Source organism: Phyllostomus discolor, chromosome 2, assembly GCF_004126475.2.
Source record: "Phyllostomus discolor isolate MPI-MPIP mPhyDis1 chromosome 2, mPhyDis1.pri.v3, whole genome shotgun sequence".
NCBI lineage: Eukaryota > Metazoa > Chordata > Mammalia > Chiroptera > Phyllostomidae > Phyllostomus > Phyllostomus discolor.
Window position 1 is genome coordinate 194347774 of NC_040904.2, and position 288358 is coordinate 194636131.

Genomic DNA, 288358 nt, shown 5'->3' on the forward strand with positions numbered 1-288358 from the left:
TTGGTGTTCATTAGCTTATAAACAGGTCACTCTAATCTCTGCCTCCATCATCACATGTCATTCTCCTTCGGTGTCTCATTTTCACATAGTATTCTTCTCTCTGTGTCTGTGTCTAAATGTCCCTTTTCTTATAAAAATAGTAGATATTGGATTAGGACCACTCTAGTCCAGCATCTTTACATCATTAAATCTAAAAAGACCTTTTCTCCAAATAAGGTCACATTCTGAAGTAGTGGGTGGACATGAATTTTGGAGGGGTACTATTCAACTCAGTACATACCTCATCTTCCAAGCTGTAAAAACTGATTCTCCTTTACATAGTTTCAGTCCAAAGCCTTGACCTGTCCACATACCAGAGCACCTCAGGCCAGTATCCTTTTCACCCTTGTAGTTTCTCACAGTAACTAGAAGTACTGGTCTGTGGAAGATCTCTCTGCCCCTACACAGCACCTTGACCAGCCAGATGCTCTCACTCCCCAGACCAAACACTACTTCCCCAGGCAGCCATGGCAGAGACATGCACATTTTGATGGAAAGTAGAAAAGAGAGAAACCACAAATTTGTATGAGAACCTCCTGGAAAGCACAATGAGTTGTATTATCAAAACAAACCGTGTTCCATCCTTTTTTGGATTCCCAGTAGAACTGGTACTAGGTGTTTGTGATAGTAAACACACTTCCAGGTACCATATCACTCATTTGAGTTACAGAAATGCAGAGTAGTAAACTCTGAGCTGAACCTTCCAATGCTTCCTATGTTGTGCCAAAATAAAGACCATGAACTAACATTTTAAGTAGTCACTATTAGAGTGATTGGCTATTTATCACAAACTGTTACAAGTTTAGTTTCTGACATAAAGATTTGAGAATAGAAAGTTTATTGAGAAATACTTTCTTCAGGGACTAAAAAAAGGCAGATTGGAGAGAGGGATAAGTTGAACCATAAAAGCAGCCCCACGATTTAAGGAGGTATCTGCTACTTCAAATGAAAAAGCAGCAAATGTGGAAAAAGCTTCCAGTTAAGATAGATGTATAGATAGAAGTCCTTTGTTTCCTTGTGCAACCATAGAAAGAATCACAAGTAGATCTCAAAACAAAAAACATCCAGAACCATCAGAAAACTGAGCTGTATGGGAGTCCAATGATCAAGGATGTAAGAAGCCACATTCATCCAGATGAGTAGGAGGGGCACAGTCACAGACACAATAAGAGAGGTGGTGTGGCATGGAGAAGCAGTGGTGACAGTGAAACAGCTGGTCCCACATTCATGTATAGTGGATAAAAATCAGGAGGGATATCTGGGGAGTGAGGGAACCCAGTCCAGGCCAGACTGCAGAGCCCATGGTTCCAGCACTGGGAGGATAAATCTCCATTACCTCTGACTGTAAAACCAGTTGAGTTTGGGGCAGTGAAAGTAAGCACTGGATTTTCACTGTTTAAAGGGGCTGCACAGACTTAGAATGAATGCAAACCCACCCACTCTGGGTTTCCTCACCAGGGCAGCAGCTGGAAGGGCACCAGTCACACACAGGAAGTGGGTGAAGTAAGTGGAAAAAGGGTGATTGTTGGGCAAACCTTCAGAAGCCAGGCAATGGTATTGTCCCATCTCTGAGTCCTCCCCATTCACAGAGCCACAGTAGTGAAATGGGTTACTTTGCCTTGGCAGTTACCTAAGGCTCTTCCCCACACAATTTATAGGTGCTTTATCTACATAGGCCATACTACTAAGACAGGGAGTAAAAGAAGCTCTACCTAATATACAGAAACAAACACAGAGAGGCTGCAAAATTGAGGACACAAAGAAATATGGCCTAAATGAAAGAATAGAAGAAAACCCTAGTAAAAGATCTAAGCAAAACGGAGATAGCCAACCTAACAGATGCAGAGTTCAAAAGGCTGGTGATCAGGATGCTCAGAGAATTCCCTGAGTACAGCAAAAACATAAAGGAAGAAATATAGGTTATACTAGGTGAAATAAAGAAAAATCCACAGGGCACCAACAGTAAAGGGAAGGAAGCCAGGATTCAAATCAACAATTTGGAACATAAGGAAAAAAATAAACATTCAACCAGAACAGGAAGAAGAAAAAAACAAATAAAAAAAATGAGGATAGGCTTAGGAACATCTGGGACATTTCCAAACATGCCAACATCCAGATCACAGGGATGCCAGAAGGAAAGGAGGAAGAGCAAGAAATTGAAAACTTATTTGAAAAAAATTATGAAAGAAAACTTCCCTAATTTGGGTAAGGATATAGACATACAAGTCCAGGAAACACAGAACCAAACAAGTTAGACCCAAAGAGGACCACACCAAGACACATCATAATTAAAATTCAAAATATTAAAGAAAGAAAGAATAATTAAAGCAGCAAGAGAAAAGAAGATAATTACTTACAAAGGAGATCCCATAAGAATGTCAGGTGATTTCTAAAAAGAAACCTTGCAAGCAAGAAAGGACTATCAAGAAGTATTCAAAGTGGTGAAAAGCAAGGACCTACAACCTAGATTACTCTATCCAACAAGCTATCATTTAGAATGGAAGGGCAAATAAAGTGCTTCCCAGACAAGGTAAAGCTAAAGGAGTTCATCATCACCAAGCCATTATGAAATAAAATGTTAGAGGGACTTATTTAAGAAAAAGAAAATCAAAACCATGAACATTAAAAGCCACCAATTCACAACTATCAACAACTGAATCTTAAAAACAAAACAAACTAAGCAAACAAGCAGACAGGAACAGAATCATAGGTATGGAGATCATTTAGAGGGTCATCAACCAGGAGGGGGAAGGGTGAGAATGGGGGAAGTGGTGCCAGGATTAAGAAGCATAACTGATGTGGCAGACTCCAGATAGCAGAGTCTGCGTGTTGTGGCTGAAGACGAGAACAAATGCACATAGACTACAATAGTCCTGTGGAGATGGTACAGGTACTCTCTTAAGATGAGAGTCCTATGGCCACTTCTCTCAAGGAGAGAGTGCCCTGACCCTTGCTTAGACAGGCTTTTATTGTTTCTTCTGGGTCTTACATCAGAGAAGGATTTATTATCTATTACATAGAATGTTGTTGTCTACATATTAGGTACAATCAAGATAACAAAAATAACAAACGCAGAAGACAAAGGTGGCAAGCTGAGTATGTTCCATCCTTGGGAAAATTCACACAGGCTTTGGAAATTACCCTGAAGATAGGCAATAAATATCTACTGTTTCAGACCAGGGTGAGACTGTTTTAGCTAGAGCAAGCCATAACAGTTTGGATGCATTTTCTAGGCCTGATCCCCACAGGATAACCCGGTTTGAGGGTCTTGCTTCTTCCCACCACTTTGCTCCTATTGGCTTTCCATACAGGGCTCAGTCACATTTGCCAGATTAAAACAAACCAGTTCCCTACAAACTGGTAGGAACAAAATCAATAGGGGGATGTTAAGAATAAGATAGGAAATGCAGAAGCCAAAGAACTTATGTGCACAACCCATGGCCATGAACTAAGGAGGTGATTAGTGGAGGGGAGAAGGGTACCAGGTAGAGGGTGGCAGAGGGAGAAAAATGGGACAACTGTAACAGCATAATCAATAACATAGTTTGAAAAGGCAAAAGTGATTTTTAAAAAAGCAAAAGTAGCAATGTAAAAAACAATGAACATGAAAAATCAAGGACATGTCATCAGCAAAAAAAAAAATAATTCTTCAATATCCAAGCTCAAAGACATGTTTTGCCATCTACTTTATAAACAATTTAACTGAAGAATTCCATAAATGAAATGAAGAAGAGAGCATTTGCAATGGTGCTCTGCAAATGAGACAAAAAAACATTGACCTACACGCCAGGAATTTTGAAATACCAAGTCAAAGGAGAACAAACATTAAAGAACTTATAAAATGAAAAAGCCTATATGATGTGTGAGACTCCATCAAAAGAACAAATATTGGTATAATTCAGATTCCAGAAGGAGAAGAAAGGAAGAAACAGGCAGAAATTTTACTTTAAAAAGTAATGGCAAAAATTTCCCAAACCTGAGAAGATATTTGGACATCCAAGTTCACAAAGCTAATAGATCACCTTATTATCCCAGTGCAATAAAAGAACATCGTCAAAATATAAGACAATAAGACCATCAAAACCAAATATAAAGAGAATACTAAAAGTAGTCAGGAAGAAAAAGGATTAAACATGTAAGGAATCCTCTAAAGGCCAGTACAGAGTGGAATGATATATCCAAATGGTTGAAAGAAAAAAGTTTCCAGGCAAGATTACAGAAAAACTACCCTTTGCATATGAAAGGAAATAAAGTATTTTCCAGGAAAACAAAGCTGAAAAAGTTCATCACCACTAAACCTGCCTTGAAAGAAATCCTGAAAGGAATTCTTCAAATTGAAATGAAAAAAAAAAATGCTAATCAGCAACATGAAAACATATGACAAAATATAGCAAACTGGTAAAGGTTCAATTTAGAATATCCTAATTCTGTAATAGGATGGTGTGTTAACAACTTAACTACAGATATAAAGAGAATTATTATTAAAAATAAGTATAGCTACTATAATTTTTAACAAATATACAACATAAAAAGTAAATTGTGACGTCAAAAATATACATAGACTATGAAAGGGTGGAGCTCTAATAGGCAATCAAAAGTAAGTTGTTAAAGACTTAAAATGACTGACACGTTTTATGTAAGCCTAATAGTAACTGAAAAGCACAATCCTAGAGTACATGCACAAAAGATAAAGAAAGGAGAAGAGAGCATGCCAACACAGAAAATCAATTATTTTAACAGGTAGGCAGAAACAGAGAGGAAATAAACCATAAAAATTTTTAAAAGCTACAAAAAAATTAATGAGAATTACTAAGTCTTTACATATCAATTATTACTCTAAATAAATTGAATTCACCAATCAAAAGGCACTAAGTGGCTAAAAACAAGAGACCCAACTATGCTGCCTACCAAGACTCACATTTTAAAGACATACCATAGACTTAATTGAAGGAATTGAAAAAGGTATTCATTCAAGGGCACATCAAAAGACAAGGTAGCTATACTTATGCACACAAATACCATATTTTGCTGTGTATAATACACACCCACTTTTGTGCACATTGTACATGGGACTATTATACCTTTTATTATACATATTATATGTAATCTTTATACCCATGTACAAGGTATATCCTTATTTTTCCTGCAAAAATTTGGGCAAAAAGGTGCACATTATACATGGCAAAGTATGGTAACTTTTAAGCCAAAAGCAGTAAAAAGAAACAAAGAACATCATTATATAATAATAAAAGCTCAGTTAATTAATACAATATAACAATCATAAACATATACACACCTCACATTAGAGCAACTAAATGTGTTAAGAAAATACTAACAGACCTGAAGGGGAAATAGACAATAATAATAGGAGAATTTAATTCTTTTTCAGCAATGGAAAGATTATCTAGACTGAAAATCAACAAAGAAATATTGGACTTACATCATACATTACACTAGAGATTTTCAACCAGTGTGTCACAAGAGACTACAAGAATGAATGTGCTGCAAGAATTTTTAAAAAATGGAATACCTGATTATTTAGCCATAGACACTGACCTCTTTTCCCTTAGATTATCAAAGTTAAAAATGACAATAGCCAGCACAACAATAACCATGTGCTATAAATAAATCAAAATTATACCTTTTTTATTTGTTGAGCTGATTTATTGCCATCTTATGCTAAATTTAAGAATCCCAGAGGAAAAAATGAATCCTTCAAACCTTGAATCCTTCAAAACTAGAATCACATGAAAAACTAATAAATATTCAAAACCTACTAAACAAGAAGTAAACAAGATGACCAGAAAAAGTTTCTAAAAGGTCTTTAAACATATTCATCATATTTACAATTTGCAATATATTACACAAATAAATATACAGAAGCACATAAAAACTCATTCCCTTATATAACTGAATCATGTTGCCATGATTCAGGTTCAAGTTAGTCACTTTACCAAAAAAAAGAAAAATTTCTACAACTGAGACATGACATAGAACTTTGTGCTATTGTATTCAATTTTATTCACAATATTGATGAAATGTCATTAATATCTATATTAATGATTTTATATCTATTTTTGTCAAATTGGCAAAAATATAATATATTTTTGGTTTGCAGCAGAATTTTAGTAATTAGTTTGTGTGTACCATGAGACCAAAAAGGTTGGAAATTGTGGCATTAGACCACACAGACCTAACAGATAGAACATTTTACCAAGAGCAGCAGAATGTCCATTCTTCTAAACTAGACACTGAACATGCTCCAGGAAAGATCACATGACAGTACACAAAAAATTCTTGGCAAATTTAAAGAAAATTGAAATTATACCATGAATATTTTTCAGTCACAGTGGTATAAAACTAGAAGTCAACAAGAGTAAAGGTGGGAAATGTACAGACATGTAGAAATGAAACAGCACACTCCTAAAATAACAAATGGGTCAAAAATAAATCAAGAGGTAAATTTAAAACTATCTTGAAACAAATGTAGATAAAAATACCATATACTAAAACCTAGAGGGTGCTGTAAAAGCAGTTCTGATAGGAAAGTTTATAACAATAAATGTATGTACTAATGAAACAGAAAAAATCACAAGTAAACAACCCAAGTTAAAATCTCAGAGAACTAGAAAAGAAAATATGAACCCTGCCCAAAGTTAGCAGAAATAAGGAAATAAAACATCAGAGCATAAAAAAATGATACAGAGACCAAATAAACAATAGAAAAGTCAATAGACAAGGAGCTAATTTTTCTTTTTTTTATTTTGTTGAAGTACAGTTGTCTCCATTTTCCCCTACCACTCTCCTCCACCCCACTGATCCTCACCTCCCACCCTCAATCCTACCCCCCATTTGGTTTGTCTATGGTCCTTTATACATGTTCCTTGACAACCCTTCCCCTTCCTTCCTCTGTTACCCTCCTCCCCCCTCCCCTCTGGTTTTCAAAAAATAGAAACAAAATTAACAAAACCTTAGCAAGATTAACCAAGGAAAAAAAAAGACTTAAAATCAGAAATGAAAGAACAAACATTATAACTGATACTACAGAAATATATAGAATCAAAAGAGACTGCTATGAAAATTAACATACCAACAAATTGGAAAATATAGAAGAAATGAATAATTTTCTAGAAACATACAACCTACAGTTATTGAATAAGGAAGAAATAGAAAATCTGAAGAGACTGAATTCATAATCCAAAAACTCATGACCATGAACAACAGTGTGGTGATTGCTGGGGTGAGGAGGGTATAAGGGGACTAAATGGTAATGTAAAAAATACAATAAAAATTAAATAAAAATAAATAATAAAATAATAACAAAAATCTAAATAAAATAAAGAAATACAGGACAGGGAAAAAAACCTTCCTGACACAGGACCAGATAGATTCACTGACAAATTCTACCACACATTTAAAGAAGAATAAATGGCAATCCTTCTCAAACTCTTGCAAAAACTTGAAGAGGAAGGAACACTACTAAACTCATTTTATGAGCCCAGTATTGCCCTAATACCAAAGCCAGATAAACGCACTGCATGGAAAAAACAAAACAAAACAAAAAGAACTATAGACCAATATCCTTGGTGAATATAGATACTAAACTTCTCAACAAAACCTTAGTAAACTGAATTTAAAAGTAACTTTATAATGGTTATGCACCCTAACCTGGATGCAAGGATGGTTCAACATATGCATATACAAATGTGATATACATCACATTAATAGAATAAAAGATAAAAATCCTATCATCATCTCAATACATGCAGAAAAACCACTTGACAAAACACAACAAATTTTCATGATTAAAACCCTAAACAAAATGGGTGTAGAATAACATACTTCAATGAAATAATCGTCATATACAAGAAACCCACAGCTAACACTATATTCGATGATGAAAAACTGAAAGCTTTTCTTCTATGATCAAGAACAAGACAAGTATGCTCATTCTCACTACTTCTATTCCACACAGTACTGGAAATCCTAACTAGAGCAATTAGGCAAGACATAAGATAAAAGCCATCTAAATGAGAAAGGAAGAAGTAAAATTGTAATTACTTGCAGATGGTGTAATCTTGTATACAAAAAACCTAAGAATCAATCAAAAATCTATTGGAACTAATCAACAAGTGCAAGATATAAAAATAAATATATGGATGTCAGTTGCCTTTCTACACACTAACAAATAAAAAAGAAATAAAACTATCACATTCAGAACTGCATCAAAAAGCAATCAGTTTACCAAGGAAATAAATATCTATATGATGAAAATAACAAGAATTTTGTAAAAAAAATTTTAAATAACAAGTGGGAAAATATCCAATGTTTATGTATTAAAATAATTAATATTCTTAAAATGTCCATACTACCTAAAACCATCTATAGAATCAACACAATCCCTATCAAAATTCCAATGGCATTTTTTTCCAAAAATAGAAAAAATAACCAATCATGAAATTCATACAGGACCACAAAAGAGACAGAATAGAGAAAGCAATTATGAGAAAGAACAAAGCCAGATGCATTATACTTCCTGATTTCAAACTATTCTATATAATAATGGAATAGTAATTAAAACAGTATGGTACTGTCATAAAAAATGGACACAGAGGCCAATGGAACAGAACAGAGAGCCTGAAATAAACCCTCATGTATACAGTCAACTAATATTTGACAAGGAAGCCAAGAACATTTAAGGGGGAAAGGATATTCTCTCCCACAAATGTTGGCAATATTGGATAACCACACACAAAAAAATGAATTTGGATCCCTATTTTAAATAAACTCAAAATGAATAATAAACTTTAACATAAGATCTGACACCATCAAATCCCTAGAAGAAAATGTAGGGAAACCTCATTGACATTGATATTGCCAATAAATAATTCTTTTGGAGACGACGCCAAGAGTACAAGCAAGAAAAGAAAAATCAGTAAGTGCTATGACTTTATGCTAACTGGGCATTATATTAAGTGAGATAACTCAGACAGAGAAAGACAAAGACTGTATGGTATCATTTATATGTAAGATAAAAAACAAAATCAAAACAGAAAGTAGAACAGAAGTTACCAGGAGCTAGGTGGGTGAGTTGGGGAAATGTTTAAAGGTACAAACTTGCAACCAGTACATAAATAAATCTTGGAGATCTAATGCATAGCAGAGTGATTATAGATAATAATGTATTATAAACCTCAAAGTTGTTAAGAGACTAGATCTTAATTTTTCCCACCACACACAAAAAACAATAAGTATGTGATATAATAGAGGTATAAGCTAAAACTACTAATATTATTTTTAAATGACAATGTTAGTATTTATTTATTTTGTTGATACCAATGATAAGAAATTTGTGTAAAATTTATTCCATTTTCAAACATTGTCATGAGAGTCACCTTATTTATTTATTCAGAAATATGAAAAGAATGTGAGAGTAGACTAACTGGTTTACATGAAAATGAATGGAAAGTGAGAAAGAGGAACAGAAGTGTTGAAAAGAGGACCCAGGATCAGAAGGGCATGCATGCACTTTCTAACCACTGAAGAATACATTGTCTAGTGCAAATTTCCATATTGTAAAATGGGGATTAATTTTGTAACCCATTTGTAATCTGTAGTACCACCATGTCTCAGGAAACTATAATTATTCCTAAGAAAAGTGTCTGTTCTCATTATGTTTGCCTTGGGGGCAATAAATTCTCTGAAGTGAGAGAAGGAAAGACAGACTTTATACTTATTGCCATCAACTGCTCTATTTTTTAATGAAGCTTTTAATTATAAATCAGAAATAAAAGGAGAAGAAAGTCCACCCTATGAAATCAATAATCATGTCCCCTTGGTTTTTGTTTTACTGTTTTTTTTTTCATTTACCTGATAACTACTTAAATTAACTTTATAGGGTTGACATAGGTTCACAAAATCATACTGGTTTCAAGGGTACAATTCAACAAAACATCATCTATACACCGCATCATGCACCCATCAGCCTAAGAAAAGTCTCTTTCCATCCCCATTCCCAACCCCTTTGGCCCCCCTCCATCTGTATCCAAAGAAACACAAAATACCTGAGAATTTTTATATTTCTAATCCTAATTTTTCATTAACTTTACTTTTGGTTCTTACTGTTAGATGCTTCTTCTTTCTTTGCACCCATAACATGTATCATCGAAGATCTAGACCGAATTAAACAAAAATCACTTTTACTTGGTCCATGGGGTGGTAGAACTGTCCCAGAAACAGTACATCTGACTGATCTTACCAGCTGCACTGAGCCAGCCATTGAGCCAGACCTATGGGGTGGAGAAAAGAAAGCCACACATATTTTTTTTAATTATATATTTACTGTATCAGCTTTGTAGGAGAGGGGAGGGTGGACAAAGTAGCCCTTGAAATTAGAAAACCTTGTTTCTCATATAAGGAGATATGTAAGATTCAGCATCTAATTGGTGTTTGAATTTCAGAAAGTTTCCTTTTATATAGTCTCTAATGGCAGAGAGGATGTTAACTAGGGTTTCTATTGGCTGCTGGAAGATGGCGATGTCAGGCAATGGGACTATATAACCCCCTTCCTGCTGTAGGAGTCCCCATTAAGGATCAGAAAGATTGCTTGTTTGGTTTGAGAAAGTTAAGGCTATTACCTGTAGACATGATGGTCAAAATGACCATGAATGGACACTGCTTTCTCCAAGGACTTGCTTTTTTCCTCTTCAGTGTCCTAGCGAGTGCTCAAGGTAAGCGTAGCCTCACTTCTTAAAATCAGCAGTGACACTGGATTAGCTCTAACAGTCTGGGGAGATGATCCCTGGGATTTTAAAGACAATGCCTCCCTATAGACCATTTGGTTTTCACAAAATGTAATCTTGAGTGACAGTCAATGTTGATTTTTTTTCCTGTGGGGACTCTGCTTTTCAAGTTTAAATGGGAGATGTTGCAGAGATGTAAACCTTGTTCTCAGATTGACCCAAATCTGAGTTTCATGCCTCTCCAACACCTAAAGCTCAAATCACCTTCTGCAGTGGATTATGGCTGAGGGTCTACCCCAGGCTGGGTCTCTGATCTGTCCTTCCTCTATTCTACATTATGTCTCTCTCAACTGGTATTTTGGTGTTTCTGCTATTTCAGCCAGTAGATTGTGTGTGTGTGCATATATTTGTACATGTGTTTATTGGAAAGATAGAGAAAGAGAAATGGGTGGGGGGAAGTGTGAAGAGTATGTGAAGGTTAAACATGAAAGCAAGAATGTGTCTGCCCGGGAAATCAACATTTTAGATAGGAATCCATAGAACTCACACTCTCTATGCCAAACTGTTGGACTTGGTGGAGGAAGTGGTAGTGGTGGCGATGATACATGTGCATGTGCATATGATTAGGGCAGAGATGGAAACCTTCCTGCCTATAATGAAAGCCCTCCCAACATGAACTATAATTATACTGCCAGATAACCTTGCACCTGCAGTCTAAGCCTGACTTTGAGATTCTTTATCTTTCCCACAAACCCACAGCTCTGATGTTTTTCTGCTTTACTGTAGTTTTCCCATAGCACTGGGTTCTTGGCAGAATTTTGCCTTCTTGTCTGTGATGTTTTCCTTTCCTAATTCTTGGGCTGATGGTCCTTAAACCCCATTGTGCAACAGAGAAAAGTGATGCCAAGTGTAGGTGATCATGAGTGAATTAATATTAGCATTGAAGGCAGAAGGGGAATGGAGCCTCAGAGACTTCAGGATGTTCCTCTCTTGGTCAACCTTGCCCTGCCCCACTGGGGTACATGAGCTTGTTCTGTGACATCCTAAAAGATCTGCTAATTAGGAAGAATCTTATCCTTATCAACATCTCATGTTGAATTTTCTCTCTTACAGTTCCTGCAGTTCCTCCATGAAAATTGGCCCCCGTCGGGCCTTTGACTCAAGATATCAATGTGGGAGGTCCTAAAATGTGAATAACCTAGCCACGTACCTGGAGAGCTTTCCCCCGTAGGTGTGGGCCTTGGTCTCTGGCAGCTTTTGCAATGTTCCTCACCTCTCTATCCCTTCCCCTAACCCATCTTTTCTTTTTATTTCAATCTCCTCCAGTCATAAGTCTTTGTTTCTCTTCTTTGGGAAATTCTACTCCTCCCAACGGGAGCAAGAATTCCTGTTCTCACCCCTTTATTATATTTCTTGAAATTTCCAGTTCCTTGGGCTTGGGTGATATGCCAAGATTGATTTTGATATTTTTATCTGTATTAAGGGCTTCCCATTATAGTCATGAAAATTCTCTCCTTAAGTCAATTAGTGTGCCTTGCTTTGAAGTCTACTTTCTTGTGATATCAATATAGCCACTCCACTTGACTTATGGATAGTGTTTACATATATATAAATACATTTTTTCCATCATTTAAATGTCAACCTGTTTTTTGTCCTCCTATATAAGGTATCTTGCATATAGCATTTACCTGAATTTTGTTGTTTTACCTAGATTGGCTTTTACTTGAAGTATCTAATCCATTTACATTAAATGCAATTAATGATATTGTTTGGTTAGTGTGTGCCTTTTGCTTTAATTGACCCATATGTTTTATATTCCTTTTTCTCTCCTTTTTGTCTTCTTTATTTTAGACACATTTGTTATTATTCTAGGTTTTTATCTTTTTCTTTGATTTTCAACAGCTTTACTAGGCATGGGGCTTTTCATATCTTTCTTAGGTTTTTTTGAGCTTCTTGAATGCGTGCATTATACTTTTCATTCATTTTTTAGGTTCTCAACCCTTATCTCTTCAAATATTACTTCTGAGGCTCTATTTGTCTCTGTCTCCCTCTGTGTGTGTTTCCCCATCCCTCATCCTCCTTTTCTTCTCTCCTTTAAGTCACTGTCTTAAGTTGTATCTAAAATTCTTTTAACCTCTTCATTTCATTCTTTTTGTTGTTGTTGTTCAGTTACAGTTGTCCCCGTTTTTCACCCATTACTCTCTCCTGCCCTACCCACACCCCACCTCCCACATTCAATCCTCCCTTCCATTGTCTTTGTCTGTGGATCCTTTACACACGTTCCTTGATTTCACTGTTCCCCTTCTTTTCCCTGCTTTCCTCCTTACTCCTCTGCTCTGGTCACTGTCAGTTTGTTCTTTATTCCCATACCCATGGTTCTATTTTGTTCATTAGTTTATTCTGTTCACTGGATTTCTCATATAGATTATATGGTATTTATCTTTCACTGGCTGGTTTATTTCATTTAATGTAATCTTCTCTAGTTCCATCTATGCTGTGGTGAATAGTAGAAGCCCCTTCTTTTTTTCTGCTGTGTATTATTCCATTGTGTTAATGTACCATCATTTTTTGACCCACTCATTTACTAATGGGCACTTAGACTGTTTCTAGCACTTGGGTATTGTAAATAATGCTGAAATGATCATTGGGGTACATAAATTCTTTTGAATTGGTCTTTCAGCATTCTTCCAGTATAATCCCAGCAGTGGACACTGGATCAAAAGTCAGTTCCATCTTCAGTTTTTTGTGGAAATTCTATACTGTTTTACACAGTGGTTGCACAAGTCTGCATTCCCACCAACAGTGTGCTAGGGTTCCCTTTTCTCTACAACCTTGCCAGCACCTGTTGTTTGTTGATTTATTTATGATGGCTTCTCTGACAGGTGTGAAGTGGTATCTCATTGTGGTTTTAATTTGCATGTCTCTGATAGCTAGCCATATTAAACATTGTTTCATGTGTCTTTGGATCTTCTGTATGTCCTTGGAGAAGTGTCTGTTCAGGTCCTTTGCCCATTTTTTAATTAGATTGTTTGTTTTCCTGGTGTGGAGTCATTTGAGTTTTTATATATTTTGGAGATCAAACCCTTGTCCAAGGTATCATTGACAATTACATTTTCCCATACAGTTGGTTCTCTTATCATTTTGCTTATGCTTTCTTTAGCCATGAAGAAGTTTTTAATTGTATGTAGTCCCATTTGTTTGTTTTTTTTTTCCATTATATATCTTGCTCTAGTGGACATATCAGGAACAAGACAAGGGTGTCTGCTTTTACCGCTTCTATTCAATGTAGTGTTAGAAGTTTTTGTCACAGCAATCAGACAAGAAAAAGAAACAAAGGACATCAAAATTAGAAAGGAGGAAGTAAAACTGTAATTGCAGATGATATGATAGTACACATAGAAAAACCTATTTATTTAATTGTTAATTCTAGATATTTTATTTCCAGTTGGCATTGTGATTTTGGTTTTTATATATTTACAATTCCTCATTTATTTTTTCATATTTTTACCTGTTTTTTCCTTCTTCCCTCTTTTTCTTAAATACATAGGTCATAGTTAAAATCCTTTTCTGCTAACTTCACCATCTTTATCATGGATTTTTGTCTCTTCTTTTTTTTTCCACTTTGTTATTTTGTCATATGATCCCCTCTCTTTACGTGCCATGTAAGTTTTTATTGAATGCTAGAAATTGCATATGAAAAAGATAAAATACTCCAGATATATAGTTTAATACCTAGAAGGACTCATCTTCTGTTCTACTAGACAGGTGGGGGAGAGGGGCTGATCACCCATATATCTAAATACAACCTAGAACTGAGCTGGAACAAGTCTGTGTTGCAGTTTTAGCAACACCCAATCTACTTCTGATTTTTTCCTGTTTCTATGGCATGGGCTCAGAGGGATTTCAGTTGAAAGCCTGCATGTTTTGGTAGCTTAGCACCCAAGAGAATGAGGGAATATCCACTCTGCTTTTCAAAATTTTTGACTTAGTCCTTTGGCCTCCTGCCCTTTTCAGTTTCTATATTGGGCAAACATTTGAGGAGAAAACCTGTTGTGTGAGAGTGGTCTGCAAGCCTCCAATTTTGCCACTCCAGCACCAGGTAATTCCCAAAGGTAACCCCCAAAGGTATGCTGGCCTCTTTATCCTAACAGGAGTCCTCTGCCTTGCTTAAGCCCAGATTCTGTGCTATTAACCCATGAACTGAATTGAAAAATTCCCATAGCCTTAGCTCATGTAGTTCAGTGGATTGAGCATGGGCCTGCAAACCAAAGGGTCATTGGTTCAATTCCCAGTCAGGGCACATGCTTGGGTTGTGGGCCAGGTCCCCAGTGTGGGACACATGAAAGGCAACCACACATTGATGTTTCTCTCCCTCTCTTTTTCCTTCCCTTCCCCTCTCTCTAAAACTCAATAAATAAAGTCATTTAAAAAAGAAAAAAAAGAAAAATTCCTATAGAGAAAAGGAAAGCTGTAGATCCTTGGTAACACTGAAATAATCTCTATTATTTTAGCATATGTAGTCCATGTGGTATCCACAAATATCTAATACCTTTACCTTTTTTTTAACATTTTCTAGGTGTTTTGGGGATACTGTTTATATTCTCCTTCTGGTATCCCTATTATACAGATATTATTATGTTTCATGTTGTTCTGCAGTTCCCTTATTCCCTCTTTATTATTTTTGAGTTTTTTTCTTTTCTTTTTTTTTTCTTTTTTTTTTTTTTGCTCCTTCTGGGAGTTTTTTTCTACTTTGTCCTCCAGCTCACTGATTTGATCCTCTGTTTTACCTAGCTTGAATTGGATTCCTTCTATTATGTTCTTCAATTCAGAAATTGTATTATTCATTTCCTCTTGGCTCTTGTTGATAGTTTCTTTGTCCTTTTTCATACTGATAGAGTTTGCAGTAAGTTCCTCATAGTTTCCCTGTAGTTTTTGGTAATTATCTGTGAGCTCATTGAGCTTCCTTATAACAATTGTTTTGAATGCAATATCTGATAGTTGACTTGCCTCTATTTCATTTAGCACTCTTTCTGAGGATTCCTCTTTTCCTTTCATTTGGGGATTGTTTCTTTGTCTTCCATTTTTTGTGAGACTCTTCTTGTTTGCTTCTGCTTCTTAAATTGATCTGTTTTGACTCCCTGAGTGTGTGGTGAACTTCTGTGATAGGAGACCTGTGAGATCCAGCGGTGCAGACTCTTTGATCTCCTGAACTTGATGCTCTTTGATGCCCTCTATACCACTTATGTTGGCTCTCTAGATATAATTGAGTTTTGATTGTTGTTGGGTCATCCTTTGGTGGGTCCTTACCTCCAGCTGGTTGGCTGAGGGTCATTCTGCCCACCACATCTTATATGCTGTTGTGTAGGTGTTGCCAGAGCAAAACCATAAAGTTCAAGGAAAAAACCCACACACCCCAAAAATAACCCCCACCCCACAATCCCACTATCAATATTCAGTATTGGTTCAGTAAATGAACCAGTATTAATAATGGTGTAAAGAGATTAAGACTATTGTAAGAAAGGACAGTGAATATAAGATGACCTACTGAAAGAAAAAATTTGAGAGGGTAGAGGGAGGAGGACTAATAAGAGTTGGGAGTTGGAGCAATGGGAAGAGAGAAAGTAAAATTCACGCCATGAATAAAAAAAGGAATGAAGAAGGTGGAAACAGGTATGAGAAGGGAAATATATAGTACTAGATTTCAACAGAAATTGGAGTAAAATAAAATAAAGTGAGAGAGAGAAGGAAAAAGTAAAAAATAATAAAAATATAGGAGCCAAATTGGAAAGATCCACCACAGCACTATCAACAACAAATGAGCTAAAATTAAAATAGCTTGTATGAGAATAAGAGGACAAAAAGAAAGAAAGAAAAGCTTAAGAGATGTCTAGAGGAATGGGAAGTGCTCTTGAAATGATAGAGTGGGAGGGAATGCTGAGAGTGAGGAATGAAAACCAGGCTAAGAGAAGGGAAAATGAAAATTTGAGACAAAAAGAAAAAAGAAAAAAAAAGGAGAATACAGAAAGATAAAAGGGTAGGATGGGAGAGAAAAAGAAGAAAAAAAAAGAAAAAACAGGCTAAAACAGGGCAAAATTAAAAACTTGAGATGAAAAACAGTAGGAGAGGGGATTAGTAAAATCTGAAATTTAAAATACAAAATTAGTGAAGCTCTAGAGATAAAATTTTTAAAAATGCAACAACAACTACCCTATCCACAACCAACTAGTAAAGATTGCTAAACGTGGAGGGAGAACATGGGTATTTTAATAGCATGGGAAAAAGATATGAGATGACCAACGACAAGAAAAATAGTTTTGTGTGACTGGACAGGAGAGAAATAGTAAGAGTGTGAAATGAAAACAAGTTGTAGCAAGAGAGAAAACAAAATTTAAATGAAAATAATGAAAGGAAAGAAGAAGGTAAAATGGGGGTAAAAGAAGGGAGGGGCAAAATGTGTGAATTGACATAAACCATAGTGTAAAATCTAGTGACTTAATATGCATAAACCTGATGGACAACAAATGATTGTTAAAAAGCTATGCAGGAAAGAAAATATCACAAATCATGGAGAAGAACACAGTGGATTTTGTCTCAGTAGATTCTAGTACTTACCATTGTTTTTTCATTCTGGATCCATTCCACCTCTGGTGAGGTCAGATGTTGACCCCATATGTGACTTCCTGGGAACTACTGTCTGTGGCTGTCTCCTTCTGTTGTTAATCTAATCACTCTGCACTCAGCAGTCAGGCTTAAGCACCACAGGGCCAGGGCAGAGTCCCTCCTGGGGTTCGTCTTCATTCTCTCCTCAGGCATCTCTAGCCCACTCTGTCCCCTACCCCTTTTCCAGAGCCCAGGGTAAGTGGCTGCAAATGAAAATTTGTGTTTGGCCCCTCAAATGGCTCTTTGCATCTCCAGCCATTCATCTCTGGCAGAAAGCAATCCTGACGCTTTTTGCTGCTGATTGTTATCTGTGTAGTTTTTGGGCTCTGGTGCTCTAGGCTTGGAATCCCACCTTGGGGTTTAGACCCCATTCTTCTTAGAGGGATCCAACTGGCCACTTAATTATCCTTCTAGCACTGCCACCTGTGGGTGCCCAGCCAGCCCCTTACCAGTCAGGTTGTGCTGAAGTTGCTTCTGTCTGTCCATGGTTATAAGGTTTCCTTCTTGCTATTGTTCAGTTGTTTGTTCTGGGTGATTTCTCCACAATTTAGTTGTAATTCTAGATGGGTTCTGGGAGGAGGTTAGTTTGACTTCCATTTACTCCTCTGCCATCTTGCCAGATACCATTTTCCAGCTTTTCTGTTGTAACCAGTAGGACCATTGGTCTGTTGTGAACACCTCCATTCTCAATGGAAACAAAATTTTTAGGTTTTAGTCTCTACTCATCACTTGAAGTAAATTGATAGACATTATTTAACTTCTCTTTACATCTCTTTTTCATGTGTAAAAACTAGACAATAATAATACAGTAAATATGTCAAAATTGTTCAAGTACTTTCCGAGCAGGAATATACTATTTCTGCTCTGTGATCAAGTTAGAAATACATGATATTTTCCCCCAGAGAAAAAATAACTCTATATTTTGAATAATAGCAACTTCTGATATGACAATTAGGTTTGTTTGGGAGAAGAAGCAACATTCTATGATTCCCACTGGAATGTGTGGTCAATATCAATCAATATCATCTGACATTATCTCTCATGTAAGATTGCCCAAGCTACTAAGAGAAAAGTATTTTTTTAAACTAAATATCCAGATCTAGATTCTGAAGCCTAGAATAATAATGGAAGTATTCTAGCACAAACCATGGCCTGTCTCATAGTTTATTTTTCAGCTCAGAACACTGTATACTAAGAAAAACATTTGTGAATGGGATAAAACTGATGACTGCTACCTGGGACTTCTGATGAGCCCACTCAAGTTCTTCACTCCATTCCCTTTAATCTTATTCTTCTAGTTCTTGGGTCAATGAAAACAAGGTGTATGTGGTTTATAAGAAATCCATACAGCTGGTAGCCCATTATAATGACTTTAAACTCATTTACCAGCTCAGGGTAGAGATTCTAATATTTCCTATATATCTTTTACAGGTGTTATGAAGAACTCTGCAAATGAGAAGATGAACTCTGGTAGGACCCAAATAACACTTTCTATCTGAGATGACTCACCACATTATTTTCTGCTTAATTTTTCCTGTTTTTTCCTATTTTTCAACCCTATTACTCCCTGATTACTGCCACAGGAAACTAGACCTAGGTGTAATCCTAGTGCAGCTCACCTGCTCAGGTGAATTTGTCTTGCACTGGACCAGAAAACCCTCCTCTTTTTCACTGTGTAAATATCCCATTGGCCTCTCTCTCCTCAGACAGTGGACAGCTTCGCCTGGTGAACGGGGGCAGTAGCTGTGCCGGCAGAGTGGAAATCCTTCACCAGGGCTCCTGGGGCACCATCTGTGATGAGGACTGGGACCTGAATGATGCTGAGGTGGTGTGCAGACAGCTGAGCTGTGGAGAAGCCCTCAATGCCATGCTCTCTGCTTACTTTGGACCAGGATCAGGCCAGATCTGGCTGAGTGGTATAGACTGCAATGGAAAGGAGTCCCACCTGTGGAAGTGCAATTCCTGGGGCTGGGGAGAGCATGATTGCTGGCACGAGGAGGATGCAGGAGTCATCTGCTCAGGTCTGCTCTGCATAATGTCTATTGCCTGGGGAGGAGATGGGAGCATTCGAGGATCAGAGTCTGAACCCTGGGGTTGGGGGAGGGGGAAGGATTGAGGAAAGGAACAGGGGAGAAGAAAGCTTCCTTCCACAGTGCCTGTGATGACAGCTTGGCTGCGGAGAAGGCTTCAAGGCTACTTACTTCAGGGCAGGATTAAGATTGTTCTGGCTGGGCAGTGTGAAGTGCACAGAAAAGGAGTCCCAAATGTGGAAGTGCCCTTCCCAGGGCTGGGGGCCATTATATGCAATCATGGGGAGAATGCAGGAGTCATTTGCTCAGGTATGGTCAGGACATTGTCCACCAGATGAGAGAAGGGCAATTCCTAAGGAAGCTGGTATCTGATTACTGGGGCAATAGAAGATGGATGGCTAAAGAATCTAAGACATCTACCCATCATCCCCCAAGTGCACAAAACACTTGTGAATGATAGGATTCCTCTACTTTCTTCTTATTGTCTCAGTTGCTATTCTTTCCATCTTCAGTGACAAAATAGTTCATTCTAAAATGATCTCAATTAAAATCAATCTTCATGATTTTTTAAAATTTTACTTTTGTAAGAATGATTTTGTAAGTGATTTTGCAAATCACTACACACATTCCCTTTGTATTGTGAGCCAGCCTAACAGAGGGAGGGTCAAGAATGAGGATGTACTTTCCTGGGTGGAACTGTTTCTGTGTATATAATGTAAGACACTGTTTCGCACTAGATTAGCAAGAATAGAGGCACAGAGGATACCACTAAACCAATCAGAGAGGAATTTATGGATTTGTGCCAAATTGGAATTCTCTTTTCCGAATTCAAGCCAACGTGTTTGTAGTCTTTGGCCAGTAGAACCAAAGATATTTGGATGATATGCTTTGGGTCATAGGTTCTCCTTTCATTGTTATATGAAAAGATTCTTCATTTTTTTTTCAAAATATCTGCATAAACTCGAACTTTGGAGGGACACTTGCACTGGCAAATCAATGGTGAAGGTAATGAAGTATTAATTTGTGTCTTTTATGTAAGAATTATATAGTTTATACCTGACAGCTCAGTGCATTTGGATTTTTTTAATAAGAATGGGACTAAGGGGACAAACAATTTCTGAAGAAGGAGGACGAGGTTTACAGTGGCTGTGGGTGGTGAGAATGACAATGGGATCTTCCAAAGGACACATATGGGGCTCTCTGAGCAGCACAAAGAGCCCAGGGGTGGTGTAGAGAAGGCTCTGGGTAACTTCATGTGAATTCTGTGTGGCTGGTTGTAGGGACTGAGAAGAATGAGTTGTAAGGTGGACTCAAGAGTGAGATAGAGAAAAGGTCAGAGTGATAGAAACAGGACCCCAGAGGTGAAATTTGAAGTAACTTGCCTAAGGACACAGGATATCTATATAGCAGGACTCCAGACAGAGATATATCAGACCCTAATTTTCATTTAGCTTTGGGTGAGGTTGAATAATACAAATATCCCTCTGATGAGGCAGTTTCATTTTCTTTGTGCTGTCCAGGTCTCTCATACGCTTAGTAGAGGTCTTAAACCTGTGTACTCCTGTTTATCCTCCACTAAGAATAAGGCCCTAAAAAGATAAGAACATTCCTTTATTGTGATTTCCATTCTTTTACTGTGATTTACCTATCAAAGTTACTGCAAACTCTACAAAGATGTTTGTATTTTGAATAAAACAACATGAAATAGACTCAATATTGTTTTCAAATACCTTTTTCCTATCTGAATATCAGACCTGTGCAGGGAGTTTAGAGACGCCTCATTTGAAGCCTCCCTTCTCTCTCCCTTTTCATCATTTGCCAACCAGAGACTCCATTTTTGCCTATTTCTGTGCCTCCAGTGTCCCACTCTCCTTGCTCTTTGCTGCATCCTGATGGAAAATTCATACCAACCACCTCTGGCTTTATAGGGGAATGCACAGCTCAAGGGCATGGGGCAAGTTTGGTCTTAAGCAGACACTTGGATCTTTGTGGGTCTCTGAGTGGCCAAATACCACAACAAATGGAGACATATTCCACCTCTCAGACAACAAGGTTCTCTGTTTCAATCAGAACAGTAGGATCCTGGACTGACGGGTGAGGAGCTGAAAGGGTACAGGCTTAGGTGAGGCTGACCATCAAAGGACTTCAGAGTTGGTGTGGATGCAGGCAGGACAGAGAAGACAGAGTCAGCAAGAGGTAAAGTAATAAAAATGGGACCTAGATGAAAAGTGATGATATCCAACCTGGTCATCCTTGCTCTCTTGCTTCTCTAGATAAATATCAAGGCAAAATAAAGCTGTAACAATGAGAGAGAATATTTCTTCTTGCCAAAGGAACCCTAAGCACAAGCTGAGATATAGAATATTGGGAATCTCCGAGGGGAGATGAGATGTATTAACCTGGGACATGGAGCTGGCATTGAGAGCATAAAACAGGCACAGAGGAAGTGAAGTCTGGAGCCAACAGTATTCCCTAATTCTGCAACTTTGAACAAGTCCCTCTTATGATAAAGCCTCCCCAGATTCTGTCTTCTCTGGCTTAAAATTAGAACATAGTGCTTGAGGATCCCCAGTATTATTTGCAGCTTTTAAAGCTTGTTGATCTTTAATCTTAGCCCTGAAAGAGTCCATGTTTTGCTTGGTGCAAGCTTGGGTGCCTCCCTCCTTTTTAATTCAAGTAAAGATATGTCCATATCTCTTCCTATTTATGACTCAATATGTGAGCATAGTTCACTCCAGTGCAAGACACAGATTTCAGATTTTAAAGGTTTTTCTTACTTTCAACTATTATGTTGGTACTTTGGGGTTTCTGTAATATTAGGTTTAACATATTAATTCTAAATTTAGTATTTCTTGATAAAACTAATTGCACCTGTCATTTCTCCTGCTTAGGCAGGTTTTTGGAATTGTGTCCTGATATTTTTCAGGTCAGGTCAGGAAGACCAGTTTCCAATGAAAGGGTAAAGAGCTAGACAGGAGCTCTCACTGTAAGCCTAGCACCTACCCTGAATGTTCTCAAGTAAAGCCAGTCAGAAGTTCAGTGAGAATCTCCGTGTCAGTCAGATCCTTCCTTCGCTCCCATTTGTACAGAAACTTCCCTTACCTTCCCATAAACACAGAAATAGCACAAAACTAGTGGGGATTATCTGTGGTGAGCCCTGGTTTTATTTTAATTTATTTAAAATAAAGTTATTTATTATCTTAATTTATTTAAAATAAAGTTATTTTAATCAAATAACTTTATTTAAATTATTTAAATTCAGATGATAGCATCTATGGAAGTACTGAATTATTAAAACTTCACTTCTCACTAGCAATACCAGTCTTGCACAGATATTAAAATCTCCTTCCCAATCACAGACTAATGGGAGGATTTGTCATATCACAGAAGTGAACTACTTTAATCAGTATGAAAATGTGGGATCATGTTAGGTGACATGCTGAAGAAATAAATGTATGTCAGTAGGGGAGCCCCAGAATAAGTCTTTGTTACAATCAACTTTCTCAAAGGATATATATAATATATGTAATTTATATATTATATTAATTATATTATATTATATTAATTATATTTATTATATATTTTTTCTCAGTGCCTTATGGTTTGGTGGTAGATGGGAGGAGCACAGGATGATAAAATGTGTTAAAAACTTGTTCCACAAGTATTTTCCCCAAATATTTTTATCTTCTGACTATACTAAAGTTTTTGCATTTTGGAAGTCTTCAAATTACAGCTTGTTTGCTCTCTACTTCCTCCATCTCCCTCTCCTTTTTTATAGCATGCTGGCTTCTCATCTCAAGAATCCAAGTAGGAGAGGGATATACACTTGGCACATAGATAGGGTTAACATACCTGAATTGTTCTTACTCCTTAATATTTGCTAAAATTCCTCTGGGAAGAAAACCAAGTATGAAGTGATCAACAGACTTAGCTGTCTTACATATTCCCCCTGAGAACTCACTTTCTTCCAGGTTCATTGGCAAATCCGAGGGTTCAAGAAAGATGACTAGGATCAGTCAGTCACTTTCCCATGATTCTCAAGCTTTCTTAACATCCAAACTCATCTTTAGACAACTTATTTCACACCAGGTCACCTAAGAAATTCTTGGCATTTTTGCCATCAAAACTTGTGGAAAAAATAAAATGTGAAACAGTAAAATTGTATTGGTTATATCCATATTTCCTCCCTTGAGCTATAAATCTGCCTACAATTTGGCATGCACTTATGCCAACCCTCATAATTTTCCCTATCCTCAATCATTTCAAGATTGGCTTTCATCCTTGGCTGGTATGGCTCAGTGGATTGGGCACCAACCTGCAAACCAAAGAGCTGCTCTTCAGTTCTCAGTCAGGGCACATGCCTGGGTTGCAGGCCAGGTCCCCTGCTAGAGGCAAACACACATTGATGTTTCTGTCCCTTTATTTCTCCTTCCCTTCCCCTCTGTCTAAAAAAAATGAAATAAATAAAACCTTTAAGGAAAAAGACTGGCTTTTGAGATAAAGCTGCTCAGAATTCTAGCCCCAGAAATCTCAGGATATCCTTGTAACCTTAACTGCTTGATAGGCCTCACACTGCTGGAATTGCCCTCTCTGGGAAGAAAATTCCCACGACTTTTTTAAACTATGACTTAATTCTGTTATTCATACTTTTGCACCCAAGTCTGAAAGCCCACTACAGTGCAATTTCCTTGGACTCTGTAATTGCTAGGCCACTAGGTAAGGAATTCTCATTTCTAACCAACTTCAAAGTGCACGTTTCTCCTCAGAAACTTGTTTATGAAAATGCAATTCTGACAATAATTGTCACAACCCTTTTCCATGCCCCACCACCAGAAAAGTAAAACTTTCACACCACTGCCTTTGGCATGTTTCTAGTTGCCAAGCCAGGATCATGGACACTTCACTGGGTTTGTTTGTTTGCTTTTTTTTTCTCTCAGGATTTGTGCGTCTGGCTGGAGGGGGTGGCCCCTGCTCAGGGCGAGTAGAAGTGCACTCTGGAAATAAATGGACTCCAGTGTCTCATGCAAACTTTATGTGGCCCACTGCCCAGGTCATCTGTGCAGAGCTGGGGTGTGGCAAAGCAGTGTCTGTCCTGGTGGATGTGCCTTTCAGAGAGTCAGGTGGACGGTCATGGGCTAAAGAGTTCCAGTGTAAGGGGCAGGAGCCTGAGCTCAGGATCTGCCCCAGAGTGCCCTGTCCAGGAGGTGCTTGCCGGCATAGTGGGGCTGTTCAAGTTGTCTGTTCAGGTGAGATGCACAGAAGACTTTAACCTCCTTGGATACTCTGTTGGGGTCAGAAAAACATGAGGGTTTAATAAAATCCTGTTTTGTCCTACCAGCATACACAGAAGTGCGGCTCATGGAAAATGGCACCTCTCAGTGTGAGGGACAAGTGGAGATGAATATTTCTGGAAGATGGAGAATGCTCTGTGCCTCTCACTGGAACATGGCCAATGCCAATGTTGTCTGTCGTCAGCTCAGCTGTGGAGTTGCCATCTCTACGCCAAAAGGAGCCTACTTTGTGGGAGGAGGTGACCAGATCTGGAAAGCCCAATTTCACTGCTCAGGGACTGAGTCCTTCCTGTGGAATTGCCCAATGACTGCCCTGGGCATTCCTGACTGTACCCCTGGGAACACAGCCTCAGTGATCTGTTCAGGTAAGAGAAAGAGAAGGACTACCTGGTACTAAGGATGTTTTTTGAGTGAATGTCCCTAAGAGCAGTAAGTTGGCAAAGTTGCCTTCAAAGGTAGGTATTTCATGGTGAAATATGGTTCTTCTCATTGTTCAGCCATCTTTTTTGGTCAATGCAAAAATGTTAAGAACAATAATATTTTTCAAATTAGCATTCTATTTAAATATAATCACAGAGAATATATAAGTAATAAGTGTATACCTCAGTCATGTACACCACCCCATGTTAATGAAGAGAACATTAGAAGCACACAGGAAGTCAACTTCCCCTCCCACCATTCACTCCAGCCTCCCTCCTCTCCAAACAAGACCACTTTTGTAACTTCTACTACATAGAATATTATTGTCATTTTTGAACTTTTTTATAAAATCATGAAATGTTTTCTTTTGTGTCGAACTTCTTTGACTCCATATTGTGTTTGAAATTCATTCATGTTATTGTTTAAGCAACACTTTATTCATTTTTATTGCTATAGAGTATGCCATTGAATGATCACGTGACTGTGTATTGATCAATGAACTGATGGTAGATTTGAGTTGTTTCCTGTCCCTGAGTATTACAAATATAATGTTAGGAATTACCATAACAATGGTTTTTGGTGCAGGTATGTATATTTATTTTGTATGTTTGATCCTTGGCCTTTTATTTTTACTCTCTTAATGGAATGGTGTTCTGTGTTGAATCAAGTTCTTAATTTTAGTGAAGTATAACTTATCAACTATTTTCTGTACATTTAAGGTTTCTTATATTCTATTCTTTTTTTATGGTGAGGCTGCACACACCACTTTGTTTATTTATTTTTTAAATGTATTTTATGTATTTATTTTTAAAAATATTTTATTTATTTATTTTCAGAGAGGGGAAGGGAGGGAGAGAGAGAAACATCAATGTGTGGTTGCCTCTCATGTGGCCCCCACTGGGGACCTGGCCCACAACCCAGGCATGTGCCCTGACTGGGAATCAAACCTGCAATGCTTTGGTTCGCAGCCCACGCTCAATCCACTAAGCTACACCAGCCAGGACTAAATGTCTTTGATTGATTATGCTATTATAGTTGTCCCATTTCCCCCCCTTCATTCCCCTCCACCCTACACACCTTCTCCCACCCACATTCCCCCTTTAGTTCATGTCCATGTGTCATAAGTTCTTTAGCTTCTACATTTCCCATACTATTCTTGCCCTCCCCCTGTCTATTTTCTACCTACCATCTGTGCTACTTATTCTCTGTACCTTTTCCCCCTCTCTCCTCCTCTCACTCCCCTGTTGCTAACCCTCTATGTGATCTCCATTTCTGTGGTTCTGTTCCTGTTCTAGTTGTTTGCTTACTTTGCTTTTGTTTTTGTTTTAGGTGTGGTTGTTAATAATTGTGAGTTTGCTGTCATTTTACTGTACATGTTTTTTATCTTCTTTTTCTTAGATAAGTCCCTTTAACATTTCATATAATAAAGGCTTAGTGAGGATGAACTCCTTTAACTTGACCTTATCTGAGAAGCACTTTATCTACCCTTCCATTCTAAGTGAAAGCTTTGCTAGGTAGAGCAATCTTGGATGTAGGTCCTTGCCTCTCATGACTTGGAATACTTCTTTACAGCCCCTTCTTGCCTGCAAGGTCTCTTTTGAGAAATCAGCTGACAGTCTGATGGGACCTCCTTTGCAGGTAACTGTCTCTTTATCTCTTGCTGCTTCTAGGATTCTCTCCTTCATGTTAACCTTGGGTAGTGTAATTATGATGTGCCTTGGTGTGTTCCTCCTTGGATCCAACTTCTTTGGGACTCTCTGAGCTTCCTGAATTTCCTGGTAGTCTATTTCCTTTGCCAGATTGGAGAAGTTTTCCTTTATTATTTTTTCAAATAACTTTTCCACTTGTTGCTCTTCCTTTTTCCCTTCTGGTACCCCTATAATTTGGATGTTGGAACATTTAAAGATGTTTGGAAGTCCCTAAGCATCTCCTCATATTTTTTTTTGAATTCTTGTTTCTTCATTCTTTTCTGTTTGGTTCTTTCTTTCTTCCTTCTGGTCCACTCCATTGATTTGAGTCCCAGTTTTCTCCCCATCTTATTGGTTCCCTGTGCATTTTCTTTCATTTCATTTATTGTAGCCTTCATTTTTTCATCTAATTTGTGACCAAATTCAACCAATTCTGTGAGCATCCTGATCACCAGTGCTTTGAACTGTGCATCTGATACATTGGCTATTTCTTCATCACTCAGTTGTATTTGCTCTGGAGCTTTGATCTGTTCTGTTTGGGTCATTTTTTTGTCTTGTCAGGCCTGCTATGTATGAGAGGTAGAGCCTTAGGTGTTGACCAAGATGGGTCAACCCAGTTGCTGGGTTGTGACACTGCATGTGGGGCAGGCGTCCAAGAGGGAACAATGACACTTGCTCTGCTCTCTGTCAGATTTCAGTCCTTTCCACCACTTCCCCCAGGCAAACTGGGCCCCTCTAGTGCTGATTTCCATGGTGGTGGGTTTGTGTATGTTCTAGGACCCTGTGGGTCTCTTCAACAAACTCTCCTGTGAGGCTGGGAGTCTCTTGCGGCACCTCAATCCCCACAGGTGTTTTCAATCCATGTTTTGAGGCTTTATTTCCTGGTGCTGGGCTCCTGGGTTGCGGGGTCTGTTTCATTCCCCAGTTTCACCTGGTTTATCTGTGTGCGAATGTGGGACCACCTGGTTCACCAGCCACCTTGCACGCCATGCCCCTCCACAATCTGCTGCCTTGCTGGATCTGCCCGCTGCCACCCTGCACCCAGGGTCTACCAGCCACTGCCTGCGCACCTGGGATCCGTCAGTTTCTGCCTTGCGCACCCACAGTTCACAAACCACCGCTTTTTTTGCTGTGACCCATCTTTGCCTGGCTGCCCAACTCCACCCCTCCTATAGGTCTGGATGAATGTGTTTATTCTAACTTCTTGTTGTCGGACTTCCGTACAGTTCAATTTTCGGTCAGTTCTGGGTTTTTTTGTTTCTAAATTTTTGTTGTCCTTATTTTGGTTGTGTGAGGAGGCACAGTGTGTCTACCTGTGCCTCCATCTTGGTCGTAAGTCTTCCTATATTCTTTTTAAGAGAACTGCCTACCTGAGGATCACAAAATATTCTCCAAGAGTATCTTATGAAAGCTTAATTATTTTTCTTTTGCATATGATTGTACAATCCTTCTAGGGGATTAATATCTATGTATGGTGTGAGATAAGGGTCAAATCCCACAGTTTTTAATGGATATCCAATTGACTCAGAATATTTTCCTGAAAAGACTCTTTTCCCTACTACAGTGACACCTTTGTCATAGAGTGCATGCATGCCTGAGTCTTTCTCTAGATTCTGTTCTGCTCCACTGTATAATTCAACTATCCCTGCACCACTACCACACTTTCTTAGTTATTGTAACTTCATAGTAAGTCTAGAAAACTTTAAAGAAGTTTATTTTATAACAACTCCTGTAACTTTATTGTTTTTCTTGCCTACGGTGTTAATCATTCTTTGGTTCGCAGGCCAGCACTCAATCCACTGAGCCACACCAGCCAGGGCAGTCATTCTTGATCTCTTGCATTAGCATAAAATTTTAGAATCAGCTTGTCATTTTTTTGCCCAGAAAAATATAATGGTATTTTGATTGAGATTAGACTTATTCTACACATGAATTTGAAGATAATTAACCTTGAAAATATTGAGTCTTCCTATTCATTTACATGCTATATCTCTCCATTCAGTTAGGTCTTTAATTTCTCTCAGAGGTTTTACACATCTTTCACTAGGTTTTCTCCTAGGTATTTCATATTTCTGATGTTTTTTAGTATTTCTCTTAGTGAAGGTGTCCTAAGAATGAATTCTTTCTGAATTGTTTTCATCTTTTATATTTCCATAGTTTTATTTTCACTGATTTGAGACTTAGAGAAAAATTGCAAGAATAGAAATTTCCAGATAGCCCTTTATCTACATTCTAGCAATGTTAGTATCTTGCTCTAATCTCTGTCTGCTCCACTTCCTCTGTCTGTCTTTCTGTCTCTCTCTCTTTCTCTCCTGCCCCATCCCTCCCTGAATATGTAAATTCTTTCTGAATTAGTAGGTAAAATTGGTAGGTTGCAGACATGGTATCCCTTTACCTTTAAAATACTTCAAAGAATTCCCTTACATATCCACAGCACAATGATCAAATTCCAGAAATGAACATTGCTATAATACTATTATCTAGTCCATAAGCTTTATTCAGATTTTACTGACTGATCCAAGGATGTTGTTCACAGCTAAAAGGAGATTTGAGCAATGTGCTGCATTCAGGTCTCATGTTCATTTAGTCTCCTTTAATATGGAATATTTTCTGAATCTTTATATTTCATGGCACTGATCTTTTTAAACAATACAGGATAATTGTTATGCAGAATGTTCTTCAATTTCAGCTGTATTTAATTCCCTTGTGTATTACAGGAACAATACACAAGGGAATTAAATACAGCAGAGACGTAGTAAATTTATATTGGAATCCATCCTGCATCAATGTAAATTGATTTTTTTCCTAAGTAGAAACAGAAAAGAAGGCATTAACCAGATCAATCAGGAAACACCAATCTTCCCTAACTTGTTGTACAGCTTGAGCTATTAATATATGATAGAGCTGATGCACAGTGAACGCTATCTTAAGATTTCCGTGATCCACAGTTAGTGTACAGGATTCATCAGTTTTTCTCACAGGTCATGCTAGACAGATCCTTAAGTAAGGCCTAAATTCTTAATGTCCCCCAAATATAAAAAATGAAACACAACCCGTACTTCACACTACACACACACACAAAAAAATGATTACCAACCAACCTATATGTAAAATGTTTAACTGTTAAACTTCTAAAAGGAAACACAAGAGAAAATTTGGGGGATCTTGGAGTAGGCAAACATTTCTTAAGGCATTAAGCATTTAAAAATGCTTAATTAAAAAATGCTTAATGCTTTCATCATTAAATAATTAAGGAACTCAAATTAAAGTATGAGGAAAAACATCACTTCACTAACTAGAATGACTAAAATTAAAAGGTTTACAATTCCAGTTTTGACAAGGATGCGGGGCAACTAAAGCTCCATGCATTGCTGGTGGTAAGAGGATATAACGATTTGAAAAAAGGGAAAAAAATAATTCAACATACTTTTAAATGTTACCAAACAATTCTACTACTAGATACTTCCTTGAGAGAAATAAAAATCTAGGCTCACAGAAAGATTTGATCATTCATTTTCATAGTATATTAACAATAATTAAAAAGTATAAACAAATTTTATTAACAGAAGAATGAATAAACAAATTGTAGTATATTCAGACGATGAAAGACTCTTCAACCATAAAAAGGACAAACAACTGATAAATGCATCTACACAGGTAAATCTCAAAAACATGCTGAGAAAAAAAGCTATAAAAAAGGAATATATATTATATGATTCCACTGCATTCTACAAGATGTAACCTAAACTATGTGACAGGAGGCAGACGAATGTTTTCCTAGGCACTGGGTTGTGGGGTGGGGGATGTATTGGCTCCCAAGGCAAATGGGAACTTTCTGGGTTTGTGTTTATGCTGTATGAAGGTGGTTGACAATATAGGTTTGTGCACTTTTCAAAACATGAAAATGTACTCAATACAGGTGTATTTTATTGCACGAAAAGTATACCTTGATAGAGTTGATTTTACTGGGTTTGTTTTTGTTTGTTTCCAGCTTATTTCTACTGCAGTCCAAAATTATGATTTTTATCACTTTCTCTTAATTTTTCTTTTGAAAAAAATTGGAACTCATATTTGCTATAGCATACAATTAACCCTGCTAAATGGCCTACATACCCTTGAGAATAACATGTATTCTGCAGTTTTGAGATGCAAAATTGTTAAATCACACCATTTTATATTTTAAATACTGATTGATCATTTGTGTTGGCTTGCTCTCTCAGTTACTGAGAAAGGTGTTATTATTTTGTTTTTATGAAAAACAAAAGCTCTATAAACCCTCACCAACCGTAGCTACAAAGCCCATAAGGCTTCTGCCAATAGTCTCTCTAAGAACGTCCCAAGGACTACTGCCTTGACTCAAAAGACATGGCACATGTTTGGGGTTACTATGAATAAAGATTTTATATACATCCAAGTTCAAGTCCTTATTCAGACATTTTTAATTCTATTCAGTAGAAGTTAGTTAAGGACAAACATTCTCTTTTTATTTAGTAGCAGCATTCTAGATAACATAGTGTCCTGGTTACTAACACTGACTAACAAATTTTCCCAAAAAACTCAGCAGCTGGAAACAAATAATACATGTCATTTTACTCATGATTTCCTGGGTCAGGAACTTGAGAAAGACTCAATTTGGCAGCTCTGTCTTGGGGTCTCTTATGTGGTTTCACTTAGATGTCACCTGGGGTAAAGTCATCTGAAGGCTTGACTGAACTGGAAATCCAGATAGCTCCCTTACACAGAAAACACCTGGTATTTCAGCTTAACAAGACCACCTGCATGTGGCCTCTCCAACATGACAATCTCAGCAGAGTCAGACTTCCGTTAAAGCAAATATTCTACATGAATCATGGGGGAGGACATGGTTTCCCTGACCTAGTGCTGAAAATTAAGCAGTGCTGCCTTTGCTGCATTTTATTGCTTACAAACAACTCACGAAGGTTTGCCAAGATCAAGTGAAAGAGATGTGGACCTCACTTCTCCAAGGATGCATTATCAAAGATTTTGTGGAAATGTTTAAAAAAATCATCATGGGTGTATTAAATATCCCACTGTGTGCATTTTCTAATCTCTGCTACTTTTAGTTTTGTCAGTTATTGCTTTATAAAAATAGGACTTAGTATACATGAAAGTTAGGCCTTTTCACCACGTTTCTTGTTCCCCTTATTATATTTTCTATTATTTGCCTTTCTGTGCTTTATTCTATACATTTGCCTCTGATCTTCTGTTTTACTATTTCTACTATGTGCTGATCTAATGTGCTGTTACACTCATTTTTTAAGTTCTGCTGACTTTTGAAGTCTTAGAATTTTTATTTGCTTTTTATAATAACTTCTCTGCCAAGATATGCATTTTGTGATTTAATCCTATGAACATTTTAATCATGATTATTTAAACTCCTTGGCAGGTAACTCCAAGCTAGATGCCTTGTGAACATCTTTGTAATGTCGCCTTTTTCTTCTTGGTTTTCCATGAGATCTCTTTTACATGGGAATTTTTTAAATGTTAGGCATTGTTGATAGAAGTTGTAGAAATCCTTCAGAAAGCATTTTATTTTGCTTTCTCCAGGGACCTGATTTAAGGGTGGATTGCTTTATTTAAAAGAAGGTGCAGTGATTAGAAGCTGAGCATCACTTCCTGTGAGGAATATTCTTAGTTTACTTTTCCTTCTATGGTACAAGGATTCTGCTTAACAGGCATGGTCCTCCATGGCTCACCCTGAATTACTCTTTGTGCTCCCCAAACACTGTGAGCCTGGCAAAAATCTCTGCTGAGCTGTTCAGAGTCTCAGCTATAACCTTTGAATTCACAAAGTCCTCATGAGGTAAGTGGCTCACCTCTGCCCTTTACTTCTTTTTTCTAATTTTTATTTTTTAATTTTTATTGTTGTTCAAGTACTGTTGTCTCCATTTTTCCCCCATCACTCTCCCCCATGCACCCACCTGCACTTCTCACCCTCAATTCTATCCTGCTTTTTCTTTGTCCATGGGTCCTTTATACATGTTCCTTGATGAATTTCCCCTTCTTTCCCTGTTACCCTCCTCCCTGGCCCCTCTGGTTACTGTCAGTTTGTTCTTTATTTCAATGTATCTGGTTATATTTTTGCTTGCTTGTTTGTTTTGTTGATTAGGTTTCATTAATAGGTGAGATCATAAGGTATTTGTCTTTCACTGCCTGGCTTGTTTCACTTAGCATAATGTTCCGCAGTTCCATCCACACTGTCAAGAAGGGTAGGAGTTTCTTCTTTCTTTTTCCTGTGTAGCATTCTATTGTGTAAATGTACCATAATTTTGATCCATTCATTTACTGGTGGGCACTTAGGCTGCTTGCAGCAGGACATAAAGGAAAGAATAAACAAATGGGACGCTATCGAAATTAAAAGCTTCTGCATGTCTAAAGAAAACGTCAGCAAAATGAAAAAGGAAACAACCGTATGGAAAACTATATTTACCAATGTTACCTCGGACAAGGGTCTAATCTCCAAAATATATAAAGAACTCACACAATTCCACTGCTTTTCTTTCTGACAGCTTTGATCCTAAAATTCTCACTGCCTTGGTAGCTCTACAACACTTTCAAAGAGTACTAATGTGTGCCAGTTTTTTTCTAGACTCACATTTCATGGAATGTTTAGCTTAAAAAAAGAAATCATTTTCAGAGACACAACTCTCCATAAAGAAAGTGAACTCTAATATTATCAGCTATTAGATAATACTCTAATATTAACATTGCTCTTAACTTACAGCTTTCATCTCAGACCCTATTGCTAGGTTATTATGAAATTCAAGTTCCTGCTCTTCAACCCCACTAACCCTCTGATTGTTTCTGTAGGAAACCAAACCCAGGTGCTGCCCCAGTGCAACTCCTTGTCTGACGCAGAAGGCCCTGCACCCTTAGAAGACAGTGCTGCTAACTGCTCAGGTGAGGGCTCCCACAGGACCAGAAAACCCTCCTCTGTTTCCCTGTGTAAATATCCCATGGCCTCTCCCTCCTCAGACAGCAGACAGCTCCGCCTGGTGGACACGGGCAGTCGCTGTGCCGGCAGGGTGGAGATCCTTCACCAGGGCTCCTGGGGCACCATCTGTGATGACAGCTGGGACCTGAACGATGCCCAGGTGGTGTGCAGACAGCTGGGCTGTGGGGAAGCCCTCAATGCCACAGTCTCTGCTCACTTCGGGGAAGGATCAGACCAGATCTGGCTGGATGATGTGAACTGCACAGGAAGGGAGTCCCACCTGTGGAAGTGCCCTTCCCGGGGCTGGGGACAGCACAACTGCCGACACAAGGAGGACGCTGGGGTCATCTGCTCAGGTCAGTGCTGCACATTGTCCTTGGGCTGGGGAGGAGGTGGGTGCCCTCGAGGATGGCAGTCTGAGCCCTGACGGATGTTGCTGAAAAAGGGCCATCAAAGAAGGAAGTTGCCTTCCACAGGACTTGTCTGTCTAGCAGTTATGGCAATTGGTGCTTTCCTTTCCTCTTACAGAAGCTGCAGCTCTGGTCCTCCCTCCTCAGTAATAAAAGCCATTCTTTACAGAGTTTCCATTGAAAACAGGGCTCACTCTTCAATTGCTTATGGTAGTAGCAAAATCTTGAGATCCTACTGATGTTATAATTACCACATGGTTTAAAACAACACATATTTATTTTTCTATAGTTGTATACATTGTGTCCTTTGTGACAAGGGTCTCACTGGGCTTGTTAACACCAAGGTGTCCACAGGGTTGCGTTCCTTCTGGAAGCTCCGGGGAAGACTTCCTCTCCCTGGTTTTTCTACCTTCCAAAGCTGGTGTGCATTCATTCCTGGGCTCCATGCTCCATTTCCTTCTTCAGACAAACAACATTGCCTCCCTCTGACCATTCTTTCCTAACCACATTTCCCTCTGAACTGAATCGGGAAAGTTTATTTGTTTTTAAGGGCAGTGGGTCTAAGAATGTGATTAGACTGAAGTCACCTGGTTAATGCATGATACCTCAGGTTAATCTCACCATCCCAAGGCCCTTATCTTAATATTAACTACAGAGTCCCTTTTGCCATAAAAGGGAACATTTCACAAGTTCCATGGGGCAGGATGTAGAAATCTTTGGGAGTCCTTTATTCCACCTACCACCCATTATTCACACTCCCTTTCACACACTCTGTCAGAAGTTTTGTTGGAAGCAGGATTGGGCTCTTCTCCCTGCAGAAGGCCTAGGCTGGTGTTCCTCTCTGTTTATGCTCCACTACATCTTTGTGGTAGAGATAGGCAGACACAAATGGACAAAGTCAGGGAAACAGATGCAAATTTCAGTCTTGCCACTTAGTGGGTGTCTCCTCAGCAGAGTCAGTGATGAGTGTTCACTTCCTGTGGGAGAGAGAAAGAAGGCAGAGCTTTGAGTGGACTACTCACTGTGCCCTGTTTCTGCCTTTCACTTTTAGAGTTCCTGGCCCTGAGGATGGTGAACAAGGACCAGGAGTGTGCTGGGTGGCTGGAAGTTTTCTACAATGGGACCTGGGGCAGTATTTGCCACAGCCCCATGGAAGCCATGACCTTGTCCACGATCTGCAGACACCTTGGCTGTGGGGACTGGGGGATCCTTGACACTTCTGTTAATTTTAGGGAAGGTTCTAGACCCCGGTGGGTGGATGGAATCCAGTGTCGGAACACTGATATGTCTCTTTGGCAGTGCCCTTCTGACTCTTGGAAATACAGTTCATGCGGTCCAAAGGAAGAAGCTTACATCACGTGTGCAAGTATTTACCACCTGTTTCTATGTATCCATCCCACCCCTGTAGGATGCTGTTAGTGATATTTATATTTTCAAATCTGAGAGAAGACTTTAAGATGACTGACTTTAAGATAAAGATGATTTAATCCACTTACTGCAATCTGATTTCAAAGGAAAAAAAATGAGAAAACCTGTGCTCATGGCAAATTATGTGAAAAATACCAGAAAGACAGGCAAAAATCACGTGGGAGCAGCATTAATACTCTGACAAACTTTCTAAGGAATTGCTAACTATTTGGACTAGTTGATAGTTTTGCTCATCACTTTAATGTAACTAAGGGGCTGAGCAGAGAATCAATCCTGATTGGTTTATGTCTTAAACTCATGATATTTTACTCTGAAATGCATGTATACCATTTAAACTAGTTCTCAAGTCAGTCTGTTTGTTGATAGTAATTGAGTGCCCATAGGTATAAATTTATACTTTAGGTAAGAGGACAGAGGAGAGAAAAATATAGTCACGGCTCTCATAGAGTTTATAATCCAGTGATGAAAAGACTCATGAGGCAGAAGTTTCAAGTGTCATGAAAAATGACAAAGAGCTTGGAAGCATGTAATAGGGGCAAAAGAAGAATCATTTGAATGGAGACCTACAAAATCAGTATGAGTTTCTCAAAGGAAGAAAGGAGACAGATCATTTTGGTCATTGTAAATACTGCATTGGGATAGGACATGGAATATTTGAGGTTTCTGAGAAAATTCAGTCATGGCCAGAGCAGAAACAGGGTGAAGGAAAGGGGTACAGGAGTAGCAAAGGATTAGCTTGGAATGAAGAGCAAAGCTAAAGACCTCTCTTAGGCAGTACCAATGAGAACAATCCTATTAAAAAGAATTTTTTTTCTTACTTCTTGGCTGCCATATCATGGAGAACTGCTGGGAGGTCAGTGGCCTCATTCCCTATATTTTTCTTCTTGAATTTGTCTCTTCTAAGAGGCCCTCAGTATATTGGTCTTCTTGGTTGATTGTTCATCTTCTGGGACTTTCTCCTTTACTATTACGTACTCTTATGCTCCCTCATTCCATTCTCCCAAAATTTCCTCAGAGCATGCTGGAATTTGGAGCCCAATCATCTGCAAATTCCCTTATATCCTCAACACTCCCTTCACTTTTATGTTCAGCTCAAACCTGACTCTTCCTGGAAACACTGATTTTTCTATCAATTGGAGGCTGTGTGTTTCTCTTCCAACACACTTTCCCTGTGCTGAGACTTGGATTAGTTAGGTATGATCCTCACTCTCAGTTGCCATTTTCAACAATTCCTCTTCTGTGCTTCTTCTCAACATCACATTACATTGAAACTAACACCACGAGGCAATTCCACCTACTACTTCTGCCTGTTGCTATCATCACCCAAACTTCTGCTCAATGTCCCCGCCCCCTCACCTTGTCCACTAAAGACTAAAGCACTAGACTTTAGGTTCTAGTCAGGTTCTCCATCTATGTCTTACTCCTAGAACCATTAGTAGTTACTTCAACATACTTAAATGCAACTAAGGCAACAATCCTGGCCTCTCAGTTTGTTAAATTCCTCATTTCTAAGCACCTTCACTTCCATCCAACCTCTGGCTATGCATACCCTACCAACCATCAGTAACTGTACACCTTGAAATCTTGACTTCTCGATTCCATTCTCTGGTCATTGATTCTTATCCTATGGCTCATAAACTTTAATGATCCTTTTTTCTAATAATTTTCATCCTCATGGAAATGCCCAACTTTCCACTATTGATTTTTCTTATATTTCTTCTTTCCCCATGTCTTCACATTTTTTTAGCCAGATTAGATAATACGATCCAACATTATAATCATTTTCCTTTAACTACACTCAACTCCCTTGCCTCCTCTTTGTCAGTCTTAACAGACACACACATTAGGATGGTTAAAGTCAACTACCTAACTACTCTTTGCCTGTACTGGACTAATAAAGCAAGAAAAGAACACACAGCACATTGCTAGTCTACTTTTGAATTCATGGACACAATCTTTAATGAGCATTCCACACTGCCCTGAAGTTCTACTGTACTCCTCCAATATGTGTGCTTGCCCTATCTTTAAAATTATATTTTACATATGAAGTGTTCTCCCCACACTTCAAAATGGGGAAAAGGGGGATGACTATAATTGAACGACAATAAAAAATATTAAGCAAAATCCAGTTCCTACTCTCCATTCTCAAAACCACAATCTTGCATCTTACCTCACTGACAAATAAGAATAGAAACAACTCCTTGTCTTCCTTTCAACACATCTACCAACTTGTGATCTGTGCACAGGCTTTCTATTTGGCTTCACCATCAGTGGCCTTAGTCCTTATCTTAGGCCAGTTCTTCTTCTTGGGCAACATATTCTAATCACACTCACCTTGTCGAAGTCTTCAGTTCCTTGTTTATGCCCTCTTCTTTGGCACCATCAACTTCTCCCTGCCTCTTGGTATGGCCTCAACTGTCTCACATCATAAAAAATACCTGAACAAACAATATTCTTCCTCAACCTAGATTCTCTCCCTACCTGCTACCCCATCCTTACTTTCTCTGCTCCACAGCCATGTTTTCAAAAGTATGGTCATTAATCACTCACTGTATCCACACTTGTGTGTCTCACACTATTCCTACATTATTCGTTTCAGTTTTAGGTTCCACCATTCCTCAGAATCAGTAAGTAAATAAAATATAACCAATCTTTCTATCCTCATTATTCTTGACCTTTCAGCAGCTTTTAACAGGTTGACTTCTCTTTCCTCCTCAAATTTTTTTTCTTTTTGCCTTCTGATGATCCTTCTATCTCACTGATTGTTCTCCTTATTCTACCTCATTGATTGTTGCTCTTATTTGTACAGAGTTGCAACTCCTGTGCTCAGCCTCTAGATTTTGATACTCTTAGGGCTCCTCTTTGTTACCTGAACTCCCTTCCTAAGGCCCACGGCCTGAATGACTTCTATATACTAACAGCAAACTCCACAGCTGTTCTTTGCCATTCACTCCAAACTCATTTTTTGTTGCTGCCTGATATCTCCACTGAATATTAATGGGCCGTTCAAATTTATTCCAAAACAGGATTTTTTTCATTTAATCTTTATTGCAATTTTTGCATCATCATTTAGTCCCTTTATGGGTACCCCCATTCCCCCATCAATCACCATACTGTTGTCCATGTCCATGTGTCCTTTTTTTGTTTGCTCAACCCTTCACCTCCTACTTTCCCTCACTTAGCTATCACAAAGCAGGATGTTTTATTCTACCTGCTCAATCCCTGTACCTAAATTTTTCCTCCCTACTATATTTCTCATTTCAGTTAATGTCACTACCATTACTTAAGCTCAATAGATAGGAGTGAATCTTTATTTCTTTCACTTCCCTTCCTCTCTATTCCAGTATAACAGCAAGTTCTGTTGGCTCTCTATTCAGATATATGTTTAACCTTTTGCTCTGTCTATTTTCATCATCATCTTAGTCCAGAAAAGAACCTGTTGCCTGGACTAACCAACAGTTGCTAGTGGTCACCTAGGTTCACTCTTTCTCTTCCATAATATATTTTTTTTCTGTCAGCCAGAGACAAGTTTTAAAATTTAGTTTGTATATATTTTCTTTTTTTACTTTTCATTTCTTTTCCTTTCCTTTTTAAAGCCACCAGTCGCTTTCTAAGGAGCTTAAGATGAAACTCAGATTTCTTACACTGGTTGACAAAGCCATGCATGTTCCTTCCTCTACCCGCCATTCAGTCCCCCTCTCCTATTACTCTTCCATTCAGCAGGTGTGTATGTTGGCTCTCTTTGTATTCATGAAATAGGCAGCAAGGGGGGAGTAAGGGAAGGCAGGCTGGCCATCCTTTAACCAGACCGATGGTATTATTCATCTTATGACCTTAAGTAGCTTTTTTATCTGCTTGGCTTCCCTGTCAACTTCTTATCATTCAGTTCTCACTTTAAATATTATTTCCTTGGTGAGGCTCCTCACCAATTTAAATGATATTACCTCTACCAAAATTCTTTATGATATACCCCTGACATTCATGCTTATTATCCCTAAACACATGGATTGCTTTTCTCAGTATCTCTCCTGCACAGTTCCCATTCCTCTGCCCAACCAATTTTACATTTCATAGCATATTTTATGGTTCTCATAGTACCTTTTACTGTGTGAAATCATCATTTATTCATTTTTATGTTTATTATGCATCTATCATATTAATTTGATAATCCCATAGGATCTAGGACATGATTGCCTTTCATATTCTCCACTCTATGTTCAGTGCTATAGCAGTACCTGGCATACAGTAGACACTCAAAAAGGGTTTTTGAATAAATTAATGACCTGTTTGTGTAGTCAAAATTAAAAATATTTTCATGAAGTATAATCTAAACTAATTGAAAGGTTTTTAAGTTCTGAAGTAAATTGATCAGTTTTTCATTAAGAAAACATCCTTTGGCCCTAGTGGGATAGCTCAGGTCATTAGAGCATCATCTGGTACACCAAGGTTACAGGTTCAATCCCCAGTCAGGGCACATCCAAGAATCAACTAGCAAATGCTTAAATCATTTGCTAAGTTGAACACCAAGATGATATTTCTCTGTCTCCATCCCCTCACCCGTAGCAATAAATAAAAATAAAATATCTTTTGAGCACAAGATAAATGACGGATTATTGCAGGGGAAATGTACATGCATAGTGGTATAGTGGTGACTTAAAATAGCTTGGAGGGGTCAAAGCTGACTGCTAGAGATATGGCAGTGACTTTTCTTAATATGGAGAACACAGAACTTTATGGGTGGAAATCCACAGGCTCAATTTGGGTATGTTAAATTCAAAGTGAATAAGAACACACAGGTACAGACAGATATCATTAGACAATTTGAATTTAGGAGGAAAATCTGGGTGGGAGATACAAATTTAAAAGTCGTCATAGAGATGCTTACATCAGATTAGATGATATAGGAAAATAAACATTCCTAGGACAGAATCCTAGGAACATTAACGTTTAAGAACTGGGCAGAGCATTCTCTGAATTGACGTGGAGTCTTATGTGGAGCCAACAGACAAATAGGACCCAGAAAATACTGCATTTGGAATCCAGGTTAAAAAAAAAAAGTTTCAAGGAAAAGGGAATACTTGTATGTGTTAAATACTACTGAGACACTGAGTAAATGAGAACTGAAGTGTGCCCATTAAATTCATTGTATATCATTGATTGTCCTAACTAGACCTTTTTTAGGAGTGTAGTGTTGGGCAGAGGGTGGAAACCAGAAATAAAAATATCAAAGAATAAGGTGATGGGGGAAAGGCACACAACACTTTTGAGAAACTGTGAAAGGCAGAAAGTTGGAAGTAAGGTGCTGGAATGTTGTATCCAATGCTGGAAATAATTTTCTTTTAATTACAAAGGTGATTAATGTGTCGACCCATAGTAGGATGAACTGCCTTTAGAAGTGATGCTAGCATTTCACATTTCACTGTCTAGGTGCACATGTGCCATTTGCGAACACAGCTGGAAACCACATCACAGGGAGTCTGTAATTAGGTTACTTAGCAGAAATGCCAGAGTATATGTAGCATGGTTGTTGGCCTCACACTCTGGAGGACTTCCCATGGAAGAGGGAGGGGACTCATCCTGAGCTCCTCCAGTGGCAGGGCCCTGACAAGATGGATGGAGATTATCAGGAGGCAGGTTTTGGTTTATTTTAAGCACAAGTATCATAAGAGACTCTTGCCACTCTGATGGTTCCCCAGGGAATGAACACTGTTATACATAAAAGAATACTGGATACAAGTAGGATGTCCTGCCAGCCTTTCCTTATATCCCCTTTTGCTTGTCTCTGTCTCTTCACTGAGTCAGCTGCACTTATTCCTGTTGGGCTTGCACCAGACTTGGCACTAGGGAATTTGTGTTCTTTCCACTAGTTTGTTTTAAGATTAGAAAAAGGCCAATTCCTTTCTCTTTCATTTAAATTACAAAAACAATGCTTACTTACCATAAGCAGGAAAGACATAAAATGTGAAAAGAGAATTGTATCCTATGACTCCTTGTTCATTCATATCCTCCTGATATAAACAGGATTAATGGACTAGTAAGGACCATTTTCTAAATTCATCCATTTTCAGTAAGGCATATCCAAATTCATGCCCAGAAAAGAATTTATGTGAATGGTGTTTTATTATTGGTTTTTACAAAGTTGAGATTCAAGCATACATATTATTGTTAAATTGGATTTTTAATTATTTATTTTTGGTAGTTGTTCCATTACCATTTATCCTTCTTATACCCTAGTCCACCTCCACGTAACCATGTCTCTCCCTCAGTCACCACATTGTTCTCCAGGTAGAGGTAACTCATTTAAATAATGGGAACTATTTATTCACCAGAAGTTGGTACTGCAATTCATGTAACCATTTGCCTAGTTATTGGTAGTCCAATTATTTTCAGTTTTTCCCTATTCAATAATCTTCTGATAGATATTATCATAGTGTATCTTTACAAACTAGTGAGTTTATTGCTATAGGATCACTCCTAATATTTATATTATTAGATCAAAGGATAAGGAGGTATGCACACACACAAATCTTAGATATGGTCAAATTATTTCTCAGATTAATTATTTTCAATGGTCTTCTTCATAACTAGATAGAAGATGCTGAGATTTTTCAAGAACTTGATTCTTTTTTGTTTGCTTGTTTGTTTGTTTTTTGTTTTGGGGTGATTGTACCTTTTTTATTTTAATTGTTGTTCAAGTACCGTTTTCTGTCTTTTACTCCCATTTCAGCCCACTTCCCTAGCCCTCCTCACCTCCCTCCCATTTCCACCTGCACCCCTAGTTTTTGTCCATATGTCCTTTATATTTGTTCCTGTAAACCCTTCCCCTTTCCCCCTGAAACTCCCTCCCCTCTCCCCTTTGGTCACTGTCAGTCTGTTCTCTATTTTAGTGTCTTTGGTTATATTTTGCTTGTTTGTTTGTTTTGTTGTTTAGGTTCCTGTTGAAGGTGAGATCATATGGTATTTGTCTTTCACTGCCTGGCTTATTTTGCTTAGCATAATGCTTTCCAGTTCCATCCATGCTGTGGCAAAGGATAGGAGCTCCTGCTTTCTATCTGCTGCATAGAATACCATTGTGTAAATATACCATAGTTTTTTGATCCATTCATTTGCTGATGGTAACCTAGGTTGCTTCCAACACTTGGCTATTATAAATTGTGCTGCTATGAACATTGGGGTGCATAGGTTCTTTTGGATTGGTGTCTCAGGAAGAACTTGATTCTTAAGCCAAACCACGTAGACACTCCAAAAGCCTACAAGTCCCATTCTATTTGAAGTCTGAATAAAGGTAACAGTTGCTTTGCTTCTCTTTCTTTCTCCTCCTTCCCTTCTCCCTCTTTCCTTCTTTCTCTTCTTTCCATCTCTTCCTTCCTTCTTTCACATTTTCACAGTGTTTTCTCTTCCCTCAACACTTTTTCCTGTCTCTTGGTTTGTCCCCGCCCCTCCACCACACTAACCCCATTCAGATATACTTTGGACAACATGATGGGAGTTGCCTGAAATCCACAGCAGTGAGAAATAGATATTTTATAGGCAGGGCCTCACTCCCTTCCTTGTCTCTCTTTCTTCATCTTTATGTTCTTACTCTCATGAAAGACTGAAGAAATATTAAACTATAAGACCTTACATTAATGGTAATTTTCACCAGTCAAACACAATAAATAAAAGGTAGTGAGGTTTTCAATCCTGAAGTCACAACTGCCCAAGAGAGGCCCTGCCATTATTTTCAGAGATGGTCTCTGCATAGGACAGGAGGTTTGATAGGATGAGAGAGAAAGTAATATCATCTTTGACATTTTATGACAAGTATTGTGTATACTTCTGTTTTTTTTTAAGATTTTATTCATTTATTTTTAGAGAGGGAAGGGAGGGAGATAGAGAAAGAGAGAGAGAGAGAGAAACATCAATGTGCGGTTGCTGGGGGTCATGGCCTGCAACCCAGGCGTGTACCCTAACTGGGAATCAAACCTGCGACACTTTGGTTCACAGCCTGAACTCAATCCACTGAGCTAAGCCAGCCAGGGCTACTTCTGTTTTCTTGTGTTGTTCTGAATTTGTGTCTATTTTCTTTGATTTCAATTCTTATATGTGTTTTGTTTTAAACTTCTGCGTCTTCTTAATGTAGTTTTTTTATTATTTTTATTTGAGTCTTATAGAGACACTTCTGTCTTACTAATTAGCTAGTGATGTATCTTTCTCTAATTCTACTTCTTCTAGTCCTTAAAAAAAAAGTGTCCTGACCCTATAGTCATCTTTTTGGCTTGTCCATTTTTCACTCTCAAAAAATTATAAGCAAAGTTTACAATTTGTTGTATAATTTCCCTTTAAAAAGTATAAGTGCAATATTGAATACAAATCACTTCTGTGATTCTAGACTTATTTGTTTTTAATATTCACTATTTATTACCACATATCATTAATGTTAATTTCCATTTCTTTTATTATCTTGCTGATCAGCAAGATTGAAAAGAATTATATTTCACTGGATTTTATTCATTGATTCATGCATTCCAGAAATGTTTGTCAAGTTCTTATACATAGCATTTATAGAAGGTTCTCAGTGTATACTTGTTGAATAAATATGTGCAATGTGCCACACATTGTCTTAATAGCAGAAACACAGAAGTAAAAAGATATGCAAGGCCCTTATTTAGGGACACTTTCATTCATGGGTATGTATGTGTGTGGTTGTATTTGTATTTGTTGTGGAATGTGGAGAGTGATAAACAAGCACACAGATAAAGTAACTTCTGTTCATAATAAAGGCTAGGATCCAGTGAGTGTCTCAGTAACTCAGACCATTAGATTAATTATGAGGCCTGTGTTTTTACTTGTCATTGGACTGAGCCAAGGACCCTAAATAATCTTGTTGTGGGGCAGGACCATGCCCAGCTATCCCTGATTCAGTGCTTCCCCATTGTTTGCTTCTATAGGAATGAGACCCAAGAGCTGTCCCACTGCTGCCCCCTGCACAGGTACATCAGCCCCTCCCACCTCCCCTATGGGCTCCCAGGGTTCCTTCTCTCCCATCAGGGGTGATAAGAAGGTGCTGCCACCTTGTCAGACAGAGACAAGCTCCAACTCAAGGATGGAGACACTGAATGCTCAGGACGAGTGGAAGTTTGGCACAGTGGCTCCTGGGGCACAGTGTGTGATGATTCCTGGAGCCTGGCAGAGGCTGAGGTGGTATGTCAGCAGCTGGGCTGTGGCTCTGCCCTAGAAGCCCTACAGGAGGCAACATTTGGCCCAGGAAAAGGGCACATCTGGCTGGATGAGGTGCAGTGCAGGGGCAGGGAGTCCTCCCTGTGGGCCTGTGCTGCACAGCCCTGGGGGCAGAGTGACTGCAAGCACGAAGAGGACGCTGGAGTGAGGTGCTCTGGTGAGTGGTGCAGAGTGGGTTAGGCTCTGGTTGAACTGGAGCTGGGGTGGGGCAATGGGCTGGGCTGGGGTACAATGGGCAGTTGGTATTAAGTATCTAGAGGCTGTAGGCCTGGATTGGGAAAAAGGGGAGCTGGGAGGACTCAATAGTGATACTATGCTAATCAAAGGGAGATTTCGGGGCTCAGGTGGGGAAAGTGGGTTACCCTGCATTCTGGCAAATTCCTGAGCTCCCAACTCCTGTTTTTCTCTCTAGGTAAAAGATCAACATTGCCAACCACTACAGCAGGTACAGTGCCACCATCCATGGATGTGAGACCATGGTCACATTCTTGAGACATGTTCTGTAGAATCTCTGACAGAATTAGCCAACTCAGAAAAGAAAAGATCCTGAGGAGCAATTGGGTGGTGGGGAGTTATCAGGGCATTTTCCTTGGACAAACTTCCCCTTCCTTGGTCCACTGTGTCAGAAGTTTCTCATGCACTCAGGCCATAGGTGCTGGTTCTTGTGTTGCAGAATCTCAGTTTTTCTTTACCTGCCCATGAGCCTTGCTCCTCGGCAGGTGATACCTACACCAAAATTGTTTGATGCTCCAGTCTGGTGATGCCCAAGAGAAGGGGCCGAAGCTGTGCCCTGACCCTCAGAGACTGTTGTAGTTCCAGGGATTCCTGATAAACCCCAGCACTCCACAGACCACACTGGAGTAGAGTTGAATTTATCTTAGGACATTGGCTGGTAGAGTGCCCTCCAGGGTCACAGTCAGTCCCATTATGTTGGAAGCTGGACATCACTGTCCTGAGCTCTCTGGAACTGTTGGTGTGAGATTCCTATATACGTCCCTCTCCAAATCTTCTTGGCTTTGTTGTTTTTTTTAGGGACCAGATCTGACTCAAGGCCTGTCCCCGGCATCTTCTCCCTGCCTGGGATCCTTTGCCTCATTCTGGGGGCCCTTCTCTTCATGGTCCTCATCATACTGGTGATTCAGCTGCACAAACAGAGAGCAGCGGGCAAAGGTGGGCTGCAGGGGGTACCAGACAACATGGAAAGTGTTTGCAGGGAGGAAATGGGGCAGGGGTACCAATGGGAAAACTGGATAAGGTATTTGTTCTTACCCCTTTAGTTTGCAAAATCCATCTGCCCCTCATTAGCCCCTAAGGGCTGAATATTCAGATGTTTTTGAGAGTGGGCTATTAGCTCTCATAATCATGGCTTTATATGTGAAATGAAAAAGTAGGAGCTGAGCTTTGGATACAGATCAGACAATGGAAGAAGGTGCAGACACGGTGCTCGGGGAGGGGCGGCCTGGAAACTGTCAGGGTTTTTCCACTTGTGAGCAGAGGAGACAATGAAGGATCACCCTGTTGGTTCAGCACTGTCAGGGGGCAATCTCTGACCTGCTGGTGGTTTGCTCAGCCTTATCCAGCTTTGAAGATGCTCTTGACCAGGCTGTATATGAGGAGATTGATTATCTTGTAACACCGAAGAGAGAGGGTTTTCTGAGCAGCCCAGGTGAGTGTCCCTGCCTTGCCCTCCTGGAACCTCTACTTCTCAGCCATCCACTGGCTCTGAGTCAGGTCTTCTCAGCATCTGCAGACCCCACATATACCCCAGGCTCACAGAGGCAAGAGGGGCCTGTTCATAGCCCCTGTGACCTCCTGGCCTTCCCTTGATACCACAACAGCCATGCTAACCCAACATTTATTCTCAGCCTTACTTTGCAGCCTCTGGATGCAGGAAGCATTGTTCTGTTTGTTTTTATGATGTTTTTCTTCACTTTAGAGTTCCTGTCAGATGACTCAGTAACAAAATTGCCATATTATACTGGGGATGGTGAGTAGTAACTATCAATCTGTTCTAGGTAGGAGAGGTGGATCTGTCCTGGCTAGGCACTGGGGGCAAGGGAATTTCCCCCAGAGATGGGAGCCAGGGGAAATAGTCTCCCTTTGACTGAGATGAGAGGGTTCCTTTATCTTATTGGGCTCCAGTCTCCCTCTTATCTGGCAGCTCTGTAATACCCCATTATGGGGTTAGGCTTTCAGTGTCCCATAGCCACCCTCATTCAGTCACAAGAGCACAAATTATTTCTAAAAATAACACCTGGAAAGTATAACCTGATAAAATATTTTAGTAATGATCCTCGGTGTAAGAGTTCCTTTGAAAAATGTAGAGCTTTAATCAAGAATTATTGGGATATTTGGATCATTTTCTGGTTTATTGGCACACAGAAATGAAACACGTGGCCTTGGAAAGACCTGTTAAGCATGGGGTGTATGGTACTCCTGTTTAGCAGCCATCAGGATCTCTGGGTCACAAAGGTTTAACTAAACCAACCCATTTACTATGGTTTTACCTGATCCCCTTGTCTGCCCATCAAAGTTCCGGCCCAGAGAACTGATGCCTTTTGCGAGGGTTACAAAAATGCAGAAGTGGCACGAGTGTCAAAGTCTCCTTCTGCCTCTCAGATAGGTGAGTGGGAAGGGACCCAAGAAGAATGGGGTGAGAGATTTTCAGACAGGTAAGTGGGATTAGTAGATCCCTGTCATATTTTGTCTCTGGCCTAAACAAGAAGAACTTGAACTTCTTAAAGCCCATTCTTCTTATAGATTCTAATGTGGATGACCTCATATGTTGAATAGCATCACTTAGACCGTGTGCCATCCTCTAATGCTTTCAGATTTTTGGAGAGTGAAGAAGCACTCTGTAGTTTTGGTAGCTATTTTTCCATAACTTCATCCTTTTTTTCTTTTAAATGTCTTATTGCTTATGTTATTATAGTTGTCCCAATTCTCCCACTTTGCCCTTCTCCACCCAGCCCCACCGCTCCTTCCCACAGTCAATCCCCACCCCATTGTCCATGTCCATGGGTCATTCATATATGTTCCTTGACTAGTGGGACATAGTCAAGAAAGTGAAGTGATTCTCCAAAGCTTCACCAGCTAACATTTTATAAAAATCCCTTAAAACCAGGTTTAGCTTGGGTTGACAAAGCTCAGGGCAGGACCTGGGTTGATCACATCTTGGGATTCAGGCAGACCCACTATATCTCAATGGTGATTTCATGGTCTTGAGGACTCAGGAGATGACCAGGAAAAAGGGAGGTTCTCCTGGGCTTATGATCCTCTCTAAAATTACATGTGTAACCCTCTTCTCTCCTCTGCCACCAAGTCAGATCAGCTCATCTCTGGTATCTCCTCCTTCCTGAGATCCTCTGTAGCATACTGGGGGCTCTTGTTTTTCTGGCCCTTACCATCCTGGGGATTCAGCTACACAGACAGCAGAGTACCACAGTGGGTGGTAGGGAGGCTAAGTGATCTGGAAAGTAGTGGGAAGGGTATTGAACCAGTCAGTTGTGATATCAAGAAAAGTGCAGAAGTGTTGATCTTCATCCCATTATCTGGCAAAACTCTACTTTCTCTTCAAAAGACCAAAATTTGAAAGAATTGAATCCTTTTTCCTGAGTTGAATGTAAAACTGCTCAATAATTTTGGTGTCCTTAAAAAAATTATGATCTCCTATGTGAGTAGTGCCTGTGGAATTCAGCATAGGATCAAAAGCAGGGTTGGGAAACTGAAGCCTGTCCCAAAAAGGCACAGGGCTAAGTAAGGGGATGTGGTAGTCCGCAGGAGGTTTTCCAAGGATGAGCATAGGAGACCACTGAAGGCTTTGTCTCTTGGTAAAGTGAACATCTGCAGGGCAGTCTCTACACTCGTGTCACTTTCCTCTGCTTTATCTGCTGTCAAAGATGCTCCTGATGAGGTCATGTACCAGGAGACCGATTACTCTGTAAAACGAAAGAAGGAGGACTTGTCAGACAGCTCAAGTGGGTTCCATGCCTTCCCCTCTGTTCATGAGCTGGCCTTGGGTTATCTTCAGCAAGCACAGAACCAACCCCCAATTCAACCTCACACAGTCAGCCTCCTTCTAACCCAGGGGCTGAAAGCCCTCTCTCTACAAGGTCTGAGGTCTCAAGTTTCGTTTTGAACAATGACATTGCATCTCCTACTACAGGAAAAGTTTTTCCATTTCTCTGTAATGTTTTTCTCCCTATCAGGAAACCTGTCTGATGACTCAGTGACTAAGATGCTTTATTATACAGGGGACAAGGAGGGGAATGGAGACTCGGATTCTGCTTCGGATCGTAGAGACTGGTCTTCCCTTGGAAGATGGGGATGAAAAGGAAGAATATCTCTGAGGAGAATTCCTCCTATGATTAGGGTGGAAAGGATCCCTTCTCTCCAGTTTACAATTTTCTTCTGTCTGTCCACTCTGTGACCACAGAAAGAAAAGATCAGACTGAGTTCTCTGTATCCACAGCTACTTCTACTCAGTTATAAACATGCATCTATTATTACGGATTCAAAGGCCATTTATTAAAACACCTAAAACTGATCGCCTTAAAAATTCTGTATCGAGAGAGAACATTGGGAAGTATGTTTGGATCCTGAGATAGTATGATATTTGGATCATTTAATGGATTATGTGTATATTGATACAAAAATTATTTTAATAAACCCTGAAATACATTGGAATGCTTGGTGCCTATACTTATCAACTACCAGAAGCTCTTATTTATAAGGGATTTAAGAGAAGAATGTTCTCCTGGATCTTCTCCAGATAATAACAATGAACAGCTTTTGGGAGGAAGCATGGCCAGAAGAGTTCCTGGAAAATAAATTCTGAGGTCAACCGAGCTCTAGAGGGAGTTAAAATCCAGACCTCCTGTGACGGGGACTGGTGGGATCTCCTGTCCCTTAGTGGCCTATATCCTGGCTTTCCTCACCCTGCAAGTTCTGCATCTCCTACAGCTTCAGAGGTGTATCTCCTACACCTCTGCTGTAGGAGCTGTATCTCCTACAGCTTCAGAGGTGACGTGGACAGCCTGGGTTTTCTTAGTCCAAATTTGTCCTCCATTATTCACTGATATGTGCATATTACATGTTACAACTCTGTACCATATGCTTGAAAATAGGACCTGAATATCCTAGCAAAATAACTTCTGTTAATCTTTTATGGTATAACAGCCCATGTTAAAGAATATTGTTGACCTTGACATATTGGAATATTTAGAAGATTTAAATAATGTCTGAGAATATTGAGATCAAATACATACCTTTGAGACAATCGTGGAATATGGTACCTATATTTATTAGCTATTAGAATCTCTGCATTAGAAGGGACTGAGAGCATGACCTTGTCCAATCATATTTTGATATTTCACCCTACATCCTTGTCTGTTTTCAGAGCCCCCAGAACAACATGTCAATGCCATAGGAAACGGTTATGATGATGTTGAAGAGTTACCTGTTCCTGAAATTCCTTCTTCCCCTGGCATGAGGGAGAATTGTTTTTTCCCAAAAGAGGGAGGTGATGTCTGGTATTCTCAAAGAGGTGAGTGGACAGCTTGGTCTCCAGTAGCCTCATTTCCCTGTGATGGAGAAGATGAGTATGGGCCTATTGACAGTTAGGTTTTCTTTATTTGGATACTTAGTTAAGATGAGCTCTCCTTTATCCCAGTATATTGTAACCATTTCATCTCTTCTTTTTTTTAATTACTTTTTTGTTGTTCAATTACAGTTGTCTGCATTTTCCTCCCACCATCCCTTCCTACCCAGCCAAACCCACCTCCCTCCCTTGCTTCCACCCGCCCCCTTGGTTTTGTCCACGTGTCCTTTATAGTAGTTCTTGAAAACCCTTCTTCCCACTACTCCCGGCCCTCCCCTCTGGCTATTATTAGATTGTTCTTAATTTCAACATCTCTGGTTATATTTTGTTTGCTTTTTTTCTTTATGACAGTATATTGTAGCCATTTCATCTCTTCTGAGAGGAGAAGCATACTGTGTGCATGTCCACCATCAACTGATGTAAACATCTCTATGAGTTGCAGAGGCTTTGTTCCCATTTTATACCTCAAGCTGAAATATATGTTCTGACAATAATTATAGGGGCTCCTTTAGATTGTGAGAAGGAATCTGAAAAGTTTTTCAATATAAATGTAAATTAAATTTATGAACTATTAAAATTTGTTTTGGGAGAACCATGTAACCAAATATTTTAAGTTGGTATTGCCTACCATTAACTCAGAATATGAAGTGGCTTAAATTAGAGTCATAACATCTCAGCACTGAAAGGAAACTAAGATGCAATTTTCTGTCAACATTTCAATTGACAAAAACCTTCATTCCCTAGGACTAGGCTTTCTGTTTATATATGAGCATGTGGCCCTGGGCAGCAGGGGGATTTGATTGAGCTGCTCCCTTTCAGCATCTGACAGAGGACCCAGGCTGTTCTCATGAAGCTTTTAGGCAGGTTTGGTCTGTACTGAGGTGTTGAGGCAAGGTCATCTGAGGTGCTCTAGAAAGGACATCTCCTGCCTCCATTTCTTGAGAAATCAGGTCACTGGTGTGGAAGAGAGCATTCATGTCTTTTTTCCTCTCCTTGTCATTATTCATCCACCTCCTTCCAAACTGTGGAGATCAAGACAATACTACACAGAGAAGCAGAATCAGTCTAAAGGAGCTCTGTCTAGCCTTTCACACAAGCTCTGGGCCCCCACACATATTTGGTAGCCACTTTGTACTAGTCTCCCTCCTCCAGAGGACTCTGTCTTATCTTTTTGTCACCACTGAAATCTGAATTCTCCTTACTGTTTCAGGCATCTCCCTACAGTCTCCTAGTGAAGCTGTCAACACTAGCATGGAAGAGAAAGGGTCCTGTTTGGTCCTGAGACAAGAAGACCCTGGGTATGATGATGTTGAGCTTAGCAGGAGGTAGCACCATTCTTGGAGCAAGTAACTCTTCAAAGAATCTTCTGTAACATTGTTTTCCAATAAATGAGGGTCCTGTCTTCTTCCTTACTACAGAGTTTTTACCTGTACCTATGATGAAAGGAAATTATTCTTAATAAATACTCTGAACTTCATAGACAAATGCTATTCTTCAAGTATTTAGGTATTTTCACCCATCTCATCATGGAAAATTTAGTCTATCTTCTTTCCTCAAGTGAAGTCTCAGTTTAATAGTCAGTGTTGTCACCTCCCCTCAGACTATGCTCTTGCCTTCCTTTAGGATCAGAGAGGGTCACACCTTCCTCGACCAGCATAAAACTCAGAAAACTGGCCCTGAACTGGGTGTTTACTCTTAGGAAGATAAACTCAGAAACACATAACTGAGTATTTCAAAACATTTCACCTCTCTATAAAACCTAAAAGAGAGGTTCAAAGTGAAGGCTGGTAGGTAAAAGGGAAATGATGGCAGCTCTTCTCATTTAGCTCAAATTTTTATAGAATATTAATGACAAACATCTACTACTACACAGCAATATCTTTTACTCTAACTGCCTTTTTTATGGTCTAGTTATATCCCAACATCCTAAATCTCCACCATCTCCAACAAACTGTGTCTTTTCACAAGATACAGTCTGTGTTCATAAACCTATCATTTTCTCTCCTTTTTTAACTCTATCTCTTTTTCATTCTCTTCCCTCAATGCATTTGTGCAGACACCAAACAATTCTAACTTCCCTGAATACAAGAGCTTTTAAAGTGGCTCTATTTGCTTTCAACTCTTTGTATCCCAAATGATTGTTATATATTACTTGGGCTTCATCAAAAGAGAGTAGAGAAGAAGGACAGGCAAGCCAAAAAGATGTAATTTTCTTGCCTAAAAAGCACTACTACTGTATAACCAGCTATACCAAGTTTCCAAAATTAAGTTATTTGCATGCCAACATAATGAATATTCCCCTACATGCATTTTAACTGTATAACTATATAACCAAGATCTTCTTTACATTTACTATCTTAAAGAGATAAATATTTTGTTCAATAGTAGAATATATATTACCAAAAATATCTATAAAATAATAGAAATTTTTCTGAACTTCAGAAACTATATGTACATTTACTTTTCAAAAACTTCCCATGTGCTACCTAAAAATCAAAATTTGGGAAACAGCACACTACATTAGAAAACTCAAAACCCATATTCTATGAAGCTCTCCCCATTTGGAACTCTCTCTCTTTAGCATCATTAGCTCGTTCCTTACAGTTGTTTTAGGAACAAGCAATACTGAACTGCTCAGCATTTCCTAAACCATTGAGTTCTGTTGAAATTGTGTTTTATATGTGTTTCTTCTCTCTAAAATGATCTTTTTCACTCTACGTTCTTTGTCTTCTTCTCTTTCATCTCTCCCAATGTTAAATAAGTTGTCATTTTTTACTCATTTCAGTTCAATAAGTGGAACCGGGTTAGGTGTAATCATCAAATATTTAATGAGATAAAGTCCTGCTGGAGAATATTGACATATTCTGAGTGAAATTTACATTTCCTAGAATATATTTCTTTTTTATCACTACCACTTTTAATAAGTTCATGTCTTGAATGAATGTTATCTGACTCTTGTTATCACAATTCCTTTTTCTACAAATGGTAAATCTAGGGTTGATTCTGTCCCTGTGTGCCACATTATTCAAACACAAGGGACAAACAGAGCAACTTCACTCTAGCTAACCAACAATAAGCTTTTAAATTTCTGACTTCATTCAGTCACCAAATGAGCACCATAACAAATTCATTTATTGATGATCCCAGGTATTTTGCACATCACTTTCATCTTTTTGTATATGCTGCCAGAAAAGTTTGACTGGATCTCTAAGTAGCAATAATTGCCTGAACACATTCTGAGTTTTAATCCTGCAATAATTGTTTCAATTAAACTATATTGAATAAATTTCTCAGTTAAAGACTCAGCTCGCATTGAGAGGAAATAAGATTGAAAGAGAATTAAAACTGTTTACTATGACAGAATCACACTCTGAATGGCAGCATAAAGCAAAGAGATATCATGTCTTTGAGATGCTGAAGATCCTCTTGCTCTAAAGAGAATTTGAGAGAAAGACTTTGCACCCGCATTTGGGTGAGGACTACTTTCCTGTCACTATCTCCTCTGATCTAGTGCATATCAACCCATTAGTCCTACTGTCAGCTTTGGGCCAGAGTCAGGTAGATGGATCTGGAACAGTTGGGGAACATAGCTTTTCTGTTTAGGTATAAATCCAAAAATGCAATTTACAAATTCAAATCAATATCCAAATTACAGCTAGAGAAATAAAGTGAAGAACTGCAAGGTAAGATTCTTGCATTCAACCCTCTATCCATCAAGAAAAGAATCATACGGAAATAAATGCTTAGCATGGAAGTAGTAAACATTAAACTTATACAAAAATTATACAAAGCAGTATAAAAGCTTAACATGACAAAAATCAAGATATAGAACTAGTTAGTCACCACAAAAACCTCCTTTATGCTACCTCTTTGTATAGCATACCTCCCACACCACCTCAGTCTTCTCCTTATCACCATCTCTATAGTTTTGTCATTTTATAATGTTATATAAATAGAATCATATAACTTTGGAATATAATGTTCTGCAACTTTTTTCACTAAGCAAAATACTGTTTAAACCTATTTGGTTGTTGCATGTATAATTCATTCCTTTTTATTGGAGAAAAGTTTTCCATTGTCCAGATGTATTAGACTTTGTTCAATCACTGACTTACTGAAAACATTTGGACTATTTCCAATATTTTGTTATTAGCAATAAAACTGCTAAGAACATTTGTTTATAGGTTATTTGTGAAAATACATTTTTATTTATCTTGGATAAGTGTACAAGAATGCAATGGCTGCATCAGATGGTAAGTTCATGTTGGGTTGAAGACACTGCCAAAGTGACACTGGACCCTACAGGACACCTACTACATCAGGCCACACTACCAAGTGTCAAAACAGCTCTACTTAATACGTAGAAACAAACTCAGGGAGGGGAGACTGAAAAAATGAGGAGACAAAGAAATACGGCCCAAATGAAAGAGCAGAAAAGAACTCCAGAAAAAAACTGAACTCAATGGAGTTAAACAATCTATCAGATGTAGTGTTCAAAGCACTGCTTATAAGGATGTTCAAGGAACTCATTGGGTACTTCAACACCATAAAAAAGACCCCAACAGAAATGAAGGATATACTAATTGAGATAAAGAACAATTTACATGGAATCAAGAGTGGAAAGGTGGCTACGACTTCCAATATTATGTTGAATACAAGTGCTGAAAGTGGACATCCTTGTCTTGTTCCTGGTCTTAGTAGGAAAACTTTTAGTTTATCTCCATTGAGTATGATGTTGGCTTAGTTTTCTCATATATGGCCTTTATTGTGTCCTTGAAGTATGCCCCCTCTACTCCCACTTCACTGAGTGTTTTATTATAAGTGGGTTCTGTATCTTATCAAGTGCTTTTTCTGCATCTATTTATATGGTCATGTGATTTTTGTCTTCTGTTTATGAGATGTATTATGTTTATTGATTTGTGAATATGGAACCATCCTTGCATCCCTGAGATGAATCCCGCTTGATCATGGTGTATGATATTTTAGTGTATTGCTGGATGCAGTTTGCCAATATTTCATTGAGGATTTCAGCATTTGTGTTCGTCAGTGATATTGGCCTGTAGCATTCTTTCTCTGTTGTGTCCTTATCTGGTTTTGGGATTAGGATGATGCTGACTTCATAAAAACAGTTTGGGTGTCTTCCATCATTTTGGATTTTTTGGAATAGTCTGAGAAGGATAAGGTTTAGCTCTTCCTGAAATGTCTTGTATTCCTTCGTGAAACTGTCTGGCCCAGGACTTTTGCATCCTGTGAGTTTTTTGGTTACTGCTTCAATTTCACCAGCTGTTGTAGGTCTGCTCAACCTTTCTGCTTCTTGATTCAATTTTGGAAGATTGTATGTTTCTAGAAGTTTGTCCATTTTATCCAGGTTTTCAAATTTCTTGGTATATAGTTGTTCTTAGTAATTTCTTACCATCCTTTGTATTTAGTGCAATCAGTTGTAATCTCTCCTTTTTTCTGTTTTTATTTGGGCCCTCTTTTTTTCTTGATGAGTCTGCATAAAGACCTGTCAATTTTGTTTATCTTTTCCAAGAACCAGCTCCTAGATTTATTGATCTTTTGGATTGTTCTTTTAGTCTCTATGTCATTTAATTCTGGTCTGATCTTGATTATTTCCTTCCTTCTACTCTCTCTGGGCTTTGTTTGTTGCTGTTCCTCCAGTTCTTGTAGCTGTAAAGTTAGATTGTTTATCTGAAATGTTCATCATTTTCAGGTAGGCCTTTATCACTATGAACTTCCCTCTCAGGACTGCCTTTGCTGTGTCCCAGAGGTTTTGAACTATTGTGTGTTCATTTTCATTTATTTCTAGAGAATTTTTTATTTCTTCCTTCATCTCATTATTAACTTTTCCATATAAATCTCTTAGAGAAATACAAAGGGATTATTACATTGCATCACCAATTCCTTACAAGGTTCTTCATGAAAATAGTTCTTTCCACTTTTATTTATAGACCTCCCCCTCCCTAAAACCCAGATATTGCCAAGTGTCCCTTTAGTATCCACCCTTCAGATACTGAAGCTTTCATAAAGAGCCAGGCTTGTCTACTTGACACTTCCCAGAGCACCTCTTAACAGGCTTTGCCAGCAGAATCCCTGAAAATCCCCTTCATACACAAATCCCAGTGGTAGGCATGGTTGGGTTCAAGGTGGGGCAGGGTTGGTAGTAGGAATGCTCAGAACTGCACTGTAGCTTTTCAGAATAGAGCTAGGAATCTGGCTCCAAAACCTTTGCTCTTTCCACTCTACTATTTGGCATCTGGTTAAAAAACATCACTTTTTTTAAATGATTTAAATAGAAACAGATTCTATCTCATAATAAATTTATCTTATAGTCAATGAATTTTTTGCATTGGATTCCTTTTTTAGATATTATCCTATTATGAAGTATAAAGATGAAATTAGAAAGGACAGAACATAAACTTTTTGTGTTTTATATACTATAAAGTATCTTCTGGAATGTGTCTGAATATCAAGCATAACACTAGGTATGATACACTCAGTAAGCTACAGTTACTGTTATCAGCATGGTCTGCTCATTTGCTATTCAGAATATGAAAATTCTGCTTGTAAACCCAGACACTGGGGTCAAACAGTTTTACCAGGACCACAGAAACAGATTTCGGGTTCCTAAGTGTGTGATTACAAAGCCCACATTTATCCAACTTAAACGCAGCTGTTATCCCTCCCTCTCTGCACCCACAAAGTGCTGTTCTCAATGGTTTTGAACTCTCCCTTTCATTATCCCACCTCCTCCTTCCTCTCCCCACCAGCACTAGACACACTTCAGTTTCCATGGTATTGTTCTCCCACTGCAATCATAAAATACACTTTGGAATTATTTACTAGACCCTGGTGCCAAATATGACACAATGAGTGCTTGTATAGAAGTCAATAGATTTTAATTACTTTAAACAATGTTTTTCGGTTTGACGTAACAATTTCAAACCCACAAATTCAACATTTGTCAGGAGGCAGTGAAGACTCAGCTCATGCCTGTGGGTGAAAAGTACCATAAGTGAAATCAAAAGAACTGTGCAGTTTTGGTCTGTGAATGTGAAGGTAAAATACATATGAAAAATTTGGTGAAAATGTCTCAAAGAATACAATCACTTGTGTACTTCTCTAGCATTACCCACTAATTATTCATTGCACAGGAAGAAAAGAATGCTTATTTTTTTAAATGTTGCAGATGCAGTTAAAAATGAACAGATATGTCATCTACACTATGCAATGAATGCATGCTTATAAAACAAGTCATACTGTAAAAAATTATGCATAATAAACATAGAGGGGAAATCCATAAATTGATGTAAACTTTAGAGTTCAAATGTTTGTATTTTCACCAGGAAGGCAATTAATTCCTAAAGTCACTTCTTGAGAACATTAGTTTAGAAAATACTCAGGAGACTCAAGTCTGTCCTAAAGTGTTGTCTCCAGTCAACTAACCCAATACACCAAGAAGCTCTGTTCTTTTTCATATATTTAATGGATCATGTTCAGCTATAATTTATTAGTGTTTAATATGTACCAGGCTTTGTGGTAAGGCTTGTATTCATTATTTCATTTATTCTTCCCCACAATGTTAAAAGATAAATATTATTATCACCATTATGCAAATGAAAAAATATCTACTTGACAACACATTCATACAAATATTAATAATGGATATGTTTCTTTGAAAGTTACATCTTCAGGGCTTATTTATATCATTCACATAGTTCTTAAGCTAGACTCCTCAAGGTCCTAAGACTTAGAGTTATTCCATTGTTTGTACATACAGTAACACTTTGAGGACACTTCATCCATTTCCCTATAAAATAGGAGATAGATTCATCTCCTTAAAGTGTTGTTCAAGGAAAATGGACAAGAGTTTAGAAAGTTCAAAACCACTACTAGAGAGGAAGGAAAAGGAGCTTACTCTGAAGTCCTGGACAGGTAAGAATCTGGGAGGAGAGTGGTTCAGAGAGTCCATGCTGGGCATCTGCTGTGGATAAAAAAAAGATTAATTACAGTGATAGGGATTTGAGTTTGCTTAAAGATTTTATTTATTTATTTTTTAGATAAAGGGAAGGGAGAAAGAGAGAGAGAAAAACATCAATGTGTGGTTGCCTCTCATGTGTCCACTATTGGGGGCCTGGCCCACAACCCAGACATGTACCCTGACTAAGAATCAAACTGGTGACCCTTTGACCCACAGTCCTGCGCTCAATCCACTGAGCCACACCAGCCAGGGCAAGGCTTACAATTCTCTATGTGTTTATCAGCCTCACTAAAGAAGGGGAGGAATGAGAAGGCAATGAAGAAGGTGGTCATTGGAAGTAGAATATACAGCCAGAAGACCACATTTAGGAGCAAACAGGTGTCTGACTCACACTCACACATGAAGATGAAAACAGGGATAAAGGAATTCTCTGTTCAAGCTGTCACCTCCTAAGTGATCAGGTTGATAAAGTCACAGTTTCAGAAACAGTGGAAGTGATGAATGTCTCAGTGGGGAATTAACCAAGCCTCTTCCTACATATACCATACAGGACACACTGAGTAGAATCAGGTAATTTCAACAAAAGCCTCAGTGACCTTAATCACTAGCATATTTGAACTTGACCGGGAAGAGCAAAGACATACTCAAATACTTGGAATAAGTGTTCCTGCACTGGAATCACACCTACATACAAAGGAAACAGCCTTGTTTCCTCAGACTCCTCAGCTTTAAAGCCAGCTTTATTTACAGAAAAGGACACCTAAGTTGAAGGATAAAGAAAGGTCAAATGTTCCTGAGCAGAAACCCCAGATCATTCCCTAGAAGGTCCAGAATTCTCTGTCTTAGTGTGTTTATTCACATCAGGAACATATGTGTCCCATTGACTGTGTGTCCCAGTTGCCTGTGTCAGAGGAGGGGATGTTTTATTTTCTGGGATAAAAGTGATGCTCTCTTCTGAACTAAACAATACCAGGCACTGGGATTGCTCCTACTATCACCAGAATGTGCTCTCTTGGTCCTCAGCAGCAGCTTTGGAAACCCTGGGGAAACAGCCAAGGGATCAGGTGGTAGCATATTCAGTACCAGAACACAGGCTTGTTCACAAATGGAATTCCCTTTGAAGCAACATCTCTGCATTCCTAACCTACCACACAAACCCATCTGACATGTTTCCAAGGAGCACCTCACAGCAGAAGTTGTCTAATGCTTCAAGTCACGCTCCCCAGGGATGCCCAGCCCACTGCCACAGGGAATACTCTGTCCCACCAGAACTCCCCAGTGCACACAATGATCCCAGGTCCTGGTCTGAACTCAGCCTTCTCTAAGGTGACCAGCGCAGACCCAATGGCAAGATGCTAATGTGCATTCATGGCCTTTGCCAGCTCCCAAGACTTGTTGCATGCCATCTCCAGAGGCCTTCATGCCTAATCTCTCTCTGCTGTGAGAAACTGTTTCCCCCCAGGGCCCACAAGCTCCCCATTTCTCACCGAAAACAAGGGAGAAATCACTGACACCATGGCACAGACTAAGACAAAAATCGTGCCCAGTGCAGGACTGGACAGGAAACATGCAGTGTAATCATAACGCTGTGTGATTTTCTCATCCAATTTTATTGAAGAAATAAAATCCCAGATAGAAAAGACAAGCATGAGTATGGGCTGGAAGAGGGAACTATTTATGGAACATTAAAGACAAATAAGAGCAATTAAACAAATGAAACAAAAAGGAAATGATCTCGTGAAACTTGTGGTTACTTTCTGGTTTCAGGGGATAAAAACAGGAACCAACGTCCTCATGTGCATTTATGGGCTTCATGTTGAGCACACTCTCAGAAACTGAAAGTTTCTCAACCTAACTTTACAACTAATTATTGAGATAAAAATCCAAGTTTAGAAACTGAAATGGAAAACAATCATTGATATTTTCTTTATTGTCAATAATAATCACGAGAAGGACAATATCTGCTCTGTGTTACTTTGAATTCTTTCCGAGAAAGACTCTGCTTGCTTATGGCAAGTGGGTGGGGCCGAAAGACACTCAGTGACTCCCGCACATCTTCTTCCTCCAGAAAAGCCCTTTCCTGCTCATGAAGAGCTTTGCTCAATACTTTTATTTGTTTTCATATAAAGTCTGTTTGTGTGTTCTGTATACATAAATGGTGTTTTTCCTGGGAGAAAACACTATTTTAATCATCATGAATGAGGTATTTTAAAAACAATGTGAATATTTGCCTTTCCATTTAAAAACAAGGTTTGTCTCGGGATGGTGAACACGTAATATACAGATGATGTATTATACAATTGTACCCCTGAGAACTACATAATTTTTTAACCAATGTCACCCTAATAAAATCAATAAAAAACAATGTTTGAAACATAAGATTAATTTAATGATCCAAAGTATCAATATAAAGTTAAAGGGGAAAAATATGAAGGGTTGTTGACATAAAAATGTTATATGAAGATTATGTGGAAGGATACTAGTAGTTCAATGAAACCATTTTTATTTGATATTTAGTAGTTGAATGATTGTGGAAGTTTTCTCCCATGGCATCATTAGCATAAGAGATAACTGATTTTGAGTTCAGAAACTAATGATGTCAAACTGTTTGCTTATACAAATATAAGGGAAGTAACCACCCATCATCCATGAAGAAAACTGTTCAGTCACAGGGATTGGTTAACAGTGCAAATTTTTTTTTAAAAAATGTCTTTCACGGCCTGTCTTATTTCACTTAGCATAATACACTCCCGATCCATCCATGCTGTCACAAAGGGTAGGAGCTCCTTTTTTCTTTCTGCTACATAGTATTCCACTGTGTAATGTACCATAGTTTTTTAACCACTCACTTACAGGAGGGCACTTAGGTTGCTTCCAGCACTTGGCTATTGTAAATTGTGCTGCTATGAACATTGGGGTGCATAGGTTCTTTTGAAATGGTGTTTCAGGATTCTTAGGGCATAATCCCAGCAGAAGCCAAAGGGGGTAGGTTCAAGGGTGGGAGGTGGGGATGGATGGGGGGACTGGTGTGGTGAAAAAGGAGACAACCATATTTCAACAACAGTACGTAAGTAACTAAGTAAATGAATTCTTCAGGCATATCACTATCCAGGGAGCATGTTTCAAGAGCAATGGTTTCCTGGGAAGGAAATTAAGACTAGAATGTCACTGCCCTATACACAATATATAACTTATATATCAAATACATCAAATAAGATTAGGGTGTCATGGATGAAAAACTATCATGATTGTAGTGGGCTTTTAGAAAGATAAGGGAGAGGATGGCTTCCATACTTAGAATTAATTTCTAAACAAATGCAATCCCAGCATAATATGTGGGCAATGTTAAGCCTTTCTGACCTAGAGCCCTGAAGAATCCCTGATCAAAACAGAAACAAAAGTAGCTAGAGGAGCCCTGTGGTGTGATCACAAAGTGTTCTGCTGAAGCTAAGCAGAGAGCTAGCTTGCTTTGCACTGAATAGGCGACTGAGCTGAATTACGTCGTCAATTCTTCAACTATCCTGCTTCCTTTATGGTCTTCCTGAGAGACTAGGACTGGGAGACTGAGGACTACATTTCCCACAATCCCTTCAAAAGCAACCTGGGCTAAATTCCACCAAAATAGGTTCTATTCACAGATTTAGTTTTAGAGGGGGCTTTGCACTTACCTTGAAAATTGCTAGCCTTTGTGTTGTAGTATTGTGACCTTTAGGATGGGTGGCTTCCTCTGGTTTTTGTAACATCATGATGAGGATTTTGTTAGATAAAATTTCCTGTAATAAATCATTTCCTACTTTAAGTACCCAGAGGGCTTTCTGTTTGATATCTGATTTGAAAGCCTCTGTCTCCTTAAATTCATTTAATCCTGGGTAGAATGACACTGGGGGGAGTGGGACAATAAAACCTTACAGTTGTATTTCTCTTCCAAAGTAGTGAAACATGAGGAATGAAACATGTACAAGATATTTTCTGAGCAAGTAAACAGAAAGCAGGGAGAAAGTAAAAGAAATTACATTCATTCAGAAATAATCACAGACTTAGGAAACAAATAGGAAAGACATGCACAAACCCAGAGACAAAGGAAACAAAAATTATTTAAAACTTTTTAAAACAATCAGGATATTAAAAGAATTAATACAATTTAATGACATATAAAAGAAAACAATGAAAATAAAATGTAAGATAAGATAAAAAAGAAGAAGCGTGCACCCAAAAACAGCCAGAGAAGCAAACATACAGAGCGACACGCATCCCAAAGAAACAGATGCAGGCACAGAAGACCAATATCACATGGTCAACTTGAGTACCATCTTAACAGACATCCTTACACTTTTACAAAAATCAAGGTGAATTAGGATTTTAAACTGTTTTTTTTTATTTTATTGTTCAATTACAGTTCACATTCAATATTATTTTATATTAGTTTCAGGTGCACAGCGTAGTGGTTAGACAATTATACACCTTACAAAGTGTACCCCACTATTTCCAGTACCCACCTAGCACCATACAGTTATTACAATATTATTGACTATATTCCTTATGTTGTACTTTATAACCCTGTGACTGTTTTGTAACTATCAATTTGTACTTTTTAAGCCCTTTATCTTTTTCACCTAGTCCCCCTATCCCCATCCCTCAGGCAATGATAAGTCTGTTTTCTATACCTATGAGACTGTTTCTGTTTGTTTTCTTGTTCCTTTTGTTTTTTAAATTCCACATACAAGTGAAATCAAATGGTATTTCTCTTTCCTGAGGGACTTATTTCATTTAGCATAATACCCACAAGTCTATCCATGCTGCCACAAATGGTAACGTTTCATTTCTTTCTATGACCGAGTAATATTCCAATCTATATATGTCCCATGTCTTCTTTATCTACTCACCTCTTGATGGGCACTTGGGTTGCATCCATATCTTGGCTATTGTAAATATCTCTGCAATGTTCACATATTCCATCATATTAGTGTTTTGGGTTTCTTTGAATAAATCCCCACAAGAGGAATCACTAGGTCATGATGTAGTTCCATCATTAAATTTTTGAGGGCTTTCCATACTGTTTTTTATAGTGGCTGCACCAGTAGTGCAGGAAAGTTCCCTTTTCTCCACATCCTCACCAACACTTATAGTGTGTGGATTTATTCACGATAGCCATTTTTACAAGTGTGAGGTGTTATCTGACTGTGCTTTTAATTTGCACTTCCCTGATGATTAGTGATGTCATCTTTTCATAGACCTATTGGCCATCTAAATGTCCTTTTGGGAGACATATCTATTTGGGTTCTCTGCCCACTTTTTTAAAAATTATTGTTCAAGTACAGTTTTCTGCCTTTTTTCCCCACCACACTTTTAAATCAGATTATGTCTTTTTGGTGTTAAGTGTTATGAGTTCCTTAGATATTTTGGATATTGACCCCTTATTGGCTGTATCAGTGGTGCATAGCTTCTTCCATTATGTAGACTCTCTTTTCATTTTTTAATTTTTGTTAAATTTATTTGGGTTACATTGGTTAATAAAATTATATAGCCTTCAGATGTACTATTCTATAATACAATATATCATCTGTACATTGTATTATTGTTCACCACATCAAGCTTGTCTTTTACTTTTGTTGGTGTTTTTTTTTCACTGTGCAAAAATATCTTTTTATTTTGATATAGTCCCATTTGTTTATTTTTCCTTTTGTTTGCTTTGCTGGAAAAGATATATCAGAAAGTAAAAAAACATTGCTAAGAAAGATGTCTCACCTTTTATTGCCTATGTTTTCTTCTAGGAGTTTTATGGCTTCAAGTCTTACACTTTAAGTTCATTTTGTCAACAGTTCTTTCTCACAAATTACTATTTCAATTTACCATTCAACACAGAAATCCCTGCTCTGATAGGTAGCATCAGAGACTTTAACATTTCTACTCACAGGAGTTCCTTCCATCTCAAACCAACCTATTCTATGTCTCCAATCCAGGTTATCTCTCCATTCCTTTCCTGCCCTTCACCTCTCCTTCCTTTTCCCTCCCTCCTACCCATTCTTTGTCTGACTCCTTCTCCTCCTCCTTCTTCCTTCCTTCACCCACCATCCTATCTCTCCAATAGAGATATGCACTTGGTGCATTATGACCAAATATGACAAAGAAACTGAACTTTGTTAACAGAGGCAAACAGCAAGAAAGTCCAAGTAAACAGGTGTACTTGGTAGGTAAAGACGAGGAAGAATTATACGCAGGAACTTAACATGAAAAGAAAACCTGATGTTGGAAAAGACAGATAAAAAGTTAGTTTCCCTTGATAATAAAGAAGCACTATTGACGAGGGGCCATAAGCTTTGGGTAGAAAAGAAAATCCACAGAATTCCTTCTGCATGCATCTATCTCACCATGTTTCACCCTAGCATGGGAGAGGAACATGGCACTTATATCATGAAACAGTGCAGGAGTTAGGGGGTGGAGGAAATGAGTGAAAAGGAAAAGGGACTCATGGGCATGGACAACAGTGTGCTGATTGCAGGGGGAAGAGGGCTGCTATACGGGGGTTAAATAATAATTGAAAAAATGCCATGAAAATCTTTAAAAAAGAAAAAGAAAACAGTGCCAACAAGACAAGCTTTTAGAATGTTCAAATGATTTTGCTGTGGGAACACTTTGCATGGAGACAGGAAAGGCTCACCTGTCGTCATGGGTTAAATAATTTTTTAGACACATGAGGACCATTATCTTTTTTCCTCCTTTGTAAAAGTGACTACCTGTGTTGCTTTAGTAGAATGAGACATCATAACTCATTCCCCTAGGATTTCACCTGGAAGTAAGACACTTGAGGTCTGAGTTGACTAAAAGCAACTGAGTTTACAGTAATATTGTAATAACTATGTATGGTACCAGGTGTGCGCTAGACTTATTGGGGGAAATCACTCCTTAAGTTACATGGATATCTAGTCACTGTACTGTATACTTAGGTTCTAAGGGCAAACAAGGGTCTCAAGAGCAGTAGCAGAGGTGGAGTGTAGCATGAATTGGGGAAGTGGAGACACATTTACAAATGGCTGAGAGTTACAGTGACTTCATGTGAAATTTGGGGCAATTCACTTAACTTTTCCAACCACAATAATAGATTATTCTCATTTTAAATAACATATTCTTATTTCTATAATGGCACTGCTGAGCTACACATTCTGGTTGTTTGCAATAAAACCACATGTACTTTATTTTATCTGTCTAAAAGCAACATAACAACAACCTTTTGAAGACCTGGCAATTCTCTTTTGTGTGAAGGAAACGTGGTCACACCATCTATAGCATACATTCACAAAGAGGTGATGATATTGTGGGAACAGAGAATCTAAGCATCCAGCATGTCCCCTCCTTATGATGTCAAAGGGAGCCATGGTATAACACAAAGGAGGGAAGAGTGACCTTAACTAGAGAGCAAGTCCCCTCACATACACAGTCTTCAGGAATTATGGTCAACACATGGTCAGAATGTTCCCCAGAAAAATGGACTGTCAGTATCCCCAGGTTGTTTCTATGATGATCTCATCTCTACAAAGTCCTTCTGCACTTATCCCTCTCACAAAGTAAATATTTCAACAAATACCTGGAGAAGAGTCACTGTATTTGTCATTGCCTACCATGAAAAACTGGTAGTTTAGTCATTGAGCCACTTGAGAGGGAACCTTGATCAGAAGAGAACCATCCCAGGTGAACATGAAGAAAGAGAAACTTTTCTAGCAAAGGAGAGTCTAGATTATCACCCTCTGTTTATTATGGAGTTCATGAGGATTCCACAAACCTCTGCTTGAAAAATGTTCTTCTTGGAAGACTCAGCAGTCTTAGGCCAAACAGAATAGGAGGAGGCTGTCTCACTAAGACCACATTTGAGTATGAGGGTCTTAGCTATTTTGCACATGGACTATGGGAGTAAATAAAGCTGCCAGCTTATGACCATATGAGCCAGGGGTGAAGGGCAAAGAATAGTTACTTGGGCTTCTCAGATGGTCCATTTGTACCTCATTTTCTTTATTCTTATGCACAGCATTGCACAGAAAATACCTGCTTCTGATCAAGACTAAGACAAGGCATACTGAGTCAGAGACAGTCATCTGGAAATTCCTTCATATATTTCCAGATTCTACTGGGTTCACTTTATCCTTATACCTGGGCATTATGTCAGCTCAGGCAGGGCCCCAGATACTTCCTCATCCTCCACAGCTAAACCAGAAATGAGCTTCTTAACACAATTCTGACCTGTGCTGCCAGGTATTTCTTTCATATATAAAATTTTTATTTCTTTTTTTTTTAGATTTTATTTATTTATTTTTAGAGAGGGAAGGGAGGGAGAGAGAGAGAGAGGGAGAAACATCAAGGTGCGGTTGCTGGGAGCTGTGGCCTGCAACCCAGGCATCTGCCCTTACTGGGAATCGAACCTGCGACACTTTGGTTCGCAGCCCGCGCTCAATCCACTGAGCTACACCAGCCAGGGCTAAAATTTTGATTTCTAAGACTACTTAACCCTCAATCAATTCCTTAAAGATCATAAAAGACCAGACATTGTTTTCATGTTCTCCAAGTTATAATGTGTACTACTATCTCCTCCCTCCATATACTTGTTCTCTCATTCTGGGTTCCCTGTGTCCTAAGGCACACTATGGCACTTACATTTCCTTATATGTTGGTCTATCTCAAGGAAAAAGTGAGAGACCATGACAAAAAGGAAAAATAAAAACAGCATGGAAAAGAGGGCAGAGGGCCAAGGCCCACCATTTGGGGATAAACTGACCCCTGGTTCAATCTCTGCCATCAAGACATAAGACAGGTTGTGGAATTCTCTGCCCCAGCTCTTTTATCACCTAGATGAACAGAATGATGAAGTCAGTTTCAGGCACAATACAAGTGATGATGGTCTGGGCAGGGATTGGCCAAACATTATTGAATGCATGTTATACAGAAACAAGTAAACTCAGGGAGCTTCCCTTCTACCAGAGCTCCATGGAACCCAAAATACTAACCCAGCAGGCCAGACCAGTAAGAGGGCAGATTACCACACATATGTTTAGAATGTGCATCTCACTGCATCAGAATAATATTCATTCACCTGATGAAAGAACTATTTCCCTAGTGTTCTCAGCTCGAGAGCCAGTCTTATTAAACAAGATATCTAAGTTGAAGGACCAGAAAAGGACAGATTGTCCTGAAGAAAGATATCAGATCCTTTCCTAGAAGATCTGTAAAACCTTGTCTTTGTGTGGTTATTTGTGTCAGGAATGTGTATCATAGATCATGGAATGTCTTCCCAGTCACAGATTTTCATGGCAAGGGAACAACTTCTCTAAGGTGGGGGTTATGCTTTCTTCTGAGCCAAACAGAAGGTTTGACAGTGACATTTCTTTGGATATTGGAACTATATCCAAAGTTGGATATATTCACTATTGTCTGAATAATACCTTACTCTTAACCTACTACACAAACTCGTCTAACATGTTTCAAAAAATCTAGGTCAATAGATTCTCTCCCATTCAAAAGAGCACCTGACAGCAGAGGTCTAATGCTCCAAGTCACTTTCACTAGTGATTCCCCAGCCCACTGCCACAGGAAAAACTCTATCCCTCCACCAATTCCTGGTCTGAGTTCAACTTTCTCTTAGGTAACCAAAGCAGACCCAAACACAGGATACTAATGTGTATCCGTAGTCTTCGTCAGTTCCCAGTACTTATTGCATATGATCTCCAGAGTACAGTTTACTCTTCTGTCCTCCATGGAGAGGCTGTCTCATTCCATTTTTGTGTTCCCGGCATGGGGGAGAGGTGACAGCAGAAATGTGAAAATGTCTTTCCTGTCCTCTTCAGCATGTCTTTTCCTATTTCTGGGTTCTAATCAAGTGTAACCCCTCACCTGCAAACTTTCACTCCTTTTAACCTATTTTTGTCAACAGATCATTATTCAAATTAATATTACTTACAGGGGACAAACACTAGAAATGTCTATACTATCAACTTTCTCGGAAGTATAAACCACACATTTTTCATGTAGAAAAATCTTACACTTTCTTAAGTAGGAATTAAGTTCCCAAAATAAGGCTACAAAATTTATGTTCTTCAGTATGTATTATACATCTAGTATACCAACACATTGAAATTGTCTTTTTTGAAAAAAATTTATTTCAAAGAAATTACAGCTTTATAGCAAGTCACACAGATAACATGTTTCGGTTGTTTACAATTTTTTAAAATTACACATAAAACTGGTATGAGCAACCACATACAGATTTCTGTGTAGACGTAAGTTTTTGTTTCTCAACCATAAATGTCCAGGAGTAGTTGGGTATTAGGGTAAATGTACATTTAATTTTCCTGAATCACAAAACAAGCCTCAAGGACTTCCAGCCAAGATGGAGGCATAGGTAGACACACTGTGCCTCCTCGCACAACCAAAATAAGGACAACAACAATTTAAAAACAAAAAACAACCAGTACTGACAGAAAATGGAACTGTATGGAAGTCTGACAACTAAGGAGTTAAAGTAGACACATTCTTCCAGACAAGTAGGAGGGGCAGAGTCAAGGAGCCAGGATGGAGAGGGCTCACCCCCAGGGCAGCTGGTGGACCCTGGGCACACAGGTGGCAGTGGGTGGTGTCAGCAAGGCAGTGGATTGTGGAGGGGTGCGTGCCCACAAGACAGCCAGTCAGTCCCACATTTGTGTATAGATAAACCAGGTGAAACTGGGGATGGAGACAGATCTCGAAACCCAGGGTCCCAGCACTGGGAAATAAAGCCTCAAAACACCAATTGAAAACACCTGTGTGGGTTGAGGTGCTGGGAGAAATTCCCAGCCTCACAGGAGAGTTCGTTGGACAGATGCACAGGGTCCGAGGACTCACACAAACCCACCCACATGGTAATCAGCACCAGAATGGCAAAATTTGCTTGGGAGAAGTGGGGGGAATGACGGAAATCTGCCAGAGAGTAAGGCAAGTGCCATTGTTCCCTCGCAAACCCCTGCTCCACATATAACATCACAATCCAGCAACTGGGTGGCCCCACCCTGGTGAAAACCTATGACTCCACCCCTCACCAGGTGTGTCAAGACAAAAAAAATGGCCCAAATGAAAGAACAGATCAAAGTTCCAGAAAAAATACAACTAAGTGACGAAGAGATCACCAGCCTATCAGATGCACAGTTCAAAACACTGGTGATCAGGATGCTCACAGAATTGGTTGAATTTGGTCACAAATTAGATGAAAAAATGAAGATTACAATAAGGGAAATAATGAAAAATGTACAGGAAACCAATAGTGATGGGAAGGAAACTGGGACTCAAATCAACAGAGTGGAAGGAAGGAGGAAATAAACATCCAATCAGAAAAGAACAAAGAAGCATGAATTCTAAAAAAAGGAGAGGCTTAGGAACTTCCAGGAGATCTTTAAACATTCCAACATCCGAATTATAGGGGTACCAGAAGAAGAAGAGGAACAAGTAGAAAAGTTATTTTAAAAAATAATGAAGGAGAACTTCCCCATTCTGGCAAATGAAATAGACTTCCAGAAAGTCCAGGAAGCTCAGAGAGTCCCAAAGAAGTTGGACCCAAGGAGGAACATACCAAGGCACACCATAATTACATTAGCCAAGGTAAAAATGAAGGAGAGAATCCTAGAAGCAGCATGAGAAAAGGAGACAATTACCTGCAAAAGAGTTCCCATCAGAGTATCAGCTGATTTCTCAAAAGAGAACTTACAGGCAAGAAGGGGCTAGAAAGAAGTATTCCAAGTCATGAGAGGTAAGGACCTACACCCAAGATTGTACTACCCAGCAAACCTTTCAGAATGGAAGGGCAGATAAAGTGCTTCTCAGGTAAGGTCAAGTTAAAGGAGTTCATCATCACCAAGCCCTTATTTTATGAAATGTTAAAGGGACGAATCTAAGAAAAAAAGATAAAAAACATGTATAGTAAAATGGCAGCAAACTCACAATTATTAACAACCACACCTAAAACAAAATGAAAAACAAACTAAGCAAACAACTAGAACAGGAACAGAACCATAGAAATGGAGATCATATGAAGGGTTAGCAACAAGGGAGTGGGGGAGTAGAGTGGGGGAAAGGGTACACATAATAAGTAGCATAGATAGTAGGTAGAATATGGACAGGGGGAAGGCAAGAATAGTATAGGAAATGTAGAAGCTAAAGAACTTATAAGTATGACACATGGGCATGAACTAAAGGGGGGGAATGTGGGTGGGAGAGGGTGTGCAGGGTGGAGGGGAGTGAAGGGGGGAAATGGGACAACTCTAATAGCATAATCAATAAAATATATTCTAGAAGAAGAAAATAGTTATAAAAAATAGAAAAGAAAAGTGAAACAATAAAAAGTCAAAAAGAAGAAGGGAAAGAAATACAAATACTCAAAAGTAAAATACTATTTTTCTGCTCCATAGAGATCAACGCTGGCAATGACCGCCTTCTACATTTTTCAATGCATGTATGTACTTACATGTGCATAAGTGTATAAATAGTTTTAAAACATTTTAAGCTGTTTTTTACTGTAGCAATTTAAAATCCTTAAAAAAAGAAACATAATTGGTAGGAACAAAATCAATGGGGAGGTGTTAAGAATAAGATAGGAAATGGAGAAACCAAAGAACTTACATGCACAACCAACCCATTGCCATGAACTATGGAGGCTATTGCTGGAGGGAAGAAAGGCACTGGGTGGAGGGTGGCAAAGGGAGAAAAATGGGACAACTGCAGCAGCATAATCAAAAACTTATACTTTGAAAAATGCAAAATTGATTTTTCAAAATGCAAAAGTAGCAATGTAAAAAAAACATGAAAAATCAAGTAAACGTCATCAGCAAAAGATAACAAAAATTCTTCATTCCCAAACTCAAAGTCCTGGAATTTTGCCATCTAGTTGATAAAGATTTTAATTGAAGAATTCAATAAATTAAATGAAAAATGAAATAGAGAGTATCTGCAACAGTGCTCTGCAAATGAGCCAAAAAAGGTGACCTACAGGCCAGGAATTCTGAAAACCAAGTGAAAGGAGAACAAACATTAAAGAATTTATAAAATGATAAAAGTTTATATGATGTATGAGATTCCATCTAAAGAACAAATATTGGTGTAATTATAAATCCAAAAGGAGAAGAAAGGGAGAAGGAGGCAGAAATTTTACTTAAAAAATAATGCTGAAAATTTCTCAAACCTGGGAAGATATTTGGACATCCAAGTTCACAAAGCTAATTGATCATCCTATTACCCCATGGGCAAAAAAAGAACTTATTTAAAACTTAGGATAATAAGACTGTCAAAACCGAAAATAAAGAGAACACTAGAAGCAGTAAGGAAGAAAATGGATTGTAACATGTAAGAAACCCTCTAAAGGGTAGGAGAGAGTGGAATCACATGACAAAAGGTGTGAAGAAAAAAAAAGTTTCTAGCCAAGATTGCAGAAAAAGTGTCCTTCACACATGAAGGAAAATAAAGTGTTTCCCAGTCAGACAAGCTGAGGAAGTTCATGACCACTAAATCTGCCTTGAAAGAAATTCAAGTTGAAATGAAAAAAAATGCTGATCAGCAACATGAAAATATATGACAATATATAACACACTGACGAAGGTTAATATACAGTTTAATTCAGAATATTCTAATTCTGTATTAGAATGGTTTTTTAACCACTTAACTATAGTATACAGGTTAAAGAAAATTATTATTAAAAATAGTTTCACTACTAATTTTTAACAAATATACAAAATAGAAAGAGGTATATTGTGACATAAAGTTATAAAATAAATATGAAACAGTGCAGCTCATAAAGGGAAAAATGGAGGCAGCTATTCTTGAAAAACAATAAAGATAATAATAATAAAGAGCTCAGTTCATCAAAAAGATATAATGATCATAAACATATACACACCTCACATTAGAGCAACTGAGTATATTAAGCAAATACTAACCGATATGAAGGGCAAATAGACAGTAATACAATAATAGTAGAAGAATTTAATTCTCCTTCTGCAATGGAAAGATTATCTAAACTGAATATCAACAAGGAAATGTTGAACTTAAACCATACATTAGACCAGAGATTTTCAACCAGTGTGTCACAAGAGGCACATGAGTATGTGGCAAGAATTTTTAAAATATGGAACACCTGACTATTTAGCTGGGAGCATTGACCTCTTTTCCTTTAGGCTGTCAAATTCAAAAATCACACCAGCCTACACAATAAGCTGTAAATAAATCAAAATTATGCCTTTTTAATTTGTTTTTTCTTTATTGAGTTGTTTCATTGTCATAGTTTACATGGTAAATTTATGAATTCCAGAGAAAAAATAATCCTCCAAACCTTGAACTTTAAATAAGTACCATGAACCACATGAAAAACTGATAAGGAAGATCAAAACCTGGGAAACAAGAGATAAACAAGATGACCACATAAAAATTTTAAAAGGTTTTTAAAACAGATTCATCATATTTACACTTTGCTTTAAATTACACATAAATAAATATACAGAGAGACATAAAGACTTATTCTCTCATATAACTGAATCATGTTGCCAGAGAAAGTTCATGTTAGTTGCTTACCACAGAGAGAAAAAAATTCTACCATCGAGACATGACATAGAACTTTGTGTATTTGTGTTCAAGTTTATTCACAATACTGATAAAACTTCATTATGTTTTTGCCTTTTTTATACTTATTTTTGTCAGACTGTCAAAAATATATTTTTAGTGTGCAGCAGGATTTTAGAAATCAGTTTACATATTCCATGAGATAAAAAAGGTTGAAAATTGTGGCATTAGACCAAACACACCTGATAGACAGTGTAGAACATGCTACCAATAGCAGCAGAATGTTCATTCTTCTAAACTGTACACAGAACATTCTCCAGGAAAAAATTGTATGATAGGACAGAAAAAATTCTTGGCAAATTTTAAAAAATTGAAATCATACCATGAATCTTTTTCAATCATAGTGGTATAGAACTAGAAGTCAACAACAAGAGTAAAGGTGGAAAGTCTACAAATATGTAGAAATGAAACAACACACTCCTAAACAACAAATAGGTCAAAAAATAAATCAAGAGAAAAATTTTAAAGTGTCTAGAAATGAATGTAAATAAAAATACCATATACTAAAACCTATAGAATGCTGTAAAAGCAGCTCTGATAGGAAACTTTATAGCAATAAATGTATACATTAATAAAACAGAAAAATATCAAATAAACAACCCAACTTTAAATCTGAATAACTAGGAAAAATACACCCAAAATTACCAGAAGTAAGAAAATTTAAAAAATCAGAGCCGAAATAAATAACATAGAGACCAGGAAAACAATAGAAAAGTCAAAAGACTAGACTTTTCAAAAAGAAGAAACAAAATTAACAAAACTTTAGCTAGATTAACCAAGAAAAAAATAGAAGACTTAACATCATAAATGAAATAACAAACCTTATAACTGACACTACAGAAATATGTAGGATCATAAGGGAGCACTATGAAAAATTATAAGCCAACAAACTGGAAAACATACCAGAAATGGGTAATTATCTAGAAACATACATGTGGGAGGAATTCCATCCAGCAGAATCCTCCTGTCCATAGCAGATGAGGAATAAGTCATCCTGGACACAGTCTTGTTGTTCTGGCAAGAAAAGGGGTGGCAATTCCCTCTAGTGGAGAACGCCCCTAGCTCTTCTTCCAAATGGCTTTTATTGGGAATGGTAATGTAGGTGTATACAGCATACGTGCATAGTTCATCAATCAATGTCAAAAAGGCTATAGTCATACAAAAACAGGTATTATCTATAGATAACAATTGAAGGAACACAGAGGTCTGTCATAGGTCAGGGTCTGTTAGTCATGCTTATGCCAGAGGGTCTTTAAAACCAGTTTCACGAGATAAGGAGTTTACTCATCTGAACTCAAACATCTGGTTTATATCACCAGGGCTATACAAAACAAAGCAGAGCAAGCTTCAAAGCATACAATGTATTTATCAGGCCTGATTCCCACGGGAACCCTCAGGGTTAGAGCCAGGTGGTGTCTGCCACCTGCATTACCTGGTTTTTCAGGGAGACTTACTAGCCCCTTTCAGAGCCTGGTCTTGCAGGGCTGCAATCTCTACAACCATACAGAGTGATCCCCAACATTTCCCCCTTCTTTTGATTGTTATGGTGACATATGCAAAGGCACTGGTGCTGCTGTAATCAACAGGGTTATGCTAGGCAGAGCAGGCTTCAACAGACAAAATGTACACTCTTTTTCAGGCCATATTTGCCACTGGGAGCCCTTGATTTCAGTACAAGGCCACAGCTGCCTCTGTCTGGCATTGTTTGCAGGCTGAGTCAGGTAGGGGTAGCAAAGCAGCCAAGAGATTAGGAGACTATTTACAGAAAGAATGAAGGCTCAGACTATGACAAAGCCAAGGAGTGAGGGTCTTTCTGCCCATTCTCTGTAGACCCTAAGTCCTTTCCTGATGGTTCCTTCATGACTGTGCCTGTCTTAGGTTGTCCCTCACTTGAGGAATCTTACCTGTCATTGGCTAACCAGTTATCCTCCCAGGCCAAGCAGGGGAAGTGAAGGAGACAGGGACTGCACTCCTGTCAGGAGGAAATGTTCTGTCTCCTTAGTGGCTCATGGCCCCAAGGCCTTTTCACTAAGCCCTAGCCATGGGACTCCTTTGTCAGTTAATGAGGCTACAGTCCCTGAAACCGGGCAGAACAACTCCCAAAACACACAACATGCAAATATTGAATAAGGACGACATAGAAAATCTGAAGAGATTGAATCTGTAATCAAAAAAACTCATGCCCATGAACAATAGTATGGTATTATGTTTGCTGGGGTGAGGTGGGTATAAGGGGACTAAATGGTAAAGGTAAAAATACAATACAAATAAAATCCAAAAGATAAATAAATAAAATAAAAACACAAATCTAAATGAAAAAAAAATAAGTAAAATGAACAAATACGGAACAGGAAAAAAAAAACCCCTCTCCCAACAAAGGACCATATAGTTTCACTGGCAAAATCTACTAAACATTTAAAGAGAAATAAATGCCAATCTTTCTCCAACTCTTCCAAATACTTGATGAGGAGGGAACACTACCAAACTCATTTTATGAGCCCAGTATGGCCCTAATACCAAAGCCAGATAAACACACTGCATGAAAAATAAAAACAACTATTGACCAATATCCATGGTGAATATAGATGCAAAACTTCTCAACAAAACATTAATAAAATGAATTTTAAGATACCTTTCAAATGGTTATGCACTCTAACCTGGATGCAAGGATGGTTCAACATATGCATATACAAATATGATACATCACATTAATAAAACAAAAGATAAAATTCATATGATCATCTCAACATGCAGAAACACCATTTGACAAAACACAACAAATTTCATGATTAAAACCCTCAACAAAATAGGTATAGAACAGCACACTTCAATACAATAAAATTCATATACAAGAAACCCACAGCTAACATTATACTCAATGGTGAAAAGTAGAAAGCTTTTCCTCTATGATGAAAAACAAGACAAGTATGCTCAATCTCACCACTTCTATTCAACACAGTACTGAAAATCCTAACTAGAGCATTTAAGCAGGACATGAAATAAAAGGCATCTAAATCAGAAAGAAAGAAAATTGTAATTACTTGCAAATGATATAACCTTATATAAGAAAAACCTAAAGAACCAACCAAAAAAAATATTGGAACTAATCAAAGAGTGCAGGATATAAAAATCAACATATGGATATTAATTGCATTTCTACATAGCAACATCTAAAAAAGAAATAATGCTATCACATTCAAAATAGCATAAAAAGCAATCAAATAAGAATGAATTTACCAAAGAATTAAGTATCTATACAATAAAAACTATAAGAATTTTGTAAAAAGAATTTCTAAAACACAAGTGGGAAAATATCTGATGTTCATGTATTAAAAGAATTAATATTATTATAACATCCATACTACCCAAAGCTATCTTTAGAATCAACACAATCCCTATCCAAACCCCAATGGCATTTTTCCCATAAATGGAAAAAATCCTAAAATTCATATAGAACCATAAAAGATAATACAGAATAGACAGAATATTTTTAATGCAGAATAAACAAACCAATTAAGAAAAAGAAGAACAAAGCCAGACGCATTATACTTCTTGATTCCAAACTGTTGTATATTAAAATGGTATAGTAATTAAAACAGTATGGTAATGGCTAAAAATAGGCACAGAGACCAATGGAACAGAACAAGGAGCCCAGAAATAAATCCTGACATACACACTCAACTAGTATTTGACAAGGAAGCCAAGAACAGTTAAGGGGGAAAGGACAGTCTCTTCCACAAACATTAGCAATATAGAATAACCACAGGCAGAAAAATGAATTTGGACCCTTATTTTAAATAAACTCAAAAGGAATTTAAAACTTGAACATAAGACCTCACACCATAAAACCCCTAGAAGAAAGTGTAGGGCAACCTCGTTAACATTGGTCTTGGCAATAAATAATTTTTGGAGATAACACCAAGAACACAAGCAACAAAAGCAAAATTCAACAAGTAGGGTGACATTATGCTAAGTGGGCATTGTGTTAAGTGAGATACATCAGACAGAGAAAGACAAATACTGTACAGTATCACTTATATGTAAAATACAAAACAAATTAAAAACAGAAAGTAGAATGGTAGTTACCAGGAGCCAGGTGAGTGAATTGGGGAGATGTTTAAAGGTACAACCTTGCAACCAGTAGAAAAATAAATTCTGGAGATCTAATGCACAGCACAGTGATTATACACTTCAATAATGTATTATAAACCCAAAGTTGCTAAGAAACTAGATCTTAATTTTTCTACCACAAAAAAAGAAACAGTAAATAATGATACAGGTGTAAGCTAATGCTATGGTGGTAATCATTTTTGCAATACATAAATGTATAAAATCAACACATTGTACACCTTAAATTTACACAATGTTAAATGTCAATTATATCTTAAGAAAATATTGTTTTTAAAATAACAGTACTTATGCTGTTGAAAACAAGACTGAGATAAGAAATGTGTGTAAACTTTATTCCATTTTTAAGCATTGTCCTGAAAGCCTCCTTATTTATTTATTCAAAGAGGCCTGAAAAGAATGTGAAAGTGGACTGACTGGTTTATATGAAAATGAACAAAAGGGGAAGCATAGGAACAGAGATGTTGAAAGGAGGACCCAAGAGTAGAAGGGCATGCACTTTCTAACTACTGAGACTGGATTGTCAGGTGCAAATTGCCACAGTGTAAAATGGGGATTAACTTCATAATCTATTTGTAATCTATAGTACCACCTTGTCCAAGGAAACTAGAATTATTCCTAGGGAAAGTGTCTGTTCTGATTATGGTAGTCATGGGGCAATAAATTCTCTATGATGTGAGAGGAGAGGAAAGACAGACTGTACACTTATTGCCATCAAAAGCTCTGTATTTTTATGAGGCTTTTACTTAGAAACCAGAAATAAAATGAGAGGAACTCCCGTGGTGTGCAGCCAATAATCATGACACCTTGATCTCTGTTTCACATTTTTTCACTGACCTGAAAACTACTTAAATTAAATTTATAGGGGTGACACTGGTTCACAAAATCACACAGATCTGAAGCACAGAAATCAATGAGACATCATCTGCAACTGCATCATGCACCCATTGCCCTAAGAAAATCTCGTTCCATCCCCATTCCCAACCCCTTTGCCCACCTCCACCTATATCCAAAGAAACCTGAAATACCTGAGAAATTTTTATCTCTCAAATCCTAATTTTCTCTTAACTTTATTTTTGGTTCTTACTGTTAGATGCTTCTGTCTTTGCACCCGCAATATGTGACATTGAAGATCTAGATCAAATTAAACAAAAATCACTTTTGCTTGGTCCATGGGGTGGTACAACTGCCCCAGAAACAGTGCACCTGACTGATCTCACCAGCTGCACTGAGCCAGCCATTGAGCCAGACCTGTGGGGTGCAGAAAAGAAAGCCACACATATTTTTTAAGTATAGATTTACTGTATCAGCTTTGGGGGGGGGGGGGGCGGGCAGAGTATCACCTGACATGAAAAAGCCTTGTATCTCATATAAGGAGATATGTAAGATTCAGCATCTAATTGGTGTTTGAAATCCAGAAAGTTTCCTTTTACATAGTCTCTGATGGCAAGGAAGATGTTAACCAGGGTTTCTATTGGCTGCTGGAAGATGGCGATGTCAGGCGATGGGACTATATAACCCCCTTCCTGCTGTAGGAGGCCCCATTAAGGATCAAGAGGGTTCCTTGTATGGTTTGAGAAAGGTGAGACTGTTACCTGTTGACATGAGGGTCAAAAATACCATGAATGGACACTGCTTTCTCCAAGGACTTGCTTTTTTCCTCTTCAGTGTCCTAGCGAGTGCTCAAGGTAAGCACAGCCTCATTTCTTAAAATCAGCAGTGATACTGGATTAGCTCTAACAGTCTGGGGAGATGATCCCTGGGATTTTAAAGACAATGCCTCCCTACAGACCATTTGGTTTTCACCAAATATAATCTTTAGTGACAGTCAATGTTGATATTTTTCCTGTGGGGACTCTACTTTTCAAGTTTAAATGGGTGATGTTGCAGAGATGTAAACCTTGTTCTCAGATTGACCCAAATCTGAGTTTCATGCCTCTCCAACACCTAAAGCTCAAATCACCTTCTGCAGTGGATTATGGCTGAGGGTCTACCCTAGGCTGGGTCTCTGATCTGTCCTTCCTCTATTCTACATTATGTCTGTCTCAACTGGTATTTTGGTATTTCTTCTCTTTCAGCCAATAGATTGTGTGTATGTGTATATATTTGTACATGTGTTTGTTGGAAAGACAGAGAAAGAGAAATGGGTGGGGGGAAGTTTGAGGAGTATGTGAAGGTTAAATATGAAAGCAAGAATGTGTCTGCCCGGGGAAATCAACATTTTAGATAGGAATCCACAGAACTCACACTCTCTATGCCAGATTGTTGGAGTTGGTGGTGGAAGTGGTAGTGGTGGCGATGATACATGTGCATGTGTATATGATTAGGGCAGAGATGGAAACCTTCCTGCCTGTCAAGAAAGCCCTCCCAACATAAACTATAATTATACTGCCAGATAACCTTGCACCTGCAGCCTAAGCCTGACTGAGTTTTTTTATCTTCCCCACAAACCCACAGCTCTGATGTTTTTCTGCTCTACTGTAGTTTTCCCATAGCATTGGGTTCTTGGCAGAATTTTGCCTTCCTGTCTGTGTTTTCCTTTCCTAACTCTTGGATCGATGGTCCTCAAACCCCATTGTGCAACAGAGAAAAGTGATGCCAAATGTAGGTGATCGTGGGTGAATTAATATTAGCATTGAAGGCAGAAGAGGAATGGAGCTTCAGAGACTTCAGGATGTTCCTCTCTTGGTCAACTTTGCCCTGCCCCACTGGGGTACATGAGGTTGTTCTGTGACATCCAAAAAGATTTGCCAATTAAGAAGAATCTTATCCTTGTCAACACCCTATGTTAAATTTTCTCTCTTATAGTTCCCACAAATCCTATATGAAAGCTGACCCCCATTGGGATTCTGATTCAAAATATCATGTGCAAGCTCCTAAAATGTGAATAATCTAGGCACATGCCTGGAGACCTGGCACTTGTAGGTGTGGGCCTTGGTCTCTGACTGCTTTTGCAATGCACCTCACCTCTCTACCCCTCCCTTAGCCCATGTTTCCTCTTTATTTCAAGCCCCTCCAGTCAGAAGTCTTTGTCTCTCTTCTTTGGGAAATTCTACTCCCAACAAGAGTAAGAACTGTTTCTCACTCCTTTGTTATATTTCTTGATATTTCTAGTTTCTTGGGTTTGGGCCATATGTTAATAATGGTTGATTTTGATTTTTATTGTATTAATGGCTTGTCCCATTAGAGTCTCTTTAACTCAATAGTGTATGGTGCTTTGAAGTCTAATTTTTTGTGATATTGATATAGCTACTCCACTTGACTATGGTTAGTGTTTGCATAGTGTATAAATACTTTTTTTTATTTTACTTTTATCAGGGTATTTTTGCCCTTGTATATAAGGTATCTTGCATATAATATTTACTTGAATTTTTCTGTTTTGTCTACATTGACTTTAACCTGAAGTGTGTAATCAATCCATTTACATTATATGCAATTACTGATAGTGTTAGGTTAGGGTTTACCATATGCTTTTAATTCATCCACTTGCTTTATATTCCTTTTTCTCTCTTATTTTTGCCTCTCTTTATATTAGACACATTTGTTATTATTCCAGATTTTTCTCTTTTTCTGATTTTCAGCAGATTTACTAGGCATGGGGCTTTTCATGTATTTCTTACAGTTCTTTGAGCTTCTTGATTATGTGTGTTATACTTTCCATCCATTCTTTAAATTCTCAGCCATTATCTCTTCAGATATTCCTCCTGCATCACTCTTTGTCTCTGTCTCTGTGGGTGTCTCTCCATTCCTCATCCTCATCCTCCTGCTCTTCTCTTCTCTAAGTCACTAATTCTGTCTTAAGTTCTATCTAAACTTCTTTTAACCTATTCATTTCCTAATTCTAGACATTTTATTTCCAGTTGGCATTGTTATATTGATTTTTTTATATATTTACAACTCTTTGTTTTATTTTTCACCTTTTTGCCTGTTTTTCACTGTTTCCTCTTTTTTCAAAAGAAATGTACATTTTTTGATACACATATCATAGTTAAAATCCTTATCTGCTAACATCACCATCTTTATCATATATGTGTTTCTGTTTCCTCTTTTTTTCCACTTTGTTAATTTGTCAAATGATCCCATGTCTTTACATGTCATATAAGTTTTTGTTGAATGCTACAAATTGTATATGAAAAAGATAAAATACTTCAGCAATAATTATCTAACACCCGAAAGAATTCATCTTCTGTTCTACTAGACAGGTGGGGGAGGGGTGTTGATCACCCAAATGTCTAAATACAACCTAGAACTGAGCTGGAACAAGTCTGGATTGCAGTTTTTGTAACATTCAGTCTACCTCTGATTTTTCTGTTTCTATGACATGGGCCTGCAGGGATTTCAGTTGAAAGCCTGCATGTTTTGGTAGTTTTGCACCCAAGAGAATGAAGGAATATCCACTCTGCTTTCCAAAATTTTTGATGTAGCTTGTTGACTTCCTGCCTTTCACAAGTCCTATACTGGGCAAATATTTGAGGAGGAAACCTGTTGTGTGAGAGAGGCCTGCAAGCCTCCAATTTTGCCACTCCAGTGACAGGTAACCCCCAAAGTTATGCTGGCTTCTTTGTCCCAACAGGAGTCCTCCACCCTGCCTAAGGCAGATTCTGTGCTATTAACCCATGCACTGAATTGAAAAATTCCCATAGAGAAAAAAAAAAGCTGTAGACTTTAGCTAATACTGATATAATCTCCACTCTTTGGAATTTTAACATGTATAGTCCATGCGGTATCCACCAATATCTAATATCTTTACTTTTTTTTACATTTTTCAGCATTTTTAGTTGTACCGAGTAGGACCATTCTTAATGGAAACAAAAGTTCTAGGTTTTTGTGTCTACTCATCACTTACTTAAAGGAAACTGATAGACATTATTTTACTTATCTTTAGATCCCTTTTTCATGCGTAAAAATTAGAGAAAAATAATAGTGCATCCGTCAAAATTGTCTGTTCAAGTACTTTCAGAGCAGGAATATGACCTTTTTCTGCTGTGTGGCCAAGTTAGAAGTACATAGTATTTTCCCCCAGAGAACAAATAACTCCATATTTTCAACAATAGCAACTCTTGACATGAAGATTAGTTTGGAGGGAAAGCAACATTCTATGATTCCCAGTGGAATGTCTGGCCAATGTCAATCAATACCATCTGACATCATCTCTAATGTAAGGGTGTTCAATCTACCCAAATAGAAGTACATTTTTTTTGAAGCTAAGTATTCAGATCTGGAGTCTTACACCTAGAGTGTAAGTGAAGTGTTCTGGAAGAAACCATGGCCTGTCTCACAATCCATTTTTCAGCTCTTGGATACTGTATACCAAGAAGAACAATTCTGATTGGGATGGAATTGATGGCTGCTACCTGACACTTCTGAGGAGCTCATCCCAGTTTCTCACTCTATTCTCTTTCATCTAATTCTAGTTCTCAGGTCATTGGCACCAAAGTGTGAAATAAGCCAGCAGTAAAAGACCAATACCATATGATCTTACCTATAAGTGGAACTTAATCAACAAAACAAACAAATGAGCAAAATAGAACCAGAGGCTTGGAAATAAAGAACAAACTGACAGTGACAAGGGGGAGGGATGAGAGGAATAAGGCGGAAGGGGAGAGAAGGGGGAGGGGCAAAAAGGAACAGGAATAGAGGACTTATGGGCACAGACAATGAGGGAGGATTGACTGTGGGAGTAGGGGAGGAGAGGGATGGAGGGAGGGGTGAGCAATGGGCAAAAGGCAGGACAACTGTAACTGAACAACAATTTTAAAAAAATTGCCCTGGCTAGCATAGCTCAGTGGATTGAGCATGGGCTGCAAACCAAAGTATTGCAGGTTCAATTCCCAGTCAGGGCACATGCCTGGTTTGCAGGCCACAGGCCCCAGCAACCACACATTGATGTTTCTCACTCTCTCTCTCTCTCTCTCTCTCTCTCTCTCTCTCTCTCTCTCCCCCCTCCCTTCACTCTCTAAAAATAAATAAATTTTAAAAATCTTAAAAAAATTTTTTTAATGAAATCCATCCAGCTCATAGCCCACTACAGTGACTCTGAACCCATATGTTTGCTCAAGGTAGATATTTTAACATTTTCTGTATTTCTTTTACAGGTACTATGCAGAACTCTACAAATCAGAAGGTTAACTAGGATAGAACACGTGTAACAGTTTTCTATCTGAGATGACTCACTACATTCTTTTCTACTTAATTTTTCTTGTTGTTGTTGTTGTTGTTTTTCTATTTTTTAACCCTAATACTCTCTGATCACTGCTGTAGGAAACCAGACCTGGGTGTGATCATAGTGCAGCCCAGCTGCTCAGGTGAATTTGTCCCACAGGACCAGAAAACCGTTCTCTCCTTCCCTGTGTAAACTTTCCACTGGCCTCTCTCTCCTCAGACAATGGACAGCTGCGCCTGGTGAACGGGGACAGTGGCTGTGCCGGCAGAGTGGAAATCCTTCACCAGGGTTCCTGGGGCACCATCTGTGATGACAGGTGGGACCTGAACGATGCCCAGGTGGTGTGCAGAGAGCTGGGCTGCGGGGAAGCCCTCGATGCCAAACTTGATGCTTACTTCGGGGCAGGATCAGGCCAGATCTGGCTGGATAACGTGAACTGCACAGGAAGGGAACCCCACCTATGGAAGTGCCCTTCCCAGGGCTGGGGAAAGCACAACTGTGTGCACGATGAGGACGCAGGGGTCATCTGTTCAGGTCTGTGCTGTGCAATGTCAATTGTCTGGGGAGGAGATGGGGGCATTCAAAGATGGGAATCTGAGCCCTGGGGTGGGGGTGGGGTTGTTGTTGAAAAGACCAGAGGAAAAGGAAGCTTCTTTCCACATCTCTGTGCTGACAGCTAAGCTGTGGAAAAGACTTCAAGGCCACTTACTTTAGGGCAGGATTAGGACAGATCTGGCTGGAGAGTGTGAAGTGCACAGAAAAGGAGTCCCAGGTGTGGAAGTGCCCTTCTGGGAGCTGGGGGCCACTTTATTTCAATCATGGGAGAATGAAGGAGATTTTGCTCAGGTGTGATCAGTGCATTGTCCACCGGGTAAGTGAAGGGCAAGTCCCTAGGAAGCTGGTGTCTGATCACTGCGTCAGTAGAAGATGGATAGGCTAGAGAATGAGAGATCTATGCATAATTCCCAAGTGCACAAAACACTTGTGAATAATAGGATTCCTCTACTTTCTTCTTATTGTCTCAATTGCTATTCTTTCCTTCTTCAGTAACAAAATAGTTCATTCTAGTATTATCTCAGTTAAAATCAATCTGCATGATTTTTTAAAATTTTACTTTTGTAAGAATGATTTTGTAGGTGATTTTGCAAACCACTGCACACATTCCCTTCATATAGTGAGCCAGCCTATCAGAGGGAAGGTCAAAAATAAAGATACACTTTCCTTGGTTGAATTGTTTCTGTATATATAATGTGAAACACTGGTTTGCACTAAATTAGTAGGAGTAGAGCCACTATGGATATCATTAAACAAATCAGAGAGGGATTTATGGATTTGTGCCAAATTGTAATTCTCTTTTAAAAATTCAAGCCTAAGTGTTTGTAGTCTTTGGCCAGTAGAACCAGAAATCTGTATGAAATACTTTGTGTCATAGGTTCTCCATTGATAGTTTCATGAAAATACTCTTTTTTCCCCCAAAATATCTGTATAAGGCCCTGGCTGGTGTAGCTAAGTGGATTGAGCATGGGCTGTGAACCAAAGTGTCACAGGTTCGATTCCCAGTCAGGGTACATGCCTGGGTTGCAGGCCACGGCCCCCAGCAACCGCACATCAATGATTCTGTCTCCCTTTCTCTCTCTCTCTCTCCGTCCCTTCCCTCTCTAAAAATAAATAAATAAGAAAGTCATTTTAAAAAATATCTGTATAAACTCAAACTTTGGAGGGACATTTGCACTCCAAGTCAATGGTGAAGGTAATAAAGTATTCATTTGTGTCTTTTATGTAAGAATTTTATAGTTTATACCTGACAGCTCAGTGCATTTGAAGTTTTTTAATAAGAACGGGACCAAGGGGACAAACAATTTTTGAAGAAGGAGGAAGAGGTTTACAGTAGCTGTGGGTGGCGAGAATGACAATGGGATCTTCCAAAGGACACATATGGGCTTCTCTGAGCAGCACAAAGAGCCCAGGGGTGGTGTAGAGAAGGCTGTGGGTAACTTCATGTGAATTCTGTGTGGCTGGTTGTAGGGATTGAGAAGAATGAGTTGTAAGGTGGACTCAAGAGTGACATAGGGAAAAGGTCAGAGTGATAGAAACAGGACCCCAGAGGTGAAATTTTAAGTAACTTGCCTAAGGAGACAGGATATCTATATAGCAGGACACCAGACAGGGATATATCTGACCCTAATTTTCATTCAGCTTTGGGTGAGGTCGATAAATACAAATATCCCTCTGATGAGGCAGTTTCATTTTCTTTGTGCTATCCAGGTCTCTCATACACTTAGCAGAGGTCTCATTCCTGTGTGTTCATGTTTATCTTCCACTAGGAATAAAGCCCTAAAAAGATAAGAACATTCTTTTATTGTGATTTCCATTCTTTTATTGTGATTTACCTATCAAAGTTCCTGCAAACTCTACAAAGATGTTTGTATTTTAAACAAAACAACATAAAATGGACTCTTTTCAATATTGTTTTCAAATACCTTTTTCTGATCTGAATATCAGGCCTGTGCAGGGAGTTTAGAGATGCCTCATTTGAAGCCTCCCTTCTCTCTCCCTTTTCATCATTTGCCAACCAGAGACTCCATTTTTGCCTGTTTCTGGGCCTCCAGTGTCCCACTCTCCTTTCTCTTTGCTGCATCCTGATGGAAAATTCACACCAACCACCTCTGGCTTTATAGGAGAATGCACAGCCCAGGGGCAAGGGGCAAGTTTGGTCTTAAGAAGACACTTGGATCTTTGTGGGTCTCTGAGTGGCCAAATACCACAACCAATGGAGGCATTTCCCACATCTCAGACAACAAGTTTCGCTGTTTCAATCAGAATAGTAGGATCCTGGACTGATGGGTGAAGAGCTGAAAGGGTACAGGCTTAGGTGAGGCTGACCATTGAAGGACTTCAGAGTTGGTGTGGATGCAGGCAGGACAGAGAAGACAGGGTCAGCAAGAGGTGAAGTAATAAAAATGGTACCTAGATGAAAGGTGATGATACCCAACTTGGTCATCCTTGCTCTCTTGCTTCTCTAGATAAATATCAAGGCAAAATAAAGCTGTAACAATGAGAGGGAATATTTCCTCTTGCCAAAGGAACCCTAAGCACAAGCTGAGATATAGAAAATTGGGGATCTCCCAGACTCAGGCACAGGTGCAAAAAGAGTCGTTTCCTAAAAACCTGGCCCCTGAGATCCCTCTTGTAACTCGGGTTGATGTATCTCTAGCAAACAAGCTAAATTTGGAAAATGGATAGAAGAGTAGAGGTGAATCACCCAGGAGAGTGGGCCGTGATATGAATGCTTAGCAGTGGGTCTGAAGAGAGATGAGATGTTGTACTAACCTGGGATGTGCCTGGCATTGAGAGCATAAAATAGGCACAGAAGAGGCTAAGTCTGCAGCCAACAGTATTCCCTAATTCTGCAACCTTGAACAAGTCCCTCTTATGGTAAAACCTCCTCAGATTCTGTCTTCTCTGGCTTAAAATGAGAACATAGTGCTTGAGGATCCCCAGTATTATTTGCAGCTTTTAAATTTTGTTGATCTTTAATCTTATCCCTGAAAGAGTCCATATTTTGCTTGGTGTGGCCTGTGTGTCATCCTTCCTTTTTAATTCAAGTAAAGATATGTCCATATCTCTTCATATTTATGACTCAACATGTGAGCATAGTTCACTAGAGTGCAAGACACAGATTTCAGATTTTAGTTTTTGTTACTTTCAACTTTTGTTATGTTGGTACTTTGGGGTTTCTGTAGTATTAGGTTAAACATATTAATTCTAAATTCAGTATTTCTTGATAAAAACTACTTGTCTCCTGTCATTTCTTCTGCTTAGGCATATTTTTGGAAGTGTGTTCAGATATTTTTAAGGTCAGGTCAGGAAAACTAATTTTCAATAAAAGGGTAAAGAGCTGGACAGGAGCTCTCAGTGCAAGCCTAACGCCTACCCTGAAAATTTCACTCACTCTTTCTTCTTAAGTAAAGCCAGTCAGGTCAGTGAGAATCTCTGTGTCAGTCAGATCCTTCCTTCACCCTCATTTGTACACAAACTTCACTTACCTTCCTATAAACATATAAATAGCACAAAAGTAGTGGGGATTATTTGTGTAATGGCCCAGTATTATTTTACTTCAGATGATAACATCTATGGAAGTACTGAATTATTAAAACTTCACTTCTCACTAGCAATACCGGTCTTGCACAGGTATTAAATTCTCCTTCCCAATCACAGACCAATGAGAGGAATTGTCACATCACAGAAGTAAACAACTTTAATCAGTATGAAAATGTGGGGCCATGTTAGGTGACATGCTGAAGAAATGTATGTCAGTAGGGGTGCCCCAGAATGAGTCTTTGTTACAATCAACTTTTTCAAAGGATATTATATTATGTATAATATATATTATATAATATATAGTGTATTATATATATATATATATATATATATATATGTTTTTTCTCAGTGCCTTATGGCTTGATGGTAGATGGGAGGAGCACAGGATGATAAAATGTGTTAAAAACTTGTTCCACAAATATTTTTCTCAAATATTTTTATCCTCTGACTGTACTAAAGTTTTACAATTTGGAAGTCTCCAAATTATAGCTTGTTTGCTCTCTACTTCCATCCTCTTCCTCTCCTTTTTTACAGCATGCTGGCTTCTCACCTCAAGAATCCAAGTAGGAGAGGGGTATACACTTAGCACATAGATAGGACTAACATACCTGAATTATTGTTACTCCTTAGCATTTGCTAAGATTCCCCTGTCTGGGAAGAAAACCCAGTATGAAGTGATCAACAGACTGAGCTGTTTTACACATGCCCCCTGAGGACTCACTCTTTCCCAAGTTCCATGGCAAATCCTAGGGCTCAAGAAAGATGACTAGGACCAGTCACTCCTATTCCTATGACTCTCAGAGTTTCTTAACATCTAAACTCATCTTTGGACAACTGCTTTCACACCAGGTCACCTAAAAAATTCTTGGAATTTTTGCCATCAAAAATTATGGGAAAATAAAATATAAAATCATAAAAGTGGACTGGTTATATCTATATTTCCCCCCTTGAGCTATAAATATGCCTACAATTTGGCATGCACTTATGCCAACCCTCATAATTTTCCCTATCCTCAGTCATTTCAAAATTGGCTTTTGGCCTTGGCTGATGTGGCTCAGTGGATTGGGAACTGGCCTGCAAACCAAAGGGTCACTGGTTCAATTCTCAGTCAGGCCACATGCCTGGGTGGCAGGCCAGGTCCCCTGCTAGAGGAAAACACACATTAATGTTTCTCTCCCTCTATTTCTCCTTCCCTTCCCCTCTGTCTAAAAATGAAATAAATAAAATCTTTAAAAAGATTGGCTTTTGAATAAAGCTGCTCAGAATTCTAGCCCCAGAAATCTCAGGATATCCTTCTAACCTTAACTGCCTGGTAGGCCTCAAACTGCAGGAATTGCCCTGTCTGGGAGAAAATTCCCACGACTTTTTTATACTGTGGGTTAATTCAGTTATTCATACCTCTGCACCCAAATTTGAAAGCCCACTATAGTGCAATTACCTTGGGCCCTGTAATTGCTAGTCCACTAGGTACGGAATTCTCATTCCTAACCAACTTCAAAGTGTGCATTTCTTCTCAGAAACTTGTTTATGAAAATGCAATTCTGACATTAACTGTCACAACCCTTTTCCATGTCCCACCACCAGAGAAGTAAAACTTTCACACCATTGCCTATGGCATGTTTCTAGTTGCCAAGCCAGAATCATGGACACTTCACTGGGTTCATTTGTTTGCTTTTTTATCTCAGGATTTGTGCGTCTGGCTGGAGGGGGTGGCCCCTGCTCAGGGCGAGTAGAAGTGCACTCTGGACATGACTGGACTCCAGTGTCTGATGCGAACTTTACGTGGCCCACTGCCCGGGTCATCTGTGCAGGACTGGGGTGCGGCAAAGCTGTGTCTGTCTTGGTGGATGTGCCTTTCAGAGAGTCAGATGGACAGGCGTGGGCTGAAGAGTTCCAGTGTGAGGGGCAGGAGCCTGAGCTCAGGATCTGCCCCAGAATGTCCTGTCCAGAAGGAGCTTGCCAGCACAGCGGGGCTGTTCAAGTTGTCTGTTCAGGTGAGATGCACAGGAGGACTTTAAACTCCCTGCATACTCTATTGGGGTCAGAACAACATGAGGTTTTGATAAAATCCTGTTTTGTCCTATCAGCATACACAGAAGTGCGGCTCATGAAAAATGGCACCTCTCAGTGTGAGGGACAAGTGGAGATGAATATTTCTGGAAGATGGAGAATGCTCTGTGCCTCTCACTGGAACATGGCCAATGCCAATGTGGTCTGTCGTCAGCTCAGCTGTGGAGTTGCCATCTCAACCCCAAAAGGAGCCAACTTTGTGGGAGGAGGTGACCAGATCTGGAAAGCCCAGTTTCACTGCTCAGGGACTGAGTCCTTCCTATGGAATTGTCCAATGACTGCCCTGGGCATTCCTGACTGTACCCCTGGGAACACAGCCTCTGTGATCTGTTCAGGTAAGAGAAAGAGAAGGGCTAGCTGGTACTAAGGATGTTTCTTGAGTGAATGTCCCTAAGAGCAGAAAGTTGGCAAAGTTGCCTTCAAAGGTAAGGTATTTCATGGTGAAATACGGTTCTTCTCATTTATTGTTCATTAATTTTTAGCCAAGGTAAGAAGTGTTAAGAGGAATAATGGTTTTCAAATAAACATTCTATTTAAGTATGATCGCAGACAATATATAAGTAATAAGTGTACACCTCAGTCATGTACACCACCCCAGGTTAATGAAGAGAACATTAGAAGCACCCAAGAAGTCAGCCTCCCCTCCCACCATTCACTCTAGCCTCCCTCCTCTCCAACACAAGACCACTTCTGTAACTTCTACTACATGGGATATTATTGTTCTTTTTTGAACTTTATATAAAATCATGAAATGTTTTTTGTGTGTGTCTAACTTCTTTGACTCCACATTATGTTTGGAATTCATTCATATTATTGCTTAAGCAGCAGTTTATTCATTTTGATTGCTATCAAGTATTCCATTGAATGATCACAGGACCATATATTGATCAATGCAACTGATGCTAAATTTGAGTTGTTTCCAAATCTTGATTGTTACAAACACAATGCTATAAATTACCATGACAATGATTGTTGGTACAGGTATGCATATTTATTTTGTATGTTTAATCCTTGGACTTTTATTTACTCTCTTAATGGTATGATGTTCTTTGTTGAGCCAAGTTCTGTTCATGAATATAATTTACCAACTATTTCTTGTATATTTAGGGTTTCTCATATCCTTTTTAAGAGAACTTTGCTTACCTGGAGATCACAAAATATTCTCCAAGAGTAACTTATAGAAGTTTAATTATTTTTCTTTCTAATATAATTGTACAATCCTTCTGGGGAGTGAGTATCTATATATGGTGTGAGATAAGGATCAAGTTTCACATTACTTAATGGATATCCAATTAACTCAGAATCTTTTTCTGAAAAAATTCTTTTCCCTACTACAGTGGCACCTTTATCATACACGGCATGCATCTCTGAGTCTTTTTCTAGTTTCTGTTCTGCTCCACTGTATCATTTGTCTATCCCTGTACTACTACCACACTTTCTTAGTTATTGTAACCCTACAGAAAGTCTAGCAAACTTTAAAGAAGTTACTTTATAATAACTTCTCTAACTTTGTTGCTTTTCTTTCCCATGTAAGTCATTCACCGTCTTTGGCTTAGCCTATGAATTTTAGAATCAGCTTGTCATTTGTCACCCCCCACAAAGTATGATGGCATTTTAGTTAAGATAAGATTTATTCTACACATGAATTTGAAGATAATTAACCTTGAAAATATTGAGTCTCCAAACTCATTTACATGGTATATCTCTCCATTCATTTAGGCCTTTATTTTCTCTCAGAGGTTTTACACATCTTCCACTAGGTTTTCACCTTGGCATTTTATGTTTCTGATGTTCTTAGTATTTCATTTTTTAAATGTATTTTATTGATTATGCTATTACAGTTGTCTTACTTTTTCCCCCCTTTATTCCGCTCCACCCTGTACCCCTACTCCCACCATCATTCCCCCACCTTAGTTCATGTCCATGGGTTGTACATAAAAGTTCTTTGGCTTCTCCATTTCCCATGCTATTCTTAACCTCCCCCTGTCTACTTTGCACCTACAATTTATGCTTCTTATTCCCTGGACCTTTTCCCACATTCTCCGTCTTCCTCATCCTGCTGATAACCCTCCTTGTCATCTCTATTTCTGTAAATCTGTTGCTATTCTAGTTGTTTGCTTAGTTCATTTTTGTTTTTGTTTTCTTAGGTCTGGTTGTTAATAGTTGGAGTTTGTTGTCATTTCACCCTTGGTATTTTTTATCTTCTTCTTCTTTGATAAGAACCTTAACATTTCATATAATAAGGGCTTGGTGATGATGAACTCCTTTAACTTGACCTTATCTGGGCAGCACTTTATCTGCCCTTCTATTCTAAATGATAACTTTGCTGGATAGAGTCATCTTGGATGTAGGTCCTTCCCTTTCATGACTTGGAATACTACTTCTTTCCAGCCCCTTCTTGGGGTTTCTTTTGAAGATTTCTTTTGAGAAATCAGCTGATGGTCTTATGGGATAAGAAGTCTTCTAGGAATAGAAGACTATATCCTTTTCCAGATTAGGTAAGTGCTCCTTCATTATGTTTTTAAATAAGGTTTTACTTTCTTGGTCTTCCTCTCCTCTTCTCTATAGGGGTCTGGCACCCCTATATCCTAATGTTGTAACATTTAAAGTTGTCCCAGAGGTTCCTAAGCCTCTCCCCATTTTTTTTTGAATGCTTGTTTCTTCATTCTGTTCTGGTTGAATGTTTCTTCCTTCTGCTCCAAGTTGTTGATTTGAGTCCCAGTTTCCTTCCCTTCACTGTCGGTTCCCTGTACATTTTCCCTTATTTCATTTTTCATAACCTTCACATTTTCTGTATTTTGCAACCATACTCAACTATTTCTCTGAGCATCCTGATTACCAGTGTTTTAAACTACGTATCTGAGAGGTTGGCTATCCCTTCATCACTTAGTTGTATTTTTTCTGGAGCATTGATCTGTTCTTTCATCTGGGCCATATTTTTGTGTGTGTGTTTTTGTGCCTGTTACATAGTAAGGGGCACAGCCTTAAGGGTTGTTAAAATGAGCTTTAGGTCGGGGTGACCCACGTGGCTGTGTTGTGGCACTGTATGTGGGGGAGGGGGTCCAATAAGGAACAATGTCACTTGTTGGGCTCTCAGCTGGCTTTTAGTCACTTCCTCCACTACCCACAAGCACATTGGGCCCTTCTAGTGCTAATTCCAAAATGGGTGTATTGTGTATGTTCTGGGACCCTGTCAGTCTCTCCAATGAACTTTCCTGTGAGGCTGCAAGTTTCTCTTGCTGCCTCAACCCCCACAGGTTTTTTCAGTCAGAGGTTTTGAGGCTATATTTCCCCACACTGAAACCCTGGATTGCAGGATCTGTCTCACTCCCCAGTTTTTTCTCCTGATTTATCCACATGCAAATGTGAGGCCACCCTCTCTGCCAGTTGCCACCCAGTCCTTGAAGTGCCACCTTGTCATGAGTCCTCTCCACCCCAGTTGCCAATCTCCCCCGCTTCTAATGGCCTGCATGAATGTTTCTTCTTTAACAACTTGGTTGTAGGACTTCCATACAGTTCTGGCAGTTCTGGTTATTTTGTCTTTTAAAATTTGTTGTTGTCCTTCTTTTGGTTGTGGGAGGGGACAAAGTGTATCTACTTTCATCTCCATCTTGGCCAAAAGTCACCTGCTATTCTTAGTATTTCTTTTAGTGAAAATGTCTTAGGAATGGATTCTCTCTGAATTGTTTTCACCTTTTATATGTCTATATTTTTATTTTTGAAACTGACAGAAAATTTGCAAAAATAAAAATTCCCAGATAACCCCTACCCACATTCCACCAATGTTAGTATCTTACCATAATTTCTCTCTCCCTCTCTTTTGCTTCCTCTCTCCCTCTCCTGTACCATTCCTCCCCAAATATGTAAAATCATTCTGAATTAGTAGGTAAAATTGGCAGGTTGCATACAGAGTATACCTTTACCTTTAAAATACTTCAAAGAATTCTCTTATAAGCAGAGTACAATGACCACATTCAAGAAATGAACATTGTTATAATACTATTATCAAGTCCATAAACTTTATTTAGATTTTGCTGAGTGATCCAATGATGTTTAGCTGTTGTCACAGCTAAAAGAAGATTTGAGTAATGTGCTGCACTCAGTTCTCATGTCCATTTAGTCTCCTTTAGTATGGAGCACTTTCTGAATCTTTATATTTCATAACACTGGTCTTTTTAAAGAATACAGGCCAATTTTTATGTAGAATTTCCCTCAATTTCAGCTGCAACAATACACAGGAGAATAAAATAAAGTAGAAGCACAGTAAATTGATATTGGAGTTCATCCCACATAAATTGACTTTGACTTTTTTTCCTAAATAAAAATTGAAAAGACAACATCTGCCAAATCAATCACAAAATACCAATCTTTCCTAATTTGTTGTACAGCTTGAGCTGTTAATATACTGATACAGCTATGCTATAGTGAATACTCTCTTAAGATTTCTGTGATCCACAGTTAGTCTACAGGATTCATCGGTTTTCCTCAAAGGTCATACTAGACAAAACCTTATATAAGGCCTAATTTCTTTTGTTTTTATTATTGTTCAGTTACAGTTCTCCTGCCTTTTTCCCCATTGCTAACCCCTGCCCAGTCTCACCCCACTCCCACAGTCTATCCCCCACCATTGTCCATGCCCATGAGTCCTTTATTCCTGCTCCTTTGCTTGTTCCTTCTCCTTCTTTCCCCTGTTACCTGCTTCACTGTCCCTTCTGGTCACTGTCAGTTTGTGCTTTATTTCAATGTCTCTGGTTATATTTTGCTTGCTTGTTTGTTTTGCTGATTAGGTTCCACTTATAGGTGAGATCATATGTTATTTGTCTTTCATAAACAAATCAACAAACAAGTGCTAGAGAGGCTGTGGAGAAAAGGGAACCCTGGTGCACTGTTGGTGGGAATGCAGACTGGTGCAGCCACTGTGGAAAACAGTATGGAATTTCCTCGGAAAACTAAAACTGGAACTGCCTTTTGATCTTTTGTATTTCTGTGGTATCAACTCTACTTTCTCCTCTTTTATTTCTGATTTTCTGTGTTTGAGTCCTCTCTCTTTTTTCTTGATGAGTCTGGTTAAAGGTTTGTTGATTTGTTTATCTTTTCAAAGAACAAGCTCATGGTTTTGTTGAACCTTTGGATTGTTCTTTTAGATTCTATGTCATTTAATTCTGCTCTGATCTTGATTATTTCCTTCCTTGTCCTTACTCTGGATTGTCTTTGTTGTTGTTCTTCCAGGTCTTGCAGGTGTAAGGTTAGGTTGTTTATTTGATATGTTTCTATTTTTTTTTTGGTAGGTCTGTATTGCTATGAACTTCCTTCTCAGGACAGCCTTCACTGTGTCCTGAGACCTCAGGATGTGCCTGAGACCCAAGCGCATCCTGAGACACATTCCATAGGTTTTGGACTGTTGTGAGTTCATTTTATTTGTTTCCAGAAACTTTTTGATTTCTTCCTTGATCTCACTCTTAATGTATCCATTGTTTAATGGCATGCTATTCAGTCTCCATGAATTTGAGTGTTTTTTCTTTATTTTTTCCCTTGAGGTTGTTTTGTAGTTTCAGTCCCTTGTGGTTAAAGAAAATGTTTGATAAGATTTCCATTTTCTTGAATTTGTTGAGGCTTGCTTTGTGCCCTATCACATAATCTATGTTTGAAAAAGTCCCATGTGCATTTGAAAAGAATGTGTATTTTGCTTCTTTGGAATGAAATGACATATATATATATAATCAGTTAAGTTCATTTGATCTAGGCTATTGTCCAATCCCACAATACCTTTGTTGATATTTTGTGCAACGCTTTCAAAAAGTACTGATATATTCTAGTTTTTTCTAAACTCATATTTAATGCAATGCTGGCTTAAAAAAGCATTTTGGCATTGTCACAAGCAGAACACTCCATTAAAAAAAGTGAACTCTAATATTATAACATTACTCTTAACTCACAGCTTTCATCTCAGAACCCAACCCTAGGTTATTCAGAAATTCAGAACTTTCAGCCAAAATGGAGGCATATTAGATACACTGTACCTCCTTGCACAACCAAAAGAAGGATAAGAACTAATTAAAAAAAAACATAACTGCCAGAAAATTGAACTGCATAAAAGTCCAAAAACCAAAAGAGTTCAAGAAGAAATATTCACCCAACCAGTAAGAGGGGTGAAGATGGTAAGCCAGGGTATAGAGAGCTTGTGGAAAGGCTGCAGCTGGCAGAGTAGGCTGGCAGCAGTTGGCAGAGCAGGAAGTCCCATGTTTGTATGCAGATAAACCGGGAGGGATAACTGGGGTGCAAGACATATTTCCCCAGCATCCCAGTTTGGGGAAACAAAGCCTCAAAACCTATGAATGAAAAAACCTTTGGGGGTTTAGGTGACAAGAGAAATTCCCAGCCTCACAGGAGAGTGTGTTGGAGAGACCCACAGGGTCCCAGAATGTACACAGTACCACCCATCTGGGAATCAGCACCAGAAAGGTCCATTTGCTTGTGGGTAGTGGAGGAAGTGACTGAAAGCCTACTGAGAGCTGAGCAAGTAGCATTGTTTTCCCTCAGACCCCTCCCTTACATAAATACCACAATGCAGTGACCTGGATTGCCCTGTCCCAGCATATACCTAAGGTTCCACCCATACTACATAACAGGTGCAACCAAACAAAAAAAAACATATGGCCCATATGAAAGAACAGATCAAACCTCTAGAAAAAAATACAACTAAGTGATGAAGAGATAGCCAACCTATAGGATGCAAAATTCAAAACTCATGATCAGGATTCTCACAGAAATGGCTGAGTATGGTTGCAAAATAGAGGAAATAGTGAAGGCTATGCAAAGTGGAATGAAGAAAAATGTACAGGGAACCAACAGTGATAGTAAGGAAACCAGGACTCAAATCAATGATTTGGACAAAGGAAAAAAGAAACATTCAACCAGAACAGAATGAAGAAACAAGAATTCACAAAAATGAAGAGAGGGTTAGGAACCTCTGGGACAACTTTAAACATTCTGACATCCAAATTGTAGGAGTGTCAGGAGGAGAAGAGGAAGAGCAAGAAAGTAAAAACTTATTTGAAAACATAGTGAAGGAGCACTTACCTAATCTGGCAAAGGAAATAGTCTTCCAGGAAATCCAGGAAGCTCAGAGAGTCCCAAAAAAGTTAAACTCAAGGTAGCTCACACCAAGCACATTATAATTACATTACCCAAGATTAAAGATAAGAAGAGAATCTCAAAAGTAGCAAGAGGAAAGGAAACAGTTACCTATCAAGGAGTTCCCATAAGGCCATCAGCTGGTTTTTCAAAAGAAACTTTGCAGGCAAGAAGGGGCTGGAAAGTATTCCAAGTCATGAAAGGCAAAGACCTACATCCAACATGACTCTATCCAGCAAAGCTATCATTTAGAATAGAAGGGCAGACAAAGTGCTTCTCAGATAAGGTCAAGTTAAAGGAGTTCATCATCACTGAGCCCTTATCATATGAAATGTTTAAGGTACTTATCTAAGGAAAACAAGAAGATAAAAAATACCAACAGTGAAATGACAACATACTCACAACTATCAATGACTGAACCTGAAAAGAAAAATAAAAACAACCTAAGCAAACCACTAGAACAGAAACAGAGACACAGAAATAGAGATGACATGGAGGCTTATCAGTCGGGGAGGGGAGAATGGGGATAAATGTACAGAGAATAAGTAACATAAATGGTAAGTACAAAGTAGACAGGGGGAGTTAAGAAAAGTATAGGAAATGGAGAGGCCAAAAAACTTATATGTACAACCCATGGACATGAACTAAGGTGGGGGAATGATGGTATGAGTGGAGGAGAATAAAGGAAAGAAAAAAATGGGACAACTGTAATAATATAATCAATAAAATATAGTTTTTAAAAAATAAAATAAATTTACTGTTCTTCAACCATACTCACCCTCTAACTTTTTCTGTAGGAAATCAGACCCAGGTGCTACCCCAGTGCAAATCCTTTTCTGAACCAGAAGGCTCTGCACCCTCAGAGGACAGCACTGCCAACTGCTCAGGTGAGGGCTCCCACAAGACCAGAAAACCCTTCCCTTTGCCTGACTAATGCACCACTGACCTGATTCTCTCTCCTCAGGCAGTGCACAGGTCCGCCTGGTGGCGGGGGGCAGTCGCTGTGCTGGCAGGGTGGAGATCCTTCACCAGGGCTCCTGGGGCACCATCTGTGATGACAGCTGGGACCTGAACGATGCCCAGGTGGTGTGCAGACAGCTGGGCTGTGGGGAAGCCCTCAATGCCACAGTCTCTGCTCACTTCGGGGAAGGATCAGACCAGATCTGGCTGGATGACGTGAACTGCACAGGAAGGGAGTCCCACCTATGGAAGTGTCCTTCCCATGGCTGGGGACAGCACAACTGCTGGCACAAGGAGGATGTGGGGGTCATCTGCTCAGGTCAGTGCTGCACATTGTTCATTGGCTGTAGAGGAAATGGGAACCCTCGAGGGTGAGTCTGAGCCCTGACGGGTGTTGCTTAAAGGGCTAGGGGAGAAGGAAGCTTCCTTCCACAGGGCCTCTCTGACTAGCAGTTATGGCAATTGGTGCTTTCCTTTCCTCCTTCAGCAGCTGGGGCTCTGGTTCTTCCTTCTCAGCAATATTTTCTGATAAAGCCATTTTTTACAGAGTTTCCATTAAAAACAGGGTTCACTCTTCAGTTGCTTATGGCAGTAAAATCTTGTGATTTTTACTCCATTTACTGATGCCATAATGAATTACCATGTGGTTGAAAACAACACAAATTTATTATTTTATAATTCTCTACATTAGAAATATGACAAAGGTCTCACTGGGCTGACACCAATGTGTCCACAGGGCTGCATTCCTTCTGGAGACTCCAGGGAAGACTTCCTTTCCCTGGTTTTTCTACTTTCCAAAGCTGGAGTGCATTCATTCCCAGGCTCCATGTTCCCTTTTTTTTTCTTCAAACAAACAAGATTTCCTCCCTCTGACCATTATTCCTTAGACACATATCCTTCTGAACTGAAGTAAAGAAAGTTTATTTGTTTTTCAAGACAATGGATCTAAGGATATGATTAGACTGAACTTGCCTGTTTAATGTGCTATATCTCAGGTTGATCTCACCATCCCAAGGTCCTTATCTTAATAATAACCACAGAGTCCATTTCCCATAAAAGGTAAATTTCACAGGTTCCATGCGGCAGGATGTAGAAATCTTTGTGGGTCCATTATTACACCTACCACACACTATACGCACTCCCTTCCACATACTCTGTCAGAAGTTTCGTCAGGAAGCAGGATTCAGCTTTCCCTGCAGAGGGCCCAGGCTGGTGTTCCTCTCTGTTCATGTTCCACTACATCACTGTGGTAGAGATAGACAGACACAAAAGGACAAAGTCAGGGAAAAGGGATACAATTTTCAGTCTTGCCACTCAGTGGCAGTCTCCTCAGCAGAGTCAGTGATGAGTGTTCACTTCCTCTGGGAGAGAGAAAGAATACAGAGCTTTGAATGGACCACTCACTGTGCCCTGCTTCTGCCTTTCACTTTTAGAGTTCCTGGCCCTGAGGATGGTGAACGAGAACCAGGAGTGTGCTGGGTGGCTGGAAGTCTTCTACAATGGGACCTGGGGCAGTGTCTGCCGCAGCCCCATGGAAGCCATGACCTTGTCCATAATCTGCAGACACCTTGGCTGTGGGGACAGTGGGACCCTTAACACTTCTGTTTATTATAGGGAAGGTTCTAGACCCCGGTGGGTGGATGGAATCCAGTGTCGGAACACTGATATGTCTCTCTGGCAGTGTCCTTCTGGCCCTTGGAAATATAGTTCATGCAGTCCAAAGGAGGAAGCTTACATCACATGTGCAGGTATTTACTGTCTGCTTCTATGTGTCTGTCCCACACATGTGGGATGCTGTTAGTGATATTGATATTTTCAAACCTAAGGGATGACTTCAAGATGAGTGTACAATATAAAGATGATGTAATCCACATGCTGCAATCTGGTTTCAAAGAAAAAATGAGAAAACCTGTGCTCATAGCAATTTATGTGGAAAATATCAAAGAGATTGGCAAAAAAATGTTGGGTACTATTAGTATACTGATAACCTTTCTTAGGAATTGCTAACTAATAAGGGGTAATTAATAGATATGCCCAGCACCTAAGGTAAGGGGAAGAGCAAAGAATCAATCCTGATTGCTTCACCCCTTAAACTCATGATATTTTACTCTGAAATGCACCTATACCACTTAGACTACTTCTCAAGTCAGTCTATTGGTTGATAGTGATTGAATGCTCATAGGTACAAATTTATACTTAAGAAAAGAGGACAGAAAAAAGAAAAATTATAGTCATGGCTCTCATAGAGCTTACAATCCAGTCCTGAAAATTCTCATGAGGCAGAAGTTTCAAGTGTCATGAAAAATGAGAAAGTGCGTGGATGTGTGTAATGGGACAAATGAAGAAATCATATTTGGATGGACACCTACAGGATGAGCGTGAGTTTCTCAAAGGAAGAAAGTGGACAGATCATTTGGGTGATTGTAAATACTGAGTTGGAAGAGGACATGGAATATTTGAGGTACTGAGAACATTCCATCATGGCCAAAGCAGAAACAGGGTGAAGGAGAGTGATAGCAAAGGAAGAGCTTGGAAAGATGAGCAAAGTGAAGACCTCACTTAGGTAGGACCCATGAAATAATCCTGTTATGGAAGTTTTTTTGTTTGTTTTGTTTTGTTATTTACTTCTTGGCTGCCAATCGTGGAGAACAGCTGGGAGGTCGGTGGCCTCATTCCCAATATTTTTCTGCTTGAATCTGTCTCATTTAAGAGCCTCTCAGTACATTGGTCTTTTTGGCTGATCCTTCCTCTTCTAAGTTTTCTCCTTTATTATTGTGTACTCTGCTCCCTGATTCCATTCTCCCAAAATCTTCTGCAGAGCTTTTTGGAGTGTGGAGCCCAGTCATTTACAATTTCTCTTATTCTCCCAATTCTCCCTTCACTTCTATATTCAGATCAAACCTGACTCTTCCTGGAAACAATGATTTTTCCTATCAATTAGAGGCAGTGTGTTTCTCTTCCAACACACTTTTTCCTGTGCTGAGATTTGAATTAGGCATGCTCCTCGCTCTCAGTTGCCATTTTCAACAATTCCTCTTCTGTGTTTCTTCTCAACATCACATTACATTGAAACTAATACCATGAGGCAATACCACTTCTGTCTGCTGCTAGAAAGGTTTTGGCTCCACCATTCCTCAGAATCAGTAAGAAAATAATATATAACAAACCTTTCTGTCTTCATTATTCTTGACCTTTCAGCAGCTTTCAACAGGTTGACTTCTCTTTCCTTCTCAAATTTTTTTTTTGCCTTTTGATGATCCACTGTCATCACCCAATCTTCTGCTCATTGCTCCCCCACCCCCTGCCTTGCCCACTAAAGACTGTAGCACCAGACTCATGAGTTTCTTCATCTATGTCTTCTTACTCCTGGAACCATTAGTAGTTACTACAACATACCTAAATGCAACTAAGGCAACTATCCTGGCCTTCAGTTTGTTGAATTCCTCATTTCTAAGCACCTTCCCTTCCATCCAAACTCTCTGGCTATGCATACCCTACCAACCATCAGTAACTGTACACCTTGAAACCTCGATTTCTTTATTCCATTCTCTGTCTTTCCTACTTATCCTATGGTTCATAAACTTTAATGATCCTTTTCCAATAATTGTCATCTTCATGGAGATACCCAATATTCCCACTATTGATTTTACTTACTCTCTCTCCTCATGTCTTCACACTTTTCTTAGCCAGATTACATAATATGATCTAACATTATAATCATTTTCTTTTAATTATACACAACACTCTTGCCTCCTTTTTGTCACTCTTAATGGACACACACATGAACATGGTTGAAGTCAACTACCTAACTACTCTTTGCCTGTACTAGACTAATAAGGCAAGAAAAGAACACACAGCACATTGCTAGTCTATTTTTGAATTCATGGGCACAATCTCTAATGAGCATTCCACCACTGCCCTGAAGTTCTACTGTACTCCTCCAATATGTGTGCTTGTTCTATCTTTAAAATTATATCTTACATAGGGTGTGTTCTCCTCCCACTCTCAAAACCTGATTCCTACTACCCATTCTCAAAATCAGGATCTTGCATCTTACCTCACTGAGAAATTAGTACACAAACAACTCCTCATCTTCATCTCAGCACATCTACCAACTTGTGGCCTGTGCATAGACTCTCTTCTTGGCTCAAGTATCAGTGGCCTTGGTCCTTATCTTAGGCCAGTTCTTATTCTCCAGCCATAGATTTTAATCACACTCATCTTGTCAAAGTCTTCAGATCTTCAATTATGACCTCTTCCTCAGCACCATCAACTTCTCCTTGTTTCTTGGTATGGCCTCAAGTGTCTCACATCATAAAAAATACCTGAATAAACAACATTCATCCTCATCCTAGATTCTGTCCCTAGCTACTACCTCAGCCCTTCATTTTTTCTGCACCATAGCCATGTTTTCAAAAGTATGGCCATTAATCACTCACTGTATCCACACTTGTGTGTCTCACACCATTCCTACATTATCCATTTAAGGTTTTGGCTCCACCATTCCTCAGAATCAGTAAGAAAATAATATATAACAAACCTTTTTGTCTTCATTATTCTTGACCTTTCAGCAGCTTTCAACAGGTTGACTTCTCTTTCCTTCTCAAATTTTTTTTTTTTGCCTTTTGATGATCCCTCTATCTCACTGATTGGTCTCCTTATTGTTCTACCTCATTGATTGTTGATCTTATTTGTACGGATTTGAAACTCCTGTGCTCAGCCTCTAGATTTTAGATACTCTTAGGGCTCAGTATCACACTCTTTCCTCTTCCTTAGCTGTACTTCCTTCCTAAGGCCCATGGCCTAAATGACTTCTGTATACTGACAGCAAACTCCACAACGGTTCTTTGCCATTAATTCCACAATCATATTTTTTATTGGCGACCTGACATCTCCACTGAATATTAATGGGCCACTCAAATTTATTCCAAAGTAGGATTTTTTATTTAATCTTTCTTGTATTTTTTCATTATTATTTAGTCCCTTATACCTCCATTCCCCCATCAATCACCATACTGTTGTCCATGAGTCCTTTTTCGTGTGTGCTCAGTCCTCTACCCCTACTTCCCCCAACATAACTGTCAAAAAGCAGGATGTTTTATTCCACCTGCTCAATCCCTGTACCTAAATATTTCCTGCCTACTATATATCTCAGTTCATTTAATGTCACTACCATTACTTAAGCTCTATAGATAGAAGTCTATCTTCATTTCTTTCACTTCTCTTCCCCTTTACTCCAATGGAACAGCAATTCTGTCAGCTCTTTCTTCAAATATATCCTTAATCCTTTTACTCTTTCTATTTTCATTATCATCTTCATCCAGAAAAAAACAACTCTTTCTTGGATTAACCAACATTTTCTAGTGGTCACCTAGGTTCACTCCTTCTCTTCCATAATATATTTTTTTCTCTGTCAGCCAAAGAAAAGTTTTTAAATTTATTTTGTATATTTTTTCTTTTCTTCTTTTCATTTCATTTCTTTTTTTCTCAGCTACCACTTGCTTTCTATTGAGGTTAAGATGAAGCTCAGATTTCTTAACACTGGTTGACAAAATCATACATGTTCTTTTCCCTACCCACCACTCAGCCCTTCTCTCCTATCACTCAACCACTCAGTGGGGATGGATATTGACTCTCTTTGTATTCATGAAATAAGCAGCAAGAGGGAAGTATAGGAAGGCAGGCTGGCTATCCTTTAATTGGCATTCTTTACCAGATGATGGTATTATTAATCTTATGACCTTGCACCAGCTGTTCTATCTGCCTTACTTGCCTGTCAACTTCTTATCATTCAGTTCTCACTTTAAATATTATTTCATTGTTTAGGCCCTCACATCAATTTCAGTGGTATTACCTCTCCCAAAATTCTTTAGGATATACTCCTGACATTTAGTGTGTATCCCTGAACACACTGATTACTTTTCTCAATATCTCTCCTGTATGATTCCAACTCCTCTGGCATATGAACTTTACATTTCATAGCATAATTTATGGATCTCATAATACTTTTTACCATATGAAGTCATCATTTATTCATTTTTATGTTTATTATACATCTATCATATTAATTTGATAATCCCATAGAATCAAGGACTTTGACTGGCTTTTGTATTCATCACAGTATATCCAGTGCTGAACAGCACCTGACATACAACAGACACTCACACAGAGTTTTGGAATAAATTAATAACCTGCTTGTGTAGTCAACATTATAAGTATTTTTTCTTTTTTAAGTATATTTTATTAATTATGCTATTACAGTTGTCCTGCAACCCCCACCCTCCAGCATTACCACTCCCATTAATTCACGTCCATGGGTTGCACATATAAGTTCTTTGGCTTCTCTATTTCCTGTACTATTCTCAACTCCCCCTGTCTATTTTATATCTACCAATTATACTTCTTATTCCCTGTAACTTTTCCACCCATTCTCCCCCTCCCCCTCCTCATTGATAACCCTCCATGTGATATCCATTTCTGTGATTCTGCTCCTGTTCTAGTTGTTTGCTTAGTTTGTTTGTTTGTTTGTTTTTAGGTGGGGGATTAGGTTCAGTTGTTGATAATTGTGAGTTTGTTGTCATTTTACTGTTCAGAGTTTTGAATCTTCTTCTATTTCTTTGATTAGTCCCTTTAACAGTTCATATAATAAGGGCTTGGTAATTAAGAACTTCTTTAACTTGACCTTATCTGGAAAGCACTTTATCTGCCCCTCCATTCTAAATGATAGCTTTGCCAGATAGAGTAATCTCGGATGTAGTTCCTTGCTTTTCATGACTTCAAATAATTCTTTCCAACCCATTCTTGCCTGTAAGTTTTCTTTTGAGAAATCAGCTGATAGTCTTATGGACACTCCCTCGTAGGTAACGCTCTCCTTTCCTCTTGGGGCTTTTGAGATTCTCTCCCTTATCTTTCTGTTGTGTAACTTCATTATGTTGTGCCTTGGTGTGTTTTTCCTTGGGTCCACTTTCTTTGGGACTCTCTGACCTTCCTGGACTTCCTGGAAGTCTATTTCCCTCACCAGATTGGGGAAGTTTTCCTACATTGTTTGTTCAAATAAGTTTTCAAAATCTTGCTCTTCCTCTTCTCCTTCTGGCACCCCTATGATTCAGATGTTGGAACACTTAAAGTTGTCCCAGATGTTCCTAAGTCTCTCTTCATTTTTTTTGCATTCTTGTTTCTTCATTCTGTTCCCATTAAATGCTTATTTCTTCCTTTTGTTTTAAGTCATTGATTTGAGTCCTGGTGCCCTTCCCTTCACTTTTGGTTCCCTATATATTTTCCTTCATTTCACTTTGTTATAGCCTTCATTTCTTCTTTCATTTTGCAAATGAGTTCAATCAATTCTGTGAGCATCCTGATTGCCAGTGTTTTGAACTCTGTATCAGAGAGCTTATCTATCTCCTCATCGCTTAGCCCTCTTTTCTGTAATTTTGACCTGTTCATTCATTTAGGCCATACTTCTTTGTCTCAGTGCACCTGCTATGTTGTAATGGGTGATGCCTTAGGTAATCACCAGGGTGGGGCAACCCTCTTTGCTACACTGTGGTACTGTCTGTAGGGGAGGGGTCAGAGAGGGAATAATGCCACTGGCTCACTTGCTCATCTCTAGCCCCATTTCCAACCAACTTTCCTGTGATACTGGGATTTTCTCCCACCTTCACAACCCCCACAGGATTCTACATCCAGAGGTTTTGAGTCTTTAGTTTCCTGGTCAGCCAGCCCCCACCTCATCCGCATGGTCTGCTGCCTTACAGCAGGTCCTCTCGGCCCGTCTGCCTGTCTCTGCTCCTCCTTCTGTTATGGATGAATGTTTCTTTAACTCCTTGGTTGTTGGAGTTCCACGCCCATTCAGGGCACATCTGAGAATCAACAAATAAATGCATAAATAAGTGGAACAACAAATTGAGATTTCTGTCTCTTTCATCAAGAAAGAAAGAAAGAAAGAATCCTTTCAGTACAAAATAAACAAAGGAGTATTGTAGGGGGAATATATATGTATAATTGTGACTTAAAATAGCTTGCAGAAGTCAAAGCTGACCGCTAAAGATATGGCAGTGACTTTTCTTAATATGGGAAACACAGAACTTTATGGGAAGATATCTACAGATTCAGTTTGGGTATGTTAAATTCAAAGCGAATAAGTCCACTCAGGTAGAGATAGATATCATTAGGAAATCTGAATTTACAAAGAAAATCTGGGTAGGAGATACAAATTTGGAAGTTGTTATAGAGATGCTTACATCAGATTGGATGATACCATAGGAAAATAAATATTCCTAGGACAGAATCCAAGGAACATTAATGTTTAAAAACTGGGTAGAGCATTCTATGAACTGATATGAAATCTTATATGGAGCCAATGGACAAATAGGACCCAGAAAATATTGCATTTGGAAGCCATATTTTTAAAAAGTTTCAAGGAAAAGGGAATACTCGTATGTGTCAAATACTACTGAGATACTAAGTAAATGAGAACTGAAATGTGCCCATTAAATTCATTGTATATCATTGATTGTCCTAACTAGACCTCTTTTGAGGGTGGAGTGTTGAGCAGATGGTGGAAACCAGAAATAAAAATATCAAAAGGGTAAGGTGATGGGGAAAATACACACAACACTTTTGAGAAACTGTGAAGGGCAGAGAGTTGGAAGTAAGGTGCTAGAACATTGTATACAATGCTGGAAATGAATTTCTTTTAATTACCAAGTTGATTAATGTGTTGACCCATAGTAGGATGAACTGCCTTTAGAAGTGATGCTAGCACATTTCACTGTCTAGGTACACATTTGCCATTTGCAAACACAGCTGGAAACCATGTCACAGAGATTCTGTAATTAGGTTAATAAGCAGAAATGCCAGAGTAAATGTAGCCTGGTTATTGGCCTCATACTCTGGAGGACTTCCCATGGAAGAGGGAGGGGACTCACCATGAGCTGCTACAGGGCAAGGGGTCCTGACAAGATGGATGGAGGTTACCAGGAGGCAGGTTTTGATGTATTCTAAGTACAAGTATCATAAGAGATTCTATCCCTTCTGGAGGTCCCCCAGAAAATGAACACTGTTATACATAAAAGAACACTGGATACAAGTAGGATGTCCTGCCAGTCTTTCCTTACATCCCCTTTTGCTTGTCTCTGTCTCTTCTGTGAATCAGCCACACTTGCTCCTGTTGGGCTTTCATCTGACTTGGCACTAGGGAATTTGTGTTCTTTCCACTAGTTCTTTTAAGATTAGAAAAAGGCCAATTCCTTTCTCTTCCACTTAAATTACAAAAGCATTGCTTATTTACTGTAAGCAGGGAAGACATAAAATGTAAAAGGAGAAATGAATCATATCCTATGACTTGTTCACTCAGATCCTCCTGATATAAATAGGATTAATGGACTAGTAAGTACCATTTTTTTAAATCCATCCATTTTCACTAAAGTATTTCCAAGCTCATACCCATAAAAGGATTTATGTGGATGATGTTTTATTATTGGTTTTCACAAAATTGAGATTCAGTCATGCATATTATTATTAAATTGGTTTTTTAATAATGTATTTTTATGGTATTTTTTCTATTACCATTTATTCCCATTATACCTTCTTCTTCATCCACCCACACTCTTCTCCCCTGCAATCACCTTGCTGTCCTCCAGGTGGATATAACTCATTTAAACAATGGCAAATATTTTACTCATGGGAAGTTGGTATTATACTTTATATAACCATTTGCTTATTTATTGGGAGTCCAATTATTTTCAATTTTCTCCTATACAAATAATTTTGTGATAAATATTTTCATCATGTATCTCTACATACTAGTGAGTTTATTGCTATAGGATTACTCCCAATGTTTATATTATTAGATCAAGGGAAAAGCAGGTGTACATATGTACAAATGTTATGATATAGTCAAATTATTTTCTCAGGTTAATTATTTTCAGTTGTCTTCTGCATATCTGGATAGGAGATGCTGAGATTTTTCAAAAACCTGACTCTTAAGCCAAGTCACATAGACTTTCCAAACTCAATAATCTTACAAAGCCCACAAGTCTCATTCTATTTGAAGTCTGAATAAGGGTAATAGATGCTTTGCTTTGCTTTCTTTTTCCTCCTCTCTCTTCTTTCTATCTCTTCCTTCCTTCTTTTACATTTTCACAGTGTTTTCTCTCCCCTAAACATTTCTTCCTGCCTCTTGGTTTGTTCTCTTCCACCACACTACACCCCATTGAGATATACTTTGGACAATATGATGGGAGTTGCCAGAAATCCACAGCAGGGACAAATAGATATTTTATAGGCAGAGCCTCACTCCCTTCCTTGCCTCTTTTTCTTCATCTTTATGTTCTTACTCTTCTGAAAGACTGAAGAAATATTAAACTATAAGTCCTTATCCTCATAAGAATTTTCTACAATCAAACCCAATAACTGAGGGTTAGTGATGTTTTGAATCCTGAAGTAACAACCACCCAAGAGAGGTCCTGCCATCATTTTCAGAGATGTTCTCTGCATAGGGCAGGAGGATTAATAAGATGAAATGGAAAGATAAGACCAAACTGATATTTCATGGCAAGTACTGTATATACTTCTGTTTTCTTGTGTTGTTTTGAATTTGTGTCCATTTTCTTTGGTTTCAATTTTTACATGTATTTTGTTTGATACTCTGTGTCTGCTTAATAACGTTTTTCTTAGTATATTTATTTGAGTCTCATGGACGCATTTTTGTCTCACTAACTAGCTAGTAAACTATTTGTCTCTAAATTCTAATTGTTCTTGTCCTTTAAAAAATTTGTCCTGTCCCTATAGTCATCTTTTTGGCTTGTCAATTTTTCACACTAAAAAAATTATAAGGAAAGTTTACAATTTGTTGGATAATTTCCCTCTAAAAAGTATAACTGCAATACTGAATACGAATTATTTCTGTGATCTCGGACTTACTTGTTTTTAACATTCACTATTTATTACCACATATCATTAATATTAATTTATATTTCCTTCATTGTACTGATTAGCAAGATTTAAGAGATTTCTATTTCACTGGATCTTATTCAGTGGTTCATTCAGTTACTGTTCATCAAGATCCTATACATAGCATTTATAGGTTCTCAATGTATATTTGTTGAATGAATATGCATGATGTGCCAGGCACTGTCTTAATAGCAGATACACAGACATGAATAAGATATGCAAGGTCCTTCCTCTAGGGGAGCTTTCATTGGGGTGAGAATGCAGGGTATGTTTGCATTTGGATTTGTAGTGGAATGTGGAGAGTGATAAACAAGTAAACAGATAAAGTAATTTCAGCTAGTGATAGAGGCTAGGGTCCGATGAGTGTCTCAGTAACTCAGGCCACTAGATTACCTATAAGTCCTGTGTTTTCTCAATTGTCATTGGACTAAACCAAGGATCCCAAACAATCTTACTGTGGGAGCAAGACCACAGCCAGCTTTCCCTGATCTAGTGCTTCCCCATTGTCTGCTTCTGCAGGAATGAGATTCAAGAGCTGCCCTACTGCTGGCTCCTGCACAGGTACATGAGTCAATAACACCTCCCCTGTGGGCTCCTTCCTTCCCACCAGGGGAGGTAACACGAGGTCCTGCTGCCTTGTCAGACAGAGACAAGCTCCGACTCAGGGATGGAGGCACTGAGTGCTCAGGACGAGTGGAGGTTTGGCACAATGGCTCCTGGGGCACAGTGTGTGATGACTCCTGGAGCCTGGCAGAGGCCGAGGTGGTGTGTCAGCAGCTGGGCTGTGGCTCTGCCCTAGAAGCCCTGCAGGAGGCAGCATTTGGCCCAGGAAAAGGGCACATCTGGCTGGATGAAGTGCAGTGCAGGAACAGAGAGTCCTCCCTGTGGTCCTGTGCTGCAGAGGCCTGGGGGCAGAGTGACTGCAAGCATGAGGAGGACGCTGGAGTGAGGTGCTCTGGTGAGTGGTGGACAGTGGGTTGAGCTCTGCTTGAGCTGGAGCTGGAGTGGGGCAATGGGCTGGGCTGAGATGAGATGGACAGTTGGTATTCAGAAAGCATCTAGGGGCTGCAGCCCTGGATTAGGAAAGGGGGAGCTGGGAGGACACAATATTGTTTATTTGCTAACTTAAGGGAGATTGCAGGGTTCAGGTAAGAAAAGTGGGTTACCCTGCATTCTGGCCTATTCCTGTGCTCCCAACTCTTGTTTTTCTCTCTAGGTAAAAGAATAACATTGCCAACGACTGCAGCAGGTGCAGTGCCACCATCCATGGGTATGAGACCATGGTCAAATTCTTGGGACATGTTCTATAGAACCTCTGACAGAATTAGCCAACTCAGAAAGGAAAGATCCCAAGGAGCAACTGGGTGCTGGGGAGTTATCAGGATGTTTTCCTTGGACAAACTTCCCCTTCCTTGGTTCACTGTGCCAGAAGTTTCTCATGCCTTCAGGCCATGGGAGGCTGGCTCTAAGGATTTCTTCACCTCCCCATGATTGTAGCTCCTCAGCAGCTGACACCTATGCCAAGATTGTTTGGTATTCTAGTCTGGTGAAGCCCAAGAGAAGGGGCTGAAGCTGTGCCCTGGTCCTCAGAGATTCTTGTACTTCCAGTGCTCCCTGATAACCCCCAGCATTCCCATGGACGATACTGCAGTGGAGTTGAATTTATCTTAGGACATGGGCTGAGAGAGTGCCCACCAAGGTGGTAGTCAATCCCATTATGTTGGAAGCTGGTATTTCACTGTCCTGAGCTCTCTGGAAATGTTGGTATAAGTGACATTAACTGTACATGTGCCCTTCTCCAAATCTTCTTGGCTTTGTTCTTTTAGGGACCAGATCTGGCCCAAGACCTGTCCCTGGCATCTTCTCCCTGCCTGGGATTCTTTGCCTCATCCTGGGGGCGCTTCTCTTCCTGGTCCTCATCATCCTGGTGATTCAGCTGCACAGATGGAGAGTAGAGCACAGAGGTGGGCTACATGGGGTACTGGATAACATGGAAAGTGTATGCAAGCAGGAAATAAGGCAGGGGTGCCAAGTGGAAACTGGGCAAGGCATCTCTTTTTGTGCCATTAGTTTGCAAAATCCATATGTCCCTCATTACCTACTAAGGACTGAATATACAGACATTCTAGAGAGTGGGGTATGAGCACTAAGTCATGGCTTTTTATGTGAGATGGGAAAGAGTAGGAGCTAGCTTTGGATACAGGGTCAGACAAAGGAAGAAAGTATAGGCATGGTGCTTGGGCATAAGACTACACAGGAACCCTGAAAACCATGAGGGTCTTTCCAGTGTGAGTGGAGATACAATGAAGGATCACCCTGTTGGTTCAGCACTGTCAGGGGGCAATCTCTGACCTGCTGGTGGTTTTCTCAGCCTTATCCAGCTTTGAAGATGCTCTTGACCAGGCTGTGTATGAGGAGATTGACTATCTTGTAACACCGAACAAAGAGGATTTTCTGAGCAGCTCAGGTGAGTGTCCCTGCCTTGTCCTCCTGGAACCTCTACTTCTCAGCCATCCACTGGCTGGGAGCCTGGTCTTCTCAACATATGCAGACCTCACATATACCCTAGGCTCACAGAGGCATGAGGAGTCTGTCCAGAGTCCCTGGAGCTCCAAGCCTTCCCTTGATACCACAGAGCCATGCTAACCCATCACTTCTTCTGGCCTTACCGTGGAACCATGGACATAGAAAGGATTGTTGTTTGTTTTTGTGATGTTTTTTCCCACTTTAGAGTTCCTGTCAGATGACTCGGTAACAAAACTGCCATATCACACCAGCGATGGTGAGTAGAGTAGTGACTATAAATCTGTTCTAGGTAGGAGAGTTGGATCTGTCCTGGCTGGGCACTGGGGACAAGGGAATTTCCCCCAGAGATGAGAGCCAAGGGCAATAGTTTCCCTTTGACTGAGATGAGAGGGTTCCTTTGTCTTACTGGGCTCTAGTCTCCCTCTTCTCTGGTGGCTCTGCAATGCCCCATTATGACATTGGGTTCTCAGTGTCCACAACCACCCTCATTCAGTCACAAGAGCACAAATTATTTTTAAAAATAACATCTGGAAAGTATAATCTGATATAAGATTTTAGTAACAGCCTCCAGTTTAAGAGTTCCTTTGAAAAATTTTTTAGTTTTAATCAAGAAATACTGACATATTTGGATCATTTTCTGGTTTATTGGCACACAGAAATGAAATACATGGTCTTGGAAAGACCTGTTAAAACATGGGGTGAATGGTGCCTCTGTTCAGCTGCCATCAGAATCTCTGGGTCAGAAAGGACTGTAGGTATTATCTAAACCATCCAATTTACTGGGGTTTTACCTGATCCCCTTGTCTGACCATAGAAGACTCAGCTGAGAGGACTGATGCCTTTGCTGAGGGTTATGATGATGCAGAAGAGCTACCAGTGCCCAAGCCTCCTTCTGCCTCTCAGATGGGTGAGCAGGAAGTGCTCCCAGAGGAGAATGGAGTGAGAGCTTTTCAGACAGGTGAGTGGGATTAATTAATCCCTGTCATATTTTGTCTCTGACCTAGACAGGATGAATTTGAACTTCTCAATGCCCATTCTTCTTGTAGGTTCAAAATTTGGATGACCTCATATGTTTGATAGTATCACTTAGACCATGTGCCTTTCTCTAACTTTCATGGTCCTTGAGAGGGAGGAAGCACTGTGTAGTCTTGGTAGCTGTTTTTCCATAACTTCATCCTTTTTTCTTTTATTTTTGTTTTGTTTTTCAAGTATAGTTGTCTCCATTTCCCCCACACCACTACTCTCTCCACCCCATGGAACCCCAACTCCCACCCTCAAACCTAACCCTTTTTGGCCTTGTCCATGGGTCCTTTATATATGTTCCTTAATGACCCTTCCTCTTCTTTATCCCGTTACCCTTCTCTCCTCTTCCCTCTGATTGCTTTCAGTTTGTTCTTTATTTCAATGTTTCTGGTCATATTTTCCTTGTTTGTCTGTTACGTTGATTAGGTTTCAGGTGTAGGTGAGATCATATGGCATTTGTCTTTCACCCTTTGGCTTGTATCACCTAGCATAATGATCTCCAATTCGATCCATGTTGTCATGAAGGGAATGATGGCCACCATAAGCAATAGAACAAACAACAAGTGCAGGTAAGGATGTGGAGAAAAAGGGAACCCTAGTACACATTTTTGTGGGAAGGCAGACTGGTGCAATCATTGTGGAAAACAGTATGAAATTTCCTCAAAAAAACTAAAAATGGAACTGCCTTTTGACCTGGCAATTCCACTGATGGGATTATACCCTAAGAATCATAAAACACTAATTCAAAAAAACCTATGCACCCCAATGTTTATAGCAGCACAATTTACAATAGCCAAGTGCTGGAAGCAACCCAACTGCCCATCAGTAAATGAGTGGATCAAAACACTGGTACACTTACACAATGGAACACTACACAGCAGAAAGAAAGAAGGAGCTCCTACCCTTTGTTATTTTAAACATTTTATTGTTTATGCTGTTACAATTGTCCTAATTTTCCCCCTTTACACTTCTCTGCCCAGTCCCCCCCTCATTCCCACAGTCAATCCCCACTCCATTGTCCATGTCCATGGTTTATTCTTATATGTTCGTTGACTAATTCCTTCACTTCCTTTCAACCAGTCCCCTTCTCCTCCTTCCTCTCTCACAGCTGTTGGTCTGTTGCATGTTTTCTATGCCTCTGCCTCTATTTTTCTCACTAGTTTCTGTTTTTCATTAGATTCCTCTTATAAGTAAGATCTTATGGTATTTGTCTTTCATTGACTGGCTTATTTCACTTAGCATAGTAGTTTCGGGGTCCATCCATACTGCTGCAAAAGGTAAGAATTTCTTCTTGTTTACTGCAGCATAGTATTCCATTATTTAAATGTACCTCTTACACAAGCCCAAACCAGGGCCTAAACCCACGCCCCAGGAAACTAACTCATGACCTTTCAGTTTGCACTCTGCTGCCCAACCAACTGAGCCTCAATGACCAGGAAAGTTATCAAATCCTCTTAAATTCAGACTTTCCTCTCCATCACTTCCTCTTAATTTTCAGGAAATCCTCATTTCTTGTCCATCTATTTATAAAGCCTTCTAAGCAAATTATATCAACTCATCTCTCTTTATTAGAAGTTGATGGAGGACAAACTAGCACTCTCCCACAAACCTGCATCTAAGTGGGCAAGAAAGCAAGGAAGATGAGAGGAGATCCAGAAGGAATATAGACAGAAGAATCTGGAACTTTTAGCTATATGAGTTTTACAGATTTAGAGATACAGTATAGTCATCAATATCCATGTGAGGTGTAATACATATGGCTGCAGTAGCACCAAGCACAGGAGTAATAGAAACACACTGTTGCAAAGTTCTTATATTTTACCTGACTTAGTACAGTTTTTCCTCTAATGAGACTGTGATAAGATAATGCTGCCTGTTCTAATTTCTAGAGGAACCACTAAAAATTGATGTAAAGTTATATAGCTAAAAACCCAGTAGAGGACTTAAACCAAAATATTACATATGTTCATTTAACTAAAAAGAAAGTAGGAGAAAACTAAAAATGGATCTGCCTTTTGACCCAGCAATTCCATTGCTGGGACTCTATCCTAAGAACACTAAACACCAATACAAAAGAACCTTTGCACCCCGATGTTCATAGCAGCACAATTTACAATAGCTAGGTGCTGGAAGCAACCTAGATGCCCATCAGTAAATGAATGGATCAAAAAACTATGGTACATTTACACAATGGAATTCTATACAGCAGAAAGAAAGAAGGAGCTCATACCCTTTGCAACAGCATGGATGGAGCTGGAAAGCATTATGCTAAGTGAAACAAGCCAGGCAGTGAAAGACAAATACCACATGATATCACCTTTAACAGGAATCTAAACAACAAAACAAAACAAAACAAAACAAAAAACTAGCAAAATATAACCAAAGACACTGAAATAGGGGATAGTCTGACAGTGGCCAGAGGGGAGAGAAGAGGGAATTTCAGGGGGGAATGGGTAGGGATTACAGGAACAAATTTGGAGGACACATGGACAAAAACTAAGGGTGGGGGGTGGTGGGGGGAAGGGGGGAGGGTTGGGTGGAGGGGCTGAAACGGGAGTAGGGGGCAGAAAACTGTACTTGAACAATGATTGAAATAAAAAAAAATAAAATAAAATAAAATAAAATAAAAATAAAAAGAAAGTAGGAAAAGAAGAACAAAAGAGACAGAGAGAGAGTAAATAGAAAATAGAGAGCAAAATGGTAGTGCTAAACCCAACCGTATTATAATTATATTAGATGTAAATTGACAAATAGTCCAATTACAAGACATCAGTTGACTACTGCACATCAATTAGAGTAGCGAAAATGAGCAATAGTGATCGTAACAATTTGACAAAGAGGGAAGAAACATAAAATGGAGTAAAAATAGCCTCTTCAACAAATGGTGTTGGGAGATCTGGACAGCTATGTGCAAAAAAATGAAACTTGATCACCAACTTACACCATACACAAGAATAAATTCAATGTGGATAAAAGACTTATATGTAAGTCATGACACCATACAAGTCCTAGAGGAAAACATAGGCAGGAAAATCACAGACATTCCACACAGCAACATCTTCACTGATATGTCCCCTAAGGCAGTGGACATAAAAGAAAGAACAAACAAATGGAACCTCATCAAATTAAAGAGCTTCTGCTTGGCTAAAGAAAACAGCATTAAAATGAAAAGAGAACCAATATATGGAAAAATATATTTGCCAATGATACCTTGGACAAGGTTTTGATCTCCAAAATATATAAAAACTCACACAACTCCACTCCAGGAAGAAAATAAATAAATAAATAAATAAATAAATAAATAAAGGGCAAAAGGCTTGAACAGACACTTTTCTGAGGACATATGGAGGACCCAGAGACATATAAAAGGACACTCAGCATCACTAGTCATCAGAGAGATGCAAATTAAAACCACAATTGGATACCACTTCACACTGGTCAGAATGGCCATCATAAACAAAGCAACAAATAAGTGTTGGACAGAATGTAGAGAAAACAAAACCCTAGTGCACTGTTGGTGGGATTGAAACTGGTGCAGCCACTATGCAAAACAGTATGGAATTTCCACAGAAAACTAAAAATGGAACTGCCTTTTGACCCAGAAATTCCATGCTGGGATTATATCCTAGGAGCCCTGAAACACCAATTCAAAAGAACCTGGTGTGTTCATAGCAGCACAGTTCACAATAGCCAAGTGCTATAAGCAACCTAAGTACTCATCAGTAAATGAATGGATCAAAAAACTATGGTACATTTACACAGTGGAATACTACACAGGAGAAAGAAAGAAGGAGCTCCTACCCTTTGCAACATCATGGATGGAACTGGACAACATTATGCTAAGTGAAATAAGCTGACTGGTGAGGGACAAATACCATATATTCTCACCTTTAACTGGAACATAATCAACAACAACAAAAAAGCAAACAAAATATAACCAGAGACATTGAAATTAAGAACAATCTAACAATAGCCAGAGGGGACAGGGAGGGAACAATGAGGGAAGGGTTTTTAGGAACTATTATAAAGGACACATGGACAAAACCAAGGGGTAGGGTGGAAGCAAGGGAGGGAGGTGTATTTGGATGGGTTGGGGAGAGTGTTAGGGGGGGAATGCAGATAACTATAATTGAACAACAATAAAATAATTTTAAAAATAAAATAAAATACATAAATGTTATCTTTAAGCTGATGATCATCACAAAAAAATAGTGATCATAACAAATACTGATGTAGACGCAGAGAAACTGCATTGTTGGTGGGTATAAAACCACTTTGGCACTGTTTTCAAACTAAACATGCACTTACCACACAATGCAGTCATTACATTCTTGGACATTTATCCCAGAGAATAAAAATTTATGTTTATGCAAAACCTGTACACGACTGTTCTTAGCACTTTTATTAGTAATAACAAAATTACTAATTTTGGCAGAGGCTGAGGTGGTGTGTCAGCAGCTGGGCTGTGGCTCTTCCCTGGAAGCCCTGCAGGAGGCAATGTCTGACCCAGGAAATGGGCACATCTGGCTGGGTGACGTGAAGTGCAGGGGCAGGGAGTCTTCCCTGTGGGCCTGTGTTGCAGAGCCCTGGGGGTAAAACAACTGCAAGCACAAAGAAGATGGTGTAGTGAGGTGCTCTGCTGAGTGGGAGGTCCAAAAATGTTGGGCTATGATGGAAGGACATACGAGTTTGTACCCAGAAGCACTTCCTGAATTAACCTGCTATTCTGTGCTCTGGTTCCAGGGAGAACTATTGCCTGATCTCCTGTGATAGAAGAGACATCCGTATTTTTAGGGGCCTGCTCTATGGAATTTACATATTTCTGGCAAAATTAATCATGTCAGTATAGGAAAGACCTAGTGATCAGGAATTTATAATCCTATAAAGTTGTGGCAGCTGTAATTCTCCACAGCTTTATCAGCTACCATTTTATAAAAATCCCTTAAAGCCAGGTTTAGTTTGGGTTGACAATGCTCAGGGCAAAACCTGGGTTGATCACTTCTTGAGGTTCAGACAGACCCACTGTATCTGAAAGGTGATTTCATGGTCTTGAGGACTCAGGAGATAACCAGGATAAAGGCATGTTCTCCTGGATTTATCAGCCTCTCTAAAACTGCATGCACAACCTGCTTCTCTTCCCTGGCAACAAATCAGATCAGCTCATCTCTGGTATCTCCTCCTTACTGAGATCCTCTGTAGCATACTGGGGGCTCTTCTTTTTCTGGCCCTTACCATCCTGGGGATTCAGCTACACAGACAGAGAGCAGAGCCCCATAGTGTGCTGTAGGGAGGCTAAGTGATCTGGAAAGTAGTGAGAAGGGTATAGAACAGGTCAGCTGTGATATCAAGAAAAGTGCACAAGTATTGGTTTTCATCCCACTATCTGGGAAAACTCCACTTTCTCTTCAACAGACTTCAGAATTTGGAAGAATTGAATCCTTTGTCCTGGGTTGAATGTAAAACCGCTCAATAATTTAGGCTTCCTTTTAAAAAATTATGACCTCCTATGTGAATAGTGTCTGTGGAATTCAGCATAGAATCAAAATCAGGGTTGGGAAACCTAGGTCTGTCCCAAAGGGACACAGGGCTAAGAAGGGGCCCTGGTAGCCCATAGGGGGTTTTCCAAGAATGAGCATTGCAGAGTTCTAGAAGCTTTGTCTCTTGGTAAAGGGAACATCTGCAGGGTAGTCTCTGCACTCATACCATATTCCCCAGCCTTGTCTGCTGTTGAAGATGCTCCCAATGAGGTCATATACCAGGAGATTGATTACCCCATAAAACTAGAGAAGCAGGACTTGTCAGACAGCTCAGGTGGGTTCCAGGCTTTCCCCTCTGTTCATGAGCTGGCCATGGGTTATCTTGAGCAAGCACAGACCCAAACACCAACTCAACTTCACACAATCAGCCTCCTCCTAATCCAGGAGCTGAAAGCCCTCTCTCTACAAGCCTGAGGTCTCAAGGTTTTTTCTAAACAATGACACTGTGTCTCCTATGGAAAAAGTTTTTCCATTTGCCTGTATGTTTTTCTCCCTATCAGGAAACCTGTGTGACAACTCAGTGACTAAGCTGCTGTATTATGCAGGGGACAAGGAGGGGAATGGAGACTCTGACTCTACTCCAGATAGTAGGTCAACCCTCAGATGATAGGGATGAAGAGGAAGAATCTTTCTGAGGAGAATTCCATCATCTCTTATGATTAGTATGAAAAGGATCCCTTCTCTCCAATGCACAAATTTTCCTCCATCTGTCTAGTCTGTGACCACAGAAAGAAAAGATCAGACTGAGTTCTCTGTATTCACAGCTACCTCTACTCAGTTACAGACACACACCTAGTGAACTATGGATTCAAAGGCCATTTATTAAAACACCTAAAACTAATCACCTTAAAAATTCTGTATCAAGAGTGAATATTGGGAAGTACAGTTGGATCCTGAGATAGTATGATATTTAGATCATTTAGTGGATTATGTATATATTGAGATAAAAATTGATTTCAATAAACCCTGAAATACATTGGAGTGCTTAGTGCCTATACTTATCAAGTGCCACAAGCTCTTATTTATAAGAGACATAAGAGAGAAGAGTGTTCTCCTGGGTCTTCTCCAGATAATAATGTTGAGCAGCTCTTTGGATGAAGCATGCCCAGGAGAGTTCCTGGGGATTAAATCCTGAGGTCAACTGAGCTCTAGAGGGGATTAAAATACAAACCTCCTGTGACTGGGACAGGTAGGATCTCCTGTATCTGAGTGACCTGTGTCCAGGCTTCCCTCTCTCTGCCAGTTCTGGGTCTCCCACAGCTTCAGAAGGCATGTGAACAGCTTGGGTTCTCTTGTTCCAAATGCATCCTCCCTCAGTCACTGATATGTGCATATTACATGTTACAACTCTGTACCCTATGCTTGAAAATAGTACCTGAAATTCATAGCAAAATAGCTTTTGTTTATGTTTTGTGGTATAAATGACCATGTTAGAAAAATATTATTGACCTTGATATTTTGGGATATTTAAAAGATTTCAATAATGTCTGAGAATATTGAGATCAAATATATACCTTTGAGACAATCATGGAATATGGTATCTATATTTATTAGCTATTAGAATCTCTGCATTAGAAGGGACTTAGGGCATCACCTTGTCCAACCATATTATGATATTTCACCTACATCCTTATCTGTTTCAGAGCCCCCAGGACAACAAGTCAATGCCATAGGAAATGGTTATGATGATGCTGAAGAGTTATCTGTTTCTGAAATTCCTTCTTCCCTCGGCATGAGGGAGAATTATTTTTTCCCAAAAGAGCGAGGTGATGTCTGGTATTCCCAAAGAGGTGAGTGGACAGTTTGGTCTCCAGTAGCCTCATTTCCTTGTGATGGACAAGATGAGTATGGACCTATAGACAGTCAGTTTTCCTTTATTTGGATACTTAGATAAGATGAGCTCTTCTTTATCCCAGTATATTGTAGCCGTTTCATCTCTTCTGAGAGGGGAAACATACTGTGTGCATGTCCACCATCAATTGATGTAAACATCTCTATGAGTTACAAAGGCTTTGTTCCCATTTTATGGGAAATATATGTTCTGACAATAATTGTAGGTGATTCTTCAGATTGTGAGAAGGAATCTGAAAAGTTTTTTAATAACAATGTAAATTAAATTTCTGAACCATAAAAATTTCTTTTGGGGGACCATGTAACCAAATGTTTTAAGCTGACGTTGCCCACTATTAATGCAGAATATGCAGTGGCCTAAATTAGAGTCATAACATCTCAGCCCTGAAAGGAAACTAAGATACAATTTTCTCTCAATATTTCAATTGACAAAAACCTTCATTCCCTAGGACAATACTTTCTGTTTATATGTGAGCATATGGCCCTGGGCAACAGGGGGATCTGATTGAGCTGCTCCTTTTCAGCATCTGACAGAGAACCCAAGCTTTTCTCATGAACACTTTTAGGCAGGTTTGATCTATTATTGAGGTGTTGAGGCAAGGTCACCTGAGGTGCTCTTGAGTGGTCATCTCCTGCCTCCACTTCTTAAGAAATCAGGTCACTGGTGTGGAAGAGAGCATTCATGTATTTTTTCCTCTCCTTGTCATTATTCATCCACCTGCTTCCAAACTGTGGAGATCAAGACAATACTACACAGAGAAGCAGAACCAGTCTAAAGGAGCTCTATCTAGCCTTTCACACAAGCTCTGGGCCCCCACACATATTTGGTAGCCACTTTGTACTAGTCTCCTTCCTCAAGAGGACTCTGTCTTGTCTTTTTGTCACCACTGACGTCAGAATTCTCCTTACTGTTTCAGGCATCTCTCTCCAGTCTCCTAGTGAAGCTGTCAACACTAGCATGAAAGACAAAGGATTCTCTTTGGTCCTGAGACAAGAAGACCCTGGGTATGATGATGTTGAGCTTAGCACCATATAGCACCATTCTGGAAGCATGTAGCTCTTCAAAGAATCTTCTGTAACATTGTTTTTCAATAAATGAGAGCTTGTCTTCTTCCTTACTGCAGAGTTTTTACTTGTACCTATGATGAAAGGAAATTATTAATAATAAATACTCTGAGCTTCATAGATGCATGATATTCTTTAAGTATTTAGGTATTTTCACCCATCTCATCATGGAAAATTTAATCTAGAAACATTCTTCTTTCTTCAAGTGAAGTCTCAGTTGAACAGTCAGTGTTGTCACCTCCCCTCAGACTATGCTCTCACCTTCCTTTAGGTTTAGAGAGGGTCACACCTTCCTCGACCAGCATAAAACTCGGAATACTGGCCCTGAACTGGGTGTTTACTCTTAGGAAGATAAACTCAGAAACACATAACTGAATATTCCAAAACATTTCACCTCTCTCTAAAACCTAAAAGAGAGGTTCAAAGTGAAGGTTGGTAGGTAAAAGGGAAATGGTGGAAATTCTAATTTAGCTCAGATTTTTATAGAATATTAATGACAAACATCTACTACTACACAGCAATATCTTTTACTCTGACTGCCTTTTTTATTGTCTGGTTATATCCCAACATCCTAAATCTCCACCATCTCCAACAAACTGTGTCTTTTCACAAGATACAGTCTGTGTTCATAAACCTATCATTTTCTCTCCTTTTTTTAACTCTATCTCTTTTTCATTCTCCTCCCTCAATGCATTTGTGCAGACACCAAACAATTCTAACCTCCCTGATTACAAGAGCTTTTAAAGTGGCTCTATTTACTTTCAACTCTTCGTATCCCAAATGATTGTTATATATTACTTGAGCTTCATCAAAAGAAAGAGAGTAGAGAAGGACAGGCAAGCCAAAACAGATGTGATTTTCTTGCCTAAAAAGCACTACTACTGTATCACCAGCTATACAAAGTTTCCAAAATTAAGTTATTTGCATGCCAGCAAAATGAATATTCCCCTATGTGCATTTTAACTGTATAACTATATAACCAAGATCTTCTTTACATTTATTATCTTAAAGAGATAAATATTTTGTTTTATAGTAGAATATATATTATTACCAAAAATATCTATAAAATAATAGAAATTTTTCTCAACTTCACAAACTATATGTACATTTACTTTTCAAAAACTTCCCATGTGCTACCTTAAATTGAAATCTGGGAAACAGCACACTGCACTAGAAAACTCAAAACCCATATCCTATGAAGCTCTCCCCATTTGGAACTCTCTCTCTTTAGCATCATTAGCTCGTTCCTTACAGTTGTTTTAGGGACAAGCAATACTGAACTGCTCAGCATTTCCTAAACCATCAGGTTGTGTTGAAATTGTGTTTTATATGTGTTTCTTCTCTCTAAAATGATCTTTTTCACTCTACATTCTTTGTCTTTTTCTTTCATCTCTCCCCATTTTAAATAAATTGTCATTTTTTACTCATTTCAGTTCAATAAGTGGAACCAGGTTAGTGTAATCATCAAATATTTAATGAGAGAAATTCCTGCTGGAAAATACTTACATATTCTGAATTTCTCATTTCAGAGAATATATTTCTTTGCTATCACTACCACTTTTAATAGGCTCATGTCTTGAATGAATGTTACCTGACTTGTTATTGTAACAGGGTGCAGCCAAGAGGGGAGCCCCAAGTAGAGATTTGAAATGGGGTCCAGAACTCAAGGTGTCCAGGAAATATTAGGATGTCCTCAACCCCTTCCCCCACACGTGTGAGCTGGGTGAGGGGACACATGGAGCAGGGCCATTGAGAGCTGTTTTGCATAGCAACTGCTTTCCAGCTAACCTCTGGTATGGTCATTTAACATTTCTATAAACTTTAACTGGTTAAATAGATATGTTAAATAGCTGTGGCCATGCTCTGAGCCAGGGAAATGGAAGTAACTTCCCTACCAAGAGGTAACTGGGAGGCAGTTCCCCCAAGTTACAGCACCTGTGTGGGAACTTGGAGAAGATTAGCTCCATGACATGGGGCCATGCCTACCCAGACCCACAATGGCAGCCCAGTGAAGCTGGAAGGATATGAGAGTGCTGGCAAGTGTGGTCAAATGTGCAAGGAGTTGAAAATGGGGCTGCAGAGGAAGAACATCATGGGGATTTAAACCCAGACACAGCAGCCATTGAGGGGAGAACCACAAGGTTTTGGCAGAGTGGAGACTCCCTCAGCCATTGTGCAGAAAGGACCACGTGGCTGGGGCAGTGGAGAGAGAACCTTGCAGCTTTGCCAAAATGGGGACTCCCACAGCTTTAGAAGGGGGAACCACCACCCGGCTTTAGCAGAGATCCCAGTGACACAACTGATGATGCCGGGAACCCAGGGAGGCCTACCAGCTGAGACAGATTACTGGGAAGAACTGGGGCTGCCTGAGCCATGGACTTCTATATCTTTTCCTGAGATACGGTACCCCAGACTGGGCAAAGGGGGAAGGAAGGACTATGTGTGTTTGTGGGTGTTTTAAACGACTTTGGAAATTTGATGAAGACATTAGATCACTACTTTAAGTTTGTACAGCATTAAATAAACATTTCCTTTCCTTTTCACAAATCTCTGGCATTGAGAGACCTCTTTCCTCTGGTGGCGGAAATAATGAGCCTTGGGGGCTCCTTTCAGTAATAGTATTTCACCCTTTGGCCCCCACTTTGGCCCCCACTGTGCTCTGTAACATTATCATGATTCCTTTTTCCAGGAATGATAAATCTAGGGTTGATTCTGTGCCTGTGTGCCACATTATTCAAACATGAGGGACAAACAGAAGCAACATTCACTCTAGCTAACCAACAATAAGCTTTTAGAATTTCTGGCTGCATTCAATCACCAAATGAGTACCATGACAAATTTGATAATTGATTATCCCAGTTTTTTTGCACATCACTTTCACCTTTTTGTATATCCTGCTAGAAGAGGTTGACTGGATCTCTATAAGTGGTAATAATTGCTGGGACACAATCTGAGCTTTAATCTTGCAATAATTATTTTAACTAAACTATATTAAATAAATTTCTCAGTTAAAGAAGACTCAGCTCCCATTAAGAGGAAATAAGATAGAAAGAGAAGTAAGGCTTTTTTACTAAGTAAGAATCAGACTCTGAATAGCAGCACAAAGCAAAGAGAAAGCATGTCTTTGAGATGCTAAAGATCCTCTTGCTCTAAAGAGAGTCTCAGAGAAAGACTTTGCACCAGCCTTTGTGTGAGGACAGCTGTCTTGTCACTCTCTCCTCTGATCTAGTGCATATCAACACTCTAGTCCCAGTGTCAGCTCTGGGCCAGAGTCAGGTAGATGGATCTGGAACAGTTGGGGAACATATTTTTTCTATTTAGATATAAACCTAAGAATACAATTTACATATCCAAATCAATATCCAAATTAGAGTAAAAGAAATAAAGCGAAGATCTGCAGGGTAACATTCTTGCACTTCCACCCTCTATCCATCAAGAAAAGAACCACACAGAGATAAATGCTTAGCATATTTCACAACAGTCTGTGAAGATTATGGGATGTGACTAGAGTAAGAAGAGCAGAGGGACTGCAGAGAATTAATCCTGTTAAGTGGAGACTTAATTTTGGTTTCGGAATCACTTCAAAGGTGGTAGTTATTTCTGGGTGTTCAAAAGTTAAGATACAAAGCTCACATCCATTGAAAAATGTAAAAGATGGTGTAAATAAATAGGAAAACTACTCATCACTATGGAATCAGTAAGTGTGGAAGAAACAAGCACAGAAGTAAAAAAATGATTATGTACATCCATAGGTATAAACAACAGAGAACTTTGGTATTACACTTTACTACCAAGCAATCTCCTCTATTATTAAGGATGAAGTATGAATTTATGCTTACATGGAAGTAGTAAAAATTAAACTTGAAAAATTATACAAAATAGTATAAAAGCCTAACATGACCAGAATCAAGATGTAGAACTAGTCAATCACCACAGAACTCCTTTATGCTACCTCTTTGTATTCACATTCACCTCCCACCTCACCTCAGTCCTCTACCTACCACCATGTCTACAGTTTTGTCATTTTCTAACATTATATAAGTAAAATCATGTTAAGTTTTTACTGTAATGTCCTGCAACTTTTTTCACTAAGCAAAATACTGTTTAAACCTATTTGGTTGTTGCATGTATAAGTAATTCATTCTTTTTTATTGGAGAAAAGTATTCCATTGTCCAGATGTATCAGTCTTTGTTCAATCACTGACCCACTGAAAACATTTGGACTATTTCCAATATTGTTATTACCAATAAAACTGCTAAGAACATTTGTTTACAGGTTGTTTGTGTAAATACATTTTTATTTCTCTGGGGTGAGTGTCCAAGAATGCAATGGCTACATCAGATGGTAAGTTCATGTTAGGTTGAAGACACTGCCAAAGTGACACTGGACGCTACAGGACACCTACTACATCAAACCACACTACCAAAACATTGAGTCAAAGCAGCCCTACATAATACATAGAAACAAACACAGAGAGGGGAGACTGAAAAAATGAGGAGACAAAGAAACATGGCTCAAATGAAAGAACAGAAAAGAACTCCAGAAAAAGACTGAACACAATGGAGTTAAACAATCTATCAGATGCAGTATTCAAAACACTGCTTATCAGGATGCTCAAGAAACTCATTGGGTACTTCAATACCATAAAAAAGACCCCAACAGAAATGAAGGATATACTAATTGAGACAAAGAACAATTTACATGGAATCAATAGTGTGAAGGTGGCTATCACTTCAAATACTATGTTGAATAGAAGTGGTGAAAATGGACATCCCTGTCTTATTCCTGACCTTAGTGAGAAAGCTTTTAGCTTATCCCCATTGAGTATGATGTTGGCTTAGTTTTCTCATATATGGCCTTTGTTGTGTCCTTGAAGTATGCTCCCTCTACTCCTATTTTGCTGAGTATTTTTATCATAAGTGAGTTCTGTATCTTATCAAGTGCTTTTTCTGCACCTATTGATATGATCATGTGATTTTTGTCTTTCCTTTTGTTTATGACATGTATTATGTTTATTGACTTGTGAATGTTGTACCATCCTTGCATCCCTGAGATGAATCCCACTTGATCATGGTGTATGATTTTTTAGTGTAATGCTAGATGCAGTTTGCCAATATTTCATTGAGGATTTTAGTATCTGTGTTGATCAGTGATATTGACCTGTAGTTTTCTTTCTTTGTTGTGTCCTTATCTGGTTTTGGGTTTAGGATGATGCTGGCTTTATAAAAGGAGTTGGCTGTCTTCCCTCTTCTTGGGTTTTTTGGAATAGTCTGAGAAGGATAAGGGTTAGCTTTTCCTGAGATGTCTTGTAATCCCTCTGTGAAACTGTCCAGTCCAGGGCTTTTGGGTCCTATGAGTTTTTTTATTACTGCTTCAATTTCACCAGCTGTTGCCAGTCTGCTCAAGCTTTCTGCTTCTTCTTGATTCAATTTTGGAAGATTATGTTTCTAGAAGTTCGTCCATTTCATCCAGGTTTTCAAATTTATTCATATATAGTTGTTCTTAGTAATTTCTTATACTCCTTTGTATTTAGTGCTATCAGTTGTAATCTATCCTCTTTCATTTCTGATTTTATTTATTCAGGCCCTCTTTTTTTCTTGATGAGTCTCCTTATCAAGACTTATCAATTCTGTTTATCTTTTCAAAAAACCAACTCCTGGATTTATTGATCCTTTGGATTGCTCTTTTAGTCTCTGTGTCATTTAATTCTGCTTTGGTCTTGATTATTTCCTTCCTTCTACTCTCTCTAGGCTTTGTTTGTCGTTGTTCCTCCAGTTCTTGTAGCTGTAAAGTTAGATTGTGTATTTGAAATGTTTCTCTTTTTCAAGTAGGCCTTTATCACTATGAACTTCCCTCTCAGGACTGCCTTTGCTGTGTCCCATAGGTTTTGAACTATTGTGTGTTAACTTTCATTTACTTCTAGAAAAATTTTTATTTCCTCCTTGATCTCATTATTACCCCATTCATTGTTTAATAGCATGCTATTACCTTGTTTTGGACACCTCCCCTGCTTTGCGTCCTGAGCACCACTACATGGGCCACTCACCTCAGCTGGGATTTCACAGCTGCCAAAGCCATGCATTGCTCTGGGAAGGGGGAGAGAATGGCCTTGCTCTCCTTTTCATATAAATCTCTTAGAGGAATGCAAAGGGATTGCATCACCAATGCCTTAAAAGGTTTTTCATAAAAATAGTTCTTTCCACTATTATTCATAGACCTCCCCCTCCCTAAGACCCAGATATTGCCAAGTGTCCCTTTAGTATCCACCCTTCAGATACTAAAGCTTTCATACAGAGCCAGGCTTGTCTACTTGACACTTCCCAGAGCACCTCTTAACAAGCGTTGCCAGCAAACTCCCTGCAAATCCCCTTCATACACAAATCCCAGTGGTAGGTATGGCTCAGTTCAACGTGGGGCAGGTTTGGCGGTAGGAATGCTCAGAACTGCACTGTAGCTTTTCAGAAGCAGAGCTAGGATTCTGGCTCCAAAACCTTTGCTATTTCCACTCTACTATGTTGCATCTGGTTAAAAACCATCACTTATTTTAATGATTTAAATAGAAACACAGATTCTATCTTATACTAAATCGATCTTGTCATAGTCAATGTATTTTTTGCATTGGATTCCTATTTTAGATATTATCCTATTATGAAGTATAAAAAGGAAATTAGAAAGGAGAGAACATTAACTTTCTGTGTTTTATATACTACAAAATATCTTCCAAAATGCATCTGAATATAAAGCATAACACTATGTATATGATGCACTAGTAACCTACAGTTACTGTTATCAGCATGGTCTGCTCATTTGCTATTCAGAATATTAAAATTCTGCTTATAAACACAGACACTAAGGTCAAACAGTTTTACCAGGACCACACAAACAGATTTTGGGTTCCAATGATGTAATTAACAAAACCCACATTTATCCAACTTAAATTTGGCTTTATTATCCCTTCTTCTTCTCTGCACCCACAAAGTGCTGCTCTCAATGGTTTTGAACTCTCCCTTTCATTATCCTGCCTCCTCACTCCTCTCCCCACCTGCTTTAGACACACTTCAGTTTCCATAGTATCGTTCTCCCACTGCAATCATAAAATACACTGTGGAATTATTTACTAGACTCTCTGCCAAATATGACACAGTGAGTGCTTGTATATAAGTCAGTAGCTATTAATTACTTTAAACAATGCTTTTCTGCTTGATATAATAATTTCAAACCCACAAACTCAACATTTGTCAGTAGGCAGTGAAGACTCAGCTCATGCCTGTGGGTGAAAAGCACCATAGAGTGAAATGGAAAGAGCTGTGCAGATTTGGTCTGTGAATGTGAAGGTAAAACACAGATGAAAGAATTTGGTGAAAATGTCTCAAAGAATACAATCACTTATGTACTTCTCTAGTATTACCCACTAATTATTCACTGCACAGGAAGAAAAAAATGCTTAGTTTTTTAAAATGTTGCAGATGCAGTTATAAATGAACAGATATGTCATCTACACTGTGCAATGATTGCATGCTTATAAAACAAGTCACTTTGTAAAAAATATGCATAATGAAACATTGGGGGGAAATCCATAAAGTGATGTAAACTTTAGAGTTCAAATGTTTGTATTTTCACCAGGAAGGCAATTCATTTCTAAGGTCACTTCTTGAGAACATTAGTTTAGAAAATACCCAGGAGACTCAAGTCTGTCTTAAAGTGTTGTCTCCAGTCAACTAACCCAAAATTCCAAGAAGCTCTATTCTTTTTCATGTATTTAATGGATCTTGTTCAGCTATAATTTACTAGTGTTTAATATGTGCCAGGCTTTGTGGTAAGGCTTGTACTCATTATTTCATTTATTCTTCCCCACAATGTTAAAAGATAAATATCAGTATCACCATTAGGCAAATGAAAAAACATCTACTTGACAACAGATTCATATAAATATTAACAATGGATATGTTTCTTTGAAAGTTACATCTTTAGGGCCTATTTATATCATTCACATAGTTCTTAAGCCAGACTTCTCAAGGTCCTAAGACTTAGAGTTATTCCATTGTTTGTACCTACAGTAACACTTTGAGGACACTTCATCCATTTCTCTATAACATAGGAGATAGATTCCTCTGTTTAAAGTGTTGTTCAAGGAAAATGGACAAGAATTTAGAAAGTTCAAAACTACTACTAGAGACAAAGGAAAAGTTCACTCTGAAGTCCGGGAAAGGTAAGAATCTGGGAGGAGAGTGGTTCAAAGAGTCCATTCTGGACACCTGCTATGGATAAAAAAGATGAATTACAGTGATAGGGATTCGAGTTTGCTTAAAGATTTTATTTATTTATTTTTAGATAAAGGGAAGGGAGAAAGAGAGAGAGAGAAAAACATCAATGTGTGGTTGCCTCTCATGTGTCCCCTACTGGGGGCCTGGCCCACAACACAGACATGTACCCTGACTGGGAATCAAACTGGTGACCCTTTGATTCACAGTCCTGCACGCAGTCCACTGAGCTACACCAGCCAGGACAAGGCTTACAATTCTGTATGTGTTTATCAACCTCACTAAAGAAGAGGATGAATGAGAAGACAATGAAAAAGTAGGTCATTGCAAGTAGAATGTATAGCCAGAAGCCCACATTTAGGAGCAAACAGGTGTCTGACTCACACTCACACATGAAGATGAAAATAGGGATGAAAGAATTCTCTGTTCAAGCTGTCACCTTCTAAGTGATCAGGATGATAAAGTCACAGTTTCAGAAACAGTGGAAGTGATGAATGTCTCAGTGGGGGATTAACCAAGCCTCTTCCTACATATACCATACAGGACACACTGAATAAAATCAGATAACTTCAATAAAAGCCTCAATGACCTTAATTACTAGCATATTTGAACTTGAGCAGGAAGACTCATACTCAAATACTCAGAATAAGTGCTTCTGCACTGGAATCACACCTGAATACAAAGGAAGCAGCCTGTTTCCTCAGACTCCTCAGCTTTAGAGCCAGCTTTATTTACAGAAAAAGACACCTAAGTTGAAGGATAAAGAAAGGTCAAATGTTCCTGAAGAGAAAGTCCAGATCATTGCCTAGAAGGTCAAGAATTCTCTGACTTGGTGTGATTATTCATGTCAGGAACATTTGTGTTCCCATTGACTGTGTGTCCCACTTGGATGTGTCACAGGAGGGAATGCTTTATTTTCTGAGATAAAAGTGATGCTGTCTTCTGAACTTAATATCAGGCACTGGAATTGCTCCTACTATCACTAGACTGTGCTCTCTTGGTCCTCAGCAGCAGCTTTGGAAACCCTGGGGAAACAGCCAAGGGATCAGGTCCTAGCATATTCAGTACCAGAGCGCAGCCTTGTTCACAAATGGAATTCCCTTTGAAGCAACATCTCTGCATTCCTAACCTACCACACAAACCCATCTGACATGTTTTCAAGGAGCAGCACTTCACAGCAGAAGTTGTCTAATGATTCAAGTCACGCTCCCCAGAGATGCCCAGCCCACTGCCACAGGGAATATTCTGTCCCACCACCACTCCCCAGTGCACATGATGATCCTAGTTCCCAGTATGAACTCAGCCTTCTCTAAGGTGACCAGCACAGACCCAATGGCAAGATGCTAATGTGCATTCATGGCCTTTGCCAGCTCCCAAGACTTATTGCATGCCATCTCCAGAGGCCTTCATGCCTTATCTCTCTCTGCTATGAGAAAGTGTTTCCCCCCAGGGCCCATTGACCCCATTTCTCACCTAAAACAAGGGAGAAATCACTGATACCACGGCACAGCCTAAGACAAAAAGTGTGCCCAGTGCAGGACTGCACAGGAAAAGTGCAGCCTAACCACTGCACTGTGCGAGTTTCTCATCCAACTGAAGAAATAAAATCCCAGATAGAAAAGACAAACATAACTATGGGCTGGAATAATTGGGGAACAATTTATTGGGCTCCAATTAATGGAACATTAAAGAGAAATAAGAGCAATTTAACAAATGAAATGTGAAGGAAATAATCTTGTGAGAGTTGTGGTTACTTTCTGGTTTCAGGGGATGAAAACAGGAACCAACGTCCTCATGTGCATTTATGGGCTTCACGTTGAGTACACACTCAAAAACTGAAAGTTTCTCAATCTAATTGTAAAACTAATTATTGAGATAAAAATTCATGTTTAGGAACTGAAATGCAAAATGATCATTGGTATTTTCCTTATTGCCACTAATAATCACGAGAAGAACAGTATCTGCTCTGTGTTACTTTGAATGCTTTCCACAGAAAGACCTTGATTGCTTATGGCAAGTGTGTGGGGCCTAAACACTCTCAGTGACTCCTGCACATCTTTTTACTCCAGAAAAGCCCTTTCCTGCTCATGAAGAACGTTGTTCAATACTTTTATTATTTTTCATATAAGGCCTCTTTGCGTCTTCTGTACACAAAAATATCAGGGGAAGAAATGCCATTTTCATAATCATGAGTGAGATATTTTAAAAACAATGTGAATATTTGCCTTTCCATTTAAAACCAAGGTTTGACTCAGGATGGTGAACATGCAATATACAAATTATGTGTTATAGAATTTTACACCAAAGACCTATATAATTGTATTAATCATTGCCATCCTAACAAAATCAATAAAAAACAAATAAAAAGCAGTGTTTGAAACATAAGATTAATTTAATGATCCAAAGTATTAACATAAAGTTAAAGGGAAAAATGTGAAGGGCTATTGACATAAAAATGTTATATGAAGGTTATATTGAAAGATACTAATAGTTCAATGGAACCATTTTTTATTTGAATATATTTAGCATTATTTTATCAAGGGGTGGCAATTGAAGGGTTTGTGGAAGTTTTTTCCCATGGTATCATTAGCATAAGAGATAACTGATTTTGAGTTCAGAAATTAACCATGACAAACTGTTTGCTTATACAAATATAGGGGAAGTGGCCACCCACCAGCCATGAAAAAAACTGTTAGGTCATAAGGATTGGTTAACAGTGCAACTTTTTAAAAAAAATTATGTTTCACCACCTGGCTTATTTCACTTAATATAATGCTCTCCAAATCTATCCATGCTGTTGCAAAGGATAAGAGCTCCTTCTTTCTTTCTGCTGTATAGTATTCCACTGTGTACATGTACCACAGTTTTTTCATCCACTCACTTACTGGAGGGCATTTAGGTTGCTTCCAACGCTTGGCTATTATAAATTGTGCTGCTATGAACATTGGGTTGCATAGGTTCTTTTGAATTGGTGTTTCAGGATTCTTAGGGCATAATTCCAGCAGCCAAAGATGGTAGGTTCAAGGGTGGGAGGCAGGGAGGAATGGGTAGCCTGGTTAGGTGAAAATGGAGACAACTATACTTGAACAACAGCAAATTAATTAATTAATTAATTAATTAATTCTTCAGGCATATCACTATCCAGGGAGCATGTTTCAAGAACAATGGTTTCCTGGGAAGGAAATTAAGACTGGAATGTCACTGCCCTGCACACAATATATAACTTATATATCAAATAAGTCAAGTAAGTTAGGGGTCATGGATGGAAAGCTATCATGATTGTAATGTGCTTTTAGAAAGATAAGGGAGAGGATGGCTTCCATACTTAGAATCAATTTCTAAACAGATAAGATCCTGGCATAATATGTGAGCAATTTAAGCCTTCCTAACCTAGCAGCCTGAAGAATCCCTGATCAAAACAGAAACAAAAGTAGCTAAGGTCACTTGTGGTGTGATCACTAAGTGTTCTGCTGAAGCTAAGCAGAGAGCTAGCTTTGCTTTGCACTGAATAAGCAAATGAGTTGAATTACTTCGTCAATCCTTCAACTAGCCTGCTTCCTTTATGGTCTTCCTGAGAGACTAGGACTGGAAGACCAAGTACTACATTTCCCACAATCCCTTCAAAAGCAACCTGGGCTAAAGTCCACCAAAATATGTTATTTATTCATAGATTTAGTTTTGGAGGGGCCTTTACACTTACCCTGAAAATTGCTAGCCTTGGTGTTGCAGCATTGTGAACTTCAGCAGTGGTTTCCTGTGGTTTTTGAAGCTTCATGAGGATTTTGTAAGATAAAATTTCCTGTAATAAATAATTTCCTGTTTTCAGTACCCAGAGGGCTTTCTGTTTGATATCTGATTTTAAAACCTCCATCTCCTTAAATTCATTTAATCCTGGGTAGAATTGTAACAGGGTGCAGCCAAGAGGGGGGACCCCAAATAGGGATTTGGAATGGGGTCCACAACTCAGGGTGTTCAGGAAATTTTAGGATGTCCTAATCCCCCCACCCGCCCCACAGGTGTGGGATGGGGGAAGGGACAAATGGAGCAGGGCCATTGAGAGCTGTTTTGCATAGCAACAGCTTTGCAGCTAACCTCTGGTGTGGTCATTTTACATATCTATAACCTTTAGTTGGTTGCATAGATATGTTAAATCGCTGTGACCCTACTCTGAGTCTGGGGAGTGGAAGTAATTCCCCACCAAGATGTAACTGGGAAGCGGGTCCCCCAAGTTACAGCACCTGTGTGGGAGCTTGGAGAATATTGTGACTCCATGTCATGGAGCCACACCTGCCCAGACTCATGATGGCAGTCCAGTAAAACTGAAAGGAGATGAGAGAGACTCAGCAGCCCTGGGAGAGAGGACCACGTGACTTTAGCTGAGTGAGGACTCCCACAGCCCTGTGAAAGGGAGAACCATGGGGCTTTGGCAGAGTAGAGACTCTCCTAGCCATTGTGCAGAGAGGACCACGTGGCTGGGGCAGTGGAGAGAGAACCTCACAGCTTTGCCAGAGTGGGGACCCCCGCAGCTTTAGAAGGGGGAACCACCACCCGGCTTTAGCAGAGATCCCAGCGACACAGCTGATGGTGCCGGGAACCCAGGGAGGCCTGCCAGCTGAGACGGATTACTGGGAAGAACTGGGGCTGCCTGAGCCATGGACTTCTATATCTTTTCCTGAGATACGGTACCCCAGACTGGGCAAAGGGGGAAGGAAGGACTGTGTGTGTTTGTGGGTGTTTTAAGGGACTTTGGGATTTTGATGAAGACATTAGGTCACTACTTTAAGTCTGTACAGTATTAAATAAACATTTCCTTTCCTTTTCATGAATCTCTGACATTGAGAGACAGATCTCTTTCCTCTGGCAACGGACATAATAAACCTAGGGGTTCCTTTCGGGTAATAGTATATTGCCTTGGCCCCTTTGGCCCCCCATTTGGTCCTCTTGTTGTTCGGTAACAGAATGATATTTGGGGGAATGGGACAATAAAACCCTACAGTTGTGTTTGTCTTCCAAAGTAGTGAAACATGAAGAATAAAACATTTACAAGAAATTTTCTGGGCAAGTAGACAGAAAAAGGAGAAAAAGTATTCAAAATTACATTCAGTCAGAAATAATCACAGACTTAGGAAACAAATAAGAAAGACATGCACAACCCTACAGATAAAGGAAACAAAAATTATTTAAAACTTTTTAAAACAATCAGGATGTTAAAAAGAATTAATTTAATGACATATAAAAGAGAACAATAAAAATAAAATAGAAAATAAAAAAGAAGAAATGTGCACCGAAAAACAGCCAGAGAAAAGATATACAAACATACAGAGCGACACGCATCCCAAAGAAACAGATACAGGCACAGAAGACCAATATCACATGGCCAACTTGAGTACCATCTTAACAGACATCCTTACAGTTTTACAAAAATCAAGGTGAATTGGGATTTCAACAGGTTTTTTAAATTTTATTGTTCAATTAACAGTTTACATTCAATATTTTATATTAGTTTCAGGTGTGATGAGGACCCCGGCTTATGGGACCCACATCATTATGGGTGAAATGAAACATTCACACAGATTACTGAATCTGGTGGAGGAAAAGGGACAGCAGCCTTTTCTCTCAAGGGGAGCAAAAGCCTGCCAGCCCTTGCTCCAATGAACTTTTATTGTCTTACTGGGCACATTACAAGAAGGTCCTCATTAACTATGCACAGGCTCACTTGAAGTGGTTACCTTTTATGGAAAACAAAGGAGCCAATGCTGCTAATCACATCACAGAAGAGGGATATTTGCGAATGAAAAGGCAAAAGTAGTTGGACTGTTCCACTCATCCTTGGAAGCTTTACCCTGGTTTTTAGGAAGTTGCTTTGCAGTAAATGTCCTCAATTCAGGGCGAGGGAGTTTTAGCAAGAAGCGAGACTCACAGCGGTCTAGGTACATTGCAGGCCTGATTCCCCATGGGAGAACCTATCTGTGGGCGTGGGTCCTATGCATTTCCCAGTGGGAGCTGGGCCCACGCCACGCAGAACAGTCTATTGCAAGGTGCACCGCATAGTGGTTAGACAATTATATATTTTACAAAGTGTTCCCCACACTATTTCCAGTACCAACCTGGCACCATACATAGTTATCACAATATTATTGACTATATTCCCTATGCTGTACTTTATAACCCCATGACTTTTGTAACTATCAATTTGTACTTCTTAATCTCTTTACCTTTTTCACCCAGTCGACCAATCCCCCTCCCCCCAGGCAAGGATAAGTCTGTACTCTATACCTATGAGTCTGTTTATGTTTTGTTTGCTTGTTCATTTTGTTCTTTAAATTCCACATATAAGTGAAATCAAAGGGTATTTCTCTTTCCTGAGGGACTTATTTCACTTAGCATAATACCCATACATCCATCCATGCTGCCACAAATGGCAAAATTTCATTCTTTTCGTTACAGGGTGCAGCCAAGAGGGGGGCCCCAAATAGGCATTTGAAATGGGGCCCAGAACTTAAGGTGTCCAGGAGATTTTAAGATGTCTCCATCCCCCACCCCAGGGTGTGGGCTGGGGGAAGGGACAAATGGAGCAGGGCCATTGAGAGCTGTTTTGCATAGCAACAGCCTTGCAGCTAACCTCTGGGTTGGTCATTTAACATATCTATAGCCTTTGGCTGGTTGCATAGATAGGTTAAGTAGCTGTGAACAGCTCTAAGCCAGGGGGAATGGAAGTAACTTCCCCACCCAGAAGTAACTTCCCCACCTAGATGTAAATGGGGGGGGTGGGTCCCCTGAGTTACAGCCCCTGTGTGGGAGCTCAGAGAGGATTGGCTCCAGGACATGGGGCCACGCCTGCCCAGACTCATGATGGCAGCCCAGTAAAGCTGGAAGGATATGAGTTCTGGCATGTGAAGCCGAGTGTGGGAGGAGTCGGAAATGAGGCTGCAGAGGAAGATTGGCCTTGGGGATTTAAAACCCAGACCTGGCGGCCATTGGGAGGAGGAGAACCTTGTGCACCTCTGAGAGGAGAACCATGCTGCTTTAGGAGGAGAGCCATGCGCAGCCCTGAGGAGAACCACGCAGCAGCCCTGGAGGAGAGAACCATGCACAGCCCTGAGGAGGTGAGCCATGCACTGCCCTGAGAAGAAGAGCCATGTGCAGCCATTGGGGGAGAGCCATGTGCAGCCCTGAGAAGAGAACCACGTGGCAGCCCTGAGAGAGGGAACCACGGGGCCTGGCAGAGTGGGGCCCCCACAGCTTTAGAAGGGGGAACCACCACCTGGTTTTAGCAGAGATCCCGGCAACTCAGCTGAGGGTGCCGGGAACCCAGGGAGGTCTCCCAGTCAAGGGAGTACTAACTGGGAAGAACCAGAGGACTGCCTAAGCCATGGACTTCTATTTCCTTTCCTGAGATACGGTACTCTGGACTGGGCAAAGGGGGAAGGAAGGAAGGGCTGTGTGCTTGTGGGTGTTTTAAGGGACTTTGGGATTTGGGTGAAGACATTAGGTCACTACTTTAAGTTTGTATAGCATTAAATAAACATTCCCTTTCCTTTTCACGAATCTCTGGCATTGAGAGACATCTTTCCTCTGGCGGCGGACATAACAGACCCAGGGCCTTCTTTCAATAATAGTATATCATCCCAGGCCCCCCTTGTTGTGTGTTCTGTAACACTTTCTATGACCAAATAATATTCCAATCTATATAGCTACCACATTTTCTTTATCCACTCACCTCTTGATGGGCACTTGGGTTGCATCCATATCTTGGCTATTGTAAATATCTCTGCAATGTGCATATATTCTACCATATTAGGGTTTTGGGTTTCTTTAAATAAATCCCCACAAGAGGAATCACTAGGTCATGAGGCAATTCCATTATTAAATTTTTGAGGACTTTCCATACTGTTTTTTATAGTGGCTGTGTGAACAATGCAGGAAAGTTCCCTTTTATCCACATCCTCACCAACACTTGTAGTTTGTGGATTTATTCATGATAGCCATTTTTACAACAGCAAGGTGATATCTGATTGTGATTTTAATTTGCACTTCTTTGATGATTAGTGATGTTATCTTTTCATAGGCCTATTGGCCATCTGTATGGCCTCTTGGGAGAAATGTCTGTTTGGGCCTTCTGCCCAACTTTAAAGCAGATTGTTTTTGGGGGGTTAAGTGTTATGAGTTCCTTATAGATTTTGGATATTGACCCCTTATTGGCTGTATCAATGGTGAATAACTTCTATTATGTAGGATATCTTTTCATTTTTTGTTTTTTTATTTTTTATTAAATTTATTTGGGTGACATTGGTTAATAAAATTATATATAGGCTTCAGGTGCACAATCCTATAGTACAATATATCATCTGTATATTGTATTGTTCACCACATCAAGCTTGTCTTTTCATTTTGTTGATGGATTCCTTCACTGTGCAAAAACTTTTTAGTTTCATGTAGTCCCATTTGCTTGTTTTTCCTTTTGTTTCCCTTGCTGGAGGAGATAGATCAGAAAAAAACATTGCTAAGAGAAATGTCTGTAATTTATTGCCTATGTTTCCTTCTAGCAGTTTTATGGCTTCAAGTCTTACATTTTAAGTCCATTTTGTCAACAGTTCTTTATCACAAATTACATTAGACAATGAAGGAACTTTTCTAGGCTATTTCAGTTTACCATTGAACACAGAAATCCCTGCTCTGATAGGGAGCACCAGACACTTTAACATTTCTATTCACAGGAGTTCCTTCCATCTCAAACCAACCTGTTCTATGTCTCCAATCCAGGTTATCTTTCTGTTCCTTTTCCTGCCCTTCACCTCTCCTCCCCTTTCCTTTCCCTCTACTCCTTTTGAATCCTTCTCCTCCTTCTTCTTCCTTCCTTCCACCCACCATCCTATCTCTCCCACTAGAGATATCTACTTGGATGCATTATGACCCAATATGACAGAGACATTGCAGTTTGTTAAGAGAGGCAAACAGCAAGAATGACCAAGTAAACAGGTGTACTTTGTAGGTAAAGATGAGGGAGAATTATGTGCAGGAACTTAAATGAAAAAAACCTGATGTGGGAAAGAAGAGATAAAAAATTCATTTCACTTGATAGTAAAGGAGCACTATTGACAAGGGGCTATGAGCTTTGGGTAGAAAAGAGAATCGATGGTAATTCCCTCCATATGCATCTGTCTCCATGAAACCATATTTCACCCTAAAATAAGAGAAGAGCATGGCACTTTTATCAGAAAACATTGTGGAAGTTAGGGAGTGGAGGGATTGAGCAAAAAAGAAAAAGGACTCATGGACATGGACAACTGTGCCAATCACAAGCAGAAAAGGAGTATAAAGGGGTTAAATGGTAATGGGAAAAATGCCATGAAAATTTTTTAAAAAGGAAAGGAAAACAGTGCCAACCAGACAGAAGCTTTTAGAACATTCAGATGACTTTGCTATGTGAACACCTTGGGTGGAGACAGGAAAGGCTCACCTGTGCTCCTGGGTTAAGTCATTTTTCAGGCACATAGGGACCATGAGCTTTTTTCCTCCCTTGTAAGGAAATCACTCCTTAAATTATATACATGTCTAGCCATTGTTCTATATACCTGAAGGTAATATGAAGTGGTATTAACTATCAACTGTAAATGAAAAATAAATGAATGTGATTGTGTGTAAGAAGCTATAAGTCACACAAAAAATGTCTGGTAACAAAACTTTTCTGAGAGTCAAAATGTTTATCATCTTTATTTTCAGTATAAACATGGATAACCAGGGTCTCAAAGCCCTTCATATCTGGGTTATGATGTCACAGGTGATTGTTTACAGCCTCAGCCACTCTCAAACTGATGGCCCAGGGGTACAGGTCTCAGAATCCCTGGGCTCCCTTGCTACCCTCACATATAGTGAGTCATCTTTTCCTATTCCCTCTCCCTTCCCTCCCAAAGCTTCGCTCCCTGGTGACTCAAGGGGACAGCCTGAAGTAAGAAGAAAACTGTTTGATTATACCTGTGATGTAGCAGAATGACAATAGCCATTTTAGACTGCAGAAACAATGGAAGAGAGACAAACAGAAACAATTTCTGTACATCATTAAACACTCAGACAATTGCATCAGAACGGGACTATATGACTCTCAACTTACAGTCTGGGAAATACTTGTCATAAGAGATGTATTTCTCAAGATGAATATGCAAGAAATGTTTCAAGCTCCAAAATATTCATTTTTCAGTGACAGATCAATCTTTTGTCAATTTGTCTTAATTCCCAAAGTATCTATGCAAGACAAAGGACTCAGGGACAGAGACAAAAGTGTGGTGATTGCAAGGGGAAGAAGGGTATAAGGGGGTTAAATGGTAATTGAAAAATGCAGTGAAATTTTTTGAAAATGAAAACAGTCACCTGGAAAGAAACTGTTAGAACGTTCAAATGATTTTGTTGTGTGGACAACTTGGGTGGAGACAGGAAAGGCTCACGTGTGGTCCTGGGTTAAGTCATTTTTTAGGCATATGGGGACTATGAGCTTTTTTCCTCCCTTGTAAAAGTGACTACACATGTTGCTTTAGTAGAATGAGGCATCATAACTCATTCCCCTAGGATTTCACCTTGAAGTAAGACACTTGAGGTCTGAATTGACTAAAAGTAACTGAGTTTACAGTAATATTATAATAACTATGTATGGTACCAGGTGGGTGCTGAATTTATCAGGGGAAATCACTCTTTACGTCACATGGATATCTAGCTGCTGTGGTTCCAGCTACTGTGGATACTTCATGTTCTAAGGGCAAATGAGTCTCAAGAGCAGTAGCAGAGGTGAACTGTAGCATGAATTGGGGAAGTGGAGACACATTTACAAATGACTGAGAGTTACACTGACTTTGTTTGAAATTTGGGGCAATTCACTTAACTTTTTCAACCACAATAATAGATTATTCTCATTTTAAATTACATACTTATTTCTATAATGGCACTGCTGAGCTATACATTCTGGTCATTTACAATTATACCACATACACTTTATTGGCCTCAAAGCAATACAATAACAACCTTTTGGAGACCTGGCATTTCTCTTTTGTGTGAGGGAAACCTGGTCAGACCACCTATAGCATATATTCACAAAGAGGTGAGGATGTTGTGGGCACAGAGAACCCAAGCATCCAGCATGCCCCCTCCTTATGATGTCAAAGGGAGCCATGGTATAACACAAAGGAGGGAAGAGTGACTTTAACTAGAGAGGCAAGTCACCTCACGTATACAATCTTCAGGATTTATGGTCAACACATGGTCAGAATGTTCCCCAGAAAAATGCACTGTTGGGTTGTTTATATGATGATCTCATCTCTACAAGGTCCTTCTGCACTTATCCCTCTCACAAAGGAAACATTTCAGCAAATACCTGGAGAAGAGTCACCGTATTTGTCATTGTCTAGCATGAAAAACTTGTAGTTTAGTCCTTGAGTCACTTGAGAGGGAGCCTTGATTGGAAGAGAACCATCACAGGTGTACATGAAAAAAGAGAAACTTTTCTAGCAAAGGAGACACTAGATTTTAACCCTGTTTATTATGGAGTTAATGAGAACTCACAAACTTCTGCGTGAAAAAATGTTCTCCTTGGAAGATTCAGCAGTCTTCGGCCAAACAGAACAGGAGGAGGCTGTCTCACTGAGACCAGATTGAGTATGAGGCTCTTAGCTATTTTGCACATGGAACATGGGAGTAAATAAAGATGCCAGCTTATGGCCATATGAGCCAGGGTTGAAGGGCAAAGAATACTCACCTGGCCTTCCCATATGGTCCATTTGTACCTCATTTTCTTTATTCTTATGCACAGCATTGCACAGAAAATATCTGCTTCTGATCAAGACTAAGACAAAGCATTTTAGGTCAGAGACAGTCATCTGGAAATTCCTTCATATATTTCCAGATTCTACTGGGTTCCCTTTGTCATTATACCTGGGAATCATGTCAGCTCAGACAGGGCACCAGATACTTCCTCCTGATCCACAGGTGAACCAGAAATGAGCTTTTCACCCAGTTCTGACCTGTGCTCCCAGGTATTTCTATCATATACAAGATTTTGATTTCTAAGACTACTTTGCCCTCAATCAATTCCTTAGAAATCAGAAAAGAGCACACATTGTTCTCATGTTCTCCATGTTATAATGTACACTACTATCCCCTCCCTCCATATGCCCGTTCTCTTATTACAGGTTCCCTGTGCCCTAAGGCCCATCATGGCACTTAAATTTCCTTATATGTTGGGCTATCTCAAGTAGAAAGGGAGAGATCATGACAGAAGGAAAAAATACAAAGGGCATAGCAAAGAGGGTAGAGGGTCAAGGGACACCATCTGGGAATAAACTGACCCCTGGTTCAATCTCTGCCATGGAGATCTAAGACAGGATGTGGAATTCTCTGCCCCAGCTCTTTTATCTCCTAGGTGAGCAGGGTGATGATGTCACAGCTTCAGGCACAATAGGAGTGATGACTCGCTGCACGGGGATTCACCAAACCTCATTGCATGTATGTTATACAGGAGCAAGTAAACTCAGGGAGCTTCACATCTACCACAGCTCTATGAAACCCAAAATACTAACCCAGCAGGCCAGACCAGTAAGAGGGCAGATTACCACACAGATGTTTAGAATGTGTGTCTCACTGGATCATGATTACATCAATTCACAAAGAACTATTTTCCTAGTCTTCCCAGCTCGAGAGCCAGTTTTATTAAACAAGATATCTAAGATGAAGGACCAAAAAAGGACAGATTTGCATGAGGATTTCAGATCCTTTCCTAGAAGATCTGTAAAACCTTGTCTTTGTGTGTTTATTCATGTCAGGAATGTGTATCAAAGATCATGGGATATCTTCCCTGTCACAGGAGTCAATGGGAAGGGAACAGCTTCTTCTTTAAGGTGGGGGTTATTTTGTCTTCTGAATAAACAGAACTTTAGGCAGTGAAGTTACTTTGGATAACACCATTGTCTGAATAACACCTTATTTTTAACCTACTACACAAACCACCTAACATTTTTCAAAGAATCTAGATCAATAGATTCTCCTCCATTCACAACACCACCTGGCAGCAGAAGTTGTCTAATGCTCCAAGTCACTTTCCCTAGAGATTCCCAGCCTACTGCCACAAGAAGCACTCTGTCCCTCCACCAAATCTTGGTCTCAACTCAACCTTCTCTTAGGTGGCTACAGCAGAATCAATAACAAGATGTTAATGCACAACCATGGTCGTTGTCAGTTTCCAGTACTTGTTGCATATCATCTCCAGAGTACACTTTACTCTTCTGTCCTCCATGGAGAGGGTGTCTCATTCCATATTTGGGTTCCCAGCATGGGGGAGAGGTGACAGCAGAAATGTGAAAATGCCTTTCCTATCCTCTTCACTATGTCTTTTCCTATTTCTGTGCCCCAATCAGGTGCTGTAACCCCTCACCTGCAGCCGTTTGCTTTTTTGAACCTATTTTTGTCTGCAGATCATTATTCAAATTAATATTACTGGCAGGGGAGCCCTGCCTGGTATTGCTCAGTGGATTGAGCACAGGAACCAAAGCATCGCAGGTTCAATTCCCAGTGAGGGCACATGCTTGGGTTGTGGGCCATGGCCCCCAGCAACTGCACATTGATGTTTCTCTCTCTCTCTCTTTCTCCCTCCCTTCCCTCTCTAAAATAAGTTGATAAAATCTTTTAAAATATATTACTGGCAGGGGACAAACACTAGAAAATTCTATAGTGTCATCTTTCTCAGAAGCATAAACCACACATTTTTCATGTAGAAAACTCTTACACTTTCTTGAATAGGAATTAGGTTCCCAAAATAGGGCTACAAAATTTATGTTCTTCAGCATACCATTACATAGAAATTGTCTTTTTTTAATATTTTTTGTTTGGGAAAATTATAGCTTTACAGCAAGTCACACAGATGATATGTTTTGGTTGTTTACAGTTTTTGGCTATTACAAACAAAACTGGTATGAGCAACCATATACACATTTCTGTGTAGATAGACATAAGTTTTTATTTTTCAACCCCAAATGTCCAGAGGTAGTTGGGTAATATGGTAAATGTACATTTAATTTTTTTGAATCACAAAACAAGCCTCAGTCATTTTAGATGACTGAATTAATTCAGGTATATTATCTAACTAAAGTGGAGAAATTATAATGAGAATTATCAAATCGTTTGAACTAAACAAAAATAATGTAAACATATAAAATTTGTGGGAAGACTAACTAAGTAAACTATGGAAGGAAATGTATATACATAATAACATTGTCTTACCTCACAACAAATTGGACCTAAAGAAAGTAAAAGAATGAAAAAGCTATCATTGGCAAATATGTTTTCCCATACAGTTGGTTCTCTTTTAATTTTGATACTGTTTTCTTTAGCTGTGCAGAAGCTTTTAATTTTGATGAGGTCCCATTTGTTTATTCTTTCCTTTATGTCCCTTGCTCTAGGGGACACATCAGTAAATAAGTTTCTTCGTGAAATATCTGAGATTTTCCTACCTACATTCTCCTCTAGGACCTTAATGGTGTCACGTTTTATATTTAAGTCTTTTATCCACCTTGAATTTATTTTTGTATATGGTGTAAGTTGGTGCTCAAGTTTCATTTTTTTGCACATGGCTGTCCAGTTCTCCCAACACCATTTGTTGAAGAGGCTATTTTTATTCCATTTAATGTTGCTGCCTCCTTTGTCAAATATTAATTGACCGTAGAGACTTGGGGTTATTTCTGGGCTCTCTGTTCTGTTCCATTGGTCTATGTGCCTGTTTTTATGCCAGTACCAGGCTGTTTTGATTACAGCGGCCTTGTAGTATAGTTTAGTGTTGGGTATTGTGACCCCTCCTACTTTACTCTTCTTTCTCAAAATTGCAGCAGCTATTCGGGGTCGTTTATAATTCCATATAAATTTTTGAAGTGTTTGTTCTATGTCTGTGAAATATGCCATTGGTACTTTAATAGGTATTGCATTGAATGTGTAAATTGCTTTGGGTAGTATGGACATTTTGATGATATTAATTCTTCCAATCCATGAACACGGTATAGTTTCCATTTGTTTATGTCTTCCTTGATTTCTTTCTTCAGTGTTGTGTAGTTTTCTGAATACAGGTCTTTTACCTCTTTGGTTAGGTTTATTCCTAGGTATTTTATTTTTCTTTTTGCTATTTCAGATGGGATCTTTTCCTTGATCTCTGTGTCTGCTGTTTCATTGTTGGTGTACAGAAATGCCTTTGATTTCTGGATATTGACTTTGTACCCCGCTGTTTTGCCAAATTCATTTATTAGGTCAAGCAGTTTTTTGGTGGAGTCTATAGGATTTTCTATGTATACTATCATGTCATCTGCAAACAGTGACAGTTTTGTTTCCTCCTTTCCGATTTGAATGCCTTTTATTTCTTTTTCTTGTCTGATTGCTGTGGCTAAAACTTCCAGTACTATATTGAACAGAAGTGGTGAAAGTGGACAGCCTTGCCTTGTTCCTGATCTTAGCGGAAAAGATTTTAATTTTACCCATTGAGTATGATGTTGGCTGGAGGTCTCTCATATATGGCCTTTATTATGTTGAGGAATGCTCCCTCTATTCCCACTTTGCTGAGTGTTTTTATCATGAATGGGTCCTGTATCTTGTCAAATGCTTTTTCTGCATCAATTGATATGATCATGTGGTTTTTGTCTTTGCTTTTGTTTATGTGATGTATTACATTCACTGACTTGCGAATATTGAACCATCCTTGCATCCCTGGAATGAATCCCACTTGGTCATGGTGTATGATCTTTTTAATGTACTGTTGGATGCGATTTGCCAGGATTTTGTTGAGGATTTTAGGGTCAATGTTCATCAGTGATATTGGCCTGAAGTTTTCTTTCTTTGTTGTGTCTTTATCTGGTTTTGGAATTACGATGATGTTGGCCTCATAAAAAGAGTTTGGGAGACTCCCATCTTTTTGGATTTTTTGGAATAGTCTGTGAAGGATAGGGGTTAGCTCTTCCTTAAATGCTTTGTAGAATTCTCCTGTGAAACCATCTGGTCCAGGGCTTTTGTGTGTTGGGAGTTTTTTGATGACTCCTTCAATTTCTTTTGTTATTGGTCTGTTCAGGCTTTCTGCTTCTTTTTCATTGAGTTTTGGAAGATTATATTTTTCTAGGAATTTGTCCATTTCATCTAGGTTTTCAAATTTCTTGGCATACAGTTCTTTTTAGTAATTCTTACAATCCTTTGTATTTCTGTGGTATCTGTTGTAATCTCTCCTCTTTCATTTCTGATTGTGTTTATTTGAGTCTTCTCTCTTTTTTTCTTGATGAGTCTGCTTAAAGGCTTGTCGATTGATCCTTAGAATTGTGCTTTTAGTCTCTATGTCATTTAATTCTGCTCTGATCTTGGTTATTTCCTTCCTTCTGCTTGCTCTGGGCTGCCTTTGTTGTTGTTCCTCGAGTTCTTGTAGACGCAGGGTTAGGTTGTTTGTTTGGAATGTTTCTAACCTTTTCAGGTGGGCCTGTATCGCTATGAACTTCCCTCTCAGGACTGCCTTGGCTGTGTCCCATAAGTTTTGGGTTGTTGTGAGTTCGTTTTCATTTGTTTCCAGAAACCTTTTGACTTCTTCCCTAATATCATTCTTGACCCATTCATTGTTTAATAGCATGCTATTTAATCTCCATGATTTTGAGTGTTTTTGGTTTTTTTCCTTGGGATTGGTTTCTAGCTTCAGACCCTTGTGGTCTGAGAAAATGCTTGGTATGATTTCAATTTTCTTGAAATTCTTGAGGCTTGTTTTATGACCTATCATGTGGTCTATCTTTGATAATGTTCTGTGTACATTTGAAAAGAATGTATATTTAGCTTCTTTTGGATGGAGGGCTCTGTATATATCAGTAAAGTCCATTTCATCAAGGGTATTGTTCAATGCCACAATATCTTTGTTGATATTTTGTTTAGAAGATCTGTCCAGTTTTTATAGTGGGGTGTTAAAATCTCCCACTATAATTGTGTTGCTGTCCATTTCTTTCTTGAAGTCCTCTAAGATTTTCTTTATGTATTTGGGTGCTCCTATGTGGGTGCATATATATTTACAATATTTATGTCTTCTTGATGTATTCTTCCCTTGAGTATCATGAAGTGACCTTCTGGGTCTCTCTTTATGGACTTTTTTTGGAAATCTATTTTGTCTGATATGAGTATTGCTACCCCGGCTTTTTTTTCCTGTCCATTTGCTTGGAAGATTTGTTTCCAGCCTTTCACTTTCAACCTGTGTAAGTCTTTTATCCTGAGGTGGGTCTCTTGTAGACAGCAGATATGTGGGTCATTTTTTCTTATCCAATCAGCTATTCTATGTCTTTTGATTGGCGCATTTAATCCATTTACATTTAAGGTTATTATTGATAGGTACTTATTCATTGTCTTTTATGTACGTGTGTTCCTCTCTCTCTCTCATTCTCTCTCTCTCTCTTCCCTCCCTTCCTTAAAGCAGTCCTTTTAGAATCCCTTGCAGAGCTGGTTTGGTCGAGGTGTATTCTTTTAGACTTCTTTTGTCTGGGAAGCTTCTTATTTGGCCTTCTATCTTGATTGACAGCCTTGCTGGATATAGTAGCCTTGGTTGCAGCCCTCTGGTTCTCATTACCTGGAGTATTTCTTGCCATTCTCTTCTGGCTTGAAGTGTTTCCATTGAGAAGTCAGCTGTTAGCCTTATTGGGGCTCCCTTGTATGTTACTTCCTTTTTCTCCCTTGCTGCCTTTAAGATTCTCTCTTTGTCTTGAAATTTTGTCATTTTAATTATGATGTGCCTTGGGGTGGGTCTCTTTGGGTTCCTCTTGATTGGGACTCTCTGTGTTTCCTGGATTTGTGTGACTTTTTCTCTCATCAAATTAGGGAAGTTCTCCTTCATTACTTGTTCAACTAGGTTTTCGATCCCTTGTTTTTCTTCTTCTCCTTCTGGTATCCCTATTATATGGATATTATTACATTTCATATTGTCTTGCATTTCTCTTAATCCCTCTTCAATCTTTCTGAGCCTCTTTTCCTTTTCTTGCTCTTTCTGGATGCTGTTTTCTACTTTGTCCTCCAGCTCACTAATCCGATCTTCTGCTTCATCAAGCCTGCTTTTCACTCCTTCTACTGTGTTCTTCAGTTCAGAAATTGTATTCTTCATTTCCTCTTGACCTTTGTTGAGAGTTTCTATTTCCTTTTTCATGTTTATATAGTTTTCAGTGAGATTGATGTAGTTTCCCTCTAATTTCTGAAAGCTCATTGTGAGTTCATTGAACTTCCTGGTAATCATTGTTTTGAACTCACTATCTGATAGTTGAGTTGCCTCTATTTCATTTAGCATTTTTCCTGAGGCTTCCTCCTTTCCCTTCAATTGGGGGTTGTTTCTTTGCTTCCTCATTGTTCATGGGTTTCTTCTTTTTTCTTCTTGTTTGTTAATTTGATCTGTTCTAATTCCCTTTAATTATGGTGTGAACTTCTGTGGTAGAATATTTGTGAGATTCAGTGGTACAATCTCCTTCACGTATCCTGGTGCTCACAGCTTTCCCCCTATTCTTTTTTGTGATCAGTTGGAGGAGTAAGGCAAAATAGTTTAAAACAGCAAGACAGTATACTATGATATTTACTTTAGCAGCCAGTAGAGAAGAGATGGGTTATCCTATGGCTCCTTATAGTGTTAACCGTGTTCCTCCACCCCACTATCCACGTTTTAGAAAGGATGGAAAGAAAGTAAGACTCTTACTGGGGACAAGAGGATTGTTAGTTGGATCTAGAAAGCTGTGAGGCTGTGGGAGGTCAGATTCTACGGTAGGATTGGACTAAAGATTAGTATATATGAGTCGTGAGTAAAAGAATAGAGCAACCCCCACAATAGTATAGTTCAGAAAATTGCAAAGTGGGCTGAGATCAGGTAGGGGTATTGAGAAGCAATTACAATTGTATAGACTAGGTCTTACTAGTAGAAATAGTAAAGTGACAGTCTTGTGGCAGAATCGATGAGGTCTAGATAACAAGAATAAAGAGTATAGAACCTTGAGAGGTGTATTAAAGGAACACAGATGAAGGATAGTAACTTCTCAACACCATGTGACTAAGATACCAGGGGGAACCTATCAAATGACAGTATAACCAGCCAAGCAAAGAAGATTATATAGAAAGAAAAAGAATACCAAAATATTATTAAAATAAAAAATGTTGGAAGAGTGAGAAAAGGATAATACAAATTTACAGTAACTTGCCAGATTTAAAAAAAAGGAAAGAAAAGCAGGAGATGGAGTGCAGGATAGATAAATTTGGAGTAGAAAGAATAATATTAGGATGGATGGGAGAGAAACATAAGGGATTGCGAGATAAAAATAATAGAAATTGCAAAATAAAATGTCACGTAAAACACAAGATAAAATCAATCAACCAACACCAGCCAGAGAAACCTAACAAAGCCAAAAAAAAAAAAAACCAGACAAAGAAACAAACAAAAACAAAGACAAAAACAAAAAAACCTCTTGTTGGTTTCTAACTGGCCAGACCAGTTTTTCTGATCTTGCTGGCTTCCACTGGCTGAGAGACCTTTGAAATCCTTCTCTCTCTCCCAGCCAGACCTCAGCTGGTTTGTCAGGAAGCCTGGGCACTGCCGCACACACCGGCTCTCTGGATCTCACTCCCACGTTCTTCCGGACTCCAAGGTCCTGCAGGTTTCCAGCTCTGTGATCCCAGGAGGCACCCGCAATGTTTTTGGATTCACTGCGCCCTCCCTGGGGATCGTAAAAGGGCGCTCCCCTCCCCCAAACTTTTGAGATTGGGGTCTAGGATCGCCCTAAGCGCCTCGCCGCATCCCTTCCGGCATCAAAGCGCACGAGAGTCAGCCATCCTGTTGGGGGCGCGCCAAGCCGTTTCCATCTCCGTGTTCCCCGCCGAACCGCACTGCGTCCGGGTGTGGGCGCCTTTCCCTGCTCCCCGGTTGGGCTGGCTGGAAATCTCTGAACCACCACTGTAGAAACGCATCAAGTGCCACGTCCCTCCCAGGATCGGGATCGCAGCGCGAGATTCAGGCCTCCTTATGGGGCGCAAGTGGAGCGGAGAGCGACCCGGAGCGCAGCCCGGCTCTGTGCTCTCCACCAATTTGCACTTCCACGGGGCTAGGGTTACAGGCGCCCTTTCAGGCTGCCCCGGGTCCTGTCAGCTAGTGTCCCTCACTCCTCCCAGGCCTCTGGGCGGGTGTTCACCATCCCTGGGATCTTTTTTCCCAGTCCACTGTCCAATCTGTTCCTTTAAGCAACGTTCTCCCCTGGAGTTGCTCACCCCCAGTATTCTGGGGAGGGAGCAGCGACTTCTCTCTCCCGGGCGCCCTGGGGCAGACCCCGGAGCACCCCGGGCAAGCCTGGGGTCTGCACACCTCTAGACCCCACGCTGATCCCTAGGCCCCCTCCGTCCTGTAGTAGACTTCTTACTGTCTGGTTTTCCAGTGATTGCAATAATTTTTGATGTCCTGCTTTCAAAAGTGATTCGGTAACCAAGTCCACTTGCTCTGTTTCTCCACCGATCCGCAAGTTTCTCTCCTCTTCACAGAAGCCGAGAAAAACGCTGCCTATAGTAAAGCCGCCATCTTAGACCCTCAGAATTTTGGTAATAAGTTTACATGTGCCATGAGATGAAAAAGCTTAAAAATTGTGGCATTAGTCCAAACACACCTGATAGACACTGTAGAATATTCTACCAATAGCAGCACAATGTTCATTCTTCTAAACTGTACACAGAACATTCTCCAGGAAAGATCATATGATAGGACACAAAAAATTCTTGGCAAAGTTTAAAAAATTGAAATCATACCATGAAGCTTTTTCAGTCATAGGGGTATAAAATTGGAAGTCAACAACAAGAGTATAGGTGGAAAATCCACAACTATGTAGAAATTAAACAACACACTCCTGAACAACAAATGGGTCAACAAATAAATCAAGAAGTAAATTTTAAACTCTCTTGAAACAAATGTAAATAAAAATACCACATACCAAAACTTATAGGATGCTGTAAAAGCAGCTCTGATAGGAAAGTTTATAGCAATAAATGTATGCATTAATGAAACAGAAAGATCTCAAATAAACAACCTAACTTTAAATCTTAATAACTAGAAAAAAGAACAAAATATGCTCAAAGTTAGCAGAAGTAAGGAAATTTTAAAAAATCAGAGAACAAATAAACATAGAGACCAGGAAAACAATAGAATAGTCAAGAGACTAGGAGCTGACTTTCCAAAAAGAAGAAACAAAATTAACAAAACTTTAGCTAGATTAACCAAGAAAAAAAACAGAAGACTTAAACAAAATCATAAATGAAAGAACAAACCTTATAACTGATACTACAGAAATATATAGGATCACAAGAGACCATTATGAAAAATTATAAGCCAACAAATTGGAAAACATACAAGAAATGTATTATTTTCTAGAAACATACAATCTGAAAATATTGAATAGGGAAGAAACAAAAAATCTGAAGAGATTGAATCTGTAATAAAAAAAACTGAAGGCCATGAACAACAGTGCAGTGATTACTGGATTGAGGAGAGTATAAGGGGACTATAAATACAACTAAAAATAAAACTAAAAAGATAAATAAATTAAATAAAAACAAAAAACTAAATGAAAAAATAAGTAAAATAAAGACATACAGGACAGGAAAAAAAACTTCCCAATACAGGACCAGATAGATTCACTGACAAACTCTACTAAACATTTAAAGAAGAACAAATGCCAATCCTTCTCAAACTCTTCCAAAAACCTTGATGAGAAAGGAACACTACCAAACTCATTTATGAGCCCAGTATTGCCCTAATACCAAAGCCAGATAAACATACTGCATGAAAAATAAGAACAACAACCATAGACCAATATTCCTGGTGAGTATAGATGCAAAACTTCTCAACAAAACATTAGTAAAATGAATTTTAAGATACCTTTCAAATGGTTATGCACTCTAACCTGGATGCAAGGATGGTTCAGCATATGCATATACAAATATGATACAGCACATTAATAAAACAAGAGATAAAAATCATATGATCATCTCAACACATGCAGAAACACCATTTGACAAAACACAACAAATTTTCATGATTAAAATCCTCAACAAAATAGGTGTAGAATAACACACTTCAACACAATAAAGTTCATATACAAGAAACCCACAGCTAACATTATACTCAATGGTGGAAAATGGAAAGCTTTTCCTCTCTGGTCAAGAACAAGACAAGTGTGTTCATTCTCACCACTTCTATTCAACACAGTACTGGAAATCCTAACTAGAGTATTTAGGCAAGACATGAAATAAAAGGCATCTAAATCAGAAAGGAAGAAATAAAATTGTAATTACTTGCAGATGATATAATCTTATATACAGAAAAACCTAAAGAATCAACCAAAAAAAAAACTACTGGAACTAATCAACAAGTGCAGGATATAAAAATCAACATACAGATATCAACTGTATTTCTACACACCAACATCTGAAAAAGAAATGAAACTATCACATTCAAAATAGCATTAAAAAGCCATCAAATATGAGTAAATTTACCAAGGAGTTAAATATCTATACAATAAAACTATAAGAATTTCATGAAAAGAATTTTGTGAAAAGAATTTCAAAAAAGCACAAGTGTGGAATTATCTGATGTTCATATATTAAAAGAATTAATATTGTTAAAATGTTCATACTACCCAAAGCCATTGATAGAATCAACACAATCCCAATAAAAACCCAATGGCATTATTCCCATAAACACAAAAAACTCCCAAAATTCATATAGAACCATAAAAGATGCAGAATAAACAAAGCAATTATGAAAAAAACAAAGCCAGATGCATTACACTTCCTGATTCCAAACTTATATATTCCAATGGTGTAGTAATTTAAATGGTATGATAGAGGCTAAAAATAGGCACAGAGGCCAATGGAACAGAACAGGGAGCCCAGAAATACACCCTGACATATACACTCAACTAGTATTTGACAAGGAAGCCAAGAACATTTAAGGGGGAAAGGATAGTCTCTTCTACAAATGTTGGCAATATTGGATAACCACATACAAAAAAAATGAATTTGGATCCCTATTTTAAATAAACTCAAAATGAATTTAAACTTTAACATAAGACCTCACACCTAAAACCCCTAGAAGAAAGTGTAGGGCAACCTCATTATCATTGGTCTTAGCAATAAATAATTTTTGGAGATAACATCAACAGCACAAGCAACAAAAGCAAAATTCAACAAGTAGGATGACATTATACTAAGTGGACATTATGTTGAGTGAGATACATCAGACAGAAAAAGACAAATGCTGTACGGTATCACTTACATGTGAAATACAAAACAAGTTAAAAACAGAAAGTAGAATGGTAGTTACCAGGAGCTAGGTGAGTGAATTGGGGAGATGTTTAAAGATACAAACTTGCAACCAGTAGAAAAATAAATTCTGGAAATCTAACACACAGCAGATTGATTATAGACAACAATAATGTATTATAAACCCAAAGTTGCTAAGAAACTAGATCTTAATTTTCCACCACAAAAAAAGAAACAATAAGTAATGCTAGAGGTGTAAGCTAATGCTATGCTGGTGATTATTTTTGCAATACATAAATGTATAAAATCAACACATAGTACACCTTAAATTTACATAATGTTAAATGTCAATTATATCTTAATATTATTTTTAAAATGATAACACTAGTACTTACGTTGTTGAAAACAAGACTGAGAGAAGAAATGTGTGTAAAATTTATTCCATTTTTAAGCATTGTCATGAAAGCCACTTTATTTGTTTATTCAAAGAGGCCTAAAAGAATGTGGAAGTGGACTGACTGGTTTATATCAAAATGAACAGAAGGGGAGGCATAGGAACAGAGATGAGGAAAAGAGGACCCAGGAGTAGAAGGGCATGCACTTTCTAACTACTGAGACTGGATTGTCAGGTGCAAATTGCAACAGTGTAAAATAGGGATTCATTTTGTAACCTATTCATAATCTGTAGCACCACCTTGTCCCATGAAACTAGAATTATTCCTAAGGGAAGTGTCTGTTCTGATTATGATAGTCATGGGGCAATAAATTCTCTGTGATGTGAGAAAAAGAAATGAAAGACAGACTGTATACTTACTGCCATCAAAAGCTCTGTATCTTTATGAGGCTTTTACTTAGCAACCAGAAATGAAATGAGAGGAAAGCCCATGGTATGCAGTCAATAATCATGACACCTTGATCTCTGTTTCACATTTTTTTCATTTACCTGAAAATTACTTAAATGAAATTTATAGGGGTGACATTGGTTCACAAAATCATACAGATTTCAAGTATAAAACCCATGAGACATCATCTGCAACTGCATCATGCACCCATTGCCCTAAGAAAATCTCTTTCCAACCCCGTTGCGCACTCCCTTTGCCCACCTCTACCTATATCCAAAGAAACCTGAAATACCTGAGAATTTTTTTATCTCTCAAATCCTAATTTTCTGTTAACTTTACTTTTGGTTCTTACTGTTAGATGCTTCTTCTTTCTTTGTACCCACAACATGTGACATTGAAGATCTACACAAAATTAAACAAAAATAATTTTTACTTGGTCCATGGGGTGGTAGAACTGTCTCAGAAACAGTGCAGCTGACTGATCTCACCAGCTGCACTGAGCCAGCCATTCAGCCAGACCTACGGGGTGGAGAAAAGAAAGCCACATGTATTTTTTAAGTATAGATTTACTGTATCAGATTTGGGGGGGGGGGGGGGGTCAGAGTACCACCTGACATGAAAAAGCCTTGTATCTCATATAAGGAGATATGTAAGATTCAGCATCTAATTGGTGTTTGAAATCCAGAAAGTTTCCTTTTATGTAGTCTCTAATGGCAGTGAAGATGTTAACTAGGTTTTCTATTGGCTGCTGGAAGATGGCGATGTCAGGTGATGGGACTATATAACCCCCTTCCTGCTGTAGGAACCCCCATTAAGGATCAGGAAGATTCCTTGTATGGTTTGAGAAAGTTAAGACTGTTACCTGTAGACATGAGGGTCAAAACGACCATGAACGGACACTGCTTTCTCCAAGGACTTGCTTTTTTCCTCTTCAGTGTCCTAGCAAGTGCTCAAGGTAAGTGTAGCCTCACTTCTTAAAATCAGCAGTGATACTGGATTAGCTCTAACAGTCTTGGAAGATGATCCTTGGAATTGTAAAGACAACAGCTCCCTACAGACCATTTGGTTTTCACCAAATGTAATCTTTAGTGACAGTTGATGTTGATTTTTTTCCTGTGGGGACTCTGTTTCTCAAGTTTAAATGGGAGATGTTGCAGAGATGTAAACCTTGTTCTCAGATTGACCCAAATCTGTGTTTCATGCCTCTCCAACACCTAAAGCTCAAATCACCTGCAATGGATTATGGCTGAGGGTCTTACCCCAGGCTGAGTCTCTGATCTGTTCTTCCTCTATTCTACATTATGTCTCTCTCAACTGGTATTTTGATATTTCTTCTCTTTTAGCCATTAGATTGTGTGTGTGCATACATGTGCATGAGTTTGTTGGAGAGAGAGAAATGGGTAAGGGGAAGTTTGAAGAGTATGTGAAGGTGAAATATGAAAGCAAGAATATGTCTTCCCAGAGAAATCAACATTTTAGATAGGAATCCATAGAACTCACACTCTCTATGCCAGACAGTTGAACTTGGTGGAGGAAGTGGTAGTGGTGGCGATGATACATGTGCATGTGTATATGATGAGGGCAGAGATGGAAACCTCCCTGCCTGTAAAGAAAGCTCTCCCAACATGAACTGTAATTACACCCCCAGATAACCTTACACCTGCAACCTAAGCCTGACTTTGAGTTATTTTTTTTTAATCTTCCCCACAAACCCACAGCTCTGATGTTTTTCTGCTTTACTCGAGTTTTTTCCCAGTTTTGGGTTCTTGGCAGAATTTTGGCTTCCTCTCTGAGATGTTTTCCCTTCCTAACACTTGGACTGATGGTCCTCGAGCCCTATTGTGCAACACAGAAAAGTGACCCCAAATGTAGGTGATCAAGGGTGAGTTAATATTAGCATTGAAAGCAGAAGGGAAATGGAGCCTCAGAGACTTCAAGATGTTCCTCTCTTGGTCAACCTTGCCCTGCCCCACTGGGGTACATGAGCTTGTCTTTATCATGATAAGAATCCTGTCCTTATCAACATCCCATGTTTAATTTTCTCTCTTATAGTTCCCACAGATCCTACATGAAAACTGGCTCCCATTAGGCCCCTGACTCAAATATCTTATGCAAGCTCCTAAAATGTAAATAATCTAGCCACATGCCTGGAGAGCTGGCTCTTGTAGGTGTGGGCCTTGGTCTTTGGCTGCTTTTGCAATGTGCCTCACCTCTCTATCCCTTCCCCTTAACCCATCTTTCCTTTTTATCTCAAGCCCCTCCAGTCAGAATTCTTTGTCTCTCTTCTTTGGAAAATTCTACTCCTCCCAACAAGAGCAGAAGTACTGTTTCTCTTCCCTTGTTATATTTCTTGAAGCTTCTAGTTTCTTGGGTTTTGGCCACATGCTAATAACGGTTGATTTTGATTTTTATCTGTATTAATGGCTTGTCCCATTATAGTCAGGAAAATTCTCTCTTTAACTCAACTAGTGTATCTTGCTTTGAACTCTACTTTTTTGTGCTATTGCTATAGCTCCTCCACTTGAATTATGGTTAGTATTTGCATAGTATATAAATACATTTTTTAATTTACTTTTATACTTTTTGTCTTCATCTATGTTATCTTGCATATAACATTTACTTGAATTTTGTTGCTTTATCCAAATTGACTTTTACTTGAAGTATCTAATCCATTTACATTAAATGCAATTACTGATAGTGTTGGGTTAGTGTTTACCATTTGCTTCTAATTGACCCACCTGCTTTGTATTTCTTCTTCTCTCCTCTTTTTGCCTTCTTTGTATTAGACACTTTTGTTATTATTCCATATTCTTCTCTTTTTCTTCAATTTTTAGCAGCTTTACTAGGCATGGGGCTTTTCATATCTTTCTTAGGGCCCTTTGAGCTTCTTGAATATGTATGTTATATTTTCCATCCATTTTTTACATTCTCAGCCATTATCTCTTCAGATATTACTGCTGTGGCACTCTTTGTCTCTGTCTCTGTGTGAGTGTGTCTCTCCATTCCTCATCCTCATCCTCCTTCTCTTCTCTAACTCACTAATTCTGTCTTAAGTTCTATCTAAGCTTCTTAGAACCTATTCTTTTAATTCTTAATTTTAGACATTTTATTTCCAGTTGGCATTGTTACATTGACTTTTTATATATATTTACAATTTTTTGTTTTATTTGTTCACCTTTTTACCTGTTTTTTACTCTCCCCTCTTTTTCTTAAATATGTAGAATCATAGCTAAAATCCATATCTGCTAACATCACCATCTTTTTCGTGTGTGTTTGTCTCCTCTTTTTTTCCACTTTGTTAATTTGTCAAATGATCTCATCTCTTTACGTGTCATGTAAGTTTTTATTGAATGCTCTAAATTATATATGAAAAAGACAAGCTATTCAAGATATATTGTCTAACATCTGAAAGGATTCATCTTCTGTTCTACTAGACAGGTGGGGGAGGGGAGCTGATCACCCTAATATTGAAATACAACCTAGAACTGAGCTGGAACAAGTCTGAATTGCAGTTTTGGTAACACTCAATTTACCTCCAATTTTTCCCTGTTTCTATGGCATGGGGTCATGGGGATTCCAGTTGAAAGCCTGCATGTTTTGGTAGCTTAGCACCCAAGAGAATGAGGGAATATCCACTCTGCTTTCCAAAATTTTTGACGTAGCTCTTTGGCCTCCTGCCCTTCACAGCTTTTATACTTGGCAAATATTTGAGTAGGAAACCTGTTGTATGAGAGTGGCCTGCAAGCCTCCAATTTTGCCACTCCAGTACCAGGTAACCCCCAAATTATGCTGGCTTCTTTGTCCCAACAGGAGTCCTCTGCCTTGCTTAAGCCCAGATTCTGTGCTATTAGCCCATGCACTGAATTGGAAAATTCCCATAGAGGAAAAAAAAGCTGTAGGCCTGACAGTTGCTGTGCCAGCAGAGCAAACACTGAAATTATCTCCATTATTTGGAATTTTAGCATGTATAGTCTGTGCGGTATCCACCAATATCTAATACCTTTACTTTTTTTTAACATTTCTCATCTCCTTTTTTGTATCCAGTAGGACCATTCCTAATGGAAACAAAAGTTCTAGGTTTTAGTCTCTACTCATCACTTACTTAGAGGAAACTGATAGACGTTATTTAACTTCTCTTTACATCCCATCTTCATGTGTAAAAATCAGAGAAAAATAATACAGTGGACCTGTCAAAATTGTCTGTTCAAATACTTTCAGAGCAGGAATATAACCTGTTTCTGCTCTATGATCAAGTTAGAAATACATGGTATTTTTCCTGCAGAGAACAAATAACTTCATATTTTCAATAGTAGCAACTCTTGACATGAAGATTAGTTTAGAGAAAGAAGCAACATTCTATGGTTTCCAGTGGAATGTCTGGCCAATGCCAATCAATATCATCTGACATTATCTCTAATGTGATGCGTGGGTCACCGGCCAGCAGTGATCATGGAATGCTGCAGATGACTCGATGAAAACACACGAGAAAAAACATGCACAGAGACAGACTAGTTTCTGTGGAGAAGTAGGGACGAAATGGCCACCCCCTCTAGTGGGGAGCGTGCCCATTTACTGTCCAAACCTGCTTTTATTGGGCTTATTTTGCATAATAATTCAGGTAAAGTACAGTACTCATTACGAGGAAGTAAGGAACAATAGATAACAAGGAACTCTGCCAGTCTATTTTGAGTCAGGGTCAAAGAGCTGTAAGACTTTGAGGAACAAACTAACTTCCTCCCTGGACCCTTCTCATTCAACTGAGAGCATTCTAAACAAAGGAGGTTTCACAGTAATTTACATGTTCTTTCTTAGGCCTGATCACCCGGGGGAATCCGCCCTTTTCAGCACAGAGCTGCACCACCCTGTCATTGTTTCAGGCTTAGGTGGAACACGGGAACTAAGGCAACCAAAAGATAAGGAGATTCTCTCCCAGAGATGAGAACTCAGGCTATGTCAAAGCCGAGGAGCAAGGGTCCATCACCCCCTTTTGCTGCAGCCCCCAAAGTCCTTCTTTTGGGGGCCTCCCAAAGTGATCGTGCCTGTCAGGTCATTCCCCACTTGGGGAATCTTACCCGTCTTTGGCTAACCGACCAAGCTTTGGGGTTCAGTTATGAATGAAGCAGCAGAAGCAGCACTCCTGCCAGGGAGATAAGCTTTTGTCTCCTTGCTGGCTTACGGTTCCAAGGGTGTTCCCTTAGCCTTAGCCTAGGTGGGGGTTACAGCTTCTGATACCAGGCAGGGAGGTTCCCAACACTAATGTAAGGATGTTCAATCTACCTAAAGAGAAGTACATTTTTTTGAAACTAAGTATTCAAATCTGGAGTCTTAAGCCTAGAATGTAAATGAAGTGTTCTGGGAGAAACCATGGCCTGTCTCATGGTCAGTTTTTCAGTTCTTGAGTACTATATACCAAGAAGAACAATTCTGATTGGGATGGAATTGATGGCTGCTACCTGACACTTCTGAGTAGTTCACCCCAGTTTCTCGTTCCATTCTCTTTAATCTAATTCTTCTAGTACTCAGGTCATTGGCACCAAAGTGTGAAATAAGCCAGCAGTAAAAGACCAATACCATATGATCTCACCTACAAGTGGAACCTAATCAAAAAAACAAACAAATGAGCAAAATATAACCAGAGACTTGGAAATAAAGGACAAACTGACTATGACAGAAGGGGAGGAAAGAGGGGAATAATGGGGGTGGGAGGAGAAGGGGCAAGAAAAGAAACACAAATAGAGGACTTATGGGCACAGACAATGGGGGAGGATTGACTGTGGGAGTAAGGGAGGGGAAAAAAAGGGGTGAGCAATGGGGAAAAGGCAGGACAACTGTAACTGAACAGCAATAAAAAAATATTTTAAAAAAAAGAAAGAAATCCATCCAGCTGGTAGCCCACTACAGTGACTCTGAACTCATATGCCTGCTCAGAGTAGGGATGCTAACATTTCCTGTATATCTTTTACAGGTACTATGCAGAACTCTACAAGTCAGAAGATTAACTTCAGACAGGACCCATGTAACAATTTTCTATCTGAGACTACTCACCACATTATTTTCACTTAATTTTTCCTGTATTTTTTCTTCTAATTTTCAACCCTATTTCTATTTTTTAATCCTAATACTCCCTTATCACTGCAGTAGGGAGCCAGACCTAGGTGTGATCCTCGTGCAGCCCAGCTACTCAGCTGAATTTGTCCCACAGGACCAGAAAACCCTTCTCTGTTTCCCTGTGTAAACTCTCCATTGGTCTCTCTCTCCTCAGACAGTGGACAGCTCCGCCTGGTGAACGGGAACAGTCGCTGTGCCGGCAGAGTGGAAATCCTTCACCAGGGCTCCTGGGGCACCATCTGTTCCGACAAATGGGACCTGAACGATGCTCAGGTAGTGTGCAGACAGCTAGGCTGCGGGGAAGCCCTCGATGCCACAGTTGCTGCTCACTTCGGGGCAGGATCAGGCCGGATCTGGCTGGATGATGTGAATTGCGCAGGAAGGGAGTCCTACCTATGGAAGTGCCCTTCCTTGGGCTGGGGACGACACAACTGCTGGCACAATCAGGATGCAGGGGTCATCTGCTCAGGTCTGTGCTGCACAATGTCAATTGTCTGTGGAGGAGATGGGGGCATTCAAGGATGGGAGTCTGAGCCCTGGGGTGGGGGTGGGGTTGTTGCTGAAAGGACCAGAGGAGAAGGAAACTTCCTTCCACAGTGCCTGTGCTGACTGCTTAGCTGTGGAGAAGCCTTCAAGGCCACTTACTTCTGGGCAGGATTAGGACGAATCTGGCAGGACAGTGTGAAGTGCACAGAAAAGGAGTCCCATGTGTGGAAGTGCTCTTCCCAGGGCTGAGGGCCATTATATGCAATTATGGGGAGAATGAAGGAGTCATTTGCTCAGGTATGGTCAGGGAATTGCCCACCAGGTGAGAGAATGGCAAGTCCCAAGGAAGCTGGTGTCTGATTACTGGAGCAATAGAAAATGAGTGGCAAAAGAATCTGACACATCTACCCATCATCCCCAAGTGCACAAAACACTTGTGAATGACAGGATTCCTCTACTTTCTTCTTATTGTCTCAGTTGCTATTCTTTCCTTCTTTGGTGACAAAATAGTTCATTTCAGTATTACCTCAATTAAATTCAATCTTCATGATTTTTTAAAATTTTACTTTTGTAAGAATGATTTTACAAATCCCTACACTTATTCCCTTTGTGAGCCACCCTATGAGAGGGAGGGTCAAGAATGAAGATGTACTTTCCTGGGTGGAACTGTTTCTGTGTATATAATGTAAGACACTGTTTTGCACTAGATTAGCAAGAATAGAGGCACAGAGGATACCACTAAACCAATCAGAGAGGGATTTTGGCTTTGTGCCAAATCGCAATTCTCTTTTCCGAATTCAAGCCTAAGTATTTGTAGTCTTTGGCCAGTAGAACCAGAGATCTTTCCATGAAATGCTTTGAATCATAGGTTCTCAATTCATTGTAACATGAAAAGATTCTTAATTTTTTCTTTCAAAACATCTGTAAACTCAAATTTTGGAGGGACACCTGCACTGGCAAGTCAATGGCAAAGGTAATAAAGTATTAATTTGTGTCTTTTATGTAAGAATTTTATAGTTTTTAATTGACAGCTCAGTGCATTTGGGGGTTTCTTGGATAAGAATGGCAATAAGGGAACAAACAGTTTTTGAAGAAAGGGGAAAGGGTTCACAGTAGCTATGGGTGGTGAGAATTTCAATGGGATCTTCCAAAGGACACATATGGGGTTCTCTGAGCAGCACAAAGAGTCCAGGGGCGGTGTAGAGAAGGCTCTGGGTAACTTCATGTGAATTCTGTGTGGCTGCTTGTAGGGATTGAGAAGAATGAGTTGTAAGGTGGACGCAAGAGTGACATAGGGAAAAGGTCAGAGTGATAAAAACAGGACCCCAGAGGTGAAATTTTAAGTAACTTGCCTAAGGACACAGGATATCTATATAGCAGGACACCAGACAGGGATATATCTGACCATAATTTTCATTTAGCTTTGGGTGAGGTTGATTAATACAAATATCCCTCTGATGAGGCAGTTTCATTTTCTTTGTGCTATCCAGGTCTCTCATACACTTAGTAGAGGTCTTAAACCTGTGTACTCCTGTTTATTCTCCACTAGGAATAAAGTCCTAAAAAGATAAGAACATTCTTTTATTCTAATTTACTTATCAAAGTTCCCAACACATGGCAAACTCTACAAAGATGTCTGTATTTTGAATAAAATAAGATGAAATAGACTCTCAATATTGTTTTCAATACCTTCTCCTATCTAAATATCAGACCTGTGCAGGGAGTTTAGAGATGCCTCATTTGAAGCCTCCCTTCTCTCTCCCTTTTCATCATTTGCCAACCAGAGACTCCATTTTTGCCTATTTCTGGGCCTCCCCTGTCCCATTCACCTTGCTCTTTACTGCTTCCTGATGGAAAGTTCATGCTGACCACTCTGGCTTTATAGGGGAACACATAGCCCAAAGGCAAAGGGCAAGTTTGGTCTTAAAAAGACACTTGAATCTTTCTGGGTCTCTGAATGGCCAAATACCACAACAAATGGAGACATTTCCCACATCTCAGACAACATGGTTCCCTGTTTCAATCAGAATAGTAGGATCCTGGACTGAAGGATAAGGAGCTGGAAGGGTACAGGCATAGGTGAGGCTGACCATCAGAACCTTGAGAATTCTTGGTTTGGAGGCAGATGAGTCACAGCAACAGGGAGGACAGAGCAGACAGGGTTGGTCAGAATCTAAATAATAAAAATGAGACTTAGAAGAAAGGTAATGATACCCAGCCTGGTCATCCTTGCCCCTCTAGATAAAAATCAAGACAAAATAAAGCTATAACAACAAGAAGGAATATTTCCTCTGGCCAAAAGAACCCTAAACAGAAGCTGATATGTAGAAAATTGGGGATCTCCTAGGCTCAGGCACAGGTGCAGAAAGAGTAGTTTCCTAAAGACCTGGCCCCCTGAGATCCCTCTTGTCACTCAGGCTGACATCTCTCTAGCAAATGAGTTAAATTTGGAAAATGGAGAGAAGAGTAGAGGTGAATCACCCAGGAGAGTGGGCCATGATATATGCTTACCAGTGGGCCTGAAGGGAGATGAGATGTTGTACTAACCTGGGATGTGGAGCTGGTGTTGAGAGCATAAAACAGGCACAGAGGAAGTGAAGTCCGGAGCCAACAGTATTCCCTAATTCTGCAACTTTGAACAAGTCCCTCTCATGATAAAGCCTCCCCAGATTCTGTCTTCTCTGGCTAAAATAAGAACATAGTGCTTGAGGATCCCCAGTATTATTTACAGCCTTTAAAGCTTGCTGAACTTTAATCTTAAGACTGAAAGAGTCCATATTTTGCTTGGTGTGAGCTTGGTGCCTCCCTCCTTTTTAATTCAAGTAAAGCTATGTCCATATCTCTTCCTATTTATGACTCAATATGTGAGCATAGTTCACTACAGTGCAAGACACAGATTTCAGATTTTGGGGTTTTTTGTTACTTTCAACTTTTGTTATGTTGGTACTTTGGGGTTTCTGTAGTATTAGGTTAAACATATTAATTCTAAATTCAGTATTTCTTTATAAAAACTACTTGTCCTCTGTCATTTCTTCTGCTTAGGCAGGTTTTTGAAAATGTGTCCTGATGTTTTTCAGGCCAGGTCAGGAAGATCAGTTTCCAATGAAAGGGTAAAGAGCTGGACAGTTCTCACTATAAGCCCAGCACCTACCCTGAAAATTTCACTCACTCTTTCTTCTCAGATAAGCCAGTCAGAATTCAGTGAGAATACCCATGTGAGTCAGATTCTTCTTGCACCCTCGTTTGTACAGAAAATTCACTTACCTTCCCATAAATATATAAATAGCCCAAAACAATTGGGGATTATCCTTCATGAGCCCCAATACTATTTTACTTCAGATGCCATCTATGGAAGTACTGAATTATTACAACTTCACTTCTCACTAGCAATACCAGTCTTGCACACATATTAAATTCTTCTTCCCAATCACAGACCAATAAGAGAATTTGTCACATCACAGAAGTGAACAACTTTAATCAGTATGAAAATGTAGGGTCATATTAGGTGACATGCTGAAGCAATGTATGTCAGCAGGGGTGCCCCAGAATGAGTCTTTGTTACAATCAACTGTTTTTCAAAGGAGATATGTACATTTCATGTTTTCTCTCAGTGCATTATTGTTAGGTGGTAGATGGGAAGGGCACAGGGTGATAAAATGTGTTAAAGACTTGTTCCACAAATATTTATATCTTTCATCTATACTAAACCTTTTGCAGTTTAGAAATCTCCAAATTATAGCTTGTTTGCTCTCTGCTCCCTTCCTCTCCCTCTCCTTTTTCACAGCATGATGGGTTTTTATCTCAAGACTCCAAGTAGCAGAAGAATATACAGTTAGCATGTAGATAAGATTGAAATACCTCTATTACTCTTACTCCTTAGCATTTGCTAAGTAATTCCTGTGTCTCGGAAGAAAAACCCAGTAGGAAGTGATCAACAAACGTAACTATCTTCAATATTGCCTCTGAGAACTCACTCTCTCAAGAAAAGTAAAACCTTCATACCATTAGCTATGACATGTTTCCAATTCAAGCCAGGATCATGAACACTTTACTGGGTTTCTGTTTTTTCCATCTCAGGATTTTTGCGTCTGGTTGGAGGGGATGAACGCTGCTCAGGTCGAGTAGAAGTACGTTTTATAAGAGGCTGGATTCCAGTGTCTGATGCATACTTTACGTGGCCCACTGCTCAGGTCATCTGTGCAGAGCTAGAGTGTGGCAAAGCTGTGTCTGTCCTGGTGGATGTGCCTTTCAGAGAGTCAGATGGACAGGCATGGGCTGAAAAGTTCCAGTGTAAGGGGCAGGAGCGTGCACTCCAGCTCTGCCCCAGAGTGCCCTGTCCAGGAGGTGCTTGCCAGCACAGTGGGGCTGTTCAAGTTGTCTGTTCAGGTGAGATGCACAGCAGGACTTTAACCTCCCTTCATACTCTTTGGGGGTAAGAAAAACATGAGATTTTGCTAAAATCCTGTTTTCTCCTACCAGCATACACAGAAGTGCGGCTCATGAAAAATGGCAACTCTCGGTGTGAGGGACAAGTGGAGATGAATATTTCTGGAAGATGGAGAATGCTCTGTGCCTCTCACTGGAACATGGCCAATGCCAATGTGGTCTGTCGTCAGCTCAGCTGTGGAGTTGCCATCTCTACCCCAAAAGGAGCCTACTTTGTGAGAAGAGGTGACCAGATCTGGAAAGCCCAATTTCACTGCTCAGGGACTGAGCCCTTCCTATGGAATTGCCCAATGACTGCCCTGGGCATTCCTGACTGTACCCATGGGAACACAGCCTCAGTGATCTGTTCAGGTAAGACAAAGAGAAGGACTACCTGGTACTATGGTTATTTCTTGAGTGGAATGTCTCTAAGAGCAGAAAGTGTGGAAAAGCTCCCCTCAAAAGTGAAGTATTTCAAAGAAATAAGAAATACAGTTGTTCTCAATGTTCATTCATGTTTTTGGTCAAAGTAAGAGGTGTGAAGAGGAATAATATTTTTCAAATAAATATTTTATGTAAGTATGATCATAGGGAATGTATAAATAATAAGTGTACACCTCAGTCATGTGCCCCACCCCAGATTAATAAAGGGAACATTAAAAGCACCCAGGTAGTCACCTCCCCCTCCCACCATTCATTCTGCCCTCCCTCCTCTCCAAACCAGGCCGTTTTCTAACTTTAACTACCATGGAATATCTTTGTCATTTTTTGAACTTCATAAAAATCATGAAATGCTTTTTATGTGTCTAACTTCTTTGACTCCACGTTATGTTTGGAATTCATTCATACTATTGCTTTAAGTAGCATTTTATTCATTTTTCATGCTATAGAGTATTCCATTAAATAGTCACATGACCAAGTATTGATCAATTCAACTAATGGTAGATTTCGGTTGTTTCCAATTCTTAACTATTACAAATATAATGCTACAGATTACCATGACAATGATTTTTGGTGCAAATATGTATACTGATTTTGTATGTTTGATCCTTGGCCTTTTATTTACTCCCTTAATCATATGATATTCTTTGTTAAGTCAAGTCTTTAATTTTATTTTTTCATTTTTTAATATATTTTATTGATTATGTTATTACAGTTGTCCCATTGTTTTCTCCCATTTATTCCCTTCTGCCCTGCACTCCCCTCTCACCAGCATTCCCCCACCTTAGTTCATGTACATAGGCCATAAGTATAATTTCTTTGGCCTCACCATTTCCCATACTATTCTTATCCTCTCCCTGTCTGTTTTGTATCTACCACATATGCTTCTTATTCCTTGTACCTTTCCCCCATTCCCTACTCCCCTTCTCCACTGATAACCCTCCATGTGATCTCTATTTCTGTGAATCTCTTGTTCTTCTAGTTGTTTGCTTAGTTCATTTTTGTTTTTGTTTTTCTAGGTTTGGTTGTTGATAGTTGTGAGTTTGTTGTCATTTTACTTTCCATATTTTTAATCTTTTTTTCCTTAGATAAGTCCCTTTAACATTTCATGTAATAATGGCTTGGTGATGATGAACTCCTTTAACTTGACCTTATCTGAGAAACACTTTATCTGCCCTTCCATTCTAAATGAGAACTTTGCTGGATATAGTAATCTTGGATGTAGATCCTTGCCTTTCATGACTTTGAATAGTTCTTTCCAGCCCCTTCTTGCCTGTAAGGTTTCTTTTCAGAGATCAGCTGACAGTCTTATGGGCACTCCTTTGTAGGTAACTGTCTCCTTTTCTCTTGTTGTTTTTGGGATTCTCTCCTTATCTTTAAGGTTGGGTAATGTAATTATAATGTGCCTTGGTATGTGCTTCCTTGGGTCCAACTTCTTTGGGACTCTCTGAGCTTCCTGGATTTCCTGGAAGTCTATATACTTTGCCAGATTGAGGAAGTTCTCCTCCATTATATTTTCAAATAAGTTTTCCATTTCTTGCTCTTCCTCTTCTCCTCTAACACCACTATGATTTGGATGTTGGAGTGTTTAAAGTTGTCCTGGAGGTTTCTAAGCCTCTCCTCACTTGTTGAATTCTTGTTTCTTCATTCTGTTCTGGTTGAATGTTTACTTCTTACTTCTAGTCCAAACTGCTGATTTGAGTCCCAGTTTCCTTCTCTTCCCTATTGGTTCCCTGTACATTTTCTTTTATATCACTTTTCATAGACTTCATTTTTTTCCCTATTTTGTGACCATACTCAACCAATTCTGTGAGCATCCTGATTTCTAGTGTTTTGAATTCCGCATCTGATAGGTTGGCTATCTCTTCATTACTTAGTTGTACTTTTTCTGAACCTTTGATCTGTTCTTTCACTTGGGCCGATTTTTTTTTTGTCTCGGCACACCTGTTATGTAGTAGGGGAGGAGCCTTAGGTGTTCACCAGGATATGGCAACCCATGTCACTGTGTTGTGGGGGAGGAGTCTGAGAGGGAACAATGCCACTTGCTCAGCTCTCAGCCAGCATTCATTCACTTCTTTCTGACTGACAAGCTACCCACAAGCAAATTGGGCCCTTCTGGTGCTGATTGCTGAATGGATAGGTTTATGTATGTTCTACGACCCTGTGGGTCTCTCTAAGGAACTCTCCTGAGAGGCTGGGAGTTTTTCCTGCCACCTCAACCCACACAGGTTTTTCCAGTCAGAGGTTTTGAGGCTTTATTTCCCCATGCAGGAGGAAAATGGAGACAACTGTACTTAAACAACAACAAAAATTATAAAATAAAAGAAATTTTGACATTGTCAGAGGCAGAACTCTCTATAAAGATGAACTCTAGTATTATAACATTGCTCCTAACATACAGCTTTCATCTCAGACCCCATCACTAGGTTATTATGAAATTCAAGTTCCTGCTCTTCAACCCTACTAACCCCCTGACTGTTTGTGTAGGAAACCAGACCCAGGTGCTGCCCCAGAGCAACTCAGTGTCTGCACCAGCAAGCTCTGCACTCTCAGAGGATATTGCTGCCAACTGCTCAGGTGAGGGCTCCCACAGAACCAGAAAACCCTCCTCTTTTTCACTGTGTACAAGCCCCATTGGCCTCTCTCTCCTCAGACAGCACAAGGCTCCGCTTGGTGGATGCAGGCAGTCGCTGTGCTGGCAGGGTGGAGATCCTTCACCAGGGCTCCTGGGGCACCATCTGTGATGACAGCTGGGACCTGAACGATGCCCAGGTGGTGTGCAGACAGCTGGGCTGTGGGGAAGCCCTCAATGCTACAGTGTCTGCTCACTTCGGCACAGGATCAGGCCAGATCTGGCTGGATGACATCAACTGCACAGGAAGGGAGTCCCACCTGTGGGAGTGCCCTTCCCGGGACTGGGGACAGCACAACTGCTGGCACAAGGAGGACGCTGGGGTCATCTGCTCAGGTCTGCACTGCACATTGTCCTTGGGCTGGGGAGGAAATGGGGGCCCTCGAGGATGGCAGTCTGAGCCCTGACGGGTATTGCTGAAAAAGGGCCATCAAATAAGGAAGCTTCCTTCCACAGGACTTGTCTGTCTAGCAGTTATGGCAATTGGCGCTTTCCTTTCCTCCTGCAGCACCTAGGGCTCTGGTCCTTTCTTTTCAGCAATATCTCCTGACAAAGCCATTTTTTATAGAGTTTCCATTGAAAGCAGGGCTCACTCTTTAGTTGTTTATGGTGATAAATCTTGAGATCCTATTGATGCTGTGATGGATTACTATAGGGTTTTAAACAACACAGATTTATTATTTTTATAGTTCTGTACATTAGAAGTCTGACAAACATCTCACTGGGCTGACACCAAGGTCTCAGCAGGGCTGCATTCCTTCTGGAGGCTCCAGAGAAGACTTCCTCTCCCTGGCTTTTCTTCTTCCCAAAGCTGTTGTGCATTCTTTCCTGGGCTCCAAGCTCTTTTCTTTTTTTCTTCAAACAAACAACATTGCCCCCCTCTGACCATTCTTCCTTAGTCACATTTCCCTCTGAATTGAAGCTAGGAAAGTTTATTTGTTTTCAAGGGCAGTGGGTCTAATTATTAAACTGAACTCACCTGGTTAATGCACAATATCTCAGGTTAATCTCACCATCCCAAGGCCCTCATCTTAATACTAACATACAGTCCCTTTTGCCATAAAAGGAAACATTTCACAGGTTCCACGGTGCAGAATGTAAAATTCTTTGGGGTTCCATTATTCCATCCATCACCCACTATCCGCATCCCCATCCACATTCCCTTCCACATATTCTGTCAGAAGTTTTGTCAGAAGTAGTATTCGGCTCTTTCTCCCTGCAGAGGGTCCAGGATGGTGTTCTTCTCTGTTCATGTTCCACTACATAGAGATACACAGACACAAATGAACAAAGAAAAAAGGAACACAAGTTTCAGTCTTGCCACTCAGTGGCTGTCTCCTCAGCAGAGTCAGTGATGAGTACTCACATCCTTGGGGAGAGAGAAAGAATACAGAGATACAGTGGACCACTCACTGTGCCCTGTTTCCACCTTTCACTTTTAGAGTTCCTGGCCCTGAGGATGGTGAGCGAGGACCAGGAGTGTGCCGGGTGGCTGGAAGTTTTCTACAATGGGACCTGGGGCAGTGTCTGTCGCAGCCCCATGGAAGCCACGACCTTGTCTACGATCTGCAGACAGCTTGGTTGTGGGGACAGGGGGACCCTTGACACTTCTGTTGATTATAGAGAAGGTTCTAGACCCCGGTGGGTGGATGGAATCCAGTGTCGGAACACTGATATGTCTCTCTGGCAGTGTCCTTCTGACCCTTGGAAATACAATTCATGCAGTCCAAAGGAGGAAGCTTACATCACATGTGCAGGTATTTACTGTCTGTTTCTATCATAGTCCTATCCCTGTAGGATGCTGTTAGTAATACTTATATTTTCAAACCTAAGAGATGATTTTAGGATGACTGTACAAGAAAAAGATGGATAAAGACGACTTAATCCACATGTTGCAATCAATCAGGTTTAAAGGAAAAAAATGAGAAAACCTGTGCTCCTAGCAATTATTGTGAGAAATATCACAAAGATAGGCAAAAACATGTGGGAGCACCATTAATACTCTGATAAACTTTCAAAGGAGGTGCTAACTAGTTTAGAGTAGTTAACAGATATGTCAAGCACCTTAATGTAAGTGAGGAGCAGAGCAGAGACTCAATTCTGATTGGTTCATGTATTAAACTCATGATATTTTACTCTGAAATGTATCTATACCACTTCTGCTACTTCTCAAGTCAGTTTATTGGCTGAGTGTAATTGGGTGTCTGTAGGTACAAATTTATACTTTAGGTAAAAGAACAGAGCAGAGAAAAATTATAGTCACAGTTCTCACAGCATTTACAATCCATTGATGAAAACACTCATGAGGCATTAATTTCAAGTTATGAAAAATGAGAAAGTGCTTGGCATTGTGTAATACAGGTAAAAGAAGAATTGTATTTGGATGGAACCTGCAGGATGAGTATGAGTTTTCAAAGGAAGAAAGTGGACAGGTCATTTTGGTAATTGTAAATACTGAATTGGGATAGGACATGGTATATTTGAGGTACTGAGAAAATTCAGTCATGGCCAGAGCAGAAAGAGGGTGAAGGAGAGGGAAACAGGATTAGCTAGGGATTACCCTGGAACTGTGAGCAGAGCAAAGACCTCTGTTAAGTTGGACCCATAAGAATAATGCTGTTAAAGAGGATTTTTTTTTAACTGCTTTGTTGCCACACCATGGAGAACTCCTAGGAGATCAGTGGCTCCATGTCCCCATATTTTTCTGCACGAATTTGTCTCTTGTAAGAGGCCCTCAGTATATTGGTCTTCTTGGCTAGTCATTCATATCCTGGGCCTTTCCCCTCTACTATTGTGTACTCTCTATTCCCTCATTCCAATCTCCCAAAATCTTCTGCAGAACCTGCTGGAATTTGGAGCCCATCAACTGTAAATTTTCTTATTCCCTCAGTGTTCCCTTCACTTCTATGTTGAGATCAAAGCCTAACTTTTCCTTGCAAATACTGATTTTCTTGTCAGTATTCTTACTGATTAGAGACTCTGTGTTTTTCTTTCAACACACTTTTTTCTACGCTGAGACTTGGATTAGGTACACTCCTTGCTCTCAATTATCATTTTTGTTTCTTTTTTAAAAATATATTTTATTGATTATGCTATTACAATTTTCTTATCCCCCCCCCCTTTATTCTCCTCTGCCATGCACCCCTGCTCCAACCAGCATTACCCTTGATTCATGTCCATGGGTGTTACATATAAGTTCTTTGGCTTCTACATTTCCTATACTATTTTTAACCTCCCCCTGTCTATTTTATACCCATCATTTATGCTTCTTATTCCTTGTACCTTTTTCCTCATTCTCTTCTTTCACCTCCCTGCTGATAACCCTTCATGTGATCTCCATTTCTATGGTTCTGTTCCTGTTCTAGTTGTTTGCTTAGTTTGTTTTTGTTTTTGTTTTTTTAGGTTTGGTTGTTCATACTTGTGACTTTCTTATCATTGTACTGTTCGTATTTTTTATCTTCTTTTTCTTAGATAAGTCCCTTTAACATTTCATGTACTAAGGACTTGGTGAAGATGAACTACTTTAGCTTGACCTTATCTGGAAAACACTTTGTCTGCCCTTCCATTCTAAATGAGAGCTTTGCTAGATAGAGTAATCCTGGATGTAGGTCCTTGCCTTTCATGACTTTGAGTACTTCTTTCCAGCCCCTTCTTGCCTGTGAGGTTTCTTTTCAGAAATCAGCTGATAGTCTTATGGGAACTCCTTTGTAGGTAACTGTCTCCTTTCTTCTTCCTGCTTTTAAGATTCTCTCATCTTTAAGGTTGGGTAATGTAATTATGATGTGTCTTGGTGTGTGCTTCCTTGGGCCCAACTTCTTTGGGACTCTGAACTTGCTTCTGCTGGGCTTGCACCAGGCTTGGCACTAGGGAATTTGTGTTCTTCCCACTAGTTTGGTTTAAGATTAGAAAAAGGCCAAGTCCTTTCTCTTTCATTTAAATTATAAAGACTTTGCTTACTTACTATAAGCAGGAAAGACATAAGATGTAAAAGAAGAATTTATCCCACTCCTTGTTCATTCATATCCTCCTGATATAAACAGGATTAATGTACTAGTAAGTACCATTTTCTAAATTCATCCATTTTCACTAAAGTATATCCAAGCTCATACCCATAAAAGGATATCTGTAGATGGTGTTTTATTATTGGTTTTTACAAAATTGAGATTCAATCATATATATTATTGTTAAATTATTTATTTAGTAACATATTTTTATAGTATTTTTTCAATTACCATTTATCCCACTTATAACTTCTTCCTCCTCTACCCAACCTCCTCTCACCTACAATCACCACACGGTCCTCCAAGTGGATATAGCTCATTTAAATAATGGCAAATATTTCATTCATGAGAAATTGGTACTACAGTTCATATAACCATATGCTTATTTACTGGTAATCCAATTATTTTCAAATTTTCCTATATAAATAATTATGTGATATGTATCATCATTATGCATCTCTACATACTAATGAGTTTTTTGCTGTAGGATTACTTCAAATATTTATATTATTACATCAAATGATAAGTAGATGCACATACACATAAATCTTAGATATGGTCAAATTATTTTCTCAGGTTAATTATTTTCAATTATCTTCTTCATAACTAGATAGAAGATACTGAGATTTTTCAAGAACTGACTCTTAAGCCAAATCACATAGATGTTCTAAAATCAATAAGCTTACAAAGCCTACAAATCTCATTGTATTTGGAGTGTGATAGGGTAACAGTTGCTTTGCTTCTCTTTCTTTTTCCTCCTTCCCTTCTCCCTCTTTCCTTCACTCTCTTCTTTCCATCTCTTCCTTCCTTCTTTTACATTTTCAGTGTTTTCTCTTCCCTCAACACTTTTTCTTGCCTCTTGGTTTATTCCTCTCACGTCATGCTACACCCCATTCAGATATACTTTGGACAATATGATGGGAGTTGCCTGAAATCCACAGCAGTGAGAAATAGATATTTTATAGGCAGAGGCTCACTCCCTTCCTTGCCTCTCTTTCCTCATCTTTGTCTTCTTAGTCTCATGAAAGACTGAAGAAATATTAAGCTACAAGACCTATTGATGACAATTTTTTACAATCAAACACAATGAATGAAGGATAGTGATGTTTCAATCCTGAAGTCACAATCACACTAGAAAGTTCCTGCCATCATGTTCAGAGATGTTCTCTGCATAGGGCAGGAGGTTTGATAGGATGATATGGAAAGAAGACCAACTCTGATATTTTATGGCAAGTATTGTGAATACTTCTATTTTCTTTTGTTGTTTTGAATTTATGTCCATTTTCTTTGGCTTCAAATCTTACATGTGTTTTGTTTTGATCCTCTGTATCTTATGAAGGTAGTTTTTCTTAGTATATTTATTCAACTCTCATACAGACATTTCTGCCTCACTAACTAGCCAGTTATCTTTCTCTAAATTCTACTTTTTCTAGTACTTTTTTAAAAAAGTATCCTGTCCCCATAGTTATCTTTTATACTTATCCATTTTTCACAATGAAAAAATTATGAGGAAAGTTTACAATCTGTTGTATAATTTCTCTTTAAAAAGTGTAAGTGCACTATTGAATACCAATTATTTCTGTGATTCTGGACTTACTTGTTTTTAACATTCACTATTTATTACCACATATCATTAATATTAATTTATATTTCTATTATTTCCTTGCTGAAGAGCAAGATTTAAAAGTATTATATTTTGCTGCATTTTATTTATTGATTCATTTATTCAATAAATGTCCATCAAGCTCCTATACATAGCATTTATAGAAGATTCTCAATGTATACTTGTTAAATGAGTGTGTACAATGTACCAGGTACTGTCCTAATGACAGAAACACAGAAGTGAAAAAATATGCAAGGTCCTTCCATTAGGTGCACTTTCATTCAGTGGTGTGTGTGTGTGTGTGTATTTGTAGTGGAATGTAAAGAGTAATAAACAAGTAAACAGATAAAGTAATTCTAGCTGGTGGTAGAAGCTAGGGCCCAATGAACATCTTAGTAACTCAGGCCATTAAACTAATTATGAGGCCTGTGTTTCTTGTCACTGGACTGAGCCAAGGACCCTAAATAACCTTGTTGTGAGGCAAGACCATACTCAGCAGTCCCTGATCCAGTGCTTCCCCACTGTCTGCTTCTACAGGAATGAGACCCAAGAGCTGTCCCACTGCTGCCCCCTGCACAGGTATATGAGCCCCTTCCAGCTCCCCTATGGGCTCCCAGGGCTCCCTCCTTCACATCAGAATTGGCAAAAGGAGTTCCTGCTGCCCTGTCAGACAGAGAGAAGCTTCGACTCAGGGATGGAGGCACCGAATGCTCAGGGAGAGTGGAGGTTTGGCACAATGGCTCCTGGGGCACAGTGTGTGATGACTCCTGGAGCCTAGCAGAGGCCGAGGTGGTGTGTCAGCAGCTGGGCTGTGGCTCTGCTCTGGAAGCCCTGCAGGAGGCGGCATTTGGCCCAGGAAAAGGGCACATCTGGCTGGATGAGGTGCAGTGCAGGGGCAGGGAGTCCTCCCTGTGGGCCTGTGCTGTGCAGCCCTGGGGGCGGAGTGACTGCAAGCATGAGGAGGATGCTGGAGTGAGGTGCTCTGGTAAGTGGTGGAGGGTGGTGGGTTAGGCTCTTGGTTGAGCTGGAGCAGGGGTGGGGAAATGGGCTGGACTGGGGTAAAATGGGCAGTTGGTATTCAGAAAGCATCTAGGAGCTGTAATTCTGGATTAGGAAAGGGGGAGCTGGGAGGACACAATATTGATATTATGCTAACCAAAGGGAGATTTCAAGGCTCAGGTGAGAAAAGTGGGTAACCCTGCATTCTGGCCAATTTCTGTGCTCCCAACTCCTGTTTTTCTCTCTAGGTAAAAGAACAACATTGCCAACCACTACAGCAGGTGCAGTGCCACCATCCATGGGTATGAGACCATGGTCAAATTCTTGGGACATGTTCTATAGAACCTCTGACAGAATTAGCCAACTCAGAAAGGAAAAATCCCAAAGAGCAACTGGGTGCTGGGGAGTTATTAGGGTGTTTTCCTTGGACAAACGTCCCCTTCCTTGGTTCACTGTGCCAGAAGTTTCTCATGCCTTCAGGCCATGGGAGGCTGGCTCTAAGGATTTCTTCACCTTCCCATGTTTGTAGCTCCTCAGCAGCTGAAATGACTGTTGGATGTTCTAGTCTGGTGAAGCCCAAGAGAAGGGGCTGAAACTGTGCCCTGGCCCTCAGAGACTGTTGTAGTTCTGAGGCTCCCTGATAACCCCAGCACTCCCATGGACCATCCTGGAGTGAAGTTGAATTTATCTTAAGACATGGGCTGAGAGAGTGCCCACCAGGGTGGCAGTCCATCCTATTATGTTGGAAGCTGGTACTGCACTGTCCTGAGCTCTCTGAAAATGTTGGTGTAAGTGAGATTAGCTGTACATGTGCCTTTCTCCAAAACCTCTTGGCTTTGTTCTTTATAGGGACCAAATCTGGCCCAAGATGGACAGGTCTTGCCCCTGGCATCTTCTCCCTGCCTGGGATCCTTTGCCTCATCCTAGGGGCCCTTCTCTTCCTGGTCCTCATCATTCTGGTGATTCAGCTGCACAGACAGAGAATAGAACACAGAGGTGGGCTGCAGGGGGTACTGGCTAACATGGAAAGTATATGCAGGCAAAAAATGGGACAGGGCACCAAGGGGAAAAATGGGCAAAGTATCTGTTCTTACTGCACTAGTTTGCAAAATCCATCTGCTTCTGGTATTCAGCTAAGGGCTAAATTTACAGATGTTTTAGAGGGTGGGGTGTGAGCTCTCATAAGACATGGCTTTTTATGTGAGATAGGAAAGAGTAGGAGCTGACCTTTGGATACAGAATCAGACAAAGGTAGATGGTGCAGACATGGTACTTGGGCATAAGACTAGAGGTTTTTTCCACTTGTGAGCATAGGGGACAATGAAGGATCAGCCTGTTGGTTCAGGGCTGTGTCAGAGGGAAATCTCTGATCTGCTGGTGGTTTGCTCAGCCTTATCCAGCCTTGAAGGTGCTCTTGACCAGGCCGTGTATGAGGAGATTGATTATCTTGGGACACCGAAGGAGGATCTACTTAGCAGCCCAGGTGAGTGTCCCTGCCTTGCCCTCCTGGGACCTCTACTTCTCAGCCATCCACTGTCTGTGAGCCAAATCTTCTCACCATCTGCAAACCCCATATATACCCCAGGCTCACAGAAGCAAGAGGAGCCTCTCCAGATCCACTTCAAGCTCTAAGCCATCCCTTGATACCACAAGAGTCATGCTAACCCAACGTTTCTTTTCAGCCTTACTGTAGAGCCTCTGGGTGGAAAGTGTCATTTTGTTTGTTTTTTTGTGATGTTTTTCTCCACTTCAGAGCTCCTGTCAGATGACTCAGTAACAAAACTGCCATATTACACTGGGGATGGTGAGTACAATCGTGACTATAAACTGTTCTAGGTAGTAGAGGTAGATCTGTCCTGGCTGGGCATTGGGGGCAAGGGAACTTCCCCCAAAGATGAGAGCCAGGGGGAATAGTCTCCGTTTGACTGAGATGAGAAGGCTCCCTTGCCACACTGGACTCCAGTGTCCCTCTTATCTGATGGCTCTGCAATGCCCCATTATGGGGCCAGGCTCTCAGTGTCCAGAACTACCCTCATTCAGTCACAAGAGCACAAATTATTTTCAAAAATAACATCTTGGAAGTATAACCTGATCAAATATTTTAGTAATGGTCCTTTTTGTGAGTTTCTTTGAACAACATTTAGTGTTAATCAAGAAATACCTAGATATTTGGATCATTTTCTGGTTTATTGGCACACAGAAATGAAATACATGGTCATGGAAAGACCCATTAAAGCATAGTGTGAATGGTGCCCTTGTTTTGCAGCCATCAGAATCTGGATCAGAAGGGAGTATAGGTATTACCTAAACCAACTCATTTACTGTGGTACCGCATGATCCCCTTGTGTGCCCATAGAAGCCTCAGCTGAGAGGAGTGATGCCTTTGCCGAGGGTTATGATGATGCAGAAGAGCTACCAGTGCTGAAGGCTCCTCCTATTTCTCAGATGCATGAGGAGGAAGTGCCCCCAGAGGAGAATGGAGTAAGAGCTTTTCAGACAGGTGAGTGGGATTAATTAATCCCTGTCATATTTTGTCTCTGGCATGAAATGGATGAGTTTCAACTCCTTAATGCCCATTCTCCTGATAGATTCGAAACTTGGATGACCTCATATGTTTGATAGCATTGCTTAGACCATGTGCCTTTCTCTACTTTTCACATTCCTTGGGAGGGAGGAAGCACTATGTAGCCATGGTAGCTGTTTTTCCATAACTTCAACCTTTTTTTTCCCTTTTTTTATTGTTTTTCATGCACAGTAGTCTCCATTTTCCCTGCACCACTCTCCCTACCCCACCAAACTCCACCTCCCACCCTCACACCTACACTCCTTTGGTTTTGTCCATGGGTCCTTTATATATGTTCCTTGATGACCCTTTCCCTTCTTTACCCCTTTATACCTCTCTCTTGTCCCCTCTGGTTACTGTCCGTTTGTTCATTTCAATATTTCTGGTTATATTTTGTTTGCTTGTTTGTTTTGTTGATTAGGTTTCACATATAGGTGAGATTATGTGTTATTTCATCACCTGGCTTTTATCACTTAGCATAATGCTCTACAGTTCCATCCATGCTGTCATTAAGGGAGTGATGGCAGCATGATAAACAATACAACAAACAAGTGCTGGTGAGGCTGTGAAGAAAAGGGAACCCTAGTGCACTTTTGGTGGGAATGCAGACTGGTGCAGCCACTGTGGAAAACAGTATGAAATTTCCTCAAAAAACTGAAAATGGAACTGGTTTTTGACCCGGCAATTCCACTGCTGGGATTATATCCTAAGAATCCTGAAACACCAACTCAAAAGAACCTGTGCACCGCAATGTTCATAGCAGCATAATTTACAATAGCAAAGTGCTGAAAGTAACCTAAGTACCCATCAGTAAATGAGTGGATCAAAAAACTATGGTACATTTATACAATGAAATACTATGCAGCAAAAAGAAAGAAGGAGCTCCTACCCTTTTTTTCTTCTAAATATTTTATTGTTTATACTGTTACAATTGTCCTAATTTTCCCCCTTTGCCCTTCTCCACCCAGTCCACCCCTCATTCCCACTGTCAATCCCCACCTCATTGTCCATGGTTCATTCATATATGTTCATTGACAAATCCCTTTGCCTCCTTTCAACCAGTGCCCTTCTCCTCCCTCCCCTCTTACCACTGTCAGTCTGTTGCATGCTTTCTATGCCTCTGCCTCTGTTTTGCTCATTAGTTTCTGTTTTTTATTGGATTCCACTTATAAGTGAGATCATATGGTATTTGTCTTAATTGGCTGGCTAATTTCACTTAGCATAATAATCTCCAGGTCCACCCATGCTATTGTAAAAGGTAAGAATCTCTTCCCTTTTTACTGCTGCATAGTATTCCACTGTGTAAATATACGTCTTGCATAAACCCAAACCAGGGCCTGAACCCAAAATGCATGCATATGCCCTGACCAGGAATTAAACCCATGACCTCTCAGTTTGCATTATGATGCCCAACGAACTGAGCCTAACTGGGCAGGGCAGTTATCAAATGCTTTTAAATTCAGACTTTCTTCTCCATCACTTCCCCTTAATTCTTCAGGAAATGGTCATTTCTTGACCATCTATTTATAAGGCCATCTAAGCAAGTTACATCTACTCATCCCTCTTTACTGGAAGTTGATGGAGGACAAATTAGCACTCTCCCACAAACCTGCATCTAAGTGGGCAAGCAAACAAGGAAGAGGAGTCTTAGAGGAGATCCAGAAGGAATATAGACAGAGGAATCAGGAACTTTTAGTTGTATCTGTTTTACAGGTTTAAAGATATAGTATAGTCATCAAAATTAATGCGAGGTACAGTGCACATAACAGCAACAGCACTAAGCATGGGAGTAATGGAAACATATTGCTGCAAAGTTCTTATACTTTACCTGATGTACTACAGTATTATCTCTAAGGAGCCTATGATAAGATAATGGTGCATTTCCTAATTTCTAGAGAAACTGTTAAAAATTGATGTAAAGTTATATAGCTAAAAATCCAGTAGAGGAATTAAACCAGTAAACTAGAAAGAAGGCAGGAAAAGATAAACAACAGATATGTGTATTATATACACACATATATAATACACACATCTCTTCCATGTTATAACATATATAGTTATAATATATAATTATGATATAACTATAATATAACATATTACAATTATTTTAGATGTAAATGGACAAAATAGTCCCATTAAAAGGCATAAGTTGACTACTGCACATCAATTAGTGTAGCTAAAATGAACAATAGTGATCATATCAAATGCCGATGAAGATGCAGAAACACTGGTTCTCTCATACATTGCTGGTGGCAATATAGCCACTTGGCAGTGTCTTCAAACTAAACATGCACTTACCATAGAATGCAATCATTACATTCTTGGATATTTATCCCAGGGGAATAAAAACTTATGTTGGCACAAAACATGTACAGAAATGTTCTTAGAAATTGTATTTGTAAAAACAAAATATAGGAACCAGTCCAAATGTCTTCAACAGATCCATGGTTGAACAAACTTTGATACATTGGTACAATGGAATACATTTGTGCAATAAAAAAGAATGGACTACTGATACATACAATAACCCAAATGGGCTTAAAGAATATTATGCTTAGTGAAAAAAGTTGCAGAATGTTACATCCAAAGGTTATAGAATTCTATTTATATGACATTATCGAATAAACAAATCTATACAGGCAGAGAACAGATTAGCCAAGTAATAAGGAGAAAGGTGAGGTGGGGTGGGCAGTGAATGTGAATACAAAGAGATAGCATAAAGGAGTTCTTTAGTGGTGATTGACTAGTTCTACATCTTGATTTCAGTTTTGCTGGGCTTTTCTTGTATTTTGTATAATTTTTCAAGTTTAATTTTTACTACTTCCATGTAAGCATAAACTCATACTTTGTCCTTAATAATAGAAAAGATTGCTGGGTAGTAAAATGTAATACTAAACTTCCTTGTTGTTTATGTCTACAAATGTGCATAATCATTTTTTTTACTTCTTTATTTCTTCTACCACTTACTGACTCCTGGGTGGTGAGTAAGTTTCTTATTTTAACTACATAATCTTTTACATCTTCCAGTGGGTATGAGCTTTGAACCTTAACTTATGGACAACCACATACCATGTGATGCTCACATTATGAATTGATAATCACCTCCTTTGTAGTCATTCAGAAACTAAAATTAACTCTCCACTTACCATACTTATTTCTCTGTAGTCTTTCTTCTCCTTTTCCCTCTGGTCACATCACATAACTTTCACAGCTCTTGTGAAAGGTGCTACGCATTTATTTCTGTACAGTTCTTTTCTTGATTGATAGAGGATGGAAGTGCAAAAACTTATCCTGCAGATCTTCACTTTATTTTCCTTGCTCTGTTTTAAACATTGATTTGGATTTATAAATTATATTTTTGAGTTTATACTTAAACACAAAACATGCTTCCCATACGTTCCAGACCCATCTACCTGACTCTGGCCCAAAGTTCACATTGGGACTAATAGGTTGATATACATTACATCAGAGGAGATAGCGACAGGAAAATAGTGCTCACACAAAGGTTGGTGCAAAGCCATTCTTTCAAACTCTCTTTAGAGCAAGAGGATCTTCAGGATCTCAATGACATGGCTTCTCTTTGCTTGATACTGCTATTCAGACTCTGATTCTGATTTAGAAAACAGGCCAGTCTTATTTCCTCTCAATGGGAGCTGAGTCTCTTTAACTAAGAAATTTACTCAATGTTATGTAGTTAAGACAATTATTGAGTTGAGGGATTAAAACTCAGATTGTGTCCAGGGAATTATTACCACTTAAAGAGATCCAGTCAAACATTCCTAGTAGGATATACAAAAAGGTGAAGAGTAATGTGCAAAAGAACTGAGATCACCAATTATTGAATTTGTCATAGTACTCCTTTGATTGTTGAGTGAAGTCAGAAATTCTAAAAGCTTATTTTTGGTTAACTAGAGTGAATATTGCTTCTGTTTGCCCCTTGTGTTTGAATAATGTGGCACACAGGGACAGAATCAACTCTAGTATTGCCTTTTCTGGAAAAAGGAATTGTGATAGCAAGGGTCAGATAACATTCATTCAATACATGCACCTATTAAAAGTGGTAATAATATAGCAACAAGAAAAATAAAGTACCTAGGAATAAAGCTAACCAAGGAGGTAAAAGACCTGTACTCAGAAAACTACACAACACTGAAGAAAGAAATTAAGGAAGACACAAACAAATGGAAACATGTACCATGCTCATGGACTGGAAGAATTAACATCATCAAAATGGCCATACTACCCAAAGCAATTTATAGATTCAATGCAATCCTTATTACAATGCCCATAACACATTTCACAGATATAGAACAAACATTTCAGAAATTTATATGGAACCATAAACAACCCTGAATAGCTGCAGCAATTTTGAGAAATAAGAACAAAGCAGGAGGGATTCACAATACCTGATATCAAACTGTGTTACAATTCCACTGTAGTCAAAACAGCCTGGTAATGGCATAAAAACGGGCACATGGACCAATGGAACACAACAGAGAGCCCAGAAATAAACCCAAGTCCCTATGGTCAATTAATATTTGACAAAGGAGAAAGAAGCATAAAATGAAGCAAAAATATCCTCTTCAAAAAATGGTGCTGGGAGATCTGGACAGCTACATGCAAAAAAAATGAAACTTGAGCACAAACTTACACCATACACAAAAATAAATTCAAGGTGGATAAAAGACTTAAATATAAGTCCTGACACCATAAAAGTCCTGGAGAAAAACATTGGCAGAAAAATCTCAGACATTCCACGCATCATCATCTTCATGGATGTGTCCCCTAAAGCAAGGGACATAAAGGACAAAATAAACGAGTGGGACCTCATCAAATTAAAAAGTTTTTGCATGGCTAAAATAAAAGCATTAAAATGAAAAGAGAGCCAACCGTATGGGAAAACATACTTGCCAATGACACCACAGACAAGGGCTTGATCTCCAAAATATATAAAGAACACAACTCCACTCTAAGAAGACAAGCAACCCAATTAAAAAATAGGCAAAGGACGATTTTTCCAAGGAGGACATACAGAGGGCCCAGAGACACATGAAAAGATGCTCAGCACCACTAGCCATCAGGGAGATGTGAATTAAGACCACAATGAGATACCACCTCACACCGGACAAAATTACCAACATAAACAAATCAACAAACAACTGTTGGAGAGGATGCAGAGAAAAGGGAACCCTAGTGCTTTTTGGTGGGAATGCAGACTGATGCAGCCACTGTGGAAAACAGTATGGAGTTTCCTCAGAAAACTAAAAATGGAACTGCCTTTTGACCTGGCAATTCCACTTCTGGCATTATATCCTAAGAACTCTGAAACACCAACCTAAAAGAACCTTTGCACCCCAATGTTCATAGCAGCACAATTTACAATAGCCAGGCGCTAGAAGCAACCTAGGTGCCCGTCAGTAAATGAATGGATCAAAAAACTGGTACGTTTACACAATGGAATTCTATGCAGCAGAAAGAAAGAAGGAGCTTATACCCTTTTGACAACATGGATGGAACTGGAGAGCATTATGCTAAGTGAAATAAGCCAGGCAGTGAAGGACAAATATCATATGACCTCACCTTTAACTAGAACATAATCAACAAAAGAAAAAAGCAAACAAAATATAACCAGAGTCATTGAAATTAAGAACAATCTAACAATAACCAGAGGGGAGGGGCACGGGGACTGTGGGGAGAAGGGTTATTCAGGAAGTACTATAAAGGACACAAGGACAAAACCAAGAGAGAGGGTGGAAGCAAGGGAAGGAGGTAGGTTTGGAGGGGGTGGGGGAGAAGAGTGGGGAGAAAATACAGACAACTGTAATTGAACAAAAATAAAATAATTTAAATTTTAAAAATCAAAAAAAGCAGTAGTAAAAATAAAGAAATATATTCTCTGAAATGAGAAATTTATTCATTTTTAAAATGTTATTTTGGGGATACAAAATAAATAACATAAATATTCTCCAGCAGGACTCTATTGAATTAAGTATTCAATGGCTACACTAACCCAGTTTAACTTTTGGAACTGATATGAGGGAAAATGACAACTTATTTAAAATTAGGGGAGATGAGGGGGGAAAAGTTAAGGGTTCAGGAGTGAAAAAGGCCATTTCAAAGAGGAGAAACATATGTAACACAGAATTTCAAAAGAACCTGATGGTTTAGGAAATGCTGAGCAGTTCAATACTGCTTGCTCTTAAAATAACTCTAAGGAACTAGCTAATGATGATAAAGGGAGTTCGTGATAATGTGGAGAGTTTCATAAACTATGGGTTTTGAGCTTTCTAATGTAACGTACTGTTTCCCAAATTTTGATTTCAGATAGTAAATGGGGAGTTTTTGAAAAAAAAATAAATGTACGCATACTTTGTGAAGTTCAGAAAATTTTTATTATTTTATAGATATTTTTGGTAGTAATATATGAGGTCTGTCCGGTAAGTATCTAGCCATATACTATGAAAAAAGGGCACTTGTTGAAGAAGATACAAGAAATATTGTACACAGGACAATGACGTCTCAGTCCACTTCAAAGTAGGCACCTTGAGACCTCATACAGCTCTCCCAGTTGCCAACAGCTGCCCCATCATATTTTCCTAATCTCAGCTGGTCTGAAGTCTTTCCCCTTTCAAAGATTATTTTAGTTTTAGGAAAAGCCTGAAGAAGCCACAGGGCACCAAATCTGGGCTGTAGGGGAGCTGAGTCACTTGGGTCATTTGATATTTCACCAAAACACACTGCATAGGATGTGATGCTTGAATGGGCACATTGTCCTGATGAAGCTACCAATCACCAGTTGCCCATAGCTTCATCATACCACGTTCTGAATCATCACAATAGTTTCTGCAGAGGAATGTTCAAGCTTAATGCAAAATTCGATGCACATTCATTTTGAATGCAACACCCACATAGTAGACATGCTCACTCAACAGCATCTACGACCCCCAGTGACTGGTATAGTGAAGTCGTCATTGTTCATACATGTGCATTCCAGTCCACTCTCCTTGGCTGGCAAGTTTACACTAATGTCATGCAAACCGTTCTCATTATATTAACAATGGTTGGACTTTTTCAATACAGACCTCATATTTTCTTCTTTTGAAAAAATGTTTATCTTTTAAAGATAGTAAATGTAAAGAAAGTCTTGGTTATACAGTTGAAATGCTGGTATGGAAATATTCATTATGCTGGTATGGAAATAACTAAATATTGGAAACTTTTCTATAGCCAATAATAAATCAGTAGTGGTTTTTGGCAGGATAATCTATTGTTTGGTGTGCCTCATCCTCTTCTCCCAGCTTTCTCTTTCTTTTCATTCTGCTGCAGTAAACATGTAAGGATGGTGTGGGATGGGAAGAGTGCAATATAAATACCCATAAGTGGGTTTATTTGGTTGTACTGATATTTGTTTTCACAATATTGAAATTATATCACACACATCATCCTTATATTGGCTTTTATCACTTCATATATCATGGATATCCCTCCAGGTAAATCTAACTCATGTGTAAAATAACAGCAAATAGCTCATTCATTACAGGCAGTACTACACTTTGTGCAATTGTTTGCCTATTTGTTGGTAGTACAATTGATTTCAATTTTTTCAATCTACAAACAGTTTCATAATAAAATATTTGCCCATAATCTCCATATACTGGTGAGTGTATTGTACCTTCTTTCAGTCTCTCTCTCTCTCCCTCTCTCACAAATACACACAAATATACGCACTCCATTCAGGTGGACCTTGAACAATACACTGGGAGTTGCCTCAAACTCACTGCTGGTGAAAATATGGCAGTAGATATTTCGTAGACAGAGGCTTATTCCTTTCCTTGCCTCTCTTTCCTCATCTCTCTGTCTTTCCTGTTGAAAACCAAAGATACAGGGGTATGCAAAAGTAGGTTTATAGTTGTAATACAAATAAATCATACAATAATTAATAAAAAACAAGAATAAACTTGAATACTCACAACTGTAAACCTACTTTTGCCTACTTGGTATGTTTAAACTTCATACAGATTACATTTTTTTCCTACATTAAACACCATGAATTGAGAGGTAATGAAGTCTCTGACCCTGAAAGTGACCAACCAGCCCACAGAGTTCCTGCCATCATTTTCTGAGGTGTTCTCTGCATAGGGTAAAGGTTGGATAGAATGATGTGGAAAGGATATATAGATTTTGATATTTTGTGTCATGTACACTTCTGTTTTCTTCTGCTGTTTTGTGTTTATATGTATTTCTTTGCTTCTTTGTGACTCTTTTATTTGTTATCTCTGTGTTCTCTCAATATAATTTTTATTAGTAAGTTTATTTGCATTTCATGCAAACACTTCTGTCTTAATAGCTTAATACTATGCACCTTTCTCAGAATTCTAGTTGCTCTGTTCTGTGCATTACCTTGTTTAAGAGTATCCTCTTACTATTGTAATTTTTCCTTGTCCATATGTCATACCAACTAATAGGTAGTTTAGAACCTATTTTATAATTTTCTACCACAAATTATTTAAGTGCAATATTGAATATATGTTAATTGTGTGCCTATGAACTAATTATTTTTATACATACTATTTATTACCATAAAAAGCTATCATTCATTTATATTTTCTTTATATCTTACTATTAGCAAGAATATAAAAGAATTATATTTCACTGGATTTAATCATCTATTCATTTATTCAATAAATATTTGTCAAACTCCTATACATAGCATTTGTACGAGATTCTCAATGTATACTTGTTAAATGCTTGTGTACAATGTGCCAGGCACTGTCTTAATAGCAGAAACACAGAGGTGGATAAGGTATGCAAAATCCTTCCTCTAAAGGAGATTTCTTTGTGGGAGGGTAGTGTCTGTGTTTGTATTTGTATTTGTATTTGTATTTGTATTGGAATGTGGAGAATGGTAAATAAATAAACAGGTAAAGTCATTTACGCCGGTGATAGAGGCTAGGGTCCTGTGAATGTCTCAGTAACTTAGGCCATTACATTAATTATGAGGCCTGTGTTTTCACTTGTCATTGAACTGAGCCAAGGACCTAAATAATTTTGTTGTGGGGCAAGACCACACCCAGCTGTCCCTGATCCAGTGCTTCCCCATTGTCTGCTTCTGCAGGAATGAGACCCAAGAGCTGTCCCACTGCTGCCCCCTGCACAGGTACATCAGCCCCTCCCACCTCCCCTGTGGGCTCCCAGGCCTCCTTCTCTCCCACCAGGGATGGTAATAGGAGGTGCTGCTATCTTGTCAGACAAACACAAGCTCTGACTCAGGGATGGAGACATTGAATGCTCAGGGAGAGTGGAGGTTTGGCACAATGGCTCTTGAGACACAGTGTGAGATAACTCCTGGAGCCTGGCAGAGGCCAAGGTGGTGTGTCAGCAGCTGAGCTGTAGCTCTGCCCTGGAAGCCTGGCAGGAGCCCCAGGAAATGGGCGCATCTGGCTGGATGAGGTGCAGTGGTGGGGCAAGGGGTCTTCCCTGTTCCTTGGGCTGCAGAGCCCTGGGGGCAGAGTGATTGCCAGCACAAGGAGAATGCTGGGGTGAGGTGCTCTGCAGAGTGGGAGGTCCAATGATGTTGGGCTATGATTGAAGGGGATATAACTTTGTGCCCAGAAGCACTTCCTCAATTAACCTGCTGTTCTGTGCTCTGGCTGCAGCAGAGACTATTGCCTGATCTGTGATAGAAGGGACACCCATATATTTAGGGGTCTGCCCAATGGAATTAACATATTTCTAGAAAAATTAATCATGTCAGTATAGGAAAGACCTATTGATCAGGAATTTGTAATCCTACAAAGTTGTAGCAGCTGTGTTTCTCCAAAGCTTTACCAGCTACCATTTTATAAAAATCCCTTTAAACCAGGTTTAGCTTAGGTTGACAAAGCTCAGGGAAGGACCTGGGTTGATCACATCTTGGGGTTCAGGCACACACTGTATCTTAATGGTGATTACATGGTCTTGAGGACTCTGGAGATGATCAGGATAAAGATGGGTTCTCCTGGGCTTATTGCCCTCTCTAAAACTACATGCATAACCTTCTCTGCTCCTGCAGTAATTCAGGCTCAACACCTGCCTCTGGCATCTCCTTCTTACTAAGATCCTTGGTAGCATACTGGGGGCTCTTCTCTTTCTGGCCCTTACCATCCTGGGGATTCAGCTACACAGATAGAGAGCATGGCATCATGGTGGGCTGTGGGGAAGCTAAGTGATCTGGAAAGTAGTGGGAAGGGTATTGAGCCAGTCAGTTGTGACGTCAAGAGAAGTGCACAAGTATTGATCTTCACCCCATTATCTGACAAAACTACACTTTCTCTTCAAAACACTTCAGAATTTGAAAGAATTGAATGCTTTGTCCTAGGTTGAATGTAAAACTGCTCAATAATTTTGACTTCCTTTAAAAATATTACCTCCTGAATGGCCATCATAAACAAAGCAACAAACAACAAGTGTTGGAGAGGATGTGGAGAAAAGGGGACCCTAGGGCACTGTTAGTGGGATTGCAGACTGCTACAACCACTATGGAAAACAGTATGGAATTTTCTCAGAAAATTAAAACTGGATCTGCCTTTTGACCCAGCAATTCCACTGCTGGGATTATATCCTAAGAACCCTGAAACACCAATCCAAAAGACCCTATGCACCACAATGTTCATAGCAGCACAATTTACAATAGCCAAGTGTTGGAAGCAACCGAGGTGCCCATCAGTAAATGAATGGATCCAAAATCTATGGTACATTTACACAGTGGAATACTATGCAGCAGAGAGAAAGAAGGAGCTCCTACCCTTTTCAACAGCATGGATGCAACTGGAAAGCATTATGCTAAGCAAAATAAGCCAGGCAGTGAGACAAATACCATATGATCTCACCTTTAACAGGAACCTAATCAACAAAACAAACAAACAAGCAAAATATAACCAAAGACACTGAAATGGAGAACACGCTGATAGTGACCAGAGGGGAGAGAATTTCAGGGGAAAAGGGGAAGGGGTTGCAGTAACAAGTATAAAAGGCACATGGACGATAACAAGAGGGGGTGGAAACAGAGGGAGATGGAGAGGACTGGGGTGGGGTGGGCTGGAATGGAGGTAAAAGGCAGAAAACTGTACTTGAGCAATTAAAATTTTAAAAAGTATTATGACCTCCTATGTGAACAGTGACTGTGGAAATCAGCATAAGTCGACATCAGGGTCAGGAAAACTAAGTCTGTCTCAAAAAGATAATTAGGAGCCCTGGTAGCCCACAGGGGTTTTCCAAGGGTGAGGTTTGGAGAGTTCTGGAAGCTTTGTCTCTTATAAAGGGAACATCTGCAGGGAAGTCTCTACACTCATGTCACTTTCCCCAGCCTTGTCTGCTGTCACAGATAGTCCAGATAAGGTCATGTACCAGGAGATTGATTTCCCTGTAAAACCAAAAAAGGAGGACTTGTCAGACAGCAGGGGTGGGTTCCATGCCTTCTGCTCTGCTCATGAGCTGGCCATGGGTTATCTTCAGCAAGCACAGACCCAATCACCAACTCAACCTCACACAATCAGCCTCCTCCTAACCCAGGAGCTGAAAGCCTCTCTCTAGAAGTCTGAAGTCTCAAGTTTCTTTCTGAACAATAACACTGGGTCTCCTACTATGGAAAAAGGTTTTCTGAATTTCTGTAATGTTTTTCTCCCTATTGGGTAACCTGTCTGATGACTGAGTGACTAAGCTGCTATATTATAGAGGGAACAAAGATGGGAATGGAGACTCTCACTCTGCTCCAGATAGATCTTCCCTTGGAAGATGGGGATGAAAAGGAAGAATCTCTCTGATGAGAAGTCTTGCTATGATTAGGATGGAAAGAATCTCTTATGTCCAGTTCACAATTTTTCCTCCATCTTTCCAGTCTGTAACCACAGAAAGAAAAGATCAGACAGAATTTCTGTATCCACAGCTTCTACTCAGTTACAAACACACATCCAGTATATTATTATGGATTCAATGGCCATTTTTTTAAACACCTGACACTGATCATCTCAAAAATTCTGTATCAAGAGAGAACATTAGGTAGTATGGTTGAATCCTGAGATAGTATGATATTTGGATAATTTAGTGGATTATGTGTATATTGAGATAAAAATGATTTAAATAAACCCTGAAATACATTAGAGTGCTTACTACCTATACTTATGAAGTTCCACAATTTCTTGTTCATAAGAGACATAAGAGAGAAGAGTGTTCTCCTGGATCTTCTCCAGATAATAACAATGAACAGCTTTTGAGAGGAAGCATGCCCAGAAGAGTTCCTGGGAAATAAATTCTGGTGTCAGCTGAGCTCTAGAGGGAATTAAAATCCAGACCTCCTGTGACTGGGACTAGTAGGAACTCCTGTCTCTGAGTGACCTGTATCCAGGCTTCCCTCACCCTACCAGTCCTGTTTCTTTCACAGCTTCAGAAGGCACGTGGACAGCTTGGATTCTCTTGTTCCAAATGCATCCTCCCTCAGTCACTGATATGTGCATATTACATGTTACAACTTTGTACCATATGCTTGAAAATAGTACCTGATTCTTATAGCAAAATAACTTTTGTTTACATTTTATGGTATAAGTGACCCTGTCAAAAATATTATCGACCTTGATATAGGGGAATATTTAGAAGATTTAAATAATATCTGAGAATGTTGAGATGACATATATATTCTTTGAGACAATCATAGAATATGGTATCTATATTTATTAGCTATTAGAATCTCTGCATTAGAGGAGACTTAGGGCATCACCTTGTCCAGCCATATTTTGATATTTCACCTACATCCTTGTCTGTTTTCAGAGCCCCCAGGACAACATGTCAATGCCATAAGAAACAGTTATGATGATGTTGAAGAGTTACCTGTTCCTGAAACTCTTTCTTTCCCTGGCATGAGAGAAATTTTTTTTCCCAAAAGAGGGAGGTGATGTCTGGTATTCCCAAAGAGGTGAGTGGGCAGCTTGGTCTCCAGTAGCTTGGTCTCCAGTAGCTTGGTCTCCAGTAGGTCTTCCTTGTGATGGAGAAAATGAGTATGGGCCTATCAATAGTCAGTTTTTCTTTACTTGGATACTTAGATAAGATTAGCTCTTTTTAAATATATTTTATTGATTATGCTATTACAGTTGTCCCATTTCCCCCCCTTCACTCCCCTCCACCCTGTACACCCTCTTCCACCCACATGCCCCCACTTTAGTTCTTGTCCATGTGTCATACTTATAAATTCTTTAGCTTCTACATTTCCCATACTATTCTTGCCCTCCCCATCTACTTTCTACCTACCATCTATGCTATTTATTCTCCATACCTTTTCCCCTTCTGTCCTCCTCCCATGCCCCTGTTGCTAACCCTTCATGTGATCTCTATTTCTGTGGCTCTGTTCCTGTTCTAGTTGTTTGCTTGTGTTGCTTTTGTTTTGGTTTTAGGTGTGGCTGTTAATAAATGTGAGTTTGCTGTTATTTTACTATACATGTTTTTTATCTTCTTTTTCTTAGATAAGTCCCTTTAACATTTCATATAATAAGTGCTTGGTGATGATGAACTCCTTTAACTTGACCTTATCTGAGAAGCACTTTATCTGCCCTTCCATTCTAAATGAAAGCTTTGCTGGATAGAGCAATCTTGGATATAGGTCCTTGCCTTTCATGACTTGGAATACTTCTTTCCTGCCCCTTCTTGCCTGCAAGATCTCTTTTGAGAAATCAGCTGACAGTCTGATGGGAACTCCTTTGCAGGTAACTGTCTCCTTATCTCTTGCTGCTTCTAGGATTCTCTCCTTCATTTTTACCTTGGCTAATGTAATTATGATGTGCCTTGGTGTATTCCTCCTTGGGTCCAGCTTCTTTGGGACTCTCTGAACTTCCTGGACTTCCTGGAAATCTATTTCCTTTCCCAGATTGGGGAAGTTCTCCTTCATTATTTGTTCAAATAAGTTTTCCATTTGTTGCTCTTCCTCTTGTCCTTCTGGTATCCCTATAATTCAGATGTTAGAACATTTAAAGATGTCCTGGAGGTTCCTAAGCTTCTCCTCATTTTTTCTGAATTCTTGTCTCTTCATTCTTTTCTGCTTGATTGTTTCTTTCTTCCTTCTAATCCACTCCATTGATGTGAGACCCAGTTTTCTTCCTATCACTATTGGTTCTCTGTACATTTTCCTTTATTTCAGTTAGTGTAGCCTTCATTTTTTATCTAACTTGTGACCAAATTCAACCAATTCTGTGAACATCCTGATCACCAGTGCTTTGAACTTTGCTTCTGATAGGTTGGCTATCTCTTCATTGCTTAGTTGTATTTGTTCTGACACTTTGATCTGTTCTTTTGTATGGGCCATTTTTTTTTGTCTTGAGGCACCTGTTACATAGTGAGGGGTGGAGCCTTTGGTATTCACCAGGGTGGGGCAACCCACATGCTGTGTTGTGACTCTGTATGTGGGGGAGGGGTCTGAGAGGGAACAACGGTGCTTACTCTGCTCTCTGTCAGATTTCAATCCCTTCTGCCACTTCCCCCAAGCAAATGGAGCCCTTCTTGTGCTGATTTCCATGTAAGTGGGCTTGTGTACATTCTAGAACCCTGTGGGTCTCTCCGATGAACGCTCCTGTGAGGCTGGGAGTCTCTCCCAGCACCTCAATCCCCAGAGCAGTTTTCATTCAGTGTTTTGAGGCTTTATTTCCCTGCACCAGAGCCCTAGATTGTGTGATCTGTCTCACTCTCCAGTTTCTCCTGGTTTATCTGCACTTGAATGTGGGATTGCCAGGTCCACCAGCTGCCTTGTGCCGCACCCCTCCACAATCCCCTGCCTCACTGGGTCTGCCAGTTTCCAACCCGCACCTGAGGTCTACCAGCTACCACCTGAGTTCCCGGGGCCCATCATGGGTCTGCCAGCCACTGCTTTCTTTGCCGAGACCCCTCTCTGCCCAGCCTCCCGACTCTGTCCCTCCTACCAGTCTGGATGAATGTGTCTATTTTAATTCCTTGGTTGTCAGACTTCCATACAGTTCAGTTTTCTGTCAATACTGGTTGGTTTTTGGTTTCTAAATTTTTGTTGTCTTTATTTTTGTTGTGTGAGGAAGCACAGTGTGTCTACCTATGCTTCCATCTTGGCTGGAAGTCCAGATTAGCTCTTTTCTATTCCAGGTATATTATAGCCATTTCATATCTTCTGAGAGGAGAAACGTACTGTGTTCATGTCCACCATCAATTGATGTAAACATCTCTATGAGTTGCAAAGGCTTTGTTCCCATTTTATACCTCAAGCTGAAATATATGTTCTGACAATAATTATGGGGGCTCCTTTAGATTGTGAGAAGGAGTCTGAAAAGTTTTTTATATCAATGTAAATTAAACTTGTAAGCTATAAAAAAATTGTTTTGGCAGAACCATGTAAGCAGATATCTTAAGTTGACATGGCCCACTATAAACACAGAATATTCAGTGGCCAAAATTAGAGTCATAATATCTCAACACTAAAAAGAAACTAAGATACAATTTTCTCTCAGTGTTTCAATTGACAAAAACCTTCATTCCCTAGGCCTAGGCTTTCTGGTTATATGTGAGCATGTGGCCCTGGGCAACAGAGGGATCTGACTGAGCTGCTCCCTTTCAGCATCTGACAGAGGACCCAGACTGTTCTCATGAACACTTTGAGGCAACTTGGTCTGCCTCAAACACTTTAAGGCAGTTTGGTCTGTTATTGAGATGGTGAGGCAAGGTCATCTGAGGTGCTCTTGAGAGGTCATCTCCTGCCTCCATTTCTTAAGAAATCAGATCACTGGTGTGGAAGAGAACATTCATGTCTTTTTTCCTCTTCTTGTCATTATTCATCCACCTCCTTCCAAACTGCAGAGATCAAGACAATACTACACAGAGAAACAGAATCAGTCTAAAGTAGCTCTGTCTAGCCTTTCACACAAACTCTGGGCCCTCACAGATATTTGGTAGCCACTTTGTACTAGTCTCCTTCCTCCAGAGGACTCTGTCTTGTCTTTTTGTCACCACTGAAATCTGAATTCTCCTTACTGTTACAGGCATCTCTCTGCAGTCTCCTAGCAAAGCTTTCAACACTACCAGGAAAGAGAAAGGATCCTGTTTGGTCCTGAGACAAGAAGACCCTGGGTATGATAATGTTGAGCTTAGCACCATGTAGCATGATTCTGGCAGCAAGTAACTCTGCAAAGAATCTTCTGTAACATTGTTTTCCAATAAATGAAAGTCCTGTTTTCTTCCTTACTGCAGAGTTTTTACCTGTACCTATGATGAAAGGAAATTATTCTTTTTTTTAATTCTTTTTTTTTAAAGATTTTATTAATTTGTTTTTAGAGGAAGGGGGCGGGAAGGAGAAAGAAAGGGAGAGAAACATCAATGTGTGGTTGCCTCCCCCTCCCTAAGACCCAGATATTGCCAGGTTTCCTTTAGTATCCACCCTTCAGATACTAAAGCTTTCACAAAGAGCTAGGCTTATCTACTTGACACTTCCCAGAGCACCTCTGAACAAGCTTTGCCAGCAGACTCCCTGAAAACCCCTTTCATATATGAATCCCAGTTGTAGGCATGGCTGGGTTCAAGGTGGGGCAGGGCTGGCAGTAGGAATGCTCTGAACTGCACTGCAGCTTTTCAGAAGTAGAGCTAGGATTCTGGCTCCAAAACCTGTGCTCTTTCTACTCTACTAGTTGGCGTCTGGTTAAAAAACCTCACTTTTTTTAATGATTTAAATAGAAACACAGATTCTATCTTATAATAAATTTATCTTGTTATAGTCAATGTGTTTTTTGCACTGGATTCCTTTCTTACATAGTATTCTATTATGAAGTATAAAGGGGAAACTAGAAAGGACAGAACATAAACTTTCTGTGTTTTATATACTATAAAATATCTTCCAGAATGTGTCTAAATATCAAGGATAACACTAGGTATATGATACACTCAGTAAGCTATAGTTATTGTTACTGGCATGGTCTGCTCATTTGCTATTCAGAACATGAAAATTCTGCTTGTAAACAGACACTGAGACCCTGAGGTCAAACAGTTTTACCAGGACCACATAACCAGATTTCAAGTTCCAAACTGTGTGATTACAAAGCCCACATTGACCCAACTTAAACTCAGCTTTGTTACCCCTCCCTCTCTGCATCCACAAAGTGCTGTTCTCAATGGTTTTGAACTCTCCCTTTCATTATCCTGCCTCCTCACTCTTCTCCCCACCAGCACTAGACACACTTCAGTTTCCCTAGTATCGCTCTCCCACTGCAATCATAAAATATACTTTGGAATTATTTACTAGACCCTGGTGCCAAATTCGACACAGTGAGTGCTTGTATATAAGTCAGTAGCTATTAATTACTTTAAACAATGTTTTCTGCTTGATGTAACAATTTCAAGCCCACAAATTCAACATTTGTCAGGAGGCAATGAAGACTCAGCTCATGCCTGTGGGTAAAAAGTTCCATAAAGTGAAATGGAAAGAGCTGTGCAGATTTGGTCTAGGAATGTGAAGGTAAAACACAGATGAAAGAATTTGATGAAAATGTCTCAAAGAATACAATCACTTGTGTACCTCTCTAGCGTTACTCACTAATTATTCATTGCACAGTAAGAAAAGAACGCTTATATTTTTAAATGTTGTGGATGCATATACAAATGAACAGAAATGTCATCTACACTGTGCAATAATTGCATGCTTATAAAACAAGTCACTTTGTAAAAAATATGCATAATGAAACATAGGGGGGAAATCCATAAAGTGACATAAACTTTAGAGTTCAAATATTTGTATTTTCACCAGGAAGGCAATTAATGTCTAAGGTCACTTCTTGAGACCATCAGTTTAGAAAATACCCAGGAGACTCAAGTCTATCTTAAAGTGTTGTCTGCAGCCAACTAACCCAAAATGCCAAGAAGCACTGTTCTTTTTCATGTATACGTAATGGACCTTGTTCAGCTATAATTTATTAGTGTTTAATGTGTACCAGGCTTTGTGGTAAGGCTTATATTTATTATCTCATTTATTCTTTCCCACAATGTTAAAGCATAAATTTTATTATCATCATTATCCAAATGAAAAAAACATATAATTGACAACACATTCATGTAAATATAATAATGGATATGTTTCTTTTAAAGTTACATCTTTAAGGCCTATTTATATCATTCACAGGGTTCTGAAGCTAAACTTCTCAAGGTCCTAAGACTTAGAGTTATTCCATTGTTTGACTGTACATACACTAACACTTTGAGGACCACTCCAATCATTTCCCTATAAAATAGGAGATATATTCATCTGCTTAAAGCGTTGTTCAAGGAAAATGGACAAGAGTTTAGAAAGTTCAAAACCACTGCTAGAGAGAGGAAAAGGAGTTCACTCTGAAGTCCTGGAAAGGTAAGAATCCAGAAGAATGGTACAGAGAGTCCACACTAGGCACCTGCTATGGATAAAAAAAAGATGAATTACAGTGACAGGGATTTAAGTGTTCTTTAAAGATTTCATTTATTTATTTTTAGAGAAAGGGAAGGGAGAAAGAGAGAGAGAAAAACATCAATGTGTGGTTGCCTCTCATGTGTCCCCTATTGGGGGCTTGGCCCACAACCCAGACATGTACCCTGACTGGGAATCAAACTGGTGACCCTTTGATTCAGTCCTGCACTCAATCCACTGAGCCACACCAGCCAGGACAAGGCTTACAATTCTCTATGTGTTTATCAATCTCACTAAAGAAGAGGATGAATGAGAAGACAATGATAAAGTAGGTCATTGCAAGTAGAATGTATAGCCAGAAGCCCACATTTAGGAGCAAACAGGTGTCTGACTCAAACTCACACATGAAGATGAAAATAGGAATAAAAGAATTCTCTGTTCAAGCTCTGTCACCTCCTAAGTGACCAGGATGATAAAGTCACAGTTTCAGAAACAGTAGAAGTGATGAATGTCTCAGTGGGGGATTAACCAAGCCTCTTCCTACACATACCATACAGGACACACTAAATAAAATCAGATAACTTCAACAAAAGCCTCAATAACTTTAATTACTGGCACATTTGAACTTCACCAGGAAGAAGACTCATACTCAAATACTTAGAGTAAGTGTTCCTGCACTGGAATCACACCTACACATGAAAGAAACAGCCTGTTTCCTCAAACTCCTCAGCTTTAGAGCCAGCTTTATTTAGAAAAAAGACACCTAAGTTGAAAAATAAAGATATGTCACATGTTCATGATGAGAAAACCCAGATCATTCCCTAGAAGGTCCAGAATTCTGTGTCTTGGTGTGTTTATTCATGTCAGGAACATATGTGTCCCATTGACTGTGTGTTCCAGTTGTGTGTGTTACAGGAGGGAATGGTTTATTTTCTGAGATAAAAGTGATGCTGTCTTCTGAACTAAACAATACCAGGCACTGGGATTGCTCCTACTATCACCAGAATGTGCTCTCTTGGGCCTCAGCAGCAGCTTTGGAAACCCTGGGGAAACAGCCAAGGGATCAGGTGGTAGCATATTCAGTACCAGAACGAAGCCTTGTTCACAGATGGAATTCTCTTTAAAGCAACATCTCTGCATTCCTAACCTACCACACAAACCCATCTGACATGTTGCAAAGGAGCACCTCAAAGCAGAAGTTGTCTAATGATTCAAGTCACGCTCCCCAGGGATGCCCAGCCCATTGCCACAGGGAATACTCTGTCCCACCACCACTCCCCAGTGCACACAATGATCCCAGGTCCTGGTCTGAACTCAGCCTTCTCTAAGGTGACCAGCACAGACCCAATGGCAAGATGCTAATGTGCATTCATGGCCTTTGCCAGCTCCCAAGACTTGTTGCATGCCATCTCCAGAGGCCTTCACCCCTAATCTCTCTCTGCTGTGAGAAAGTGTTTCCCCCCACGGCCGACAAGCTCCCCAGTTCTCACGTAAAACAAGGGAGAAATCACTGACACCACAAGGGAGAAATCACTGGCACCACGGCACAACCTACGACAAAAATCGTGCCCAGTGTAGGACTGGACAGGAAACATGCAGCCTAAACACTATCCTGTGTGAGTTTCTCATCCAACTGAAGAAATAAAATCCCAGATGAAAAAGACAAGAACGACTATAGGCTGGAATAATTGGAGAACTATTTATGGAACATTAAAGAGAAATAAGAGCAATTAAAAAAATGAAATGTAAAGGAAATGATCTGGTGAGAGTCATGGCTACTTTCTGGTTTCAGGGGATGAAAACAGGAACAAAGTGCTCATGTATCTTTATGGGCTTAATGTTGAGCACATTCCCAGAAACTGAAAATTTCTCAACCTAACTTTACTTTTTACAATCATTTTTGTGTTTATTTTTAATGTATTTTATTGATTATGCTCTTACAGTGGTCCCATTTCCCCCTTTCACTCCCCTCCACCCTGTACACCCTCTCCCACCCATATCCCCCGTTAGTCATGTCCATGTGGCATACTTATAAGTTCTTTAGGTTACACATTTCCCATACTATTCTTATCCTCCTCCTATCTATTTTCAACCTACAATCTATGCTACTTATTCTCTGTACCTTTTCCCCCTCTCTCCTCCTCCCACTCCCCTGTTGCTAACCCTCCATGTGATCTCCATTTCTGTGGTTCTGTTCCGACTCTAGTTGTTTGCTTAGTTTCTTCTGGTTTTGCTTTAGGTGTGGTTGTTAATAATTGTGAGTTTGCTGTCCTTTTACTATACATGTTTTTTCTTTATCTTCTTTTCTTAGATAAGTCCCTTTAACATTTCCTAAAATAAGGGCTTGGTGATGATGAACTCCTTTAACTTGACCTTATCTGAGAAGCACTTAATCTGCCCTTCCATTCTAAATGAAAGCTTTGCTGGATAGAGCAATCTGGGATGTAGGTCCTCGTCTTTCATGACTTGGAATATTTCTTTCCAGCCCCTTCTTGCCTGTAAGGTCTCTTTTGAGAAATCATCTGGCAGTCTGATGGGAACTCCTTTGTAGGTTACTGTCCCCTTATCTCTTGCTGCTTCTAGGATTCTCTCCTTCATTTTTACCTTGGCTAATGTAATTATGATGTGCCTGGGTGTGTTTCTTCTTGGGTCCATCTTCTTTGGGGCTCTCTGAGCTTCCTGGATTTCCTGGAAGTCTATTTCCTTTGCCAGAATGGGGAAGTTCTCCTTTATTATTTGTTCAAATACGTGCTCAATCTATTGCTTTTCCTCTTCCCCTTCTGGTACCCCTATAATTCAGATGTTGAGACATTTAAAGATGTCCTGGAGGTTCCTAAGCTTCTCCTCGTTTTTTTGAATTCTTATTTCTTCATTCTTTCCTGCTTGGTTGTTTTTTTCTTCCTTCTGGTCCCCTCTATTGTTTTGAGTCCCAGTTTCCTTCCTTCACTATTGGTTCTCCGTGCATCTTCCTTCATCTCTTTTATGGTAACCTGCATTTTTCCATGTAATTTGCACCTAAAATCACCAATTCCATAAGCTTCCTGATCACCAGTGTTTTGAACTGTGCATCTCATAGATTGGCTATGTCTTGGTCTCTCAAAACGATGAGTCCTGGGGCATTGATCTGCTCTTCTGTTGGAGACATCTCTCTCTCTCTCTCTCTCTCTCTCTCTCTCTCTCTCTCTCTCTCTCTCTCTCTCCCTTTTTAAAATTTTTTTTATTTTTTTGGTCTGGTCGCTCTTGTTATGGTGAGGGGCAGAGCCTTAGGTGTTCACCTGGGCTGGGCACCCCAGTTGCTAGATTGTGACATTGTATGTGGGGGCAGGGGCAGGAGGGAACAATGGCGGTAGCTCTGTTCTCCTGGGACCTCAGTTCCCACCCTGGGATCCTGGGTTGTGTGCTCTGCCCTGGTCCACAATGCCGCCTCACTGGGTCCGCCAGCTGCCGCTTGCATACTCAGGGTCCACCCACTGCAATCTTGCATGCCCCAGATGGATTGTGCGCTCCTGGTTGCTTATGTGCCCACTTCACCCCGATCTCCAAGAGCCCAGCTCCTCCTCTCAGCCCCTCCTACCAATCTGGATGAATGGGTCTACTTCAACTTCTCGGCTGTCCGACTTGCATTTAGATAAATTCTCTATCAGTTCTGGGTGTTATTCTTCCTCTAAGTTGTTGTTGTTCTAATCTTGGTTGGGCCTGGAGGTATGGTGCGTCCGCCTAAGCCTCCATCTTGCTGGAAGTCCCAATTTTTGTTTTCTTTATCTCTGGGGTTGTGTCTTTCCTATTTGTTTCCTAAGTCTGTGATTATTTCTGACTGAATGTAATTTCTTTTACTTTCTCCTTTTTTTCTGTTGACTTGCTCAGAAAATATCTTGTAAATGTTTCATTCCTCATGTTTTACTACGTTGGAAGACAAATACAACTGTAAGGTTTTATTTTCCCACTCTCCCCAATGTCATTCTACCCAGGATTAAATGAATTTAAGGAGACAGAGGCTTTCAAATCAGATATCAAATAGAAAGCCCTCTGGGTACTTAAAGTAGGAAATGATTTATTACAGGAAATTTTATCTTACAAAATCCTCATAATCAAGTTTCAAAAACCACAGGAAGCCACCCTTAAAGGTGGCAATGTTGCAACACCAAGGGTAGCAATTTTCAGGGTAAGTGCAAAGGCCCCTCCAAAACTAAATCTGTGAATAGAAGAACATATTTTGGTGGAGCTTAGCCCAGGTTGCTTTTGAAGGGATTGTGGGAAATGTAGTACTCGGTCTTCCAGTCCTAGTCTCTCAGGAAGACCAGAAAGGAAGCAGGCAAGTTGAAGAATTGATGGGGTAATTCAGCTCAGTTGCTTATTCAGTGCAAAGCAAAGCTAGCTCTCTGCTTAGCTTCAGAAGAACACTTAGTGATCACACCACAAGTGACTCTAGCCACTTTTCTTTCTGTTTTGATCAGGGATTATTCAGGGTTCTAGGTCAGGAAGGCTTAACATTGCCCACATATTATGCTGGGATTGCATTTGTTTAGAAATTAATTCTAAGTATGGAAGCCATCCTCTCCCTTATCTTTCTAAAAGCACACTACAATCATGATAGTTTTTCATCCATGACCCCCTAATCTTATTTGACTTACTTGATATATAAGTTATATATTGTGTATAGGGCACTGACATTCTAGTCTTAATTTCCTTCCCAGGAAACCATTGCTCTTGAAACATGCTCCCTGGATAGCGATATGCCTGAAGAATTTATTTATTTACTTACTTACTTACTGTTGTTCAAGTATGGCTGTCTCCTTTTTCACCACACCAGTGCCCCCATCCATCCCCACCTCCCACCCTTGAACCTACCCACTTTGGCTTCTGCTGGGATTATGCCCTAAGAATCCTGAAACCCCAATTCAAAAGAACCTATGCACCCATATGTTCATAGCAGCACAATTTACAATAGCCAAGTGCTGGAAGCAACCTAAGTGCCCTCCAGTAAGTGAGTGGTTAACAAACTATGGTATGTTACACAGTAGAAAGAAAAAAGGAGCTCCTACCCTTTGTGACAGCATGGATGGATCTGGAGAGCATTATGCTAAGTGAAATAAGCCAGGTGGTGAAAGACATTTTTTTTTTAAAAATTTGCACTGTTAACCAATCCCTGTGACCTAACAGTTTTCTTCACGGATGATGGGTGGTTACTTCCCTTATATTTGTATAAGAAAACAGTTTGATATTGTTAACTTCTGAACTCAAAATCAGTTATCTCTTATGCTAACGATGCCACAGGAGAAAATTTCCACAATCATTCAACTACCACACCTTGATAAAATAATGCTAAATATCAAATAAAAAATGGTTCCATTGAACTATTAGTATCCTTCCATATGATCTTCATATAACATTTTTATGTCAACAACCCTTCATATTTTCCCCTTTAACTTTATATTGATTCTTTGGATCATTAAATTAATCTTATGTTTCAAACATTGTTTTTTATTGATTTTATTGTGGTGACATTAGTTAACAAAATTATATAGTTCTCAGGTGTACTATTATATAATGCACCATATGTATATTATGTGTTGGCCATCCCGAGACAAACCTTGTTTTTAAATGGAAAGGCAAATATTCACATTGTTTTTAAAATATCTCACTCATGATGATTAAAATAGTGTTTTCTCCCAGGAAAAACACCGTTTATGTATACAGAACATACATGTTTATGTTTACAGAACATATAAACAGACTTTATATGAAAAATAATAAAAGTATTGAACAAAGTTCTTCATGAGCAAGAAAGGGCTTTCCTGGAGGAAAAAGATGTGCAGGAGTCACTGAGTGTCTTTTGGCCCCACACACTTGCCAGAAGCAATCAAGGTCTTTCTTGGAAAGAATTCAAAGTAACCCAGAGGAGATATTGTTCTTCTCATGATTATTAGTGATAATAAGGAAAGTATCAATGACTGTTTTGCATTTCAGTTTCTAAACTTGGATTTTTATCTCAATAATTAGTTTTAAAGTTAGGTTGAGGGACTTCTGGCAAGATGGAGGCATAGGTGGACGCACCACACCTCCGTGCACAACCAAGATTAGAACAACAATTTAGAGGCCAGAATACCACCTAGAACTGACAGAACTTATCTGAATGGAAGTCAGACAGCCAAGAAGTTGAAGTAGACCCATTCATCCAGATTGGTAGGAGGGGCTGAGAGGAGGAGCTGGACTCTTGGAGATCGGGGTGAAGTGGGCACATAAGCAACCAGGAGCGCACAATCCATCTGGGGCATGCAAGATTGCAGTGGGTGGACCCTGAGTATGCAAGCGGCAGCTGGCGGACCCAGTGAGGTGGCATTGTGGACCAGGGCAGAGCACACAACCCAGGATCCCAGGGTGGGAACTGAGGTCCCAGGAGAACAGAGCTACCGCCATTGTTCCCTCCTGCCCCTGCCCCCACATACAATGTCACAATCTAGCAACTGGGGTGCCCAGCCCAGGTGAACACCTAAGGCTCTGCCCCTCACCATAACAAGAGCGACCAGACCAAAAAAATAAAAAAAATTTTAAAAAGGGAGAGAGAGAGAGAGAGAGAGAGAGAGAGAGAGAGAGATGTCTCCAACAGAAGAGCAGATCAATGCCCCAGGACTCATCGTTTTGAGAGACCAAGACATAGCCAATCTATGAGATGCACAGTTCAAAACACTGGTGATCAGGAAGCTTATGGAATTGGTGATTTTAGGTGCAAATTACATGGAAAAATGCAGGTTACCATAAAAGAGATGAAGGAAGATGCACGGAGAACCAATAGTGAAGGAAGGAAACTGGGACTCAAAACAATAGAGGGGACCAGAAGGAAGAAAAAAACAACCAAGCAGGAAAGAATGAAGAAATAAGAATTCAAAAAAACGAGGAGAAGCTTAGGAACCTCCAGGACATCTTTAAATGTCTCAACATCTGAATTATAGGGGTACCAGAAGGGGAAGAGGAAAAGCAATAGATTGAGCACGTATTTGAACAAATAATAAAGGAGAACTTCCCCATTCTGGCAAAGGAAATAGACTTCCAGGAAATCCAGGAAGCTCAGAGAGCCCCAAAGAAGATGGACCCAAGAAGAAACACACCCAGGCACATCATAATTACATTAGCCAAGGTAAAAATGAAGGAGAGAATCCTAGAAGCAGCAAGAGATAAGGGGACAGTAACCTACAAAGGAGTTCCCATCAGACTGCCAGATGATTTCTCAAAAGAGACCTTACAGGCAAGAAGGGGCTGGAAAGAAATATTCCAAGTCATGAAAGACGAGGACCTACATCCCAGATTGCTCTATCCAGCAAAGCTTTCATTTAGAATGGAAGGGCAGATTAAGTGCTTCTCAGATAAGGTCAAGTTAAAGGAGTTCATCATCACCAAGCCCTTATTTTAGGAAATGTTAAAGGGACTTATCTAAGAAAAGAAGATAAAGAAAAAACATGTATAGTAAAAGGACAGCAAACTCACAATTATTAACAACCACACCTAAAGCAAAACCAGAAGAAACTAAGCAAACAACTAGAGTCGGAACAGAACCACAGAAATGGAGATCACATGGAGGGTTAGCAACAGGGGAGTGGGAGGAGGAGAGAGGGGGAAAAGGTACAGAGAATAAGTAGCATAGATTGTAGGTTGAAAATAGATAGGAGGAGGATAAGAATAGTATGGGAAATGTGTAACCTAAAGAACTTATAAGTATGCCACATGGACATGACTAACGGGGGATATGGGTGGGAGAGGGTGTACAGGGTGGAGGGGAGTGAAAGGGGGAAATGGGACCACTGTAATAGCATAATCAATAAAATATATTTAAAAAACAAAAATTATTTACAACTTTTTAAAACAGGATATTAAAAAGAATTAATACAATTTAATAATATAAAAGAGAACAATGAAAATAAAATATAAGATAAAAAGAAGTGTGCACCCAAAAACAGCCAGAGAAAGTATATACAAAGATGCAGAGTGACATGCACCCCAAAGACACAGACACAGGCACTGAAAACCAATATCATATGGCCAACTTGAGCATCATCTTAACAGACATCCTTACAGTTTTACAAAACTCAAAGTGAATTGGGATTTTAATAGGTTTTTTAAAATTGTATTGTTCAATACAGTTCATATTAAATATTATTTTATATTAGTTTCAGGTGCACAGCATAGTGGTTAGACAATTATATACCTTACAAAGTATACCCCCCAATATTTCCTGTATCCACCTGGCACCATACATAGTTATCACAATATTATAGAATATATTCCCTACACGGTACTTTATAACCCCATGACTGTTTTTTAACTATCAATTTATTATTCTTAAGCCTTTTATCTTTTTAACCCTGTCCCCCAACCCCCCTTCCCTCAGGCAATGATAAGTCTGTTCTCTAGACCTATGAGTCTGTTTCTGTCTTGTTTGCTTGTTCCTTTTGTTTTGTAAATTCCACATGTCAGTGAAATCAAATGTATTTCCTTTTCTGAGGGATTTATTTCACTTAGCACAATACCCATAAGTCCATCCATGCTGCCACAAATGGTAAAGTTTCATTTCTTTCTATGACCGAGTAATATTCCAATCTATATATGTCCCATGTCTTCTTTATCTACTCACCTCTTGATGGGCACTTGGGTTGCATCCATATATTGGCTATTGTAAATATCTCTTCAATGTTCACATATTCCATCATATTAGTGTTTTGGGTTTCTTTGAATAAATCCCCACAAGAGGAATCACTGGGTCATGATGTAGTTCCATCATTAAATTTTTGAGGGCTTTCCATACTGTTTTCTATAGTGGCTGAACCAATAGTGCAGGAAAGTTCCCCTTTCTCCACATCCTCACCAGCACTTGTAGTTTGTGGATTTATTGATGATAGCCATTTTTGCAACTGAGGTGCTATCTGATTGTGGTTTTAATTTGCACTTACCCGATGATTAGTGATGTTATCTCTTCATAAGCTTATTGGCCATCTATATGTCCTTTTGGGAGAAATATCTATTTGGGTTGTCTGCCCACTTTTTATTAAATTATTGTTCAAGTACAGTTTTCTGCCTTTTTCCCCCACCACACTTTTAAATCAGATTATTTGTTTTTTTGGTGTTAAGTGTCATGAGTTTCTTAGATATTTTGGATATTCACCCCTTATTGGCTGTATCAATGGTGCATAGCTTCTTCCATTATGTAGGCTCTCTTTTCATTTTTTTTTATTTTTATTAAATTTATTTGGGTTACATTGCTTAATAAAATTATATAGCCTTCAGATGTACAATTCTATAATACAATATATCATCTGTATATTGTATTGTTGTTCACCACATCAAGCTTGTCTTTTACTTTTGTTGATGGTTTCCTTCACTGTGCAAAAAAACTTTTTATTTTGATATAGTCTCATTTGTTTATATTCCCTTTTGTTTCCCTTCTTGGAGGCGATATATCACAAAAAAAAATAAAACATTGCTAAGAAAAATGTCTGACATTTTATTGCCTATGTTTTCTTCTAGGAGTTTTATGGCTTCAAGTCTTACACTTTAAGTTCATTTTGTCAACAGTTCTTTCTCACAAATTACTGTTTCAATTTACCGTTCAACACAGAAATCCCTGCCCTGATAGGGAGCACCAGAGACTTTAACAATTCTATTCACAGGAGTTCCTTCCATCTCAAACCAACCTATTCTGTGTCTCCAATCTAGATTATCTCTGTTCCTTTCCTGCCCTTCACCTCTCCTCCCCTTTGCCTCCCCTCTACTCCTTCTCTGTCTGACTCCTTCTCCTCCTCCTTCTTCCTTCCTTCACCCACCATCCTATTTCTCCAACTACAGATATGCACTGGGATTCATTATGACCCAACATGACAAAGACACTGAACTTTGTTAAGAGAGGCAAACAGCAAGAGAGCCCAAGTAAACAGGTGTACTTAGTAGGTAAAGGTGAGAAAGAATTATATGCAGGAACTTAACATGAAAAGAAAACCTGATGTGGGAGAAGACAGATAAAATGTTAGTTTCCCTTGATAATAAAGAAGCACTATTAATGAGAGGCCATAAGCTTTGGGTAGAAAAGAAAATCCACAGAATTCCTTCTGCATGCATCTATCTCACCACGTTTCGCCCTAAAATAGTAGAGGAACATGGCACTTATATCATGAAACAGTGCAGGAGTTAGGGGGTGGAGGAATTGAGCAAAAAGGAAAAGGGACTCATGGGCATGGACAACAGTGTGCTGATTGCAGGGGGAAGAGGGCTGCTATACAGGGGTTAAATAATAATTGAAAAAATGCCATGAAAATCTTTTTAAAAAGAAAAAGAAAACAGTGCCAACAAGAGAAGCTTTTAGAATGTTCAAATGATTTTGCTGTGGGAACACTGCGTGGAGACAGAAAAGGCTCACCTGTGGTCCTGGGTTAAATAATTTTTTAGACACATGGGGACCATTATCTTTTTTCCTCCTTTGTAAAAGTGACTACATGTGTTGCTTTAGTAGAATGAGACATCATAACTCATTCCCCTAGGATTTCACCTGGAAGTAAGAAACGTAAGGTCTGAATTGACTAAAAGCAACTGAGTTTACAGTAATATTGTAATAACTATGTATGGTACCAGGTGTGTGCTAGACTTATTGGGGGAAATCACTCCTTAAGTTACATGGATATCTAGTCACTGTATTGTATACTTAGGTTCTAAGGGCAAACACAGGTCTCAAGAGCAGTAGCAGAGGTGAACTGTAGCATGAATTGGGGAAGTGGAGACACATTTACAAATGACTGAGTGTTACAGTGACTTTGTTTGAAATTCAAGGCAATTCACTTAACTTTTCCAACCACAATAATAGATTATTCTCATTTTAAATTACATATTCTTATTTCTATAATGGCACTGCTGAGATACACATTCTGGTTGTTTGCAATAAAACCACATACACTTTATTTTATCTGTCTCAAAGCAACACAACAACAACCTTTGAAGACCTGGCAATTCTCTTTTGTGTGAAGGAAATGTGGTCACACCATCTATAGCTTATATTCACAAAGAGGTGATGATATTGTAGGAACAGAGAATCCAAGCACCCAGCATGGCCCCTCCTTATGATGTCAAAGGGAGCCATGATATAACACAAAGGAGGGAGGAGTGACTTTAACTAGAGAGGCAAGTCACCTCACATACACAATCTTCAGGATTTATGGTCAACACATGGTCAGAATGTTCCCCAGAAAAATGGACTGTCAGTCTCCCCAGGTTGTTTCTACGATGAGCTCATCTCTACAAACTCCTTCTGCACTTTTCCCTCTCAAAAAGGAAACATTGCAGAAAATACCTGGAGAAGAGTCACTGTATTTGTCATTGTCTAGCATGAAAAACTGGTAGTTTAATCATTGAGCCACTTGAGAGGGAACCTTGATCAGAAGAGAACCATCACAGGTGAACATGAAGAAAGAGAAACTTTTCTAGCAAAGGAGACCCTAGATTATAACCCTGTTTATTGAGTTTATGAGGATTCCACAAACCTCTGCTTGAAAAATGTTCTCCTTGGAAGAGTCAGCGGTCTTAGGCTAAACAGAACAGGAGAAGGCTGTCTCGCTGAGACCACATTTGAGTATGAGGCTCCTAACTATTTTGCACATGGAACATGGGAGTAAATAAAACTGCCAGCTTATGACCATATGAGCCAGGGGTGAAGGGCAAAGAATACTCACCTGGCCTTCCCAGATGGTCCATTTGTACCTCATTGTCTTTATTCTTATGCACAGCATTACACAGAAAATACCTGCTTCTGATCAAGACTAAGACAAAGCATACTGACTCAGAGACAGTCATCTGGAAATTCCTTCATATATTTCCAGATTCTACTGGGTTCACTTTATCCTTATACCTGGGCATTATGTCAGTTCAGGCAGGGCCTCAGATACTTCCTCAAGCTCCACAGCTAAACCAGTAATGAGCTTCTTAACCCAGTTCTGACCTGTGCTCCCAGGTATTTCTTTCATATACAAGATTTTGATTTCTAAGGCTACTTAACCCTCAATCAATTCCTTAAAGATCAGAAAAGACCAGACATTGTTTTCATGTTCTCCACATTATAATGTATACAACTATCTCCTCCCTCCGTGTACCTGTTCTCTCATTCTGGGTTCCCTGTGCCCTAAGGCCCACTATGACACTTACATTTCTTTTTTATGTTGATCTATCTCAAGTAAGAAGGGAGAGACCATGACAAAAAGAAAAAATACAAAGAGCATAGCAAAGAGGGAAGAGGACCAAGGCACACCATTTGGGAACAAACTGACCCCTGGTTCAATCTCAGCCATCAAGACCTAAGACAGGTTGTGGAATTCTCTGCCCGAGCTCTTTTATCACCTAGGTGAACAGAGTGATGAAGTCAGTTTCAGGCACTATAGAAGTGATGATGGTCTGGGCAGGGAATGGCCAAGCATCATTGAATGCATGTTATACAGGAACAAGTAAACTCAGGGAGCTTCCCTTCTACCAGAGCTCCATGGAACCCAAAATACTAACCCAGCAGACCATACCAGTAAGAGGGCAGATTACCACACAGATGTTTAGAATGTGAATCTCACTGCATGAGAATATTATTCATTCACAAAATGAAAGAACTATTTCCCTAGTGTTCCCAACTCGAAAGCCAGGCTTATTAAACAAGATATCCAAGTTAAAGGACCAGAAAAAAACAGATTGTCCTGAAGAAAGACATCAGATCCTTTCCTAGAAGATCTGTAAAACCTGTGCTTGTGTGGTTATTTGTGTCAGGAATGTGTATCATAGATCATAGAATATCTTCCCAGTCACAAGTGTTAATGGGAAGGGAACAACTTCTTCTCTAAGGTGTGGGTTATGCTGTCTTCTGAGCTAAGCAGAAGGTTCGACAGTGACATTTCTTTGGATATTGGAACTATATCCAAAGTTGGATATATCCACTATTGTCTGAATAATACCTTATTCTTAACCTACTACACAAACCCATCTAACATGTTTCAAAAAATCTAGATCAATAGATTCTCTCCCATTCAAAAGAGCACCTGACAGCAGAAGTCTAATGCTCCAAGTCACTTTCACTAGTGATTCCTCAGCCCACTGCCACAGGAAAACTCTATCCCTCCACCAATTTCTGGTCTGAGTTCAACCTTCTCTTAGGTAGTCAAAGCAGACCCAAACACAAGACACTAATGTGCATCCATAGTCTTCGTCAGTTCCCAGTACTTGTTGCATATCATCTCCAGAGTACAGTTTACTCTTCTATCCTCCATGGAGAGGTTGTCTCATTCCGTTTTTGGCTTCCCAGCATGGGGGAGAGGTGACAGCAGAAATGTAAAAATGCCTCTCCTGTCCTCTTCAGTATGTCTTTTCCTATTTCTGAGCTCCAATCAGGTGCTGTAACCCCTCACTTGCAACCTTTCACTCCTTTGAACCTATTTTTGTCAGCAGATCATTGTTCAAATTAATATTACTTACAGGGGACAAACCCTAGAAAGGTCTATACTATCATCTTTCTCAGAAATATAAACCACACATTTTTCATGTAGAAAATTCTTACACTTTCTTAAGTAGGAATTAGGTTCCCATAATAGGGCTACAAAATTTATGTTCTTCAGTATGTATTATACATCTAGTATACCAACACATTGAAATTGTCTTTTTTGAAAAAAAATTATTTCAAAGAAATTACAGCTTTATAGCAAGTCACACAGATAACATGTTTTGGTTGTTTAGAATTTTTTAATTTTACAAATAAAACTGGTATGAGCAACCACATACAGATTTCTGTGTAGACATAAGTATTTATTTCTCAACCATAAATGTCCAGGAGTAGTTGGGTAATATGGTAAATGTACATTTAATTTTTCTGAATCACAAAACAAGCCTCAGGGACTTCCAGCCAAGATGGAGGCATAGGTAGAAACACTGTGCCTCCTCGCACAACCAAAATAAGGACAACAACAATTTAAAAACAAAAAATAACCAGTACTGACAGAAAATTGAACTGTATAGAAGTCTGACAGCCAAGGAGTAAAAGTAGACATATTCATCCAGACCAGTAGGAGGGGCAGCGTCAGAGAGCCAGGGTGGAGAGGGCTCATTCCCAGGGCAGCTGGCGGCCCCCGGGCACCCAGGTGGCAGTGGGTGGACTCAGCAAGGCAGTGGATTGTGGAGGGGTGCGTGCCCACAAGGAAGCCAGTCAGTCCCACATTCATGTACTGATAAACCAGGCGAAACTGGGGATGGAGACAGATCTCGAAACCCAGGGTCCCAGCACTGGGAAATAAAGCCTCAAAACACCAATTGAAAACACCTGTGGGGGTTGAGGTGCTGGGAGAAACTCCCAGCCTCACAGGAGAGTTCATTGTACAGACTCACAGGGTCCCAGGACTCACACAAACCCACCCACATGGGAATCAGCACCAGAATGGACCAATTTTCTTGGGGGAAGTGGGGGGAGTGATGGAAATCTGCCAGAGAGTAAAGCAAGTGACATTCTTCCCTCTCAGACCCCTGCTCCACATATACAACATCACAACCAAGTAACTGGGTTTCCCCACCCTGGTGAAAACCTAAAGCTCCACCCCTCACTACTTAACAGGTGTGTCAAGACAAAAAACAATGGCCCAAATGAAAGAACAGATCAAAGTTCCAGAAAAAATATAACTAAGTGATGAACAGATCACCAGCCTATCAGATGCACAGTTCAAAACACTGGTGATCAGGATGCTCACAGAATTGGTTAAATTTGGTCACAAATTAGATGAAAATATGAAGGTTACAATAAGAGAAATAATAAAAAATGTACAGGAAACCAATAGTGATGGGAAGGAAACTGGGACTCAAATCAATAGAGTGGACCAGAAGAAAGAAAGAAACATCCAATCAGAAAAGAACGAAGAAGCACTAATTTTAAAAAATGGGGAGAGGCTTAGGAACTTCCAGGACATCTTTAAACCTTCCAACATCCGAATTATATGGGTACCAGAAGGAGAAGAGGAGCAACAAGTGGAAAAGTTATTTTAAAAAATAATGAAGGAGAACTTCCCCATTCTGGCAAAGGAAATAGACTTCCAGGAAGTACAGGAAGCTCAGAGAGTCCCAAAGAAGTTGGACCCAAGGAGGAACACACCAAGGCATATCATAATTACATTAGCCAAGATTAAAGTGAAGAAGAAAATCCTAGAAGCAGCAAGAGAAAAGGAGACAATTACCTACAGAGGAGTTCCCATCAGACTGTCAGCTGATTTCTCAAAAGAGACCTTACAGGCAAGAAGAGGCTGGAAAGAAATATTCCAAGTCATGAAAGGCAAGGACCTACATCCCAGATTGCTCTATCCAGCAAAGCTCTCATTTAGAATGGAAGGGCAGATTAAGTGTTTCCCAGATAAGGTCAAGTTAAAGGAGTTCATCATCACCAAGCCCTTATTTTAGGAAATATTAAAGGGACTTATCTAAGAAAAGAAGATTTTTAAAAAACCATGTATAGTAAAAGGACAGCAAACTCACAATTATTAACAACCACACCTAAAACAAAAACAAATTAAGCAAACAACTAGAACAGGAACAGAACCACAGAAATGGAGAACACATGGAGGGTTAGGAACAGGGGAATGGGAGGAGGAGAGAGGGGGAAAAGGTACAGAGAATAAGTAGCATAGATGGTGGATAGAAAATAGACAGGAGGAGGGCAAGAATAGTATTGGAAATGTAGAAGTTAAAGAACTTATGACTCATGGACATGAATTAAAGGGGGGAATATGTGTGGGAGACGGTGAGCAGGGTGGAGGTGAATGAAGGGGGGGTAATGGGACAACTGTAATAGCATAATCAATAAAATATATTTTAAAAAAGAAAAGAGAAGAAAATAGGCATGAAAATAGAAAAGTAAAAAAAGTAAAAAATTAAAAAGAAGGAAAAGAAATACAAATAATCAAAAATAAAATATGATTTTTCTGCTCCATAGAGATCAACAGTGGCAATGACCGCCTTCTACAATTTTTAATACATGTATGTACTTACATGTGCATAAGTGTATAAATAGTTTTAAAACATTTTAAGCTGTTTTTTACTGTAGCAATTTAAAATCCTTAAAAAAACAGAAACATAATTGGTAGGAACAAAATCAATGGGGAGGTGTTAAGAATAAGATAGGAAATGGAGAAGCCAAAGAACTTACATGCACAACCAACCCATTGCCATGAACTAAGGAGGTTATTGCTGGAGAGAAGAAGGGTACCAGGTGGAGGGTGGCAAAGGGAGAAAAATGGGACAACTGCAACAGCATAATCAAAAACTTATACTTTGAAAAAGGCAAAACTGATTTTTAAAACAGCAAAAACAGCAATGTAAAAAAGAACAATAAACATGAAAAATCAAGGAAACGTCATCAGTAAAAGATAACAAAAATTCTTCATTCCCAAACTCAAAGTCCTGGAATTTTGCCATCTAGTTGATAAAGATTTTAATTGAAGAATTCAATATATTAAATGAAAAATGAAATAGAGAGTATCTGCAACAGTGCTCTGCAAATGAGCCAAAAAAGGTGACCTACAGGCCGGGAATTCTGAAAACCAAGTGAAAGGAGAACGAATATTAAAGAATTTATACAATAACAAAACCTTATATGATGTGTGAGATTCCATTAAAAAAAAAACAAATATTTGTGTATTTATGAATCCAAAAGGACAAGAAAGAGAGAAGGAGGCAGAAATTTTACTTAAAAAAATAATGCTGAAAATTTCTCAAACCTGGGAAGATATTTGGACATCCAAGTTCACAAAGCTAATTGATCACCCTATTACCCCAAGGCAAAAAAAAAAAAAAAAAAAAAGAACTTATTTAAAACATAGGAAAATAGGACTGTCAAAACCAAAAATAAAGAGAACACTAGAAGCAGTTAGGAAGAAAATGGATTGTAATGTAAGAAACCCTCTAAAGGGCAGGAGAGAGTGGAATGACATGACAAAAGGTTGAAAGAAAAAAGTTTCTAGCCAAGATTGCAGAAAAGGACCCTTCACATATGAAGGAAAATAAAGTGTTTCCCAGGCAAACAAGCTGAGGGAATTCATGACCACTAAATCTGCCTTGAAAGAAATTCTTCAAGTTGAAATGAAAAAAAAAATGCTAATCAGCAACATGAAAATATACAACAATATATAACATGCTGATAAAGGTTAATATACAGTTCAATTTAGAATATTCTATTTCTGTATTAGGATGGTTTTTTAACCACTTAACTATAGTATACAGGTTAAAGAAAATTATTAAAAATAAGTATCACTACTAATTTTTAACAAATATACAATATAGAAAGAGGTATATTTGACATAAAATTATAAAAAGAATATGAAAGAGTGCAGCTCATAAAGGGAAAAATGGAGACACCTATTCTTGAAAAACAGTAAAGATAATAATAATAAAGAGCTCAGTTCATTAAAAAGATATAATGATCATAAACATATACACACCTCACGTTAGAGCAACTCAGTATATTAAGCAAATACTAACATTCTGAAGGGGAAATAGACAATAATAGTAGGAGAACTTAATTCTCTTTCAGCAATGGAAAGATTATCTAAACTGAATATCAACAAGGAAATGTTAGACTTAAACCATGCATTAGACCAGAGATTTTCAACCAGTGTGTCACAAGAGGCACATGAGTATGTGGCAAGAATTTTTAAAATATGGAATACCTGACTATTTAACAGGGAGCATTGACCTTTTCTCCTTTAGGTTGTCAACTTTAAAAATGACACCAGCCAACACAATAAGCACGTGCTGTGAATGAATCAAAATTATGCCTTTTTAATTTGTTTTTTCTTTATTGAGCTGTTTCATTGTCATAGTTTACATGGTAAATTTATGAATCCCAGAAAAAAAGGAATCCTCCAAACCTTGAAATTTTAAATAAGTACCATGAAGCACATGGTGAACTAATAAGGAAGATCAAAACCTGGGAAACAAGAGGTAAACAAGATGGCCACATAATTTTTTAAAAGGCTTTTAAAACAGATTCACCATATTTACACTGTGCTTTAAATTACACATAAATAAATATACAGAGAGACACAAAAACTGATTCTCTCCTGTAACTGAATCATGTTGCCAGAGAAAGTTCAAGTTAGTTGCTTACCACAAAGAGGAAAAATTTCTATAACTGAGACATGACATAGAACTTTGTGCATTTGTGTTCAAGTTTACTCACAATACTGAAAAGACTTCATTATCTTTTTTGCCTTTTTTATACTTATTTTTGTCAGACTGTCAAAAATATAATATATTTTTAGTGTGCAGCAGAATTTTAGTAATGATTTTATATATTCCATGAGATAAAAAAGGTTGAAAGTTGTGGCACTAGACCAAACACACCTGATAGACAGTGTAGAACATGCTACCAATAGCAGCAGAATGTTCATTCTTCTAAACTGTGCACAGAACATTCTCCAGGAAAAATTATATGATAGGACACAAAAAATTCTTGGCAAATTTTTAAAAATTGAAATCATACCATGAAGCTTTTTCAGTCATAGTGGTATAAAATTGGAAGACAACAAGAGTAAAGGTGGAAAATCTACAACTATGTAGAAATAAAACAACACACTCCTGAACAAGAAATGAGTCAAAAAACAAATCAAGAGAAATATTTTAAACTGTCTTGAAACAAATGTAAATAAAATACCACATACCAACACCTACAGGATGCCATAAAAGCAGCTCTGATAGGAAAATTTATAGCAATAAATGTATACATTAATAAAACAGAAAAATCTCAAATAAACAACCTAACTTTAAATCTGAATAATAAGAAAAAAAAACAAAATATGCCCAAAATTAGCAGAAGAAAATTTTAAAAATCAGAACAGAAATAAATAACATAGAGACCAGGAAAACAATAGAAAAGTCAAGAAACTAGAAGGTGATTTTTCAAAAAGAAGAAACAAAATGAACAAAACTTTAGCTAGATTAACCAAGAAAAAAATAGGACTTAAAATCATAAATGAAATAACAAACCTTACAACTGATACTACAGAAATATGTAGGATCATAAGGGACCACCATGAAAAATTATAAGACAACAAAATGGAAAACATACCAGAAATGGATAATTTTCTAGAAACATACATGTGGAAGGAATTCCATCTAGCAGAATCCTCCCATCCACTGCAGATGAGAAATAAGTCATCCTGGATACAATCTTGCTGTTCTGGCAGGAAAGGGGGTGGCAATTCCCTCTAGTGGAGAACGCCCCTAGCTCTTCTTCTAAATGGCTTTTATTGGGAATGGTATGTGTATGTGTATACAGCATACATGCATAGTTAATCAATCAATGTCAAAAAGGCTATAGTCATACAAAAACAATCTGCTATCAACAGATAACAATTGAAGAAACACAGAGGTCTGTCATAGGTCAGGGTCTGCTAGTCATGCTGATGCCAGAGAGTCTTTAAGACAAGTTTCATGAGATAAGGAGTTTACTCCTTATGCTTTGAACTTAAACATCTGATTTATATCACCAGGGCTATACAAAACAAAGCAGAGCAAGCTTCAAAGCATACAATGTATTTATCAGGCCGCATTCCCACGGGAACCCTCAGGGTTAGAGTCAGGTGGTGTCTGCCACCTGCATTACCTGGTTTTTCAGGGAGACTTACTAGCCCCTTTCAGAGCCTGTTCTTGCAGGGCTGCAATCTCAGAACCACACGGAGTGGTCCCCAACATCTCCCCCCTTTTTCGTTTGTTATCGTGACATAACCAAAGGCACTGGTGCTGCTGTAATCAACAGGGTTATGCTAGGCAGAGCAGGCTTCAAAGAACAAAATGTACATTCTTTCTCAGGCCAGATTTGCCACTGGGAGCCATTCATTCCAGTATAAGGCCACAGCTGCCTCTGTCTGGCATTGTTTGCAGGCTGAGTCAGGTGAGGGTAGCAAAGCAGCCAAGAAATTAGGAGACTTTTTACAGAAAGAATGAAGGCTCAGGCTATGACAAATCCAAGGAGTGAGGGTCTTTCTGCCCATTCTCTGTAGACCCCTAAGTCCTTCCCTGATGGTTCCTTCATGACTGTGCCTGTCTTAGGTTGTCCCTCACTTGGGGAATCTTACCTGTCATTGGCTAACCAGTCATCCTCAAAGGCCAAGCAGGGGAAGTGAGGGAGGCAGGGGCTGCACTCCTGTCAGGAGGATAGGTTCTGTCTCCTTAGTGGCTCATGGCCCCAAAGCCTTTTCACTCAGCCCTAGCCATGGGAATCCTTTGTCAGTTAATGAGGCTACAGTCCCTGAAACCAGGCAGGACAACTCCCAAAACACACAACATGCAAATATTGAATAAGGACGACATAGAAAATCTGAAGAGATTGAATCTGTAATAAAAAAGCTCATGGCCATGAACAACAGTATGGCATTATGATTGAGGGGATGAGGTGGGTAAGGGGACTAATGGTAATGCTAAAAATATAGTAAAAATAAAATCCAAAAGATAAATAAATAAAATAAAAATACAAATCTAAATGAAAAAATAAGTAAAATGAAGAAATACAGGACAGGAAAAAAAAAAACCCTCTCCCAACAAAGGACCATATAGTTTCACTGGCAAAATCTACTAAACATTTAAAGAAGAATAAATGCCAATATTTCTCAAACTCTTCCAAAAAAACTTGACAAGGAGGGAACACTACCAAACTCATTTTATGAGCCAGTATGGCCCTAATACCAAAGCCAGATAAACACACTGCAGGAGAATAAAAACAACTATTGGCCAATATCCCTGGTGAATATAGATGCAAAACTTCTCAACAAAACATTAGTAAAATGAATTTTAAGATAGCTTTAAAATGGTTATGCACTCTAACCTGGATACAAGATGGTTCAACATATGCATAAATAAATATGATACATCACATTAATAAAACAAAAGATAAAAATCATATGATCATCTCAACACATGCAGAAACACCATTTAACAAAACACAACAAATTTTCATGATTAAAACCATCAACAAAATAGGTGTAGAACAGCACACTTCAATATAATAAAATTCATATACAAGAAACCCACAGCTAACATTGTACTCAATGGTAAAAAATGGAAGCTTTTCCTCTATGATCAAGAACAAGACAAATATGCTCATTCTCACCACTTCTATTCAACTCAGTACTAGAAATCCTAACTAGAGCATGTAGGAAAGACATGAAATAAAAGGCATCTAAATCAGAAAGGAAGAAGTAAAATTGTAATTACTTGCAGATGACATAATCTTATATACAGAAAAACCTAAAAAATCAACCAAAAAAAACTATTGGAACTAATCAAAAAGTGGAGGATATAAAAATCAACAAATGGATATTAATTGCATTTCTACATACCAACATCTAAAAAAGAAATAAAGGTATCACATTCAAAATAGCATAAAAAGCAATCAAATAAGAATGAATTTACCAAGGAATTAAATATCTATATAATAAAAACTACAAGAATTTTGTAAAAAGAATTTCAAAAACACAGGTGGGAAAATATCTGATGTTCATGTATTAAAAGAACTAATATTATTAAAACACCCATACTATCAAAAGCCATCTATAGAATCAACACAATCCCTATCAAAACCCCAATGGCATTTTTCCCATAAGTAGAAAAAAATCCTAAAATTCATATAGAACCATAAAAGATGCAGAATAAACAAAGCAATTAAGAAAAAGAAGAACAAAGCCAGATGCATTACACTTCCTGATTTCAAACTGTTATGTATTATAGTGTATAGTAATTAAAACAGTATGGCAATGGCTAAAAATAGGCACAGAGACCAATGGAACAGAACAAGGAGCCCAGAAATAAACCCTGACATACACTCAACTAATATTTGACAAGGAAGCCAAGAACATTTAAGGGGGAAAGGATAGTCTCCCACAAATGCTGGCAATATTAGATAACCACAGGCAGAAAAATGAATTTGGACCCTTATTTTAAATAAACTCAAAATTAATTTAAAACTTGAACATAAGACCTCACACCACAAAACCCCTAGAAGAAAGTGTAGGGCAACCTCGTTAACATTGGTCTTGGCAACAAATAATTTTTGGAGATAACACCAAGAACACAAGCAACAAAAGCAAAATTCGACAAGTAGGATGACATTATGCTAAGTGAGCATTGTGTTAAGTGAGATACATCAGACAGGGAAAGACAAATACTGTACAGTATCACTTATATGTGAAATACAAACAAATTAAAAACAGGGTAGGTACCAGGAGCTAAGTGAATGAATTGGGGAGATGTTTAAAGGTACAAACTTGCAAATAGTAGAGAAATAAATTCTGGAGCTCTAATGCACAGCATAGTGATTATAGACAACAATAATGTATTATAACCCAAAATTGCTAAGAAACTAGATCTTAATTTTTCTACCACAAAAAAAGAAACAGTAAGTAATGATAGAGGTGTAAGCTAATGCTATGGTGGTAATCATTTTTGCAATACATAAATGTATAAAATCAACACATTGTACACCTTAAATTTACACAATGTTAAATGTCAATTATATCTTAAGAAAATATTGTTTTTAAAATGATAACAGTACTTATGTTGTTGAAAACAAGACTGAGAGAAGAAATGTGTGTAAAATTTATTCCATTTTTAAGCATTGTCATGAAAGCCTCCTTATTTATTTATTCAAAGAGGCCTGAAAAGAATGTGAAAGTAGACTGACTGGTTTATATGAAAATGAACAGAAGGGGAGGCATAGGAACAGAGATGTTGAAAAGAGGACCAGGAGTAGAAGGGCATGCACTTTCTAACTACTGGGACTAGATTTTCAGGTGCAAATTGCCACAGTATAAAATGGGAATTAACTTCGTAATCTATTTGTAATCTATAGTACCACCTTGTCCAAGGAAACTAGAATTATTCCTAGGGAAAGTGTCTGTTCTGGTTATGGTAGTCACGGGGCAATAAATTCTCCGTAATGTGAGAGAAGAAAAGGAAAGACAGACTGTATACTTCTATATACTTCCGTATACTTTTGTATACAGACAGACTGTAGACCAAAGCTCTGTATCTTTATTTGGCTTTTACTTAGAAACCAGAAATAAAATTAGAGGAAAGCCCTTGATATGCAGCCAATAATCATTACACCTTGATCTGTTTCACATTTTTTTCATTTACCTGAAAATTACTTAAATGAAATTTATAGGGGTGACATTGGTTCACAAAAACACACAGATTTCAAATATAGAACTCAACAAAACACCATCTGCACACTACATCATGCACCCATTGCCCTAAGAAAATCTCTTCCCATCCCTATTGCCCACCACCTTTGCCCACCTCCACCTATATCCAAAGAAACCTGAAATACCTAAGAATTTTTTACCTCTCAAATCCTAATTTTCTGTTAACTTTACTTTTGGTTCTTACTATTAGATGCTTCTTCTTTCTTTGCACCCACAACATGTGACATTGAAGATCTAGATCAAATTAAACAAAAATCACTTTTATTTGGTCCATGGGGTGGTAGGACTGTCCCAGAAACAGCACATCTGACTGATCTCACCAGCTGCACTGAGCCAACCATTGAGCCAGACCTGTGGGGTGGAGAAAAGAAAGCCACACATATTTTTTAAGTATAGATTTACTGTATCAGCTTTGTGGGAGGGGGGTGGGGTCAGAGTACCACCTGACATGAGAAAGCCTTGTATCTCATATAAGGAGATATGTAAGATTCAGCATCTAATTGGTGTTTGAAATCCAGAAAGTTTCCTTTTACATAGTCTCTGATGGCAAGGAAGATGTTAACCAGGGTTTCTATTGGCTGCTGGAAGATGGCGATGTCAGGCGATGGGACTATATAACCCCCTTCCTGCTGTAGGAGCCCCCATTAAGGATCAAGAGGGTTCCTTGTATGGTTTGAGAAAGTTGAGACTATTACCTGTTGACATGAGGGTCAAAACGACCATGAATGGACACTGCTTTCTCCAAGGACTTGCTTTTTTCCTCTTCAGTGTCCTAGCGAGTGCTCAAGGTAAGCGTAGCCTCACTTCTTAAAATCAGCAGTGGTACTGGATTAGCTCTAACAGTCTGGGGAGATGATCCCTGGGATTTTAAAGACAATGCCTCCCTATAGACCATTTAGTTTTCACGAAAAGTAATCTTTAGTGACAGTTGATGTTGATTTTTTTTCCTGTGGGGACTCTGCTTTTCAAGTTTAAATGGGTGATGTTGCAGAGATGTAAACCTTGTTCTCAGATTAACCCAAATCTGAGTTTCATGCCTTTCCAACACCTAAAGCTCAAATCACCTTCTGCAATGGACTATGGCTGAGGGTCTACCCAAAGCTGGGTCTCTGACCTGTCTTTCCTCTACTCTACATTATGTCTCTCTCAACCAGTATTTTGGTATTTTTGCTCTTTCAGCCAATAGATTGTGATTATGTGTAGATATGTGTACATGTGTTTGTTGGAAAGTGAGAGAAAGAGAAATGGGTGGGGGGAAGTTTGAAGAGTGTGTGAAGGTTAAATATGAAAGCAAGAATGTATCTGCCCAGGGAAATCAACATTTTATATAGGAATCCATAGAACTCACAGTCTCTATGCCAGACTGTTGGACTTGGTGGAGGAAGTGGTAGTGGTGGTGATGATACATGTGCATGTGCATATGATTAGGGCAGAGGTGGAAACCTCCCTGCCTATCAAGAAAGCTCTCCCAAATGAACTATAAGTATACTGCCAGATAACCTTACACCTGCAATCTAAGCCGGACTTTGATTTTTTTAATCTTCCCCACAAACCCACAGCTCTGATGTTTTTCTGCTCTACTGTAGTTTTTCCATAGCATTGGGTTCTTGGCAGAATTTTTCCTTCCTGTCTGTGATGTTTTCCTTTCCTAACTCTTGGATTGATGGTCCTCAAACCCCATTGTGCAACAGAGAAAAGTGATGCCAAATGTAGGTGATTGTGGGTGAATTAATATTAGCATTGAAGGCAGAAGGGGAATGGAGCCTCAGAGACTTCAGGATGTTCCTCTCTTGGTCAACCTTGCCCTGCCCCACTGGGGAACATGAGCTTGTTCTGTGACATCCTAAAAGATCTGCTAATTGAGAAGAATCCTGTGCTTATCAACGTCTTATGGAGAATTTTCTCTCTTGTAGTTCCCACAGATCCTACATTAAAACTGACCCCCTTTGGGCTCCTGATTCAAAATATCATGTGCGAGCTCCTAAAATGTGAATAATCTAGGCACGTGCCTGGAGAGCCGGCTCTTGTAGGTATGGACCTTGGTCTCTGGCTGCTTTTGCAATGCACCTCACCTCTCTATCCCTTCCCCTAACCCATCCTTCCTTTTATTTCAAGCCCCTCCAGTCAGAAGTCTTTGTTTCTCTTCTTTGGGAAATTCTACTCCTCCCACAGGAGTAAGAACTGTTTCTCACTCCTTTGTTATATTTCTTGAAATTTCTAGTTTCTTGGGTTTGGGCCATATGTTAATAGTGGTTAATTATTATTTTTGCCTATATTAATGGCTTGTCCCATTAGAGTCTCTTTAACTCAATAGTGTATGGTGCTTTGAAGTCTACTTTTTTGTGATATTGATATAGCTCCTCCACTTGACTTATGGTTAGTGTTTGCATAGTATATAAATACATTTTTTCATTTTACTTTCATCCTTTTGTTTGCCCTTGTATATAAGGTATCTTGCATATAATATTTACTTGAATTTTGCTGTTTTATCTATATTGACTTTTATCTGAAGTATGTAATCCATTTAGATTATATGCAATTACTGATAGTGTTGGGTTAGTGTTTACCATTTGCTTTTAATTTGTCCACCTGCTTTATATTCCTTTTTCTCTCTTATTTTTGCCTCTCTTTATATTAGACACATTTGTTATTATTCCAGATTTTTCTCTTTTTCTGATTTTCAGCAGCTTTAATAGGCATGGGGCTTTTCATGTATTTCTTACAGTTCTTTGAGCTTCTTGATATTGTGTGTTATACTTTCCATCCATTCTTTAAATTCTCAGCCATTATCTCTTCAGATATTCCTCCTGCATCACTCTTTGTCTCTGTCTCTGTGTGTGTCTCTCCATTCCTGATCCTCATCTTCCTGCTCTTCTCTTCTCTAAGTCACTAATTCTGTCTTAAGTTCTATCTAAACTTCTTTTAACCTATTCATTTAATTCTTAATTCTAGACATTTTATTTCCAGTTGGCATTGATATATTGATTTTTTACATATTTACAATTCTTTGTTTTATTTTTTCACCTTTTTACCTGTTTTTTCACTCTTTCCTCTTTTTTCAGGAGATGTACATTTTTTGATACACAGATCATAGTTAAAATCCTTATCTGCTAACACCATCATCTTTATCATATATGTGTTTGTCTCCTCTTTTTTTCCACTTTGTTCATTTGTCAAATGATCCCATCTCTTTACATGCCATATAAGTTTTTATTGAATGCTGTAAATTGTATATGAAAAAGATATGATACTCCAGATATAATTATCTAACACCCAAGAGGATTCATCTTCTGTTCTACTAGACAGGTGGGGGAGGGGTGCTGATCGTCCAAATGTCTAAATACAACCTAGAACTGAGCTGGAACAAGTCTGGATTGCAGTTTTTGTAACACTCAGTCTACCTCTGATTTTTACCTGTTTCTACAACATGGGCCTGCAGGGATTTCAGTTGAAAGCCTGCATGTTTTAGTAGCTTAGCACCCAAAAGAATGAGGGGATATCCACTCTGCTTTCCAAAATTTTTGATGTAGCTCATTGAATTCCTGCTTTTCACAAGTCCTATACTGGGCAAATATTTGAGGATGAAACCTGTTGTATGAGAGAGGCCTGCAAGCCTCCAATTTTGCCACTCCAGTACCAGGTAACCCCCAAAGTTATGCTGGCTTCGTTGTCCCAACAGGAGTCCTCTGCCTTGCCCAAGCCCCGATTCTGTGCTATTAACCCATGCACTGAATTGAAAAATTCCCAGAGAAAAAAAGGCTGTAGATCTTAGCTAATACTGAAATAATCTCCACTCTTTGGAATTTTAACATGTGTAGTCCATGCGGTATCCACCAATATCTAATACCTTTACTTTTTTTTTACATTTTTCAGCTTTTTTAGTTGTATCGAGTAGGACCATTCTTAATGGAAACAAAAGTTCTAACTTTTTGTCTCTACTCATCACTTACCTAAAGGAAACTGATGAACATTATTTTACTCATCTTTACATCCCTTTTTCATGTGTAAAAATTAGAGAAAAATAATACCGTATCTGACAAAATTGTCTGTTCAAGTACTTCCAGAGCAGGAATATAACCAGTTCCTGCTCTGTGCTCATTAGAAATACATAGTATTTTCCCCCAGAGAACAAATAACTCCATATTTTCAATAATAGCAATTCTTGACATGAAGATTAGTTTGGAGGAAAAGCAACATTCTAAGATTCACAGTGGAATGTCTGGCCAATGTCAATCAATATTATCTGACACCATCTGTAATGTAAGGGTGTTCAATCTACCCAAAGAGAAGTACATTTTTTTTAAACTAAGTATTCAGAGCTGGAGTCTGAAGCCTAAAATGTAAATGAAGTGTTCTGGAAGAAACCATGGCCTGTCTCATGGTCAGTTTTTCAGCTCTCGAATACTGTGTACCAAGAAGAACAATTCTGATTGGGATGGAATTGATGGCTGCTACCCAAGGCTTCTATGAGCTCACTCCAGCTCCTCACTCCCTTCTCTTTAATCTAATTCTTCTAGTTCTCAGGTCATTGACACCAAAGTGTGAAATAAGCCAGCAGTAAAAGACCAATACCATATGATCTCACCTATAAATGGAACTTAATCAACAAAACAAACAAATGAGCAAAACAGAACCAGAGGTTTGGAAATAAAGAACAAACTGACTGACAGGAAGGGAGGGAGGAGGGGAATAATGGGGGTGGGGGGAGAAGGGGAAGGGGCAAGAAAAGGAACACAAATAGAAGACTTATGGGCACAGACAATGGGACAGGATTGACTGCGGGAGTAGGGGAGGGAATGCATGGGGGGAGGGGGGAGGAATGGGGAAAAGGCAAGACAACTGAAAAGAAAAGAAAAAGAAAATTTTTTTTAATGAAATCCATCCAGCCCGTAGCGCACTACAGTGACTCTGAACCCATATTCTTGCTCAGGGTAGAAATTCTAACATTTCCTATATGTCTTTTACAGGTACTATGCAGAACTCTACAAATCAGAAGGTTAACTTGGATAGAACCCATGTAACACTTTTCTGAGACTACTCACTACATTATTTTCTACTTAATTTTTTCCTGGTTTGTTTGTTTTTTTTCTATTTTTTAGCTCTAATACTCTCTGATTACTGCTATAGGAAACCAGACCTGGGTGTGATCCTAGTGCAGCCTAACCACTCTGGTGAATTTGTCCCACAGGACCAGAAAACCTTTCTTTCTTTCCCTGTGTAAACTTTCCACTGGCCTCTCTCTCCTCAGACAGCACACAGCTCCTACTGGTGAACGGGGACAGTCGCTGTGCCGGCAGAGTGGAAATCCTTCACCAGGGCTCCTGGGGCACCATCTGTGATGACAGGTGGGACCTGAACGATGCCCATGTGGTGTGCAGAGAGCTGGGCTGTGGGGAAGCCCTCGATGCCACAGTCGCTGCTCACTTCGGGGCAGGATCAGGCCAGATCTGGCTGGATGAGGTGAACTGCACAGGAAAGGAGTCCCACCTGTGGAAGTGCCCTTCCAGGGGCTGGGGAAAGCACAACTGCTGGCACAAGGAGGATGCAGGGGTCATCTGCTCAGGTCTGCACTGTGCAATGTCAATTGTCTGTGGAGGAGATGGGGGCATTCAAGGATGGGAGTCTGAGCCCTGGGGTGGGGGTGGGGTTGTTGCTGAGAAGACCAGACGAGAAGGAAGCTTCCTTCCACAGTGTCTGTGCTGACAGCTAAGCTGTGGAGAAGCCTTCAAAGCCACTTCCTTCAGGGTAGGATTAGGACGGATCTGGCTGGAGAGTGTGAAGTGCACAGAAAAAGAGTCCCAGGTGTGGAAGTGCCCTTCCGGGATCGGGCGGCCACTTTATTGCAATCATGGGAGAATGAAGGAGACTTTGCTCAGGTATGATCAGTGCATTGTCCACCCGGTAAGTGAAGGGCAAGTCCCTAGGAAGCTGGTGTCTGATCACTGAGTCAGTAGATGGATAGGCTAGAGAATCTGAGAGATCTACGCATAATTTCCCAAGTGCACAAAACACTTGTGAATAATAGGATTCCTCTACTTTCTTCTTATTGTCTCAATTGCTATTCTTTCCTTCTTCGGTGACAAAATAGTTCATTCTAGTATTATCTCAATTAAAATCAATCTTCATTATTTTTTTAAATTTTACTTTTGTAAGAATGATTTTGTAAGTGATTTTGCAAATCACTGCACACATTTCCTTCATATAGTGAGCCACCCTATCAGAGGGAAGGTCAAAAATAAAGGTATACTTTCCTTGGTTGAATTGTTTCTGTATATGTAATGTGAAACACTGCTTTGCACTAAATTAGTAGGAGTAGAGCCACTGGGGATATCATTAAACAAATCAGAGAGGGATTTATGGATTTGTGCCAAATTGTAATTCTCTTCTGCAAATTCAAGCCTAAGTGTTTGTAGTCTTTTGCCAGTAGAGCCAGAAATCTGCATGAAATGCTCTGTGTCATAGGTTCTACATTGATAGTTTCATGAAAAGATTCTCTTTTTTTCTTTCAAAACATCTGTATAAACTCAAACATTGGGGGGACACTTGCACTGGCAAGTCAATGGTGAAGGTAATAAAGTATTCATTTGTATCTTTTATGTAAGAATTGTAAGGTTTTTACATGAGAGTTCAGTGCATTTGGGAACTTATTTGATAAGAATGGTACTAAGGAGACAAACAATTTTTGAAGAGGGTAGAAAAGTTTACAGTAGCTGTGGGTGGTGAGATTGACAATGGGATCTTCCAAAGGACACATATGGGGCTCTCTAGCAGCACAAAGAGCCCAGGGGTGGTGTAGAGAAGGCTGTGGGTAACTTCATGTGAATTCTGTGTGACTGGTTGTAGGGACTGAGAAGAATGAGTTGTAGGGTGGACTCAAGAGTGAGATAGGGAAAAGGTCAGAGTGATAGAAATACGACCCCAGAGGTGAAATTTTAAGTAACTTGCCTAAGGACACAGGATATCTATATAGCAGGACTCCAGACAGAGATATATCAGACCCTAATTTTCATTTAGCTTTGGGTGAGGTTGAATAATACAAATATCCCTCTGATGAGGCAGTTTCATTTTCTTTGTGCTGTCCAGGACTCTCATACACTTAGCAGAGGTCTTAATCCTGTGTACTCATGTTTATCCTCCACTAGGAATAAAGTCCTAAAAAGATAAGAACATTCCTTTATTGTGATTTCCATTCTTTTACTGTGATTTACCTATCAAACTTCCTGCAAACTCTACAAAGATGTTTGTATTTTGAATAAAACAACATGAAATAGACTCTTAATATTGTTTTCAAATACCTTTTTCCTATCTAAATATCAGACCTGTGCAGGGAGTTTAGAGATGCCTCATTTGAAGCCTCCCTTCTCTCTCCCTTTTCATCATTTGCCAATCAGAGACTCCATTTTTACCTATTTTTGGGCCTCCAAAGTCCCACTCTCCTTGCTCTTTGCTGCATCCTGATGGAAAATTCATGCCAACCACCTCTGGCTTTATAGGAGAATGCACAGCCTAAGAGCACAAGGCAAGTTTGGTCTTAAGAAGACACTTGGATCTTTGTGGGTCTCTGAGTGGCCAAATACCACAACAAATGGAGACATTTCCCACCTCTCAGACAAGGTGCTCTGTTTCAATCAGAATAGTAGGATCCTGGACTGATGGATGAGGAGCTGAGAGGGTACAGGCTTAGGTGAGGCTGACCATAAAAGGACTTCAGAGTTGGTGTGGATGCAGGCAGGACAGAGAAGACAAGGTCAGCAAGAGATGAAGTCATAAAAATGGGACCTAGATGAAAGGTGATGATACCCAACCTGGTCATCCTTGCTCTCTTGCTTCTCTAGATAAATATCAAGACAAAATAAAGTTGTAACGATGACAGGAAATTGTTACAAAATAGAGTTGTAACAATTTCCTCTGGCCAAAGGAACCCTAAGCACAAGCTGAGATATAGAACACTGGGGATCTCTCAGGCACAGGTGCAGAAAGAGTAGTTTCCGAAAGACCTTGCCCCCTGAGATCCCTCTTGTAACTCAGGTTGATGTCTCTGTAGCAAATATACTAAATTTGGAAAATGGAGAGAAGAGTAGAGGTGAATCACCCAGGAGAGTGGGCCATGATATGAATGCTTAGTGGTGGGTCTGAAGGGAGATGAGATGTTGTACTAACCTGGGATGTGGAGATGGTGTTGAGAGCATAAAACAGGCACAGAAGAGGCTAAGTCTGGAGCCAACGGTATTCCCTAATTCTGCAACCTTGAACAAGTCCGGCTTATGGTAAAACCTCCTCAGATTCTGTCTTCTCTGGCTTAAAATGAGAAAAGTGCCTGAGGATCCCCAGTATTATTTACAGCTTTTAAATTTTGTTGATCTTTAATCTTATCCCTGAAAGAGTCCATATTTTGCTTGGTGTGGGCCTGCATGGCCTCCTTCCTTTTTAATCAAAGTAAAGTTGTGTCCATATCTCTTCACATTTATGACTCAACGTGTGAGCATAGTTCACTACAGTGCAAGACACAGATTTCAGATTTTAGGAGTTTTTGTTACTTTCAACTTTTGCTATGTTGGTACTTTGGGGTTTCTGTAGTATTAGGTTTAACATACTAATTCTAAATTCAGTATTTCTTTTTTTTTAAAGATTTTATTTATTTATTTTTAGAGAGGGAAGGAAGGGAGGGAAAGAGAGAGAGAGAAACATCAATGTGCAGTTGCTGGGCATTATGGCCTGCAACCCAGGAATGTACCCTGGCTGGGAATCGAACCTGGGACACTTTGGTTCCCAGCCCGTGCTCAATCCACTGAGCTATGCCAGCCAGGGCTAAATTCAGTATTTCTTGATAAAACTAATTGCACCTCTGTCATTTCTCCTGCTTAGGCAGGTTTTTGGAAATGTGTCCTGATATTTTTCAGGTCAGGTCAGGAAGACCAGTTTCCAATGAAAGGGTAAAGAGCTGGACAGGAGCTCTCACTGTAAGCCTAGCTCCTACCCTGAAAATTTCACTCACTCTTTCTTCTCAAGTAAAGCCAGTCAGAAGTTCAGTGAGAATCTCCATGTCAGTCAGATCCTTCCTTCGCCCTCATTTGTACAGAAACTTCCCTTACCTTCCCATAAACATGTAAATAGCACAAAACCAGTGGAGATTGTACGTGGCAAGGCCAAATATTATTTTACTTCAAATGATAACATCTATGGAAGTACTGAATTATTAAAACTTCACTTCTCACTAGCAATACTGGTCTTACACAGATATTAAATTCTTCTTCCCAGTCACAGACCTATGAGAGGATTTGTAACATCACAGAAGTGAACAACTTTAGTCAATATGAAAATGTGGGGCCATGTTAGGTGACACACTGAGGAAATGAATTGTAGTATGGGAGCCCACAAATGAATCTATGTTACAATCAACTCTTTTTCAAAGGATATATATAATATAATATGATATAATATAATATAATATAATATATAATATATTGTATAAATATATCATAAAATTATATTATACACTATACATTATATATTATATTATATATTATATATTATATTATATTTATGTTTTTTTCTCAGTGCCTTATGGTTTGGTGGTAGATGGGAGGAGCACAGGATGATAAAATGTATTAAAAACTTGGTCCACAAATATTTTTCCCAAATATTTTTATCTTCTGACTATACTAAAGTTTTTGCAGTTTGGAAGTCTCCAAATTATACCGTTCTTGCTCTCTATTTCCATCCTCTCCCTCTCCTATTTCACAGCATGCTGGCTTCTTATCTCAAGAATCCAAGTAGGAGAGAGATACACAGTTAGCATATACATAGGATTAACATACCTGAATTATTCTTACTCCTTAGCATTTGCTAGCATTCCCCTGTCTGGGAAGAAAAACCCAGTATGAAGTGATCAACACACTTAGCTGTCTTACATATTTCCCCTGAGAACTCTCTCTCTCCCAAGTTCAGTGGCAAATCCTAGGGTTCAAGAAAGATGACTAGGACCACTCACTCCTATTCCTATGACTATCAGAGCTTTCTTAACATCCAAAGTCATCTTTAAACAAACTCCTTTCACAACAGATCATGTAAGAAATTTTTTGAATTTTTTTCATCAAAAATTTGGGGGAAAATAAAATATAAAATCATAAAAGTGGACTGGTTATATCTATATTTCCTCCCTTGAGCTATAAATCTGTCTACAATTTGGCATGCACTTATGCCAACTCTCATAATTTTCCCTATCCTCAGTCATTTCAAGGTTGGTTTTTGCTGGCGTAGCTCAGTGGATTGAGAGCAGACTTGGAACCAAAGTATCGCAGGTTCAATTCCCAGTCAGGGCACATGCCTGGTTGAAGGCCACAGCCCCCAGCAACCGCACATTGATGTTTATCTCTCTCTCTTTCTCCCTCCCTTCCCTCTCTAAAAATAAATAAATAAAATCTTTAAAACAAAACACTTTAACTTTAAAAAAAAAGATTGATTTTTGGCCTTGGCTGGTGTGGCTCAGTGGATTGGACACTGGCCTGCAAACCAAAGGGTCGCTGGTTCAATTCTCAGTCAGGGCACATGCCTGGGTTGCAGGCCAGGTCCCCTGCTAGAGGCAAACACAAATTGATGTTTTTCTGCCTCTCTTTCTCCTTCCCTTCCCCTCTGTATAAAAATTAAATAAAACCTTTAAGAAAAAAGACTGGCTTTTCAGATAAAGCTGCTCAGAATTCTAGCCCCAGAAATCTCAGGATAGCCTTCTAACCTTGTCTGGCTGATAGGCCTCAAGCTGCTGGAATTGCACTGTCTGGGAAGAAAATCCCCAGGACTTTTTTATACTATGGCTCAATTCAGTTATTCATACCTCTGCACCCAAGTATAAAAGCCCACTGCAGTGCAATTTCTTTTGGCTCTGTAATTACTAATCTACTAGGTAAGGAATTCTTGTTTCCAACCAACTTCAAAGTGTGCATTTCTCCTCAGAAACTTGTTTATGAAAATGCAATCCTGATAATAACTGTCACAATCCATTTCCTTGCCCCACCACCAAAGAAGTAAAACTTTCACACAATTGCCTATGGCGTGTTTCCAGTTGCCAAGCCAGGATCATGGACACTTCTCTGGGTTTGTTTGTTTTTTCTCTCAGGATTTGTGCGTCTGGCTGGAGGGGACAGCACCTGCTCAGGGCAAGTAGAAGTGCACTCTGGAAATAAATGGACTTCAGTGTCTGATGCAAACTTTACGTGGCCCACTGCCCAGGTCATCTGTGCAGAACTAGGTTGTGGCAAAGCAGCATCTGTCCTGGTGAATGTGCCTTTCAGAGAGTCAGGTGGACAGACGTGGGCTGAAGAGTTCCGGTGTAAAGGGCAGGAGCCTGTACTCCAGCTCTGCCCCAAAGTGCCCTGTCCAGGAGGTGCTTGCCAGCACAGTGGGGCTGTTCAAGTTGTCTGTTCAGGTGAGATGCACAGCAGGACTTGAACCTCCCTGCATACTCTGTTGGGGTAAGAAAAACATGAAGTTTTGATAAAATCCTGTTTTCTCCTACCAGCATACACAGAAGTGCGGCTCATGAAAAATGGCACCTCTCAGTGTGAGGGACAAGTGGAGATGAATATTTCTGGAGAATGGAGAATGCTCTGTGCCTCTCACTGGAACATGGCCAATGCCAATGTGGTCTGTCGTCAGCTCAGCTGTGGAGTTGCCATCTCTACCCCAAAAGGAGCCTACTTTGTGGGAGGAGGTGGTCAGATCTGGAAAGCCCAGTTTCACTGCTCAGGGACTGAGTCCTTCCTGTGGAATTGCCCTGTGACTGCCCTGGGCATTCCTGACTGTACCCATGGGAACACAGCCTCAGTGATCTGTTCAGGTAAGAGAAAGAGAAGGACTACCTGGTACTAAGGATGTTTCTTGAATGAAATGTCCCTAAGAGCAGACAGTGTGGAAAAGCTGCCTTCAAAGGTAACATATTTCAGAGAAATAAGAAATGTGGGTCTTCTAATTGTTCATTCATTTTTTTGGTCAAGGTAAGAAGTGTTAAGAGGAATAATGGTTTTCAAATAAACATTCTATTTAAGTATGATCACAGAGAATATATAAGTAATAAGCGTACACCTCAGTCATGTGCACCACCCCAGGATAATAGAGAGAACATTAAAAGCACCCAGGAAGTCAACTTCCCCTCCCACCATTCACTCTACCCTCCCTCCTCTCCAAACAAGACCACTTTGCAACTTCTACTACATAGAATATTATTGTCATTTTTTTAACTTTATATAAAATCATGAAATGTTTTTTGTGTGTGTCTAACTTCTTTGACTTCACATTATGTTTGGAATTCATTAATATTATTGCTTAAGCAGCATTTTATTCATTTTGATGCTATCAAATATTCCACTGAATGACCACATCATGTATTGATCAATGCAACTGATGGTAAATTTGAATTGTTTCCAAATCTTGATTATTACAAATATAATGCTATAAATGACCATGGCAGTGATTATTGGTACAGGTATGTATATTTATTTTGTATGTTTAATCCTTGGACTTTTATTTACTCTATTAATAGTATGGTGTTCTTCATTGAGCCAAGTTCTGTTCATGAATATAACTTATCAACTATTTCCTGTATATTTAGGGTTTCTCATATCCTTTTTAAGGGAACTTTGCCTACCTGGAGATCACAAAATATTCTCCAAGAGTAACTTATAAAGCTTAATTATTTTTCTTCTGCATATAATTGTACAATCCTTCTGGGGAGTTAATATCTATGTATAGTGTGAGGTAAGGGTCAAGTTTCACATTATTTAATGGATATCCAATTGACTCAGAATCTTATCCTGAAAAGACTCTTTTCCCTACTACAGTGGCACCTTTATCACACCCTTTATGCATGTCTGAGTCTTTTTCTAGTTTCTTTTTTGCTCCACTGTACCATTTGTCTAAACCTGTACCACTACCACACTTTCTTAGTCATTGTAACTCTATAGAAAGTCTAGCAAACCTCAAAGAAGTTACTTTATAATAACCTCTCTAACTTTGTTGCTTTTCTTGCTTGTGTTAGTCATTCTCAGTCTTTGGCATAGCTTATGAATTTTAGAATCAGCTTTATCATTTTTCATGCCCCCAAAAGTACGATGGCATTTTAATTGAGATAAGATTTATTCTACACATGAATTTGAAGATAATTAACCTTGAAAATATTGAGTCTCCAAACCATTTACATGGTATATCTCTCCATTCATTTAGATCTTTATTTTCTCTCAGAGGTTTTACACATCTTCCACTAGGTTTTCTCCTAGGCATTTTATGTTTCTGATGTTCTTAGTATTTCATTTTTTAAAATATATTTTATTGATTATGCTATTATAGTTGTCCTATTTTTTTCTCCTCTTAATTCTCCTCCACCCTGTACCCCTACTCCCACCATCATTCCCCCACCTTAGTTCATGTCCATGGGTTGTACATAAAAGTTCTTTGGCTTCTCCATTTGCCATACTATTCTTAAGCTCCCCCTGTCTACTTTCTACCTACAATTTATGCTTCTCATTCCCTGGACCTTTCCCACATTCTCCCTCTTCCCCATCCTCGCTGATAACCCTCCTTGTCATCTCTATTTCTGTAAATCTGTGCTGTTCTAGTTGTTTGCTTAGTTCATTTTTGTTTTTGTTTTCTTAGGTCTGGTTGTTGATAATTGTGAGTTTGTTGTCATTTTGCTGTTCATGTTTTTGATCGTCTTCTTTTTCTTTGATAAGAACCTTTAACATTTCATCTAATAAAGCCTTCAGATATACTCTTTAACTTGGATGAACTCTTTAACTTGACCTTATCTGGGAAGCACTTTATCTGCCCTTCCATTCTACATGATAATTTTGCTGAATAGAGTAATCTTGAACGTAGGTCCTTGCCTTTCATGACTAGGAACACTACTTCTTTCCAGCCCCTTCCTGATTGTAAGGTTTCTTTTAAGAAATCAGCTGATGGTCTTATGGGAGCTCTTGTAGGCAACTGTCTCCCTTTTTCTTGCTGCTTTTAAGATTCTCTCCTTACCTTTGATCTTGGGTAATGTAATTATGATGTGCCTTGGTGTCTGCTTCCTTGGGTCTTACTTCTTTGGGACTCTCTGAACTTCCTGGACTTCCTGGAAGACTATCTCCTTTGCCAGATTAGGTAAATTCTCCTTCACTATCTTTTCAAATAAGTTTTCACTTTCTTGCTCTTGCTCTTCCTCTTCTCCTTCTGGCACTCCTATATTCTGATGTTTTAATGTTTAAAATTGTCCCAGAAGTTCCTAACCCTCTCCTCATTTTTTGGAATTCTTATTTCTTCATTCTGTTCTGATTGAATATTTCTTTCTTCCTTCCGCTCCAAGTTGTTCATTTGAGTCCCAGTTTCCTTCCCTTCACTGTTGGTTCCCTGTACATTTTTTCTTATTTCACTTTTCATAGCCTTCACATTTCCTGTATTTTGCTACCACACTCAACCATTTCTGTTAGCATCCTGATTACCAGTGTTTTGAAGTGTGCATCTGATAGGTTGGCTATCCCTTCATCACTTAGTTGTATTTTTTCTGGAGCTTTGATCTGTTCTTTCATTTGGGCATATTTTTTTGTGTTGTTGTCGTCCCTATTACATAGTAAGGGGCGGAGCCTTAGGTGTTCTTATAAGTAGCCTTAGGACAGGGCAACCCACATGGCTGTATTGTGGTGCTGTATGTTGGGGAGGGGTCCAATAAGGAACAATGCCACTTGTTGGACTCTCCACCGGCTTTTAGTCACTTCCTCCACTACCCACAAGCAAATTGGGCCCTTCTAGTGCTGATTCCAGGATGGGTGGTATTGTGTACATTCTGGGACCCTGTGGGTCTCTCCAACACACTGTCCTGTGAGGCTGGGAGTTTCTCCTGTCACCTCAACCCCCACAGGTTTTTTCAGTCAGAGGTTTTGAGGCTTTATTTCCTCATGCTGGAACCCTGGATTGCACAGTCTGTCTCACTCCCCAGCTGTTCCTCCTGATTTACCCACACACAAATGTGTGACCACCCCCTCTGCCAGTTGCCACCCAGTCCTTGAAGCATCACCTTGTCACGAGTCGTCTCCACCCCAGTTGCCAATCTTCTAATGGTCTGCATGAATGTTTCTTCTTTAACACCTTGGTTGCAGGACTTCCATACACTTTAATTTTCTGGCAGTTCTGGTTATTTTTTGTTTTTAAATTTGTTGTTGTCCTTTTAGTTGTGGGAGGAGACAAAGTAGACAAAGTGTATTTATCCTCATCTCCATCTTGGCCAAAAGTCACCTGCTGTTCTTAGTATTTCTTTTAGTGAAAGTGTCTTAGGAATAAATTCTCTCTGAATTGTTTTCACCTTTTATATGCCTATATTTTTATTTTTGAAACTGACAGAAAAATTGCAAAAATAAAAATTCCCAGATAACTCCTACCCACATTCCACCAATGTTAGTATCTTACCATAATTTCTCTCTCCCTGTCTTTTGCTTCCTCTCTCTCTCTCCTGTCCCATTCCTCCCCAAATATGTAAAATCATTCTGAATTAGTAGGTAAAATTGGTAGGTTGCAGACATGGTATCCCTTTACCCTTCAAATACTTCAAAGAATTCTCTTATAACCACAGTACAGTGACCAAATTTGAGAAATTAACATTTTTATAATACTATTATTAGGTCCATAAACTTTATTCAGATTTTGCTGAGTGATCCAAGGATGTTGTTCACAGCTAAAAGAAGATTTGAGTAATGTGCTGCATTCAGTTCTCATGTCCATTTAGTCTCCTTTAGTATGGAGCATGTTCTGAATCTTTATATTTCATAACACTGGTCTTTTTAAAGAATACAGGCCAAATGTTATTTAGAATTTCCCTCAGTTTCAGCTGGAACAATACACAAGAGAATTAAATAAAGAAGAAGCACAGTAAATTGATATTGGAGTTCATCCCACATAAATTGACTTTGACTTTTTTTCCTAAATAAAAATTGAAAAGACAACATCTGCCAAATCAATCACAAAATACCAATCTTCCCTAATTTGTTGTATGGCTTGAGCTGCTAACATACTGATACAGCTGATGCTATGGTGAATACTCTCTTAAGATTTCTGTGATCCACAGTTAGTCTACAGGATTCATCAGTTTTTCTCAAAGGTCATACTAGACAGAGCCTTAAATAAGGCCTAAATTCTTTTATTTTTATTATTGTTCAGTTACAGTTCTTCTGCTTTTTTCTCCATTGCTAACCCCTACTCAGTCCCACCATTCCCACAGTCTATCCCCCACCATTGTCCATGCCTATGAGTCCTCTATTCCTGTTCCTTCTTCTTTCCCCCATTACCCTCTTTGCTATCCCCTCTGGTCACTGTCAGTTTGTTCTTTATTTCCATGTCTCTGGTTCTATTTTGCTCATTTGTTTGTTTTGTTGATTAGGTTCCACCTAAATGTGAGATTATGTGGTGTTTGTCCTTCGCCACCTGGCTTATTTCACTTAGCATAATGCTCTCCAGTTCCATCCATGCTGTCGCAAAGGGTAGGAAATCCTTCTTTGTTTCTGCTGTGTAGTATTTCATTGTGTAAATGTACCACAGTTTTTTGATCCACTCATTTACCAATGGGCACTTAAGCTGTTTCCAGCACTTGCCTATTATAAATAATACTGCTATGAACATTGGGTTGCATTGGTTCTTTTGAATTGGTAATTCAGGATTCTTAGGGTGAAGTCCAAGCAGTGGTATGGTTGGATCGAAAGGTACTTCCATCTTTAGTTTTTGTGTTTTTGTTTTTGTTTTTGTTTTGAGGAAATACCATACTGTTTTCCACAGTGTCTGTACCAGTTTGCATTCCCACCAACAGTGTACTAAGGTTCCTTTTTCTCCACAACCTCGCCACCATTTGTTGTTTGTTGATTTATTAATGATGGCCATTCTGACTGGTAATGAGATACCAAATGAGTGGTATCTTGTTTGGTTTTAATTTGCATCTTTCTAATGGCTAGTGACATTGAGCATGTTTTCATGTGTCAATGGGCCCTCTGTATGTCCTCATTGGAGAAGTGTCTGTTCATGTCTTTTGCCAATTTTTTATTGAATTGCTTGTCTTACTGGTGTGGAGTAATGTGAGTTCTCTATATATTTTGGAGATCAAACCCTTGCCCAAGAGATCATCAGCAAATATGTTTTCCCATATGGTTGTTTCTGTTTCCATTTTGTTGATGTTTTCTTTAGCTATGCAGAAGCTTTTTAGTTTTGTGAAGTCTCATTTGTTTACTCTTTCCTTTATATCCCTTGCTCTAAGGGATGTATTGGTGAAAATATTGCTGTGTGGGATATCTGAAATTTTCCTGCCTGTGTTTTCCTGTAGGATTTTCATGGTGTCATGACTTATGTTTAAGTCTTTTACCATCCTGATTTTATTTTGGTGTATGGTTAAGTTGATGGACGAGTTTCCTTTTCTTTTTTTTTTTTTTTTTTTTTTTTGCATGTACCTTTACAGATGTCCCAACACCATTTATTTTTTTTTAATTTCAATCATTGTTCAAGTACAGTTTTCTGCCCCCTACTCCCGTTTCAGCCCCTCCACCCAACCCTCCCCCCTTCCCCCCATTACCCCCCACCCTTAGTTTTTGTCCATGTGTCCTCCAAATTTGTTCCTGTAATCCCTACCCATTCCCCCCTGAAATTCCCTCTTCTCTCCCCTCTGGCCACTGTCAGACTATCCCCTATTTCAGTGTCTTTGGTTATATTTTGCTAGTTTTTTGTTTTGTTTTGTTTTGTTGTTTAGATTCCTGTTAAAGGTGATATCATGTGGTATTTGTCTTTCACTGCCTGGCTTGTTTCACTTAGCATAATGCTTTCCAGCTCCATCCATGCTGTTGCAAAGGGTATGAGCTCCTTCTTTCTTTCTGCTGTATAGAATTCCATTGTGTAAATGTACCATAGTTTTTTGATCCATCCATTTACTGATGGGCATCTAGGTTGCTTCCAGCACCTACCTATTGTAAATTGTGCTGCTATGAACATCGGGGTGCAAAGGTTCTTTTGTATTGGTGTTTTAGTGTTCTTAGGATAGAGTCCCAACACCATTTATTGAAGAGGCTATTTTTACTTCATTTTATGTTCCTACCCCCTTTGTGAAACATTAACTGACCATATTGACATGGGTTTATTTTGGAGCTCTCTATTCTGTTCCATTGGTCTATGTGTCTATTCTTATGCCAGTACAAGATTGACTTGACTACAGTGGTCTTGCAATATAGTTTGATACCAGGTATTGTGATCTGTCCTATTTGTTCTTCTTTCTCAAAATTGCCGAGGCTATCTGGGGTCATGTGGTTCCATATAAATTTTTGAAGTGTTCATTCTGTATCTATGATAGGGATTGCATCAAGTCTATAGATTGCTTTGGGTAATATGAACATTTCAATTATGTTAATTCTTCCAATCCGCGAACACAATATATGCTTCCATTTATTTGTGTCTTCCTTAATTTCCTTCTTCAGTGTTCTGTTACTTTCTGAACACAAGTCTTTTTTTCCTCCTTAGTTAAGTTTATTCCTAGGTACTTTATTTTTGTTGTTGCTATAGTAAATGGGACTTTTTTCCTAACTTCTGTTTCTGATATTTCATTGTTAGTGTGCAAAAATGCCTTCATTGTCTGAATGGTGACTTTGTATCCCACCATTTTGCCAAATTTACTTATTAGGTTAGTAGTTTTTGGTGGAGTCTATAGGGTTTTCTATGTACATTATCATGTCATCTACACACAGTACCAGCTTTACTTTCTCCTTTCCAATATGGATTCCTATTTTTTTCTTTTCTTGCCTGATTGTTGTGCCTAGAACTTCCAATACTATGTTGAATAGAAGTGGTGAAAGTGAACACCCTTGTCCTGATCCTGATCTTAGGAAGAAAACTTTTTGTTGTTGCCCATTGAGTATGATGTTGGCTGTAGATTTCTCATATTTGGCTTTTATTGTGTTGAGGTATGCTCCCTCTACTCCCACTTTGCTGAGTGCTTTTATCATAAATGGGGGCTGTACTTTATCAAATGCTTTTTCAGCATCTGTTGATATGGTCATGTGGTTTTGTATTTCATATTGTTCATGTGGTAGGTATATCACATGTATTGTTTTTGCATATATTGTACCATCTTTGCATCCCTGGGATGAATCCCACTTGATCATAGTATATGATCTCTTAAATGTATTGCTGGATACAGTTTGCCAAATTTTGTTGAGGATTTTAGTATCTATGTTCATCAGCAATATTGGCCTGTTGTTTTCTTTCTTTGCTGTGTCTTTATCAGGTTTTGGGATTAGAATAATATTGGCCTCATAAAAAGAGTTTGAAAGGCTTCCCTCTTCTTAGACTTTTTGGAATACTTTGAAAAGAATCAGGGTTAGCTATTTGCTAAATATTTGGTAAAATTATCCTGTGAATCCATCCAGCTCAGGGCTTTTGTGTTCTGGGAGTTTTTTGATTACTGCTTCAACTTCACTTGCTAATATCAGTTTATTCAGGCTTTCTGCTTCTTCTTGGCTCAGTTTTGGAGGATTATGTTTTTAGAAATGTGTCCATTTCACCCAGGTTTCCAAATTTCTTAGCATATAATTCTTTGTAGTTATTTCTCACAATCCTTTGTATTTCTGTTCTTTCTTTTATCTTTTCATTATTTTTATTGTTGTTCAGGTACAGTTGTCTCCATTTTCACCCCACAATGACCCCCCATCCCACCCTTCCTCCCACCCTTGAACCTTCCCCTTTTAGTTTTCCCGATGTGTCCTTTATACATACATGTTCCTTGATGTTCCTTCCCCTATTTTCACCCATTAACCCTCTCTCCCAACCCCTTTGGTTACTGTCAGTTTGTTTTTTATTTCAATGTGTCTGGTTATATTTTGCTTGCTTGTTTGTTTTGCTGATTAGGTTCCACTTATAGGTGAGATCATATGGTATTTGTCTTTCATAAACAAATCAACAAACAAGTGCTGGAGAGGTTGTGGAGAAAAGGGAACCCTGGTGCACTGTTGGTGGGAATGCAGACTGGTACAGCCACTGTGGAAAACAGTATGCAATTTCCTAAGAAAACCAAAAATAGCAACTGCCTTTTGATCCTTTGTATTTCTGTGGTATCAGCTCTACTTTCTCCTCTTTCATTTCTGATTTTCTGTGTTTGGGTCCTCTTTCTTTTTTTTTCTTGATGAGTCTGGTTAAAGGTTTGTTGATTTTGTTTATGTTTTCAAAGAACAAGCTCATTTTTGTTGAACCTTTGGATTGTTCTTTTAGATTCTATGTCATTTAATTATGCTCTGATCTTGATTATTTCCTTCCTTCTCCTTGCTCTGAGCTGTCTTTGTTGTTCTTCCAGGTCTTGCAGGTGTATGGTTAGGTTGCTTATTTGAGATGTTTCATCTTTTTTAGGTAGGTCTGCATCACTATGAACTTCCTTTTCAGGACAGCCTTCACTGTGTCCTGAGACCCCAGGATGTGCCTGAGACCCAAGCACATCCTGAGACACAGCCCATAGGTTTTGAACTGTTGTGAGTTCATTTTATTTGTTTCCAGAAACTTTTTGATTTCTTCCTTGATCTCGTTCTTAATGCATTCATTGTTTAATGGCATGCTATTCAGCCTCCATGAACTTGATTGTTTTTTATTTTTTTCCCTTGAGGTTTTGTAGTTTCAGTCCCTTGTAGTCAAGGAAATGTTTGGTAAGATTTCAATGTTCTTGAATTTGTTGAGGCTTGTTTTGTGTCCTATCATGTAGTCTATGTTTGAAAAACTCCCATGTGCATTTGAAAATAGTGCATATTTTGCTTCATTGGGATGAAATGTTTCATATGTTTTATATATATATATATATATATATATATATATATATATATATATATTTAAGTTCATTTGATCTAGGGCATTGTTCACTGCCACAATACCCTTGTTGATATTTTGTGCAATGCTTTCAAAGAGTACTAATATATTCCAGTTTTTTCTAAACTCATGTTTAATGCAATGCTGGCTTAAAAAAGATTTTTTGCATTGTCATAAGCAGAATACTCCATTTAAAAAATGAACTCTAATATTATAACATTACTCTTAACTCACAGCTTTCATCTCAGAACCCAGCCCTAGGTTATGCAGAAATTCAGAACTTCCAGCCAAGATGGAGGCATAGGTAGATACACTGTGCCTCCTCGCACAACCAAAAGAAAGACAAGAACTAATTTAAAAACAAAAAAAATAACTAGAATTGACAGAAAATTGAACTGCATAGAAGTCTGACAACCAAGGAATTAAAGAAGAAAAATATTCATCCAACCAGTAAGAAGGGTGAAGATGGGAAGCCAGGGTATAGAGGACTTGTGGAAAGGCTGTGGCTGGCAGATTGGGCTGGCAGCAGTTGGCAGAGTAGGAAGTCCCACATTTGCATGTGGATAAACTGAGAGGAACAACTGGGGTGCAAGACATATTTCCCCAGTGCTCCAGTTTGGGGAAACAAAGCCTCAAAACCTATGAATGAAAAAACCTGTGGGGGTTGAGGCAGCAGGAGAAATTCCCAGCCTCACAGGAGAGTGTGTTGGAGAGACCCACAGGGTCCTAGAATGTATATAAAACCACCCACTTGGGAATCAGCACCAGAAGGTCCCATTTGCTTGTGGGTAGTGGAGGAAGTGACTGAAATCCTACCAAGAAGTGAACACGTGGCATTGTTCCTCAGACCCCTCCTCCACATAAACACCACAACACAGCGACCTGGATTGCCCTGCCATGGCATATACCTAAGGGTCCACCCCATACTACATAACAGGTGCACTGGGATATATATATCCCAGATGAAAGAATAGATCAAATATCCAGAAAAAATACAAGTAAGCAATGAAGGGATAGACAACCTATCAGAAGCATACTTCAAAACACTGCTAATCAGGATGGTCACAGAAATAGTTGAATATGGTTGCAAAATAGAGGAAATAGTGAAGGCTATGCAAAGTGAAATGAAGGAAAATGTACAGGGAACCAACAGTGACAGAAAGGAAACCAGGACGCAAATCAACAATCTGGACCCAGGAAAAAAGAAACATTCAACCAGAACAGAATGAAGAAATAAGAATTAAAAAAAAGAGGAGAGGCTTAGGAACCTCTGGGACAACTTTAAACATTCCAATATCCAAACAGTAGGGGTGCCAGCAAGGGAAGAGGAAGAGCAAGGAAGTGAAAACTTATTTGCAAACATAGTGAAGGAGAACTTACCTAATCTGGCAAAGGAAATAGTCTTCCAGGAAGTCCTGGAAGCCCAGAGAGTCCCAAAGAAGTTAAACCCAAGGAAGCACACACCAAACACATCATAATTACATTACCCAAGATTAAAGATAAGGGGAGAATCTCAAAAGTAGCCAGAGGAAAGGAGAGAGTTACCTAAAAAGGAGTTCCCGTAAGACCATCACCTGTTTTCTGAAAAGAAACCTTGCAGGCAAGAAGGGGCTGGAATGTATTCCAAGTTATGAAAGGCAAGGACCTATATCGAAGATTAATCTATCCAGCAAAATTATCATTTAGAATGGAAGGGCAGATAAAATGCTGCCCAGATAAGGTCAAGTTAAAGAAGTTCATCATCCCCAAGCCCTTATCATGTGAAATGTTAAAGGTACTTATCTAAGAAAAACAAGAAGATAAAAAATAGGAAAGTGAAATGACAACATACTCACAACTATCAATGGCTGAACCTAAAAAGAAAAGCAAAAACAACCTAAGCAAACAACTAGAGCAGGAACAGATTCACAGAAATAGAGATGACATGGAGGTTTATCAGTAGGGAAAAAGAGAGGGGAGAGTGGGGGAAAATGTACAGGGAATAAGAAACATAAATGGTAGGTAGAAAATAGACAATGGGAGTTAAGAAAAGTATAGGAAATGGAGAGGCCAAAAAACTTATATGTACAACCCATGGACATGAACTAAGGTAGGGGTAATGATGGTAGGAATGGAGGGTGAGTGTGGAGGAGAATAAGGGGAAGAAAAAAATGGGACAACTGTAATAATATAATCAATAAAATATATTTTTAGTATATGTGCTGCCAAAGCTAGCACATAAAATATATTTTTTAAAAAATAAAATTCCGGCCATGGCTGGCGTAGCTCAGTGGATTGAGTGCGGGCTGTGAACCAAAGTGTCACAGGTTCAATTCCCAGTCAGGGTACATGCCTGGGTTGCAGGCCATGACCCCCAGCAACCACACATTGATGTTTCTCTCTCTCTATCTCCCTCCCCTCCCTCTCTAAAAATAAATAAAAATAAAATCTAAAAAAATAAAAAAGAATGAAAGAATAAAATTCCCAGTTCTTCAACTGTACTCACCTTCTAACTTTTTCTGTAGGAAATCAGACCCAAGTGCTGCCCCAGTGCAACTCCTTGTCTGAACCAGCAGACTCTGTACCCTCGGAAGACAGCACTGCCAACTGCTCAGGTGAGGGGTCCCACAGGACCAGAAAAACCTTCTCTTTGTCTGAGTAAAGCACCACTGACCTGAGTCTCTCTCCTCAGGCAGTGCACAGGTCCGCCTCATGGCGCGGGGCAGTCGTTGTGCTGGCAGGGTGGAGATCCTTCACCAGGGCTCCTGGGGCACCATCTGTGATGACAACTGGGACCTGAACGATGCCCAGGTGGTGTGCAGACAGCTGGGCTGTGGGGAAGCCCTCAATGCCACAGTCTCTGCTCACTTTGGGCCAGGATCAGGCCAGATCTGGCTGGATGATGTGAACTGCACAGGAAGGGAGTCCCACCTATGGAAGTGTCCTTCCCAGGGCTGGGGACAGCACAACTGCCGACACAAGGAGGATGCAGGGGTCATCTGCTCAGGTCAGCGCTGCAAATTGTTCATTGGCTGGGGAGGAGGTGGGTGCCCTCGAGGATGGCAGTCTGAGCCCTGACGGGTGTTGCTTAGAGAGCTAGGGGAGAAGGAAGATTCCACAGGGCATCTCTGCGTAGCAGTTATCGGGATTGGTGCTTTCATTTCCTCCTGCAGCAGCTGGGACTCTGGTCCTTCCTTCTCAGCAATATATTCTGATAAAACCATTTTTTACAGAGTTTCCACTGCAAACAGGGCTCACTCTTCAATTGCTTATGGCTGTAAAATCTTGAGATTTTTACTCCATTTACTGATGTCATAATGAATTACTATCTGGTTTAAAACAACACAAATTTATTATTTTATAATTCTCTACATTAGAAATATGACAAAGGTCTCACTGGGCTGACACCAACGTGTCCACAGGGCTTCATTCCTTCTGGGGACTCCAGGGAAGACTTCCTCTCCCTGGTTTTTCTACCTTCCAAAGCTGGTGTGCATTCATTTCCAGGCTTCACGTTCCCCTTTTTCTTCTTCAAACAAACAAGGTTTCCTCCCTCTGATCGTTCTTCCTTAGACACATTTCCCTCTGAACTGAAGTAGAGAAAGTTTATTTGTTTTTCAAGACAATGGATCTAAGGATATGATTAGACTGAACTCACCCTAACCATTTCCCATAAAAGGTAAATTTCACAGGTTCCATGGGGCAGGATGTAGAAATCTTTGCAGGTCCATTGTTACACCTACCACGCACTATGCACACTCCCTTTCACATACACTGTCAGAAGTTTTGTCAGAAGCAGGATTCGGCTTTCCCTGCAGAGGGCCCAGGCTGGTGTTCCTCTCTGTTCATGTTCCACTACATCTTTTGTGGTAGAGATAAACATACACAAAAGGACAAAGTCAGGAAAAAGGGACACAAATTTCAGTCTTGCCACTTAGTGGGTGTCTCCTCAGCAGAGTCAGTGATGAGTGTTCACTTCCTGTGGGAGAGAGAAAGAAGGCAGAGCTTTGAGTGGACCACTCACTGTGCCCTATTTCCGCCTTTCACTTTTAGAGTTCCTGGCCCTGAGGATGGTGAACAAGGACCAGGAGTGTGCTGGCTGGCTGGAAGTTTTCTACAATGGGACCTGGGGCAGTGTCTGCCGCAGCCCCATGGAAGCCATGACTTTGTCCACAATCTGCAGACAATTTGGCTGTGGGGACAGGGGGACCCTTGACATTTCTGTTAATTTTAGGGAAGGTTCTAGACCCAGGTGGGTGGATGGAATCCAGTGTCGGAACACTGATATGTCTCTCTGGCAGTGCCCTTCTGACCCTTGGAAATACAGTTCATGCTCGCCAAAGGAGGAAGCTTACATCACATGTGCAGGTATTTACTGTCCCACCCCTGTAGGATGCTGTTAGTGATACTGATATTTTCAAACATAAGGAATGACCTTAAGATGAGTATACAAGATGAAGATGTCTTAATCCACATGTTGCAATCTGCTTTCAAAGAAAAAATGAGAAAACCTGTGCTCATATCAATTTATGTGAAAAATGTCAAAGAGATTGGCAAAAAATGTGGGAGCACCATTCATACTCTGATAAACTTTCTTAGGAATTGCTAATTAATCAGGGGTAATTAATGAATATGCCCAGTACCTAAAGGTAAGTAAGGGGCAGAGCAAAGAGTCAATCCTGATTGCTTCACCCCTTAAACTCATGATATTTTACTCTGAAATGCATCTATACCACTTAGACAACTTCTCAAGTCAATCTATTAGTTGATAGTAATTGAGTGCCTGTAGGTGCAAATTTATACTTAAGAAAAGAGGACAGAAAAGAGAAAAATTATAGTCATGGCTCTCATAGAGCTTACAATCCAGTCCTGAAAATTTTCATGAGGCAGAAGTTTCAAGTGTCATGAAAAATGAGAAAGTGTGTGGATGTGTGTACTAGGGGCAAATGAAGAAATCATATTTGGACAGACACCTACAGGATGAGTGATTGGAAGAAAGTGGACAGATCATTTTGGTGACTGTAAATACTGAGTTGGGAGAGAACATGGAATATTTGAGGTACTGAGAATATTCCATCGTGGCCAGAGCAGAAACAGGGTGAAGGACAGTGATACAGGACTAGCAAAGGAAGAGCTTGGAAAGACAAGCAAAGTAAAGACCTCTCTTAGGTAGGACCCATGAAATAATCCTGTTATGGAAGTTTTTGTTTGTTTTGTTTTGTTATTTACTTCTTGGCTGCCACATCATGGAGAACTGCTGGGAGGTCAGTGGCCTCATTCCCCATATTTTTCTGCTTGAATCTGTCTCATTTAAGAGGCCCTCAGTATATTGGTCTTTCTGGCTGATCCTTCATCTTCTGGGCCTTTCACCTTTATTATTGTGTACTCTGCTCCATGATTCCATTCTCCCAAAATCTTTTGCAGAGCTTTTTGGAATGTGGAGCCCAATCATCTACAAATTCTCTTATTCCCTCGATTCTGCCTTCACTTCTATGTTCAAATCAAACCTGACTCTTCCTGGAAACACTGATTTTCCTATCAATTGGAGGCTGTGTGTTTCTCTTTCAACACACTTTTCCCTGTGCTGAGATTTGAATTAGGTATGCTCCTCGCTCTCAGTTGCCATTTTCAACAATTCCTCTTCTATGCTTCTCAACATCACATTACATTGAAACTAACAGCAAGAGGCAATACCATCTAATACTTCTGTGTGTTGCTGTCATCACCCAACCTTCTGCTCAATGCTCCCCCACCCTCTTCTTTGTCCACTAAAGACTGCAGCACCAGACTCATGAGTTTCTTCATCTATGTCTTACTCCTGGAACCATTAGTAGTTACTACAACATACTTAAATGCAACTAAGGCAACAATCCTGGCCTCTCAGTTTGTTGAATACCTCATTTCTAAGCACCTTGCCTTCCTTCCAAATTCTCTGATTATGCATACCCTACCAACCATCAGTAACTGTACACCTTGAAACCTCGATTTCTTTATTCCATTCTCTGTCTTTGCTACTTATCCTATGGCTCATAAACTTTAATGATCCTTTTCCAATAATTGTCATCTTCATGGAGATACCCAATCTTTCCACTATTGATTTTTCTTACTTTTCTTCTCATATCTTCACACTTTTGTTAGCCAGATTACATAATATGATCCAACATTATAATCATTTTCTTTTAATTATACTAAACTCCCTTGCCTCCTCTTTGTCACTCTTAATGGACACACACACGAGGATGGTTGAAGTCAACTACCTAACTACTCTTTGCCTGTACTAGACTAATAAGGCAAGAAAAGAACACACAGCACATTGCTAGTCTATTTTTGAATTCATGGACACAATCTCTAATGGGCATTCCACACTGCCCTGAAGTTCTACTGTACTCCTCCAATATGTGTGCTTGTTCTATCTTTAAAATTATATCTTACATATGATGTGTTCTCCCACTCTCAAAACCTGATTCCTACTACCCATTCTCAAAATCAGGATCTTGCATCTTACCTCACTGAGAAATTAGTACACAAACAACTCCTCATCTTCATCTCAGCACATCTACCAACTTGTGGCCTGTGCATAGACTCTCTTCTTGGCTCAAGTATCAGTGGCCTTGGTCCTTATCTTAGGCCAGTTCTTATTCTCCAGCCATAGATTTTAATCACACTCATCTTGTCAAAGTCTTCAGATCTTCAGTTATGACCTCTTCCTCAGCATCATCAACTTCTCCTTGTTTCTTGGTATGGCCTCAAGTGTCTCACATCATAAAAAATACCTGAATAAACAACATTCATCCTCAACCTAGATTCTGTCCCTAGCTACTACCTCAGCCCTTCTTTTTTTCTGCACCACAGCCATGTTTTCAAAAGTATGGTCATTAATCACTCACTGTATCCACACTTGTGTGTCTCACACAATTTTTAACTTATCCATTTAAGTTTTAGGCTCCACCGTTCTTCAGAATCAGTAAGAAAATAAAATAAAACAAATCTTTCTGTCTTCATTATTCTTGATCTTTCATCAGCTTTCAACAGGTTGACTTCTCTTTCCTTCTCAAATTTTTTTCTTTTTGCCTTCTGATGATCCTTCTATCCCACTGATTGTTCTCCTTATTCTACCTCATTGATTGTTGATCTTATTTGTACAGAGTTGTAACTCCTGTGCTCAGCCTCTAGATTTTAGATTCTCTTAGGGCTCTGTATTACACTCTTTCCTCTTCCTTAGCTGTACTTCCTTCCTAAGGCCCATGGCCTAAATGACTTCTGTATTACACTCTTTCCTCTTCCTTAGCTGTACTTCCTTCCTAAGGCCCATGGCCTAAATGACTTCTATATATTGACAGCAAATGCCATAGCAGTTCTTTTCCATTAACTCTAAACTCATATTTTCCATTAGCTACCTGACACACCATTTGAATATTAATGGGCCACTCAAATTTATTCCAAAGTAAGATGGCTTTTTTTTTTTCATTTAACCTTTATTGTATTTTTTTCATTACTATTTAGTCCCTTATACCCCCAGTCCCCCATCAATCACCACACTGTTGTCCCTGTCCATGAGTCCTTTTTCCTGTGTGCTCAGTCCTCCACCCCTACCTCCCCCAACATAACTGTCACAAAGCAGGATGTTTTATTCCACCTGCTCAATCCCTGTACTTAAATATTTCCTGCCTACTATATTTCTCAGTTCAGTTAATGTCACTACCATTACTTAAGCTCAATAGATAGGAGTGAATCTTCATTTCTTTCACTTCTTTTCCCCTTTATTCCAATGGAACAGCAAGTTCTGTTGGCTCTCTCTTCAAATATATCCTTAATCCTTTTACTCTTTCTATTTTCATTATCGTCTTCATCCAGAAGAGAAAAAAAAAAACACCTCTTGCCTAGATTAACCAACATTTGCTAGTGGTTACCTAGATTCACTCCATCCCTTCCATAATATATTTTTTGTCTGTCAGCCAGAGACAAGTTTTAAAATTTATTTTGTACATTTTTTCTTTTCTTTTTCATTTCATTTCATTCTCTTTTTCTAAGCTACCACCTGCTTTTTATTGAGGTTAAGATGATGCTCAGATTTCTTACACTGGTTGACAAAACCATACATGTTCTTTTCCCTACCCACCACTCAGTCCTTCTCTCCTATCACTCAACCATTTGGTGGGTATGGATATTGACTCTCTTTGTATTCATGAAATAAGCAGCAAGAGGGAAATACAGGAAAGCAAGCTAGCCATTCTTTAATTGGTATTCTTTTACCAGATGATAGTATTATTCATCTTATGACCTTGCACTAGCTGTTCTATCTGCCTTACTTGCCTGTCAACTTCTTATTATTCAGTTCTCACTTTAAATATTATTTCATTGTTGAGGCCCTCACATCAATTTCAATGATATTACCTCTCCCAAAATTCTTTAGGATATACTCCTGACATTCAGTGTGTATCCCTGAGCACACTGATTACTTTTTTCAATATCTCTCCTGTATGATTCAAACTTCTCTGCCCAATGAATTTTACATTTCATAGCATAATTTATGGATCTCACAGTACTTTTTACAATATGAAGTCATCATTTATTCATTTTTATGTTTATTATACATCTATCATACTAATTTGATAATTCCATGGAATCAAGGACTTTGACTGGCTTTTGTATTCCACACAGTATGTCTAGTGCTGAACAATACCTGGCATACAACAGACACTCAAAAAGAGTTTTTGAATAAATTAATAACCTGCTTGTGTAGTCAACATTGTAAATATTTTTTCTTTTTAAGTATATTTTATTAATTATGCTATTATAGTTGTCCAAATTTTTTTCTCCCCTTTATCCCCCTATGCCCTACATCCACCACCCTCCAGCATTACCACCCCTATTAGTTCACATCCATGAGTTGTACATATAAGTTCTTTGGCTTCTCTATTTCTTGTACTATTCTTAACTCCCCCTGTCTATTTTATGTCTACCAATTATACTTCTTATCCCCTGTAACTTTTCCACCCATTCTCCCCCTCCCCCTCCTCATTGATAACCTTCCATGTGATCTTCATGTCTGTGATTCTGTTCCTGTTCTAGTTGTTTGCTTAGTTTGTTTTTGTTTGTTTGTTTAGGTGGGGGATTAGGTTCAGTTGTTGATAATTTTGAGTTTGTTGTCATTTTCCTGTTCAGAGTTTTTAATCTTCTTCTATTTCTTTGATAAGTGCCTTTAACATTGTATATAATAAGCGCTTGGTGATGATGAACTCCTTTAACTTGACCTTATCTGGGAAGCACTTTATCTGCCCTTCCATTCTAAATGATAACTTTGCTGAATAAAGCAATCTTGGATGTAGTTTCTTGCTTTTCATGACTTCAAATATTTCTTTCCAGCCCCTTCTTGCCTGTAAGGTTTCTTTTGAGAAATCAGCCAATAGTCTTATGGACACTCACTCCCTTGTAGGTAACTCTCTACTTTCCTCTTGGGGCTTTTAAGATTCTCTCCCTTATCTTTCTGTTGTGTAACTTCATTATGTTGTGTCTTGGTGTGTTTTTCCTTCAGTTTACTTTCTTTGGGACTCTCTGAGCTTCCTGGACTTCCTGGAAGTCTATTTCCTTTGCCAGATTGAGAAAGTTTTCCTACATTGTTTGTTCAAATAAGTTTTCAAGCTCTTGCTCTTCTTCTTCTTCTTTTGGCTCACCTATGATTCAGATGTTGGAACACTTAAAGTTGTCCCAGAGGTTCCTAAGCCTCTCTTCATTTTTCTGCATTCTTGTTTCTTCATTCTGTTCCCATTGAATGTTTATTTCTTCCTTTTGTTTTAAGTCATTGATTTAAGTCCTGGTGCCCTTCCCTTCACTTTTGGTTCCCTGTACATTTTCCTTCATTTCACTTGTTATAGCCTTCATTTCTTCCTTCATTTTGCAAATGAGTTCAATCAATTTTGTGGCCATCCTTGTTTTAATTGCCAGTGTTTTGAGCTCTGTATCAGATAGCTTGTCTATCTCCTTGTCACTTAGCTCTTTTTCTGTAACTTTGACCTGCTCTTTCATTTAGGCCATATTTCTTTGTCTCAGTGCACCTGCTATGTTGTAATGGGAAATGCCTTAGGTAATCACCAGGGTGGGGCAACCCTCTTTGCTGCATTGTGGCGCTGTCTGTAGGGGAGAGGTCAGGGAGGGAACAATGCCACTCTCTCACTTCCTTGGCTCTAGCCCATTTCCACCCAACTTTCCTATGAGACTGGGAGTTTCTCCCACCTTCACAACCCCCACAGGATTCTACATCCAGAGATTTTGAATCTTTAGTTTTCCAGTGAGCCAGCTCCCACCTTGCCTGCATGGTCCACTGCCTTACAGCAGGTCCTCTCTGCCCATCTACCCATCTCTGCCCCTCCTTCTGTTCTTGATGAATGTTTCTTCAATGCCTTGGTTGTTGGAGTTCCAACCCCAGTCAGGGCATATCTGAGAATCAACAAATGAATGCATAAATACGTAAAACAACAAATTTATGTTTCTTTCTCTTTCTCTCATCAATAAATTTAAATAAATAAAAAGAAAACATCCTTTCAGTACAAGAAAGAGGAGTATTGTAGGGGGACTATATATGCATAATGGTGACTTAAAATAGCTTGCAGAAGTCAAAGCTGACTGCTAGAGATATGGCAGTGACATTTCTTAATGTGGGAAACACAGAACTTTATGAGAAGAAATCTACATATTCAGTTTGGGTATGTTAAATTCAAAGTGAATAAGTCCACTCAGGTGGAGATAGATGTCATTAGGCAATCTGAATTTACAAAGAAAATCTGGGTAGGAGAGACAAATTAAGAAGTTGTCATAGAGATGCTTACATTAGAATGGATGATACCATAGGAAAATAAACATTCCTAGGACAGAATCCAAGGAACATTAATGTTTAAAAACTGGGTAGAGCATTCTATGAACTGACATAAAGTCTGATGTGGAGCTGACAGAGAATATTGTGTTTGGAAATCAGGTTTAAAAAAGTTTCAAGGAAAGCATGATGGTCATGTATGTTAAATACTACTAAGACACTAAGTAAATGAGAACTGAAGTGTGCCCATTAAATTCATTGCCTATCGTTGATTGTCCTAACTAGACCTCTTTTAGGAGTGGAGTGTTGGGCAGAGGGTGGAAACCAGAAATAAAAATATCAAGGGATAATGTGATAGGAAAAATGCACACAACACTTTTGAGAAACTGTGAAAGGCAGAAAGTTGGAAGTAAGGTGCTGGAATGTTGTATCTAATACTGGAAATAAATTTCTTTTAGTTACTAAGGTGATTAATGTGTTGACCCATAGTAGGATGAACTGCCTTTAGAAGTGATGCTAGCACATTTCACTGTCTAGGTGCACATGTGCCATTTGCAAACACAGCTGGAAACCACATCACAGGGAGTCTGTAATTAGGTTAATTAGCAGAAATGCCAGAGTATATGTAGCCTTGTTGGCCTCACATTCTGGAGGACTTCCCATGGAAAAGGGAGGGGACTCACCCTGAGCTGCAACAGGGCAAGGGGTCCTGACAAGATGGATGGAGGTTACCAGGAAGCAGGTTTTGGTGTATTCTAAGTACAAATATCATGAGAGAGTCTAGTCCCTCTGATGGTCCCCCAGGGAATGAACACTATTATACATTAAATACTGGATGCAAGTAGGATGTCCTGCCAGTCTTTCCTTACATCCCATTTTGCTTGTCTCTGTCTCTTCACTGAGTCAGCTGCACTTGTTCCTGTTGGGCTTGCATCCGACTTGGCACTAGGGAATTTGTGTTCTTCCCACTAGGTTTTTTTAAGATTAGAAAAAGTCCAACTCCTTTTTCTTTCACTTAAATTACAGAAGCATTGCTTATTTACTGTAAGCAGGGAAGACATATAAAATGTAAAAGGAGAAATGAATCATATCCTATGACTCCTTGTTTATTCATATCCTCCTGATATAAACAGGATTAATGGACTAGTAAGTACCATTTTCTAAATTCATCCATTTTCACTACAGTATTTCCAAGCTCATATGCATAAAAGGATTTTTGTGGATGATGTCTTATTATTGGTTTTTACAAAATTGAGATTCGGTCATACATATTAATTATAAAATTGGCTTTTTTAATAATGTATCTTTATGGTATTTTTCTATTACCATTTATCCCCATTATACCTTCTTCTTCATCCACCTACCCTCTTCTCCCCTGCAGTCACCACACTGTCCTCCAGGTGGATATAACTCATTTAAACAATGGCAAATATTTCATTCATGAGAAGTGGGTATTACAGTTTATATAACCATTTGCTTATTTATTGGTAGTCCAACTATTTTCAATTTTCTCCTATGCAAATAATTTTGTGATATTTGTATCATGTATCTCTACATACTAGTGAGTTTATTACTATAGGATTATTCCCAATGCTTATATTATTAGATCAAGGGAAAAGCAGGTGCACATACACACAAACATTAGGATATGGTCGAATTATTTTCTCAGGTTAATTATTTTCAGTTGTCTTCTGCATATCTGGATAGAAGATGCTGAGATTTTTCCAGAACCTGACTCTTAAGCCAAATCACATAGACTTTCTAAAATGAATACGCTTACAAAGCCAACAAGTCTAATTCTATTTGAAGTCTGAATAAGGGTAACAGATGCTTTGCTTTGGTTTCTTTTTCCTCCCCCCTCTTTCCTTCTCTCTCTTCTTTCTGTCTCTTCCTTCCTTCTTTTACATTTTCACAGTGTTTTCTCTCCCCTAAACATTGTTTCCTGACCACACTACATCCCATTCAGATACACTTTGGACAATATGATGGGAGTTGCCAGAAATCCACAGCAGGGAGAAATAGATATTTTATAGGCAGAGACTCTCTCCATTCCTTGCCTCTCCTTCTTCATCTTTATGTTCTTACTCTGGTCAAAGACTGAAGAAATATTAAACTATAAGTCCTTATACTGATAATAATTTTCTACAATCAAACCCAATAACTGATGGTTAGTGATGCTTTGAATCCTGAAGTAACAACCACCCAAGAGAGGTCCTGCCATCATTTTCAGAGATGTTCTCTGCATGGGGCAGGAGGATTGATAGCATGAGATAGAAAGATAAGACCAAACTGACATTTTATGGAAAGTACTTTTTTCTTGTGTCATTTTGAATTTCTGTCCATTTTCTTTGGTTTCAATTTTTACATGTATTTTGTTTTGATCCTCTGTGTCCGCTTAATAACGTTTTTCTTAGTATATTTATTTGAATTTCATAGGCACATTTTTGACTCACTAACTAGCTAGTAAGCTATCTTTCTCTAAATTCTAATTGTTCTAATCCTTTTAAAAAAAATTTCCGCCCTGGCTGGTGTAGCTCAGTGGATTGAGCGTGGGCTGGGAACCAAAGTGTCCCAGGTTCGATTCCCAGCCAGGGTATATTCTTGGGTTGCAGGCCATAACCCCCAGCAACCACACATTGATGTTTCTCTCTCTCTCTCTCTATCTCCCTCCCTTCCCTCTCTAAAAATAAATAAATAAAATATTTTTAAAAAGAATCTCTACATTAAAAAAAAAAAAAAAAAAAACCTTAAAAAAAATTTTCCTGTCCCTATAGTCATCTTTTTGGCTTGTCCATTTTTCACACTGAAACAGTTATAAGGAAAATTTACAATTTGTTGGATAATTTCCCTTTAAAAAGTAAAGTGCAATATTGGATACAAATTACTTCTGTAATCTAGGACTTATTTGTTTTTAACATTCACTATTTATTACCACATCATTAATATTAATTTATATTTCCTTTATTATTGTACTGATTAGCAAGATTTAAGAGATTTATATTTCACTGGATCTTATGCAGTGATTCATTCAATAACTGTTGATCAAGCTCCTATACATAGCATTTATAGGTTCTCAATGTATATTTGTTGAATGAATGTGCACGATGTGCCAGGCACTGTCTTAATAGCAGAAACACAGACAGGAATAAGATATGCAAGGTCCTTCCTCGAGGGGAGCTTTCATTAGGGTGGGGATGCAGGGTATGTGTGTATTTAGTTTTGTAGTGGAACGTGGAGAGTGATAAACAAGTAAACAGATAAAGTAATAGCAGCTGGTGATAGAGGCTAGGATCTGGTGTCTCAGTAATTCAGGCCACTAGATTATCTATAAGTCCTGTGTTTTCTCATTTGTCATTGGACTGAGCCAAAGACCCCAAATAATCTTGTTGTGGGGCAAGACCACACCCAGCTTTCCCTGATCCACTGCTTCCCCATTGTCTGCTTCTGCAGGAATGAGATTCAAGAGCTGTCCTGCTGCTGAGCCCTGCACAGGTACATGAGTCAATAACACCTCCCCTGTGGGCTCCTTCCTTCCCACCAGGGGAGGTAACACGAGGTCCTGATGCCTTGTCAGACAGAGACAAGCTCCGACTCAGGGATGGAGGCACTGAGTGCTCAGGACGAGTGGAGGTTTGGCACAATGGCTCCTGGGGCACAGTGTGTGATGACTCCTGGAGCCTGGCAGAGGCCGAGGTGGTGTGTCAGCAGCTGGGCTGTGGCTCTGCCCTGGAAGCTCTGCAGGCGGCGGCGTTTGGCCCAGGAAGTGGGCACATCTGGCTGGATGAGGTGCAGTGCAGGGGCAGGGAGTCCTCCCTGTGGGCCTGTGCTGCACAGCCCTGGGGGCAGAGTGACTGCAAGCACGAGGAGGATGCTGGAGTGAGGTGCTCTGGTGAGTGATGGAGAGTGGGTTGAGCTCTTCTTGAGCTGGAGCTGGGGTGGGGCAATGGGCTGGGCTGAGATGAGATGGGCAGTTGGTATTCAGAAAGCATCTAGGGGCTTTAGCCCTGAATTAGGAAAGGGGGAGCTGGAAGGACACAATATTGTTTATATGCTAACCTAAGGGAGATTGCAGGGTTCAAGTAAGAAGAGTGGGTTACCCTGCATTCTGGCCAATTTCTGTGCTCCCAACTCCTGTTTTTCTCTCTAGGTAAAAGAACAACATTGCCAACCACTACAGCAGGTGCAGTGCCACCATCCAAGGGTATGAGACCATGGTCAAATTCTTGTGACATGTTCTATAGAACCTCTGACAGAATTAGCCAACTCAGAAAGGAAAGATCCCAAGGAGCAACTGGGTGCCGGGGAGTTATCAGGGTGTTTTCCTTGGACGAACTTCCCCTTCCTTGGTTCACTGTGCCAGAAGTTTCTCATGCCTTCAGGCCCTGGCAAGCTGGTTCTAAGGATTTCTTCACCTCCCCATGATTGTAGCTCCTCAGCAGCTGACACCTATGCAAGGATTGTTTGGTGTTCTAGTCTGGTGGAGCCCAAGAGAAGCAGCTGAAGCTGTGCCCTGGCCCGCAGAGATACTTGTACTTCCAGTACTCCCTGACAACCCCCAGCACTCCCATGGACCATACTGGAGTGGAGTTGAATTTATCTTAGCATATGGGCTGAGAGTGCCCACCAGGGTGGCAGTCAATCCCATTATGTTGGAAGCTGGTACATCACTGTCCTGAGCTCTCTGGAAATGTTGGTGTAAGTGAGACTAACTGTACATGTGCCCTTCTCCAAATCCTCTTGCTTTGTTCTTTTAGGGACAAGATCTGTCCCAAGGCCTGTCCCTGGCATCTTCTCCCTGCCTGGGATCCTTTGCCTCATCCTGGGTGCCCTTCTCTTCTTGGTCCTCATCATCCTGGTGATTCAGCTGCCCAGATGGAGAGTAGAATGCAGAGGTGGGCTGCATGGGGTACTGGGTAACATGGAAAGTGTATTCAGGCAGGAAATGGGGCAGGGTTGCCAAAGGGAAACTGGGCAAGGCATCTTTTCCTATGCCATTAGTTTGCAAAATCCATCTGCCCCTCATTACCCACTAAGGACTGAATACACAGACATTCTAGAAAGTGGGGTATGAGCACTCCTAAGTCATGGCTTTTTATGTGAGATGGGAAAGAGTAGGAGCTGACCTTTGATTACAGGGTCAGACAAAGGAAGAAAGTGTAGGCATGGTGCTTGGGCATAAGACTACACAGGAGCCCTAAAAACCGTGAGGATTTTTCCAGTGTGAGTGGAGATACAATGAAGGATCACCTTATTGGTTCAGCATTGTCAGGGGGCAATCTCTGACCTGCTGGTGGTTTGCTCAGCCTTATCCAGCTTTGAAGATGCTCTTGACAAGGCTGTGTATGAGGAGATTGACTATCTTGTAACACCAAAGAAAGAGGATCTACTGAGCAGCTCAGGTGAGTGTCCCTGCATTGTCTTCCTGGAACTTCTACTTCTCAGCTATCCACTACCTCTGAGTCAGGTCTTCTCAGCATCTGCAGACCCCACATGTACACCAGGCTCACAGAGGCATGAGGAGTCTGTCCACAGTCTCTGTGAGCTCCAAGCCTTCCCTTGACACCACAGAGTCCATGATTTCTTCTGGCTTTACTATGGAACGGTGGACACAGGAAAGATTGTTCTGTTTGTTTTTGTGATGTTTTTCTCCACTTTAGAGTTCCTGTTAGATGACTCAGTAACAAAACTGCTATATCACACCAGCGATGGTGAGTAGAGTAGTGACTATAAATCTGCCCCAGATATGAGAGGTAGATCTGTCCTGGCTGGGCACTGGGGGCAAGGAAATTTCCCCCAGAGGTGAGAGCCATGGGTAGTAGTCCCCCTTTGACTGAGATGAGAGGGTTCCTTTTTCTTACTGGGCTCCAGTCTCCCTCTTCTCTGGCAGCTCTGCAATGCCCCATTATGGGGTTACGCTCTCAGTGTCCACAACCACCCTCATTCAGTCACAAGAGCACAAATTATTTTTAAAAATAACATCTGGAAAGTATAACCTGATATATTTTAGTAACAATCCTCGGTTTAAGAGTTCCTTTGAAAAATTTTTAGTTTTAATCAAGAAATACTGACATATTTGGATCATTTTCTGGTTTATTGGCACACAGAAATGAAATACATGGTCTTGGAAAGACCCGTTAAAGCATGGGGTGAATGGTGCCTCTGTTTAGCAGCCATCAGAATCTCTGGGTCAGAAAGGACTGTAGGTATTATCTAAACCATCCAATTTACTGTGGTTTTACCTGATCCCTTTGTCTTCCCATAGAAGCCTCAGCTGAGAGGACTGATGCCTTTAGCGAGGGTTACGATGATGCAGAAGAGGTACCAGTGCCCAGGGCTCCTTCTGCCTCTCAGATAGATGAGCAGGAAGTGTACCCAGAGGAGAATGGAGTGAGAACTTTTCAAACAGGTGAGTGGGATTAATTAATCTCTGTCATATTCTGTCTCTGACCTAGACAGGATGAATTTGAACTTCTCAATGCCCATTCTTCTTATAGGTTCAAAATTTGGATGACCTCATATGTTTGATAGTATCACTTAAACCATGTGCCTTTCTCTAATTCTCATGTTCCTTGGGAGGGAGGAAGCACTGTGTAGTCTTGGTAGCTGTTTTTCCATAACTTCATCCTTTTGTTTCTTTTGTTTTTATTCTTTTTCAAGTACAGTTGTCTCCATTTTCCCCACACCACTCTCTCCACCTTACGGAACTTGAACTCCCACTCTCAAAACTAACCCTCTTTGGCCTTGTCCGTGGGTCCTTTATATATGTTCCTTAATGACCCTTCCTCTTCTTTATCCCGTTACTCACCTCTCCTCTTCCCTCTGATTGCATTCAGTTTGTTCTTTATTTCAGTGTTTCTTGTTATATTTTCCTTGTTTGTCTGTTATATTCATTAGGTTTCAGGTGTAGGTGAGCTCATACGGCATTTGTCTTTCACCCTTTGGCTTATATCACCTAGCATAATGATCTCCAATTTCATCCATGCTGTCATGAAGGGAATGATGGCCATCATAAGCAATACAACAAACAACAAGTGCAGGCAAGGATGTGGAGAAAAAGGGAACCCTAGTACACATTTTTGTGGGAAGGCAGGCTGGTGCAACTATTGTGGAAAACAGTATGGAATTTCCTCAAAAAACTAAAAATGAAACTGCCTTTTGACCCAGCAATTTCATGCTGGGATTATATCCTAGAGTCCTGAAACACCAATCCAAAAGAACCTATGCACGCAAATGTTCATAGCAGCACAACTTACAATAGCCAAGTGCTAGAAGCAACCTAAGTGCCCATTGGTAAATGAGTGGATCAAAACACTGGTAGACTTACACAATGCAATACTACACAGCAGAAAGAAAGAAGGAGCTCCTACCCTTTATTTTAAATATTTTATTGTTTATGCTGTTACAATTGTCCTAATTTTCCCCCTTTACCCTTCCCCACCCAGTCCACCCCTCATTCCTACAGTCAATCCCCACCTCACTGTCCATGTTCATGGTTTATTCTTATATGTTCGTTAACTAACTCCTCCACCTCCTTTCAACCAGTCCACTTCTCCTCTTTCCTCTCTCACAGCTGTTGGTCTGTTGCATGATTTCTATGCCTCTGCCTCTATTTTTCTCACTACTTTCTGTTTTTCATTAGATTTCACTTATAAGTAAGATCTTACGGTATTTTTCTTTGACTGGCTTATTTCACTTAGCATAATAGTCTCCAGGTCCATCCACGCTGCTGCAAAAGGTAAGAATTTCTTCTTTTTTACTGCTACATAATATTACATTGTGTAAATGTACCTCTTGCACAAGCCCAAACGAGGGCCTGAACCGGCACCCCAGGAATCTAACTCATGGCCTTTCGGTTTGCACTATGCTGCCCAACCAACTGAGCCTCAATGGCCAGGAAAGTTATCAAATCCTTTTAAATTCAGACTTCCCTCTCCTTCACTTCCTCTTAATTTTTCAGGAAATCCTCATTTCTTGTCCACTTATTTATAAAGCCTTCTAAGCAAATTACATCAACTCATCTCTCTTTATTGGAAGTTGATGGAGGACAAATTAGCACTCTCCCACAAACCTGCATCTAAGTGGGAAAGAAAGCAAGGGAGATGAGAGGAGATCCAGAAGGAATATAGACAGAAGAATCTGGAACTTTTAGCTGTATGAGTTTTACAGATTTAAAGATATAGTATAGTCATGAATATCCATGTGAGGTGTAATACATATGACTGCAGTAACACCAAGCATGGGAGTAATAGAAACACACTGTTGCAAAGTTCTTATATTTTACCTGATTTAGTACAGTTTTTCCTCTAATGAGACTGTGGTAAGATAATGCTGCATGTTCTAATTTCTAGAGGAACCACTAAAATTTGATGTAAAGTTATATAGCTAAAAACCAGTAGAGGAATTAAACCAGAATATTACATATGTTCATTTAACTAAGAAGAATATAGGAAAAGAAGAGCAAGAGAGAGAAAGTAAATAGAGAGCAAATTGGTAGTGCTAAACCCAAACATATTATAATTATGCTATATGTAAATTGACAAATAGTATAATTAAAAGACATCAGTTGACTACTGCACATCAATTAGAGTAGCTAAAATGAGAAATAGTGACCATAACAATTTGACAAAGAGGGAAGAAGCATAAAATGGAGTAAAAATAGCCTCTTCAACAAATGGTGTTGGGAGAGCTGGACAGCTATGTGCAAAAAAAATGAAACTTGGTCACCAACTTACACCATACAAAAGAATAAATTCAATGGGGATGAAAAACTTAAATGTAAATCATTACACCATAGAAATCCTAGAGTAAAACATTGGCAGGAAAATTTCAGACATTCCACGAAGCAACATCTTCACTGATATGTCCCCTAAAGCAAGGTAAATAAAGGATAGAATAAACAAATGGAACCTCATCACATGAAAAAGCTTCTGCACTACTAAAGAAAACAGCATTAAAATGAAAAGAGAACCAACTATATGGGAAAACATATTTGCCAGTCATACCTTGGACAAGGTTTTGATCTCCAAAATATATAAAGAACTCACACGACTCCACTCCAGAAGACAAAAAAAAACTGGGCAAAAGTCTTGAACAGACACTTTTCTAAGGAGGACATATGGAGGGTCCATAGACATATGAAAGGATGCTCGGCATCACTAGCCATCAGAGAGATGCAAATTAAAACCACAATTGAATACCACTTCACACTGGTCAGAATGGCCATCATAAACAAATCAACAAATAAGTGTTGGAGAGGATGTGGAGAAAAGGGAACCCTAGTGCACTGTTGGTGGGATCAAAGACTGGTGCAGCCACTGTGGAGAATAGTATGGAATTTCCTCAGAAAACTAAAAATGGAACTGCATTTTGACCCAGCAATTCCATGCTGGGATTGTATGCTAAGAGTCCTGAAACACCAATCCAAAAGAACCTATGCACCCCAATGTTCATAGCAGCACAATTTACAATAGTCAAGTGCTGGAAGCAACCTAAGTACCCATCATTAAATGAATGGATGCAAAAACTATGGTACATTTACACAGTGGAATGCTATGCAGCAGAGAGAAAGAAAGGAGCTCCTACCCTTTGCAACATCATGGATGGAACTGGACAGCATTATGCTAAGTGAAATAAGCCAAGCGGTGAGGGACAAATACCATATGATCTCACCTTTAACTGGAACATAATCAACAAAAGAAAAAAGCAAACAAAATATAACCAGAGATATTGAAATTAAGAACGATCTACCAATAGCCAGAGGGGATGGGGAGGGAACAATGATGGGAAGCGTTTTCAGGAACTATTATAAGGAACACATGGACAAAACCAAGGGGCAGGGTGGAAGCAAGGGAGGGAGGTGGATTTGGCTGGGTTGGGGGAGAGGTTTAGGGGGGAAATGTAGATAACTGTAATTGAACAACAATAAAATAATTTTAAAAAATAAAATAAATACATAAATGTTATCTTTAAGCTGATAATCATCACAAAAAAAATAGTGATTATAACAAATACTGATGCAGATGCAGAAATAATGGTTCTCTCATACACTGTTGGCAGGTATAAAACCACTTTGGCACTGTCTTCAAACTAAACATGCACTTACCACACAATGCAATCATTACATTCTTGGACATTTATCCCAGAGAATAAAAATTTGTGTTTGTGCAAAATCTGTACACAAATTTTCTTAGCACTTTTATTAGCAATAACAAAATTACTAATTTTGGCAGAGGCTGAGGTGGTGTGTAAACAGCTGGGCTGTGGCTCAGCCCTGGAAGCCCTGCAGGAGGCAGTGTCTGGCCCAGGAAATGGGCACATCTGGCTGGGTGAGGTGCAATGCAGGGGCAGGGAGTCCTCCCTGTGGGCCTGTGCTGCAGAGCCCTGGGGGTAGAACAACTGCAAGCACAAAGAAGATGCTGGAATGAGGTGCTCTGCTGAGTGGGAGGTTCAACGATGTTGGGCTATGATTAAAGGATGTACGAGTTTGTACCCAGAAGCACTTCCTGAATTAACCTGCAATTCTGTGCTCTGGTTCCAGGGAGGACTATTGCCTGATCTCCTGTGATACGAGAGACATCCATATTTTTAGGGGCCTGCTCTATGGAATTTACATATTTCTGGAAAAATTAATCATGTCAGTATAGAAAAGACAATCAGGAATATATAATCCTATAAAGTTGCGGCAGCTGTAATTTTCCAAAGCCTTACCAGCTACCATTTTATAAAAATCCCTTCAAAACAGGTTTAGTTTGGGTTGACAATGCTCAGGGCAAAACCTGGATTGATCACACCTTGAGGTTCAGGCAGACCCACTGCATCTGAAAGGTGATTTCATGGTCTTGAGGACTCAGGAGATAACCAGGATAAAGGCGTGTTCTCCTGGATTTATCAGCCTCTCTAAAACTGCATGCACAACCTACTTCTCTTCTCTGGCACCCAGTCAGGTCAGTTCATCTCTGGTATCTCCTCCTTACTGAGATCCTCAGTAGCATACTGGGGTCTCTTATTTTTCTGGCCCTTACCATCCTGGGGATTCAGCTACACAGACAGAGAGCAGAGCCCCATAGTGGGCTGTAGGGAGGCTAAGCGATCTGGAAAGTAGTGGGAATGGTATTGAACTGGTCAGTTGTAATATCAATAAAAGTGTGTAAATATTGATCTTCATCCCATTATCTGGCAAAACTCCACTTTCTCTCCAACAGACTTCAGAATTTGAAAGAATTGAATCGTTTACCCAGGGTTGAATGTAAAACCACTGAATAATTTAGGCTTCCTTTAAAACAAATTATGACCTCCTATGTGAATAGTGCCTATGGAATTTGGCATAGGGTCAAAATCAGGGTTGGGAAACCTAGGTTTGTCCCAAAGGGACACAGGGCTAAGAAGGGCCCTGGTAGCCCATAGGGGTTTTCCAAGGATGAGCATTGCAGAGTGCTAGAAGCTTCGTCTTTTGGTAAAGGGGACATCTGCAGGGTAGTCTCTACACTAATGCCACATTCCTCAGCCTTGTCTGCTGTTGAAGATGCTCCCAGTGAGGTCGTGTACCAGGAGATTGATTACCCCATAAAACTAGAGAAGGAGGACTTGTCAGACAGCTCAGGTGGGTTCCATGCCTTCCTCTCTGTTCATGAGCTGACCATGGGTTATCTTCAGCAAGCACAGACCCAAACACCAACTCAACTTCACACAATCAGCCTCCTCCTAATCCAGGAGCTGAAAGCCCTCTCTCTACAAGCCTGAGGTCTCAAGGTTTTTTCTAAACAATGACAGTGGGTCTCCTATGGAAAAAATTTTTCCATTTGTCTGTATGTTTTTCTCCCTATCAGGAAACCTGTCTGATGACTCAGTGACTAAGCTGCTGTATTATACAGGGGACAAGGAGGGGAATGGAGACTCTGACTCTACTCCAGATAGTAGGTCTTCCCTCTGATGATAAGGATGAAGAGGGAGAATCTTTCTGAGGAGAATTCCATCATCTCTTATGATTAGTATGAAAAGGATCCCTTCTCTGCAATTCACAATTTTTCCTCCATCTGTCTAGTCTGTGACCACAGAAAGAAAAGATCAGCCTGAGTTCTCTGTATTCACAGCTACCTCTACTCAGTTACAGACACACACCTAGTGAATTATGGATTCAAAGGCCATTTATTAAAACACCTAAAACTGATCACCTGAAAAATTCTGTATCAAGAGTGAATATTGGGAAGTATGGTTGGATCCTGAGATAGTATGATATTTAGATCATTTAGTGGATTATGTGTATATTGAGATAAAAAATTATTTTAATAAACCCTGAAATACATTGGAGTGCTTAGTGCCTATACTTATCAAGTGCCACAAGCTCTTATTTATAAGAGACATAAGAGAGAAGAGTGTTCTCCTGGGTCTTCTCCAGATAATAATGTTGAGCAGCTCTTCGGATGAAGCATGCCCAGGAGAGTGCCTGGGGATTAAATCCTGAGGTCAACTGAGCTCTAGAGGGGATTAAAATATAAACCTCCTGTGACTGGGACAGGTAGGATCTCCTGTCTCTGAGTGACCTGTGTCCAGGCTTCCCTCTCTCTGCCAGTTCTGGGTCTCCCACAGCTTCAGAAGGCACGTGGGCAGCTTGGGTTCTCTTGGTTCAAATTCATCCTCCATTATTCACTGATATGTGCATATTACATGTTACAACTCTGTACCATATGCTTGAAAATAGTACCTGAAAATCCTAGCAAAATAATTTTTGTTTATGTTTTGTGGTATAAGTGACCATGTTAGAAAAATATTATTGACCTTGATATTTTGGGATATTTAGAAGATTAAATAATATCTGAGAATATTGAGATCAAATATATACATTTGAGATAATCATGGAATATGGTGTCTATATTTATTAGCTATTAGAATCTCTTCATTAGAAGAAACTTTGGGCATCACCTTGTCCAACCATATTTTGATATTTCATCTACATCCTTGTCTGTTCAGAGCCTCCAGGACAATATGTCAATGCCATAGGAAACGGTTATGATGAAGCTGAAGAGCTACGTGTTCCTGGAATTCCTTCTTCCCCTGGCATGAGGGACAATTATTTTTCCCAAAAGAGTGAGATGATGTCTCATATTCCCAAAGAGGTGGAGAGAGCTTAGTCTCCAGTAGCCTCACTTCCTTGTGATGGAGAAGATGAATATGGACCTATTGACAGTTTTTCTTCATTTGGAACTTAGATAAGATGAGCTCTTCTTTATCCCAGTATATTGTAGCGATTTCATCTCTTCTCAGAGGGGAAACATACTGTGTGCATGTCCACCACCAACTGAAGTAAACATCTCTATGAGTTGCAAAGGCTTTGTTCCCATTTTATATCTCAAGCTGAAATATATGTTCTGACAATAATGATAGGTGATTATTCAGACTGTGAGAAGGAATCTGGAAAGTTTTTTAATATCAATGTAAATTAAATTTCTGAACCATGAAAATTTGTTTTGGGAGAACCATGTAACCAAATGTTTTAAGTTGACATTGCCCACTATTAACTCAGAATATGCAGTGGCCCAAATTAGAGTCATAACATCTCAGCCCTGAAAGGAAACTAAGATGCAATTTTCTCTCAACATTTCAATTGACAAAAACCTTCATTCCCTAGGACTAGGCTTTCTGCTTATATATAAACATGTGGCCCTGGGCAGCAGGGAGATCTGATTGAGCTGCTCCTTTTCAGCATCTGACAGAGGACCCAGGCTGTTCTCATGAACACTTTTAGGCAGGTTTGGTCTGTATTGAGGTGTTGAGGCAAGGTCATCTGAGGTGCTCTTGAGAGGTCATTTCCTGCCTCCATTTCTTAAGAAATCAGATCACTGGTGTGGAAGAGAACATTCATGTCTTTTTTCCTCTCCTTGTCATTGTTCATCCACCTCCTTCCAAACTGTGGAGATCAAGACAGTACTATGCAGAGAAACAGAATCAGTCTAAATGAGCTCTGTCTAGCCTTTCACACAAGCTCTGGGCCCCCACACATATTTGGTAGCCACTTTGTACTAGTCTCCTTCCTCAAGAGGACTCTGTCTTGTCTTTTTGTCACCACTGACATCAGAATTCTCCTTACTGTTTCAGGCATCTCTCTCCAGTCTCCTAGTGAAGCTGTCAACACTAGCATGGAAGAGAAAGGATTCTCTTTGGTCCTGAGACAAGAAGACCCTGGATATGATGATGTTGAGCTTAGCACCATGTAGCACCATTCTGGAAGCATGTAGCTCTTCAAAGAATCCTCTGTAACATTGTTTTTCAATAAATGAGAGCTCGTCTTCTTCCTTACTGCAGAGTTTTTACTTGTACCTATGATGAAAGGAAATTATTCATAATAAATACTGAGCTGCATAGACAAATGCTATTCTTTAATTATTTAGGTATTTTCACCCATCTCATCATGGAAAATTTAATCTAGAAACATTCTTTTTTCCTCAAGTGAAGTCTCAGTTGAACAGTGTTGTCACCACCCCTCAGACTATGTTCTCACCTTCCTTTAGGATCAGAGAGGGTCACACCTTCCTTGACCAGCATAAAACTTGGAAAACTGGCCCTGAACTGGGTGTTTACTCTTAGGAAGATAAATTCAGAAACACATAACTGAGTATTTCAAAACATTTCACCTCTCTCTAAAACCTAAAAGAGAGGTTCAAAGTGAAGGCTGGTAGGTAAAAGGGAAATGGTGGCAGCTCTTCTCATTTAGCTCAAATTTTTATAGAATATTAATGACAAACATCTACTACTACACAGCAATATCTTTTACTCTAACTGCCTTTTTTATTGTCTAGTTGTATCCCAACATCCTAAATCTCCACCATCTCCAACAAACTGTGTCTTTTCACAAGATACAGTCTGTGTTCATAAACCTATCATTTTCTCTCCTTTTTTTAACTCTATCTCTTTTTCATTCTCTTCCCTCAATGCATTTGTGGGAAGAGAATGAAACAATTCTAACCTCCCTGATTACAAGAGCTTTTAAAGTGGCTCTATTTACTTTCAACTCTTCATATCCCAAATGATTGTTATATATTACTTGAGCTTCATCAAAAGAAAGAGAGTAGAGAAGAAGGACAGGCAAGCCAAAAAGATGTAATTTTCTTGCCTAAAAAGCACTACTACTGTATAACCAGCTATACAAAGTTTCCAAAATTAAGTTATTTGCATGCCAGCATTATATTTCCCTACCTGCATTTTAACTGTATAACTATATAACCAAGATCTTCTTTACATTTACTATCTTAAAAATATAAATATTTTGTTCAATATTAGAATATATATTACCAAAAATATCTATAAAATAATAGAAATTTTTCTGAACTTCACAAACTATATGTACATTTACTTTTCAAAAACTTCCCATGTGCTACCTTAAATCAAAATCTGTGAAACAGCACACTGCGTTAGAAAACTCAAAATCTATACCCTATGAAGCTCTCCACATTTGGACCTCTCTCTCTTTAGCTTCATTAGCTCGTTCCTTACAGTTGTTTTAGGAACAAGCAATACTGAACTGCTCGGCATTTCCTAAACCATCGGGTTCTGTTGAAACTGTGTTTTATATGTGTTTCTTCTCTCTAAAATGATCTTTTTCACTTTATATTCTTTGTCTTTTTCTCTTTCATCTCTCCCCATTTTAAATAAGTTGTCATTTTTTACTCATTTCAGTTTAATAAGTGGAACTGGGTTAGTGTAATCATCAAATACTTAATGAGACAAAATCCTGCTGGAGAATACTTTCATATTCTGAATGAATTTCTCATTTCAGAGAATATATTTCTTCACTATCACTACCACTTTTAATAGGCTCATGTCTTGAATGAATGTTACCTGACTTGTTATTGTAACAGGGTGGAGCCAAGAGAGGAGCCCCAAATAAGGATTTGAAATGGGGTCCAGAACTCAAGGTGTCCAGGAAATATTAGGATGTCCTCATCCCCTTCCCCCACAGGTGTGAGCTGTGGGAAGGGACAAATGGAGCAGGGCCACTGAGAGCTGTTTTGCATAGCAACAGCTTTGCAGCTAACCTCTGCTGTGGTCATTTAACATTTCTGTAAACTTTAACTGGTTACATAGATATGTTAAATATCTGTGGCTATGCTCTGAGCCAGGGGAATGGAAGTAACTTCCCCATCAAGAGGTAACTGGGGAGCAGGTCCCGGAAGTTACAGCACCTGTGTGGGAAGTTGGAGAAGATTGGCTCCATGACATGGGGCCATGCTTGCCCAGACTCATGATGGCAGCCCAGTGAAGCTGGAAGGATATGAGAGTGCTGGCAAGTGTGATCAATTTTGGGAGGAATTGGAAATGGGGCTGCAGAGGAAGAATGGCACGGGGATTGAAACCCACATGCAGCAGCCATTGAGGGGAGAACCACGAGGTTTTGGCAGAGTGGAGACTCCCACAGCCCTATGAGAGAGAATCACCATGCAACTTTAGCAGAGTACTGCCACTAGGCTTTGGCAGAGTGACCACACCCCTCCCCAAAGCCCTGGGAAAGAGAACCATGCGGCTTTGGCAGAGTGAGACTCCCTTGGCCATTCTGCAGAGAGGACCATGGGGCTGGGGCAGTGGAGAGAGAACCTCGCAGCTTTGCCAGAGTGGGGACCCCCGCAGCTTTAAAAAGGGGAACCACCACCCAGCTTTAGCAGAGATCCCAGCGACACAGCTGATGGTGCCAGGAACCAAGGGAAGCCTACCAGCTGAGACAGATTACTGGGAAGAACTGGGGGCCGCCTGAGCCAGGGACTTCTATTTCTTTCCCTGAGATACGGTACCCCAGACTGGGCAAAGGGGAAAGGAAGGACTATGTGTGTTCGTGGGTGTTCTAAGAGACTTTGGGATTTTGATGAAGATATTAGGTCACTACTTTAAGTTTGTATAGCATTAAATAAACACTTCCTTTCCTTTTCATGAATCTCTGGCATTGAGAGACATCTTTCCTCTGACAGCGGACATAAGGAACCTGGGAGGTTCCTTTCAGTAATAGTATATCACCCTTTGGCCCCTGATTTGGCCCTCACTGTGTTCTGTAACATTATCACAATTCCTTTTTTCCAGAAATGGTAAATCTAGGGTTGATTCTGTCCCTGTGTGCCACATTATTCAAACACAAGGGACAAACAGAAGCAACATTCACTCTAGCTAACCAACAATAAGCTTTTAGAATTTCTGGCTGCATTCAATCATCAAATGAGTACCATGACAAATTCTATAATTGATGATCCCAGTTTTTTTGCACATCACTTTCACCTTTTTATATATCCTCCTAGAAAAGTTTGACTGCATCTCTCTAAGTGGTAATAATTGCTTGGACACAATCTGAGTTTTAATCTTACAATAATTATTTTAACTAAACTATATTAAATAAATTTCTCAGTTAAAGAAGGCTCAGCTCCCTTTGAGAGGAAATAAGATTGAAAGAGAAGTAAGGCCTTTTTACTAAGAATCAGGCTCTGAATAGCAGCATAAAGCAAAGAGAAACCATGTCTTTGAGATGCTAAAGATCCTCTTGCTCTAAAGAGAGTCTCAGAGAAAGACTTTGCACCAGCCTTTGTATGAGTGTTACAGGGTGCAGCCAAGAGGGGGGGACCCCAAATAGGCATTTGAAATGGGGTCCAGAACTTAAAGGTGTCCAGGAGATTTTAAGATGTCTCCATCCCCCACCCCAGGGTGTGGGCTGGGGGAAGGGACAAATGAAGCAGGGCCATTGAGAGCTGTTTTGCATGGCAACAGCCTTGCAGCTAACCTCTGGGTTGGTCATTTAACATATCTATAGCCTTTGGCTGGTTGCATAGATATGTTAAGTAGCTGTGATCAGCTGATCCAGGGGAATGGAAGTGACTTCCCCACCTAGATGTAAATGGGGGGGGGGGTCCCCTGAGTTACAGCGCCTGCGTGGGAGCTCAGAAAGGATTGGCTCCAGGACATGGGGCCACACCTGCCCAGACTCATGATGGCAGCCCAGTAAAGCTAGAAGGATACGAGTTCCAGCAAGTGAAGCCGAGTGTGGGAGGAGTCGGAAATGAGGCTGCAGAGGAAGATTGGCCCCAGAGATTTAAAACCCAGATTTGGCGGCCATAGAAGAGAGAACCTTGTGCAGCTCTGAGAGGAGAGTCCTGCGCAGCCCTGAGGAGGAGAACCATGTGGCTGTGGAGGTGCAGAGAAGATCACAGCCATTGGAGGAGACCATGCGCAGCCCTGAGAGGAGAACCATGCTGCTTTAGAGAGGAGAAGCACGTGTACTTGACGGAGTGTAGACTCCTGCAGCCCTGAGAGGAGAACCACGCTGCAGCCCTGAGAGAGAGAGGACCACATGCCTGGCAGAGTGGGGACCCCCACAGCTTTAGAAGGGGGAACCACCACCTGGTTTTAGCAGAGATCCTGGCGACTCAGCCGAGAGTGCCAGGAACCCAGGGAGGTCTCCCAGTCGAGAGGGAGTACTAACTGAAAAGAACCAGAAGACTACCTAAGCCATGGACTTCTATTTCCTTTTCTGAGATACGGTACTCTGGACTGGGCAAAGGGGGAAGGAAGGAAGGACTGTGTCTGTTTGTGGGTGTTTTTAGGGACTTTGGGTTTTTTTGATAAAGACATTAGGTCACTACTTTAAGTTAATATAGCATTAAATAAACGTTTCCTTTCCTTTTCACAAATCTCTGGCATTGAGAGACATCTTTCCTCTGGCGGCGGACATAACGGACCCGGGGCCTTCTTTCAATAATAGTATATCATCCCGGACCCCCCCCCCCCCCTTGTGTTCTGTAACATGAGGACAACTGTCCTGTCACTGTCTCCTCTGATCTAATGCATATCAACACTCTAGTCCCAGTGTCGGCTCTGGGCCAGAGTCAGGTAGATGGATCTGGAACAGTTGGGGAACATATTTTTTCTACTTAAATATAAACCCAAGAATACAATTTGCAAATCCAAATTAGAGTAAAAGAAATAAAGCGAAGATCTGCAGGGCAACATTCTTGCACTTCCACTCTCTATCCATCAAGAAAAGAGTCATACAGAGATAAATGCTTAGCACATTTCACAGCAGGCTGTGAAGATTATGGGATGTGACCAGAGTAAAAAGAGCAAAGAGACTACAGAAAAATAAGCCTGTTAAGTGGAGAGTTAATTTTGGTTTCTGAATCACTACAAAGGTGGTGGTTATTTTTGGGTGTTCAAAAGTTAAGATAAAAAGCTCACATCCATTGAAAAATGTAAAAGATTGTGTAGATAACATAGGAAAACTACTCATCACTATGGAATCAGTAAGTGTGGAAGAAACAAGCACAGAAGTAAAAAAATGATTATGTATTTCCATAGGTACAAACAACAGAGAAGTTTAGTATTACACTTTACTACCAAGCAATCTCCTCTATTATTAAGGACAAAGTATGAGTTTATGCTTACATGGAAGTAGTAAAAATTAAACTTGAAAAATTACACAAAATAGTATAAAAGCCTAACATGACCAAAATCAAGATGTAGAACTAGTCAATCACCACAAAAGAACTTCTTTATGCTACCTCTTTGTATTCACATTCACCTCCCACCCCAGCTCAGTCCTCTACCTACCACCATCTCTATAGTTTTGTCATTTGCTAATGTTATATAAATAGAATCATGTTAAGTTTTGACTGCAATGTCCTGCAACTTTTTTCACTAAACAAAATACTGTTTAAACCTATTTGGTTGTTGCATGTATAAGTAATTCATTCTTTTTCATTGGAGAAAAGTATTCCATTGTCCAAATGTATCAGTCTTTGTTCAATCACTGACCCACTGAAGACATTTGGACTATTTCCAATATTTTGTTATTGGCAATAAAACTATTAAGAACATTTGTTTACAGGTTGTTTGTGAAAATACATTTTTATTTCTCTGGGATAAATGTCCAAGAATCCAGTGTCCATGGCTGCATCAGATGGTAAGTTCATGTTAGGTTGAAGACATTGCCAAAGTGACACTGGACCCTACAGGACACCTACTACATCAGGCCACACTACCAAGACATTGAGTCAAAGCAGCTCTACCTAATACATAGAAACAAACACAGAGAGGGGAGACTGAAAAAATGAGGAGACAAAAAAATATGGCCCAAATGATAGAGCAGAAGAGAACTCCAGAAAAAGACTGAACACAATGGAGTTAAACAATCTATCAGATGCGGTATTCAAAACACTGCTTATCAGGATGCTCAAAGAACTCATTGGGTATTTCAACACCATAAAAAAGACCCCAACAGAAATGAAGGATATACTAATTGAGGTAAAGAACAATTTACATGGAATCAACAGTGGAAATGTGGCTATCACTTCCAATACTATGTTGAATAGAAGTGGTGAAAGTGGACACCTTTGTCTTGTTCCTGACCTTAGTGGCAAAGCTTCTAGTTTATACCCATTGAGTATGATGTTGGCTTAGTTTTCTCATATATGGCCTTTATAGTGTCCTTGAAGTATGCTCCTTCTACTCCCACTTGGCTGAGTGTTTTTATCATAAGTGAGTTCTGTATCTTATCAAGTGCTTTTCTGCATCTATTGATATGATCATGTGATTTTTGTCTCTCTGTTTATGAGATGTATTATATTTATTGATTTGTGAATATTATACCATCCTTGCATCCCTGAGGTGAATCCCACTTGATCATGGTGTATGATTTGTTAGTGTACTGCTGGATGGATGCAGTTTGTCAATATTTCATTGAGGATTTTAGTATCTGTGTTGATCAGTGATATTGGCCTGTAGTTTTCTTTCTTTCTTGTGTCCTTATCTGGTTTTGGGATTAGGATGATGCTGGCTTTATAAAAAGAGTTGGCTGTCTTCCCTCTTCTTGGGTTTTTTGGAATAGTCTGAGAAGGATAAGGGTTAGCTTTTCCTGAGATGTCCTGTAATCCCTCTGTGAAACTGTCCAGTCCAGGGCTTTTGGGTCCTGTGAGTTTTTTGATTACTGCTTCAATTTCACCAGCTGTTGCCAGTCTGCTCAAGTGTTCTACTTCTTCTTGGTTCAATTTTGGAAGATTATATGTTTCTAGAAGTTTGTCCATTTCATCCAGGCTTTCAAATTTCTTGATATGTAGTTATTCTTAGTAATTTCTTATAATCCTTTGTATTCAGTGCTATCAGTTGTAATCTCTCCTCTTTAATTTCTGATTTTATTTAGGCCCTCTTTTTTTCTTGATGAGTCTCCTTAAAGACTTATCGATTTTGTTTATCTTTTCAAAGAACCAGCTCCTGGATTTATTGATCCTTTGGATTGTTCTTTTAGTCTCTGTGTCATTTAATTCTGCTCTGATCTTGATTATTTCTTTCCTTCTACTTTCTCTGGGCTTTGTTTGTTGTTGTTCCTCCAGTTCTTATAGCTGTAAAGTTAGATTGTTTATTTGAAATGTTTATCTTTTTCAGGCCGGCCTTTATCACTGTGAACTTCCCTTTCAGGACTGCCTTTGCTGTGTCCCAGAGGTTTTGAACTATTGTGTGTTCATTTTCATTTGTTTCTAGAAAATTTTTTATTTCCTTCTTGATCTTATTATTAACCCATTCATTGTTTAATAGCATGCTATGATCTTGTTTTGAATGCCTCCCCTGCTTTGCCTCCTGAGGACCACTACATGGGCCACTCACCGTGGTTGGGATTTCTCAGGGGCCAAAGCCATGCATTGCTCTGGGAAGTGGGAGAGGATGGCAACACTGTCCTCTTCATATAAATCTCTTGGAGGAATACAAAGGGATTATTACATTGTATCACAAATGCCTTATAAGGTTCTTCATGAAAATAGTTCTTTCCACTTTTATTCACAGACCTCCGCCTCCCTAAGGCCCAGATATTGCCAAGTGTCCCTTTAGTATCCACCCTTCAGATACTAAAGCTTTCATACAGAGCCAGGCTTGTCTATTTGACACTTCCCAGAGCACCTCTTAACAAGCTTTGCCAGCAGAATCCCTGAAAACCCCCTTCATACACAAATCCCAGTGGTAGGCATGGCTGGGTTCAAGGTGGGTCAGGGCTGGTGGTAGGAATGCTCAGAACTGCACTGCAGCTTTTCAGAAGCAGAGCTAGGATTCTGGCTCCAAAACCTGTGCTCTTTCTGCTCTACTATTTGGCATCTGGTTAAAAAAACATCACTTTTTTTAATGATCTAAATAGAAACACAGATTCTATCTTATAATAAATTTATCTTGTTATAGTCAATGTATTTTTTGCATTGGATTCCTTTTTTAGATATTATCCTATTATGAAGTATAAAAAGCAAATTAGAAAAGAGAGAACATAAACTTTCTGTGTTTTATATACTACAAAATATCTTCCAGAATGCATCTGAATATCAAGCATAACACTAGGTATATGATATACTCAGTAAGCTATAGTTATAGTTATCGGCATGGTCTGCTCATTTGCTATTCAGAACATGAAAATTCTGCTTGTAAACCCAGACACTGAGGTCAGTTTTACCAAGAGCACATAAACAGATTTCAGGTTCCAAATTATGTGATTAACAAAGCCCACATTTGTCCAACTTAAACTCGGCTTTATTATTTCTTCTTCTGTCCACCCACAAAGTGCTGTTCTCAATAGTTTTGAACTCTCCCTTTCATTATCCTGCCTCCTCACTCCTCTCCCCACCAGCACTAGACACACTTCAGTTTCTATGGTATCATTCTCCCACTGCAATCATAAAATACACTTTGGAATTATTTACTAGACCCTGGTGCCAAATATGACACAGTGAGTGCTTGTATATAAGTCAGTAGCTATTAACTACTTTAAACAATGTTTTTCTGCTTGATGTAACAATTTCAAACCCATAAATTTAACATTTGCCTGGAGGCAGTGGAGACTCAGCTCATGCCTGTGGGTGAAAAGTACCATAAGTGAAATGGAAAGAACTGTGCCATTTTGGTCTGTGAATGTGAAGGTAAAACACAGATGAAAGAATTTGGTGAAAATGTCTCAAAGAATACAATCACTTGTGTACTTCTCTAGCATTACCCACTAATTATTCATTGCACAGGAAGAAAAGAATGCTTATTTTTTTAAATGTTGCAGATGCAGTTTAAATGAACAGATATGTCATCTACACTGTGCAATGAATGCATGCTTATAAAACAAGTCACTTTGTAAAAAAAATTATGTATAATGAACAATAGGGGGGAAATCCATAAAGTGATGTAAACTTTAGAGTTCAAATGTTTGTATTTTCACCAGGAAGGCAATTCATTTCTAAGGTCACTTCTTGAGAACATGAGTTTAGAAAATACCCAGGAGACTCAAGTCTGTCTTAAAGTGCTGTCTCCAGTCAACTAACCCAAAATGCCAAGAAGCTCTATTCTTTTTCATGTATTTAATGGATCTTGTTCAGCTATAATGTATTAGTGTTTAATATGTATCAGGCTTTGTGGTAAGGCTTGTATTCATTATCTCATTTATTCTTCCCCACAATGTTAAAAGATAAATATTATTATCACCATTATGCAAATGAAAAAAATCTACTTGACAACAGATTCATATAAATATTAATAACGGATATGTTTCTTTGAAAGTTACATCTTCAGGGCCTATTTATATCATTCACATAGTTCTTAACCCAGACTTCTCAAGGTCCTAAAACTTAGAGTTATTCCATTGTTTGTACCTACAGTAACACTTTGAGGACACTTCATCCATTTCTCTATAAAACAGGAGATAGATTCCTCTGTTTAAAGTGTTGTTCAAGGAAAATGGACAAGAGTTTAGAAAGTTCAAAACCACTACTAGAGAGAAAGGAAAAGGAGTTCACTCTGAAGTCCTGGAAAGGTAAGAATCCGGGAGAAGAGTGGTTCAAAGAGTCTATTCTGGACACCTGCTATGGATAAAAAAGATGAATTACAGTGATAGGGATTTGAGTTTGCTTAAAGATTTTATTTATTTATTTTTAGATAAAGGGAAGGGAGAAAGAGAGAGAGAAAAACATCAATGTGTGGTTGCCTCTCATGTCTCCCCTATTGGGGGCCTGGCCCACAACCCAGACATGTACCCTGACTGGGAATCGAACTGGTGACCCTTTGATTCACAGTCCTGCACGCAGTCCACTGAGCTACACCAGCCAGGACAAGGCTTATAATTCTGTATGTGTTTATCAACCTCACTAAAGAAGGGGTTGAATGAGAAGGCAATGAAAAAGTAGGTCATTGCAAGTCAAATGTATAGCCAGAAGCCCACATTTAGGAGCAAACAGGTGTCTGACTCACACTCACACATGAAGATGAAAATAGGGATGAAAGAATTCTCTGTTCAAGCTGTCACCTTCTAAGTGATCAGGATAATAAAGTCACAGTTTCAGAAACAGTGGAAGTGATGAATGTCTCAGTGGGGGATTAACCAAGCCTCTTCCTACATATACCATACAGGACACACTGAATAAAATCAGATAACTTCAACAAAAGCCTCAATGACCTTAATTACTAGCATATTTGAACTTGAGCAGGAAGAAGACTCATACTCAAATACTCAGAATAAGTGTTCCTGCACTGGAATCACACCTGAATATGAAGGAAACAGCCCGTTTCCTCAGACTCCTGAGCTTTAGAGCCAGCTTTATTTAGAGAAAAAGTCACCTAAGTTGAAGGATAAAGAAAGGTCAAATGTTCCTGAAGAGAAAGCCCAGATCATTCCCTAGAAGGTCGAGAATTCTCTGACTTGGTGTGTTTATTCATGTAGGAACATTTGTGTCCCATTGACTGTGTGTCCCACTTGGATGTGTCACAGGAGGGAATGGTTTATTTTCTGAGATAAAAGTGATGCTCTCTTCTGAACTTAATACCAGGCACTGGATTGCTCCTACTATCACCAGAATGTGCTCTCTTGGCCCTTAGCAGCAGCTTTGGAAACCCTGGGGAAACAGCCAAGGGATCAGGTGGTAGTATATTCAGTACCAGAACATAATTGGAATTCCCTTTGAAGGAACATCTCTGCATTCCTAACCTACCACACAAACCCATCTGACACGTTTCCAAGGAGCACCTCACAGCAGAAGTTGTCTAATGATTCAAGTCACGCTCCCCAGAGATGCCCAGCCCACTGCCACAGGGAATATTCTGTCCCACCACCACTCCCCAGTGCACACAATGATCCCAGGTCCTGGTCTGAACTCAGCCTTCTCTAAGGTGACCAGCACAGACCCAATGGCAAGCTCCCAAGACTTATTGCATGCCACCTCCAGAGGCCTTCATGCCTAATCTCTCTCTGCTGTGAGAAAGTGTTTCCCCCCAGGGCCCACAAGCTCCCCATTTCTCACCTAAAACAAGAGAGAAATCACTGATACCTCGGCACAGCCTAAGACAAAAAGTGTGCCCAGTGCAGGACTGCACAGGAAACGTGTAGCCTAACCACTGCACTGTGCGAGTTTCTCATCCAACTGAAGAAATAAAATCCCAGATAGAAAAGACAAGCATGACTATGGGCTGGAATAATTGGGGAACAATTTATTGGACTCCAATTAATGGAACATTAAAGAGAAATAAGAGCAATTAAACAAATGAAATGTAAAGGAAATGATCTCGTGAGAGCTGTGGTTACTTTCTGGTTTCAGGGGATGAAAACAGGAACCAACATGCTCATGTGCATTTATGGGCTTCATGTTGAGCACACCCTCAGAAACTTAAAGTTTCTCAACCTAATTGTAAAACTAATTATTGAGATAAAAATTCATGTTTAGAAACTGAAATGCAAAATGATCACTGGTATTTTCCTTATTGTCGCTAATAATCACGAGAAGAACAGTATCTGCTCTGTGTTACTTTGAATGCTTTCCACAGAAAGATCTTGCTTGCTTATGGCAAGTGTGTGGGGCCTAAACACACTCAGTGACTCCTGCACATCTTTTTACTCCAGAAAAGCCCTTTCCTGCTCATGAAGAGCTTTGTTCAACACTTTCATTATTTTTCATATAAGGCCTCTTTGCGTCTTCTGTACACAAAAATATCAGGGGAAGAAATGCCATTTTCATAATCATCAGTGAGATATTTTAAAAACAATGTGAATATTTTGCCTTTCCATTTAAAACCAAGGTTTGACTCAGGATGGTGACCATGCAATATACAGATGATGTGTTATAGGATTTTACACCAAAGACCTATATAATTGTATTAATCATTGTCACCCTAATAAAATCAATAAAAAACAAATAAAAAGCAATGTTTGAAACATAAGATTAGTTTAATGATCCAAAGTATTAATATAAAGTTAAAAGGGAAAAATGTGAAGGGCTATTGACATAAAAATGTTATATGAAGGTTATATGGAAAGATACTAATAGCTCAATGGAACCATTTTTTATATGAATATATTTAGCATTATTTTATCAAGGAGTAGCAATTGAAGGGTTTGTGGAAGTTTTTTCCCATGGCATCATTAGCATAAAAGATAGCTGATTTTGAGTTCAGAAATTAACCATGACAAACTGTTTGCTTATACAAATATAAGGGAAGTAACCACCTACCAGCCATGAAAAAAACTGTTAGGTCATAAGGATTGGTTAACAGTGAAAATTTTTTCAAAAAATTATGTTTCACCACCTGGCTTATTTCACTTAATATAATGCTCTCCAAATCTATCCATGCTGTTGCAAAGGATAAGAGCTTCTTTCTTTCTGCTGTATAGTATTCCATTATGTAAATATACCACAGTTTTTTGATACACTCACTTACTGGAGGGCATTTAGGTTGCTTCCAACACTTGGCTATTATAAATTGTGTTACTATGAACATTGGGGTGCACAGGTTCTTTTGAATTGGTGTTTCAGGATTCTTAGGGCATAATTCCAGCAGCCAAAGATGGTAGGTTCAAGGGTGGGAGGCGGGGAGGAATGGGGAGCCTGGTTAGGTGAAAATGGAGACAACTATACTTGAACAACAGAAAATTAATTAATTAAGTAAGTAAGTAATTAATTCTTCAGGCATATCACTATCCAGGGAGCATGTTTCAAGAGCAATGGTTTCCTGGGAAGGAAATTAAGACTGGAATGTCACTGCCCTGCACACAATATATAACTTATATATCAAATAAGTCAAATAAGTTAAGGGTCATGGATGGAAAGTTATCATGATTGTAGTGTGCTTTTAGAAAGATAAGGGAGAGGATGGCTTCCATACTTAGAATTAATTTCTAAACAGATGGGATCCCAGCATAATATTAAGGCAATTTAAGCCTTCCTAACCTAGCAGCCTGAAGAATCCCTGATGAAAACAGAAACAAAAGTAGCTAGAGGAGTCCTGTGGTGTGATCACTAAGTGTTCTGCTGAAGCTAAGCAGAGAGCTAGCTTTGCTTTGCACTGAATAAGCAAATGAGCTGAATTACTTCATCAATTCTTCAACTCGCCTGCTTCCTTTCTGGTCTTCCTGAGAGACTAGGAGTGGGAGACCAAGAACTATATTTCCCACAATCCCTTCATAACCAACCTGGGCTAAGCTCCACCAAAATATGATCTTTATTCATAGATTTAGTTTTGGAGGGGCCTTTGCACTTACCCTGAAAATTGCTAGCCTTGGTGTTGCAGCATTGTGAACTTTAGCAGTGGTTTCCTGTGGTTTTTGAAACTTCATGAGGATTTTGTAAGATAAAATTTCCTGTAATAAATAATTTCCTGTTTTCAGTACTCAGAGGGCTTTCTGTTTGATATCTGATTTTAAAACCTCCATCTCCTTAAATTCATTTAATCCTGGGTAGAACTGTAACAGGGTGTAGCCAAGAGGGGGGACCCCAAATAGGGATTTGGAATGGGGTCCAGAACTCAGGGTGTTCAGGAAATATTAGGATGTCCTAACCTCCCACACCCCCCACCCACCCACAGGTGTGGGATGGGGAAGAGACAAATGGGGCAGGGCCATTGAGAGCTGTTTTGCATAGCAACAGCTTTGCAGCTAACCTCTGGTGTGGTCATTTTACATACCTATAACCTTTAATTGGTTGCATAGATATGTTAAATCGCTGTGACCCTGCTCTGAGTCAGGGGAGTGGAAGTAATTCCCCACCAAGAAGTAACTGGAAAACAGGTACCCCGAGTTACAGCACCTGTGTGGGAGCTTGGAGAATATTGGCTCCATGAAATGGGGCCACACCTGCCCAGACTCATGATGGCAGCCCAGTAAAACTGAAAGGAGATGAGAGAGACTCAGCAGCCCTGGGAGAGAGGACCACACGGCTTTAGCTGAGTGGGGACTCCCGCAGCCCTGTGAAAGGGAGAACCATGGGGCTTTGGCAGAGTGAGACTCCCTTGGCCATTCTGCAGAGAGGACCACGGGGCTGGGGCAGTGGAGAGGGAACCTCGCAGCTTTGCCAGAGTGGGGATCCCTGCAGCTTTAGAAGGGGGAACCACCACCCGGCTTTACCAGAGATCCCAGCGACACAGCTGATGGTGCCGGGAACCGAGGGAGGCCTACCAGCTGAGATGGACTACTGGAAAGAACTGGGGGATGCCTGAGCCATGGACTTCTATTTCTTTTCCTGAGATATGGCACCCCAGACTGGGCAAAGGGGAAAGAAAGGACTGTGTGTGTTTGTGGGTATTTTAAGGGACTTTGGGATTTTGATGAAGACATTAGGTCACTACTTTAAGTCTGTATAGCATTAAATAAACATTTCCTTTCCTTTTCATGAATCTGGCATTGAGAGACAGATCTCTTTCCTCTGGCAATGGACATAATGAACCTGGGGGGTTCCTTTCGGGTAATAGTATATTGCCTGGGCTCCTTTGGCCTCTGTTTGGTCCCCTTGTTGTTTGGTAACAGAATGATATTTGGGGGAATGGGACAATAAAACCCTACAGTTGTATTTGTCTTCCAAAGTAGTGAAACATGAAGAATAAAACATTTACAAGAAATTTTCTGGGCAAGTAGACAGAAAAAGGAGAAAAAGTATTCGAAGTTACATTCAGTCAGAAATAATCACAGACTTAGGAAACAAATAAGAAAGACATGCACAACCCCACAGATAAAGGAAACAAAAATTATTTAAAACTTTTTAAAACAATCAGGATGTTAAAAAGAATTAATAAAATTTAATGACATATAAAAGAGAACAATAAAAATAAAATATAAAATAAAAAAGAAGAAATGTGCACCGAAAAACAGCCAGAGAAAAGATGTACAAACATACAGAGCGACACACATTCCAAAGAAACAGACACAGGCACAGAAGACCAATATCACATGGACAACTTGAGTATCATTTTAACAGACATCCTTATGGTTTTACAAAAATCAAGGTGAGTTGGGATTTTAACAGGTTTTTTAAATTTTATTGTTCAATTCACAGTTTACATTCAATATTATTTTATATTAGTTTCAGATGTGATGCAGACCCCAGCTCGTGGGACCCACGTCATTATGGGTGAAATGAGACATTCACACAGATTACCGAATCTGGTGGAGGAAAAGGGGTGGCAGGCTTTTCTCTCAAGGGGAGCAAAAGCCTCAGCCCTTGCTCCAATGAGCTTGTATTGTCTTACTAGGCACATTACAAGAAGGTCCTCATTAACTATACACAGGTTTACTTTAAGTGGTTACCTTTTATGGAAAACAAAGGAGCCAAGCCTGCTAATCACATCACAGAAGACGACATTTGCAAATGAAAAGGCAAAAGTAGTTGGACTGTTACACTCATCCTTGGAAGGTTTACCATGGTTTTCAAGAAGTTGCTTTGCAGTAAATGTCCTCAATTCAGGGTGAGGGAGTTTTAGCAAGAAGCAAGACTCATAGCGACCTAGGTACACTTCAGGCCTGATTCCCCATGGGAGAACCTATCTCTGGGCGTGGTTCCTGTGCATCTCCCAGTGGGAACTGGGCCCACGCCACACAGAACAGTCTACTGCAAGGTGCACAGCATAGTGGTTAGACAATTATATGCTTTACAAAGTGTTCCCCCCAATATTTCCAGTACCCACCTGGCACCATACATAGTTATCACAATATTATTGACTATATTCCCTATGCTGCACTTTATAACCCCATGACTGTTTTGTAACTATCAATTTGTACTTCTTAATCTCTTTACCTTTTTCACCCAGTCCCCCAATCCCCCTCCCCTCAAGCAAGGATAAGTCTATTCTCTATATCTATGAGTCTGTTTATGTTTTGTTTCCTTGTTTGTTTCGTCTTTTAAATTCCACATATAAGTGAAATCAAAGGGTATTTCTCTTTCCTGAGGGACTTATTTCACTTAGCATAATACCCATACATCCATCCATGCTGCCACAAATGGTAAAATTTCATTCCTTTCTATGACCGAATAATATTCCAATATATAGGTACCACATCTTCTTTATTCACTCACCTCTTGATGGGCACTTGGGTTGCATCCATATCTTGGCTATTGTAAATATCTCTGCAATGTGCATATATTCTACCATATTAGTGTTTGGGGTTTCTTTGAATAAATCCCCACAAGAGGAATCATTAGGTCATAAGGCAATTCCATTATTAAATTTTTGAGGGCTTTCCATACTGTTTTCTATAGTGGCTGAACCAATAGTGCAGGGAAGTTCCCTTTCATCCACATCCTCACCAACACTTGCAGTTTGTGGATTTATTCAGGATAGCCATTTTTACAACAGCAAGGTGCTATCTGCTTGTGATTTTAATTTGCACTTCCTTGATGATTAGTGATGTTATCTTTTCATAGGCCTATTGGCCATCTATATGGCCTCTTGGGAGAAATGTCTATTTGGGCCTTCTGCCCAATTTTAAAGCAGATTGTCTTTTTGGTGTTAAGTGTTATGAGTTCCTTATAGATTTTGGATATTGACCCCTTATTGGCTGTATCAATGGTGAATAACTTCTTCTATTATGTAGGATATCTTTTCATTTTTTGTTTTTTTATTTTTACTAAATTTATTTGGGTGGCATTGGTTAATAAAATTATATATAGGCTTCAGGTGCACAATCCTATAGTACAATATACCATCTGCATATTGTATTGTTGTTCACCACATCAAGCTTGTCTTTTCATATTGTTGATGGTTTCCTTCACTGTGCAAAAAAACTTTTTAGTTTGATGTAGTCCCATTTGCTTGTTTTTCCTTTTGTTTCCCTTGCTGGAGGAGATAGATCAGAAAAAAACATTGCTAAGAGAAATGTCTGACATTTATTGCCTATGTTTCCTTCTAGCAGTTTTATGGCTTCAAGTCTTACATTTTAAGTCCATTTTGTAAACACTTCTTTATCACAAATTACATTAGACAATGAAGGAACTTTTCTAGACTATTTCAATTTACCATTCAACACTGAAATCCCTGCTCTGATAGGGAGCACCAGAGACTTTAACATTTCTATTCACAGGAATTCCTTCTATCTCAAACCAACCTGTTCTATGTCTCCAATCCAGTTATCTTTCCATTCCTTTTCCTGCCCTTCACCTCTCCTCCCCTTTGCCTTCCCTCTACTCCTTCTCTGTCTGAATCCTTCTCCACCTCCTGCTTCCTTCCTTCCACCCACCATTCTCTCTCTCCAACTAGAAATATCCACTTGAATGCATTATGACCCAATATGACAAAGACATTGCACTTTGTTAAGAGAGGCAAACAGCAAGAAAGACCAAGTAAACAGGTGTACTTTGTAGGTAAAGATGAGGGAGAATTATGTGCAGGAACTTAAATGAAAAAAAAAATCTGATGTGGGAGAAAAGAGATAAAAAATTACTTTCACTTGATAGTAAAGGAGCACTATTGATGAGGGGCCATAAGCTTTGGATAGAAAAGAAAATCAATGGTAATTCCTTCCATATGCATCTATCTCCATGAAACCATATTTCACCCTAAAATAGGAGAAGAGCATGGCAGTTATATCAGAAAACATTGCAGAAGTTAGGGAGTGGAGGGATTGAGCAAAAAGGAAAAAGGACTCATGGACACTGACAACTGTGTCAATCACAAGCAAAAAAGGAGTATAAAGGGGTTAAATAGTAATGAGGAAAATGCCATGAAAATTTTTTAAAAAGGAAAGGAAAACAATGCCAACCAGACAGAAGCTTTTAGAATGTTCAGATGATTTTGCTGTGTGAACACCTTGGGTGGAGACAGGAAAGGTTCACCTGTGGTTCTGGGTTCTCATTTTCCAGACACATAGGGACCATGAGTTTTTTCATCCCTTGTAAGGAAATAACTCCTTATATACATGTCTAGCCACTGTGCAATATACCTGAAAATAATATGAAATTGTATTAAATGTCAACTGTAATTTAAAAATAAATAAACAAACAAACAAATAAATATGATTGTGTGTAAGAAGCTATAAGTTAAACAATAAATTTCTGGTAATACAACTTTTCTGAGAGTCAAGATTTTATCATCTTTATTTTCAGTATAAACATGGATAACCAGGGTCTCAAAGCCCTTTCCTATCTGGGTTATGATGTCACAGGTGATTGTTTACAGCCTCAGCCACTCTCAAACTGACAGCCAAGGGGTACAGGTCTCAGAATCCCTGGGCTCCCCTGCTACCCTCACATATAGTGAGGCATCTTTTCCTATTCCCTCTCCCTTCCCTCCCAAAACTTCTCTCCCTAGCGACTCAAGGGGACAGCCTGAAAAAAGAAGAAAATTATTTGATTATACCTGTGACACAGCAGAATGACAACATCCATTTTAGACTGCTGAAACAATGGAAGAGAGGCAAATAGTAACAATTTCTGGACATCATTAAACTCTCAGACAATTCCATCAGAGCAGGACTATATGACTCTCGAGTTACAGTCTTGGAATACTTGTCATAAGAGATTACTATTTCTTAAGATGAATATGCAAGAAGTGTTTTAACTCCAAAATAGTCATTTTTCAGTGACACATCAATTTTTTATTTGTGAATTTGTCTTAATTCCCAAAGTATCTATGCAAGAAAAAGGACTCATGGACATGGACAAAAGTGTGGCTATCGCAGGGGAAGAAGGGTATAAGGGGGTTAAATGGTAATTGAAAAATGCAATGAAAATTTTTAAAAATAAAAACAGTCACCTGGAAAGAAGGTTTTAGAATGTTCAAATGATTTTGCTGTGTGGACAACTTGGGTAGAGATAAGAAAGGCTCACCTGTGGTCCTGGGTTGTCATTTTTTAGGCACATCGGGACCATGAGCTTTTTTCCTCCCTTGTAAAAGTGACTACACATGTTGCTTTAGTAGAATGAGACATCATAACTCATTCCCCTAGGATTTCACCTGAGAGTAAGACACTTTAGGTCTGAATTGACTAAAAATAACTGAGTTTTTACAGTAATATTATAATAACTATGTATGGTACCAGGTGGATGCTGAATTTATCAGGGGAATCACTCCTTAAGTTACTGGATATCCAGCTGTTGTGTTGTATACTTCAGGTTCTAAGGGCAAACAGGGGTCCCAAGAGCAGTAGCAGAGGTGAAGTGTAGCATGAATTGGGGAAGTGGAGACACATTTACAAATGACTGAAATTTACAGTGACTTTGTTTGAAATTGAGGGCAATTCACTTAACTTTTCCAACCACAATAATAGATTATTCTTATTTTAAGTTACATATTCTTATTTCTATAATGGCACTGCTAAGCTACACATTCTGATTGTTTGCAATAGAACCATATGCACTTTATTTCATCTGCTTTAAAGCAATATAATAACCACCTTTTGGAGACCTGGCATTTCTCTTTTGTGTGAGGGGAACCTGGTCAGACCATCTATACCATATATTCACAAAGAGGTGAGGATGTTGTGGGCACAGAGAACCCAAGCATCCAGCATGTCCCCTCCTTATGATGTCAAAATGGAGCAATGGTATAACACAAAGGAGGGAGGAGCAACCTTAACTAGAGAGGCAAGTCACTTCAAATATACAATCTTCAGGAATTATGGTCAACACATGGTCAGAATGTTCCCCAGAATAATGCACTCTCAGTCTCCCCAGGTTGTTTGTATGATGATCTCATCTCTACTAAGTCCTTCTGCACTTATCCTTCTCACAAAGAAAACATTTCAGCAAATACCTGGAGAAGAGTCACTTTATTTGTCATTGTCTAGCCTGAAAAACTGGTAGTTTAGTCATTGAGTCACTTGAGAGGAAACCGTGATCACAAGAGAACCATCACAGGTGTACATGAAGAAAGAGAAACTTTTCTAGCAAAGGAGACCCTAGATTATAACCCTGTTTATTATGGAGTTAATGAGGAATCCACAAACTTCTGCGTGAAAAAGGTTCTCCTTGGAAGACTCAGTGATCTTAGGCCAAACAGAACAGGAGGAGCCTGTCTCACTGATACCAAATTGAGTATGAGGCTCCTAGCTATTTTGCACATGGACCATGGGAGTAAATAAAGCTGCCAGCTTATGACCATATGAGCCAGGGGTGAAGGGCAAAGAATACTCACCTGGCCTTCCCATATGGTCCATTTGTACCTCATTCTCTTTATTCTTATGCACAGCATTAAATACCTGCATTCTTATACACAGAAAATACCTGCATCTGATCAAGACTAAGACAAAGCATTTTAGGTCAGAGACAGTCATCTGGAAATTCCTTCATATATTTCCAGATTCTACTGGGTTCCCTTTATCCTTATACCTGTGCATCATGTCAGCTCAGACAGGGCCTCAGATACTTCCTCATGCTCCACAGCTAAACCAGAAATGAGCTTCTTAACCTAGTTCTGACCTGTGCTCCCAGGTATTTCTATCATATACAAGATTTTGATTTCTAAGACTACTTTGCCCTCAATCAATTCCTTAGAAATCAGAAAGAGCACACATTGTTCTCATGTTCTCTATGTTATAATGTACACTACTGTCTCCTCCCTCCATATGCCCATTTTCTCATTACAGGTTCCCTGTGCCCTAAGGCCCATCATGGCACTTAAACTTCCTTATATCTTGGGCTATCTCAAGTAGAAAGGGAGAGACCATGACAAAAGGAAAAAATACAAAGGGCATAGCAAAGAGGGCAGAGGGTCAAGGCACAGCATTTGGGAACAAACTGAACCCTGGTTCAATCTCTGCCATGGAGACCTAAGACAGGATGTGGAAATCTCTGCCCCAGTTCTTTTATCTCCTAGGTGAGCAGAGTGATGATGTCACAGCTTCAGGCACAATAGAAGTGAAGATTTTCTGCACAGGGATTCACCAAACCTCATTGCATGTATGTTATACAGGAGCAAGTAAACTCAGGGAGCTTCACGTCTACCACAGCTCTATGGAACCCAAAATATTAACCCAGCAGTCCAGACCAGTAAGGGGGCAGATTACCACACAGATGTTTAGAATGTTCATCTCACTGCATCACAATTACATCAATTCACAAAATGGAAGAACTATTTCCCTGGTGTTCCCAGCTCAAGAGCCAGTCTTATTAAACAAGATATCCAAGTTGAAGGACCAGAAAGGGACAGATTTTCATGCAGAAAGATTTCACATCCTTTCCTGGAAGATCTGTAAGACCTTGTCTTTGTGTGCTTATTTATGTCAGGAATGTGTATCAAAGATCAAGGAATATCTTCCCTGTCACAGGTGTCAATGGGAAGGGAACAGCTTCTTTAAGGTGGGGGTTATGTTGTTTTCTGAGCTAAACAGAACTTTAGGCAGTAAAGTTGCTTTGGACAACATCATTGCCTGAATAACACCTTCTTTTTAACCTACTACACAAACCCATCTAACATTTTTCAAAGAATCTAGATCAATAGATTCTCCCCCATTCACAACACCACCTGACAGCAGAAGTTGTCTAATGCTCCAAGTCACTTTCCTTGGAGATTCCCAGCCCACTGCCACAGCAAACACTCTGTCCCTCCACCAAATCCTGGTCTGAACACAACCTTCTCTTAGGTGACTAGAGCAGACCCAATGACAAGATGTTAATGCACAACCATGGTCTTTGTCAGTTCCCAGTACTTATTGCATGTCATCCCCAGGATTGCACTTTACTCTTCTGTCCTCCATGGAGAGGTTGTCTCATTCTATTTTTGGGTTCCCAGCATGGGAGAGAGGTGACAGCAGAAATGTGAAAATGTCTTTCCTGTCCTCTTCAGTATGTCGTTTCCTATTTCTGTGCTCCAATCAGGTGCTGTAACCCCTCTCACCTGCAGCCTTTCTCTCTTTTGAACCTATTTTTGTCTGCAGATCATTGTTCAATTAATATTACTGGCAGGGGACAAACACTAAAAAATTCTATACTGTCATCTTTCTCAGAAGAATAAACCACACATTTTTCATGTAGAAAATTCTTACACTTTCTTGAATAGGAATTAGGTTCCCAAAATAGGGCTGCAAAATTTGTTTTTAGGTATATATTATATATCTAGTATATCATTACATAGAAACTGTCTTTTTTGAATATTTTTTATTTTGGAAAAATTATAGCTTTACAGCAAGTCACACAGATGATATGTTTGGTTTACAGTTTTTGGCTATTACAAATAAAACTGGTATGAGCAACCATATACAGATTTCTGTGCAGACATAAGTTTTCACTTCTCAACCATAAATGTCCAGGGGTAGTTGGGTAATACGGTAAATGTATGTTTAATTTTTTGAATCATAAAACAAGCCTCAGTCATTTCATATGACTGAATTAATTCAGATATATTATCTAACTAAAGTGGAGAAATTATAATGAGAATTATAAAATCTTTTGAACTAAACAAAAATAATGTAAACATATAAAATTTGTGGGAAGGCTAACTAAGTAAACTATGGAAGGAAATGTATATACATAATTATATTGTCTTACCTCACAACAAACTGAACCTAAAGAAAGTAAAAGAATGAAAAGACTAATGGAGACAAAATTAGTAAAGTTAACACAGAAAATGTACCTATAATAGAGTAAGTCATTAAAGCCACCTAGTTCTTGGTAAAGATTAAAGAAACTGAAAAGCCTCCAGCCAGACTGCTATAGGATATAAGAAAACACAAATTGCTAATATCAGGAATGAAAGAAGTTACACGACTACAAGTTTTGCAGATGTAAAAATGATGAAGACATAATAAACATTATATCAGTTTAGATGAAGTGGGCAATTCCTTTTAAAAATTACAAAAATTGTCACAGGAAGAATTAGAAGAGCTGAATTGTTTAATATGTACTTTAAAACTTCACAGCAAAGTAAACTCCAGGCTCACATGGCTTCAGCAACTATTTATGATAAGTACTTAAATAAAGAATAAAAGTACTTTTAAACAAACACTTGCATGGTATAGAACCATGTTTCATGAAGCCAGCATTACCCTAATACAAAGACTGAGAAAATTTTTATGAGAAAAGCAAACCCTCTCATGAGCATGATGTAAAAGGCCAAGCAAAATATTCTCTCACTGAGTCCAGTTGCCCAGTAGTATTCATGAGGGTAATATATCATGACCAAGTACATTTTTATTCCAGGAATGCAAGGGTGACTTAACATTTGAAAATTCAATCAATGTCTCTACCTCTCATTCAATTTGTCTGTGAACCTAAAACTGCTCTACAAAATAAAGTCTATTAAAAAAATTCTTAAAAAATTAGCAAATTGAGATTCCAATGTTATATGAAACAGCATTCTCAAAAGTTTGGTTTCTGTATCACTTTACATGCTTAAAAATTATGAAGAGGAGCCCAAAAGCTCTATTAGTATAGTTTATATCTGTCAATATTTGCATTAAAAATGTTAAATTAAATTTTTAAACTTAACTAAACTTTTAAATGTGTATTTATTAATTCGTTTAGAAATAATAGTAGTCCCAATTACATGTTGACATAAATGGCACATTTTAACGTTAAAAACAACTATACTTTTCAACACAAAAATTATGAATGATATTGTTTTACATTTTGACAAATTTCTTTATTGTCAGGTCTAATAAAAGACAGCTGAATTCTCATATCTTCCTCTCCATTCGGTCTGATATGATCTCACACATCATTTATCCTCCCAAAAATTTCTTTGGACACTTGCATTGTAAAAGAATGTACCTCTAGTAGAATGACCATAAAAGGTCCAAAAGTGGCATGCCAGTAGGTGTAGAACTTTATAAACCACTTTAAAAGTGGTTTGTTGAGGCCTACAAAATATGTACATACTACAGTTATAGCCCATAACCCAGCACTTCCTCTTCTGAGTGTATTCCTAAGAAAAGTTTTCATCAATTTTTTGGGTAATATTTGGCTGACATGAATATCTTTATATGTGTTCTGGTAGAGAGAATCATTTTTTCGCTTCCCTATTATTTCTAACATCAGCTCTACTCATAACAGCCAAAAACTAGAACCAATTCAATGTGTAATACAAATAGAACAAATAAATGAATTGCTATATTCTTACATTAGGGTATTAGATAGCAATTTAAAAGAAATACTGACAGGTAGCATCATACTGGAATCTGGCAGACATAATAAATTGTAAAAGAAGCCAGGCAAGGAAGGATTCTCACTGTCTAAACCACTCAAAAATAGACAGAACTAATCTAGGATAAGAGGCCAATGTAGGGATAGGGGAGGCAGGCATGAGAGAGCCTTCAGTGCAGAAAATATTCTTTACTATATATGTAACACTGCTTGGGTTGCACACTTAATACTGTGAAATATACTCTATGTAAGTTTGTAACTGTATAAAAAGATAAAATTAGAATTGTGCTAAGCTTTTTAAGTGAGCCAAGACTTTTCCCTCCTATTATCTGAGGCTTCTATTTATATATATATATAAAATAGGAATTATCGCTTAAGAGTTTGATGAAACTTACCAATGAAACCATCTTGGCCTTTGTTGTAATGAGAAGACTGATTTTTGATAACATTTAAATTCCATTGTACTCTTTCTTGAATTCAGTTTCACTGTTTCTTCTTATGTTAACAGCAGTATTATATTTTTTTAAAAAAAT

At 39.3% G+C, this 288358-nt stretch overlaps 2 protein-coding genes across 2 annotated transcripts in view; both read left to right on the plus strand.

Moving 5' to 3' along the window:
• The first annotated feature begins 10684 nt into the window (after positions 1 to 10684).
• On the plus strand, positions 10685 to 120595 carry LOC114513902 (antigen WC1.1-like). Its single transcript, XM_036016952.1, has 27 exons — positions 10685 to 10769; positions 19148 to 19462; positions 27474 to 27486; positions 33874 to 34181; positions 35287 to 35601; positions 44594 to 44635; positions 44725 to 45039; positions 45295 to 45327; positions 45915 to 46052; positions 46453 to 46548; positions 49091 to 49177; positions 50281 to 50427; positions 51692 to 51806; positions 83305 to 83333; positions 83592 to 83906; positions 89159 to 89467; positions 89561 to 89878; positions 97475 to 97564; positions 97642 to 97956; positions 99071 to 99385; positions 109110 to 109151; positions 109234 to 109548; positions 109807 to 109839; positions 110417 to 110554; positions 110962 to 111057; positions 119320 to 119466; positions 120445 to 120595. Exons 1-27 carry the CDS (start codon positions 10685 to 10687, stop codon positions 120561 to 120563), a joined length of 4590 nt encoding a protein of 1529 aa, XP_035872845.1. The 3' UTR covers positions 120564 to 120595.
• Positions 120596 to 153888: 33293 nt separating this feature from the next.
• The window catches only part of LOC114513903, a 364074-nt gene continuing 229604 nt past the window's right edge, over positions 153889 to 288358 (plus strand). Inside the window, 14 exon segments of the mRNA XM_036016964.1 lie at positions 153889 to 153955; positions 159263 to 159577; positions 163672 to 163980; positions 164074 to 164391; positions 166948 to 167037; positions 167114 to 167428; positions 168535 to 168849; positions 223144 to 223458; positions 229009 to 229317; positions 229411 to 229728; positions 241238 to 241327; positions 241405 to 241719; positions 242766 to 243080; positions 253097 to 253411. Of these exon segments, the coding sequence (XP_035872857.1) occupies positions 153889 to 153955; positions 159263 to 159577; positions 163672 to 163980; positions 164074 to 164391; positions 166948 to 167037; positions 167114 to 167428; positions 168535 to 168849; positions 223144 to 223458; positions 229009 to 229317; positions 229411 to 229728; positions 241238 to 241327; positions 241405 to 241719; positions 242766 to 243080; positions 253097 to 253411 (3706 nt within the window).

What these genes read in the sequence shown, in the direction of transcription:
- LOC114513902 (XM_036016952.1), top strand. Translation starts at nt 10,685, where the DNA reads ATGATGGTCAAAATGACCATGAATGGACACTGCTTTCTCCAAGGACTT. An exon ending in CGCTGGGGTCATCTGCTCAG is followed by an intron (nt 34,182 to 35,286) that starts GTCAGTGCTGCA and finishes TTTCACTTTTAG; the next exon opens with AGTTCCTGGCCCTGAGGATG. An exon ending in CACTGCTGCCCCCTGCACAG is followed by an intron (nt 44,636 to 44,724) that starts GTACATCAGCCC and finishes CCACCTTGTCAG; the next exon opens with ACAGAGACAAGCTCCAACTC.